This window comes from Heptranchias perlo, chromosome 4, assembly GCF_035084215.1.
Source record: "Heptranchias perlo isolate sHepPer1 chromosome 4, sHepPer1.hap1, whole genome shotgun sequence".
Classification (NCBI taxonomy): Eukaryota; Metazoa; Chordata; class Chondrichthyes; order Hexanchiformes; family Hexanchidae; genus Heptranchias; species Heptranchias perlo.
In genome coordinates, this window is record NC_090328.1 from 80,304,018 (window position 1) to 80,547,810 (window position 243,793).

General features: G+C 43.5%; 2 protein-coding genes across 3 annotated transcripts; one reads left to right on the top strand and one right to left on the bottom strand.

Moving 5' to 3' along the window:
• Nucleotides 1-12,016: 12,016 nt before the first annotated feature.
• Nucleotides 12,017-236,405, bottom strand: LOC137321059 (SHC-transforming protein 3-like). Of its 2 annotated transcripts, XM_067983223.1 has the most exons (13): nucleotides 236,259-236,405; nucleotides 164,400-164,561; nucleotides 120,938-121,008; nucleotides 106,559-106,622; nucleotides 105,281-105,400; nucleotides 90,301-90,354; nucleotides 72,994-73,045; nucleotides 67,014-67,140; nucleotides 46,301-46,475; nucleotides 43,702-43,798; nucleotides 37,830-38,030; nucleotides 15,658-15,953; nucleotides 12,017-12,591 (listed from the first exon to the last, which is right to left on the bottom strand). In XM_067983223.1, the coding sequence occupies exons 2-13, from the start codon at nucleotides 164,556-164,558 to the stop codon at nucleotides 12,463-12,465; spliced, it is 1,545 nt and encodes a 514-aa protein (XP_067839324.1). In that variant the 5' UTR covers nucleotides 164,559-164,561; nucleotides 236,259-236,405; the 3' UTR covers nucleotides 12,017-12,462. The 2 variants fall into 2 exon arrangements, with proteins under 2 accessions (XP_067839324.1, XP_067839323.1); XM_067983222.1 differs by lacking the exon at nucleotides 236,259-236,405 and having other exon boundaries at nucleotides 164,400-165,102.
• LOC137321060 (cyclin-dependent kinases regulatory subunit 2) lies at nucleotides 235,840-243,050 on the top strand. Its single transcript, XM_067983224.1, has 3 exons — nucleotides 235,840-236,007; nucleotides 240,790-240,917; nucleotides 242,696-243,050. The coding sequence occupies exons 1-3, from the start codon at nucleotides 235,949-235,951 to the stop codon at nucleotides 242,746-242,748; spliced, it is 240 nt and encodes a 79-aa protein (XP_067839325.1). The 5' UTR covers nucleotides 235,840-235,948; the 3' UTR covers nucleotides 242,749-243,050.
• Nucleotides 243,051-243,793: the final 743 nt, after the last annotated feature.

Consider the following 243,793-nt stretch of genomic DNA (forward strand, 5'->3'; position numbering starts at 1 on the left):
CGCGATCATGAGTGCTGAGTGTCAGCTTTCCCTTACCGGCTGTTTCGCCAGACCCAGCCTCGCCATCCGCCACGGACAGGCAATGTAGCGTGTGGCTGATCTCCAACGCCTCCACCTCGGCGTCTGTCAGAGCCTCCTCGTGTGGCGGGCCCCCTCCGGTGCGGGCCCTTTCCCGGGCGTTCTTGCAACGCTTCTCCTGTGAGGGCAAAACACAAAAACGTTACTGAGTGATGATTGCATTGTGAGAGGCTTCAAGCATTGGTGTGAGTGGGTTGAGCGTGTGGCAGATGGATGGGAGGATGCGTGTGCCACATGGCCATCCCATTGTATGGGCATTGGGGTGTGTGGTAGTGGTCGAGTGGGGACAGGGACGGTGGGTACGTGCAGGCACTGTGAGGATGATAGTTGGGTGGCTGTGAGGATTGGTGCGGGAGCGCTGTGCTGTCAGTGGAGATGTGGTTGTGAGGTGTTTGAGGTGATGTGGAAGATGGAGTGAGGCAGAGTGTGTTAGTGTACTCACTTTCCCGGACCTGGTGTTGTCATTGAATCTCTTCCGGCACTGCATCCAGGTTCAGGTGGTGTTGCCCCTGCTGGTGACCTCCGACGCCACCTCCTCCCATGCCTTCTTGGTGGCGGAGCCAGGGCACCTCCTTCCATCACTCGGGAACAGCGTCTCCCTCCTCATCCGGACCCCGTCCAGCAGCACCTGGAGGGCGTGGTCCGTAAATCGGGGAGCAGCCTTACCCCTGCCTTCCTCCATGTTGCCAGGACTCTTGGTTGTGGCTGGAGGGGCTTTGGTGGACTACCCCTTTAAATAGAGCTCCACCTTCGCTCAGACGTCACTGCGCATGCGCAGCCCGCCGGCGCACAGCTGAGAAGCGGAGAACCCGTAACTGCCGGCTAATTGCCTCAATTAGCCTGCGATCGCGCGCGCAACGCACTCAATTTGGACGGCGCGTTTTTCATGCGCCCGAATGACCACCCGCCGAGAACCCGCACCCCTGGTAAAATCGGGCCCATTGACTCTGCAGGCTTGCAGCATTAAACCAGGAAGTGAAAGGTACAACATTTTAAATCAATGTAAAAACACTTATAGACAGCGAAAAAGAGGGTAAGAAATAAATTAATTAAAAAGAGATAGAAGGGAAAATTTTAAAAATTAATTTTTAATTCTTTTTTTAATGACCAAAAACTAATAAAATAAGGAGTAATGAGACCCCATATTTTCAATAGTTAGTTTTTTATTTGTTTGGCAGTTATTAAGACTTACCACACTGTTAAAACTTAATTTAGACCTAGAATCATAGAATGGTTACAGCATAGAAGGAGGCCATTTGGCCCATCGAGCACGTGTCAGCTTTTGTAAGAGAAATCCAGTAAGTCCCATTCCCCAGTTTTTTCCCCATAACCCAGCAAATTTTTTCCCTTCAAGTATTTATCCAATTCCTTTTTGAAAGCCACGATTGAATCTGCTTCCACACTTTAAGGCAGCGCATTCCAGATCATAACTACTCGCTGTGTAAAAAAGTATTTCCTCATGTCATCTTTGGTTCATTTACCAATCACCTTAAATCTGTGTCCTTTGGTTCTTGACCCTTACATCAATGGGAACAGTTTCTCTTTATTTACTTTAACTAAACCCTTCATGATTTTGAACACTTCTATCAAATCTCCTCTCAACCTTCTCTGCTTTAAGGAGAACAACTGCAGCTTCTCCAGTCTATCCATGTAACTGAAGTCCCTCATCCCTGGAACCATTCTAGTAAATCTTTTCTGCACCATCCCTAAGGCCTTCATGTCCTTCCTAAAGTGCAGTGTTTTATAAAGGTTCAACATAACTTCCTTGCTTTTATACTCTATGCCTCTATTTATAAAGCCCAGAATCCTGTATGCTTTTTGAACCTCTTTCTCAATCTGTCCTGCCACCTTCAAAGATTTGTGCTCATATATCCCCAGGTCTCTCTGTTCCTGCACCCCCTTTAGAATTGTACCATTTAGTTTATATTGCCTCTTCTCATTCTTCTAGCCAAAATGTATCACTTCATACGTCTCTGCATTAAATTTCATCTGCCATGTGTCTGCCCACTCCACCAGCCTGTCTATGTCCTCTTGAAATCTATTACTATCCTCCTCACTGTTTACTACACTTCCAAGTTTTGTGCCATCTGCAAATTTTGAAATTGTGCCCTCTACACCCAAGTCCAAGCCATTAATATGTATCAAAAAAAGCATTGGTCCTAGTACCGACCCCTGGGCAACACCACTTTATACCTTCCTCCAGTCCAAAAAACAACTGTTCACCACTACTCTCTGTTTCTTCTCACTTGGTCAATTTCGTATCCCTGCTGCCATGGCCCTTTTGTTCCATTGGCTTCAATTTTGCTGACAAGCCTATTATGTGGCACTTTATCAAACACCTTTTGAAAGTCCATATACACAACATCAACTGCACTGCCCTCATCAACCCTTTCTGTTACCTCATCAAAAAACTCAATCAAATTAGTCAAACCTTTAACAAATCCATGCTGGCTTTCCTTCATTAATCCACACTTGTCCAAGTGACTATTAATTTTGTCCCAGATTTTCGTTTATAAAAGCTTCCCCACCACCGAGGTTAAACTGACTGGCCTGTAGTTGCCAGTTTATCCTTACATCTTTTTTTGAACAAGGATGTAACATTTACAATTCTCCAGTCCTCTGGCACCACCCCCATATCTAAGGATGATTGGAAAATTACAGGCAGCAGCTCTGCAATTTCCACCCTTATTTCCCTCAGCAACCTAGGATGCATCCCATCCGGACCAGGTGACTTATCTACTTTAAGTACAGCCAGCCTTTCTAGTACCTCCTCTTTTTAGCCCATCCAGTATCTCAACTACCTCACTTTTTACTGTGATTTTGGCAGCATCTTCTTTCTTGGTAAAGACAGAAGCAAAGTACTTATTTAGCACCTCAGCCATACCCTCTGCCTCCATGCTTAGATCTCCTTTTTGGTCCCTAATCGGGCCCACCCCTCCTCTTACTACCCGTTTACTATTTATGTGCCTGTATGCCTGTGTTTTTAAGCGTACCTGTTTGATTGCTTAATTAGTTACTTTTCAGCTGGGCAGATAAGCAAGTTTGCACTTTTTCAATAATTTCTCTGATTGCAGCATGCAATGTCCCTTTAATTTGAAGCTGTCATATCACTGGCGAACCACTAAGAGCAAGTTCCAGATTTTGGTGTTTCACTGCACATGTGCGAACGCTGGAACTTGCTCCTCCATTTCGCCACTAACAACGGAGAACACTGTTGAGCTGTCCATTATTTCGGGAGGGATTTCTGCCCCATTATTTGACCTGGGAAACGAAGAGAATCTGGGAAGTGTGAAACATGTGGAAGAAAGATATTTTATTGTTTGTTCAGAGCTGTTGCCAAGTCTGTTTTTTTTAATTAACCACTGTTATATCATCAATATATTACGGTTCAGATCGACTTGTGAGAAATGTGAACTCAAAACTTGTTAAAGGCTGCACATTGGAGAGCTTTAAAGTTCATTCGCAGGGAGTTCTCTCTGTGTTGTGAGTTTAATCTTGTACCTTAGAGATATTATCATAAGATATTCATATAAACTTTGACCAAAGCATGGCTACAAATCAGGTCACTTCCAATTAATATTGTGCCTACATTTATGACTTCCATTTCCATTACTTACTTCATTGGTGAAGTGCCTTGGATGAATCCCCTGTTATTGGCTCCTCACCTGGAAGAAATAGTCTTTCCCTATTTACCCTATCGAAACCCTTCACAATTTTAAAAACCTCTATTAATTCTCTTTTTAGCCCTCCCTGCTCTGATAGAAATGGGTTCAGCAGCTCGGGATTCTTTTCATAACTATAGTTTGTTATCCCCTGGTGAATCTACATTGTACACTTTCTGTGGCTTTAATGTTCCTTCTATAATAGGACATCCAAAACTCTTGGGCCTAACCATTGCCATGTACAATTTATCATTAATTCTTTACTCTTGTATTCTATGCCCCTGTTTATAAAACTCAAAATGCTTTTGGCCATTTTTATGGCTTTGTCTACTTGCCCTCCTTAAGCTTAAACAACAATGAGCAAAACAAAATTATGAATAAGCACAAACTCTCCAAACATAAATATAAAATCAATAAAAATAGGACAACCTCTATGATAAAAATTTTGGCCCTGAAATTCTTGGGTTGGGCGGAAATTATGCTTTTGCGAGGCCAGGAATTTCTGCCAGGGCCGATGTACATTAGGGTTCCCTGGAGACGCACCACAGCATAAATTCCATTTGGTTTCAGGGGCGCTGAAGAAGTGCCCACCGTCCCAGTGGCAATCACAATGCAAATGACATCACCTGTCCTATATTCAATGATTTCTGCCTTCCCCTTCAAGGCAAAAGTGCTCTGATAAAGGGATACTGCTCAATTGAGTCAAAAGCGAAATACTGCGAATGCTGGAAATTTGAAATAAAAACAGAAAATGCTGGAGAAGCTCAGTAAGTCAGGCCACATCTGTGGAGAAAGAAACAGAATTAATGTTTCAGGTCAGAGACCGTTCTGACGAAAGGTCTTCGACCTGAACCATTAACTCACTTTCTTTCTCCACAGATGCTGCCTGACTTACTGAGCTGCTCCAGCATTTTCTGTTTTTATTACTGCCCAACTGAGATTGCCCGTGGAGACATTTGGCCATATCTTCGGACTGACTGCAGATATTGCAAAAATGTTACATACAGGAAGCCTCCATCAACATTCTGCATTACCCTTGGAAAGAATGCTATATCAATACAATCACTGAGTTAGAATCTAAGTGCTGCACACTCGACATCCCAATGGGAACCCCACTTTACATGATCTATATGCTCGAGCAAGAGGGGCACAGGTAAGGGAAGATAGATTAATCAATCAGCGGCAGATGAGAGCCAGACCATCGAGCACTATCCATTCAGCAGGAAGTATAAACCCAGGTGCACTTTCCAAGACCTTTCCCAGGAGCTCTGTCTCAGGAGGCTATGCTTCAGTGATGAAGCTTTGGAGGAGCTCTATACATTGCTACAGTCAGATCTACATCCAAGGTCCACAGCACAGATGGCTCGGAAAGTAACCACAGCTCTCAACTTTTATGCCAAAGGAAGGCACTGGGGACTCTTGTCAGATCAGTCAATTTGCTGTGCAGGCCTCTATATGGCAAGTAACCAATGCCCTCTTTCCCAGTACAACTCAATTTGTACAATTTCACAGTGCTCCCATACAGATGACTGAGAGAGCCATCACATTTTTTGGAATTCCCAGATTCCCCCGGGCTGTCAGGGCTATTGATTGAATCCATGTGGCATTGCATATCCCAAATGTATCCCTTTCCCATGTAATTACACAAATCGCAAAGACTTCCATTCCCTAACGGTGCAGCGCATTTGTGATTAGGGACACAGCTTTTTGCATATGAATTCATGATAAGCTGAGAGCTGTCATGATGCAGTCCAGTGATTCAAATCTATTTCAACAACAGGGGCAAAGGACAGGATGGCTGCTGAGTGATAAGGGACACCAGCTACTCCCATTGACAATTGAGCAAAGCTTTGGGATGCTCAAATGAAGTATTTGGTATTGGCTCTGGGGTGTCTTGCAGTATGTGCCTAGCTCCATTTCTCAAATTGTGGTAGCATGTTGTGTGCATCACAACTTTGGAATCGGAAAGGGATGTCCCACAGGATGCCAGAGAACATGAAGATGACACAGCTGATGGTTGCAGGTGTGCATGAAAAACATGAAGCAGGTGCAGTGGCAATGGCTGCCTGAAAGCTGAGAGACTCATTCGACACACAGGTATAAGAGCACTATTATTTGGAAGTCTCAGCTCATCAAATATCCGCCTCCTCTCACCAACCTCTTAATGGTCTAAGTAAAATCCTTGCTCCTCACAGCTGGCCATCATATCTGAATCCTGAGCCATAACATCGGCCTGTTCCCCATTGTCATAAAAGAGAACCAAACACCAAACAGTCCTCAAATCAAACATTCCATTGATTTATTACAAATATTTATCCATAAATTTGGGCCGATTTTAACCTATCCTATCCGCTGGGAATGGGGCGGGTGCACAGTTAAAATCGCCTCTGAATTTTACCTGCTGACTTAACGGGGTGTCTGGCATAGCCGCCTCACTCAGTAAAGCCTGTCGATGAAGAAGCAGATTGGCCTAAAAAGTAAGTTTTAAACTTATTCATGTGGGGCCAGAAGGAACAGGAGTGTTCCTTCGGGTCCCACAAGGAAAGTCTGAGCCTCTGCTGTCTCGGGCTACCCTCTCTTCCCACCTGCCAAAAGCTCCGTAGCCGGCAGGATATAAATTAGGCCCAGGAGTTGATACAGCCCAGGCCACCTCAAATTAATGCCACCCGGGGTGGGGGAGGGTTAACACTCACCCTAACCCCAGCCTGCCTAAAACCTGCTCCCGTTATTTGTTTTTTTTCACAATGCACGCTCCTTGTAACCATGACCGCTTTTCTCTGCTCTATTCTAATACTTCACCTGAGAGCCTGGGGCCTAACAAGTGGACAGCTGCTGTAAAATATAATGAGTCACTTGGGATTGAGGTGACCCTTCTCTCTGGGCCCCCAAGTCTTAGATTGGACATGGCACAGGATGATTCTTTGTCATGGGTTCCTTGGCAGCCTGGTTCTACAAAGTTGATGGCCTCTGCAAGGAACTCATGAAGTTATCATCTGTGCTGCTGCTGTGAGGGGAAGCAACCTCTGAGGCACACACACCAGCTTAACCACTGTTACTGGGAACAGGATTATGGTTACCAGTAATCAGTGGGAGAAAGGACTTTACAGGATCAGAAAGATCCTTAAATCCCTCACAGAAAGTGAACCAAATATCCTTTAGTCCTGCAATGAGTTGAACCTTTCTTGGATGTTGGCACACGGCAGGATAGTGGACTCCCTTTGTATCCCAGCCATTTGCCACACATCTTGGTAGAGGCCACATAGAAACTCCATTTGCTCTGCAGTCAGAGGCTGACATGTCTTTCGCCTCCACTCAACCACATCAAGCTCCACTTCCACATTTACATCCTTGGACTTCATTTTCATTGCACGACTGTCCCTGCTACCCATCTGTGGCTCAGCACTCCTGCAGGGGAGCAGACTGTAGGATATCCATGAACTGAATGAAACCTCTATTCATTCGGTCTCCCAGCCTGTCCAAGGCGGAGGAGATGGTTGAGCCCAGAGTCTGCATGGCCCCAGTATTAGCATCCCTAAGAGATGCTATTACTGGTGTCACAGACTCCTGCAGAGAGGCCTCAGCTGAAGAATCCATTGAAATGACCACAGTTTCCATTGTTGACTACAGAGCGCTGGTGCCACATGCCAGCGCCCCACACATGTTGGTAGTGGACTCCTCCACACTCTGCAACATGTTGCGGAAGCTCCCTGGCAGGCAGTCCAATGCATTCAGCAATTGCTAATGTACAGAAACTTCTTTCTATTAAAGGCTTTGCCCCTAAATTCTGTATCTCTGTCCTCTTCAGTAGAGCTAGTATGTGAGCTGGCTCTCTGGTGAGTCGTTTCCTGGGCTGTCCTTTCCATCTGTACCTGCTCGCTTGTGCTCAGTGAATGTCCCTTTAGCCCACTATCAATACTACGAGGGGTGCCGATTTCTATGCTGGTACTTGGAAGGGTAAGAGCGAATGATGGTGCAGCTTCTGGCGGGTTCTCCTCCTTGGTTTGTATGACTGGAACGCCTGAGCCAACTGATGAATCTAGAAAAAGGGAAAGGGACAACGATTAGCATTTAGAGGCCGGGGTAAACACTAGCAGGCAAGTGGCAGCACAGCGCATCATCAGGTTGTCATGCTGAGTGTGTATTTGTGTGATTGTGTGACTGAGAGAGTTAAGTAGAAAGGGTAAAGGAAGGGAAGATGCTCAAACACCCTGCTGCGCCAGGCCTCCAGCCCGGCCATCTCCGATACCTCATGCCCTTTGCCAATAATGTCAATACTGGCTCTTCCAGACCCAGGGACTGTATCTTCTGTGCTCCGAGATCCTGGGGGGCAGTGTTGCCAGAACCTAAAATCTCCCATGCCATTTTGGACAGACCTCAAGACGTCCCTGAGTACAGCCATGCTACTGTGTCACCCAATGCTACCATACCCTTCTGACACACCTTAGGACTCCCACCCCCAGTACACCATATACTGGCACCCTCCCTTGTGCTGACACTTTCTGTGATCACTGATGCCAGTCCCGACAGAACTGTACTTCCCTACAATGCTCCCAGATGCTGATTCGCAGTGCTGGCATGCCCTGGGAAGTCCTCCCAACTACAGTCATCACCCACCCCACCCCGATCCCAACACACCACTGCCAGAACCAAGGAATCACCCTGTAAGTCAAACCCCACATTCTACCCCTCCAGTGCTGTCAAACTGCAGGTTCCCTCCACAGTACTGTCATATCCCAGAGCCAACCCACAGTGCTGCCAAATCTCAACATTCTCCATAATTTCTCCAAAACTCCACAACCCATCTTTACTACTATTACTAAACCCAGCATACCTACCTCAAGTCTGCTGCATCTTGCCTACCATGCTCTGGGCTGAAAAAAGTGAGATAAAGTGAAATACATAGGTAAAGGATCATATAATAACAATCAAAGCCACTCATTTACAGTCGATTTTCCAAAAATTACAGTATTTTCCAGTAGAAGCCTATGCCTGTCTGAAAAACCTTGGGTTTGAGTTGATAGAACTTCCCAGAGCTATCACTTTGTTAAATAAAGTAGCAGATTACTGTTCCCAACATATGGCAGGATGACTTTGTGTGAATAGTCTGTGGAGTAAACTCCCAGCATGAACCAATATGACTGTGCGTAAACAGTCTGTGGCGAAAGCTCCTGGCATGCACTAAGGCTGTCAATGCACACAACTATAATCTGGAACTGAGGGAGAAGTTTTTTATAATCAACAACATGACCGATCATTCACAGAGTATATTAGGACTTGTGTTTGTAAGTCATGCCCTTACCTTCTGGCCAGAAACAGGAGAATTGCTGAGGAATGACAGCAATGACAGGCACAGTTAATACTTCAAAGGTCATTTGTTTATTTTTTAGAGCTCTTTTCACATGAACAAAGAAGGTTAAGAACAGATCTGAAGTATGAGTTCAAAATTAAAATAATCTGAATCTATAATAGGTTATAGTAGGTTTGAAAAAAAACTAAACGGGTATGAGGAAAGAGGCAGGGAAATTTGACTAAACCAGTAGCTCTTTCGGAGAATTGGCACAGACGCACTGGCCTAAGTGGCCTCCTTCTAGGCTCTAACAATGTAAAGCATGCATATTTCAACTCATTCTGAAATAACTATGTTCAAGGCTTGTTATTTATGTAGCAACAGCAATTACAAGCACAGATTTATTTATCAGAGTGTCTATTGACGACGAAGCCAGCCTGCATCGTGCTATTGACAATGCACAATATAGGGTTAATGGTTAAGGATGGGGTTTAGGTTGGAGTTAGGATGTTAAGGTTAGTGGTTGGGGTTTGAGTTAGCGTTAAGGTTAGGGGTTAATGGTTAGGGTTAGGGTTAATGGTTAGGATTAGAAACCACTATTGCCAATGTGTTGACAACAGCAGAAACTTTGATAATGCCATTGTCACTAGACACATCCTTTATTTATGTGTCTGTTTTATGTATTGTCCACCTGCAATGGATAAGGAAAATACTATTTATTTTCCAAGAACTAATCAAAAAAAGTTACGTCAGTGTTTCCCACAAACCTTTTTCTGAATTTATTCAATGGTGATGTGCATCCCTTCCCACCTCCCCACCACCACCAACAGCCTCCAGAACAGCATAAAATTGAACTTACATGAGCAACACTGTGGGGGATTTGCTAATATATATGTAAAACTGTTGTGTCATTTATTCATTGCACGTCATGTATCTGTCACAGAAAAAAAATCTTAATTGGCTCAAATTTCTGAGGAACCAATCAAAAATCACTTAATTTTACTCTTCCTGTGCATTTATCTCACAAACTTCTTTCCAAATCCCCCCAGCAGCCATGTACACCTCAAACCCAGCCTCACCCTGCAACATCGTAATCTCCAACTCAGTTTAAGTAAGGCCATAGCATGTGTGTGTGTGTATATATATATTCCTATAAAGTAATTATTTCTAATTTCCTATATTCATAAAAAGAAAATTCTCCTATAGCCTTAATGCACAGTATATTCTAATTAGATATAATTTTTTAGGTTGCTTTTACATAAATGAGTCAAGAGTTCTTCCTATCACTTTAATACTAATTACAATCTATATTTTGAAAAAGGTACTAAATCAATCGGTTTTAAAATTAAATTTTAAAATTTATAATTTTGTCAATATTTTATTAAACAAGTAGTTACAGTTTACAGTCTAAGTAAATGTCATTCAAGGCTAGGATACCAATTTGTTAACCTCTTGGGAAAAGCCAAAGACTCTAATAGACAGAGGACAAATGACCTGCTGTGCACTTCCAGCAATTTTTACTTTTATTTCAGTTTCCACCATTCTTGGTTTTTCTCTTTATCATTCGAACTCCTCGGCCACTTGACTAGCGTGATGTCATTACTGAATATCAATGGATTCTGAAAAAGTTCTGTTATGGATAAAGTATTTTTAATGAAAATTTTGTAAAGAAAAACACAACATGCCACATAATTGTTGTTTTATTGCCAACAGTCATACAGTTGTTTTTTAATAATCAACAAATACAAATGTAAACATAGTTTATGAAAAAAATGTTGCAATTCATTTATATTCAAAACAGCAGCCTCTGAGATACGCACTACTATCTGATCAAAAGGCACATTTTTCGTAGCACAGCTAGAAATTCAGTGTTGCCTGACTGAACTTGTAAAATGAATTCTCTTATCTTCAGCAACTGTTTTGTATGTTTTAAAATTGTTGCATTAACCCTCACCCCACTGAATAAAGATGAACTCTATGCAGTTAGCACAACACTAGCGTTTTAAGAGTTAAAGATGAAGACAACAGTATGTTTTGTCAGCTACTGTGCATTAATTTCACGATTGTGCTAAGCTTGATGGTAGTTTTCCATGAAGTTCAGAATAGTAGTAAAAATTAGTCAATGATTTCTTGACTTCTACTAGACTTGTCAAAGTGACAGTGATTGGTAGCCATGGGTTTGGTACAGTAATATCACGAGGAAAGCCATCCCAACCAACAACAACGGATAGTTTAAGCACTTTTTTCTTAAATTCTAAGCCTTCAAATTGATTTAAATAAAGAATTAATCTATTGTAGGCTTTGTGCGTATTTTATGTAAGCTTTTAATAAGCTAGTATGACTTGCTGCTAAGCAAATATCTTGAAAATTGTTTGGCATGTTTATTACATCAAAATGCTCTGTTACCTACAATTTACAATCATGTGAAAAATTGTAACATAGCTATTCATTCAAAATCACAGAACAAAATAATTATACAAATTCAAGAATTGTTTTTAAATAATTTAATTATACTGTGGTAGATTCTGGTTGGTTTAAATCTCTGAGTTATAAGCAAGTTCTCTGCATCCAACCACACAATATGCCAGATAAACTGCCTTATCAATAAAATGTTTAATATGGAATCATTTTTCGTCAGCTGTGTTTAAAATGTACATTATGTTGATTTCGTACCAATCTCAGTTATATGTCTGTGTGCAAATGCACTTAGTACTCAAAAGAGTTAAAATGGTCGGCAAGTAAATGAAAAACATTCAAAGTGAAAATCCCATGTAATAACCACCTTTCAATGGCAGACACTCTGTCATTATGGTTCTCATGTGTTCCTAATTTTTCAGATAAAAATAACGCAGTCATAAAACACGTTCACGTAAACACGTAAGTAGGATTTCATTTACAATCTGCAAAGACAAAATAAACTACACCATCAATTTCAGGTTTATCAACAAATAGCTATTTGAAGATTTTGATTTTTTTTCTAAAAGTCTGTAGTTCCTTAACATAGTAGCTGCAATTAAAGTCATTTCAGTTAAACATCTTCCTTTAAACATTTTAAATATTGTGCTTCTTTAGTAAAATGTTCCATGTGAAGACATCAAGAAAAAAATCATAAAATATAATTTCTGCATCATGTGTGCCAGATATCAGCATTTCATCTATACAATAGTAAATGATTCAATATCTCTTAGAAATATATTGATTCAAGTTGAAACACAGGACATAAAACATCTCCACAACACCTTTTTTCCAACCCCACCCTTTTGCATTAAGTATTCAAGTAAAACACCCACTTCCTCTGAACCAGACAATATCAATTCACATAAATCAGACAGTTATCTCAAGATCCAGAGATCTCTTCTCCGTTTCCACTAAATAATAGACCAGGGAACAAGAATTTCCACCATGTTATTAAAATCACATTATTGGCTCTGACAATCATTGCTTTCTCTCAACTGATTGCTTCAGACACAGTTCGCTCCCAGCTGAGATTATAGGCAAATTGTTGTCACGGTGATGGCAGATAAGATGGCTAATGCTTTCAAATATATGATCTTTAGTCCGAACCTTTAAAAACAAACAAATAAAGAATTTGAAAAGTTTAGTGTCAGAAAGTACCATACAGGTATTATTTCCCACACAAGGCTAAGGTGCTTTTTCATTGAATTTGAATGATTTTGGAATTCAATTGAAAAAGTATTCTGTTTAACTTTTTAGGTAGATACAAACCAAAATTTTAGTTTCATGATTTATTCAAGCATTCATGCTACATGCAGCAACCTGAATAATAGTTCACAGAACAGTCCTGTTACAGGAACAGAAGAGGCATCATAGACATTGTGAGACATATTAATTTAATTGCAGTTTTCTTTTGTATTTGGAGTAACTACAATAAAGTTTGTTAGAACAATACAGTCTCAAAATCTCCATAGGGGCAAATGTTGCGCTCATTGAGATATGAAAGATTGTAGGGAATAGAATATGCTTCCAGTTTTTATATCTATTGTCAGCTTCGGGTACCTCCAGGCCAGGAATAGCACAGCCAAATGTAGAACAACACTCCTGCTATACTGTCCCAACAACGTGCCTTACTTCCAACCTCAGAAAACTATCTCTTAATACACCACTGTGATAGTTCAATTTCCCATATCAACCCCCTCACCCCCCCCACTTCTGGTCTTTTTGAGGGAGACTGCCAACTAGCACCAAACCATGGATAATTCTGCATTGTGAACTCGTATGTACTAGGAACTGGGTTGAGAGTGGTCAAATTTATTTTACGTAAGACTATTACAACCAAAGAGAGGGTGGCTTTTAACAAAGGACTCAAAAATGAAAGGACGCAATTGGTCAGTTATAGAGCAGCATTAGCAGTGATGTTAAAGAAGTCTGCTGCCTGGACCATTCTGTCTCTTCCACTTCAGAACGACACATGGTAGTGATATGAAGGCGAAAAGTCCCATCACAATGAATTTTACTTAGTTAAACACTTATTCTGTTTACATGTATTAGGAATGTGTTAACTGTAAATAAGGCTCACTAATACTGGTTCGAAATGCATCCTTCGCCGGAATTTTCAACTTCAGCGGGATCATAAAACAGGTGGTATTGGATTGTCCGCTCATTATACAATCCACCCAACTTTCATTTCCATTGCAGTTAATGGACAGAAAATCGGACGGGGTGTATAATCCATTATACATCCATAACGTATATTATCCATTTTACACTCCCACCGAAGTTGAAAGTTCAGCCTATTGCATTTAAATTGTAAAGCTTGTTGTAACATAGATGTTTGTTGCTGACATTTAACTACTGATTTGGGAGAAATGTCGTGGTGGTGTTGATGGAGTGACAGGGGAAAAATGTCAACACTCCAAGAGACAGGCAACAACAATGACCGGTATTTATATACCACCTATAAGAAAGGAAATCCAAGCAATGATGGGAGAGTTAGCAAAGCTGTCCAAAAACTTGGCTGAAAAGATAGGTTTTGAGAAGGCTTTCAAAGTAAGTGGGTGGCAAAGGAGTTTGGGAAGAGAGCTGCAGAGAGTACCACCAAGACAGATGCAGACTCTGCAATCAATGGTGAGTTGACAGGAGGAAGGATACAATGGAGGCCAGAATTAAAGGATTGGAGGGCACAGCAGGGAACGTAAGGCTTCTGCAGGAGGTTGCCTAGGTAAGGTGACGCAAACCATAGAGGGATTTATGGATGAAGACAAGGATCTTAAATTTGATATGCTGGGGAGCCAATGTAGCTCAACAAGAACAGGGGTGGGTGGTGGGCGAGTGGGACTTAATGTGGGTCAGGATCTTGGCAGTGAAGGTTTGGATAAGTTGGAGTTTATAGAGGGTGGAGGTTGGGAGCCCTCTTATATTTCTCGTGTATTTATAGAAAATGTTGAATGAGACTAAAACACATAGTTAATAGACTCCAAGTCAGGTATGCTCAAAAACATTTCACCATATTTGAAAGGGGAGTCAATCTCCCAAAGCAAAGGCCAGGTGGGAGGCCTGTGAGGTGATGATGGTTAAATTCAGTGTGAAGGAAGAAAATGGAATGAGATGTTGAAATGCTTTAATACCACAAAGAAGGAAGCAAAAGAGAAGATTTAATTCAACTGTCAAAAGAAAAGAATCTAGCACCTTTCATGACGTTCCAAAGCATTTTACAGTCAATTAAGTACTTTTTGAAGTGTAGTCACTGTTGTAATGTAGTCAAGCAAGGAGAGTGATTGGAGGAGATCCCCATCAACTCAAAGTGCTTAGGTGGTGGGCATTATCATGTTTATCCTTATAAACACTATTAACTTATTTACAGGAAATTATACCTATATGGCACACTTTCCATAAAGGGAAGGTGGTATCATGGGTGAAAGTCTTTAATCCAAGGTTGGAGGCACCACCAAGGAGTTAGATAAATTTCTTCTAAATATACGGCTCGTCTTACAATATAGATGTAACTTATAATATCGGAAATTATATTAATAGGAATATCAAACCGTATAATTGGTATGTGATTCATTATGTGATACAGTAGCCTCCTGTGCATAAATGTTACTGGTTTATGCTAATGTGATTATGAAAGTCTAGTCAGACACTCCCAATATATACCTTCTTTTCTCTGCAGACGAAGCTGGACAACCAAGGGCATCACACCACACCACACAGACCATTGCACTTATCCTGCTGCTGCCCAACTACCCCGCTCTGAAGACGTGCAGACAAATTCTAACACACCTGCTCATCCATATGTACCTGAGCTCTATGATGCCTGTGACATAATACACCTTTCTCCAATTCACCTTGCTGCATTGGTAGTACTACATCAATTACCATGCACCTATGTCACATAATGAATCATACACCAACACAGAGGCTGTGACACATGCAACAATATACTCTGGCTCATCATCATCATGTGATCACTCACTTGGCACACTTGAACATTAAAGATGAGTCACTGCTTTTGTATTGGCATTTATTATTAAACACTGAGTAAATAGCGTTCTGGAGTGTCTTTTACAATACAGATCCCCCACATTCTATATGACTATGATGAAGTTATTTATCCCAGAGTTTGAGGATATGACAGTGTTAACATTATATGGGTTTGGTATGATTACTTACAATTCCTTCAGGGTCTACCAAGAGAAGGTGTTTAGCCTGGCCATTATGCATGCCTGTTAATACATAGGATCCAGGATTGGTCGTACTTTTTCGAACAAGGAAGTCACCATCAGTTGTCAACAGTTGTTCTGCATCCTTTCTGCTCATTTCCCTGTGATACCATGGTTCCTCCTTGAGACATTCCTTCACTGTATCTGTGGTTGTCCTAGATAAATGAGGACTGTCACATGAAGCAGATAAAGTTTTGTTTGAAAACTGCCCACCTGCTTGATGCTTCAGGGCATCTTCAAAGGGTTCTGGTTACAGTGGAAAAAAGAAAGGTACATAACATTAGGTTATCCATTGGGCAGTTTTCTTCCATCAGTGTGCACTTCCTCATATTTGCTCTCCGAGGACTATCTATGGCTTTCTAGAGATGACCTCAAACAAAAGAACATCTCAAGAAAATAAGCTCAATGAGATAGAATGGATTCGACCCTTTCAGTATGGGAGCCAAAAACATGTTATAACGAGGGATATATTCTAGAGGAGTTTCACCCAAATTCTCTATTAGTGAAAATACCCACAAACAATATGTAAGAATTATTCTGGTTGATACCTATAGTGACATTGTAACTGTATTTAAGATTTCCTCTGGTTTGTATTTCTACTAACCAGACAAAATGTGTGTACAATGTTATTACATATAGTGACCAAAGGAATTCTAACCCCCGCATGTGTTATACCATTAGCTGTGGTCTATCAGCAACCATAACAATGAGAAGCCATTGTACTGTGATAAAAACAGAAAATGCTTGAAACACTCAGCAGGTCAGCAGAACCGATGAAACGTCATCAACCTGAAACATTGGGCTCGATATTAGGAGGGCGGCAGGTTCGCGGCGGGGGGTCTATTGGGCGCGTGGGTAACGCGCCCGGTGAAATCAGTCTGCCCCACGCGCGATCGCAGGCTGAATGGATCCACTTACCTGGTCTTCCGGGTTCCCCACTGCTGAGCTGCGCGTCGGGCGGACTGCGCATGCGCAGTAAGGTCTGTCAGCTGGAGGAGCTCTATTTAAAGGGGCAGTCCTCCACTGACTGATGCTGCAAGAAATAGGAAAAATTACAGCATGGAGCAGCCCAGGGGGAAGGCTGCTCCCAGGTTTAATGATGCCTCACTCCAGCTCTTACTGGATGGGATGAGGAGGAGGGGGAGGACAGAGATCTTCCCCCGGTGGGCGGGAGGAAGCGGCCTGCCTCTGCCACCAAGAAGGCCTGGCTCGAGGTGGCAGAGGAGTTACACCACCAACATATCGCCCACCTGCATACAGTGCAGGAAGCACTGCAATGACCTAAGTAGGTCAGCCAAAGTGAGTACACTTACTCATTCCCTTACACTCTGTCTGCCCCCACCCCACACCTCCTTCTGCACTGCCAATACTACTCTGTCACATCACCCTTCACACCCACTCAAACCTCATCCTCATCTTATCTGCACTTACTCACCTCGCCAGTACTCATCCCGCCACTACCACTCAACCCAATCTTCATACAATCTCATGGCTCTATCTCATACTCACCCTCTCATGCATCTCTTTCACGGTCAGCCTCACTCAACCTGCCACTACCTGTGCTGCAGCCACAGGGCATACATCACATATGTGCAGTAGGCAACGTAAGGCAAACGTGTTGTGAGCATGAAGGGGATGCACAAGGGTGTTTGAGGGTTTGTCATGGTTTCTGACCAACTCACATGACATATTATATTGGCACCACTACCGCCACGTCTTTGTGAATCTTGTCTGGTTTGTGCAATAATGCCCTTTCCTGAGGATCACAATGAAGACCCACAACTGATGCCACCCATTGTGTCACTGCAGAGTGGGTGTAGGTGTATTTGCAGGGCTCTTTTGTGCAGATGACTGAGAGACGTCGGCGATGTCCCCAGTGGCACCCTGGAAGGATGCGGAGGAGAAGTTGTTGAGGGCAGTGGTGACTTTGACAGCGACAGGTAAGAAGATGGTGCTCGGGCCAGCCGGGAGCAGCTCAGCATGAAGGAGGCTGCAGATATCCATGACTACATGTCGAGTGACTCTGAGCCTCCGTGTGCACTGCTGCTCAGAGAGGTCCAGGAAGCTAAGCCTCGGTCTGTGGACCCTGTGGCAAGGGCAGTGCCCTCTGCGTCGCATCTCTCTCTGCCTTTGCCCTCCATCCTGCTGTGCAGGTGGATGTGTCACAGCACTGTGTTGTGAAGCTCCACGTGTCAGAGGTAGACGGCGTGGCCGGTGAGGCTGGTGATGCTGCTTGCCCTCCGAGGAGGTCATGACTGCAGCTACGGCGGCCCCCATCCGGAAGATGTACATCTGAGGGGGTCCACAAGGTAGGTACATGTCTCTGGACCCCGGGGTAAGTGTGCAAGTTTGTGAATTTTATTGTTAGGAGGAGGGTGGTGGAGGCCAAACTTTGTCCAAAGTGACAGAGTGGCCTCCTGCAATGAGTGAGGGTCTCCCCGCCCCCCTGTCAAATGGACCTTTGCAGCTGCCACATGCTGATGGCTGCAACACGTCCATTTCAACTGGGAGTGTTTCCCCCAGTACGGGAAACAGTCCCAGTTGTTTATAAAATCCCACCCCTCCTGAAATATTCCCTTAATCAGGTCTGTTACCGACCTGAAATACCAGAATAAATACTGTTAAGTGGCACCCGCTGGCTTTAATTGCCTGCGGGAGTCCCACATGCGGGGGCTGCGTGCGCACGTCAGCGCGTCTGTGGGGAACCCGGAAGTGGGCGGGTTGGAGCCGGGCTCCCGCCCCGCCCCGGGAATCCCCGATTTTCGGAGCCCCCCCGTCAGGAACGCACCTGATAGCGGGTGCTAATATCGAGCCCATTAACTCTGTTTCTCTCTCCACAGATGTTGCCTGACCTGCTGAGTGTTTCCAACATTTTCTATTTTTATTTAAGGTGCAATTCTCACTATTGAAGATAAAACTTTAACTCTTTAAAAGATCTAGAGATTTACAAGTAATTACATTCACACCTATAGGGTGATTTTAAACCCCAGGAATGGGTGGTTTGGGGGTGGGTGGGAGTTGAAAATAGTTGTTTTCTTGGGTCGCAACCGCAAAATCTTTGGACTAGGCATTCCCAGTGAGAGGCCTGTACTTTTCTGCGCCGACATTAAACCTGGAAATGAAGCCGGGTCGCGACCCAAAAAACAACTGTTTTCAGTTCATGCGCATGCAGACATTGGGGTTGAATTTCCACAGGATTCTCTCAATCATCCACTGTAAATTTAGCAGAGGATCCACAGAAACCCCAGAGAAACAATATAAATGGCTTTACACCATTTCTTCAGGGTTTTACGTTGATCTTCCGCCTAAGTTATGGTGGATGATCGGGAGAGGCCCGCGGAAATTAAACTCCATTTAACTTCTGCAAAGTATGAAAGTGGCTTTGACAAGGTATCATGAATGGGAGCAATGAGTTGCTAAGCAGAGAGAAGTGTCTGTAGATGACGGCACTCTTGTGGTTGGAAGAGGAAGATGTAGATGGTCATGTTTATAGAATGGGCAGACATGGTAGGCAGGAGGAGGTCTCCCATATTGAATTGGCAAGAATGGCTCTTGCATCTGGCAATACACTGTGCTCTGCATTCCCTTCATATTGTTGTGCTTTGTCTGCCTGATAAAATTAGCCTTCCTCCTCAGGAGCCTTCATGACATACGAGCACTTCGGTCTGTATATTCTAGCGTGGGGTTATCACCGGATGGGTGCCAAACACCTCCTGTGTTTACTGAACAGCTCGTCCTCCCTCTGCTCCTCTAAAAAGGCTGATAGCAAAATATTACCATTGCAGTCTCTTTAGAATGGGGGAAAGGCAAAAGTGGGAGCCCCATAGCAGAAAGCACAAAGGTAGATGTTGAAGCAGCTGTCAGCAGCCAAGAAACAAAAAGAACAATTCAGGATAAACATTTTGCAAGAGTTTTTACAGTACTTGCTGTCACCCCTCGATTTATTGAGGAAGTGATATCCCAAGCAACCTGATAAATCCCACGACACTGTGTACTTAGACTTCCAAATGGCATTTAATAAAGTTCCATATGAAAGGTTATTAATTGAAGTGTATAGTAGCCTAATGGTCATGGTACTGGGCTAACAATTAGACCTCATGAGTTCAAATCCTATGATGGCCAGATTGCTATAAAGATAACCAAATGGTTCATTAATGTCCTTCAGGGAACCTATCATCCCTATTTAGTCTGGCCTACATGTGACTCCAGTCACACATAATGTGATTGATTCTTAACACCCTCAGGGCAACTAGTGATGGATAATAGTATATCACTCACATCCCAAGAAAAAATTTAAAAATGCTCAAAGCTGTGGGGATTCAGGGCAAAACTTAGGTATGGATAAGAAATTGGCTGAAGGGTAGAGAAAAACGGGTTCTGGTTAAAGGGGTCACATCAGGTTGGGGGGGACTACTCAATTGGGTGCCCCAGGGCTCAATATTGGAACCAGTACTGTTTCTATTTTACATCAATAACTTGGATTCAGAAACACACCACAAATTGATCAAATTTACAGATGACACCAAACTTGGAGGGTTAGTGGAATAGAAGGAGGCAGCCCAGAAATTACAGAATGAACTAAAGAAAAACTTTGTAAGTAGGCCAAACAATGGCAGATAAAATTTAATGCAGACAAATGTAAAATCTCCCCCTTACTGCCCTGCCTACTTTATCCATCTAATTGATGTACTGCATTGTGCCTAGCCTTACCTTGGCAGAACTCCTGAGGCCAGTAACCCTTTTTCTTGTGATGTCCTCTGGATGTTTGAAATTGCATTGATTGCAACCACTTTCTGTCAAGTAGCCTGGATCTTTCTTCCATGCCATGTTTTTGCTACAAGCTCCTCCAAAAATGCCTCAGAAAATAGAGATCATGGCCCTGAATTTCTGCTTTGGACGCAATCGGCAATTGGGCTCAAATTGCACTCGAAAATTATGCTGGCTGGGTTTTATCACGAGTTCCGCTAAAATGTCTTATCATAATCACGAATGTAAAATCTTTCATGAATCAGCGCCATCATTTATTCTTTATTTTGCAATAAAAAATATTCATTGATGTATTTAAGAGTGGTAACCTGGTGCAATTTTATCAATACAGCTGAAAATGGGTTTATCACAAACAATAAGCATTTTTAATAAGCGTCCTCCACCTGTGAATAGCCTGATTTTAAATCATTGAAAATGACTTTAAAAAAAACTACTGAAACATTTATTACTTTCATTGGTGTACACTGGTCAGTTTCTTAGTAAATTAATACGTGCCCCTTAGTGCATGTGCGCCTAAGAAAACTAGCTTAATTTTAAAACCCTCCTCGAACGGCTGCAGGCGGGCGCAATCGGCGGAAGCTCGGCAGCCTCGTTGTTTCGATCGGGGGGCGTGGGCAGTTTTGGGGCGGGACCGACTTAAGCGGTTTCCTTGAGCCAGCGCAAAACATCACGGAAACTCGGATTACAATTGAAATTCCGCAATGTTTTGCGCTCATTCGGTCGGATTGCGTTGGAAACTCAGACCCCATCTCTGCTTTTCTACAGCCATTTTGTGCCCAGCCATAAAAGCAGCCCTTTTAAATATCAGGTGCAGTCTTTAAGCGTTGCAGCCACATACTGGGGAAAGTTCTCCTCCGCAATCAAGCAGGATTGCGGTGGAGAATGAGGTAGAATTTGGCCAGTGAGGCGACTGCTGCCTCACCATCCCAACTGGGATTTTCCTCCCCTCCGCACCCCGCCAGGACCATTGCTGACTGCTCCTTCCCCCCTGCCACATGCAAATGGACAGGTCCCCAGAGAATTTCCCCCTAGTTCATTCCACTTACTGGCACTCCCCGAGGCCGCTGTGTAAAAGTCATTGTTAGGCCCCAAGAAGCAGTGGTAAAGGCCTTGCCACCCTCCATCCCCACCAATTGAGGGAGCCTCCTCTCCTCCCAGTTAGCACAAAATACTTACCTTTTGAAAGTCCTAGTCTTGACCCAAGCCTTCAGCAGGGGTATTGATCTGGGGTGCTTCTGCCTCCTTAAGGTCCTTCACGGTTTCTTCTAGTTCTGCAGCAGCATTCCTGTAGTAGCACCTGCCCTTGCAATGGCGTGCTCCCTTTTAGAGTGAGAATAGGGATGAACCCCAAACCCAGTAAAATAGGTCAGGGTTGGGGGTGGATCCGGAGGTATGAGCAGAAATCCTGTCCCGCTGGAACTCTGCCCCGAAGAGGAGAATTCATTATTTCACACTTCTGCTGACTACTTGATTCCACCACCAGGCCCAGTGCTTTGAATAGCTCACATACTGACTAAGGAATGGTAGATGCATTTTAATCAGGACAAATGTGAGGTTTTACATTTGTGAAAACGAAGCATGATACATGTGTGCACATTTAAGGGGTACCTATTAGCAAAGGTAAAATACAAAAAGAGTTTGGGGGATGATGAATATTGACCATTCATTGAAAGTTCCCAGTCAATGTAAAGCTCTTATCAACAATAATGATAATGTATTGTGACACTTGAAGAATACTTAACTTTAAATCAAAACAAGCTATTCCAACCTTGCTTGGATCATTATAGGCCATATTTGGAGCATTGCAGTTTTGGGGCAAGGATATTATTGCATTGCAGGACAATGAGAGAAGAGTGACAAAAAAAAACATCGGTGACCAGCTCTCCAAGTTACAAATAGAGATTAACCAAACTGATTTTTTCATTAAAAAAGATTGAGGCATGACATGAATGAGCTGAAAAGAATGGATGTGTAGATTCAAGCTATTTAACTTGACTTGTGATCACAAAGCAGCAGGGTGAGTATTGACCCCCTTTCTTTCAAAACTGCCGTCATTAACCCGTCCTCAAAAAATGTACCCTTGACCTCTCTGACCTTGCAAACTACTAGCCCATCTCCATTTTACTTTCCCTCTTCAAAGTCCTTTAATGTGTTGTCACCTCCCAAATCCATGCCCATCTTTCCCACAACTCCATGTTTAAACCTCTCCAATCAGGTTTCCACCCTGCCGCAGCTCTGAAATGGACTTAATCAAAGTGCACTATCCTTTCTCGTCCTTGTCGACCTCTCTGCAGCCTTTAATACGTTGGACCGTAACATCCACCTCTAATGTCTCTCCTCTGATTTTTAAGAAAGGTGAGAGAGAGAGAAACCAGGAAATTATAGACCTGTTAGTCTAGCATCTGTTGTGGGGATGTTATTGGAATCTATAATTGAGGACAGGGTGACTGAGCACTTAGAGAAATTTGAGCCGATTAGTGAGAGCAAAAATGGATTTGTAATGGGTAGGTTATGTCTAACGAACCTAAGTGAATTTTTTGAGGAAGTAACTAAAGAAATAGGGGTATGCCTATGGATGTAGTTTATATGGACTTCCAAAAGGCATTCAATAAGGTTCCACATAAGAGACTGTTAGCTAAAGCTCATGGAATTGAAGGCAAATTATTGACCCGGTTAGGAGATTAGTGAGGTGGTAGAAGACAGAGACTAGGGATAATGAGTATGTATTTGAATTGGAAGGAAGTGACTAGTGGTGTCCCACTAGAATCTGTGCTGGGGCCTCAGCTATTCACTATATTTATCAATGACTTAAATAAGTGGTGCCAGAGGACTGGAGAATTGCAAATGTTATGCCCTTATTGAGAAAAGGGTATAAGGATAAAACCAGCAACTATAGGCCAGTCAGTTTAACCTCGATGGTGGGGAAACTTTTAGAAATGATAATCCGGGACAGAATTAGCAGTCACTTGGACAAGTGTGGATTGATTAGTGAAAGCCAGCACGGATTTGTTAAAGGCAAATCATGTTTAACTAACCTGATAGAATTTTTTGATGAGGTAACAGAGAGGGTAGATGAGGGCAATGCAGTTGATGTGGTGCATATGGACTTTCAAAAGGCATTTGATAAAGTGCCGCATAATAGGCTTGTCATCAAGATTGAAGTCCATGGAATAAAAGGGGCAGTAACAGCAGGGATACAGAATTGGCTAAGTAACAGGAAGCAGAGAGTAGTGGTGAACGGTTGTTTTTCGGACTGGAGGGAGGTGTACAGTGAAGTTCCCCAGGGATCGGTATTAGGACCGCTGCTTTTCTTGATATATATTAACGACTTGGACTTGGGTGTACAGGACACAATTTCCAAATTTGCAAATGACACAAAACTTGGAAGAGTAGTGAAAAGTGAGGAAGATAGTGATAGATTTCAAGAGGATACAGACAGGCTGGTGACATGGGCGGACACGCGGCAGATGAAATTTAACACAGAAAAATGCAAGGTGATACATTCCGGTAGGAAGAATGAGGAGTGGCAATATAAACTAAAGGGCACAATTCTAAAAGGGGTACAGGAACACAGAGATCTGGGGTATATGTACACAGATCGTTGAAGGTGGCAGGGTAGATTGAGAAAGCGATTAAAAAAGCACACGGGATCCTCGGCTTTATAAATGGAGGCATAGAGTACAAAAGCAAGGAAGTCATGATGAACCTTTATAATGTGGAGATGCCGGTGATGGACTGGGGTTGACAATTGTAAACAATTTTACAACACCAAGTTATAGTCCAGCAATTTTATTTTAAATTCACAAGCTTTCGGAGGCTTCCCCCTTCGTCAGGTGAACGATTTCACATCGTTCACCTGACGAAGGGGGAAGCCTCCGAAAGCTTGTGAACCTTTATAAAACACTGGTTCGGCCACAACTGGAGTACTGTGTCCAGTTCTGGGCACCACACTTTAGAAAAGATATGAAGGCCTTACAGAGGGTGCAGAAGAAATTTACTAGAATGATTCCAGGGATGATGGACTTCAGTTACATTGATAGACTGGAGAAGCTGGGGTTGTTCTCCTTGGAACAGAGATGGTTGAGAGGAGATTTGATAGAGGTATTCAAAATCATGAAGGGTCTAGATAGAATAGATAGAGAGAAACTGTTCCCAATGGCAGAAGAGTCAAGAACCAGAGGAAATAGATTTAAGGTGATTGGCTAAAGAACCAAACGTGACATGAGGAAAAACTTTTTTACACAGTGAGTGGTTGGGATCTGGAATGCAATGCCAGAGGGGGTGGTGGAGGCAGATTCAATCATGGCCTTCAAAAGGGAATTGGATAAGTACTTGAAAGGAAAAAAAATGCAGGGCTACAGAGATAGGGCGGGGGAGTGGGATTAGCTGGATTGCTCTTGCATAGAGCCGGCACGAACTCGAAGGGCCGAATGGCCTCCTTCCATGCTGTAACCTTTCTATGATTCTATAACACAGTAGAGAGCCATATATCCAATGCCAATGACACAAAGATTGGTGGCATAGTAAGTAGTGTAGACGGGAGCATGAAATTACAAAGAGACATGGATAGATTAATGGGCAAAACTGTGGATTTCAATGCAGGTAAGTGTGAGGTCATCCATTTTGGACCAAAACATGTTAGATCCGAGTATTTTTTAAATGGTGAAAAGCTAGGAACAGTGGAGGTCCAAAGAGATTTAGGAGTCCATGTACACAGATCACTAAAATGTAGTGGTTAGGTACAAAAAATTTCAAAAAGGATAATGGAATATTAGCTTTTATATCTAGAGGGCTAGAATATGAAGGGCAGGAGGTTTTGCTATACAAAGCCTTGGTTAGACCACATCTAGAGTACTGTGTACAGTTCTGGGCACCGTACTTTGGAAACTATATATTGACCTTAGAAGGAGTGCAGCACAGATTCACCAGAATGTTACCAGGACTCCAGAGTTTAAATGATGAGGAGAGATTACATAAACTAGGCTTGTAAAACTTGGAATATAGAAGGTTATGGGGTGATTTGATTAAGATTTTTAGGATTTTAAAAGGAATTGATAGGGTGGGTAGAGAGAAACTTTTTCCGCTGGCGGGGGGGGGGTCTACGACAAGTGGACATAACCTTAAATTCAGAGCCATTCAGGAGAGAAGTTAGGAAACACTTCTTCACACGAAGGGTGGTAGAAGTGTGAAACTCTCTTCCACAAAAAGCAGTAGATGCTAGCTCAATTCATAATTTAACAACTGAGATCGATAGATTTTTGCTAGCCAAGGGTATTAAGGGATATGGAGCCAAGGCGGATAAATGGAGTTAGGATACCGATCAGCCATGATTTCATTGAATAGTGGAACAGGCTCGAGGGGCTGAATCGCCTACTCCAGTTACTATGTTGTCCAGCTGAGTGGAACTGTTCTTGCTTGGCTGTACTCTTACTTATCCAATCATAGCCAGACAATCTCCTGCAATGATTTCTCTTCCCACCCCACACAGTAACCTCTAGAGTCCACAAGAATCTATTCTTGGCCCCCTCCTATTCCTCATCTACATGCTGCCCTACAGTGACATCATCTAAAAACATGATGTCAGCTTCCACATGCAAACTGACGACATCCCCAGGACATTGCTGCAGGAGTTCCTCAGGGCAGTGTCCTAGGCCCAACCATCTTCAACTGCTTCATCAATGACCTTCCCTCCATCATAAGGTCAGAAATGGGGATGCTCGCTGTTCAGTGTTCATTTCCATTCGCAACCCCTCAGATAATAAAGCAGTCCGTGCCTGCATGCAGCAAGACCTGGACAACATCCAGGCTTGGGCTCATAAGTGGCAAATAACATTCGCGCCAGACGAGTGCCAGGCAATGACCATCTCCAACAAGAGAGAGTCTAACCACCTCCCCTTGACATTCAACGGCATTATCATTACCGAATCCCCCACCATAAATATCCTGGGGGTCACCATTGACCAGGAACTTAACTGGACCAGCCATATAAATACTGTGGCTACAAGAGCAGGTCAGAGGCTGGGTATTCTGCGGCGAGTGACTCACCTCCTGACTCCCCAAAGCCTTTCCACCATCTACAAGGCACAGGTCAGGAGTGTGATGGAATACTCTCCACTTGCCTGGATAAGTGCAGCTCCAACAACACTCAAGAAGCTTGACACCATCCAGGACAAAGCAGCCCGCTTGATTGGCACCCCATCCACCACTCTAAACATTCACTCCCTTCACCACCGGCGCACTGTGGCTGCAGTGTGTACCATCCACAAGATGCACTGCAGCAAATCGCCAAGGCTTCTTCGACAGCACCTCCCAAACCAGCGACCTCTACCACCTAGAAGGACAAGGGTAGCAGGCACATGGGAACAACACCACCTGCACGTTCCCCTCCAAGTCACACACCATCCTGACTTGGAAATATATCGCCATTCCTTCATCGTCGCTGGGTCAAAATCCTGGAACTCCCTTCCTAACAGCACCGTGGGAGGACCTTCACCACACGGACTGTAGCGGTTCAAGAAGGTGGCTCACCACCACCTTCTCAAGGGCAATTAGGGATGGGCAATAAGTGCTGGCCTCACCAGCGACGCCCACATCCCATGAACAAATAAAAAAAAATCCAGCTCTATCTCTCTACCACCTCTCTCGACCCCTCCACTGCCTCTGTGTTGTCATCCTGCTTGTCCGGCATCCAGTTCTGGGTGAGGTGCAATTTCCTCCAATTAAACATTGTGAAGACCGATGCCATTGTCTTCAGCCCCCCAACAAACTTCTTCCCTCTCCACCTATTCCATCACCCTCGCTGGCCATAGTCTGAGACTGAACCAGACTGTTCACAACCTCGGTGTCCTATTTGACCCCGAGTTGAGTTCCCGAGCCCTTATTGTCTCCATCACAAGGACCACCTACTTCCACCTCTGTAACATCGCCCATCTCCGCCCCTGCCTCAGCCCATCTGCTGCTGAAACCGTCACCCATGCTTTTGTTACCTCCAGGCTTGACTATTCCAAAGCTCTCTGAGCTAGCCTCCCATCCTCCACCTTCCATAAACTTGAGCTCATCGAAAACTCTGCTGCCCATATCCTAACCTGCACCAAGTCCCGCTAACTTATAACCCCTGTGCTCGCTGACCTCATTGACTCCCAGTTCACGAACACCTCAAATTTTAAATTCTCATCCTCGTGTTCAAATCCCTTCATGGCTTCACCCCTACCTATCTTTTTAACATCGTCTAGCCCTACAGCCATCCGAGATCTACCTGATCCTGCAACTCTGGTCTCCTTAACCTCCATTCCCTTCACCCCTCCATTGATGGCCGTGCCTTCAGCTGTCTCGGGCCTAAGCTCTGAAATTCCTCCCTAAACCTCTCCGCCTCTTCACCTCTCCCTCCTCCATCAAGACCTTCCTTAAAACCTACCTCTATAATCAAGCTTTTAGTCATCCCTCCTAATATCTCCTTCTTTAGCTCAGTGTCAATATCTGTCTGATTATGCTCCTATGAAGTGCCTTGGGAGGTTTTCCTACATTAAAGGTGCTGTATAAATGCAGGTTGTTGTCATGAATATAGTACTCATGAGCAAGACTTGAGATTAGAAGGATAATTTTTCTCACAGTAAAATAGTAGAATAGACTCAAACAAAGAAGTTGATGAAAAAGAGTTAGAGGAGTATCTAGTTAGCAAGAGTACTGAACATTATAAGGATAGTTACAGATACAGACAATTGGTGGTTCCTGAGCTGATGGGACCATGGAAATATCATGACAAGGAAGGCAACTGGTCAAAGATACACAACGTAGGACTGACGGGGGCTGAAAATCCATGGTGGCCACATCCTGGCATAAGTGCCAGTTGCAGCTGCCTGGAACCTCCAGCACTGACCCCACCATAGTTCAAAGTTCAAAGGCCACAAGAGGTAGTTGAGACACCAGTAACGACACACATATCTCCCACTATGACATTTAAGATTATGGCTCAATTCAATATTTCCCATTCATGAAGTCCGGTGGCATCACAAAGTCATTATGTCACTAAATCCAAAAGCTTAACCATTCCATTAAATTGTACACTGTAGGATAATTAAAAAGTCAAAAAAAAATTGCATGTTTGATTGCTGTGCTTCATTACCTGAAAGCTGCACAGTCCTGGTCCTTGTAAACAGTAAAGAGTAAAACTTTACCATTTCCATATAGAATGTTTTTTAAAAATAATGGGGTTGAAAATCCTTGGAGGGGGTTGGTTTCCTGGCATAAGTACTGGGATGTTCCCACCTGGGACCTCAGCCACTGACCCCTCCCGTTCCAACTTTTTCTGGGTCAGGGGGATGGGCCTTCATTACCATGTAAATACTGGATATCAGTGCTGCTAGGTCCACATCTAGGGTACCCGCCAGAGCTGGATTAACAATTCTTGGGGCCCTGCGTACTCCCTTCCAGCATAACGCCCCTCCCGATCCATTAAAACACCCTTTAGTAAAATGCGTGAAAAAATAAGCCCGTAGAATTTTTATCCATTGCATTAATAATAAAACAAATCAACTTACAATATGCTACACTTAAATTAAACTGTCTCCTGACAGGGGCATCATATTTGGCCCGTAGGTCCGTGCATTAATTCGCCCCTGAAGCCCACCATGGCAGAGAGACTGGGAAGTTTAGCGCCACTTGCCAGTTCCGGGAATGGGATACCTCTTTATAGGATGCGTGTATTTAAATACATTTTTTAAAAACTAATTTTCTCTTCGAGGGTTCAGGCCATGGACCCTAGGTGGGGCTCACTTCAGCTCTTTGGGTAGTTGGTATATCTGCTCCATCGCCGCTGATGCTACAATGGGATCCTCTGAGGGTCTGAGACCCAAGAACCCCCGATGTAGGCACTCTCCCCCCACACCCCACGCTCTCTCCTGCATCGATGGCCTTGTTTGGAGCAGGCAAACTTTTGGTGCCCAATAGGCCCTCCATAGAACTCCCAGGCAATAGAAGTGAAATGGAAATGAAAGTCAGGTGATTTCTATAATGAGCGGTCAATCTGCAATGTCAGTTTTACGCCTGGGCGGCAAGTTGAAAATCTACCCCAATCTTTCATTATTAACCCTCTCTAAATCATTCATATATTGTTACTGGTATAATATTTTATTTCTTATGGATATGTTAGCACCAGCAAAAAGTTCCAAAAAATACCCACCCTCCAAAAAAAATTAACAGGTTCTAGTAATCTGGTAATTTTAATCATTTCGTACTGACAAACATGTGTTTCTTTTACTAAGAGCATGATAGCTCAATGTTTTTCTGAGCTATTAAGAACTATTTGTTAAAGCCATGAAATCATAATTATGCACCTGCAGGTTGTGGTTGCTATTCACACCATCCTCTGTGATACAAAGTGGGTGGAGGACAAGCTTAAAATGATATGCATTTGCTTCTAAAATGTAACAGGGGATAATTAGAACATCTAACAACCTAGGGACTCAGTAGGAGAATCTTTTTTGTGCTCAATAAGATGAACTGTACCATCAACAAATGCAGTTCTTCCTGTTTCTGCATTCCGATCACAGTAGTGATCAATACTCAACTCCACCTGTATTCCCACAAAGAATCACATGAATGTTTGTCTCTGAACACAGTCTTTTCATTGTTCGATTTTTCTGCCTCTCACAGCTTTTAGTGATGATGTGGAGATGCCGGTGATGGACTGGGGTTGACAAATGTAAGGAATCTTACAACACCAGGTTATAGTCCAACTGTTTTATTTGAAAATCACAAGCTTTCGGAGGCTTTCTCCTTCGTCGACGGAGAAAGCCTCCGAAAGCTTGTGATTTTCAAATAAATCAGTTGGACTATAACCTGGTGTTGTAAGATTCCTTACAGCTTTTAGTGAGATATGGAATAGAATGGCACAACATAACTTCCTTAAACTCACCAAAATGACACCATTACTTCTGAAATGAGAAATCCCAAATGATCACTTGTTTTTTGGCCCACTCCTCTTTCTCTCCTCTCGGTTACTTTCTGTAACTAAAACTATCAGATCTAAATATATTAATAGTCTTCCCTCTAGCACATTTATCATACTTCAAAGTGCCATATTTGATTTTCCTCTGAATTACCACCCGTCTTGGGACAGATTTGCGGCAGCAAATGAAACAAAATGGGTTCAAACCCACTGCCAAAAATCTGCACTGGAGTATCCTCCAAAACAAATTGCTAGACTCCTTTAAGGCTTGCCTGGACTTCGATCCACCGCAAGCAAATAGGGTCCCAGGGGCGTGGCTAATCCCTCCGACTCAGCCCCACATAATTACTGCCACTATATAACGACAACTTGCATTTGACACTGAGCTGCACAAGGAAATATTAGGACAGGTGACCAAAAGCTTAGTCAAAGAGGTAGGTTTTAAGGAGCATCTTAAAGGAGGAGAGAGAGGCAGAGAGACAGAGAGGTTTAGGGAGGGAATTCTAGAGCTTAGGCAGCTGAAGGCACGGCACCAATAGTGGCAGTAGGAGCTGCAGGGAAGTATTTTGTGTGCTACTGAAGATTGGTGTTACCTTGACTACATACTGATCTCTTTAGTGCTTTGGAGGCTCAGTCAGGACTTTTGCTGCAAGCTTTACTCAACTGTGATCAAAGTAATGCTTTGCAATGGACATTGATTTCTCAATGGGAATACCTCTATTACTCTAGGAAGAGGAGAATGAGGACATGGAAGAGGCTAAACTGGGGACTCTTAAGGATAGATTTTCATCTTTACCACCTGGGTAGTAATCTGGTGGAGCGGATCGCTCGTCCTTTGTAGAACCCACCTGATTTTCATTCCATTGATCCACTCCGCCAGATTACCACTCAGATGGTGAAGATGGGATGAAATAGGGAAAATGCTACAGTCTATTATAAAGGATGTGATAACAGGACATTTGGAAAATATCAACGGGATTAGACATGGATTAACATGGATTTATGAAAGGGAAATCATGTTTGACAAACCCACTGGAGTTTTTTGAGGATGTAACTGGTAGAATAGATAAGGGAGAACCAGTGGATGTGGTTTATTTGGATTTTCAGAAGGCCTTTGATAAAGTCCCACGTAAGAGGTTAGTGTGCAAAATTAAAGCACATGGAATTGGAGGTAATATACTGGCATGGATTGAAAATTGGTTAACAGACAGGAAACAGAGAGTAGGAATAAATGGGTCTTTTTTGGGGTGGCAGGCAGTGACTAGTGGGGTACCACAGGGATCAGTGCTTGGGCCCCAGCTATTCACAATAAAATCAATGATTTGGATGAGGGAACCAAATGTAATATTTCCAAGTTTGTTGATGACACAAAACTAGGTGAGATCGTGAGTTGTGAGGAGGATGCAAAGAGGCTTCAAGGCGATTTAGACAAGTTGAGTGGGCAAATACATGGCAGATGCAGTATAATGTGGATAAATGTGAAGTTATCCACTTCAGAAGGAAAAACAAAAAGGCAGAGTATTATTTAAATGGTGATAGATTGGGAAATGTTGATGTACAAAGGGACCTGGGTGTCCTTGTACACCAGTCACTGAAAGCAAACATGCAGGTGCAGCAAGCAGTTAGGAAGGCAAATGGTATGTTGGCCTTCATTGCAAGAGGATTTGAGTATAGGAGCAAGGATGTCTTACTGCAGTTATACAGGGCCTTGGTGAGACCACACCTGGAATATTGTGTGCAGTTTTGGTCTCCTTACCTAAGAAAGGATATACTTGCCATAGAGGGAGTGCAGCAAAGGTTAACCAGACTGATTCCTGGGATGGCAGGACTGTTGTATGAGGAGAGATTGGGTCGACTCGGCCTGTATTCACTTGAGTTTAGAAGAATGAGAGGGGATCTCATTGAAACATATAAAATTCTGACAGGGCTAGACAGACTGGATGCAGGGAGGATGTTTCCTCTGGCTGGGGAGGTTCCAGAACGAGGGGTCATAGTCTCAGGATACGGGGTAGGACATTTAGAACTGAGATGAGGAGAAATTTCTTCACTCAGAGGGTAGTGAACCTGTGGAATTCTCTACCACACAAGGCTGTGGAGGCCAACTCACTGAATGTATTTAAGAAGGAGCTAGATAGATTTCTAGACACAAAAGGCATCAAGAAGTACGGGGGGAGAGCGGGAATATGGTATTGAGATAGAGGATCAGCCATGATCATATTGAATGGCGGAGCAAGTTCGAAGGGCCGAATGGCCTACTCCTGCTCCTATTTTCTATGTTTCTATGAAAATCTACCCCTTAGAGTCAGGATCACAGAACACATCTTTTCCCTATATGATCATACCCATTCACTGCAGTCTACAGACTGAGAAGGGCTTACTTAGACTTTTCTGACCGTCAGCGGGTCAGAAGGCTGAGCTTCCCTCCCCCCCCACCCCGGACACTGAAGAAATATGTCAACTGCTGGCTGAAGACTTGCAGCCCACTTAAAACCAGGAGAACAGCACTGTCTGTACCAGTCAAGGTCAGCACTGCCCAGAATTTATTTGCGACTGGATCCTACTGGCCAGCATCTAGTGACCACTAATGCCCTATTCAGGAGGGCTGCAGAATGCAAATCCTTCTCAATGAAAGGAGACAATAAAGGAGAGGCAGCTATCCAGTTCTACAGCCTGGCAGGGTTCACAATAGTGCAAGGAACAATTGACAGAACATGTGCGCTACTTAAAGCCCCATATGACAAACCCTTCACTTTTTTAATAGGAAAGGTTTTCATTCTATTAATGTGCAGCTAGTGTGTGATGCCATTCATCTTATTCTGCAAGTCACTGCATGATAATCAACGAAACTGCCATAAAACTTTCATCTTGCGACAATCCACCACACTAGCCCACATGACGAAGCCATATATCAAGATGGTTGATTGATGTTCAGGGCTATCCCTTGCAGTCATGGTTCATAACTCTAGTAAGGCTTCTTTGGAGGTGGGAGTGGACAAGGGATATAATGAGCCCTCTACAACTACAAGAAGTGTCATAGAGCAGACTATAATTCTCAAGTCCCATTTTAAGTGCCTGGATAAATATGACGGAGCCTGGCAATATAGCCCAGCAAGACTCTCAAGAATCATTGTAGCTGGCTATATATTACATTACCTCACAATGAAGAAAGGCTTGCTGCTTCCGAAAGCAGAAGGCAATGATGATGAAAGAGAAGGTGGAAGAACCTCCCTCCCATTGCATGAGGAGGATGAACAGGAAGGAGAGGACATTGGAACACAACAGTCAGCAGCCTGAGAAAAAAGGTGCAACTGATAACCCAGTGCTTTCAATAAATAAAGTTTACTCACCAAATAAAATCACTTCATTCCTGCCTATTCTCCCCCATACTCTCACAAGGTCCCACCCCCCACCAAGTTCCTTCATCATCTAAATCCCCGAAAATGAAAGTATGTTCAGAAATGAACTCAGAACTTTATGTAAAAATTGGATAAGGATCCGTTTCGGCCGGAGTTAGCACGATGCACTAGTACCCCGCGCCCAATGGACCCTATACAGGCAGGACGCAAGTTTCGACCCTTCCTTTCCAGGCTTTGCACGTGGAATCAATGCAATTTGCACTTTCCACCACCAGAAGGGGCTCAATCTCTTAAAGGAGGATGTTTCTTCGAAATCTTTTAAAGGTAGCTGGTACCTGTTATATGCGGAACATAATAGTCTACTCTCTGCATGGAGTCTGAATGGGGATCAGACATCGCACACATAAAACACAGATACAGGTCTCATCCCTATGTTTACACACTGATGAGTTATGTTAAAACATTGAATAAAGGTTGTGCACTACTAAATCCCACATCCTCCAATCTGCACGCCAGACCTCACCAATCTGCCGATCTGAGTTGGTACCAGGCCTGCGAGAGTGCATGCACCAAGGTTCTCTGCTAATGCACTAGAGACCTTGGGTGCAAGAGGTGGACAGAAGGAGGGACATCCTATATCCATGGGGGGGGGTGGGGGGGGGGGGGGGGGCAAGAGGCCCTCCAGACATATACTCAAAAGGCAGTGGGAGGCAGCGGGGGACGAAGTCAATGCCAGGCGCACAGTATGGATGCAGTGCAGGAAGAAGTTCAGTGCTTTGACATGAGTGGTCAAGGTGAGTGAGGTCAACTGTCAAGTGACGTCTCCTACCAACTGCACCACACACTACACCCCTCATCACCACATACCAACAAACTCTTTCCATCAGTACTCAATTCTTCCAATCAGATGCTTCCTCTCACCTTTACACATTACCACTGTTTCAAGCCGCCCACCCACAACTCACAGGCCACACACACCGGCAGCTATTCAACCATGACAGGCACATCACCCAGGCACATATCCCGCTTTCTTGCAGGAAAAGGTGATGCATATCAAGAAGCAGCAAGTGGCAGTGGCATTTAGCCCCTCGAGCCTGTTCTGCCATTCAATGAGATCATGGTGGACATGTGATCTAACTCCATATACCCGTCTTAGCCCCATATCTCTTAATACCCTTGGTTCACAGAAATCTATCAATCTCAGATTTAACATTCACAATTGAGCTAGCATCAACTACTGTCTGCAGAAGAGCATTCCAAACGTCTCTCACCCTTTGCGTGTAGAAGCATTTCCTAACTTCACTCCTACTCGTCCTGGCTCTAAATTTTAGGCTATGTCCCCGCGTGCTAGTATTGAAGTCTAGGAGACCCACAAAAACAGTTACAAATGTCTCGGCAGCCAGAAGCAATAATCCAGCCACTAACCTGTAAATCCTGCATGGTCCCTTTAAATAGCGCTGATGGGAGGTCCTCCAGGCACTCTAAGACACGTTCAGATGGTCGGGGTTAAAACTGTGCATTGAGTTGAGCGTTAAGTTCCAAAATTGTGTCTATCACTTTAAATCAGTGTTGCACACTGATTGAAGCCATTTTCTCCCTACTTTACATGATTCCAGCATTCGTTATCTGCGCCTGCGCAAACTCCTATACCAAGGTGGCTTCTGGCACACGTCACGCAGGAAACGTGCATGCGCATTCAACACGCCATCTTGGATGTCGGAGAGGCTGTGTAGCGCCGAAACAACGTGTGCTACAAGGCCCAATTTAGCGCCCTGCGTGCTTAAGCTATGACTTTACAGAACAACCTTCACCAAAAAGTGCCAAAACTTCCAATCACCCTATCTACAACTACTTAACACTGCATCTAGCCTTTGTGCCAGCTAGCTTACTTACTCGTGCCCTGCCTGTTTCTGGTGGGAGCACTGCCTGCCTAAATCGAAGTCTGCCTGAAAATCGGAACAGGCAGACCTCGAACAGTAAGTCAATGGGATTTATTTTTAACTTCTGTCCCACTACCGCCTTATTTACATACGTAAATGGGATGGTAGTGAGACAAAAATCTGCCCTCATGTTTCCATCCATAGAATGCACGTGTGTACGGATGGGTTACATGGACAAGGCACATTGGATGTATCTTAAAACTCATGAGAAAGTACATGGACACAACTCACAGCATAAGCAGTGACGCGCCAAGTATCAGGGGACACTAGAGCACCACTGTATGTGCAGTGACTGTAACCTGGCCAATACAAACTTAATGCCCTTTGCATCAACCAGCTAAATATAACACCAATCTCACCACAGAGTTTGTTCAAGCTCATGATAAATTCACAGAGAATTCAATCTTTCTGTCACTGTCTACTATAATAAATGTGTTGCAGCATCCAGAATATTTTAGATTTGTGTAGAATATTTTCAAATCACTTAATATATTTTCACTCTTTATATGATCTAATACATTGACTTTGTAATGTGATGCATATTAGAATCATAGAAAGTTACAGCATGGAAGGAGGCCATTCGGCCCATTGAGTCCGTGCCAGCTCTATGCAAGAGCAATCCAGCTAGTCCCACTCCCCCGCCCTATCCCCGTAGCCCTGCAAATTTTTTCCTTTCAAGTATTTATCTAGTTCCCTTTTGAAAGCCACGATTGAATCTGCATCCACCGCCCCCCACCCCACCCCCAGGTAGTGCATTCCAGATCCTAACCACTCGCTGTGTAAAAAAGATTTTCCTCATGTCATCTTTGATTCTTTTGCCAATCATCTTAAATCTATGTCCTCTGTTTCTTGACCCTTCCACCAATGGGAACATTTTCTCTCTATCCATTCTGTCTGGACTCTTCATGATTTTAAATACCTCAATCAAATCTCCTCTCAATCTTCTCTGTTCCAAGCAGAACAACCCCAGCTTCTCCAGTCCATCCATGTAACTAAAGTCCCTCATCCCGAGAATCATTCTAGTAAATCTCTTCTGCACCCTCTCTAAGGCCTTCATATCTTTCCTAAAGTGCGGTGCCCAGAACTGGACACAATACTCCAGCTGTGGTTGAACCAGTGTTTTATAACGGTTCATATTATTGATGTTTTCTCTTGTGTTCTCCTATGTTGAATCCCATAGAAGGCCTGAACATGCAATCAGACTTCATCTTATACGTTTCAATCGTCACTTATTACTTAGGGAACAAGGAACACTTGGAAGGGATTACAGTCCGGTCATCTCATCAAAGGGTTTGGATGGCATAAACTGAGAGGGAGGTTTATAACCATTATCTGAATACTGAGATCAGATTATATCTTGCAATTCACATCCTGATACCTGTACATATCTGGACCGGATTGATAAACGCATGCTATAGCGGGGAGCCTTGTACATTGGCTGCACATAGTGGGAAATTGCAGGCACACTGCGTTTACTGCGAGGCTTTCTGCCAGTAGCACGTATTTCTAAAATTGATGCTATACAGTTTATATTAGGGGCTGTCAAATTTTTTGGAGCAATTTTATTGTTTTAGGCCTGTTTTTATGTTATAATAGACCCCAGACAGCAAGTTTGCTCTGCATAATTGATATCTAATAATTCAATCCTTGGTCTGTGTTGAATTCACTGATCTCAGCCAGGGTAGCAGTTGGAGCACTATAATTGGCCTCAGCAACTGGCCTGAGTTACGAAGGGGAAATCTGGCAAGGGTTTCCACTCCTGATTACTATCCAGTGATCCCTCTTGCAAGGGTATGTTTGTCGATGACTGATAAGGACCGAATTGGGCTCATAAAGAATAGTCTGCTGACTGTCAAAACTAATGCGCAGAGGAGAAAACTGGCAAGAAAAAAGTTGTCTAATAACATATCTAATAATGCTTACATTAACAATTAATGATTATGACAGAATCACTAAAAGTTTATTGAGTGATCATCCATAGTTGGCTATCATGAATGAACTATATGGAGAATAAAAAGTTTTTGTTTATATGTCCTTAAAATAACTGAATAGCAATGCTTTGGATAAGCAGACTTGAAACTTTGGGGGAAAGGAGAATGAAATCTGTACTTACTCATATCAAAAGCATCTTTTCTTGAGCTGTCTTCCTTGTTGTTTGCTGATTCACTGGTTCCTGTGCTGGTGCTGGGGTCTACTTGCAATGTTGCTAGAGCCTGGATATCCAGGTGTTGAGTGTTGACATATGTTGAAGCTTCTCCACCTTTGAGCAATGAAAGTTTCACCTCAGGCTGGACATATAAATCACTGGAGGACCCTGCAGATTTCAAGTAAGGAATATAAGGGAGGCTGAAGTAGTTACTTAAATATGAAGGGGTAGAAATTCCATGATTTGGAGGATTGGAACGGAGGCACAATTCCAAGGGGCAGCCGCAATTTTGGGAGGAACCTGGAAATGTTGTGTTTCCAGCCCATATAATCTACATGAAGAAATTGTGATCCAAAGGAGGCGGACACTTCTTAGGCCTCTACTCATAACATCACAGAGAAACTTTGACAGCATCTGGTGGCACTCTGGGGCTACCTTGGGAATTCCATCCAGATCAACTCTTAAAGGGACTTATGTCTGCTGAAAGCAGATGTAGATTCCACTCTGGGCCTACTGAAGGCCACAAGAGGAAAAAAAACAAAAGTTATCGATCCTAAAGGGATCGAGAAACCTGTAACAAAGTTTTATCCTCTGTTCCCTGAGGGCAATGCAAAAAATTATGCTGACAATTTTCCTCAGTCTGATTCAGGCTTCGGGCACCCCCTCTCGGAGCTCCAGGGTGCCGTTCCAGCTTCTGCTTTTTCAGTGCCTCTGTTGTGCTGCTACAGGTGCAGGTGCCCACTCTGAATATTCTAATGACCCTGTCTCTGGAAATTGGAACAGGATCAACAGCAAGGCAGAGTGGTGGACAGAAGTCCTACCCCACTGTACTTTCTCCTCCTCAAAAGGGTTCACGGAATTTCTACCTCATCAATTTTTTCCCATCATTTTGTCAGTTGTTATACTTTTTTCTCTTTGTATGCATTGTCATTCCGATTCCATTGCAGAGCTAGTATTCACTCATTGTTCTATTTTTCACATATGAGGGCAGTACATATAGGGAGAAAAGGTTTCTTTGTTTCTCAGTTTCTATTGTCCTTGCTATGGCTCAGGGGACTATGTAAAGATGGTACGGCTCAGATAGTTTCACATTGAGAGAACACTAGTTAATTATTTGAAATTAACTTTGTATACCATGAACAGATTATGCTAGTCGTTAAAGATGTACTAGCAATAGGTGCACTGATTGCCTCACAATCCACATGTCAGTACTCAAGACCTGACACTCTAACCCCGATGAGTTTTGCCAGGTTTGGAGACCTTTGTACTGATGAGTATAAAATATTACATATAGATTGATAATATACATAGAATATAAGTCTATAAAAGTTATGATAAGGTCATATTTAGGATATTGTGCTCAGCTTTGGTCGCTACACCTCAAAAGATAATTACTTGCATTAGAAAGGGAACATTTTGGACCGAACGACTGATTACAAAGGTAAAGGAGATCAGTTATGAGGAAAGATTAAAGAAAATTACAATCTAGAAAGAAAGCAGTTAAAGGGAACCTCTGAAAAGCATATAAAGAGGTAAGTTTTCCATACTGGGTTGATGGTGAGGTATCCTGCCCACTACCCAGACTTGAAAGATTTCGGCTAAAATGTTAAATGGCATAGATAAAGAAAATCCAGATTATTACTCCAAAGTATAGGAAAGTACAATCAGAAACATAAATGGGAATTAGTGAAAAAAATTCAAACAAACATTGGAAAAATGTCTTTGCTCATTGAGTTCTAAAGGTTTGGAATATTCTACTGAGCAAGAAAATAGGCCTAAAATATTATGGTTATTCGTAACACAACTAAATGCCATGCTGGGAGAGTTATGTGTAATTCGGCAATCCTCTGCTCTCAGCAGGTAAGTCATGCTAACAATGTGCACAGGTTGGAGTCAGGGCGACAACAGTGTAGGCCTGTTTCTCCGACCATGCTCTCTGAGAGCGTGGCTTCCCAATGGAAGCACAGGATCATGGAATCACCCATGTGATGTTCTAGATAGATGAATCATAGAATCTTGCAGCACAGAAAGAGGCTATTCAGCCCATCATGCCTGTGCCGGCTCTTTGAAAGAGCTATCCAATTAGTCTCACTCCCCGTTCTTTACCAATAACCCTGCAAATTTTTCTTTTTCAGGTATATATGCAATTCACTTTTCAAAGTTATTAGTGAATCTTCTTCCATCATCCTTTTAGGCAGTGCATTCCAGATCATAATAACTTGCTGTATTAAAAAAATCTCCTCATTCCTGCTCTGGTTCTTTTGCCAATTATCTTAAATCTGTGTCCTCTGGTTACTGACCCATCTGCCACTCAAAACAGTTTCTCCTTATTTACTCTTTCAAAACCCTTCACAATTTTGAACATCTCTATTAAATCTCCCCTTAACCTTCTCTGCTCGAAGGAGAAAGGCCTTTTTTTCACCTGAGATCTTTCTTATGTCTTATATATTAATGTTTACAGAAATATTATAGAGAATTACAATATAACTATCTGACCACATGAAGAGGTCTGGGGCGCTAAATTGGGCTGTGTAGCGCCTGTTGTTTCGGCCTTACACGGCCTCTCCGACATCCAAGATGGCGTTATGGATGTGCATGCATGTTTCCTGCATGACGCGCGCCAGATACCATCTTGGTGTAGGAGTTTGCGCAGGTGCAGATAACGAACCCTGAAATCATGTAAAGTAGGGAGAAAATGGCTTCAATCAGTGTCCAATGTTGATTTAAAGTGATAGACATCATTTTGGGACTTAACGCTCAACTCAACGCACAGTCTTAACCCCAACCATCTGAACGTGTCTTAGTGTGCCTGGAGGACCCTCACCTGCTCTATTTAAAGGGACCATGCAGGATTTACAGGTTAGTGGCTGGATTATTTCTTCTGGCTGGCGAGACATTTGTAATTGCTTTTGGAGGTCTCCTCGACTTCAATACTAGAATGCGGAGACATAGCCTAACATTTAGAAACAGGAGTGCAGTTAGGAAATGCTTCTACACGCAATGGGTGGGAGAAGTTTGGAACGCTCTACTGGAGACGGCAGTTGATGCTAGCTCATTTGGGAATGTTAAATCTGAGATTGATAGATCTCTGTGAACCAAGGATATTAAGGGATATGGGGCTAAGACAGGTATATGGACTTAAAAAATTCAGATAACTTTTAATATTGAGGTGATTTTTTCCTTTAGAGATAAATTCAGAGATGTCCTCCCCAAAGCCTTTCCTTTGCCATGCTGCATATGTGCCATGTCAATTTATTTTTCCAAATTAGCACTCTGTGCTATCACTGGGAGTACATATCAGGAAATTGTACACCCTCAGCCGGAATTTTCATTCCGTTAAGTACCCTTTTAACGATGTGATAAGTGTTAATTACTGCCAATCAACCTCTCTGGCACTGAAAATGAACCATTACAAGTGTGCAGTCTCATTCCTTCAGGTATTAATTGTTATTGGAGATTTTTAAAATGTCAAATTTTAAATTAATCTTTTTTTTACTTTTCCTTTCTTTCTCTTTTTTCTCTCTCTCTTAATCCAATCATTCTTTCCCTCCCTTTATTTCTCTTTCTGTACCTGATTTGACATTGAATTCACCCACTCTAATTTACACTTCCTTCTCAGTCCTTCCGCTGTTTATTTCTCAATCCTTCAATTGGATTGGTTAAGGAGATACACAGTTGGTTGTCCTGTTCACTCAGGTCCCAGATGCCCAGTTTCCATGTTGCTCCATTATCAGCTTGCGCTTTCAGCAAATTGCCATGCAAAAAATTTTAAAAACCTAAATGTGGAAGAGTAAGTCTAACTAATGGCCAGCGCCCATAGATGTCCTGCTACATCAAAATCTGGGCAAATGGATGGAAAATCACAGGGTTGTACACTCCCAAATCTCTATGACATGGGGTCAGCTTCCACATGTATGTTGACGACACCCAGCACTACGCCTCCACTATCTGTCCATCACATCTCTCACCCCCTCCACTTCTTCTCCATTGTCAGACTGCTTGTCCAACATCCAGTCTTAGATGTGCCACAATTCCCTCCAGTGACCAAAGTCATTGTCTTTGGCTTCCACCACAAACTTGGAACTGATTCTATCATCCTAGCCACTGTCTCAGGTTGAACCAGACTGTTCGTAACATTGACATCTATTTGGACCCTGACCTGACCTCTTGACCCCATATCTTCTGCATTACATCGTCTGCCTCTGCACCTGCTTCAGTCCATCTGCTGTTGAAACTTTCATCCATGCCTTTATCACCTCCAGACTCAACTATTCCAATGCCCTCCTGGCCAGCCTCCCATCCTCCACGTTAGTAAACTTCAGAACATCAAAAACTCTGCTGCCCGTATCCTATCCCGCACCAAATCCTGCACACCCATCACTTCTATTCTTGCAGACTTACATTGGCTTCCAATCGCCCAATGCCTCCAATTTAAAATTCTCATCCTCATGCTTAAATCCCTAAATAGCCTTGCCCCTCCCTATCTCTATAACCTCCTACAGCCCTACAAACCCCTCCAGAACGCTATTCCTCTTACTCTCGCCTCTTGTACATCCACTTTCAATTTGCCCCACCATTGGCGGACATGCCTTCAGCCATCTAGACCCCACACTAAACCTCTCCGCCTCTCTCTCCTCTTTTAAAACCCTCTTTAAAACCCACCTCTTTGACCAAGCTTTTGATCGTCCTTCCTAATAACTCCTTCCTTGGCTCGGCCTTCATGTTTGTCGGATTATACTTCTTTGGGATGTGTCTCTGTGTTAAAGGTGATATATAAATGTAAATTGTTGTTGTACAATTTCCTAATAATATTAAATAGGTTCATAGAGTATAAGAGTAAAGAAGTAATGATAAGTTTGTACAAAACTTGGTTAGCCCACAGTTAGAGTGCTATTTGCAGTTTTGGACACCTCATTATAGAAAGGGCATTAAAGCCACAGAGAATATACAGCATAGATTCACCAGTATAATGCCAGGGATGGGAAATTGTAATTATGAGGAAGACTTGAGATAAGATTTGAGATACTGGCACTATTTCCATGTGAGGAGAGAAGGCTGAGAAAAGATCCATTAGGGTTTTTAACAATACGAAGAGTGTTGATAGAGTGAATAGGAAAGAACTATCATTCTAATTGGGAAGTCAGTGACAATCATTAATTTAAAAATTGTCACTAAGAGAATGAGGAGAGAGGTTAGGAGAAATTTCTTTATACAGAGGGTTGTTTGAGCATGGAATGCTATGCCACAGGGAGTGGTTGAGACAGAGCTCATTGCACATTTTAAGGGACAACTGGATAAATATTTTGAATCAGAATAAGATACAAGGGTATGGGGAGAGACTGGGGAATGGGATTAGTTTTGAATTACTCTAGCAAACCGAATGGCCTCCTCCTGTGTTGTCTCTGTGTTATACATGTGTTCTCGGTGTGAATTGGTAATGCTGAAATGTGAAATCTCACTTTTGTCTTCACAAAAAGGTGTTTAGAAAACGTTTTTCATTTAGGGAGAAGAACCAGGAGAGGCAGGCATGGCTTTTGTCATGATTATGCCACTCTAAGTGGTGCATTGTTGCATTTTAACACAATTTGCATCATTATGTTATATATTTGCAAATAATCTTTAGAACTCTTCCATGGAAATCTATAGGTGATCCATTTACTGAGTGAAAAAGTGATACAGATGTGTTCTAGTGACACCATTCATGAGGATTCCCCGGAATCCCATTTGTTTCCTGTTAGGGAGGATTGCCTTGCATTCAGATGTTTTCTTTACTCAGTTTCTGCTGTGTGTGCGTCTACTGACTCGGTGACAGCTATTTCCTGAAGGGTTATTTATTTACCATATCTGCCGAGTGCATATCTCCAGTCTTCATTGTGGTCCTCGCCCAGGTGCTGCCCTTGATAGTAGCTTTGATCTTGTCCTATGGCTAACACTGGCTACAGTAACAAAGTAAAATTGTTCAACACTAAGGGTTCCAAGCCTAAAATAACACAGAGCAAGAAAAATTAAAAGAATACAAACAGTTCTTTCTTTGGAGTGATACCCGTGCTTTTTTCTTTCCCAGCTTGAATCTCATGCAGTTCTGGGGGCTTTTTATTTATGTATCCATTTTATTTTCAATCAATGGTAATAAAAATGCAAAAAGATTATACAGCTATGAATGGTTTCTATATCAATATTTTATACTAATTGATAAGCCTAAATCTGATTCTACTATGAATACCAATCATTTAAAAGTATTACTGCGCATTGTGTTGGGGAGACCCGTTGTTCATAAACCCTACAAACCTTACAAGACTCTGATGAATATTTATAATGATTGTGAAAACTTCTTACGTATTCAATTCAGTCATACAGTTACTGGCTTTCTATTACTGTAAGCATAATCTAGATACCACTAGATATCAAAATAATGGAGAGTCCTAAATTAATTCAAACATACAGTAGATCGAAGTGCCTGAGGCCTTGCTTGCCGCCAGAAGTGCAGAGAGCTGGGACTTCCAATGGCCAGTCTGCAGCGATATGTATGGTACTTGCATATTGTTAACTGAACATTTGATGGCCCCCTGATGGGAGTAAGCACATTGTAGCAATTAGACTCCAAGGTCTCTCTTGTATTGTCTTTGCTATTCTAGAGGGTCTGGAAATAAAAGCAGCTAGTTATTACCACCCGAATTTGAGTGTTTTTGGCTGTAACATGCAACGCCTCAATCCATTTAAGGCAGTAGTCGGCCCAACTTTCACCAAGATCTGATTCGGACCCAAAAGTATGGCTGCGTCATGCAACCATACTTAGTGCTGGAGCCAATGTAGGCTGAACTGATAGTTTTTTGATGGATGATGCCACCTTAGCCATCCCACCTCTTCTGGTGACATCCACACAGTGGGGGAAATGTGGAGGATGCAAGAAGTACCCACCTCCACTTCTGGTAGAATTTGTCAATGCAGAAAAAAGGCTGGAAACCCAGCAGAACCAGGTCCTTGCCCAAATTGCAGGCCACCTATCCCAATTGCGTGCCACTGTGACTTAACCCCCTCCTCCGATTCAGTATATTTTGACTTTTTTATTCCTGCAATAAAACTAGCATTTTCTAATTGGTGACAATCCAGGAGTTGTGGAGAGATTTTGGGGTTTATGTTTAGAAATCACTAAAAACTAGTGGACAAGTATAAAAATAATTAAAAAGGCCAATGGAATGATGGTGTTTATCTCAAGGGGCCTGGAATACAAAGGAGAGGAAGTTATGCTACAGTTGTATAAAGCGATGGTTAGACCGCATCTTGAGTACTGCGTTCAGTTCTCGGCACCGCACCTCAGAAAGGATACATTGACCTTGGAGGGAGTACAACACATATTCACCAGAATGATACCAGGACTAAAAGGGTTAAATTAAGAGGACAGGTTGCATATTCTAGGCTTTTATTCCCTTAAGTATAGAAGATTAATGGCTGATCGAATTGAGGTGCTTAAGATGATTAAAAGATTTGATTAGGTAGATAAACTATTTCCTCTAGTGGGGGGTTCCTATTTTACTATTTTAAATTTAAAAATAAGGATACAGATAAAATACATATTTTCATTCTCTAACACCCTTCTTCAATACCAACCTATGCTTTTGTGAATTGTGGTATAATGGTGGTCCCTGCCATATTAAGTATACCGGTATACTTCTGCATCCATCATTTGCATGGAGATCAAATTGTCTTACAACACCTTCATTAGCTTTCGACCTTTGTAATGTTGCAAGAAAAAATAAAGTGCAGTTCAGTGATCAGAAGTTAGCTGAAGCTGAGGTGAACCCGCTGATGAAATCTAAAAAAAACAATTAGTAGGGATGCTACAATTGGACTGATCACACCTTAGCGACAGCGGAGAAAAATTAGTTCCTGCTCCTGATTGCTATTTAGTATCTCTTGATTGTGTGGGCATCAAATGTGATGGCCATAGTTACTTAACATCTAGGTTCATACATGAAGAAAAGCCACTTTAACAAGATACAAGAGAGAGTCTATGGAACTGTACCCTAACATTTAGCACCTTATTGCTAGCCTAGTTGAGACTGTCTAACTCACCGCAAAACAGAGATCAGACCTGTGCAGTTTAGTACAGTGCAGGGCAGTGCATTTACCCACTAAGCCACTGTTTAAACTCAGGGAGCCTATCTTTAATCAGTAGGAAAAATGTTTATTTTGGGAGGGTCTTAGAAAATGAAGGTGCTCCATGTATAGCTTTTCTTGCTTTCTTATTTGCTGTTTTAAATGCTATATTAGAATTGAATGCACTGTAGCTACTTGGACCAATCCCAGCACAATGAAAATTGTTACTAAGCCTATAGTCCTATTCCTAGGATCTGATTTCAATGATCGAGTATCACTTTAAAAATATTCAAGCTAAAAAGAATACATTGAGAAATATGACTCACACAAAATTTACCAACCTGGTTAGCGTGTGCAGGCAGATTCTGACTCAATCCTAGCTGATGCACTTCCCTAAGTCGGACATCAATAAACCCTCCAGGAGGAGGGATTTTCCCCGGAGTACTGTTATAATAGGGATGTTCTGTTACCTCTTCATCTTCTCCAGCCCAAGGTGATTGTTCTAAATTTGGCATTCTGTATGAAATTGGAAAATGGCTGTTGTGAACTTCATAGAACAGAGGACAAATGCAATAAAATAAACACCTTATTATGTGATTTAAAGTTTTATATTGCATATGTTTCCCTGTATTTTCTGGAAATTATATTCTTTGAACGTGCATACTGTTATATACTGTGCATACAATATTCTTCAGAATACTGAGTCCTGACATTAAATGCCCTTTGGAAATTGGTATGTTACATTAGTCCCTGGACAATGATTTTTTTTTGTTGATGGACATCAACTGGGTATATTGCATTCACCGGGATAGAAATCGGACCTCGATGCGACCGTTTCTCGGATGAGAAATGGGGCAAAAAGGTTCAATTCTGTGGGGCTATGTTTTGGTCCCCATGGGTGCCTGAAATATGTCCGACTCAATATTCAGGCATGCATGGTGGCCACCTAAAGCCAGCGTTACGCACCTTGAATGGGGTCGATTTTGAGTTCCTAATGCAGTCTAACCAGCAGTCTTTAAAGAGACCACTAGAGTTCGCCACCAAAAAGGTAAGTATTTTTTTTAACTTACCTTTATGTGCAATTGGGGGGAGCAGGAATGGTCCTCCTGCGCTACAGCACTATTGTGTGCTGCCGCCAGCCCGCATTCGCCCCCTCTCATTCTCCTCCCCTCCCAGGACCTACATGAGGGCCGCTGCTGGTGAAGACAACCAGCCTAAATTGGTCCTCTTCAAACGGGCGAGCTCCCTCAGGGCGCCTTATTTGGTATCCGCAGCTCACCATAAATATGCTGATGAGGACCGATGCCCAATTTGGACGTGCTTCGGGCCTCCGGCACATTGTGCTAAATCCCAATATTTAGTGTATCAAACAACCTGTGCAAGAATCTCTCTGAATAAAAGTTGCCAGTACAGCAGTTCATAGCTAGCTGAGTGATTTTATAAGAGGGTTCAGCTTCTTCTTGGTTCTGACGTACATTTTGTTTTTTCACTTAATACAACTAATCCTTTTTTGTTGTTTCTTTGCTCTCTAATCTTTCTTAGCAGTTTATATTTTTTGCTAGTACTATCAGATTCCCCCCCACCTTAATTCTTTTTCTATCCTGTCATATTTCCACCTATATCCACATGTCCCTGGAGCAACATCAGCAGAGCAAGGCGGTTCTTTTTACGTCAAGTCTGGCTTTGTGAGGGAACAGAGAGCTATTGATTGCAGCCACATAGCCATTTGAGTCCTCAGTCACAATCCAGCTACTTACATCAACTTCTGCCTCAACATACAGATGGTTTGTGACCACAGGCAGCAGATCACACAGGTCAATGCGTGATTCCCTGACAGTTAACACAACAGCTTCATTTTGCAGCAATCGTTTTTTTTTCTTTTCAGTAGAGGCAGCAAGATGGAAGGACAACTTCTCGTAGACAAGGGTCATACTGTGCTACAGTGGCTCATGTCTCCACCGAGGAACTGAGCCAAATAATTGGTACAACGAGGCATACATAGATCAAAGACCGTAATTCAGGAGCTTTTGGACCAATACTTGCTGATTGTTCAGGAGGCACATTACAATATCCACTCAAATGTATTGGAAAAATCATGCGGTCAACTGCATGGTGCACAACATAGTGGTGAGAGGCATTCCATTGGTCAGGAACCATTGCTGGAGCAGGACACAGATGATGAAGGTGATGAAGGTGAGCAGCTGGAGGTATATTCATTAACCTTGATCAATGATTTCTTTGCTCATTGAATTTTACGCTTTGTATAGTATAACGCAACTGAGAAGCAGCAGTTGCTATTGTTAGTAACATACTATACTCCTTCCCCATTACATTTAAACTTTCCATAGTTATCATACTTTTAAATATAGTCTGGTATCTGAACTTGGTTCCACACCCTGCTTACAGTGTTCCTGGAAGTATATAGTTCATGGAAGAAAACCATAAATGAATGTTCATTCTCCTCACCATGCTTCCTGATGGCTGCAGCATTTTTGCTGTGCCCTGAATAGTTGCATCGCATGTCTGAACCTTTTCCTGCTTTCTTATTTAGCATCCAACCAATGTTTAATTCATGTAAGGTGCATTGGTGCACCAACCCTGCCTATGATGTCACATTTACTACAGCGTATGCAAATAAGGTGTTAGAATACCATTTCACTTAAGGTGTTTATCACGATTCTTTGTATAGAAGTGCAGCATGCACTACTTCATGTTTGACTCCCAACTGATTCCTTATATTGGAAGAGGCAGTTGTTTGTCCTAACTCAGAGATCTCCTCTGGTTTTTCCCAATATTGGCCACTGAAGTGGTGCTCTGCACAGTGTTTGAATGCTGCACGCCCCCAACACACTCACTCCAACAACTCAGCATTGTTGTGCTGTTCACAGGAGATGAGGAGTCAGATGCTACGAGAGGTAAAGCCAGCTGTATTGCCTCAGAAATAGTGATCTGTAAGGCCACAGCAGCATTACTGGTGAGCTTCCTGAGAGCTTGCCTTGCAGGTCAAGGTGCTGTCCAGTGCAAGTGACACTGAGAGTGCTAATGACTCAAAAACAGAGTACATTACAGACCTCTGCTTCTTTGCAGTAGAAAGAGCCAGGTGGTGGACTCCTCCACATTATATTGAACTCCATGCAGCCATCTGTCCATATATTTGTGTTTATACAGAAATCTCCTTTTGAAAGGTGGTTCCAAGAGGTCAAAAACTGGAAGTGGGCCCCAAACATACAGAACTTCCATGCAGCATATGCCTGGTATTCCTCCATCACTTTCATCATCTATGACCTATGCCTCAGGCTACAGTGCCTCCGGTTTCTCATAATCTAATTGCCACATGATAATGGTGCAGAGCGACGGGTTTCTGCCCTTCCGGAGACGGGTCCCCATCAGGTCCTCACATTTCTATAACCAGAAAAATAAGCACAGTATGAGCGTGACTTCATTGTTAGCCACTTCTCTGTGACATTGTAATTACATGCTATGTACAGTGAAGGTGTAGCCATTCTATTTGACCGATCAATTTTACAAGCAAAGTATACCTATTGTATGTTACTATAGTGAAATTAAGCGGCACAACTTCTCCTTCCGCCAATCCCTCAATAGATTCTGTGCTAATGATAGTCATAGCAGATTATTCATATGGGGGGGGTGAAGTCTTTCTTCTATTGAGTGCCATCATCTGTCCTGTATTGCTTAGGATTATTAAAGGTTAATTATCCTGGAAAGAGGAACAATGATATGCTTTAATTTTTACCTTTTTAAAAATGAGCATGCAGCATGCTTTGTATAACTATATGTGTATTAATATAAGTGGTACAAACATATCACAATAATTTAACATTGTCAGTAATGATTTTCTCTATTGTTCCATATGTTCATAAATGGCTGACAAGTATTACATCTTTGGATGTCCCTATTTGTTATGCTATGAAATGTATCAATGCTTTGGTTCTGTATCTTGGTATTTTCCTTCCAGATATCCTCCCAGGTGCGGTGGGACCTGAACACAGCAATCATACCTGATAGTTTAAATGTGGCTTCTTAGGGTTTCCCCTATAAGCGAATTATGACAATTTGTCGCTGCTGTATCTAGTCAATTAATGGTGCTGATTATTGTCTCCAAAGTAGATTTTTTCTGGTCTTTTTCCCTCTTTCCACGTTAGAAATCCAGCAGTGAACCACAGCCTTCTTCACATCTGTCCATAGACTTAACTCAAGTCTTACATAAGATTCTTGAGTCACTTACTAGGGAGGAGTAGCTGAGGTGATTTGGCATTGCCTTCCTCACGGCTTTTACCTTCGGAGTACCTTCTACTAGGTGGGCTGCAACCAAGGCTAAAGAGCCCTACCTACCCTTACGATGGGGGGGTAGCTGCACCCAACCCATGTAACCCCTGCTGGACATCAGACCAACATTGAGATTCAGCATTCCAGTCTCCTCTTGCTGGGGCTGTCTAGAGTAGGGCTCAAACCCAACCCCTCTGACTCAGAGGCAGGAATACTGCCACTGATCCAGAGGTCACTCCCTTTATTGCATAAAAACTGATATTTACACTGCTTAAATAGCCTATTATAGAACTTATTCAGGGGATTAAAAACCTACTAGCACTGATTTCTATTTACTTCCAACAGATGTGAGATCCATGACAGGAAAAATGAATTCAGAAGCCCTTGGTGTTGTGCTACTCCACATTAAAAAAATATAAATTTACTCAAGGTTCATCTGTTAAGGATAACTTCAAGGCCATTGAAAATTAAATATGTCATTATAGGGATAATTTTCTGACTCCAAGCTCCCAGCAGGGATCCTCATCTGCCAGATGCACACATTAGAAATTTAATTTAAATGATTGCAAAATCATGCGCCTCACATGCCTGAATTTCTAAAATGTGCTCCTGGAAAGCAAGGCTCAAAGTTGGAACATTGTCTAGTGTCAGCTTGGCTTTGTTGATAGCATCTCATCTTGGAGTCAAAAGGTCATAGGTTCAAATCCCTCTTCAGAAATTCTGCATATAATAAAGGCTGACACTTTAGTGAACTAGTGAGAGAGTGCTGTATTATCAGAGCTGCCATCTTTCAGATGAGATGTTAAACTGAGACCCATCTGCCTGTTCAAGTGGACATAAAAGATCATAGAGCACTTTTTAAAGAAGAGCAGGGAATTCTTCTGATGGGCGATTCATCTTTCAATCAAAACCACCAAAACTGATTGACTGGTCAATTATCCCATTTGCTGTTCATGGGACCTTGCTGTGCACAAAATTGGCTGCCACATTTGCCTACAGAATAACAATGACTTTACTTCAAAAGTAATTCATTGGCTGTGAACCATTTTTAGACATGAAAGGAGCTATATAAATGCAAATTCTTTATTTTCATATTTCAGAAAGATACCAAGCTGACAGCTATGCAGAATGGAATGCAAACTGTAGCAAATTGCACCTTAATGATGATGAAGGAGTTAACAGGTATCTTTCTATTCTTGCACCTAATTAAGTATTATTGTAAATAATTATTTCAATAATATTACAGGAACAAAACTTGGGTCAAGATTTGTTCAATTCTGGATCCCGCATGGAATTGAATTAACAGGAATTCCTGAATGAATTATACAGCTCACAATTTCCTCAAAATACAAAAAAAATCATTAATGTTGTTACTATTTTCTGTTCATTAAAGAGATTTTAAAGAAATACCAAAATGGAAATATACAGCAAAGTAAAAGACATGCAGAGATGCTTCTTTAAATAGAAAAGTTGTCAGGTTAATTTCTGCAATGCTACATATCTAGCCACAGCAACAATTCTGCAGATATCAACTGTGTTGCATTTGTATTATTATTCACTTATTATCCCAGAAATCCAAACACGGGCAGTGGCAAAGAGACAATAGTGGAAAGATAAAGTATGACAGAAGAAGAGCTTGATGCTTATCCATTATTGCCTCCATTTTAAGCCGTATTACTGAAAAGTTCAATCCAATAATTTCTACTGATGTCACGGTAACTGATTGAGCAAATTAATCATGATTCTTTGCAATTGAGTTTTTAAAAGAAGAACTGATGTTGACATTACCTTTCTAAGCCCACACAATGTTCTTGTAAGTGAAATAAAACTTAATTATCTCCTCAGAATTGCTACTTTCCTTTAAAGGTTCAAATCTTCCCAAACCTCAGCAGTTTTTATTTTTTAAAAATGTAGGTCAAGATCACAGCTTGCAACTTATGGAGCTTGGTAAATCAAACCATGGTTTGGGTTAGATGATACAGTACAATCACTCTGACAAATTTTTTGTTCCAAATATAATGCCAACATAATAATGAAGTGCAGTGTCACAAAGACCTACTTCCACCTCCAAAACATTACCCGCCTCCACCCCTGCCTCAGCCCACCTGCTGCCGAAATCGACATCTACGCCTTTGTCACCTCCAGACTCAACTATTCCAATGTTCTCTTGGCCGGCCTCCCATCCTCCAGCCGGTAAACTTCAGCTCATCCAAAACTCTGCTGCCTATATCTGAACTTGCACTGTTCAGCCATCGCCTCTCTGCTCGCTGACCTACATTGGCTCCCAGTCCCCCAACGCCTACAATTTAAAATTCTCATCCTCGTGTTCAAATCTCTTCATAGCTTTGCCCCTCTCTATCTCTGTAACATCCTCCAGCCCTACAAGATCTCTGCATTCCTCCAACGCTGGCCTCTTGTACATCCTCCATTCCCTTCACCCCACCATTGGCAGCCATGCTTTTACCTGTCTAGGCCCTACGCTCTGAAATTCCCTCTCTATACCTCTCCGCCTCTCTCTCCTTCTTTAAGGCCTTCCTTAAAACCTACCTCTTTGATCAAACCTTTAATTACCCTTCCTAATATCTCCATCTTTGACTCAATATCAATTTTTGTCTGTTTACACCTTAAGATTTTTTTCTATGTCAAAGGCGCTACATAAATGCAAATGATTGTTTGAGTCTAAAATATGTTTCTTAAATTGAAATTCTTATCCATTACAAGCAATTCAGATCAATCCACCAGATATTTAATAATATTGAGGTCAAATTTAAATGTTGAGCTCACAGCTTCATTGAATTAATGTGCAGAAATAACAAAAAAAGTTAATTTTAGAAAAGAATACAAACATTTTAATACAGTTTTAAATATAATAACCCTAAAATTTTGTGGGGGTCTTCCTGGTCTACTGCCATAATTCCAGCAGAAGACTGGCAAACAACAAATGGAAATGGCACAAATGGTCTTTTTCAGTCTTGGATGAGCCTTGCTTCCTCCAGCTAAACATTGGGAAGACCGAAGCCATCATCTTTGGCCCCCACCACACACTCTGTATTATTTCTATAGATTCCATCCACCTTCCTGGCCACTATTTCAGGTTGAACTAAACCATTCATAACCGTACCATCCTATTCATAAAAACATAATAACACAAGAAATAGCAGCAGGAGTAGGCCACATGGCCCCTCGAGCCTACTCTGCCATTCAATCAGATCATGGCTGATCCTCGACCTCAATTCCACTTTCCTGCCCAATCCCCATATCACTTGATTCCCCTAGAGTCCAGAAATCTATCCATCTCAGCCTTGAATATATTTCATGAATCGGCATCCACAGCCCTCTGGGGTAGAGAATTCCAAAGATTCACAACCCTCTGAGTGAAGAAATTCCTCCTCATCTCAGTCTTAAATGGCCGCCCCCTTATACTGCGACTATGCCCCCTAGTTCTAGACTCACCAGCCATGGAAACAACCTCTCAGCAACTACCCTGTCAAGTCCCCTCATAATCTTATATATTTCAATTAAATCAACTCTCATTCTTCTAAACTCCAGGAGAACCCACTCATCCCAGGAAGTAATCTAGTGAACCTTCACTGCACTGCCTCTAAAGCAAGAATATCCTTCCTTAGATAAGGAGACCGTAACTGTACACAGTACTCCAGGTGAGGTCTCACCAAAGCCCTGTATAATTGTCGTAAGACTTCCTTACTTTTGTACTCCAACCCCCTTGCAATAAAGGCCAACATTCCATTTGCTTTCCTAATTGCTTGCTGTATCTGCATGCTAACTTCTTGTGTTTCTTGTACGAGGACACCCAAGTCTCTCTGAACACCAACATTTAATAGTTTCTCACCATTTAAAAAATATTCTGTTTTTCTATTCTTCCTACCAAAGTGAATAACCGCACATTTCCCCACATTATACTCCATCTGCCACCTTCTTGCCCACTCACTTAACCTGTCTATATCTCTTTGCAGACTCTTTGTGTCCTCCTCACAGCTTACTTTCCCACCTAGCTTTGTATCGTCAGCAAACTTGAATACATTACACTTGGTCCCTTCATCTAAATCATTAATGTAGATTGTAAATAGCTGAGGCCCAAGCAACGATCCTTGCGGCACCCCACTACTTACAGCCTGCCAACCTGAAAATGACCCGTTTATCCCTGATCAATTTTCTGTCTGTTAACCAATCTTCTATCCATGCTGATGTGTTACCCCGACCCCATGAGCCCTTATCTTGTGTAACAACCTTTTATGTGGCACCTTATCGAATGCCTTTTGAAAATCCAAATATACTACATCTACTGGTTCCCCTTTATCTACCCTGCTAGTTACATCCTCAAAAAACTCTAATAGGTTTGTCAAACATGATTCTCCTTTCATAAAACCATGTTGACTCTGCCTAATCATATTATGATTTTCTAAATACCCTATTACCACTTCCTTAATAATGGATTCCAGCATTTTCCTGATGACTGGTGTCAGGCTAACTGGCCTGTAGTTCCCTGTTGTCTCTCTCCCTCCTTGGGAGAGAGAAAACAGGGAACCTGTTCGACTCTGAGCTGAGCTTCTGACCCCATATCCTATCCATCATAAAGGCCGCCTACTTCCAACTCAGTAACTTCATCCGACTCTGCTCCTACCTCAACCCATCTAGTGCTGAAACCGCAATAATGCCTTTTGCACCTCCAAACTTGACCATTCCAATGTTTTCCTGGCCAGCTGCCCATCGTCCATAAACCTCAGCTCATCCAAAACCCTGCTCACCCATCACACACATCCTAGCTGACCTACATTGGCACCTGGAATCCCAACAGACCACGAGGGAGCCAGAGGAGTGGATGAGGATGTGTCACCTCCCAGTGGAGGCTGAGGAGAAGCCCAATGGCTTTGGAGTTGTGGGACTCATAACTCATGGGTGCTTGTCTGAAAAGAAGGATCTTCGAGAAATATCATACCTATGCGCAGGTTTTGCGGTCAATCTCCAGCCACTGATAGGTGTGACACTGAAATCTACAGCTGTCCGTTGCAGCAACATCATGGAAGCTTTGTCTTTGTTGCAGGGACCAAAGGAGCAAGTGGCAGCTTCATGGAAATCTGCAGCAGATCCCCAGCTAAGAAGTGGCCACTGATCAGTCAATACTGCAAACCACCTCTTGTAATACTGGCCCTTAGGTTGCACCTAGGAAAAGTACTAAAATAGGTGATAGAAAGGTACTTGCAGGCACACAGGGGAAACGCAGTGTTAGGAAAGAGTAGGTTGACTTGTGTACTCTTTGGACTTCATTGTATTAAAATAGAATGTGCACTGACATCACGCTTTGTTATTTATGTAGACTAGAGTCATACAGGAAAGAGCGCACTTATTTGGTGCTGACTTATTCAGTTAGATGATGTTTATTAGCACACTCATGTAGGGGCAAAGACAGCTGATGTTTTTTTTTATTCGTTCATGGTATGTGGGCGTCGCTGGCGAGGCCAGCATTTATTGCCCATCCCTAATTGCCCTTGAGAAGGTGGTGGTAAGCAGCCTTTTTGAACCGCTGCAGTCCGTGTGGTGAAGGTTCTCCCACAGTGCTGTTAGGTAGGGAGTTCCAGGATTTTGACCCAGCGACGATGAAGGAACGGCAATATATTTCCAAGTCGGGATGGTGTGTGACTTGGAGGGGAACGTGCAGGTGGTGTTGTTCCCATGTGCCTGCTGCCCTTGTCCTTCTAGGTGGTAGAGGTTGCGGGTTTGGGAGGTGCTGTCGAAGAAGCCTTGGCGAGTTGCTGCAGTGCAACATGTGTTGTCATGTTGTAGGATGGGTAGTGGATTGAGGGACTGTCCCTTCATTGTAAAGTGGGGAAGAAGGAGGTAAGTGAGTGGTATCAAAGGTAGACTGTATTACACAGAAGAGAAGATTTCATTGATGAGATGTGCTCTAATGACACTTATAACAGTCGCTGAAGATTCTTCTGAGTGCAGGTCTTCATGATGCTCTCCACCATATAGTTCTGGATCGAATGGAACCAGCAATGCCAATGTCGTGAAGGGTACAGCAGGCTATAACTTTTCATGACACATGATCTGCAGACTACTGCAGAGGCCCTCCCGATCTGTCCTAGCAGCAAACATGTGCCTTTAAGACCCTGACGGTCCACTCAATGACCAATCTTGTAGAGGCATGTGCCTCGTTGTAGTGCTCCTCTGCTGCTGTTCGACGGGGTCATTATTCATGGGAGCAGGAGGTAGACTTTAGAAGCCAGAAGTCATCTGCTAGTGTGATTTTCTTCTCTAAAGAGAGTAGGGTGAGCCGTATTTCGAAGAATGAAGGTATCGTGACAATTTCCAAAATATCAGGTGTTGTCATGGAGGTTTCTCTGCATATTGTCACACACAATCTGTATATTAAGGGAATGGAAGCCCCTCCTATTGAGATAATTGAAGGGTGTTCCATAGAACCTGCAAAGCAACATGAGCGCTTTTATTACACTCTGGACCTCGGGGAAGCCAGCAACCATATGGCCCTATCTCATTGCTGGCTTTTGATGCCAAAGGTGATGAAATCGCCTGCTCTCCTGTCAAAGGCATCAGTAACCTGGCAAATGTATGCCCATACTGCTGCCTGGCTGATATTGCAAAGATTGCCAGTGGCTGCTTGAAATTACCCTCTGCCATAAAAGTTGAGTTTGATGGTGATCTTCATAGCCACTGAGAGAGCAGTGTGAGCAAATGAGTGGGGCTGCAGGTCTCTTGCAGTAGGTGACAGAGCTGCCCTGTTGCCTCATTGGCAAAGTGCACCCTTCTTATACACAAGTCCTCACTAAGGTCCTTATATATCCTGTGCTGCCTGTTTGCTCTATTGAGGGTATAATATCTGGTGAGCTGCATCGCCCTTAAATGCTGCCTGAGTCTCCTTTGCTCCAACCTGTGCTGTTCCTCCTCTTCCTCGAAGATAATGACATACAAGGGGATGCTCATAGAGAATACCATACCTATTACTGAGAAGCCTCACTATGGATAGGAGATAGAGTCATAGAGTCATAGAGTTATACAGCACGGATAGAGGCCGTTCGGCCCATTGTGTCCACGCCGGCCATCAAGCCCTGTCTACTCTAATCCCATATTCCAGCATTTGGTCCGTAGCCTTGTATGCTATGGCATTTCAAGTGCTCATCCAAATGCTTCTTGAATGTTATGAGGGTTCCTGCCTCCACAACCCTTTCAGGCAGTGAGTTCCAGACTCCAACCACCCTCTGGGTGAAAAAGTTCTTTCTCAAATCCCCTCTAAACCTCCCGCCTTTTACCTTGAATCTATGTCCCCTTGTTATAGAACCCTCAACGAAGGGAAAAAGCTCCTTAGTATCCATCCTATCTGTGCCCCTCATAATTTTGTACACCTCAATCATGTCCCCCCTCAGTCTCCTCTGCTCCAAGGAAAACAAACCCAATCTTCCCAGTCTCTCTTCATAGCTGAAGCGCTCCAGCCCTGGTAACATCCTGGTGAATCTCCTCTGCACCCTCTCCAAAGCGATCACATCCTTCCTGTAGTGTGGCGACCAGAACTGCACACAGTACTCCAGCTGTGGCCTAACCAGTGTTTTATACAGCTCCATCATAACCTCCTTGCTCTTGTATTCTATGCCTCGGCTAATAAAGGCAAGTATCCCATATGCCTTCTTTACCACCTTATCTACCTGTTCCGCCGCCTTCAGGGATCTGTGAACTTGCACACCAAGATCCCTCTGACCCTCTGTCTTGCCTAGGGTCCTCCCATTCATTGTGTATTCCCTTGCCTTGTTAGTCCCTCCAAAGTGCATCACCTCGCACTTTTCCGGGTTAAATTCCATTTGCCACTGTTCCGCCCATCTGACCAACCCATCTATATCGTCCTGCAGACTGAGGCTATCCTCCTCGCTATTTACCACCCTACCAATTTTTGTATCATCAGCGAACTTACTGATCATACCTTTTACATTCATATCCAAGTCATTAATGTAGACCACAAACAGCAAGGGACCCAGCACCGATCCCTGTGGTACCCCACTGGCCACAGGCTTCCAGTCACAAAAACAACCTTCGACCATCACCCTCTGCCTTCTGCCACTAAGCCAGTTTTGTATCCAAAGTGCCAAGGCACCCTGGATTCCATGGGCTCGTACCTTCTTGACCAGTCTCCTGTGGGGGACTTTATCGAAGGCCTTACTGAAATCCATGTAAACCACATCCACTGCATTACCCTCATCCACACGCCTAGTCACCCCCTCAAAAAATTCAATCAAATTAGTCAGACATGATCTTCCCTTGACAAAGCCATGTTGACTATCCCTGATTAATCCTTGCTTCTCCAAGTGGAGACTAATTTTGTCCTTCAGAATTTTTTCCAATAATTTTCCTACCACTGATGTTAGGCTCACTGGCCTGTAGTTCCCTGGTTTTTCCCTACTCCCCTTCTTGAATAATGGTACTACATTAGCGGTTCTCCAGTCCTCTGGCACATCCCCTGTGGCCAGAGAGGTTCTGAATATATGTGTCAGAGCCCCCGCAATCTCCTCCTTTGCCTCACACAGTAGCCTGGGATACATTTCGTCCGGGCCTGGGGATTTATCCATTTTTAGGCCTGCTAAAACCGCCAATACCTCCTCCCGCTCGATGTTAATATGTTCGAGTATATCACAGTCCCCCTGCCGTATTTCTATGTCTACATCGTCCTTCTCCATAGTGAAAACAGATGCAAAAAATTCATTTAGAACCCCTCCTACATCTGCCAGCTCCACACACAGATTGCCATTTTTGTCCCTAATGGGCCCTATTTTTTCCCTAGTCATCCTCTTACCCTTAATATACTTAAAAAACATCTTAGGATTTTCCTTTATTTTGCTCGCCAGTGTTATTTCATGGCCCCTCCTTGATCTCCTAATTTCTTTTTTAAGTATCCCCCTGCACTTTTTGTACTCCTCTAGGGCTTCCTCCGTCTTTAGCCTTTTGTATCTGCCAAAAGCCCTCCTTTTTTTCCTAATCCATTCTCGTATATCCCCTGACATCCAAGGTTCCCTGGAGTTCTTGGAACCACCCTTGACCTTTACGGGAACATGTTGCCATTGTATGGTCTCAATCTCCCTTCTGAAAGACTCCCATTGCTCCGATGCGGATTTTCCTACAAGCTGCTGATCCCAGTCCATTTTGGCCAGATCCTGCCTTATCCTATTAAAATCGGCCTTCCCCCAATTTAGAACCTTTATTTCCGGCCCCTCCCTGTCCTTTTCCATGACCACCTTAAATCTCACCGAATTATGGTCACTCTCACCAAAGTGCTCACCTACTAGCACTTCTTCCACTTGGCCGGCCACATTCCCTAGAATTAGGTCCAGTACCGCCCCCTCTCTTGTAGGACTTTCTACATGCTGGCTCAAAAAGCTCTCCTGGATGCACGTTAAGAATTTTGTACCCTCTAAGCCTTTTACACTCTGAGTATCCCAGTTAATATTGGGGAAGTTGAAATCCCCCACTATTATTACCCTATTATTTGCACAATTTTCTGAGATTTGCCTACATATCTGTTCCTCGATCTCCCCCTGACTGTTTGGGGGCCTATAGTACACTCCCATCAAAGTGCTTGCCCCCTTTTTGTTTTTAAGCTCCACCCATATGGCCTCATTAGAGGAACCTGCTAATATATCATCCCTCCTTATGGCAGTAATTGATTCTTTAATTAATATTGCGACCCCCCCTCCTCTTATACCTCCCCCTCTGTCTCGCCTGAAGATTCTGTACCCCGGATGAGAGTCAAAAATCTGTCAATGGTCTCTCCCTGTCAGAAGTAATGTAAGGAATCTTACAACACCAGGTTATAGTCCAACAGTTTTATTTTAAAATCACAAGCTTTCGGAGATTATCTCCTTCGTCAGGTGAGTGAGTCACTCACCTGACGAAGGAGATAATCTCCGAAAGCTTGTGATTTTAAAATAAAACTGTTGGACTATAACCTGGTGTTGTAAGATTCCTTACATTTGTCCACCCCAGTCCATCACCGGCATCTCCACATCATGTCAGAAGTAAGTCCAGGGACAGGATTTTAATATGCTGGCGGGAAGTCAGCTGGGGAGGGGGGGTCAAAGGGTGTGCGGGAAACCCCCCAAAAAAATTCCTACCTTTCTCCACGCGATCGCGGCCTAATTGATGGTCCTTAATGTGGCTTCCGGGGTCTGAAAGCTGCGCAGCAGGCGGACTGCGCACCCACATGACGTGCTGTCAGCTGGAGTATTTAAAGGGTCATTGATGCAATGGCTTTTGTTGGAGAAGTGAGGAATTTTGAGGACAATGCAGCAGGCGAGGAGCAAGCCTGCCCCAAAGTTTAGTGATGCCTCACTTGAGGTGTTGCCAGGGTGAGGAGGAGGAGGGAAATATTCTACCCGGCGGACAGGAGGAAGTGCCCTGCCTCTGCCACCAAGAAGGCCTGGCTCGAGGTGGCTGAGGAGGTGACCAGCTGGAGCAACATCTCCCGCACCTGGGTCCAGTGCAGGAAGAGCTTCAATGACCTAAACAGGTCAGCAAAAGTGAGTACACTTACTGATTCTCCTGCATTCTGTGTTGCACATCACCCCCATGCCTCTCCCCTCACATCATGCCCTGTGAAGCCTATTCCATCGCATCACTCCTCACACCCACTTAAGGTACATCATCACCTTACCTTCACTTCCTGAGCACTTCCTCACCTCCCCATTTGTGAACCCACCACTCCTATTCACCCCAATCCTGATCTAATGTGATGTATCTGTCTGATAGTCACCCTCTAATGCATCTCATTCATGGTCAGCCTCACCCAAAGCAATGCATTCATCGGCTGACCACTTCACCCTCACTCACTCACACGTCTATACTTTCCCCCCCTTGTAGGAGAAGGGAGCTCAGAATGCACACGAGAGGGCGAGGACTGGAGGGGGGGCCACAACAAATAGTGATCCTCTCAGAGGCGGAGGAGGCTGGAGATCAACTGCACCCTCAAGTACCTGTCCGTCGGGGATGCCAAGACTGGTACCCCAAAAAACATCTGGTGACACAACTTTAACATTCATCACACACAACATGAATTGGTGTTAAGAATGATTGACATGTTGAACACCTCAGTATGCTCATCGCAACGTTACATCTGTGATAATTCTTAATATCACCTTCTGTTCTCTTTCAGGTCCTTCAATGACTGAAGTGATGGGAGAGGGCAATTCCTCAGAGAAGCTCCTGGCCTCTGAGAGCGCACCATCACATCTTAGTGAGCTATGCACCAGTGCAGATACTCACACCTCGGTGAGTCCAAGTAATGAATTAGTTGCGTTGACGCCTGGTGAGTCACACACACAAGTGTACACGAGCAGACACTGGTGGCAGGGGCAGCTGTGGAGAGTCCGCGCAGTCCTTTCCAGACTCTGCTCAGCTGGATGCAGATGCTGAACCCCCGGGGCCATCCTTTAAAAGGAGAATGATCGAGGGACAGCAGCACATTTGCGAGGTGCTGGAAGACGTGCCAAGCACAATCTCCACAATAGCGCAGAGGATGGAGGAGTCCACCTCCAGCATTAATGGACTGGTGGTACAGGTAAGTGCAGCAATGTCTGCGATGGAGAGAATGGCAGCCTCCATTGAGCTTCAAGCACGGCTCACAAATGAGTCTCTACAGGCCCTGACAATGGCAGTGCGGACTCAGGGAGAACTACAGTCTGCTGCCTTAAACAAGCTGACAGAGGCGTTCGGAGTGGCATCACACTTGTCCTCCAAGCTGCTGTCCAGCTGGGTAGTAGGAGTGATATGGGCCTGGCCCAGGAGACAGATTATGGCAAAAGGGGACATGGAAGTGGGGACTCCACTCAAAGCGCTCCCACGTCTCACCCGTTGCCCCCCTCTCAACCAGTACTCGCAATGCTGCTTCCTCTCCAGGTGGCCGAGTCTGCCCCTGCACAGGTGCAGGTGGAGCAGTCTTTAGCGGAGCCCTCATGGGCTCCAAAACACAGAGGGCGTAGACCAAAAGCCATCTCAGTAGTCAGGGCATGAACATGAGCAACCTGCCACTGCCTGTGCTGCAGCTACAGGGGATGCACCATGTAGAAGAGTAGGAAGCGAAAGGCTAAGGTTTTGTGATCACAAAGTGTGTGCACAAGGGTGTTTGACAGAGTGCCATGTTTTTCATTTACATTTGGTTTTTGTTCCATGCACATTAAATCTTATAACTGGCACCACCACTGCCACGTCTTGTCCATTCTTGAGTCCCTTTTGTGAAAGCGCCCTTTCCTATGCTTCATCATGAACGGCAAGCCTTGATCCACCCAGTGGGTGCGTTTAGAGTGGGTGTATGTGTGGTTATGGGAATGTTTTGTGGGGGGAGGGCTGGTGTTGGTGGTGCTCGTTCATCACGGTGTGAGACCTTGACGATCATCATTTTGCAGATCTCCTTATGAGAATTTATCAAATTATAGGGAGAGGTTGGATAGACTGAGACTTTTTTCCCTGGAGAGTAGGAGGTTTAGGGGTGATCTTATAGAAGTCTATAAAATAATGAGGGGCATAGATAAGGTAGATAGTCAAAATCTTTTCCCAAAGGTAGGGGAGTCTATAACGAGGGGGCATAGATTTAAGGTGAGAGGGGAGAGATACAAAAGGGTCCAGAGGGGAAATTTTTTCACTCAAAGGGTGGTGAGTGTCTGGAACGAGCTGCCAGAGGCAGTAGTAGAGGCGGGTACAATTTTGTCTTTTAAAAAGCATTTGGACAGTTACATGGGTAAGATGGGTATAGAGGGATATGGGCCAAGTGCAGGCAACTGGGACTAGCTTAGTGGTATAAACTGGGCGACATGGACATAGTGGGCCGAAGGGCCTGTTTCCATGTTGTAAACTTCTATGATTCTATGAGTGACTCCCTGGCATCACGAGCAACAAGGTCAGCCGCTGGTCTGCCAATGGGTTGCTTGTTGTCGTCCTCCTCCTCCTGCTCCATGTCAATGTCAGATGCGGATGCTTCATGAGGGCATGGGGCTTCATCCACGGTAACCCTCTCTATTGTGCGATGTTGTGCAGGACGCAATAGACGACTATAATTCTACCCACTCTCGCTGGTGTGTATTTAAGGGAAACACCCAAATCGATCCAGGCACTGAAACCGCATCTTGAGCAGTCCTATTGCACGTTCAATGACAGGCCTGGTGGTGATGTGACTGTCATTGTACCGACACTGTGCCTCGCTGGTGGGGTTTCTCACAGGTGTCATGAGCCACGTCTGCAGGGGGTATCCATTGTCTCCGAGGAGCCAGCCCTTAAGTCTGTTTGGTGTGTGGAAGAGAGCCGGGATATTGGATTCATGCAGAATGAAGGAATCATGGCAGCAGCCAAGGAATCTGGCACACACGTGAAGAAATCTTTTCCGGTGGTCGCAAACCAGCAGCACGTTGATGGAGTGATATCCCTTTCTGTTGATGAACAGTCCTGGCTCGTGCGGAGGTGCTCGGATTGCTACATGTGTGCAACCAATTGCTGCCTGTACCCGTAGGAAGCCAGCCAGAGAGTGGAAACCCACAGCCCTCTCAGTTTGGCTGAGGTCGTCCATGGGGAAGTTGATGTAGTGGGACGCCCTGCAAAACAATCCATCCATGACCTGTCATTATACACTTGTGGGCAGACAACTGAGAGACCATAGTGATATCACCGGTGGTGCCCTGGAAGGATCCAGAGGCGAAGAAGTTGAGGGCAGCGGTGAATTTAACTGCCACGGGCAATGCGACGCTACCTGGCCCAGCCAGGAGCAGCTCTGCATGAAGGGACATGCAGATGTCTGCGACCACCTGGTGACTCACTCTCAGCATTCGTAGGCATTGGTCCTCAGAGAAGTCTAGGAAGCTCTGCTTCTGTCCGTAGACCCTCTCACGAGGGTAGTGCCTTCTGCGACGTTGGGTCCTCCATTGTTCCCCGGACTTCGGGGTTAAAATCGTGCCCCAGGTGTCTGCAGGCAGAATGGCAAAAAAAAAACGCTGGGGAAAATGTTTCGCAACTGTAGAAATCACTAATGAAATTCTCCAGACTCTTCAGCTCAGAAGTTTTTCATTTCCGTCTGTATCCACTGATCAAGGCAACGGCTGCGCCTTATAAATCTTAGTCTAAATTACCCAGAGAGCATTTCCAATATAGAAGCAGGAAACTTGGAGCTGGAGCGCCATTGGTCTGCATGACAATATATGTTAATGAGGTCAGTCAGGACCCAGAGGACGGATCGCCGAGCAAAAGCACAAGGGAACAAAAGGAGAGTGACTTAAAGGCGCAAAACAGATGAAAATAGCTTCTGCCCAACTTTCCTATCAGAAAAATATCCTGCGCTCTTTCTACATCACTAGTACACTAACAACTGCATGGAAATTCATGCCCAAAGTAAGTAGGCATAGAGAGCTGGGTCTTATTACTCTAGAAAAGCATAGACTTCGGACAGGTTTGATTGAGGTCTTTAAAATAATGAAAAGACTAGACTCGGCCAAGTGGATAGACTATTTCAGTTAGATAGTTTAGTGAGAACCAGGTGAAGTTATATAACGCATGGAACTAAGTTAAATGTCAGGACATTTTTGTTTTCGCATCGAAATTTGGAATAAGTTGCCGGCTCGTGCAGTGAGTGTAGATTCCTTGCAAGCATTTAAAAAGGAGCTGGATGAGTTCCTGGCTGTGGCTGATATCACAGTGTACTAAAGGGTAGATGGAGTATTGGACAATGTATCTCATGGTCACTGTGGTCTCCTGGAACTCGTTTTGATTATCTTCAGGGGTTAGAGAGATATTTTCCAGATCTTCCCTCTTTTGAATTGGCTTGGGTTTTTTTTAAACTGTTTTTTTCCTCTCCCAGGAGATTATATGGCTGCTGGTGGGGGGGTGGAAGTGGGGCAATGGGGGTCACAATGCTAAATTGCACCACGTCTGTATGGGTAAGGCTCGATGGACCATATGGTCTTTCCCTGTCATTTTTGTATGTTCGTATGTAAGATCAGAATAGATAGAGAAGAGTCAAAATTAAAGTTAAAATATAATTTAAAAAGAACAGAGAATGAGAAAAAAAGAGAAAGGGTGAGCACAGATACTGTTTTCTATTTTCATATAAAATTGTGCTTTGGTAGTTTAGATTTAATGTTACAGTAATAAAGCTTTTCCTGATGTTTGAGTAGCTTTATTGCTATGATTTTAATATTTATTTCAGCACTATAATGAAAACATGGGTTTCCCTGCACCCTGCTAACAATCAAAGCAATAAAACGTGCCACATTCACCACCTCAGGAGGTCAGGCTGATGACAGGCAGGAAAATATTTGCATATTCAAATTTATGCTTTGCCAACACTAGGAGAAAATACCCTCTTCAGCCAGTGGTGGATTTTCTACATACCTCTGCTGGCATATCCATTATCCATGACCACGAGGAAAATTGTGTGTATAAATATCTAAAATAATTATCAAGCATCTACTCAGTAGATAAGCAGTAAGCCCATATAATCTCTTTCTCTACAGTTTAGTGAAACAAAGGGGATTAACAAATAAATAGTACAATATTGTTATTTATTTTCTTGGAATGTACTTACCGATGAGTGGAATAGGATTGTCTGGGATATTATTGAGCAACTCTAAATAATGAGTTCTCAAGATTTGACCTTTAACATTTCTTACAAATAACCACATTTTTCAACATGTTTAACATACTCAGACTTGGCTTTTAACCTTCAATCAGGCACAAAGCTGCCTTTATTCACCATTGCAGACCAGTTGAAATCTGAAATCAACATAAAATCTAGAACATTATCACTGTGTAAATATACCTTATGCATTTATAAGTATTATATATTGTGAGTTCTCATATGAAAATTAAAAGTAATACTACTTTTAGCGATGAGTGCAGTCTTAGAGCAATGCATCCCTTTAAATTAACATCACGTTACAATCACAGGGCCACAGAAAGGTTAGAATTGAGGAACTGGATGGTGCACTGGTACAGTGGGCTCGATACTGGTATTTCGCCTCTGGTACCTGGGTTGTAATCCAGGCCTGTTTAATGAGATAAAACATCTCCTCTGCCTGCTGGCTCTCCTATGTAAAATGTGTTTAGGCAATCTCATTCCAGTTCTTAGTGACCATAATTTGCACTAATTGTCACTCAGAGAAGCTACAGGATATTTGGTGTGGGAAATGGAAACATGTCACACTGGTGCTGTGTGGAATACTCTTCCGAGATTGGAGCTGTTGGGGCAGAGCAGGGGAAACTTTACTCTGCATCTGGCTGTACTATGCCTGACCTGGGAGTGCTTGGTGCTGACAATAGAGAGATCATTTTCAATTTTGGCAAGGGTGGAAAACTGGCGGTATCAAACCAGCTGCTCGTTATGGACCCCGCTTGATTGAATACCGCCAGTATTCTGCCCTCATCTAAGTTCAAAATTACCGCCTAGGTGCCTGAAATGGAAAGAGTTCATTCCCCATCACTAACATTCACTCACTTTGATGAGCGTCATTTGTTTTAAATAAGTACCCCATGTACATTAAAAAACAAAGGTTAGAATCATCCGGATTCTATTTCTCATTGCATGGCTTTAATGTTTGTGCTCCCAGCTTGCTTTTATTGCTCTTCAGTAACCTCGATAATCCAGTCTTGTGACCTTCCATTGCTTCAGTTTTACAACCTAGACACTTTTTAATGGTGATAAAAATACAATTGCTTTTAAAATATCTTGCATGAATGGATAATAAAATAATTGGCAATGCTATCAGTACTCACCTGTTATGAATACTAGATATCTTAGTAGGACACTGTAGATATTGCTTGAATCGAAGTTCAAAAGCTTGGCCTATGGTACTGATAACATCTTGAGCCAACCCGTCACAGCATTCCAATATATGGCATGCTTTAAAAACATTAAATAACAGCTGTCATTTTTCAGCTTATGTGAATTTTGTCGAACCAACTTTAACTATCAAATCAAATATAAGAGTCATTCCTCTGTTACACTTACGGACTGCTGCAGTTAATGTTCCTTGGTGCCGAATTCACAGAAGCAGATTCACCATGATTCATTGCACAGCAATGCAATGTTGGCATTGCACAATTGCATAATTCATTAAGGGGTATTTAAGCCACAAAATGGACCAGACTGCAATTATGGTGCAGATGCCTCCACACATGTAAACGGTCAAACTAACACTCTGTAATGGTTTGGTTTAGTTCTGCTGAATGCAGTAGTTAGACTACACTTTTTACTTTTGTAACTGGAATTTGACAAACATTGGCATAGCATTCTCAAAAGAATAGTATAACAGGGGTAACCGACTTAAAAATCCAGGTACTATGTTTCAGACCAAGCTTTGTAAAACACAGGGGCCTTTTATGCTGGTATTAATACAACGTTGAGTTCCCTTCATTATACTTCTATTAATTTCATTATTTCTGAACACATATTTCCAGTGATCGCAGGCAGCAAAGAACTAGGATAGAAATTCCACCTGTCACCATGGCCCTGTACCAAACATGGGGGGATGGGGTCATTACCATAATAGGAATGGATGCACGTGCTAGTAGCAGCACAACATGGAATGCCGATCTAGCACAGCAGTCAGAATAACGGAGCGGCACCTTGCCACGAGGGGGAGCCACAGGCTAGTCGGGGCGAATTAATAAAGACTCTTTGGGGAAGCTCCCTTGCTGGTAAGCCCCCAAATCGAACAATTTGTTCCTGGTGGGACCCATTTGTGACCAGAATGATGCCTATGTCTGCTGTTTCCTTATGGCGGCGTGTCTGACAGGATTCCTGGGGGAGCCGGAACGTTCCCAGACACGCCCCAAAACTGCAGTTGGGGCGCATGGAGCCATATAGAAGAAGTGCCTGCATCCCTTTCATTGGAATTTGCTACGGCTGTATCAATGGGGTAGAAAGTTGATGGAGACTGTTTCTGTCCCTGCTTCCAGTCTCTCCACTATCCCTCACCTGAATTCCGCCCCAAGAAGGACCGGAATTCTGATTTTGGTCCAAAGCGCTAAAGAAAGTATAAGATTTTAAAGAGGTACTGTCTTCACAACAAAACCTTTCTTTAGGTCAGCGGTGTAAAGTGGGAAAGATGCAGAAAAATCAATCTTCGGTTTGATGTGTTTCAATATGATTTATGCTTTCACATTGTTCATTTGTCAACAAATAATAAAAGGTTTGCCAAAAAATTTTCATGAATGTAGTGCCCTTCAAATTTTTAGAATGGCCACTTGCTTAGAACTTCTGGCTGATCATCAACGAGAGTTCATGTTGCCACAGTTTTTTGCGGACATGAATTTCTCTATTTTCCCTGCAATGCCCCATGGCTATGCACCTCCTATGGGCAACACGTTGAGCTCCTGGCCACGGGCAGTATTACTCTGTGCCAGGAACACATAGGTGGTGGAAGATGGGAGGCCGTCCAGGAGAGCACTGGAAGTTCTGGAGGTGACAAAGGCACGAATGAGGGTTTTGGCAGCAGATAGGATAAGGTAGGGGGGTAAGCCGGATGATATTATTGAGGAAGTAAGCAGTCTTTTGAGAATGTGGGGTCGGAAGCTCAGCTCAAAATAGATTGCGAACAGTTTGGTTCAACCTGAAATAGTGACTGGGGAGGAATATAGAGTCAGTGGCAAGAGTACAGAGTTTGTGGCAGGGGCCGAAGGCAATGGCATCGGTGTTCCCAATTTTTAGCTGGAGGAAGTTACAGTTCACCCAAGACTAGGGCCCCAGTTTTAACCGAGCTGATTTTGGACGTGCGGGTAGTAGTGCGAGTTAGAAACTCATCCACTTCTCCAGAAATTAGCTATTTTAACTCCCGCGCCTCATTTAAATCCCGCCGTCCGACATCCTACCCATTCGAAGCAGGGAATTGATGGGAAGTGGTGAAACGTCACGTGGCCCTAAGGGCAGCCGCCGACACCAGATAGGTGGTGGGATCAGCTGTCTGGCCATCGCGCAAGGGATCTCCAATTGAGAGGAAGCGGTGCGAGTCTGTGGCTAGGGAGACCTAAGCTTTCATGCTCCTCTTGGCCACACAAGGAAAGTAAAAAAAAAACTTACCTGTTTGGGCCTCTTCTGGCCCTGGATCCTCTTCCTGCTGTCTTCACCTGGTGGGAAAGTCAGTATGGCTTCCCGCTCAGGCCTCCGAGTTAAAATTGCAGTCAGGTCCCGATGACATAATCAGAATGCCATCATCAATAGAGCAGATGAAAATCGGGGACGGTCAGCTCCCGGCGGCTTCGGGGTAGATAAGTAACCTGGACAATTTTAACTGCCCACTCAACTGGTTTCCGTGGGGTTAAAATCGCCCCCTGGATGTCAGTCAAGCAGTTTGACAGCATAGAGGCAGTGGAAGGATCAAGAGAGTAATGGAGAGGTAGAGCTGGGTATCATCAGTGTACGTGGAAGCAGACACCATGTCTGTAGATGCTATTGCCAAGTGGAAGCATGGAGATCAGGAAGAGGAGGGGGGCCAAGGATGAATCCTTGGGAACTCTTGAGGTGATGGTTTGGGGGTGAGAAGAGAAGCCATTGGCAGAGATGCTCTGGCTAACATACCAATAAACTTACTGCATTGATAGTGCAGTTATAAAACAATGAGAGTGATGTTTATCTGTGCTGTCCACATTATTATGTTATTAACTCTAAATAATGATTAGAGTTCAACCATAATGGGAAAAGACCAGGTTACTGTTTTCATTATGGCCCTGAAATTCCTCTCTGTGACATCTGGGGAACATTCATTTTCAAGGTTGCATAAACTTGGGTTGTATTCCCTTGAGTTTGGAAGGTTGAGGAGTGATCTAATTGAGGTGTTTAAAATGATAAAAGGATTCGATAAAGTAGGTACTGAGAAGCTATTCTGGTGGTGGAATCCAGAGTAAGGGGACACAATCTTAAAGCTGGAGCTAGGCCATTCAGGAGTGAAATCAGGAAGCACTTTTTCACACAAAGGGTAGTAGGAATGTAGAATTCAATCCCCAAAAGGCTATGGATGCTGGGTCACTTGAAATTTTCAAGATTGAGATTGACAGATTTTTATTAAGTAAGGGTATCAAGGGACATGGAGCAAAGGTGAGTGAATGGAGTTAAGATACAGACCAGCCATGATCTAACTGAATGGCAGAACAGGCTTGAGGGGCTGAATGACCTACTCCTGTTCCCATGTTCCTATGTTCTATGGCTTGGTGCTATCCCACATGGAGCATTTACCCAATAAGTCATCAGGGAAATCGGAAGCACTTCTCTTTACTCATTTGTTTTGTATCTGGGAGATACACAAAGCAAAATAATCCTGAGACATAAGCAATCTTTGGCCTAGAAATCCGATTGCGCCCAGAATCGGCACTGCACGTGCCTGTTGCAATTGGCTCAGGCAGCATGTAATATTCGTGCTGCTGATGATATTAATGACGCAGACACGCAGCTAGCGTTACCTGTGCTGCTCATTGGTTGCATGTCTGTAGGGGGCCGGATATCGGACATCTATGATGCCACTTAAAGGCAGCCAGCACTTCCTAAAGGGGAGGTGCATTCGGGCTGCAGACACCAGGCAAACACTTTTGGTAGAAGAGATATGGCTGAAGCAAGCCATGAGAGAGCACCAAGGTTCTCCATTGCTCCCATGGAGGCCCTGGTACAGACAGTGGACAGGAAGAGGGACATCCTCTTTCCCCAGGTAGCAGGAAGCCCTCCAGACATCTACTACTGTGCTGAGGCATTCTAAAACTGTAAACAAGTTGTGCAAGAAGCGCAGGAACCTAATTTAAATAAATTATTCTTCCATTTTAATAGCCCAATGTGTGCTCCTGACACCAGCGCATCCACCTTCGCCAATATGGCGGGTGGTGCATTTCTGGCCGGAAATGTGCGTGTTCTTTCTGCCCGCCATATTGGGACCTTAGTAGGCTGGTTAGGTCCTGAAAATGAGAATCCCTACGTGGTCAGTTTTCGGTAAAATATTAAGATGCCTACGTGGCAAAGAAGCAGAATGCAAAATGGTTAGAAAGGGTTAATTAGTTAGTAACTGAGATTGATACAAGTGGCCTGGCCCTCCTGCTGGGCCATATGTTTGCTTAGTCAGCAGGCCTGCATTGTCTTATCAATGATAGGTCTTTGATGTGAGTCAAGGACTGGTCTGAATGTCTCCATGTTTATGGCAGATCAATATAGGGAACGAGCTTAGCCAAAGTTGAAAGACATTCCAGGTTGGGAGATAAGGAACAGAAGGAACAGGGAAGAACATTCCAAGTTGGAAAGTGAGGAAGTGTCCCCTTTGATGTCTAATGGCAACATGATCAGCACATGGACGATTTATGATTGGCCGGAAATAATGTAACCTTGCATGGCAACCTGTGCCCGGCTTATGATTGGTGTTGACCCTCGTTAAGTATGTTCCAACCCTATTCATCTGTATAAAAACGTGTGGATTTCTGTATGTTTTTGTTCTTGCTCTGCCAGCATAGAGGGACTCTATCAGGAGTCCAAATCAATGCTGCAGACTAAGAACCCTGCTATTAAAGATGTGTTGGACTTTAAAATGTATTCGACTTCAGTTATTACTGAACCAGACTGAGGGGAAAGAATCCGGATCGTCAAAAACAGGTGCCACCTGGCCTAATTTCTAGGGCTTAATGTCAATGCAAGTAAAATGCCAGGAAAAACTCAGGATAAAAATAGATGTTATAACTTCATTACTATGCTGCAAAACATCTGTGGGCTGGAGAGGATTAACTTAAGTAAGTAATAGTTGTATAAAAGCGACCAATTTCATGCACATTGCCAGTATAGAGCCTATGCATTTTCCTATATATTGTAATGTATCCAAGCCTAGAAATTACTGTTGACAATATTAGCATAAATCCTTAATGCATATATACGTATATTATTCCACTGTCCACTATTGTTATGCAGGTGATAACCTGTTTATTTTAAAGAGTTACACCTCCGCTAAAATAGTGGACAAAGGAATGTTATGTGGATGCATTAAGCATTCATTCTCTATTACCACAAACAGTAATTTCTAGATTGTAGTTTCCTAGTGTGAGATAAGCATTGTTATGTTGTGTAGGTGAGTTCACTATTCAGTGCATGTGTTAGAGATATATGGGCCCTCATACTGTCTTTCTGTTACCACTCTGGATATCAGAAGTTTCAAACGATATCAAAACAGTTAAATCCATCTCAGTGCTCAGGAGAAAGTCAGAATCAGACATGACTGACCTGTAATAAAATACCTCCGCGCTTGCAGGAAGAGAATTGCAAATTATTTTTACTCCTGGAGTTTTCTTAACGTTACTAATGGAAAATACATTCCAGCCACAATCCTTCTGCAAGAGGTATATATATATAGGTTAAAAAAAACAAAGTTGTAAATCCCCTCATAAAGTTGCAACTTTTCTGAAAATCAGCCCACAATCAGCAGACTACCATGTGTTATTTTTAAGCACAGTTTGATGCAGATACCATATTGCATATTATACGCATGAGATATTAATGCACTCCTTGTGTCCATATTCACAATCCCCTTTTTATATTAGGAACATGGGGGAAAGATTTCATCTATATGCCATGTATAGCAAAATCTTTAAATCCGTCTTTCATAAATGGTTTTACAATTTTGTTGTGCATAGTGTACTGAAGAAATCTTTTCTCATGTTTATTTTAGTGTGTTTCTATAAAAACATAAATTTAAGGGAGACAGACAATCTAAAAACAGATAAAAGCATTCATTACCTCGACGATTCACTGGGTCCTTCGCCACATATGCAACATAGTCTGTAGTGTCCTGTCATGTACAAAGAAGACAAATAGCACAATAGAATGAAGGAAGATTTAGAACAATGTACTTCATTTCATTCTCCTCTGAGATGTATTTATATAAGACTTTGAATAAGTTTGCAAATCGGTAAGCTTTTATTTTTTCTCACTTTTTTAAATGCACTCAATTTTAACAAAGTCAATTCCCCTCACGAATGTGAAGCTGAGACATCAGGACAGATTTTCAATTTGCCGTCCAAGCGTAAAACTGGCTTTGCGGATCTGCCGCCCGTTATAGAAACCGCCCGATTGAAAATCTTGTGACAAGGAAGGAGGGCAAACTGGAGTGTGTGTCATCCTAAGCCATTCTCATCTATCTCCAGCACCTGGTTATTAAGTGACACTGATATAGGAAGCCTGCCTGTTCTGTGATCCAGGTAATAATAGATGATGAAAGAGGATCTACTAAAGAGGAGTAAAATGTAAATGAACAGGGGAAAAATATTAAATGTAATTTTTTTTTAATATAAGGCAATTTCAGGCCAGAGACAGTTTCCAGCTAGCCTTATCTGTGTTGAGATAATTACACTAGTATGAGAGAAAAATAGCTTACATATCACTCACTCAGTCAACCTACAGTGAACTCTGGCACCCCACTTTTCTTTATTTTTCTTCCTCCTTCCTTGTCTGTATAGCTCAGCTACTCACTGCCTTAACCAGGTGAGCCCTCAGGGAAGCACACCCCTTCCATTCTGAACCGTAGTAGTAGCTTCTTACCACGACTACTTGAAGCAGAGATAAAATATTACACATGGAACTGGCACATACTCTGCACTATTACCAGGCAAAACGAGCATTCCAATGACTACAAAACCCCAGGACAAGTATCAGTGTGATTAAACCTTTCTATACATGTGAATCACATTGTGTCTGTCGATTAATAGGATAAGTTCCTGTGAAGGCTGAACACATTGATGGGTGAATACAGAAGGAAAAATGCTAAATTATATACATCAAGTGATTTTCTATGGTAATTGACTCAAATATAATTTCCCCTAAAAACATGAATCTTGTTTTCCACATTCTAGCAGTTTGAGGATTGTGTCTGTGACACATTAGTAAATGGCATGTCAAATTGTCGGCACAAAACAATTGAGCCACGAAGAACAAAATCATGGGATTGATAACTCTAACGATGTAAACAACCCAAATGCTGTCTGTACTCTACAAACCAAGATAAAGGAATGTAAAAATTTCAATGAATAAAAAGGCAGAAATTTTTTTAAGTATATCAATTTTACCATCAAAATAATCTATGCAATTAAAGGTAATGCCCAATTTACTTTTTTTATGAGGGAGAAAGGAATAGAAGGATATGCTGATAGGGTTAGATGAAGAGGGGTGGGAGGAGGCTTGTATGGAGCATAAACGCTGGCATAGACCAGTTGGGCCGAATGGCCTGTTTCTGTGCTGTAGACTCGATGGGCGCTAAATTGGTCCGTGTAGCGCCCGTTGTTTCGGCGCTACACGGCCTCTCTAACATCCAAGATGGCGTCTTGGATGCACACGCATGCTTGCTGCATGACATGCGCCAGACACCATCTTGGTATAGAAGTTAGCACAGGCGCAGATAACGAACGCTGGAATCATGTAAAGTAGGGAGAAAATGGCTTCAATCAGTGTGCAACGCTGATTTAAAGTGATGGACACCATTTTAGGACTTAACGCTCAACTCAACGCACAGTCTTAACCCCGACCATCTGAACGTGTCTCAGAGTGCCTGGAGGACCCCCCACCAGCGCTATTTAAAGGGACCATGCAGGATTTACAGGTTAGTAGCTGGATTATTGCTTCTGGCTGCCGAGACATTTGTAACTGTTTTTGGAGGTCTCCTAGACTTCAATACTAGCACGCGGGGACATAGCCTAACATTTAGAGCCAGGACGTGCAAGAGTGAAGTTAGGAAATGCTTCTACACACAAAGGATGGGAAACGTTTGGAACGCTCTTCTGCAGACAGCAGTCGATGCTAGCTCAATTGTGAATGTTAAATCTGAGATTGATAGATTTCTGTGAACCAAGGATATTATGAGATATGGGGCTAAGACAGGTATGTGGAGTTAGGTCACAGGTCCACCATGAGCTCATTGAATGGTGGAACAGGCTCGAGGGGCTAAATGCCACTACCACTTGCTGATTCTTGATATGCGCCACCTTCTCCCGCAAGAAAGCGCAACGTGTGTCTGGGTGATGTGCCTGTCATGGTTGAATAGCTGCCTGTGTGTGGCCTGTGAGTTGTGGGTGGGCAGCTTGAAACAGTGGTAATGTGTAAGGGTGAGAGGAAGCATCTGATTGGAAGAGTTGAGTACTGATGGAAAGATTTTGTTGGTATGTGGGTGATGGGGGTGTAGTGTGTGGTGCAGTTGGTAGGAGATGCCACTTGACAGTTGACCTCACTCACCTTGACCACTCCTGTCAAAGCATTGAACTTCTTCATGCACTGCATCCGTGTTCATGATGCTGTGCGCCTGGCATTGACTTAATTCCCCGCTGCCTCCCACTGTCTTTTGAGTATATGTCTGGAGGGACTCTTGCCTCCCCCTGCCCCCGCGGATATAGGATGTCCCTCCTTCAGTCCACATCTTGCACCCAAGGTCTCTAGTGCATCAGCAGTGAATCTTGGTGCATGCACTCTCGCAGGCCTGGTACCAACTCAGATCGGCAGATTGGAGGATGTGGGATTTAATAATGCGCAACTTTTATTCAATGTTTTAACATAACTCATCAGTGTTTAAACATAGGGATGGGACCTGTATCTGTGTTTTACGTCATCGATCGACAGTTCCGACGGGCTACAGCAAAAAATCGCATAGACCTCCTCAGGAGACTAACACGGGACGCAACCAACAGAGTACCCTTTGTCGTCCAGTACTTCCCCGGAGCGGAGAAACTACGTCATGTTCTCCGCAGCCTTCAACATGTCATCAATGACGACGAACACCTCGCTATGGCCATCCCCACACCTCCACTACTCGCCTTTAAACAGCCACCCAACCTCAAACAGACCATCGTTCGCAGCAAATTACCTAGCTTTCAAGAGAACAGCGTCCACGACACCACACAACCCTGCCACGGTAACCTCTGCAAGACATGCCAGATCATCGACACAGATACCACCATCACACGAGAGGACACCACCCACCAGGTGCATGGTTCATACTCCTGTGACTCGGCCAACGTTGTCTACCTCATACGTTGCAGGAAAGGATGCCCCAGAGCATGGTACATTGGCGAGACCACGCAGACACTGCGACAACGGATGAACGGACACCGCGCAACAATCGCCAAACAGGAGGGTTCCCTCCCAGTCGGGGAACACTTCAGCAGTCAAGGACATTCAGCCACCGACCTTCGGGTAAGCGTACTCCAAGGCGGCCTTCGAGACACACGACAACGCAAAATCGTCGAGCAGAAATTGATAGCCAAGTTCCGCACCCATGAGGACGGCCTCAACCGGGATCTTGGGTTCATGTCACGCTACACGTTACCCCACCAGCGAACAAATGTTATCTGTTTTTAATATAATGGGTCAGTTGCTGTCTTTTCTATGTTTCTACCTCTCTATCTCTGTTTTTTTTTTGTTTGTTGTTTTTTTTTGGTGATTTGTATATTCTGAGACCTGGCAGGTAACACCTGTCTGTCTGCACACTGATTGCCTTGGCAACGGGCAGTTGAAAAAACTGTCTGTAATCACCAAGCATTGTTCTGTGAATTATAAATGTGATTTCATTTCAAGGATTTAATTTCCACATCGTTCACCTGAGGAAGGAGGTAGCCTCCGAAAGCTTGTGAATTTAAAATAAAATTGCTGGACTATAACTTGGTGTTGTAAAATTGTTTACAATTGTCAACCCCAGTCCATCACCGGCATCTCCACATCATGGTGGTGGAAAGTGCAAATTGCATTGATTCCACATGCAAGATCTGGAAAGGAAGGCTGATTGCAGGTAACTGCTCTGGTGGGTCCAAACTTGCGTCCTGGCTGCGCAGGGTCTGTCTGCCGCGGGGAGGTAGTGCATTTTTATCGAATATTTCTCCCGATGTAACTTGATGTAATTGATACAACGTCCAGTTTTTCATAGATTTTTTTTCACAATTCTCACCCTTCTCCCCAATCGTTGAAAAATATCTCATTGCATTTACATCTCCTCATTGTGTTTATATTCCCTTCAGTGCTAACAAGATGTCTCATTACATATATATTCACTTTCTTTTGCCAATGATGATACTTTTTTATGTTTATATGGGTGTGAATATGTATTGAAGCAGTGAGTATTTTAGGAAATTCACATTGTCATTAGACAAAAAATGTTATCCAGTATGATATCATAGAATCATAGAATGGTTACAGCATGGAAGGAAGCCATTCGGACCGTTGAGTCCGTGCTGGCTTTCTGCAAGAGCAATCCAGCTAGTCCCACTCCCCCGCCCTATCCCCGTAGCCCTGCAAGTTTTTTCCCTTCAAGTACTTATCCAATTCACTTTTGAAAGCCACGATTGAATCTGCCTCCACCATCCCCTCAGGCAGTCCATTCCAGATCACAACCACTCGCTGTGTAAAAATGTTTTTCCTCATGTCGCCTTTGGTTCTTTTGCCAATCACCTTAAATCTATGTCCTCTGTTTCTTGACCCTTCTGCCAATGGGAACAGTTTCTATCTATTCTGTTTAGACCCTTCATGATTTTGAATACCTCTATCAAATCTCCTCTCAACCTTCTCTGGTCTAGGAAGAACAACCCCAGCTTCTCCAGTCTAGCCACGTAACTGAAGTCCCTCATCTCTGGAATCATTCCAGTAAATCTCTTCTGCACCCTCTCTAAGGCCTTCACATCCTTCCTAAAGTGTGGTGCCCAGAACTGGACACAATACTCCAGTTGTGGCCGAACCAGTGTTTTATAAAGGTTCATCATAACCGCCTTGCATTTGTACTCTATGGGGTCAATTTTCGGATGGCCGAGTGGATGCGTTCGTGGCGGGGGTCTCCTAAAATTGGGGATTTCCGGAGCGGGTCTGGAGCCCGGCTCCAACCCGCCCACTTCTGGGTTCCCCAATAACGCAAATTGGTGCGCGCGCAGCCCCCGCATGCGGGACTCCCACCGGCAATCAAAGCCGGCGGGATCCCACTTAAGATCATTATCTGGGTACTTGAAGTCGTTTACAGACCTCATTAGTTGGAGATTTTAGGAGGATTCAGATTTTGGACTACCCAGAGCGTGTTTCCCATGCTGGGGGAAACACTCCCTGTTTAAACAGACGTGTTGCAGCCAGTGGCAGCTGCAAAGGTCCATTTAACAGGTGCGGGGTAAACCCTCATTCATTGCAGCAGGACACTCTGTCACCTCAGACAAAGTTTTGCCTGCCACACCGTTGTCTCCAAACTCCAAATTATTAAATCATACCCTAAACTCTGCTGTCCAAACACATTTACCTATTTTGTGGACCCCCTCACACTCACACCTTCGGGGTGGGGGGGGGGGGGAGTGGTCCATAGCTGCATTCATCATTCCTTGGAGGAAGAGCAACATCACCAGCCTCGCCAGGCATACCGTCCACCTCCGTCACGTGGAGCTACACAACACAGTGCTGCACAACAGGCACCTGCACAAAGTAGTCGTGCAACTATACATACACCCACTGTAGGGTGACCCAATGGGTGGCATTAAGGGAGAACCTCATTAAAGGGCATTATTGCACAAGCCAGTCAAGAATGGCCAAGATGTGGCAGTAGTAGTGACAACATAATATGTAATGTGAGTTGATCAGAAATCAAATATAAGTAAAAACCATGACAAACCCTCAAATACCCTTGTGCATCCCCTTCATGCTCACGACACGTTTGTCTTACGCTCCCTACTACACATAAGTGATGCATGCCCTGTGGCTGCGGCACAGGTAGTGGCAGGTGGGGTGAGGCTGACCGTGAAAGCGATGCACAAGAGGGTGAGTATGAGATAGAGCCATGAGATTTTATGAGGATAGGGTTGAGTGGTAGTGGTGGGATGTGCACTGGCGAGGTGAGTAAGTGCAGGTAAGATGAGGATGAGGTTTGAGTGGGTGTGAGGAGTGATGTGATAGAGTAGTGTTGGCAGTGCAGAAGGAGATGTGGGGTGGGGGCGGTGATGTGGCAGATGGAGTGTAGTGGAATGAGTAAGTGTACTTACTTTGGCTGACCTACTTAGGTGATTGAAGCGCCTCCTGCAATGAGGTATGCAGGTGCGTGGTATGTTGGTGGTGCTGGTGACCTCCTCTGCCACCTCGAGCTAGGCTTTCGTGGTGACAGAGGCAGGCCACTTCCTCCCGTCCGCTGAGGAGAAAATCTCTGTCCTCCCTCTCTTCCTCACCCCATCCAGTAGGACCTGGAGTGAGGCATCATTAAACCTGGGAGCAGCCTTCCCCCTGGGCTGCTCCATGCTGTAATTTTGGCTCCTTTCTGCTGCATTAGTCAGTGGAGGACTGCCGCTTCAAAGAGGGCTCCTCCAGCTGACAGCCTATGATGCGGGTGCTCAGTCTGCCCACTGCGCAGCTTTCCAGCGCGAAACCCGGAAGCCAAGGTAAGTGGCTTCAATTTACTTACGATCGCGTGGGGAACCCACCGATTTTACTGTGCTGGTTACCTACACGCCCAGTCGACCCCCTGCTGGCAACCCGCCTCCCTCCTAATATTGGGCTCTATGTGCTCGATGTTAGCAGGGCTGCGGGTTCGCGGCGGGGGGAGCTATTGGGCGCGTGGGTAATGCGCCCGGTGAAATTAGTCTGCCCCCGCGCGATCGCAGCCCAATTGGATCCACTTACCTTGTCTTCCGGGTTCCCCACTGCTGATCTGCGCGTCGGGCGGACTGCGCATGCGCAGTAAGGTCTGTCAGCTGGAGGAGCTCTATTTAAAGGGGCAGTCCTCCACTGACAGATGCTGCAACAAATAGAAAAAATTACAGCATGGAGCAGCCCAGGGGGAAGGCTGCTCCCAGTTTAATGATGCCTCACTCCAGGTATCAATACATGGGGTGAGGAGGAGGGGGAGGACAGAGATCTTCCCCCCGGCGGGCGGGAGGAAGCGGCCTGCCTCTGCCACCAGGAAGGCCTGGCTCGAGGTGGCAGAGGAGGTCACCTGCAGCACCAACATATCGCCCACCTGCATACAGTGCAGGAGGCGCTCCAATGACCTCAGAAGGTCAGCCAAAGTGAGTACACTTACTCATTCCCCTACACTCAATCTGCCACATCACCGCCCCCACCCCACATCTCCTTCTGCACTGCCAACACTACTCTGTCACATCACCCCTCATACCCACTCAAACCTCATCCTCATCTTACCTGCACTTACTCACCTCGCCAGTACTCATCCCGCCACTACCACTCAACCCAATCCTCATACAATCTCATGGCTCTATCTCATACTCACCCTCTCGTGCATCTCTTTCACAGTCAGCCTCACTCAACCTGCCACTACCTGTGCTGCAGCCACAGGGCATGCATCACATATGTGCAGTAGGAAGCGTAAGGCAAACGTGTTGTGAGCATGAAGGGGATGCACAAGGGTGTTTGAGGGTTTGTCATGGTTTTTACTTATATTGAATTTCTGACCAACTCACATTACATATTATATTGGCACCACTACTGCCATGTCTTTGCAAATCTTGTCTGGTTTGTGCAATAATGCCCTTTCCTGAGGATCACAATGAAGACACACAACTGATGCCACCCATGGGGCTCGATTTTAGGGTCGGGTTACCTGCGGGCTTCCAGCGAGGGGGCCCCGAAAATCCCGATCTACGGTCATGTGACCGGATCGCGACGAAATCCCGGCCACTTCCGGGTACCGCGCTGACGTGCGGGGCTGCGCGCGCAAGCCCCGCTGGTGGGAATCCCGCAGGCAATTAAAGCCAGCGGGGTTCCACTTGAGAGTACTTAACTTGCTCGTTGTGGTCAGTTAATGAGCTGAAGCAGCTGTCAAAAGAGGAAGTGTGGGATTTTAGGTTCAACGCAGTCAGTTTCCCACACTGGGGGAAACAGTACCTTTCAAACCAGGCGTGTTGCAGCCAGCAGCCTGTGGCAGGTGCCAAGGTGCGCTCCACGGGGGAGAGCCCTCACCCACGCAGGAGGCCACCGCGTCACATAGGTCAACCCCTGCCCTCCACCAACCCCCGCCAAGCCAGAGGACAGACCGACACGAAACCGCAGCCCCAGTCCGAGGACCCACCCACCTACCCTGCACAACCCCTCACACCAACACCTGCCAGATGGGTGGTGCGTTGACATCGTCGGAGGACGAACAGGATGACCAGCCCCAGCAGCCTCGCAGTCCACGCCGTCCGCCTCGGAGAGGTGGGGCCCCCCAACACGGTGCTGCGGCACACCCACCTGCACAGCAGGAGGGAGGGCAACCGCAGAGAGAGATGCGTCGCAGGAGGCACTACCCTCCGCACAGGGTGTACAGAGCGAGGCTCAGCTTCATGGACCTCTCCGAGGAGCAGTGCATACGGAGGCTCAGAGTCAATCGCCAGGTAGTCGCCGACATCTGCAGCCTCCTTAACGACGAGCTGCTCCCTGATGGACCAAGCAGCATCTTCTTACCTGTCGCCGTCAAAGTCACCACTGCCCTCAACTTCTTCGCATCCGGTTCCTTCCAGGGTGCCACCGGGGACATCACCGGGGTCTGTCAGTCCTCTGCACACAAGTGCATAAGGCAGGTCACCGATGGGTTGTTCCGCAGGACCTCCCACTACATCAACTTCGCCATGGACGAGCGCAGCCAGATGGAGAGGGCGGTTGGATTCCATGCCATGGCCGGCTTCCCACGGGTGCAGGGTGTAATCGACTGCACCCACATCGCAATACGGGCACCTCCGCATGAGCCAGGGCTGTTCATCAACAGGAAGGGGTATCACTCCATGAACGCCCAGCTCATCTGTGACCACCGCCAGAGATTCCTACACGTGTGCGCCAGATACCCCGGCAGCTGCCACGATGCCTTCGTCCTCAGGGAGTCCGCCGTCCCGCCCATCCTGCAGGCACCCAACGCCGGCAACGGCTGGCTCCTCGGCGACAAGGGGTATCCCCTCCACACGTGGCTCATGACACCTCTGAGGAACCCCATCACCGAGCCGGAGCGTCGGTACAATGACAGCCACACTGCTACCAGGTCTACAATTGAGCAGACCATAGGGCTTCTCAAGATGCGCTTCAGGTGCCTTGATCGTTCTGGGGGAGCGCTCCAATACACACCATTCAGAGTGGGACGAATCATAGTTGTCTGCTGTGCCCTGCACAACATGGCCCAACAGAGAGGGGTGCCGCTGGAGGAGGCCCCATCCACACCCGCCATCCACATTGAGGAAGGCGAGGGCGAGGAGGAGGAGGAGGAGGAGGAGGAGGAGGCGGAGGAGGAGGAGGCGGAGGAGGAGGACGCGCCAGAGGATGTTGGACGACCCATGCGCCGAGCCGCGACTCACCGGGATGGTCGCCGGGCCAGGGAGGCACTCATACGTCAACGGTTCTCCTAGAGTCAGACACTGCGAGGCGCTCGCATCTCCTCTCCTGCACATGCGATCAGCCATACCAGCCCCCTCCACTGAAGAGTGCTGCCAGTAATCCTGCACCCACAGCAGTGTGCCCAATGGGTGGCAGCAGGTGTTCGCCGTCATGATGGCCTCCACGGAACGCACCTATTGCACAAGCCGTGGAAGAATGGACGAGAGGTGGCAGGAGTGGTGAGAATAGACTATTTAATATCTGGAATGTGACATTATATAAGAAACAAAGTACAAAATAATAAACACCCTGGTGTATTCCCTTTGTGATTATAAGGCCTTTGCAATTCTTCTCCGGGAACCCCTACGTGGTGCTACCCCTGTGGCTCCAGCAGAGGTAGTGGTAGGTTGCTCGTCTTCTTGCCTTGACCGGGTAGATGCTTTTGGCGGACGGCCCCTGGGTTTCGGTGCCCGTGACGGCACCTCCACAGACTGCTCCTCCTGCACCGGGGCAGGGGCAGACTCGGCCACCTGGAGAGGAGGCACCATTGCGGGTACTGGTTGAGAGGTGGGCGACGGGTGGGACGTGGGGACGCCTTGAGAGGCGTCCCCGCTTCCATGTCCCCGGTCACCATCATCCCTCTCTTGGCCTCGGCCCACATCACCCCTTCCACCCTGCTGGACGGCAGTTTGGATGGCATGTGTGAGGCCTTGCAAGGCCACCCCTAGTGTATCCCTCAGCCTGTTGGTGGCGTCGGAATGTTGCTCACCCTGAATCCGTACAGACGTTGTCAGGGCCTGCATGGACTCGAAGTGGAGCTGTGCGTGACGCTCGAGGGAGGCCAGCCTGTCCTCCACCGCAGACAGTCCCGCACCTACCCGCGACACTGTGTCGCCGGTACCCTCCTGTGCCTGCGCCACCAATGCCCACATGCAGGAGTTGGACTCCTCCATCGCCTGCGCTATTGTGGACAATGCGCGCGGCACCTCTGCCAGTACCTCAGCAATTAGCTGGTGGCCCTCGACGACTCTCCTTTTCACTGGTGGCCCCCTGGGTTCAGCATCTGGGTCCGGCTGAGCAGAGCCTGGAGATGAGTGCTCCCTCCGTCGCGGACCCTCCGCGGCTGCCCCTGCCACCAGGGTCTGCTCATGCTCACTCGTGCGCGGTGACTCACCAAGTGCTACCCCAACTAGTTGGCGAGGGGGACCCACCGAGGTGCGTGTCTGCGCTGGTGGATGGTTGGCTCTGATGTGACGATGCACCCTCAGAGACCGCCATGTCCTCTGAGGAATCGCCCTCCACGCTCGCTTGACCCAAAGACGGACCTGCAAGAGAACAGAGGGCACTTTGAGGCATGTGGACCAACTTGACAGTGCGCCTGATGGCAGGTGATGAGACGGTAACTCGCGATCATGGGTGTTGAGTGTCAGCTTTCCCTTACCGGCCGTTTCGGCAGCGACACACTCGCCATCAGCCACCGACAGGCAATGTCGCGTGCGGGCGAGGTCGAGCGCCTCCACCTCTGCGTCGGTGAGCTCCACCACTTGCGGCGGCCCACCTCCGGTGCGTGCCCTTTCCCTATTGTTCTTGCTTCTCTTCTCCTGTGAAGGCAAAACACAGATGTGTGAGTGGGTGCGTCTTGCATCGTGAGACGCATCGAGCATCGGTGTGGTTGGGTTGAGTGTGGCGCGGAACGGATGGGAGGAAGCGTGGGCCACGTGGCCATCCCATTGCATGGGGATTGGGGTGTGTGGTAGTGTTCGGGTGGGGTCAGGGACGGTGGGTACTTGCGTGCACGGCGAGGATGGTGAATGAGTGGCTGTGAGGATTGCTGATGGAGCGCAGTGGTGGCTGTGCAGGAGGGGGTTGTGATCTGCTTAGCGTGATGGTGGGGACGGGATGTGGGAGGGTGCGTTGGTGTACTCACCTTGCCAGACCTAGTCAGGTCATTGAAGCGCTTGCGGCACTGCTCCCAAGTCCTTGGGGTGTTGCCCCTGCTGCTCACCTCCGCCGCCACCTCTGCCCATGCCTTCCTGGTTGCGGCGGCAGGGAACTTGCGCCCATCTTCTGGGAAGAGTGTTTCCCTCCTCCTCCTCACGCCCTCCAGCATCAGCTGCAGTGCCAGATCTGAAAAACGGGGCGCAGCCTTTCCCCTTTGTTGAGCCATCGTCTCAAACCGCTTGCTTGTAGCAGGAGGGGCTTTGGGAGACTGCCCCTTTAACTGGAGCTCCTACATCGCGTCGACGGTACTGCGCATGCGCAGCCGGCCGGCACGCAGCTGGGGAGCGCAGAACCCGGAAGCAGGGCTTAATGGGTCCAATTATCCCGCGATCGCGTTGGGGACGCACACGATTAGCCGTCCGCGTTTTCCACGCTCCCGGAGGACCACCCGCTGGGAACCCGCAGGCCTGCTAAATTCGAGCCCATTGTGTCACTGCAGAGTGGGCGTAGGTGTATTTACAGGGCTCTTTTGTGCAGACGACTGAGAGACATCGGCGATGTCCCCAGTGGCACCCTGGAAGGATGCGGAGGAGAAGTTGTTGAGGGCAGTGGTGACTTTGACAGCGACAGGTAAGAAGATGGTGCTCGAGCCAGCCGGGAGCAGCTCGGCATGAAGGAGGCTGCAGATGTCCACGACTACATGTCGAGTGACTCTGAGCCTCCGTGTGCACTGCTGCTCAGAGAGGTCCAGGAAGCTGAGCCTCGGTCTGTGGACCCTGTGGCGAGAGTACTGCCCTCTGCGATGCATCTCTCTCTGCGGTTGCCCTCCCTCCTGCTGTGCAGGTGGATGTGTCACAGCATTCTGTTGTGGAGCTTCACGTGTCAGAGGTGGACGGCGTGGACGGCGAGGCTGGTGATGCTGTTCACCCTCCGAGGAGGTCATGACTGCAGCTACGGTGGCCCCCATCCGGAAGATGTATGTTTGAGGGGGTCCGCAAGGTAGGTAAGTGTGTCCTCACACCGGGGTTGCGGTTCCAGGTCGGTGAATTTTCTTGTTCGGAGGAGGGTGGTGGAGGCCAACCTTTGTCCAACGTGACGGAGTGGCCTCCTGTCAAATGGACCTTTGCAGCTGCCACAGGCTGCTGGCTGCAACACCTCTGTTTGAACTGGGAATGTTTCCCCCAGTATGGGAAACAGTCTCAGTTCAGTGTAAAATCCCACCTCTCCTAATAAAACAGCTCAATCAGGTCTGTAAACGACCTGAACAAGCAACATAAATACTTTCAAGTGGCATCCTGCTGGCTTTAATTGTCTGCGGGATTCCCACCTGCGGGGGCTGCGCGCGCACGCCGGCGCATCACTGGGGAACCCGGAAGTGGGCGGGTTGGAGCCAGGCTCCAAACCCGCTCCGGGATTCCCTGATTTTTGGAGCCCCCCCACCAGGAACACACCCGATAGCGGGTGCTAAAATGATGCCCTATGTCTCTATTTATAAAGCCCAGGATCCCATATGCTTTCTTAACTGCTTTCTCAACCTGCCCTGCCACCTTCAACAATTTGTGCACATATACCCCCAGATCTCTCTGTTCCTGCACCCCTTATAGAATTGTACCCTTTAGCTTATATTGCCTCTCCTCATTCTTCCTACCGAAATGTATCACTTCATACTTTTCTGTGTTGAATTTCATTTGCCATTCCACCAGCCTGTCTATGATCTCTTGATGTCTATCACTATCCTCCTCACTGTTCACTACCCTTCCAAGTTTTGTGTCTTCTGCAAATATTGAAATTGTGCCCTGTACACCCAAGTCCAAGTCAATATATATCAAAAAAAGCAGTGGTCCTACTACTGACCCCTGAGGAGCACCACTGTATACCTCCCGTCAGTCCGAAAAACAACTGTTCACCACTACTCTCTGTTTCCTATTACTTAGCCAATTTCGTAACCATGCTGCCCCCTTTATTCTGTGGGCTTCAACTTTGATGACATGCCTATTATGTGACACTTTATCAAACTTCTTTTGGAAATCCATATACACCATATCAACCGCATTGTCCTCATTGACCCTCTCTGTTACCTCATCAAAAAACTCAATCAAGTTGGTTAAACACGATTTGCCTTTAACAAATCCGTGCTAGCTTTCCTTAATCAATCCACACTTGTCCAAGTGACTGTTAATTTTGTCCCGGATTATCGTTTCTAAAAGTTTCCCCACTACCGAGGTTAAACTGACTGGCTTATAGTTGGTGGGTTTATCCTTACACCATTTTTTGAACAAGGGTGTAACATTTGCAATTCTCCAGTCCTCTGCCACCACCCCCCGTATCTAAGGACGATTGGGAGATTATGGCCAGTACCTCCACAATTTCCACCCTTACTTCCTTCAGCAACCTAGGATGCATCCCATCCGGACCGGGTGACTTACCTACTTTAAATACATCTAGCCTTTCTAGTACCTACTCTTTATCAATTTTTAGCCAATCCAGTGTCTCAACTACCTCTTCACTTACTGTAATTTTGGCAGCATCTTCTTCCTTGGTAAAGACAGATGCAAAGTACTCATTTATTACCTCAGCCATGCTCTCTGCCTCCATGTGGAGATCTCCTTTTTGGTCCCTAATCAGTCCCACTCCTCCTCTTACTACCCGTTTACTTTTACATGCCTATAGAAGACTTTTGGATTCCCTTTTATGTTGGCCACCAGCCTATTCTCATAATCTCTCTTTGCCCCTCTTAATTTCCTTTTTCGCCTCCTCTCTTAACTTTCTATATTCAGCCTGGTTCTCACTTGTGTTATCAACCTGACATCTGTCATAGGCCCCTTTTTTCTGCTTCATCTTACTCTCAATCTCTTTTGAACTCTGGCTTTAGTTGCCCTACCTTCTCCCTCATGGGAATGTATCTAGATTGTACCCGAACCATCTCCTCTTTAAAGGCCACCCATTGTTCACTTACAGTTTTGCCTGCCAATCTTTGATTCCAATTTACCCGGGCCAGATCAGTTCTCATCCCATTGAAATTGGCCCTCCTCCAATTGAGTATTTTTACTTTAGAGTGCTCCATGTCCTTTTCCATAGCTAATCTAAACCTTATGATACTGTGATCGCTGCTCCCTAAATGTTCCCCCATTGACACTTGCTCCACTTGGCCCACCTCATTTCTCAGAACCAGATCCAGCAATGCCTTCTTCCTCATTGGGCCGGAAACGTACTGGTCAAGAAAGTTCTCCTGAACACACTTCAAAAATTCCTCCCCCTCTTTGCACCTTACACTATTACTATCCCAGTCTACATTAGGATAGTTGAAGTACCCAATTATCCCTACTCTATGGTTCTTGCACATCTCTGTAATTTCCCTGCAAATTTACTCCTCTGTATCCTTCCCACAAGTTGGTGGCCTATAGACTACACCCAGTAGTGTAATGGCACCTCTATTGTTTCTTAACCCTAACCAAATAGATTCTGTCCTTGACCCCTCTCTCTCCAGCACTGCAATATTCTCCTAATCAATACTGCAACGCCCCCCCTCCCTCCTTTCTTTCCTTCGCTATCTTTCCTGAACACCTTTTATCCATGAATATTTATTCTCATTCCGGCCCTTTTTTGAGCCAGTTCTCTGTTATTGCCACAACATCATATTCCCATGTGGCTAATCGCGCCTGCAGCTCATCAACCTTGTTTACTACTCTTCGTGCATTTACATACATGCACTGTAAACCTATCTTAGACCTTCTTGTATTCTCTCTTAGTCTGATCCCATCTAATACCGTACTATTTCTTACTCTGGTGCTATCTTTCTCTCCCAATCCTTTGTGCACCTTGTTTCTCCTTTCCAATGCTACATCCTGGTGCCCATCCCCCTGCAAAATCAGTTTAAAACACCCCCTCCCCCACAGAACTAGCAAACCTCCCTGCAAGGACATTGGTCCCAGCTTTGTCGAGGTGCAACCTGTCCGGCCTGTACAGATTCCACTTCCCCCAGAACTATGAAGTTTGTTACATAGTGTGATAACATTTACAATGGTACTGCCATTGTAAATCTCCTGTCTCTCTGCCCATTTTAGTGTTCCTACCAGAGCTATATCCTGCTGAATGGAATAGATGTGGCAGGTAGTAGATCTTTTGATTACAATGGCAGGTGGCCAATTTGGTAATGCACTGAGATTTTTTTGATCGTTGCATGGTCTAAGTAAAGCTTCATGACTCAGTCATGAGTTTATCAATCTTTGAAGAGCCTGCTACAGAACATTATTCACAAGTAATGGTGATAGACATCTGGGTTGTAGTCTTCAGAGACCCAACATTACGCACATCAGAGAACTTAAAATCTGGATTTAGTTCTGAAAGCAAAATAAGTTGCAGAGCTCAAATATCTGGCTGCGTATAGACACCACTGTTTTCCATGTCCCATCACTATCAAATGTATGCTCAGGAACATTTTCTCCATTGCACATCAAATATTTCTTTGTGTCTCACTAATCCAACTTAATGGTGACATAGTGAGTAACTGAAAAGCAGCTGGATGTTTTTTGCCTTAAAAAAAATCAGTCCTATTGGTCTAGTGCAGGAAGGAGGGTCCAATTTCTAGCAATCTAGTACAGGGACATCCAATTCCATGCAACCTAATGGGGAAAACATCCAATTCCTGGTAATGTGGTGGGGGAAGATCCAATTCCTGGTAATGTGGGGGAAGATCCAATTCCTGGATGCTTAGTGTGGGGAAAAGATCCAATTCCAGATTATTTGGTAAGGAGTGGCATTCAATTCCTGGGTGTGGGGGAAATATCAAATTCCTGACAGTCTTGTAATAATTTAGTGGCAGAGTATGTGTTATTTTTGCTGGCAATTTAATGGAGTGGGGGAGATGCATCAATTTTTCTTGTCAGTGTTGATGGGCTGTTTTGTTTGATGGCATGTCTGAAACCAACAGTTACTTCACAGATTAACTTGCATATTCTATATCAATAGTGTGTGTGTGTGTGTGTGGGTGGGTGTTGTCTGTTTCCCCTGCAGGCCTGGGGGAGGAGGTGGGGGCTTGTATGTCACTGTATTGCATTTACATCCGATTTTTGACTTCAGCTGTGCAAACACACATATTGTATGGCCTCAGTAATGATTGCCAACCTTCCCTCCCCCAACACCACCCAAAAAATAGAATACTCGCCCCTAAAGGAAGCTTGTGCCATGTAAAGCATTTAAAAATCAAGCCCCGATTGAATTTAAAACAAAGTTAGCACAGTACTCAATTACTGCCGTTAGATGTCTTTATGCGATTTTATTAATATTCTGCCATAATACTTTTAAAATGTACTACTGACATTTAGCAATCAGTACCAGTTATGACTTATATTTTTTTGCTGTTAATCCTAAACTAAACCTGAGCCAGACAGACAAGGGTGCTTGATTTAATGTTTTTATTCCCTGAGCTTGCCCACTTTTAATCAACTGTGGAAACAATACTAAAGCGAAAGTCCCTACCTGCAGCTACCATGATCTAGTTGATATTGTAAGAGGTGATTATTATTTTTTTTTGCCTGCTCTTTTAAAAGAACAAACATTCTTATTGAAGCATTTATCTAAATAAATTTGGCATAAAGTTATGATAGCTGCATGACATATTATGTTTCAATCATTTCAAAAGGAAAGGATTTACTTCTGCCAGTCAGGTACTTGTGAAGAAAAAGCCCAGTGCCAAAGAAAACATTGAAAGCTTATTGAATAAGAAATAAGGGCTGTCATGCTTATCACTTCTTCTTAACATGATAAGATATAAATCCTGGCTTAGGCTGTCACTGAAATCAAGTAATGCCTTACCGGATCGCCACCAGATGCGAAGGAAATGGACTGCATATGATGATTCGCTATAATCTGTTGGATCAGAACCAAAGACACAAACCATTAATCAGAGGGCTTCTCCCTAGAGAGACCTTATAAACTAGATAAGATAAATAATGTCAAAATGGTGAAGTTTGTGAATCAGGAGCAGTTGGAGGCACACACAAAGAGAGAGTAATATGACCAAGTACTATCATCAATCATACTGAACCTATCTCCCCACCACTTCCTAGTATTGCTCTTGTTATTGGAAGAAATAGTTATCTGAAATAGGAAGCTGCTTTCAAGGAGCTGGCAAAAAGCAATTGTGTGTAGTGATCAGTCTCATTGTTACATTAGTACCTTCTCAACAAAACTCTTCATTACTCTAAGTTCTCTGCAGGTGATTGGAATGTTGCTGTTTCCCTTCTCCAAATCTTTCTCATGCCTTTACAGCAAGGCACCATGCCTCCTATCTTCATAGTATCATAGAAGGTACAGTACAGAAGCAGGCCATTTGGGCCATCGTGCCTGTGCCAGCTCTTTGAAAGAGCTATCCAATTAGTCCCCTTAACCAGCTCTTTCCCCGTAGCCCTGTAAATTTTTTCCTTTCAAGTATTTACCTAATTCCCTTTTGAAAATTACTATTGAATCTGCTTCTACTACCCTGTCAGGCAGTACATTCCTGATCATTGCAACTCGCTGCGTAAAAAAATGTTTTCTCATGTCACCTCTGGCTCTTTTGCCAATCACCTTAAATCTGTGTCCTCTGATTACCGACTCTTCTGCCACTGGAAACAGTTTCTCCTAATTTGCGCTATCAAAACCATTTATAATTTTGAATGCCCCTACAATATCTCCCCATAACCTTCTCTGTTCTAAGCAGAACACCCCAACTTCTCCAGTCTCTCCGCATAACTGATGTCCCTTATCCCTGGTACCATGCTAGTAAATCGCTTCTGCACCCTCTCTAAGGCCTTGACATCCTTCCTAAATTGTGGTTCAGCTGAGGCCTAGCCAGTGTTTTATAAAGGTTTAGCATAACTCCCTTGCTTTTATACTTTATGCCTCTATTAACAAAGCCCAGCATCCTATATGCTTTTTTAACAGCCTTCTCAACTTGTCCTGCCACCTTCAAAGATTTGTGTATGTGCACCCTCAGGTCTCGCTGTTTCTATTCAAGAAAGGAGAGAGAAAGAAAACAGGGAACTACAGGCCAATTAGCCTGACATCAGTAGTAGGGAAAATGCTAGAATCTATTAATAAGGATGTAGCAACAAAGCACTTATAAAATCATAATATGCTTAGGCAAAATCAACACGGTTTTATGAAAGGGAAATATTAGAGTTTTTTGAAGATGTAACAGGTAGGGTAGATAAGGGGGAACCAGTGGATGTAGTATGTTTGGATTTTCAAAAGGCATTCAATAAGTTGCCACGCAAGAGGTTATTACACAAGATTAGGGCTCGTGGGATTGGGGGTAATATATTAGCATGGATTGAGGATTGGTTAATGGACAGAAAACAGAGAGTAAGAATAAACGGGTCATTTTTGGGTTGGCAGGCTGTAACTTGTGGCGTGCCGCGAGGATCAGTGCTTGGGCCTCAGCTGTTTACAATATATATTAATGACTTAGATGAGGGACCGAATGTAATGTATCCAAGTTTGCTGATGATGCAAAGCTGGGTGGGAAAGTAAGCTGTGAGGAGGACACAAAGAGGCTGCAAAGGGATATAGACAGGTTCAGTGAGTGAGCGAGAAGGTGGCAGATGGAGTATAATGTGGGGAAATGTGAAATTATCCACTTTGGTAGGCAGAATAGAAAAACAGAATATTTTTTAAAAGATGAGAGACTAAGAAATGTTGGTATCCAGAAGGATTTGGATGTCCTTGTACGTGAATCACCGAAAGTTAACATGCAGGTACAGCAAGCAATAAGGAAGGCAAATGGTATGTTAGCCTTTATTGCAAGGGGGTTGGAGTATAAGAGTAAGGAGGTCTATATAATTCTATGTAATTCTCTGCCTTGCTGCAATTATATAGGGCTTTGGTGAGACTACACCTGGAGTACTGGGTACAGCTTTGGTCTCCTTACCTAAGGAAGGATATACTTGCCTTAGAGGGAATGCAACAAAGATTCACTAGATTGATTCCTGAGATGAGAGGGTTGCCCCATGAGGAGAGATTGAGTAGAATGGGCCTATATTCCTTGGAGTTTAGAAGAATGAGTGGTATCTCATTGAAACGTATAAAATTCTTCGGGGGCTTGACAGGATAGATGCTGAGAGGTTGTTTCCCCTGGCTGGAGAGTCTAGAAGTAGGGGGCATAGTCTCCAGCTCTTATTGGATGGGGTGAGAAGGAGAGGGAGGACAGAGATCTTCCCCCCGGCGGGCGGGAGGAAGCGGCCTGCCTCTGCCACCAAGAAGGCCTGGCTCGAGGTGGCAGAGGAGGTCACCTGCACCACCAACATATCGCTCACCTGCATACAATGCAGTAGGCGCTGCAATGACCTAAGTAGGTCAGCCAAAGTGAGTACACTTACTCATTCCCCTACACTCCGTCTGCCACATCACCACCCCCATCCCACATCTCCTTCTGCACAGCCAACACTGCTCTGTCACATCACCCCTCACACCCACTCAAACCTCATCGTCATCTTACCTGCACTTACTCACCTCGCCAGTACTCATCCCACTACTACCACTCAACCCAATCCTCATACAATCTCATGGCTCTATCTCATATTCACCCTCTTGTGCATCTCTTTCACGGTCAGCCTCACTCAACCTGCCACTACCTGTGCTGCAGCCACAGGGCATGCATCACTTATGTGTAGTAGGAAGCGTAAGGCAAATGTGTTGTGAGCATGAAGGGGATGCACAAGGGTGCTTGAGGGTTTGTCATGGTTTTTACTTACATTTAATTTCTGATCAACTCACATTACATATTATATTGGCACCACTACTGCCACGTCTTTGCAAATCTTGTCTGGTTTGTGCAATAATGCCCTTTCCTGAGGATCACAATGAAGACCCACAACTGATGTCACCCATTGTGTCACTGCAGAGTGGGTATAGGTGTATTTGCAGGGCTCTTTTATGCAGACGACTGAGAGACGTCGGCAATGTCCCCAGTGGCACCCTGGAAGGATGAGGAGGAGAAGTTGTTGAGGGCAGTGGTGACTTTGACAGCGACAGGTAAGAAGATGGTGCTCGGGCCAGCCGGGAGCAGCTCAGCATGAAGGAGGCTGCAGATGTCCACGACTACATGTCGAGTGACTCTGAGCCTCTGTGTGCACTGATGCTCAGAGAGGTCCAGGAAGCTGAGCCTCGGTCTGTGGACCCTGTGGCGAGGGTAGTGCCCTCTGCGACGCATCTCTCTCTGCGGTTGCCCTCCCCCCTGCTGTGCAGGTGGATGTGTCACAGCACTGTGTTGTGGAGCTCCACGTGTCAGAGGTAGACGGCGTGGCCGGCGAGGCTGGTGATGCTGTTCGCCCTCCGAGGAGGTCATGACTGCAGCTACAGCGGCCCCCATCCGGAAGATGTACATCTGAGGGGGTCTGCAAGGTAGGTAAATGTGTCTGGACACCGGGGTAAGTGTGCAAGTTGGTGAATTTTGTTGTTAGAAAGAGGGTGGTGGAGGCCAAACTTTGTCCAAAGTGACAGAGTGGACTCCTGCAATGAGTGAGGGTCTCCCCCTCCCACCTGTCAAATGGACCTTTGCAGCTGCCACAGGCTGATGGCTGAAACACGTCCATTTGAACTGTGAGTGTTTTCCCCAGTACGGGATACAGTCTCAGTCAGTTGCAAAATCCCATCCCTGCTAAAATAACAGGTCAATCAGGTCTGTAAACAACCTGAAGTACCTGGTTAATTACTTTAAGTGGCACCCCGCCGGCTTTAATTGCCGGCGGGAGTTCCACATGTGGGGGCTGTGCGCGCATGTGAGCGCGTCAGTGGGGAACCCGGAAATGGGGCGGGTTGGAGCTGGGCTCCAGACTCGCCCTGGGAATCCCCGATTTTCGCAGTTCCCCCGTCATGAACGCACCCGATCGCGGGTGCGAAAATCGAGCCCCTTATGTCCTCCTCACAGATTACTTTCCTACCTAGCTTTGTATCGTCAGCAAACTTGGATATATTACACTCGGTCCCTTCATCTAAGTCATTAATATAGATTGTAAATAGCTGAGGCCCAAGCACCGATCCTTGCAGCACCCCACTAGTTACAGCCTGTCAGCCTGAAAATGACCCGTTTATCCCTACTCTCTTTTCTGTCTGTTAACCAATCCTCTATCCATGCTAATATGCTACCCCCAACCCCATGAGCCCTTATCTTGTGTAACAACTTTTTATGTGGCACCTTATCGAATGCCTTTTGAAAATCCAAATATACTACATCCATTGGTTCCCCCTTATCTACCCTGCTAGTTACATCCTCAAAATACCCTAATAGATTTGTCAAACATGATTTCCCTTTCATAAAACCATGTTGACTCTGCCTAATCATATTATGATTTTCTAAATGCCCTGTTACTACATCCTTAATAATAGATTCTAGAATTTTCCTTACTACTGATGTCAGGCTAACTGGCCTATAGTTCCCTGTTTTCTCTCTCCCTCCTTTCTTGAATAGCGGGGTTACATTTGCTACCTTCCAATCCACAGGGACCGATACAGAATCTAGGGAATTCTGGAAGATCAAAACCAATGCATCCACTATCTCTGCAGCCACCTCTTTTAAAACCCTTGGATTTAGGCCATCAGGTCCAGGGGATTTGTTAGCTTTAGTCCCATTAATTTCTCCATTACTTTTTCTTTATTAATCTTAATTGCTTTAAGTTCCTCACTTATCCTTTTTCAACCAGTGGTAAAGTATTAATTGGCAAAAAAAATAGAAATACATCTTAAGCATTAGTCTCTGATATAGCAAATGTTGTATAAGGTTCTCTCATTAATGAAGAGACCAGTGCCCTTTCTATAACATCCTTTTCTGCAACATATCCTCTCTACAACACACCATCCTGTATAACGCAATGGAGTCAATTTTTCTGGGGCCAATGGAAATAAGTGCTACACATGACCACAGCTCTGGAATAGTGTAGCACTGACATCACTTCTCTTTGCCACAAATACCCCTCAGGACTAATTTGCATGTCATGGGTGTTACTGGGGTGGGTTTTGAGACCTCCTATTGGATGCAGTCATGAGGCACAGGAAACTGAAGTGCTGCTGCAGTCTTAAAGTTCTGCAGCTGCTTAAAAGGGCTACTGCATTTTGAGGGCTTGGGAGAGCCTGTGAAGGGAAAAGGGAAGCCTGTGCCTGGGTGAGCAGCATGGAAGCCCATAACTTGCAAATATCCAGGAGTGCCTTTGAGAAGTGATTTTTGTCTGAACATAATTTTTTTAAGTGGCAGTGCAAAGGGAACAAGATTTTGTGGCAGCAGTAAAAAAAAAACTCTGCAATCCATCAGCATGCCAGTAAAGAGAGTTGGTCACATAAGGGCACCCTGCTCTGATGACAAAGCCATTGGGCAGATATTGACTACAGCAGAGGAGGTATGCCCTATATCTCTGCCATAGAAGGTAGGTCATGAAGGCAGTGGCACATAGGGCATGCCAAGCGATGGCTGAGACCATCAACAGCAGCAGCACCATGCCAAGACATGGGAGCAATGCTGAAAGGAGTAAGTATGAATCTTTATACAGACTTAAAACTGTTTGTGAATCATGTGGCAACTACCTAGAGTTTTCTATCACTCAATGCAATGAACCACAACAACAAGTTGCATTTATATAGCACCTTTAACATAGGAAAAATATCTCAAGGCATTTAATGAGCTAGATAAGATACCATAAGGAGCAGATTCAATAGTAACTTTCAAAAGGGAATTGGATATATAATACAAAAGGAAAAACATGCATATGGGGAAACAGCTGGGGAGTGGGACTAATTGGATAGCTCTTTCAAAGAGTCCCACAGGCACGATGGGCTGAATAGTCTCTTTCAATGCTATAAGATTCTATGATTCTATGATAAAACACCCTGCTAATGTTGTAGGAGGTCATAGTTCTGCAGTAATTTGTAGGAATCTTATGTTTCTGCAGGAGAAGATGGCATTTAACAGAAGGCCAGCCAGTTACTGGAGGAGGACCTATTACAATTTAGGAAGTCACGCCATTTGAGGAAAGAGCAAAGAGCTCCAGCAATTCCAGACTTGAAAGAGGTGACAGGAGACAGTGAAGCAGATGGACATGTCCTCAGTTGTTCTCTTTCCTCCCTTCTCTCCCAGTCCTGTATCTAAAAATGCCAACTTTCAGAACCCTCCTGTGCTGATGAGAGTGATGATGAGGCCCATGAGTACCTTCATTTCTTAATTTTCCGTTCTGTTTGTCCCTCTTTGTTCCACAATTCCTGTGAAGACACAATCAGAGGCCAGACCCTTCACAGAACCTGCAAGCAGCAGTTCATCACGTACCTAGGACTTGGCATGCAGCAGCTCAGCTGCATCCACTCGGGGGAATATAGAATATGAGGGTGAAATCATTAAGCACTGGAGAACAGTAATAGGAAGAGCAGGAGGAAGAAAAGGAGGCCCCTTGCCAGAGGAGGAGAGTATGACCTCCAACAGCTAGACAGACAGTGAACCCAGGTCTCTGTGGCCTTGCATTCAAAAGAAGAATATTTGCACAACATGATAGACTGTTGCAGTCATTGGGTGATGTGCCTATGAGCATTTGCACCATGGCAACAAGTGTGGAGGACTCCACATGTGTGAGATGGAGATGCAGAGATTCAAAGCTTCCTTGGAGTGAGTGGCAGTTCCAGCGCCATCTGCTGCGCAGCCCCTCACAGCTAAGGTCATGGGTCGCTCATGAATGCTCAGACTACTGTGATACAGGCCTTGGCTGCACTGCGGAAGGCTCCACGGACATGCTCAGAGGAGAAGTAGCTCAAGCAAGGACGAAAATAGTGGCCACCAGTCATCCTGCTAATCCTGTCATGGGGGCTCACAACCCTCAGGTTTACAATTGAGAGACTGGGAGAAGTGAAAGGAACAGATTGTGGATGTTGGTGCTCACTGTCCAGATGTCTCCACTTCTACTGTTACAATTCTTTCCTGCTTAACTACCCAGAGGCCTAAAAGCAGGCAGCATCAACCTGTCCACGCAGCAGTGAATAAGCTGCAGCCTGAAGCTGGCCTATCTGTTATGCAAGGTCACAGAGATCACTTCAGGGGGGATTTTGACTGGGAGCAAGTTTTGGGCAGGAGGAAGGGAACGGGGCGAGTTTCAAACCTGTCTGATGTCGTCAGTTTGAGTCCCAGACTATTTTAACTCCCTTGGCTCATTTACATCCCACCAGCCAGCTGCCTGCCCAAAACGGGCAGAAAGAGGCAAGTGGCTGGCTTCGGACAGGTCGAAAACATGGTGTCCAGAGGCTGCCAGCCAGCACCAAGGTACGTCGTTGGGTTGTGGGGGGGAGGTATTGGGGCCATTTCAAAAGGTGGGAAGGAGGGAACCCGGAGCAGCAGAGGCCCAGTCTTTGCTTGTGGGGTCCAGTGGAGAGTTTTTGTAGGCCATTAAAATGCCATCAGGGTCCTAATGATATTATAGGGCCCACAATTAGCATATATTAATGAGGCTCCCACCTGACTCCAGTTATGGAGAACATGGCAGACCACAATGATCTTGGACATTTTGCAAGATTGTACTGCAAAACTTCCCTTGGATCTTTGCGCTTTTTCACACAATGGTGAAATGGTGGATTAGTGAAGGATAAGAGCACTGGGCCAGATTTTTCTGTCAAAATAACGGTGAGGCTAATGGCGCTCGCCATTATGTATAGGTAAATGGTACAGCAACTTCAGGTGAGGAGCAGATGCGCGGTTAAATGCAAATATCCAAAAGTTGCTGTCCGTGTTGCGCTGCTTCACCGTTAGCCTCGTGAAAACGGCATCTCTCTGTCTGCTTCACCATTGAAATGCATTGAATGGCGTGAAGTTGCTGTATTTGTGCAGTAGATACAAACTAAACTCGCTACAGAAAGTTGTCATCTTATTTCAAACATAAGTGCCATTTTAATGACATGATAATTGTTAATTACTGTCAATCAGACTCTCTGGCACTGAAAATTAACTATTACAAGTGAGGAGTCTCATTCCTTCAGGTTTTAATTGTTATCAGAGATATTAAAAATATCAAATTTTACATTTTTTATACTTTTCTTTACGATCTCTTTTCTCTCTCTCTCTTAATCCCATCTTTCTTTCCCTCTCTTTATTTTTCTTTCTGTACCTGATTTAACATTGAATTTACCCACTCTAATTTACACTTCCTTATCAGTCTTTGCGCTGTTTATTTCTCAATCCTTCAATCTGATTGGTTATGGAGGTGCAGAGTTGCTTGCCCTGTTCACTCAGATCCCAGATGCCCTGTTTCCCTCGCTGCGACATTATCAGCTCGCACTTTCAACAATTTAGTGGGCAAAAATGTTCTGAGCTGAAGGATGCAGGGGCAAGTCTAACTAATGGCAGACGCTGGTAGATGTCCTGCTACAGCAAAATCTGGCCCATTATGTTTGCGCGGGTGATCACACGCTATCTGCATGTAGAATAGTACCTCTTACTATTCATGTAAGGGCACCTCGATCTGTTAGAGCTCATAGAACACATGGTTGCCATCAATTACAACATGCAACCTGGGCAAACCAATGAGACAGTAAAAACTGAGGGTATGACCTTGCTACTCTCTGGCAAAAAAAGAATGTTGTCCCTGGCAAACAGATCATCAGTGACCTAGAGGACGCACCTATGAACTGCCAACCAGGCTGATGCAGGTAATGTCACCTGTGGCCCCACAGCAACCCTCCAGTGACAAAAACGGTGAATTAGAATTAGAAAAGGGAGTTAGATAGTTGCTTGAAAAAGAGGAATATTAAAAGATAAGGAGAGCATGCAGGAGAGTGGTTCTAGGTGGCTCAAGTGGAGTAAAACGCTGGCATAGACTTGATGGGATGAGTGGCTTGTTTCTGTACTGTAATATCCTATGATACTATTCGTCAGATTTTCCTATGCCTGGGTGTACTTGATTGCTTGGGCACTGTTCAGAGAGTAAAATCTGGCGGGAAAGATCACACGTCTGTAAAGGGGCCCACCTGCTTTTTGTCCATTAATTTAAATGTCCTGAAAATTAGACAGGCTCCCTTACAAGCATGCAATCCCCCCTGCCCGAATTTCCTCAGTGTGCCCAGGTGATCCAATACACCCAGGCACAGGAAGACCCAAATGCATCTGCCCTCTCCCCACCCCCTCCCCACCCCACCCCGCATATCTAGCAAACCTGGGCACCCTTTTTATTAAAGCGTCATTACCACTGAGTGCAAGTGATGCCGAAATGGCAGAAGCTGGGATGGATGACATCACTAAATCATTACCACCAAAAATAGCCATGTACTTCTGGTGTGCAGCCCTGCCCCTGGGAAATAAGGCATAAAATTTGAAATCTGGTGCAACTCCATAGGAAAGCTGCCCCTTTAAATGTTGACACCAAAAACACATCTTCGCCTCGAAATTAGGCTGTGCAGCAACCATTTTTCGGGCGCCAAATGGCCTCCTAAGCATCCAATATGGTGGGCGGTGCACTTTCTGCTCATTACAAGCAGAAAGTACACTGCCCAAAATAGTGATGTAGGCAAAAATATCGGCAGCCAGGGCTCACACCCGAAACAGGTGATGGCCCCTTTACAGATTCAAGTAAAGGGCCTAACTCCTGTTTGAGGCCCCCTCTGCAATACTGGGTTGCCCTGAACGTAGGCTTTACCTACTTACCTGAATGTGGAGCCGGGAGGAGCAGGAGTGAGGAACTATTTCCTGCGCGCCCATTTTCAAGCATGCTTCAATTTCTAGGACCTTTCTTTTAAGCTGCAACTGTAGGCCTTTAAATCCTGCAGCAACACCAATTTTTTTCTAGCACCCCCCCCCCCTACCTCCACCCAGCCCAGCTAAAAGTTACATATTTCTTTTTGAACACATTCAATCAAATAACTGGAAACCATTGCAATAACCTAGAAATAAAGGGCAAATATTAATCTTGAGATAGGTTTTTCCTAGCATGAAATCCAGCATCTATTCTAGAGCCCACAGGCAATTACAGGACGCAAAATATGAAGACAACTTCTCTACTGCAATTAGTGTCATGGGTTTTAGAGCAATGTAAGTTGAATGACCTCCAGCCAAATGTGAAAAAGAATGGTTTAACATGATTTATTCCATCACATTCAATTCACGAGAACATGCACAGCATTTGACTGCCAAGAATTTGTTATTTTTTTCTTCTAGAGAACAGTGACTTCACTATCCTAACAATACTCTTGCTTATTTCTACACATGACACTAGGCCGACAGTGCTGAGGAATTAACAATTTGTTGACCATGAGACTCATCTACTAGAAGATTGAACTTTCCATGGATAAATACAATAATATTGTTTGTGATTCAGCATTTCCTGGACAACGTAGCCTCACACCCAACCTCATAAGAATATCCTCAGTGTTTCAGGTGATCTTTATTCACTCTGTGCTGCTACTGCAAAGACAATGGACTCGATATTAACCACCAGTCGAGAGAGTCGGGGGTTAAAGACTTAAAAATGGGGAACACGTCCCCCAACACGCTGGACTGCCTTTTTTACAGGAAGCGGTTATCATGGTGTCTGAATGTCCTGCCATGGAGAAGTGGGACACTTCATTTATATATTTAAATCAGGCTCCCACAGTGCAATTGTAAGTGCCTTATGCAGCATTCCTTGTAGGCCAGAAGGAGCAGGAGTGCTCCCCTGGCCCCTCAAGAAAGCCTTCGGCCTCTCCCTGACAACCAGATGTGTCATTGAGCAAGCTATCGGCATGCTCAAGATGCACTTCAGGTGCCTGGACAAGTCTGGAGGGGCCCTTCAGTACTCGCCAGCGAGGGTCTCTAGGATAATCATGGTGTGCTGCATTCCTCACAGCATAACGTACCAGCGAGGGCTAGAGGTGGAGGAGGAACAAGCTGCTCAGCACTCCTCATCTGATGAGGATTCCAATGCAGAGGAAGAGGAGGAAGATGAAGATGGGGCACTGAACGCCAGACCAGCCGCTTACGTTGCTGCTTGGGATGCCCTAAAAGCTGGAAGGTTCAGTTAGACACTCAGACTGGACCACAGTAACTATCACATCCCCTGCCCCCTCCCCCCCACCCCAACTTACACAAAGCAGTCCTGTAACGAACCATCCACCCACTGTACAAGCACCAATTGGTCTCAGTCAATTCATGTCCTCACATTCATCACCGAGACCAGCTTGAAGCAGATCAGTGACGTCTTGGAAGGCCACGGCTAAGGTATCTGTCATCCAGTTTAAGCTGGCAGAAATGTTGGCATCCATAGTTTGCACGGCTGTCATCAGGGCCTGCAGGGACTGAATTGATTGCTGCAATTGAAGTTCCATGGAGGCCACTCTATCCATGGTAGACATCCTCACAATGGCCTGCAACATCAATCCACAAATGCTTGAGCTGAACTCGTCCATCCTGTATGCTATTGTAGACAGAGTGCCTGGCACAACTACCAGTACCTCGCAAATTTGATGCTGACCCTCGATCATTCTCCTTCTCATTGATGGCTTCCGGGGTTCAGCGTTGATGTGCAGCTGAGCAGAGCTTGGGGAGGAGTGTGCCCTCCAACGAAGACTCTCCACAATTGTCCCTACCACCACACTCTGCTCGTGCTCACTTGTGAACTGTGATTCATCACGTCGGAACCCACCCACCTGTCTAACAGGACCCACCGAAGTGCTCGTATTTGCGCTGGTGCCTGGTTGGCATGTGTTCTTTGAAGGTGCACCCTCAGAAGGAATGAGTTCCTCTGAGGAATCCTCATCATCTCTGGGCAGGGGCTGCTGTTCTTTGCGTGATGACCTGGAGGAGAGAAGAGATGGATGTGATTTAGTCATGGGAATGTAAAAATGTTGCAACTCAGCATGATTAAGGTGATCATATTTCACTCGGTGCTGAATTCAAGTCAACGTGACTTAGTCTTGTATGAGATGAGGGTCGGAGAGATTAATTCTGTCACTCTGCAGCAATGAATCATAGAATCATAGAAAGTTACGGCACAGAAGGAGGCCATTCAGCCCATCGTGTCTGTACCAGCTGAAAAAGAGCTATACAGCTTAATCCCACTTTCCAGCACTTGGTCCCATAGCCCTCTTGGTTATGGCACTTCAAGTGCTTATCCAAGTACTTTTTTAAAATGAGTTGAGGGTTTCTGCCTCTACCACCCTTTCAGGCAGTGAGTTCCAGACCCCCACCACCCTCTGGATGAAAAAATTTCTCCTCAGCTCCCGTCTAATCCTTCTACCAATTACTTAAATCGATGCCCCCTGGTCACTGACCCCTCTGCTAAGGAAACTAGGTCCTCCCTATCCATTCTATCTAGTCCCATCATCATTTTATATACCTCAATTAAATCTCCCCTCAGCCTCCTTTGTTCCAAAGAAAACAACCCCAGCCTATCCAATCTTGAAGTCCCTGAAGTTCCTGTCCCTCCATCTCCAATGGTCAGGAACGCTGATATGCCGCTAATCTCCAAAGCCTCCTGTTTGGCATTTGTGAGCTCCACAATCTGTGGGGTTCCGCCTCCGGTCCTCTCCCTCTCCCTTGTATTTGGGGCTCTCTTCTCCTGCAAGAGGGCACGACAGACCTCTCAGTGGCTGTATGGCATGTGTGCACCCAATGGATGCAGTGCATTCGGTGAGGGTGACTATCAGACAGATGCATCACTGGCATGCATTTGAGGACGTGTGCTGAGAATCGGGGGAGCTGACTGAGGTGATATCACATTACATAAGGATTGGGATGAGTGGCAGTGATGGATGGAGGGAGGAGGAGGTAAGGAAGTGCACAGAAATGAAACAATAGGGGCTGCTGAAACTTATGTGGGTGTGAGGAGTGATATGAATTGAGTATGCTTAACAAGACAGAGTGGGGGGGGGGTGCACTACAGGATGTAGGTGAATTTGCAACTTTGCTCACCTTTCCTGAACTGGTTAGGTCATTAAAACGCTTCCTGCTCTGGATCCAAGTCCTCACGTTAACACTCCTGCTGCTCATCTCTTGAGCTACCTCCAACCACGCCTTCTTTGTTGTAGCAGTAGGTTTTTTTTTTCAAATTGCTAGGAAAGAGGACCTCTTTCCTCACCCTTACTGCACCCAGCAGTACATCCAGGGAAGTTTCATTGAATCTGGATGCAGCCTTTTCCCTCTTTGATTCAATTTCTCAACTTCTACTTAACTGAACATAATCCACAGAATTCAAAATCCCCTCCACCATTGCATCTGTGAAGTGAGCTTTTTTTTAGTCGAAGCGAAATCGCGTCATGCAGGTCTGCATCACGCCCGCTCACGCGCAGAGGAGACGCAAAATATAATGAGGCATCCCTGTTGAAATCAGATATTCCCACGCATCCCACAATATTGCTCGTTTGTCGCCCGCTGTCGCCTCCTCCCCCCTGCCCCGTTCAGATCCCGTCTCCGCATTAATATCGAGCCCTATGATTCTTAGGTGATAATTGTCAATGATTAAAGTTAAATTCTACTCGGATGTCTTATTTTTCCAATGCCAGGACAGCCTTTCTACCATGAAAATTTTTTGTGCTGTAGTGGCTGATTCAGTGAAAATTCCAGGGTGATTTTCTCCTTGCAGGCAGCTAAAAGTCCATCAAAAGTATCATTCCACTGCGTTGAAAATAAATCCCAGCAGGTTTACAAATACATGGTGCAATGTACCAACGGCCCTTAGCATGCCTTGTTTAAAAGAAACCCAGGAGATGATGGGATTAAATCGTTACTCAAGTTCTGCAAAAATCAAAAATGTGTTGTTATTGTCGTGATACATTCCTGCTTATAAGCAAGCAAACAGGGCCATGAGTGTTTTCAAGTATTCATTTTCAAAAGGATCCCAATGAGGGCAGACACTCAAGAAGTTTGTTTAATGTATACTGAAGCATTTTTCATTTATTCAGGTGTTACATAAATCCTTACAGATATAAATGAGGAACGTTTCCCAGCATGCCCATTTCCATAAGGCATTCAGTATCTAATGACAGGGAACACTGAGGAATATTAGATAAAATTTAGTAAAGCACTTTTACATTATTGTTTCTTACAGACATGCAAATGGTGCTGAGCATGGTGAACTTCAATACAGGTGACATGAGACAAGTTACATAAATTCCATGAAAAGAGCAGTTTCAATTATACTATAGTACTTGAGTAATAAGCAACAGATCCCTCGCAATTAGATTACCAAGGATCAGATGACGCTTATTCAGTACAAACTGAGTTCTGATGAAGAGTCCACACGTGAAACGTCACTGTTCTCTCCATGCATGCTGCTTGACCTGTTGAGTGTTTCCAGCATTTTCTGTTTTGTTCCTCCTCCCCAATAAAACTGTATTACACAGAAATATTCTCATCCCAGGGGCTTCAAACCTTCCTCCCAAATGACAGATCAGATGGATGCTCAAGGCACCTCCTCAATAGATTATGAGGTCAGACAGATACATCCCTATCTCAAGACTGCTTACCTGCTAGACTACCTGGTAAAATGACACTGACACTGATTGCACATTTATGCATATTATATCCTTAAAAATGGGAACCAAATTCCCAAATTCAAATTGAGCCAAAATGTGAATTCTTCACAATGTTCAGAGGCCAAATTTAATTCACTTCTAATCTAATGCTCATCCCAACCTTGCATTTTGTCACATATCTTAAAATTATCTTGCAGCTTTTAATGTAACTGACACTATATACATATTACATTGGAGATGTGTGGTTGAAGCAGTATTGTGTAAATATGATTCTGGCTATTATATAGCTAGGTATCATTGTGGTGTTTCAGTTTATTCACAAACTAGCTCATATCTGTAACAAGCTGCCTACCTGTTTAGTGTCAGGAGTCATTAGATTGAGGCTGCTGGTTGAAATATTCAGTGTGATGTTCATTCCGGCAAACTGCAGGTTGCTCTTACCAAGTACACTAGACAATGCTTTACTTGGTGGCTGTCGAGGCAAGTTACACAAAAACCATTACCCAAACCATTGCCTGCAGGAAGATACTAACAAAGATAACTGTGACCTATGTACATCATAAATTATCCCAAATTGCAGTGATTTCTTTAGATTTATGCATTACATTGTAATTTTGTTTTTCAGATATGTTAATCAACTAAATTTTTACTTCTTTATTCTGATAATTACTAAATAAAGCAGACAAAAAGACAAGTATTTTTAAAATTCATTCTTGAGATGTGGGCATCTCTGGCAAGGCCAGCATTTATTGCTCATTCCTAGTTGCACTTGAGAAGGTAGTGGTGGGCTCTCTTCTTGAACTGCTGCAGTCCATGTGGTAAAGGTGCTCCCACAGTGCTGTAACGTAGGGAGTTTAAGGATTTTGATCCACCGACAATGAAGGTATGGCAATATATGTCTAAGTCAGGATGGTGCGTAACTTGGAGTGGGAACTTGGGGTGATGGCGTTCCCATGCTCCTGCTACCCTCGTCCTTTTAGGTGGAGGCTACGGATTTGGGAGGTGCTGCTGAAGAAGCCTTGGCAAGATGCTGCAGTGCATCCTGTAGATAGTACACACTGCAGTCACAGTACGCCAGTGGTGGAGGGGATACATCAAAATATGACAAGTGTTGCTTCAGACTTGCTCCTTCTTACAGAGCACAAAAATGTTCCAGCAAAAGAGTGAAGAGAATTGTAAATCATTTCTACTTTGTTATGCAATAGCTGCTGTGTTGCACGTGGGAGGAGGAGGGAGGAAGACTCATTAGGAACAAGCAGAGCACCATTAACTGAAACAAAGTAAAAACATTCTTAATGTGTCTTGCTTCAAAGCATTTTGTTAAAAGGGTAAACACGGATTTCCAACTTCAATAATTCGTGCAATAACATTTTTAAAAATTATTATAGAGCTAATTTCATTATCCCATGATCCTAGCAGGGAGTGTGAGTCACAGAATGAGGGCTACAATGTTATAGCCCTATCTCTGACCTATGCTATCGATGAGCCCAACTTCCCTGTTGGGAGCTCAGGATCATATAATTAACCCTTCTGAGACTGATTATTAAATGTTATCATGTGTCCAGAAGACTGCAAAATCAGATTCTGTTCTGAGCAATGCAACAATAAAAAGAAAGAATTGTTAGGATACCTTTCTCTTTCGAAAAGCCCCTTTTGTGCCTGGTACAGCTTCACACACTCTACTGATAGCTTCTCTGAAAAAGAAAGGTATTATAGTAAGGAAGGCTCCTTTGGACAAAACAAATCCACATACTAACACCATGCCACAGGCAACACAAATATATTGACCAAAGTACTTTATGAGAGTATTACATTTGTATTATACCATAGAACTATACTAAAAGACCATGCAAGAGGGGAAGATATGCAATTATGAATATAATTAGGATAATGGTATTACACAGGCTTCCTGTTGTTATCTTCCCTCTTGTAGTCTATTTTTTTCTAAGAATCTCCACATTTCTAGAAAATGGACATCATAACTGTACAGCTTCATTGGCAGCCCAAAGGCCTTTCATCCAGATGTTCTGTCTTCAGGAGTGAAAAATATAACACTCAAAATGTCATTACATATACAGATTTCACAAGCCTGCTGTCAGCCTGTCAAAAATCTGCACATGAGAAAACATTGAATGGATTTCTGACCCTGTTACTAATTGCATTCCTCTATAACAATTGATATAACTCGTGTTTATAACAGCATAGAACAATTCATAATAATACAGGGAGAATTTCATATTTGGTGAGGTGACTACTAGTGTAGGATGTATTTTAAGCCACATACCCTGCACACCAATCAGTTCAGGTCTACAATACACTCTTTTCAAACAGCACCAAGTCATATGGCAGTGATAATTGTCTCTTTTGATGCTTGGATGGGAACTGGTGGCACCTCTCCTCTTTCTCTCCGCTGCCCCTTTCCTTTCTGTGCCTCTCCTTTATCTGAGGGATACTGAATCAGGCCAAAGTGAGGTAAAGCCCACTCCAGACAATGATGGAACTGACCAGAATTGTCAGGAAACACTATACCAAACAGGCTGATGGGAATTTCCTCAGAGCTGCTCCTGCTTTGCCACCGTAACTTCACCTAAAGTGCGGTAAACGTGCATAAATGGGCTTTCCGCCGCATTTCCAGGGATGTTACGGCAGTGGAGAGAGCAGCTCTGAAGAACCTTCCGGCCCTATGAGTAGGAGTTTCAGAGATCCATCAGTATATTCATTTAAGTCAATGTCCTAAATATACCTGGTTTCCTGGGGAGAGGACTGCAATTAGCTTCTGTGCCGTAAATTTCTTTGATTCTATGATTCTAGTACATTCCTCAGATTAAAGCCTTGTTCATGAGATTACCTTTTGTATTTCCTGTTAGACACGGATCTTGTATTCATGTATGTTTTGTAAAAGTCTTAAAGAAAAGTTTTCATTTTTTTAAATAAAAAAGGTGATGCACTATGTTAAGACAAAAACAGAAAAGGCTGGAAACACTCAGCATGTTAGGCATTATCTATGGAGAGAACAGATGAGTTAACATTTTGGATGTGGACCCTTCATTAAGCTCTTTTTAAGGGAGGGTAGGAAGTTAAGGGGAGGGGTTCAGGTGGATCGCAGAGGCTGCAGGCAGGAGAAAGGGAAAGATGTGTGGGATGAAGCCTCCTGACCCAAAAAGTAGGAACAGAGATGACAGTAACGGAAGCAGAGCTCATCATCATGTCCAGCTTGTAATCTGTTGAAGTGGAGGTGTCAGGGGATGAAGCAGAGGCTCTTGCTGAGGACGGATCGTTCAGGGTCAAAGAGGAGAAGATCAGAGAGGTTAGGGAAAATACAGCAAGGGGAGATATTGGAAGGAGAGATCGAGTCCAAAGAAAGTGAAGAGGAAGAAGGGTCGGAGATGTTAATTGTATCCATACCATTTATATCAATTAGTATTAATTGTATTCAGGTGGTGTGTATCAATTGGAGACTCTCGTGTATCCATTTATATGAGAGCTTGTCTAGTTTGTGGAGTGGTTAATGTGGATCTCTTGGAAGCAACTGAAGACCAGGCTCTAGTATTCTATCCTTCACCACCTGGCTATCTAATTTATTACATAGTAGCAGAGGATGGTTGCCTAAAGGTGGAGATTGGAAACTACGACTTTTTTTTGGACATGTGGAAAATGGCAGAAAGCAAGTTTAAATTGGCGAGGTACGATTTCCCTCCGATGTTCTCGGAGTTTGAACCATGTGACCAGTGGAAGAATGAGGTTGCTGTGAGGACACAGGTTACTACTCTGCCAAAGAGAAAACAAATGTACGGAATCTTACAACACCAGGTTATAGTCCAACAGTTTTATTTGAAAATCACAAGCTTTCGGAGATGATCTCCTTCGTCAGGTGAGTGAGTGAATGAGAGGTTCTCAAATCGCATATCTTATATTAGGCTGGGACACCATCACACCAATCAAAGGTGTCGTTGGTGTTCAGACAGGTTAGCCACGGAAAACATTACATCCCAGTATACTGAATACACAATGGGTCAGATTACAAAGCCAGAGAGAGGAAGAGACCCGAAAGGCAGAGAGAGAGAGAGAGAGAGAATGTCCAGTTATATTACAAACAGATAACTTTTTTTCCCCTGCTGGTGGGGTTACGTGTAGCGTGACATGAACCCAAGATCCTGGTTGAGGCCGTCCTCATGGGTGCGGAACTTGGCTATCAATTTCTGCTCGATGATTTTGCGTTGTCGTGTGTCTCGAAGGCCACCTTGGAGAATGCTTACCCGAAGATCGGTGGCTGAATGTCCTTGACTGCTAAAGTGTTCCCCGACTGGGAGGGAACCCTCCTGTCTGGCGATTGTTGCGCGGTGTCCGTTCATCCGTTGTCGCAGTGTCTGCATGGTCTCGCCAATGTACCATGCTCCGGGGCATCCTTTCCTGCAACGTATGAGGTAGACAACGTTGGCCGAGTCACAGGAGTATGAACCATGTACCTGGTGGGTGGTGTCCTCTCGTGTGATGGTGGTATCTGTGTCGATGATCTGGCATGTCTTTCGGAGGTTGCCGTGGCAGGGTTGTGTGGTGTCGTGAACGCTGTTCTCCTGAAAGCCCCTGAAAGGATGCCCCGGAGCATGGTACATTGGTGAGACCATGCAGACACTGCGACAACGGATGAACGGACACCGCGCAACAATCGCCAGACAGGAGGGTTCCCTCCCAGTCGGGGAACAAATTAGCAGTCAAGGACATTCAGCCATCGATCTTCGGGTAAGCGTTCTCCAAGGTGGCCTTCAAGACACACGACAACGCAAAATCGTCGAGCAGAAATTGATAGCCAAGTTCTGCACCCATGAGGACGGCCTCAACCGGGATCTTGGGTTCATGTCAAGCTACACGTAACCCTACCAGCAGGGAAAAAAAAAAAATCTGTTTGTAATACAACTGGACATTCTCTCTCTCTCTCTCTCTGCCTTTCGGGTCTCTTCCTCTCTTTGTCTGTGTAATTTGACCCATTGTGTATTCAGTATACTGGGACCTACTGTTTTCCGTGGCTAACCTGTCTGAACACCAACGACACCTTTGATTGGTGTGATGGTGTCCCAGCCTAATATAAGATATGCGATTTGAGAACCTCTCATTCACTCACTCACCTGACGAAGGAGATCATCTCCGAAAGCTTGTGATTTTCAAATAAAACTGTTGGACTATAACCTGGTGTTGTAAGATTCCGTACATTTGTCCACCCCAGTCCATCACCGGCATCTCCACATCAAAGAGAAAACAAGGCATGTCCTAGGCATTGTCGCTTTCCAAACGAAATAAAATCAGAAGTAAGTTATTTTCAGAGATGGATGCAGATCTTTTGGATAATGATGGAGGTTTTACCGTTCTAATAGAATTTCTGGATCAAATTTACAAGAAAGATGACCTGTTAAGTGCCTATGAGGCCTGGTCAGCATTTGATAGATTTCAGAAAATGGACAGTCATTCAATGGAAAAGTATATCATAGACTTTAACAAATTGTACAAAAGGTTGACAAAGTTCAAATTGGGAATCCCTGGATCGGTACTAGCATTTAAATTACTAGATTGTGCTAAGATGTCTCATACGGACAGGCAACTGGTCCTAACTGGCGGCCAGTTCTCGGAAAAGGAAGCTCTGTTGGATCAAATGTCTGCTGCCTTAAAAAAATTCCTGGAGAAACAGTCATTCCCTTCAGCCTTCAAGGAAACATGGAAACATAGAAATAGGAGCAAGAGTAGGCTATTCGGCCCTTCGGGCTTGCTCCGCCATTCAAAATGGTCATGGCTGATCGTCTGACTCAGTACCCTGTTCCCGCATTTCCCCCATATCCCTTGATCCCTTTAGCATTAAGAAATATATCTATCTCCTTCTTGAATACGTCTAATGACTTGGCCTCCACTGCCTTCTGTGGTAGAGAATTCTACAGGTTCACCACCCTCTGAGTGGAGAAATTTCTTCTCATCTTGGTTCTAAATGGCATACCCCGTATCCTGAGACTGTGACCCCTGGTTCTGGACTCCCCAGCCATCGGGAACATCCTCCCTGCATCTAGTCTGTCTAGTCCTGTTAGAATTTTATATGTTTCGATGAGATCACCTCTCATTCTTCTAAACTCCAGTGAATATAGGCCTAGTCAACCCAATCTCTCCCCATACGTCAGTCCTGCCATCCCAGGAATCAGTCTGGTAAATCTGCGTTGCACTCCCTCCATGGCAACGAAATCCTTCCTCAGATAAGGAGACCAAAACTGCACACAGTACTCCAGATGTGGTCTCACCAAGGTCCTGTATAACTGCAGTAAGACATCCCTGCTCTTGTACTCAAATCCTCTTGCAATGAATACCATTCGCCTTCCTAACTGCTTGCTGCACTTGAATGCTCGCTTTCAGCAACTGGTGTACAAGGACACCCAGATCTCATTGCACCTCCCCTTTTCCCAATCTATCACCATTCAGATAATAATCTGCCTTTCTGTTTTTACAACCGAAGTGGATAACCTCACATTTATCCACGTTATACTGCATTTGCCATGTTCTTGCCCACTCACCCAACTTGTCTAAATCACATTGGAGCCTCTTTGCATCCTTCTCACAACTCACATTCCACCCCAGCGTTGTGTCGTCTGCAAACTTGGAAATGTTACATTTAGTTCCCCCATCCAAATCATTGATATATATTGTGAATAGCTGGGGCCCAAGCACTGATCCCTGCGGTACCCCACTAGACACTGCCTGCCACCCGGAAAAAGACCTGTTTATTCCTACTCTCTGTTTCCTGTCTGGCAACCAATTCTCAATCCATGCCAGTATATTCCCCCCAATCCCATGTGCTTTAATTTTGCACACTAACCTCTTGTGTGGGACCTTATCAAAAGCCTTCTGAAAATCCAAGTACACCACATCCACTGGTTCTCCCCTATCTATTCTACTAGTTACCTCCTCAAAAAACTCCAGTAGATTTGTTAAGCATGATTTCCCTTTCATAAACCCATGCTGACTTTGTCCAATCCCATTAATGCCTTCCAAGTGTTCTTTTATCACATCTTTTATAATAGAATGTAGCATTTTCCCCACTACTGATGTTAGGCTAACTGGTCTGTAATTCCCTGTTTTTTCTCTCCCTCCTTTTTTAAATAGTGGGGTTACATTTGCCACCCTCCAATCTGTAGGAACTGTTCCAGAGTCTATAGAATTTTGGAAGATGATCACCAATGCATCCACTATTTCCAGGGCCACTTCCTTTAGTACTCTGGGATGTAGATTATCAGGCCCTGGGGATTTGTCAGCCTTTAGCCCCATTAATTTCCCTATCACTATTTTTTTTACTAATACTGGTTTCCTTCAGTTCCTCCCTCTCACTAGACACTTGGTTCCCTAATATTTCTGGGAGGTTATTTATGTCCTCCTTTGTGAAGACAGAACCAAAGTATATATTTAATTGCTCTGCCATTTCTTTGTTCCCCATTATCATTTCCCCCATTTCTGACTGTAAGGGATCTACATTTGTCTTTACTAATCTTTTTCTCTTGACATATTTATAGAAGCTTTTACAGTCAGTTTTTATTTTCCCTGCTAGTTTACTCTCATACTCTATTTTTCCCCTCTAATCAATCTCTTTGTCCTCCTTTGCTGAATTCTAAACTGTTCCCAATTCTCAGCCTTGCCGCTTTTTCTGGCAATTTTATATGTCTCCTCTTTGGATCTAATACTATCCCTAATTTCTTTTGTAAGCCACGGTTGAGCCACCTTTCCTGTTTTATTTTTGCACCAGACAGGAATGAATAATTGTTGTAATTCCTGCACACGTTCTTTAAATATTAGCCATTGCCTATCCACCATCATCCCTTTTAGTAAAGTTCCCCAATCTATCATAGCCAACTTGCACCTCATACTTTCGTAATTTCCTTTATTTAGATTCAGGATCCTAGTTTTGGATTCAACTACTTCACTCTCCATCTTAATGAGGAATTCTATTATGTTATGGTCGCTCTTCCCTAAGGGACCCCGCACAACAAGGTTGTTAATTAATCCTTTCTCATTTCACAATACCCAGTCTAAGATTGCCTGTTCTCTAGTTGGTCTCAACATATTGGTCTAGAAATCCATCACGTACACACTCCAGGAATTCATCCCCCACAGTATTATTGCTAATTTGGTTTGACCAATCTGTGTGTAGATTAAAGTCACCCATGATTATAGTTGTACCCTTCTTGCATGCATCTCTAAATTCCTGTTTAATGCCCTCCCTTACATCTTCACTACTGTTTGGGGGCCTATAGACAACACCCACCAACGTTTTCTGCCCCTTGGTGTTTCTTAGCTCCACCTATACAGATTCCACATTGTGATTTTCCGAGCCAATATCCTTCCTCACTATTGCATTGATTTCCTCCTTTACTAACAATGCTACCCCACCTCCTTTCCCTTTTTGCCTGTCCTTCCTAAATATTGAATACCGCTGGATGTTCAGTTCCCATCCTTGATCACTCTGCAGCCATGTCTCCGTAATCGCAACTATATCATAACCGTTAATATCTATTTGCGCTGTTAATTCATCTAGCTTATTGCGAATGCTCCGCGCATTAAGACATAATGCCTTTAGACTTGTCATTTTAAGATTGCTAGTCATCTTAGTTTTATTTTGCACTATAGCCCTATTTGTTTCTCGCCCTTGTTTTCTCTGCCTTCCACTATTGCTTCTTCCCTTTCTGTCTTGTTTCTTTCCTTGTTTCCCCCTCCTCTGGGTATCATTATGAGGCAAATTGCCCAGAGCGAAGACACAGGGTCTTTGAAATGACACATGAAGAAAGTAGTTCTGAGGAAGAGGATGAAGATAATGATGAATATGAACAGATTATACTGGTCACAAGGAGTTTTAATGCTGTGATGAATGTATTAGTCACGGATTCCTTTAATTGTGTGGTGTTAAATAGTGCATGTATTTGGGTTAAAATGTTATCTTGATTCACTAAGGGCGATACTTTTCAGAGAGCAGTGTTTCTGAAACCACCTAAAGAGGCAGCAGATGCGGAAGGAAAACTATGGAAACTAAACAAATATGTATATGGCCTGAATCATGCTTCCAGGTTATGGTATTTTTCGATGAGATCTGTTTTGCTGAAAATAGGTTGTGTTCAGCTAAAAGCTGATCCCACAATGTTTTATTGGTACCGTAATGGAAAACTTTCAGGCATTTTCATGATTCATGTCAATGTTTAGATATTAAGCAGAGTGAGTCTGGTATAACTTTAAATCAATAGTTCTATTTAGAGAGTGTTACTCCCATCCCGCTGAATTGTACTAGGTCATCACAGAAAGGTGATGTTATATCTAAAGAAGAGGCAGAGCAATTACGAAGCTTGATTGGTCAGTTGAACTGATTGTGCACTCAGACTAGACCAGATGCTAGTTTTGATGTGCTGGAGTTAAGTACTTCAATGAAACACCCCATAGTAGAGAATGTTTTAAGGGCAAATAAAACATTATGAAAATTAAGTATAAATAAATGTGTAGTTAAGTTCCCATCCTTAGGTAACCCAAACAAAATGAAGCTAGTTATCTTTAGCGATGCTTCACATGCTAATCTTCCTGATGGGTATTCTAGTGCAGCTGGTTTCATCATGTTTCTTATGGATGGGAAATGGGAAATGTTGTTCTTTAGCTTGGGAAGCTAAGAAAATAAAAAGGGTTGTTAAAAGTCCTCTGGCTGCTGAAACACCGGCTCTTGTCGACGCAGTGGATATGGGATTCTATTTGGCAAATATTTTGAGTGACATCCTGTACAATGAGAGTACTGAAGATAGTATACCCATTGAATGTTATGTAGACAATTGTTCATCGTGGAATAATGTACACTCTGCAAAAAATGTGAGTGAGAAAAGATTACGGATTGACCTTGCTGGCTTGAAACAAATGCGGGAGAAAAAGGAAATCTCTAAAATTAAATGGGTGGATTCAAGCCATCGACTGTCGGATTGTTTTACTAAAAGTACATGTACGAAGAAATTATTAGGGGTCCTGGAGAAGGGTCACCTCACAATGTAATGATTTGAATAGTATAAGTTGTACAGAGTATGGAAGTTTTTGATTTTTTAATTTTTTTGTTTGTATTGTATATATAAAGTTTAATTTTTTTATTTAAGGAGAGAGAAGGGAATCTGTTAATTGTATCCTTATGATTTATATCAATTAGTGTTAATTGTATTCAGGTGGTGTGTATCAACTGGGGACTCTCTTGTATCCATTTATATGAGCGCTTATCTAGGATGTGGAGCGTGTAATGTGGATCTCTGTGAATAAAGGTTTGGAAGCAGCCAAAGACCAGGCTCTAGTATTCTATACTTCACCACCTGGCTATCCAATTTATTACAGGAGATAGACTACATCCAAGACTGTTGAAGCTGATGGTCCTTTCTACCTGAAAGGAGGGAAAAAAGTGTTTTGTTAAAGCAGCAGATTACTCAGCGGATGATGGGGAACTGAGGACCAGGTAGCTCTGAAATAAAGTGAGTCATTGTTGCTGTAGAAAGAAATTGAGAGCATGCATGCGGGTGGGTTTTATAAAGCAGCGAGAACAGAGGTTAGAGGATCATTGAATAAAACACAGATATAAGTGATCATGGGTGGATCCAAAACAGGATGCATGAAATTTGAGCTGGAATCACCTGGAAGAGTTGGAGCTGGAGATAAATGCTGAGAAAAAAGATGTTCGAAAAGCAAGTCTTAGCAAATACATAATCAAGGGAAAGGGAAAGCAATGAAGGGTGAACATTCATTCATTTCTGCTGCAAAATAACACACAGGTCTCCAAATATCCCATTCTTTTGGAAGAACAGTACAACATTTTCAGATAGTGTTCTGGAACTTTTGATGTTACCCTTACGCATTATGGAACACTGACTGTTTCATGCAATACGGGCTCTAAGCTGAATTCAGAACCGAAAGTGACTTGAATGACGGGATGACTGAAAGATGTGGTGAGTGTACAGGTATAGGTGCTTTTATTTACTATATGCATAAATTATCTGTATTTAAAAATTGATGGAACAATATTGAAATTTGCTGATGACACCAAATTGGGGAAAATATGGCAAATTGTAATGAGGGCTGTGAAAGACTTCAGAGGACATGGATAAGCTAGTAGGATGGGCAAATAGGTGGCAAATGTATTTCAAGGTAGCAAGATGTGAAGTAATACATTTTGGAAGTAAGAACATGAAAAGGGATACACCTTAAGTGGTAAGATCTGAAATGGAGCCGAGAAGCAAAGCGATCTTGATTGCAGATACACAGGTATCTGTATAAGTTGGTAACACAAATAATGCCTTAAAAAAGGCAAACTGGTTTTATAACTACTCACATAGGCACCGATATTAGCGTGGAGGTGGGATGGCAGCGTGGGTAACCCGCCCAATAAAAAATGTCTGTTTCGAACGTGATCGGGAGTCAATTGGAGCCACTTAACTTGGCTTGCACAGGGCAAGGCTGCTCCAAGCTTCTGCGATGCCTCACTCCAGGTGCTACTGGATGGGGTGAGGAGGAGGTGGGATGTGTTCTACCCGGCAAATGGGAGGAAGTGCCCTGCCTCTGCCACCAAGAAGGCCTGGCTCGAGGTGGCAGAGGAGGTCACCAGCAACAGCAACATATCCTGCACCTGGATCCAGTGCAGGAAGTGCTTCAGTGACCTAACTAGGTCAGCCAAAGTGAGTACACTTACTCATTCTCCAACATTCCGTCTTCCACATCACCGCTCCCACCCCCAACTCATTCTGCACTGCCAACACTACTCTATCACATCACTCCTCACACCCACTTAAGGCTCATCCTCAACTCACCTGCACTTCCTCACCTCCCCATTAGTCACCCCACCATTACCACTCAACCCAATCCTTATACAATGTCATGGCTCTGTCTCATACTCACCCTCTGATGCATCTCTTTCACGGTTAGCCGTACTCAGACCAATGCATTCATCGGCTGGCCACGTCACCATCACTCACTCACTCAGTACTTTCTCCCCTTGTAGGAGAAGAGAGCACAGAATGCACGGGAGAAGGCGAGGACCGGAGGGGGGCCTCAACAAATCGTCGTCCTCACAGACGCGGAACAGGAGACGCTGGAGCCTTGAGTGCCTATCCATCGGAGACACCAAAACTGGCACCCGACAAACGTCTGGTGACAGAACTTTAACATTCAGCACACACAATGTGAATTGATGTTAACATGCCTTGCCATCTTCAGCACCTCAGTATGCTCATCGCAACTTGACACACCTGTTCTCAATCAGGGCCTTCAGCAACTACTGTGACAGCAGAGGGCGATTCCTCAAAAGACCTGCCGGCATCTGAGGGTACACCGTCACATCTTAGCGAGCCATCCACCAGCACAGATACACACACCTCGGTGGGTCCTAGTCCTCAGTTAATTGGGTTGGCACCTTGTGAGTTACCACACACATGTGAGCACGAGCAGACACTGGTGGCAGGGGCAGCTGCGGAGAGTCCTCGTCGGTGGGAGCACTCCTCTCCAGGCTCTGCTCAGCTGGACACAGATGCTGAACCCTGGGGGCTATCCTTTAAAAGGAGAATGATCGAGGGACAGCAACATATTTGTGAGGTGCTGGAACAAGTGCCACGCGCACTCTCCACAATCGCGCAGAGGATGGAGGAGTCCAACTCCTGCATGAGTGGAATGGTGGCAGAGGTACAGGAGGGAATCTCTGAGATAGTGTCACAGGGACATGAGCAACTCCCTGAGATACTGTCACAGGTAAGTGCGGGAATGTCTGCGATGGAGAGAAGGCTAGCCTCCATTGTGCTTGAAGCACGACTCACAAAAGAGTCCATTCAAGCCCTGACAACGGCCGTTCGGACTCACAGTGAACAACATTCTGCCGCCTTAAACAGGCAGGCAGATACACTAGTACTAGTCCTCCAAACTGTTGTCCAGCAGAGTGGTAGGAGTGATGTGGCCCTGGCCCAGGGGAGGGATGATGGCGACAGGGGACATGGAAGTGGGGATGCCACTCAAAGCGCTCCCACGTCTCACCCATTGCCCCCTCTCAACCAGTACCCACAATGCTGCCTCCTCTCCAGGAGGTCGAGTCTGCCCCAGCACAGGTGCAGGTGGAGCAGTCTTTGGAGGGGCCCTCACAGGCACCAAAACCAAGAGGGCGTAGGTCCAAAGCATGTAATCGATCAGGGCATGAACAAGAGCAACCTGCCACTACCTCTGCTGCAGCCACCGGGGATGCACCACATAGAAGTAGTCAGAAGTGAAAGGCAAAGGTTTTGTAAGTACGAAGGGGATGCACAAGGGTGTTTGACGGTTGGTCATGTTTTTTATTTATATTAGCTTTTTGTTAAACTCACATTAAATATTATTATTGTCACCACTACTGTCACGTCTTGGCCATTCTTGACTGGCTTCTGTAATAGGACCCTTTCATGAGGTTCACCATGAACGGCGACACTTGATGCCACCCATTGGGTCATTCTACAGTGGGTGTATGTGTAGTTGCAGGACTGTTTGGTGCAGGGAGGGGTGGGGGGGGGGTGCGCTGGTGTGGGTGCTGCTCTATCCAGGTGGTATGAGGACTGGACTCTTCACACTGTCTGATGTTAGGAGAACCGTTCACATATCAGTGACTCCCTGGCCTCACGAGCAGCCAGGTGAGTCGCTGCTCTGCCCATGGGTTGCTCCTGCTCCTCCTCCTCTGCCTCCTCCTCCTCAATGTAGGTGACAGATGTGGATGGGGCCTCCTCAAGCGGTGACCCTCTCTGTTGTTGCCCGCTGTGCTCTTGTGCAGATGCCTGTGGCGCAGCTCTGTGTTGTGGAGCTCCATGTGGTGGAGGTGGATGCCATGCCTGGCGAGGATGGTGATGTTGCTCATCCTTGGATGTAGTGGTGAATGCAGCCATGGCCCCCCCCCCCCCCATCCTGACAGTGTGAGTTTGAAGGGGTCCACAAAGTCGCTCAATATGTTTGAACAGCAGAATTTTGAGTAGAAAGTAAGAATTTTCAGTGCAAACACAAAGATCTTGCAGCCAAAACTTTGTCTGAAATAACAGAGTGCCCTGCTGCAATAAGTAACCTTTTCTCCCCATTTGTCAAATAAGCATTTGAATCTCCCACTGGCTGCTGGCTGAAACACGTTTGTTGCAACATGGAGTGTTTCCCACAGCACCGGAAACACGCTGAGAATGATTCAAAATCGCACCCCTGCCAAAATCTGGAGAAAATTAAGTACTTCAAATACTTAAACTACCTCAACAACTGAGTAAATGATCATCCCACTGGCTTTAATTGCCGGTGGGAATTCTGCATTCAGGAGGCGCGCGCGCACCCAGACGCATCAATGGGGAACCCGGAAGTCTGCAGGTTGGAGCCGGCCTCCGAACCCGAACGGGATTTCCCCGATTTTCTAAGCCCCCCCCCCGCCCCAAATGCACCTGCAATTTCCCGGTAAAATCAAGCCCATAGACTACAAATACAAGAAGGTAATGTTTAACTTGTACAAGACTTAAGTTAGGCTGCAGTTGAAATGTTGCACACTGCTTTAAGAACCCCATTATCGGAAGGATATAAAAGCAATTGGATAGGTTCATCTTGCATATGCTAGAATGTTGCTAGGAATGAGTGATTACACTTATGAACAGAGACTTGACAAATTAGGGCTTTTCTCATTGGAGCTGAGAAGGTTGCGGGAAGACCTAGTAGACGTATTGAAGATTATGAAGAATGATGATAGAGTAAATCGAGATAGATTGTTTCTATTAATCAGTGAGACAGTAATGAGATGGCACAAATTTAAGATAATCACATAAAGAACTAAAGAGCACTTTTAAAAAAAATATTTGTGTTTGTAAAACTGATGATGAGCATGTTTAGAGGAATTTAATGTCCCCTTATAAGTGTGCAACCCGCAACTAGTAAAATGTTTTGTTTCCACAATGTCTGTGTTTGGAGCTACACCAACAACGTTAACTGAAATTTGTTTAAGAAGGAGCTTTTTTTTTCTTTTTTGCCACTCTTCAAGGAGCAAGACTCCATCTATCGGTAGTTCATTGGGCTTTCATCCTCGATTGAGGTCTCCTCTCCTCACATATTAACTGGTTCAGAGAATTGGAATAAAACCTCTTTCCAGGCTTCTATCAACACCACTGTTGAACTAATCACTCAGGGAGGAAGCAAGAAAGAGGGCAGAGGGATGGCTAATCCTTTCAATTTCCATACCCCCCACCCCCTCCCCTGATGCAGGGAGGTACCTATTTTCTACTCTGCGCCTCCCAAGTTTACATGATGAAGCTTAGAAAATTGTCATATGGGAGATCTGGAGTACAGGATCTGAGTTGTGAACCCACTTCCTGCCATTTACTTTCATAGGTGGCTAATAATTTGTTCAGTTTTTGGGGGCATCTGACTCAGTTTTGGAAGGTTAGAAAGCTCGTAGAAATCACCTATAGAAAGAAAACATCTGAAATAAGATTTATTCCTTCATTTCCTTATTTATTTTATTAATGTTTGTGACAAATATTTGCTTTATCCAAATAATTACTGTCAAGTATTTCAGACAAATATTATTCTTTTGCATTTTCAGTGGGCAACGAAACTGCTTAGCTCTCCTCTCTCCTACTGACAAGAAGCCACCATCTCCCATAAATTTAATTTTGTCAGTAACAAGACCACAGTCTAAACACTAAATTACTGCAAGTCAGCAACCTCTTTTTGAAGCACTTGATCATGTTTCACTTTAAGCTGCATATTGTAAATAAATCAGAGGTTCTCTGTGGAAGTAATGTGCAAGGTCATTGAGATGTCTAAAAGCTTGACATACAGTTTGGCACATTGTAGAAGCTTTCACTTAGTATTTACACAGTCCACCTAGCTTCCAACATGACTTTGCTTAGTTGCACTATAATCACTTAAAGTTAATATTAATATGACCAGGATCAAGATTCTAAAAATTATATTTGAAATAAATTAGTGTAATAAATTTGAAATGGCTTCTTACCTTGTAATCTGCGTTCTTGTGTTAAAATCAAGGGAACGCATTGAGCGTAACACTTCTATACAACCCAGATACTGTAAAAAAAAATTTAATGTCCGAATGTCATGGTTTTCAATAAATATTTTTGGCTATTTTCTGTAAACTCTAGCTTAGTCTGGAAACTTCTCTCCATAAGTCATTCAAATGTTAAATTGTTTTCTTTTAAATAATTTATTTCTTCCAGTATTTGAAAGCATATTAACAACAACAACAACTAGAATTTATACAGTGCCTTTAATGTAGTAAAACATCCCAAGGCACTTCACAGAAGCGTTATCAAACAAAATCTGACACCAAGCCACATAAGGAGATATTAGGATAGGTGACTAAAAGCTTGGTCAAAGAGGTAGGTTTTAAGGATTTATTAAATGTATTGTTCCAAATACTGCACACCATGACATACTCTTTCACATCATCGGCATTCAAAATCTTTAAAGAGCATGATGAATTGTTGGCCCTGTATCACAGAGTGGATATAGCACCAGCCCTGCCATTGCCATGCCCATGCCAAGAAAGCCCCCTGTGTTAGATGTGGCTCAAAGTATTCAGTAGTTAACCACCAGTTAAGCATCTACTGATAGCTTAAATGAATGCCACATAATAAAAAGGCCCAAGAGTAAAATGTATTCTAGTGTGGTGGGGAAGGGAGCCTACGCAGGTAGATTGGTGAGGATGAGGTCAAGTAGGTTATTGCCTCATGTCGGTTCTCTCACCACCTGCCGCAAGCGCAGTCTGGCAGCTATGTCCTTCAGGACTTGGCCAGCACGGTCAGTGGTGGTGCTACTGAGCCACTCTTGGTGATGGACATTGAAGTCCCCCACCCAGAGTACATTCTGTATCCTTGGTAGCCTCAATGCTTTCTCTGAGTGGTGTTCAACATGAAGGAGCATTGATTCATCAGCTGAGGGAGGGAGACAGCTGGTAATCAGTAGGAGGTTTCATTGCCAATGTCTGACCTGAAGCCATAAGACTTCGATATTGAGGACTCCAGGAGCCACTCCCATTTGATTGTATACCACTGTGCCCCCACCTCTGGTGGATCTGTCCTGCCAATGGGACAGAACATACCCAGGGATGGTGATGGAGGAGTCTGGGACATTGGCTGATAGATATGATTCTGTCAGTATAACTATGTCAGGCTGTTGCTTGGCTAGTTTGTGGGATAGCTCTCCCAACTTTGGCACCATCCATATACACACATACATGCTAGAAATAAGTGTTTGATCCCCATAAATATCATTGGCCCTGAACTGGTACCCAGATATACCAGGTACCAGCCTTGCACCAGCGTTTCCAGGAAGGTCTCACCAGGGGGGGCCACCTGGAGGTCCAGGCCAGGGTGGGGACCTGGACCCCCAAAAATAAGGGACTAAAAAATATATTATGGGGGTTGGAAGCTGTCCACCATTGTAAAGAGGCATAAGGGCACCCAGATTCCTTTTCCAAGAAGGCCTTATTTGGAACTGCCCCCACCCCCCACCAAACCAGCAGGCTACCACTGACGTTTCCAGTGTTTTCAGCTAGGGGTGGGGGGAAACCACTGGTGTGGCCCAAATCACTGAAGGCACGCTCGTCGAAGCCTCTCTTCCTGATCCCATGAACTTTGACAGGGCAATTGGCAGAGTTCCGTGGTGATGTGTTGCCATCATAACAGCCAGGATCACACCCATGTGATTTTTCTAGGCCAAGTTTTTTAGTGAGCTTTCTATAATACAATAATCACATGTGCTGCATGTCTATAAACCAGATTTTGTCAGCAGGATAATATTTAAATAGATGGACAGAATGGCTCATACTTGAACAAAAAGGTAAATATTGATACTGAACCACTGAACCTGTTTTGAACATATGTACAATTTCACAACACATAGTGAATAGTGGAAATTTTCACAAATGCATTTACAATATCACTACACATAACAGCCAGTGGAACTGTTACCCACTGTTGAGAGAAAAATACCTTGAAAGAGAGAGACCACCACTAGCATCAACATTTATTGGAGACAAAAGTGTCAAAAGTACAGGTCGGTAGTTGACTCATTAATGTTCAGCCTGTATTCAGAGAAATCCAGATCAGATGCTGTTTGGGATATTGTTAATGTTTTGTCTTGGTAGCATGTGCCAACAGACTGACATAAAAGGTTGAGAAAAATGGGATAATTTTATGAATTAAAATTGATGGATTGAAAATCATACAACCAAATTCCTGATATACATCCCAGCAGTCAAAGCTCTGCACTGGAAGTACAAATTTGTAAAATGTATCCTTATATCATTTCCTTGTAAGGAAAACCGATATTGTTTGGAAGGACAGACATCTTAGTCTTCACAGCATTCAGCACAGGATTATCATTCATTCATTTTAGATAGATTTAAAACTTAATGGGACAGAAATTGCTCGGAGCAGCGAACCAACAGTGCTCGCCGCTTCATAGCTTTATACTAACCCACTAACTTTTCTTCGGGCACTTCCTCGAGTAGGAAGCGGAGAAGAGCCCAGCGTCAGTTCATGCAAAGCTGTGGGAGAAGCGAGAGGATCATATTCTCCTCTCAACCAATCAGATCACAGCATTTTTGACAAGCTGCGTTCACTGTCTCTGCAGGTTTGGTGCGTTAAAGCAGGAAGTGAAAGGTACAGCATTAAAATCAAAGTAAAAACAGGGAAAAAAGGGCAAGAAATAATTAAATTAAATAAAAGAGACAGAAGGGAAAAGTAAAAAAACATTTAAAATTTTTTTATTTAAATTTTTTTTAATGACCAAAAACTATTAAAATAAGGAGTAATGAGACTCCACATTTTTAAAAGTTAATTGTTAGTTGTTTGGCAGTCATTCAGACTTACCACGATGTTAAAACTTAGTTTAGACCTGTATTTTTAAGCGTACCTTTTTTGTGGCGATATTAGTTACTTTCCAGCTGGAAAGATGAGCAAGTTTGCACTTTTTTAATGATTTAAGAACATAAGAAATAGGAGCAGGAGTAGGCCATACACCCTCTCGAGCCTGCTCCACCATTCAATCACATCATGGCTGATCTTCGACCTCAACTCCAATTTCCTGCCCAATCCCCATATCCCTTGATTCCCCTAGTGTCAAAAAATCTATCCATCTCAGCCTTGAATATATTCAATGACTCAGCAACCACAGCACTCTAGAGTAGAAAATTCCAAAGATTCACAACCCCTGTGGGAAGAAATTCCTCCTCACCTCAGTCTTGAATGGCTGACCCCTTATCCTGCAACTATGCCCCCTAGTTCTAGACTCTCTAGCCAGGGGAAACAATCTCTCAGCATCTACCCTGTTAAGCTCCCTCATAATCTTATATGTTTCAATGAGATCACCTCTCATTCTTCTAAACTCCAGAGAGTATAGGTCCATTCTACTCATAGGACTCATTCTTCTCTTCATAGGACAACCCTCGCATCCCAGGAATTAATCTAGTGAACCTTCTTTGCACCGCCTCCAAGGTAAGTATATCCTTCCTTAGATAAGGAGACCAAAACTGTACGCAGTACTCCAGGTGAGGTCTCACTAAAGCCCTGTACAACTGTAGTAAGACTCCCCTACTCTTCTACTCCAACCCCCTTGCAATAAAGGCTAACATGCCATTTGCTTTCCTAATTGCCTGCTGTACCTGCATACTAACTTTTTCTGTTTCTTGTACAAGGACACCCAAATCTCTCTGAACACCAACATTTAATAGGTTCTCACCATTTAAAAAATATTCTGTTTTTCTGTTCTTCCTACCAAAGTGAATAACCTCACATTTCCCCACATTATACTCCATCCGCCACCTTCTTGCCCACTCACTTAATCCGTCTATATTCCTTTGCACACTCTCGGTGTCCTCCTCACAGCTTACTTTCCCACCTAGCTTTGTATCATCAGCAAACTTGGATACATTACACTTGGTCCCTTCATCTCAGTCATTAATATAGATTGTAAATAGCTGAGGCCCAAGCACCGATCCTTGCGGCATCCCACTAGTTACAGCCTGCCAACCTGAGAATGACCCATTTATCCCTACTCTCTGTTTTCTGTTCTTTAACCAATCCTCTATCCATGTTAATATAGTACCCCCAACCCCATGAGCCCTTACCTTGTGTAACAACCTTTATGTGGTACCTTATCGAATGCCTTTTGAAAATCCAAATATACTACATCCACTGGTTCCTCTTTATCTACCCTGATTGGGTAGATTATTTCCCAGCGGCGATGTCCCTTTAATTTGAAGCTGTCATATCGCTGGAGAATCACTAGGAGCAAGTTCCGGAATTCCGCGTTTTACTGAGCATGTGCAAACGCCGGAGCAATCTCCTCCATTTCACCACTAAACGCTGTTGAGCTCTCCATTATTTCATGAGCGATTTCTACCCCAATATAGGTGCATTGCTAAGCCCAGTACATGTAATTGCTGTGGTTCAAGTCCATTATCTGCACTTTGCTTATCCTTCATAGGGTCCAGTAATTGCCAGTAAGTAGGATGGAAACTGTGAAAGTGCATTTCTACATCAAGATCAATGACACAGCTCTGGAATTCAACCAATGACCTAGAGTATTTTAGCAGCCTTACCCAAAGGAGGTACTTTTGGAGAAGAACCTCTTCCTAATGTTAGCGAATGAGCTGGGATCTTAAGGTGGGTGGGTAAACCCTAAGTGCTTACTTTTAACAGAAAACATTTATATGATATACTCCAGCTATTTTCAATTGCCACTGATAATCTTACATTTTAAATATTAAAATGTCTTGTTAGCCCTTGTAACACCTGAAGTAAAAAATCAGTTGCAGAAAAGAGACCCTCAGCCTAACAGCAAAGTGTGAGCAACATGGGGTAACTCTGAAAATATTTAAAAGAAAGCTGAAATGCACACCTCCTGAAGTCCTGGAAACTCAGAACATGACTCAATCATGTAAGTGAAGAGACAGCTTCCTTTTTTTAAAACCAGGTGGTACCCCATAAAGACCAAAAAGTGTTGCTTCTATTTGCTAAGTTTTTAAATGTCAGCTTAGCTCAGTTGGTAACACTCTTACTTCCGAGTCAGAAGGTTGTAGGTGCAAGGCCCACTCTAGGATTTGAACATAGCATCCAGGCTGACAGTCCAGTGCAGTACTGAGGGAATGCCGCATCATCTGAGATGACACCTTTGGATGAGATGTCAAACTGATGCTCTAACTGCCTATTCCAGTGGTTCAGACAGATGTTAAAGATCTCAAAGCAGTATTCGAAGAAGAGCAATGAGTTCCTTTGGCATCACAGACAACATTCTTCCCTCAACCAATACCACTAAAACATTAAGTGATCATTGATTTCATTGTGTAATCATACCGTGCGCAACGTGGCTGCCATGTTTGTCTACATAACATCAGTCACTGCACTTCAAATTCATTCATTATATGTGAGTCATTTTGAGATACAATTCTATATAAATGCAAGGGGGTAATTTTAACCTAACCCACCCAGCGGGAAATTGACAAGATCAGATCAGCCACCCATTTTACACCCCGCATGATTTTCAATGGAAAGTAAAATCGATCCAATCCCATCAGTTTCTCGACGGGCAGATTAGGTTAAAATTACCCCCAAGTCTTGATCGATTAGCAATTCTGCTGATCCAATCAAGATACATTATAATGCCCTCATGTCCAGCAGGCTTTACCATCCATAAGGGCACAGTAGACGCCACAATCCCTCTGCCTATCCCATGCTTAGTTCTCAGCCAAGAAGCAAGCATGTTTATGCATAGTGCTACCTAACTATATGTATTTACTTAGGACTGATGTGTGACCTGCATATGAAAAATTGTAACTATATGAAGGTTTTCTATAACTTTATATGAACTATGATCTATCCATGTATGCACGTCCTTTATATATGAGTGCTATTTAACCATATATGTGTGTGACCGTATATGTATAGTGCCAATAACATTTATAAAACGAAAAGATTGGTTGGATTTGCCACGGTTCAAAAGAAACCAGACACTGTAAAATCCATTTCCTTTGATGCTTTTTACTTTAGTGAATGGTAGGGGTGCAACTGTTTTATTATCCACACTTCCAAGAAACCATAGAAAAATGTAATTAAATGTATGAGTTGGTATTTATGCTGAGATTAGCACAGCCAAGGGTCCATGGCACTCATACAGTTAATGTACTTACATTTTTATTTTCCCCTCACCGACTGAAAGTGTCTCTGGCTTTGCAGTCACGCTCATTTACAGTTAATAACCGAGGCCTATTCAGGATGATGACCTGGAGGGGGCTGATTCAGGCTCGAAGCTCTTATACTAATGATGACTATCTCCACTGCTGATAAATACCTACAGTGGCTCCAATTAACCAGATTTTTTTTAAAAGGCAAGGAAGAGTGCCCTCCTTTTACTGGGCTGGATTTCAAACTCAGATTCTTGGCTACTTGTTACACACTTGCTAATATTTATGCTAAAGCAAGTTTTTAAAAAATGGTAAAAATGTCACAGATTATTCCCATATTTTTATTATTTTCTACAATAATATTTCAATAACAACATTCTTGTAGTAATTTCAGGAGTTGTTCACAGGGGCTAATGTACAACAAAATGTATTTTGTGTGAATTTGCTGTTGGTGGAAAGTTTTTTGTTGCTTTTACAGATCAATTAAAAAGGAGACCATGAGGCCGATTATATGGTCTCCGCCGGTTAGGAACGGTGCAGAAGCACTCAAAAAATTGCAGAGCTGAACTTACCAACCCGTTCCCGTTCCTGATCTACCTACCAGAAATTTCATTGGGGCCTTCACATGGGCATCACAGAAACCTGTTGTTTCAGGCACAGCTTACTTGTAGTATGCAAATTGGGGCCCAATGATGTATATAGGACCCTGATGCAATTTTGGTACTAAGCATAGATTGGTCTAACCAGTGGTCCTTAAAGATACCGCTGCAGGCTACCCCAAAACCAGGTAAGTTTCTGTTTCTTTACAAATTTTTATGGGGCAGGGAGGAGCATGAAAGTTCCTCCTGGCCCCATAAAAATCTTCTGGCCCACTGCCAGCCCACCCACATCAGCGCCCCCTGATGATTGCTTCCCCCATTTTAATCCATTACTTCTAGCTTGGCTCCATGGAGGAGCCACTGGATTTCCCACCCACTGCGATCGGCGAGCTGCCTGTGAGCGCTGGTTCAGCAGTCACAGCTCACCGAAAGTTTACTACAATAAGGCTACCTAACATTGCACCATATCAAGTGCATGAGCAAAGTATCCAAATCACTAACTGCTTCTTCTCACCCTGTTACATCCTGACATCCTGCAGGCTGCATACCTCAGAAAGCAGCTCTTCCTAAGCTTCACATATATGTCCATAGTTCAGCAGGGCACTCTTTATTTTGTGTTACTATTTGGAGAGGTGACCCCAAAAAACAAGCTTAACAAAGTGATGCAAGCTGCCCTCTTGGTTCTCACTAGTCAATGTGCTCTTCCAACCTTCAAGATCTCACTACTTCTCTGACTGGAGGACAAAGCTGCTCATAACAGAAGACAGCAGAGCTGAACTGGAGGAGGACTCTGTCAGTTCAGACCCCTCATACAGAACAAACAGGCCACACTAGACTTGGTTGCACTAGACAATATAAAAGGTATGAGCCTTTGCGGAGGCTAGAGAGCTCGAAGAAAGTCAGAACTGCTACCATCCTTTTCTGGTTACTCTTCCTCTCCATTCTCACTCACTCACTTACTTGCATATATTCTTGCCCCTTCCATAAATTCCCAAATTTGCACCTTCGAGTTGAATTGGCACAACTTCTTCATGAAGTTTTCATGCCTATTAACAGGGTTAAACATGTGATTCAGCAGTACTACTGCAGGTACATTCAGACTGCTTGCTCAGTTGTGCATTACCTTTAACACATCTGAGCTCCAGGAATGCACCTTAGGGGTAATTTATCAAAGCTCTATCCCAGATTGGAGATCACTATTCAGAAGTCAGAGCTAGAGCTATAACATACAGAAACGATTCTGCACCTGTCTAACACGGCTCCACACCAGGAGCAGAGCCTCGCAAAATTACCCCTCTGCATCATTGCAAATGCACTTAAAAAGGTTGAAAAAATGAATTGCCATTTAACACACAATCAGTACGCTTAATTAAACCGTAAGGTGAGTTATGTCATTTGTTTCTGAATTTAAAGCTGGACCAGGATGTTTCTTGATGAAGAGCGAAAGGTGGCGTTATTTTGTATTTTAAATATCACATTAGCATAAGATTTACAATACAGTGGTATAAGTCAGACATCTCAGTGAATAGCACAAGATAACATTTTAACTGAATGGTAATCTTGACACCTAACTGTATTCAGTAACAACCTGGAACAGTAGTCTATTTTCAACAAATGAGAAGAATCAAAATCATCCATCCATGTAAAGATTTCTTTTTAAATATAGGCCCAGAAATTCTGCGGGGGCTGCTCTGCCAGTGGTAGAGCACAACTGTCCTCTGTCCATATGTTTGGCTGCAGACCCCATCCCAAATTCCAGCGAAGGGCTCAGTTGCATGGTAGGGTTAAGTTGCCAATGCCTACAAGTGGTGCCTGCTCCAATCAGCCCTTGTAAAGTGCAGAGGCCCACAGCTGCTCCACCTGAGGTACCCTGAGATCCTTACAGGCTGATGATAAAAATTGGCTGCAGCATTCTTCAGCCAAAAGGAGTCACTCTACCTCAAGACAGTAGGTAATCAATCCCCTCCTGGATCAATTACCTTAGTTTGGTTAAGGTTTGGGGCCTATCAAAAGGCCTCAATGGAACTCATGCCAACTCTCAACTGGCAAGAGTTCCACTGAGGAAATATAAGGAACAGAGAGGTTGCAACTATCAGGAAACACTGAACAGGCTGCGGCTCTTTTCTCTAGAAAAAAGAAGTTGAGGGGTGACCTAATAGAGGTCTTTAAAATTATGAAGGGGTTTGACAGGGTAGACGTAGGGAAAATGTTTCCATTTGTGGGTCATAAATATAAGATAGTCACCAATAAATCCAATAGAGAATTCAGGAGAAACTTCTTTACTCAGAGAGTGTTCGAATGTGGAACGTGCTACCACATGGATAGCATAGATACATTTAAGGGGAAGCTAGATAAGTACATGAGGGAGAAAGAAATAGAAGGTTAAGCTGATAGAGTTAGATGAAGTAGGGTGGGAGGAGGCTCGTGTAGAGCATAAACAGTAGCACAGATCAGATGGGCCGAATGCTGTATTTCTGTATAATTCTATGTAAGGGCAGAAGGTAGCCTGGGAACTCCAACAGCCACACCCCTTAACATAGGGGAGCAGGAAGAAGATCCATCCAAGCTCCCTCCCCCCACCCCCCTAGAAAATGGTTGGGCAGATATAACGAAACCTTATCCTGGTAGAAGTGGGTTCTTCCCCATTTTCTGGCACCTAATCCAGAGATCTGCCAAGGTTCCACCTTGGCTTAGAACAGGACCCACGTTGGGCTCCAATTACTTTATCTTCCAATATTTTTTTAAACAATACACAATATTCTGTAAAATATTTATGTTTAAGATTCAAGCTCTCTAAAACATTGGCCCATAAACAGCCTGTATAAAATATCTGCAACATACACCACTGATACCAAACAGGAAGATAAGAGTCAATTTTAACCCTGCCTGCCTAGCAGAAGCCAGGCAGGCAAGCAGTTATAAGCGGCCAGGAGGCTTACCCACCGACATCTTGTTCCCTGCTCGCAGTCTGTCAATTTGAACCTGCTCTCCTGAAACCAGCGGGGTCCTTCTTTAAATATCCTAATCGGGCTCCGATGACATCATCATTAAAATCACTCAGAGCTCACTCTGCTGAGGTCAGCGGGGTTTGACACTTGCCTGGGCCACTGCCTGCCCGATTCCCACTCCAGGTTAAAACCAGGGCCTAGCCTCAAACATCCCTTCAAAGACAACAGTTTAACAGCAGCCTCTCAAGTGTGCTCATGGCTATTCCTAAAATACTGGTACATCTTGACTTCTGTTAAAACATAGAGGCCAAAAGTCCTCAGGAATTCTGCTGGTCTCCCACCATAACTTCGGAGGTACCCCTTAGAAAACAGTGGAGACCCGGTTGCCCCAGGTCTCTGCCATTTCCTGTTTGCCTTGTAAGGGGCAGTAAGTCTATCCATCCTTTACAAGGCAAATGGTGGCAAAGCTGAGGGGCCAGGGACAGGGATTCACTATTCTGTGAGCCACCACTCCTTAGGCTTGTTGGGACCCAGTGTTTTTTGGTGGACTGGAGCCCCGAAAACAAGCGGTTTTAAAACATTTTTTTTTACAGACCAGCCCCTCCCTTGTTCAGGAGGTGGGGATGCGCCGGAGTTTCCGGAAGTCCTGGCAGGCAGATACTAGAGATATACCTAAAGTGGCCCTTGCACCTGCTTGTACCATGTAAATGAGGTACCTTCCCACTGACCCTACAGACTCCAGCGGAGTCAGCGCTGGTGGGCACCTACTGTCATGATCCTAGCACAGGCGCCAGAATCACGACCCTTGGAATTTCGGGGCCACATTGATTCTGACTGCTTCATCAACAGGGAATCCATATAGAACATCTTCTCTGTAAATATGCCCTTCACAGTAGGTAAAAAAATTACATTTCCAGAATTAACCAGTGATTTACCCAACACTATTGCAATTATGGGGATAAAAAAGGAAACCATAAATGCTGGAAATCTGAAATAAAAACTTAAAATGTTGGAAATGGTCAGGAGGTCAATCTGCATCTGAAATAGATGAAAGGTTGCATCTGAAATGTTAATTTATCTTTCTCTTTCAGATGCTGACTGACCTGCTGGGCATTACCAACTTTTTCTGTTTTTATTTAATATTCCAATTGTAACTTCACAATCTGCAGTTCTGGATATATTCTAACAGCAGAGGAGGGTTATATAACTGATGTGTAGGTATCTCCTGGAACTACAGGAGTTATATAAAGAGCTGTCTACTGTGAAATTTACAATATGTTCTTTTGAAATGCAGAAACAAGAGATTACTCAATTGCAGAATTACTGAGTGACTCATGAATGATTCACCAGAGAATCCTGGCAATTTAACTTTAGACTTATTTATAATGCTTTTTGCATTGCTAAAGTATATAAACAACAACCACAACTTGCATTTATATAGCACCTTTAATGTAGAAAACCGTCCCAAGATGCTACACAGAGGTGTAATCAGACTAAAATGGATGCTAAGCCAAAGAAGGAAATATTGGGAGGCGTGACTAAAAGTTTGGTCAAGGAGATGGGTTTTAAGGAGGGTCTTAATGGCGGAGAGAGAGGTAGAGAGGTGGAGAGGTTTAAGGAGGAAATTCCAGAGCTTAGGGTCCAGAGGGCTGAAGACAGTGCTGCCAAAGGTGGAGCGAAGGAATTGGGAAATGCACGAGAGGCGAGTCAGAGGAACAGAGAACTCTGGAAGGGGTGTAGGGCTGGAGGAGGTTATAGAGATAGGGAGGGGCAATGTCATTAAGGAATTTAAATACAAGGATAAGCATTTTAACTTGGAGGCTTTGGGGGACTGGGGACCAATGTAGATCAGGAAAGACAGGAGTGATGGGTGAGCGGGACTTTGTGGATACATGCAGAAGAGTTTTGGGTGAGCTGAAGTTTATGGAGCATGGGAGGCCAGCCAGGAGAATATTGGAATAGTCAAGTCTGGAGGTGGCAAAGTCATGGATGAGGGTTTCAGCAGCAGATGGGCTGAGGCAGGGATGGAAATGGGCGATGTTTTGGATGTGGAAGTAGGCGGTCTTTGTGATGGAGAGGATAGGGGTTCATAGGCTCAGCTCAAGGTCCAATAGGACACCAAAGTTGCAAAAAGTCTGGTTCATCCCGGGAGCGTTTCCATGGAGAGGCATGGAATTGATGACAAGGGTACAGAGTTCGTGGCAGGGGCCAAAAACAATGGTTTTGGTCTTCCAAATGTTTAAGTTGAGGAAACTGCGGCTCATCCAAGACTGAATGTCAATCAAGCAGTATGACAACACAGAGGCAATGGAGAGGTTGAGAGGGTTGGTGGAGAGGTAGACATGGGTGTTATCAGTGTACTTATGGATGCTAATTCCATGTCTTCAGATGATCTTTCCAAGAGGCAGCATATAGATGAGGAATAGGAGGGGGCCAAGGATAGTGTCTTGGGGGACTTCAGATGTAATGGTGCAGGGGCAGGATCGACCATGTAAAAGGCTGTAGAGAAGTCGAAAATGACAAGGTGGGTTCATGCACCATGGTCTCAGACACAGAGGATGTTATTTGTGACTTTGATTAAGGCCATTTCAATGCTGTGGCTGGAGCAGAAACCTGATTGGAGAGACACAAGCATGGAATTGCGGGAAAGGTGGGTACAGATTTGGGAGGCGACAACATTTAAGGAGTTTGGAGAGGAAAAGGAGGTTGGAGATGGGGTGGCAATTTGCAAGGACAGAGGGCTCGAGGTTGAATCAAGTTTAAATGGCAAATATAAAGCTGTATATATAAATATAAAGCACACTTTGAATTTCTGAAAGGGAATGAGTCCTTTACTAAAAGCCACTGCTGAAAAGTTACAAAACTGGAATGTGCATTTTGAATCTCATTGTCAAAAATGATGTTGCTTAACTTATTTGTATATCATCTGTTCAACCGGATGATGTCACAAGTAAGATAATGTGAGAAGCATGATTTGGATTTAACCCTTAGTCTGCTGACAGTTCCAGGGAAATTTCTACTTCTTGGGGTGGCCAGATTTTTTTTTTAAAGATTTCACTCACGCACTGTGATGCTCAAAAAAGTTACCAAATTATTCTTAGATATACTCAGATATCAGAAATAACTGTATTAATGAAGTATTATTACACCCTGGCTAAAGTAAACCATTTAAAAAATGTACATAACAATTTTCAAAACGTTACTTCTGCTCTGCATCTCAGCTCTTTTCTCCTCAGTTGTCTTTATCCTTCTCTGGTCTCACATTTCTATTTTAACTGTTATTTTAGTTGTTACTTTCCTGATTTTTAAAATGTAACTTTACCTTATCTGGTGGACCAATTTTGATTCCTAAACTGGGATTACATGAATAAAATGTGTCCTCTGGTTGACCGAAAACTATCTCCAAAGGTCAGGTGATTATAGTCAAGCAAGTTTCAGAGTATACATTGACATATTCCTATCAATGAAATGACAGGCTAATCTATTGATGCTGTTTTTAGGTCAACAACTCATCTGCCAACAGTAGAACTGGAGGTGCTGAAATTAGTTATCATGCCAGCAGTACCCTGGGGGTTCACACATGACACCATCAAACAGAGCAGGGCAACAACGTATGTTTGACAATAACAATGTACACTATGTAAGAAAGTGGCATGAAAGAATTTACATCCCAAAGTACTTTTGGAAATGCAATCACTGTTGTGATGTATTCAAACATAATAAGAATTTAAAATCCTTTTTTATAATACAGGTCAATCGGAAAATACCTGTCTTTGATGAATTTGTGTTGCTGTTTCTCTCTGACTCTTCTCTCCCCTTAACTTTTATTTCCCTCACTGTCCTCTTCTGCTTCTCTCTCTCTTATTTTCTTTGTCTTCCTTCTTTGGGTGGAAGGTAATGGATAGTATGGTGTTGTGCTGCGGAGAAAGGAGACACCAACGACTGCAGGCTGCAATTGGGGCAAGGATTATAGGGAAAATGTGGTCCTCAATGGCTCCTTCCCCATTATTTCCTCCAATCACTCATTGTCCCCCCACCCCTTGCTCCCATTGTATCCCCTACCCCTTCACCTTCCCACTACCCGTTCCGCTTCTTACCATCAAATACTCCCATCACTATTGCTACCTCTTTCCCTTTGAATTACCCACTCAACTCCTGTATCCTAACCTCCCCTTGCTCTGTTGTCATTCATTTCACCCTTAACCTGCCAACCACTCCCACTCGCTCCCCCAAGAGCAACGAGAAACCAGAGACCCCTTTACTCTCAACTGGTTTCCCTATTCCCCTCCCCATCCTTCTCCTCCTTCCTACCTCTTTCCCTGAAAGAGGCTTTGTTTGCTTTCAAAATTCAACTTGTTTTTTTTTTAAAGAAGAAATCAAATTAGAATGAAGAAATAAACTGCCTGTCTGCCTTTCTCTCTATTTTGTCTTACTCTCTCTTCCTCTGTCTCATTGATGTTAGAAATTAGAATCTCTGACTCATAGGTGTAAGCAATTAACACTGGCCTTTTCTAACTGTCAACACAACATGTGAGATAATAACTTGGTTTCAAAATTCAAAATTGTTTTTTTGAAAATTGAAGTAACAGTAGATGAAGAAAGATTCTGTTTCTCTCTCTACAACTCTCTCTCACTCTTTCTCTCCCCTCTTCCTTTGGCCCCAGCCAGCACCGCAGCAAAGATCAAATTTCCTGGCAACTTGCGGCAAGCAGGCAATCGAGAATGCAAATTAGGTGCTTTTTCCCTGACCCCACATACTCTGGTGGGGTCAGCAGCAGACAACACCAGTTGACACAATTCCAGCATCAGTGCCAGAATTGCTGGCTTACCCAGGGTCATTAAGTGCAAGCCCAGGCTTTTGGGAGAGGCAGAGGCCTTCAATAAAAAGTTTCATTAAGTCATTAAAAGACACAAGTTACCCAATAAATGTATTAATAATATTGTGAAATATGTGATTATTTGAATTTTTTATTTTGTTTAAGCGCTTATTTTGGATATTAGAAATTTTAGTTGCTAAGAAAAAATTGTTTGATCAAGAAAAAATTCTGAGCAGGTGTAAGTAATTAGCAGTCATGTTTTTCTAACAGTCAACAAAAAAGGTGAAATAGTTAATTGTCTTCAAAATTCTATTGGTGTTTTTCTTTGAAAATTGAACTAACATTAAATGAAGAATCTCTCCCCCCCCCCCTCCATTTAGTACAGTTTCTGAAGTCACAAAACAAAAGCTATAACAGGTATATAATTATTATGCCATATTTTTTCTCCTTATTATGCTGTAATTTATACTCTTGTTTTTCAAAGTTATTTTAAAAATAAAGCTACCAAGCAGAAAGTTAGGTGGAAAAGAAAATATTTCTATCAGTCCAGCTGACTAAGCAGTATGAATATATCCTGGGAAATTAGACACACTACACATGCCCAGACTGCACAGTCTAAATTCAGCTCACAGAGTTAGAGCTCTGGGCAAAAACATCATGTCCAAGCCCAGGCTTTTCGGAGAGGTTGAAGCTTTCAATTAAGAACATTAATTGAAAGACACAAAAGGCAATTAATTGGATAAATTTAATCATATGGTGACATATGTAATAGTTTGATTTTTTGGTTTTCTTTAAACCCTTATTTTGAACATTATAAATTTCAGTTACTGAAAAAATGGCAGATTTTTTTAAAAATCAGAAAGCATTTTGAGCAATTTTTGGAACCCGGTGGCTAGATTACACAATCATAGTGATGATATTGCAGAGGCATTACAAATGGGGATATAAGAACATAGAATGGGAAAAAATTGACACAAAAAGTGTATCAAAAATGTGGCAACATCGAATCAAGTTGTGCAGGCAGGAAGTGTGAGCTGATGTAAGATTTTTAATAAGATATGAATAGATATATACACTTTACAAGTTAAATGCTGTCACACAGTTCCAAGGATTTGTAGTAGTGGCTGCCTTCAAGCAGTTTGCCCTCCCTGGCCCTACAGGGGACATTCAACCAATGAGAAAAGAAGAAAAATACCACAGAGGAAAGGTCATCCTATAAAAATAATGGGAAACCTCGTGGTGCAGTGAGTTTCTACTGGCCTTTTACCTCTGGGACTTGGGTACAAATTTAGAGAGGAATAACAAGGGCAGAAAATAAGAGGGGGCAAAAATATTGAATGAAAACTCTGAATGTTAAACAGTGCGCTTCTATCCCGTGATAACAGCTTGTTGAGAGTAGAACATTAACCTTCAAATCCAAATAAGTCTATATGCTATTTCACAGCTGCTACAATTAAATAGATTAAAAGCACAGTACATGACAGTCCATGCCATGTTACCTTCATTAATTAACACAGCCTTTCCCAGAAATAAGCTCCAAATCGATTGCCCATTGTTGCAGTCAATAGTCTATGTCTAATGTCAGTTATTTGAGGGGAAGGTCTTTAGCTTTAGCTGGGTTTGTGTGGTGAATGCCTAGTTAACACAAAACCAAAACATTGGACTCTACTGTATCATTCTTGTTTCTAGAGGAGCAAGTATGGCTACTGTATTACCACAGACTAACTGAAATAATTAGCAATGTTGCAAATACTATTCCCTGGTATATCATTGGGGAATCTGTTGCAGGATTTTGGATTTATTGATATGGTCTTTTTGGTGCCTGCTGTTAAGGAGGCCTACGGAGCAGGAACTGTCATGGCCACATTCGCCAAGGAACCGTGAGAGGGATCAAAGAATGGACTTAGCAGGGTGAATACTTGGTAAAAGAGCATAATTGTTTAAAAGTATGAACAGCACATGAAGGATAACTCATTTGCAGCCAATACAATCAAAACAAAATTACAGGTAGACTATTTTGTGATCGATACCCTACCAAGGAACAGATCCATTGTATCGAAACACCAATGGAGCAAAAGCCTATGGGAACTTGACTGAAATCAGAGAGCATGCTGGATATTGTTAACTTGACCAAGATCAAAAAGTATCATGAATCTTGTTATTGCTCCAAACTGCCTTGAGAAATACTGTGTACTTTCGAAGGACGCTGAATGCTAACAATGAGAGATAAACAAGGTCAAAGATAAGACAACTGTGTGCTGATCTGTGAGAAAGGGAGAGGAGAAACACCAGCCAGTTCTGCGCAGCAACAAACTTTAGAAAGAAAACATATAAAACCCAGGCTCACAGGAGAACCACGTGTGACATTTGAACAAGATTGCGTAGGAGAGGAACGTTCTTATCTCCCAGGACAAAGGACTTAATCACCAGAATGAGGTTGTATGAGAAGCTACTACTTTCTTTATGATAAAACTGTCATGTCTGAATGTCAATTAAAATGCTTTAGAGTTAGTAAAATATCTACAGTGTCTCGCTTGATCCTTGAGCTTTCATACCCTAAACAAAGATTCCTAAACTGTAGAATCATTCACACTGTAAAAAGCAAGGATTGAAATTGACACAGGCTACCAAAAGATCAGTCAGGCTACTAAATTTGAGACAAGTTATTTAAGTTTATAAAAATATCTTTGCTTAAGTTTAATTTGTCTTTGAACATGATCTGTTAGTCAATTAGGTTTCTTTTACTATGTGCCCTTCTTTTAACTCTAGGGATATATATGCTTTCCTTTGCATAAGGGTGGTTTTGAAGGTATCCCATTTTTATTCAGTGTCGCTATTATCCATGCCTAGTAGGATTGCCCAATCAATCTTGCTCAAGCCATCGGCCATCTTTGCAAATTTAGCCCTCTTAAAATCAGGTACCGGCATCAAATTTCAACAGCTTTGGTTTGGGAGATCAAGTTATATCTAATAATAATATAGTCACTGATGCCATGGTGTTCCTCCAAAGAGAGGTGTAATACCACATCAGAGGCATTATTAAAAACTAGGTCCAGTACCCAATCACCCTAGTTTCCTCACTAACATGTTCTGCAAGGAAACGATCTTTAATTAAATCTACAAATCTTTCAGCTGTCCTGCCCTCAATATTAAATGGATCACCATTGGACCATAGAATACTTGGGAAATTAAAATCCCCAATTACACAGACATTTCCCAATTCAGCCTCCTGGTGGATCTGCTCCTGGGCCTGGCTAAAATCACCATCCACAGATCCAGGATGTGTCGGACCTGCCAGGAGGGTCACTTCAACTGCTTGCCCCTCTTTTAAGGCTTGGAAAGAGTTCACACTGTGCTGCTGGATATTTCTTGGCCGATTCCCTGTCTGTTTCCATCACAAACTTCAGCTAATCCAGAAATGTGCAGCCCAAGACCTTTCCTACACAAAATCCCCCACACTTATCACCCCCAACTCCAATTGCTCCCTGTGCCCCAGAGAGATGATTTCATGATTTTCATCCTCATTTTCCAAATTTCTCCATGTTTTCACCAAACTCTATTTGGGAAATATCTTTTAGCCATAGTCCCAGCCCACACCTTCTGTTTCTCAGACTCTGGATTACTGCTTACCCTCCCACTCAATGATCAAAAAGTCATGGTTAGTGTGCGCCTGAATTTCATAATTGGTTGTGAAACTGACAGGGAATCCTGAAGAGCCAGTCATCAATTAACAGACAGACATGGAGGTGTGCCATCCTAGGATGCGAAAGCCCCCTGGTGGCAAGCAGAGATCAAAGTATTTTATACTGTTAGCTTTGTCCTTTGAAATTAAATCAGAGGAACTTGCAATGACAAGGCCAAATGGCAATATGGAATTATGCATCCTTAGGTCTACAGCACCCAATCAGTCCCCTGGACACACCATTTGAATAATTTAGGTACCCCCCATGAACCTTTCTTGTTTAAGGAAGTGATTTAGTACCCTAACATTCGATATTGGATGAAGTTCCCAGTCTTTTTCAACGCTACAAAGTACTAGGGGTCGGAGGGACATTAGGACTGTGCAACCCCTGCAATTGCATGGGGCCCCGAGCAGATTCAGTGATAATGTTAACAATCTCAACTCTATCGACATACGGGCCCCGAACTGAACCGTTCCACAGGGCTCCCACAAGGCAAACTGCTAGGAGTAGAGAACTTCCCCACCCCCCCTCCGCGCTTGGGATGAACTCTTTCCATTGATTCTGATGTTAATAGTTTGTTGATTCTGTAGAAAATGCCCTTATCATGAGAGGATCTGGTCTGATTACTCTATGAGATATTGGGGGAGGGTTCTAATTTTGAGGATTACAGTTCAATGTCCAATTAATTGTCTGAACATTAGACACTAACGGTGTCAATTATCTAAACATTTGCTCCAGCTTCAGGACAGAGGGTATCTTTTTTGGGGGCAAAGCTGTTCAAGACAGATTGGACTGAACTTTCACCACAACCAGATTAGCTTGCAGACTCTACTGTACCCCAACCTCAGATCAGCACCTCCAACTGCACCAGTGTAATAGTTACATTTCCTGGATCTATCACTGTTTTGGACCTCTTGGACAATATTGCCAATTAGTGCAGATTTACAGGTTAATTTTGTTTTGTATCTAATGGGAATTAGTTAAATCTATGCAAACTAATTTCACTTAGGACCCATACAGCTGACGGATTAAGATAACTGTCATTCCATCAATCTAGACTGGATTTAAACCTAGGCTCCTAAGGTAAAATAACAGTATGTTAAACAAACTTTAACCTACTGGGGGTTAAATTAGATAATCCCCGAAAACGGGCACTGGGATCGCGGTAAGCAATTAACCCGCGCCCATTCATTGCGATGCAGGCAGCACGTAACATTTGTGCTGCCTGCTGTTTCAAATGATTGCCGCATGCAGCCAGCACTATCTGTGCTGTTGATTAGCTGCACGCATCAGCAGGGGGCCCCGACATCACAAGTGGATCGCGCTTCTTAAAGGCAGCCTGCACTTCTTAAAGGGGAAGTGCACTCTGGCTGCAAGAAGTGGTGGGAGTCGTTTGAGAAGTGATTTCTGGGCTGTGATACTCACTGTGAGAGAGCATGCACTAGAGGTCTTGCTGTAAGAAATGGAAAGAAGGAAGGGCATCGTGTATCCACAGGAGGGCAAGAGGCCCTCCAGACATATGCTCAAGGGGCAGTGGAAGGAAATCGGCCTGGACCAAAATCCGGAGTCATGAGTTCAAATCCCGCCATGGCAGCTGGCGAATTTAAATTCAATTAATTAATTAAATTCAATTAATTAAATAAAAATCTGGAATTAAAATACTAGTATCAGTAATGGTGGCCATGAAACTACCGGATTGTCGTAAAAACCCATCTGGTTCACTAATGTCCTTTAGGGAAGGAAACCTGCTGTCCTGACCCGGTCTGGCCTATATGTGACTCCAGACCCACAGCAAAGTGGTTGATTCTTAATTGCCCTCTGAAATGGCCTAGCAAGCCACTCAGTTGTAAAATCTTGCTACGAAAAGTCATAACAAGAATAAAACCGGACGGACCACCCAGCATCGGACCACTAGGCACCGGACATGACAACGGCAAAAAACCAAGCCCAGTCGACCCTGCAAGGTCCTCCTGACTAACATCTGGGGACTTGTGCCAAAATTGGGAGAGCTGTCCCACAGACTAGTCAAGCAACAGCCTGACATAGCCATACTCACAGAATCATACCTTTCAGCCAACGTCCCAAAATCTTCCAACACCATCCCTGGGTATGTCCTGTCCCACCGGCAGGACAGACCCACCAGAGGTGGCGGTACAGTGATATTCAGTCAGGAGGGAGTGGCCCTGGGAGTTCTCAACATTGACTCTGGGCCCCATGAAATCTCATGGCATCAGGTCAAACATGGGCAAGGAAACCTCCTGCTGATTACCACCTACCGTCCTCCCTCAGCTGGAGAATCAGTCCTCCTCCATGTTGAGCACCACTTGGAGGAAGCACTGAGGGTAGCAAGGGCACAAAACGTACTCTGGGTGGGGGACTTCAATGTCCATCACCAAGAGTGGCTCGGTAGCACCACTACTGACCGAGCTGGCCGAGTCCTGAAGGACATAGCTGCCAGACTGGGCCTGTGACAGGTGGTGAGCGAACCAACACGAGGGAATAACTTACTTGACCTTGTCCTTACCAATCTACCTGTCGCAAATGCATCTGTCCATGACAGTATTGGTAGGAGTGACCACCGCACAGTCCTCATGGAGATGAAGTCCCGTCTTCGCTCTGAGGATACCATCCAATGTGTTGTGTGGCACTATCACAGTGCTAAATGGGATAGATTCAGAACAGATCTAGTAGCTCAAAACTGGGCATCCATGTAGGCGCTGTGGGCCATCAGCAGCAGCAGAATTGTATTCCAGCACAATCTGTAACCTCATGGCCCGGGCATATTCCTCACCCTACCATTACCAACAAGCCAGGGGATCAACCCTGGTTCAATGAGGAGTGTAGAAGAGCATGCCAGGAGCAGCACCAGGCGTAGCTAAAAATGAGGTGTCAATCTGGTGAAGCTACAACTCAGGACTACATGTGTGCTAAACAGCGGAAGCAACATGCTATAGACAGAGCTAAGCGATTCCACAACCAACGGATCAGATCAAAGCTCTGCAGTCCTGCCACATCCAGTCATGAATGGTGGTGGACAATTAAACAACTAACAGGAGGAGGAGGCTCTGCAAACATCCCCATCCTCAATGATTGCAGAGTCCAGCATGTGAGTGCAAAAGACAAGGCTGAAGCGTTTGCAACCATCTTCAGCCAGAAGTGCCGAGTGGATGATCCATCTCGGCCTCCTCCCGATATCCCCACCATCACAGAAGCCAGTCTTCAGCCAATTCAATTCACTCCACGTGATATCAAGAAACGGCTGAGTGCACTGGATACAGCAAAGGCTATGGGCCCCGACAACATCCCAGCTGTAGTGCTGAAGACTTGTGCTCCAGAACTAGCTGCGCCTCTAGCCAAACTGTTCCAGTACAGCTACAACACTGGCATCTACCCGACAATGTGGAAAATTGCCCAGGTATGTCCTGTCCACAAAAAGCAGGACAAATCCAATCCGGCCAATTACCACCCCATCAGTCTACTCTCAATCATCAGCAAAGTGATGGAAGGTGTCGTCGACAGTGCTATCAAGCGGCACTTACTCACCAATAACCTGCTCACCGATGCTCAGTTTGGGTTCCGCCAGGACCACTCAGCTCCAGACCTCATTACAGCCTTGGTCCAAACATGGACAAAAGAGCTGAATTCCACTTGGTGCCACACTCGGTCAAGGCAGCATTTGACCGAGTGTGGCACCAAGGAGCCCTAGTAAAATTGAAGTCAATGGGAATCAGGGGGCAAACTCTCCAGTGGCTGGAGTCATACCTAGCACAAAGGAAGATAGTAGTGGTTGTTGGAGGCCAATCATCTCAGCCCCAGGACATTGCTGCAGGAGTTCCTCAAGGCAGTGTCCTAGGCCCAACCATCTTCAGCTGCTTCATCAATGACCTTCCCTCCATCATAAGGTCAGAAATGGGGATGTTTGCTGATGATTGCACAGTGTTCAGTTCCATTCGCAACCCCTCAAATAATGAAGCAGTCCGAGCCCACATGCAGCAAGACCTGGACAACATCCAGGCTTGGGCTGATAAGTGGCAAGTAACATTCGCGCCAGATAAGTGCCAGGCAATGACCATCTCCAACAAGAGAGAATCTAACCACCTCCCCTTGACATTCAACGGCATTACCATCGCCGAATCCCCCACTATCAACATCCTGGGGGTCACCATTGACCAGAAACTTAACTGGACCAGCCATATAAATACTGTGGCTACGAGAGCAGGTCAGAGGCTGGGTATTCTGCGGCGAGTGACTCACCTCCTGACTCCCCAAAGCCTTTCCACCATCTACATGGCACAAGTCAGGAGTGTGATGGAATACTCTCCACTTGCCTGGATGAGTGCAGCTCCAACAACCCTCAAAAAGCTTGACAGCATCCAAGATAAAGCAGCCCGCTTGATTGGCACCCCATCCACCACCCTAAACATTCACTCCCTTCACCACCGGCGCACTGTGGCTGCAGTGTGTCCCATCCACAGGATGCACTGCAGCAACTCGCCAAGGCTTCTTCGACAGCACCTCCGAAACCCACGACCTCTACCACCTGGAAGGACAAGAGCAGCAGGTACATAGGAACAACACCACCTGCACGTTCCCCTCCAAGTCACACACCATCCCAACTTGGAAATATATCGCCGTTCCTTCATCGTCGCTGGGTCAAAATCCTGGAACTCCCATCCTAACAGCACTGTGGGAGAACCGTCACCACACGGACTGCAGCGGTTCAAGAAGGCGGCTCACCACCACCTTCTCAAGGGCAATTAGAGATGGGCAATAAATGCCGGCCTCGCCAGCGACACCCACATCCCATGAACAAATAAAAAAAAATAGCAGATGAGGTAAATGCCAGAAGCGTAGCGCCAAGAGCATGGATGCAGTGCAGGAAGAAGTTCAATGATTTAACACAAGTTGTCAAGGTGAGTGAGTTCAAGTTTCAAGTGATATATCCTACAAACTGCACCACTAGCCTCATCCACTGCTTTATGCACTACATCCCCTAACACCAACCTATCAACAATCTCTTTCAATCAGTACTGAACCGTTCAAATCAGATGCTTCATCTCTCCCTCACACATTACCAATGTTGCAAGCCGCACTGAAAAACTGTACCACCATCCAAGAGATACCCAGGTCTGCATGTATTCCATGCAAGCACACATTTAATTAATTGATTATAAATGACTGTTAAGCGCATCTCTTACTGCCTACTGGATTACAATCTACCTTCACATAGTTGCCCTTAAATATATGTCTACCTTGATATAATAAGCCTACTTGATTTGAGAGCTTCGCTAAGGCAATTTAGAGCATTAATACGGGGAATATAATATTTCGTCCCAAGTGTGATTAGTAGAATTGCAGACCCATGAAGTCATAGTAAGAGCCTCACTAACACAGTTAACCCAATTAACACAGTCACACAGTAAGGACCCAGCGGGGTGGAAGTGCTTCCTTCAAGACTCCTAAGAAGTCCCACAGGATGATACTTGCAGAGTATTTTTACCCTTTTCCAATGATCGACTTGACTCTAATATGGTACAATGGTGTTTTATTTTCACACAAGGGTTAACACTTGTAAGTGCCTAAGCAGTAGTTTACAGTACAGAATGAGAAACCATATCACCCATTCCGTGCTGGGTAGAGTTCGTGTTCTCTCCTTAGGAGTCATGAAGGAAGCACTTCCACCCCACCTGGGATCTCCTCAGTCAATTGTCCTTACCCGCCTGGGGTCTCCTCAGTTGATCCAGATCCTCTTGACATCTGTTCATTGATGCCTGGCCTGCTCCAGGATCAGCCCTTACTCCTGGTCAGGACTCTACAAACTAACCCCAGAAAGGGGTCCTTCCTTTATGCCACTTTTGGGGGTGGACCCAGGGTCAGATATTAACATGGTACTTCACCCTTTCTTCCACCTCTCATGGATGCCAGGTGGCAATACGTGTCCCACCCCTGGGCCTAACCAGTTGAGGGCTTACAGCGCTGAAGATGTCTGTTTTCACTCATCTTATCTGGTCTTGTCCTTTGCTCAAGGCCGGAGTCAGAAATTCTCAGGCTGATTCCTTCACATTCCACATTCCAGGCCTGGTCTCAGGCGCTATTATCTGAGGCTCCATTGTTTATGTTGACCGTTATCATATGTGGAGCCTGGTCTTGACTGTGTAACTGTGTCAATTGGGTTAACTGTGTTAGTGAGGCTCTTACTATGACTTCACGGGTCTGCAATTCTAATAATCGCACTTGGGACGAAATATTATATTCCCCGTATTAATACTCTAAATTGCCTTTGCAAAGCTCTCAAATCAAGTAGGGTTATTGTATCAAGGTAGACATATATTTAAGGGCAACTATGTGAAGGCAAATTGTAATCCAGTAGGCAGTAAGAGAAAGGTGCTTAACACTCATTTATAATCAATTAATTAAATGTGTGCCTGCATGGAATACATGCAGGCTTGGGTTTCTCTTAGGTGGTGGTACAGTCTTTCAACCCCCGCTTTGAGGGGGAGGAGTCCTCTTCGACCCCTCATTTTAATCCCCTCATAAACTGGGCAGCTTCCAAATGGTTGGTGCAGTGTCTGAGCTTCTCCAGCATCCATTTAAACAAACGGGTAACATACATCAAGTACACAATTATTACAAGCTGAAGTATTACAAGAAGATGAGAGACAATACAAACCCAAGGGTGAGTTGATATATTGAGATCTATCTCCCACCAATGAGAGATGTCCCTTATACTATCAATTTCGTCATCTAGCCTCAAGTTGTCTTGTTGGAGTAAATAAAAATGTTTCAAGGAGGTGTTCAAGCGTGACACTAACTCATGGAAATCTTCAAACACTGGGCGAATGTCGTACCTTTCAGCACACCCACAACTCACAGGTCACACACACTGGCAATTATTCAATCATGACAGCCACATCATCCAAACATTTTGCAGGACACTCACTGACACACTCTTTCTGCAGGAGAAGGTGGCGCATAACTGTAGGCAGCAAGAAAGAACTGGAAGAGGACAAGCGCGCCTACACGTCTTAACTCCTATGGAGGAGACAGTGTTGGCCATCATTGGAAGGGCCGTCGCTGGTGAGATCAATGATGAAGCTCTCTGCATACTTAATCCACCCTCTCGCTTCCCACCTCTCCTTCATCCCCCAATCTTTTCTGACTCACATCCTGCAGATGGTGTAAGCACACACTTCTTACTTTCTCCTCTCCCCTCACCACAACTCAACCCGTGTCCCTTTGTCTTTTCAGATACTCAAGAACTGGAACCTGCCCAGTCACAGGAGGCAGAGGAAGATGACAGTGATGGTGAAGAGACACCATCACTCGATTTTACACTCGCAGTCACCAGCTCAGAGACTGACACTGCGTGTACTTTGGAGGCTAGGATAGAGGATGGATCTGCACGTGGTGAGACATCGGGTACAAGTGCGCAGGAGCCAGGGCGGGAGAAAGAATACCACAGGTGCCAGCTTGCCGGAGGGCGAGGTCGTACACTAGTTCTGCTGCAGAGGAGTCAGATGATGAATTCGAAGGGCCAGGCCACAGAAGAAAGCTGATGGGCGTACACAACCAAATGCTTGGTGCACTGGAAAGCCTGTCAGAAAGCCTGTGCACAATGTCAAGGAGTATGGAAGAGTCCAGCTCCAACTTGGCACAGGGTTTTGCGCAGAGCTTGGAGCCCATCCTTTCCAACATGGAACGGGTGGTCATCCACATCAGTGCACACCTGTGGGAACCAACATGATGCAGAGTCAGGTGACCAATATCACAGCTTCCATTGCAGCACAAACATCTGCCATCAAAGCTCAGACTGCTGCCTTGGAAGCTCAGACTGCTGCTATTGTGGCTCTGGTTACCACTGTTGAAAGGGGCTTCCGGGGCATCACAGCAGTCCAGCAATCTGTTCTCCAACAGATCACCAGGATTGCTGAGGCACCGCCCCGGGAGAGTGGCAGTGGCGCCATGGAAGATGAACCTGCTGTCCTATCTCAGGATGACAGCATTTCTGCTCCCATTCCTGCCACTCCACCAGTGCTCTTGCTGTTGTTGGTCAGCCAGCCAGTCCAGACTGCTACAGCCCAGGCCAAGATAATGCAGTCTAAAGCCGTGCTCTCTTGGCCCAGAGATGCTCGAGGTCGTCCTTCAAGGCCATCTGCACTCTCCTTAATGGAAGGTCAGCAGCCTTCCATCACCCTTGCTCCAGCCGCTAGGGATGCACCTCGTAGGAGCACTAGGAAAGGTAAAGGCAGACAAGAGACAGGCATTAAGGGAATGCACAAAGTTGAATAGTCTCATTTTGTTTGCATAATTTCATGTGTTAATTTATAAATGTGGATTTGAATTTGCATTTGGTGGTGGTTTTTATTTCTGCGATGAGCTGAGGGAGGAAGCAATGTGTAATCATATGGAGGATGATTTGATGGTCATGTGAGAGAAGAAATGTAAGGAGTGTGGGACTGTTGGTGAATGGGGAGATGTCGATGAAGTTACCGGTATCGCTCATTAATAATCTGATCACGCAGAGCCCTGTCTACCTTGTAGCCTCCCTGCCTCTTCCTCCACTTCCTGCTGCACTTCCTCCTCTACTTCCTCTTCTACCTCTTCCCCCTCCCCCTCCTCCGCCTCTTCCTCTGCCTGTTGCTCAGGTTCTTGCCTGTAAGGCGGTGGCAAGGACTGTTCCCTTAAAATGGCCAGGGTGCGTAGCACGCAGCATATAACAACAAATCTTGATACCCGCTCAGCTGAGTACTGCAGGGCTACTCCAGAGCGAGCCGGGCAGCAGAAGCATTGCTTGACAACATCTATGGTGTGCTCTGTGATGTTCCATGTGGCAGCATGGCTCTCGTTGTAGGCCTGCTGTGCACTTGTGCATGCGTTCCTGACTGGATTCATGAGCCGTTTCATGAGGGGATAATCCATGTCACCCACTAGCCAGCCTTTGACTTGCAGTGCTGGTTGAAATACAGGTGGAACAGAGGACTGCCGCAGAATGAAAGAATCATGATTGCTGCCACGACAGCTGGCATTCACCTGCATGATGCGCTATGTGTGGACGCACATTGAGGGAGTGGAATCTCTTTCTGTTCATAAATATAGCCAAGTTCAGATGTGGAGTCACATGGCAATATGCGTGCAGTCAATGGCACGCTGCACTATGGGGAAGCCTGCAATGCGAGAAAACTCTCGTGCTCGCTCCGCCTGCTTGTCTCTGACAAGATGGAAGATGTTGAATATGTTTCTCACTGAGTCTAGAGCCTCAGTGACCTCCCTTATACAGCAGTGCACTGTAAATTGCGAGATGTTGCTTATATCTCCAGCAGCAGCCTGAAAGGAGCCAGAGCCATAAAAATTAAGAGCCACAGTTACCTTGACAGCCACAGGCAATTCTGTCCTTGCCCTGCTCTGAGGCTGCAGTTGTGGCTGCAGCAGTTGACAAATTTCAGTCATGGCCTCTTTAGTGAACCACAGACATCTAATGCACTGGTCGTCGCTGAAGTTGAGGTAAGAGAATTGGTCCTTGAAGACCCTCCTTGGATATGGCCTCCTGCTGAGTGCCCTGCTCCTCCCTCCTCCTCCCTCTTCTAGCAGCATGTCCTGCTCTGTGTGACCTCTCTTCATTCTCCCAGTCATATTCAATTCCCAAAGGAAGCCTTACCAGGTCACCCATGTCTGGAAGCAACTTTTTTCAGTGCTATATTTTAAATGTCACTAAAAGTACTGCAAGACCAGCCAGATCACTCTCTGTAGAATATTGAAACTTTAGCCAAGTATAAGAGACTTCCAAAAACATGTATAATTGCACCAGCAACCAGAAGAAATAATCCAGCAACTAAACTGTAAGTACTTCATGATCCCTTTAAATAGCACTGGTGGGGGTTCCTTCATGCCGCATAAGTCCCGTTCAACTGTGCAAGATTAAGACAGGGCGTAGGCTGGAGTGTGGAGTTCCAAAATGTCGCCGGTTGCTTCAAATCAGCATTGCACACTGATTCACGTCATCATCTCCCTACCCTGCATGCTGCCGGCGGTCATTAGGGGCATGATTTTAGCCCCCAACATCAGGTGGGTTGGGGGCAGGAGGGCAGACATCCCGGCTTCAACCTGCCCATCTTTGTATTAGACCCAGGCAGATCTGTGTGCATGTGCAGAGCACTCACCAGGAAGTCCCGCCCCCACTTAAATCCAGCGGGCTGATACTTAAAGGGGTAATGTACCTAATTGAGATATTTGTAAACAATTTTACAACACCAAGTTATAGTCCAGCAATTTTATTTTAAATTCACAAGCTTTCGGAGATTTCCTCCTTCCTCAGGCATATGTATAAATGCGTAGGCTTCAAGGAGCTCTTGAAACATTTGCCTGAGGAAGGAGGAAATCTCCGAAAGCTTGTGAATTTAAAATAAAATTGCTGGACTATAACTTGGTGTTGTAAAATTGTTTACAATTGTCAACCCCAGTCCATCACCGGCATCTCCACATCCTAATTGAGATAGTTAAGGTAATTTATACTTTGTGTATTGGACACTTAAAATGATTTTATCCTTACCTGCTCAGGTTTCCCATTGCTTCAGATTCACGGCAAGTGAAAGCAGGTGGGACGGGCCAGATCAATGAACAATACAGTAAATAACTTAAATATGCTAAAAAAAAGTTAACAAATATAAAATCTTAAAATCGATGCTGCCTGGAGCCCCCAATCACCGATGTCAGCTGGAAGACACCCCCCTCACCCCTGCCAAGTCTGATCTCCGATGTTGGCTGGAAGACACTCCCCCCCACCCCCCACTCCGATCTCCAATGTCGACTGGAAGACACACCCCTCTCCACCCCAATCTCCGATGTCAGCTGGAAGACACCCTCCGATCTCCAATGTTTCCCAAAGCCCGATGATCTCTCTCTCTTTCTCCTGCACCCCCCCCCCCCCAACTCTGATGTGCAGTTCCTCTCACTGCCGAGATTTGCGGGTGCGAAACCCGGAAGTGCCATTGATTGACCTCATTAACCACCAACCTTCCAGGTTTCGCACCCACAAATCCCCCCACCCACTCTCTTCCTGCCGCCATGCTAGGTGTGCACGTGCAAACACCTTTAGCAAGATGGTTTCCTGCACACTTCCTTTTGGCATCTCGGATGCCATTTTTGGGACTTAGGTGTCTGTGTAGCACCTACAAAACGGGCGCTAAACGGCCTAATTTTGCCCCCATTCATTGAACTACGATTGTGTGAGGAGAGGCTGCTGCAGATGCTATGGGGTAGAATCTCCATGGCAGTTCCCTGATCTCCTGCCATAACTTGGCAGAAACCCCGGAGAAATGACATAAATGACCATTTACACTGTTTTTCCTGGGTTTCTGCTGAAGTTATGCTGGATGATCAGGGGTTTTAGTGCAGAAAGCCCACTAAAATTATTGCTGTACAACTCAGGAAGCAGCATAGTTAAAAGTTTAAATTATTCAATCTTAGCACGTATTTCGAAGGACCTTTTGGTCCTATGCTATGCTACTGATTTCCATTGAGAAAAAATAAAATATCCAAAACCATGTATTTGGAAGTCAGTAAAACAACAATATGGCAAATATCAGCTGTGTAATACAAGATATGGATTATAGAGTGCACATAGGTATGACACATAGATATGGCAAACAGTTTTAACTACTCGATGATATCCAATAATTGACTTTGTCCAATTACTTTATTTTGTTCAATAAGAATGTCAATCTTTGTTAGGAAATTCATTTGATAAAATTTGATACACCTACAGATTAGATTTGATGATGTTGCAGCTAATCGCAGTACGAGCTATCCTAAAGCACCCAATTGAGTTTAGTCGGTGGGTTTATTAATTCACAGTATTACTTATTTTAGTAATGAACAAAAATTATTCCCAAAATGTTCTTGTATGGCTCCAAAAAGGCTCTTCCATAAGCCTTTTAGAAGAAGCATCAGCATTGATGTAATGTCTGTCGACACCACACACCCACGCAGAAGTAGTCATGCTGTTAAGTAACAGGCGTGAAATTACTGCAACTTCCTGCACCAGACTAAATCTAATCTACTGGAAGCTGCAGAACACAGGCTTGCAGATAGAATCTCAAACTCAGTAATCATTGCTAGAATTTTCTATCTGCTGCATTTGAAAAAGAGCAAATTAATGAGATATTATCACTTTTATTCCCAGCCTTGCCGAGCTGTGCTTGAAACGAGCTATTTTACCAATGTCAAGATTATCTTCAGGGTTTAGGGAGAAATTTCACAGAGCATTATTTTCCTGGAGGTTTACCTGTGGTTTGTTACCGAGCACATAAGGTTAATTGGGTTGGGTAGAATCATTAATAGGGCAAATTTACATTTTCAGTGGAAGGAGCTGCCTTCGTAGGATGAACTGTCTTTTCTTATTTCAGATTTGTTTCATACTTCTTAACGTGCAAAAGTACACTTTAAAATACATTATAGGGCTGATTCCACAATCGGGAAGTCCCAGTGAGAAGTGGTGTTCGGAGGGACACTGATCAGAAAATTGCAGGCCCACAGCCCAGAATTTTTCAGTCCCCCACAAAATATTGTGGGTTGCTGTTCCTTGCTGAGAATGCCCAATTATGACATCAGCCCTTGTACATGGTATTAAGTCTGCAACTTCATCAATTTAGGATCATACCAATATGCTCATAAGCTGTTGTCCATTGCATAAACATACAGGTGCAATAGATTCATTGTCATGTCTGTCACTGTACACCATGCTGAACAACTGTAGAAGATAGCAAGATGTGCCACCTTGAGCTTATTACTTAAATGTCAGCTTAGCCCAGTGGTAGTACACCTGCCTCAGAGGGTTGTAAGTTCAAACTCCACCCTACGTATTTGAGCATCTAATCTATGCTGACACTCAGTGCAGTACTGCGGGAGTGCTGTATTGTAGGAGATGCTGACTTTTGGATAAGATGTTAAACTCTGTCTGCCTGTTTATATGGATCTAAAAAATCCCATGCTACAATGTGAGGAATAGCAGGGGAGTTCTCCTGGTGTCCTGGTCAACATTTATCCCTCATTCAAAACCCCGAAAAATACAGATTTATCTCATGGTTGTCTCTGGGACCTTGCTATGCACAAATTAGTTGCTGCATTTGCCTACATAACAACCTCGCAACTTCAAAAGTAAGTCACTGGCACTTTGGACTCCTGAGAATCTGAAAGATGCTATATAGTTATTTCTATCTTACTTTTAAAACTGAAAAAGAAGGAAGTCTCATGAGAATACTTTCTGTTCAAAGTACTTCCAAAATGCCAATATAGCAAGATTTCTATATTTTATTTCATATCATTCTGAAATAGCTGGAGTTAAAATTGAAGCTGTCTTCCTTTTCCCAATTTTGAAATTGAGACCTGGAGAAGAATTATCTACAGGAGCAGGCTAGGTTGATTGATCTGGAAATCAGGCAGGATACTGAGGCTATATGTTAGGTGCTAATTAAATTGTGCATGATTTAGGCATTAACAAATCCTCTGAATGCAAATAACGTAGGAGTACCTGCTCAACAGCATTCTATGTAATGTTTCATACCATTGTGTCTTTAATCATGGATGATTGACAGGTCTGATTTCAGAAGTTTTTGGACTGATTAAATAGGGGAATTCTCCACAGGTTTTAGTTCTAACAAGAAGTCCGAACTCTATGAATGAACTGAGTTTCTCATCAACCATGTTCACCATCTCATAGGAAGGGGCCATTTACTCCATTGTGCCTGTACCAGTTTTAGTGCTCACAACTGCATAAATATATTCTAATCCTATTTCCTCACCTTTTCCTCATACTTCCCTACTCTATCCCCATGATGGAAGCAGAGCTCTGTCTAACTCCACCAGTAAAATTTCTCTATTTTGTTTTTCATATTACCTCAACTAGACATATATTGTGAATTTAAAATGAAGTTCAGTTTGCCATATTCTTGAAGCAGTTCCTTGGCTGTGGGAAAAAGAGAAATGTACAAATACTATCTGGGCATATTTACCTTTCTCTGTGGTTCAGCTGGTCTCCTACAAGGAAATTATTACATGTATTCACAAATTAATTGCATAGGAAATTCCTTCATGTTTTTCAAATGTTAATGCATAGGAGCTTTCAAACTTATATCAGAACCAAGTTAACTACATGAGAGCAGGCAAGATATTTGATATGGAAGGAAAGGTACCAAAGCAAAGAAAACCACCAGATTGACTGGAAGAGTGCTGTTTTCATCTTATCTATTTTAATGTTAAAATTGATTAATAAATGATTACCTGTCCGGTGGAGGAGGATGGTTTGGTCGACTGTATCACAGTCTTCATCTCTGAAGGAGGAGCACAAGGAGGGATAATGCACCACATTCCCACTCACAGAGGATATCATTTGTGACATTGGTTAAAGCCGTTTTACTGCTGTGGCAGGGATAGAAACCTGATTGGAGAGATTCAAACATAAAGTTGTGGGAAAGATAGGCAAGGATGTGGGAGGTGAGAACACATACAAGATCTTTGGAGAGGAAAGGAGGGTTAGAGAAAGGGCAGTAGTTTTCAAGGACAGAGGGATTGAGGGCAAGTTTTTTGAGGAGGGGGTGCTGATGGTTTTGAAAGGGAGGGGGACAGAACCTGAGGAGAGGGAACCATTTACAACATCAGCTAGCATGGGGCCCAGGAAGGGAAGTTGGGTGGTCAGCAGTTTAGTGAGAACGGGGTCAAGGGAGAATGAGGTGGATCTCATTGATGAAATGAGCTCTAAGAAGATATGGGGGAGATAGGAGAGAAACCAGAGAAGGATGCAAGATCAGGGCTAGGGTGGAGGGGGCTTGGGAAGTTTTGCTTGGTAGAGAAAGGAAAGGGGGGAAGCAGCTGAACAGATGACCTCAATCCTGGTGACAAAAAAAATCCATAAGCGCCTCGCATGTGGTTGGAGGTGAGGTTTGAGGAAGCTGGGGAGGGAGGTTTAAGGAGACGGTTGGTAATGGAGAAAAGAAGCTGGGATTATATTTGCTGTCCAGGATTATCCTAGAGTAGTGGACTGTTTTGGCAGAGGAGAGTGAGGCCCGATAGCATTTAATGTGGTCCAGCAGATCTAGTGATGGGTGGCAGTTGTGCAGCAGATATGCTCAAGTCTGTGCCCCTTGGACTCGAGAAAGTGAAGATGGGGGACCATATCAGGAGCAACAACTGGGATGGGAGAGAGTAAAGGTTTTGCTGGGGACAAGGGCATCTAAGGCTGAGGTGAAGCAGTGGTTGAGCAGATCAATAGCTCCAGAAATATTGTGGCGAATAGAGGGCCAAAGGTTAGTTTGAAAGTGCAGTTGTAAGTGATTTTGAGGAGAGTTCTTTCTCAGGGCCAGATGCAGAAGGAAGTGGGAATGGGAGTGCGTATTGTGTGTGGGTGGTGAGGGATATAAGGAAGTGGTCGGAGATGGCCTTGTCTGTGATCGAGACGATAGGCGTAGCGAGGCCACGGGAGATGGCAAAGTCAAGGAGGTGGCCATGAAAATGGTTCAGAGAGTTTATGTGGAGGGAGAAGTTTAGGGAGGACATGAGAGCAGTAAATTCAGAGGAGAGAGGACAAGGAGAGATGAAGTGGAGATCGAAATCATTGAGGATGAGGAGTCACAGTGCAGAAGCTAAGGGAAGAAAGGAGGGAGGTTATCTGGGGTAGAAACTCAGGTGGGGCTTGGAATGGATGGTAGACAACAATGATTTTAAACAAGAGGTAAGGGGAGGTAGAACAAGGTGAGATGCCCAAATGACAAGGGGTGTAGGGGAAGAGATCAAGGTGTAATTTGGTGATAAGGGACACACCGTCACTGCAGTAGTTTGGGCAAGGCAGGTGCTGGAAAGCATAGCCAGATGAAGAGGCTTCAGTAAGGGGCAAAGTGTCACCACCCGTGAGCCAAATTTCAGTCAACACCATGATGTCAATTCAATCGTACACAGTAAGGTCGTGGATGGCATGGGCCTTGTTCGTGAGTGAAGGGGCATTCTGGAATGAATTCCAGAGAGGGGTGATTGTTGATCTTCTGGCAGGGGTGATCTTTTGAGGGGGCAGTAGTGGGTGGGGTGAACGGGATGGGAAGGAGGTTGGAGAGATTAGCAGCAAAGACTTTTCCAGTTAACCCCAAAACAATTTCTAGGCTATAAACTCAAACCTGTGATCTCACTTTCTTTCAAATTATTTGTTGATTTGACCGTTAAAATTTGACAGCTATTATCCTGATTTTTTTTATTTTTGTGGTTAAGAAATGTTTGTTTTGTTTAACTTGAGGGATTAGTAAAAATAAATAATTGATAAAGTTGAATTATAATTCAAACAAGTCATTTCCAATCAATCATATTGCAGACATTTGAATCTCCATTCAAGAGTCAAAAACCCCTGTTTAACCTTACTAGAATGATTCCAGGGATGAGGGACTTTAGTTACGTGGATAGACTGGAGAAGCTGGGGTTGTTCTCCTTGGAACAGAGACGGTTGCGAGGAGATTTGATAGAGGTATTCAAAATCATGAAGGATCTGGGCAGAGTAGATAGAGAGAAACTGTTCCCATTGGCAGAAGGGTCAAGAACCAGAGGACATAGATTTAAGGTGATTGGCAAAAGAACCAAAGGTGACATGAAAAAACTTTTTTACGCAGCGAGTGGTTAGGATCTGGAATGCACTGCTAGGGGGGGTAGTGGAGGCAGATTCAATCACGGCTTTCAAAAGGGAACTGAATAAGTACTTGAAAGGAAAAGAATTGCAGAGCTACGGGGATAGGGCAGGGGAGTGGGACTAGCTGGACTGCTCTTGCATAGAGCCAGCGCGGACTCGATGGACCTCCTTCTGTGCTGTAACCTTTCTATGATTCTAACTGCTCTGCCATGCCCAGCAAGTTATATATAAAATAAAGACTGTTTAAAATGAAGCAGTTATAATTTCATGCCCCTAAAATGTCGGAGTAGGAAAACACACATCTTGAACCTCCATGATTATAAGTTTGAGCAAAAGTTTTATTGTGCAATTCTGTAACATAACCACCATACACTTCCTGTTCCAAACCATGTGAATCCAAGTGCCAAGTAAAAAAAAATTACCTTTTTAATGTTAATGCTATTGGATATATTACTTCTGCAAAATCAAAGACTTGTACTGGTATCTACGACCCAGAGGTTCATTATTTGAATAGGACAAATTTCTGTCAATTAAAATGCATGGGCTGATAATTCTTTCATATTTTGCAGCTTGGAACCCAATCAAAAGACCCCCTCACCCGGCCAGTTCTGCAAAACTCTCCAACAGCTAAGTCTGCTGCAAGAGAACACTGCTGGTACCTTTCTAGAGTTGGGCAGCCCTGGGTTAGCTCCCAAACTCCCATTGAAATTAATGAGATGCCCTGGATGGAAATGGCCTTTCCTGTCACTGGAGTGACTCTGGAAGAAGACCTCAATTCTATCAGTGCAATCCATTGCCAACCTTTGCCCTTTACTCTCACCCCCCAACCCCCCTTTCTCCTCTCCTCCATTGCTTAAGATCCCCTCGTCCTAAGAGTGGGCACATTTTAGCTCAATCTACAAGTTTAATCTACAAATTAAATCTACCTGCACAAAGCACATGGCCCATCCCCTGACCCTGGTAGTTCTGTGTTTTTACCTCTGAATTTAATTTCCTGGACTCCAGAACCACACTGCTATGTGCAAGATGGGGCAGCTCTGTAACTGCATTCCTGATAATCCTCAAACTCAAGAAGCAGTGCTTTTCCTATATTGCCAGGCACTTGTACTTACTCCTTTAGTGGTTTAGGTCCAAACAATACACCTTTGGCGCCATCTGACATCTCTGGCAGTCCTTCTATATTTTTGCTCATCCTCTTCCACTCAAGCACCAAGAGAGCACTAAAAGCAATACCCACTGTAAAAACCTTTCTGTCAGCAGGAACACACTGATATTGCAGTTTCGTTCTGAATCCAATCAGCTGAGAAACCTGCTCAGTTGCAACACCTGTTTCATATGTGGCAGAACCACATCGCCCCTTAAGCATTAATTATCTATGAATCAATAAGCACAACAAGCATAACATACAGTTCAGGTGCAATAGCGCACAACACCCTCAACGTTTATAAAGGAAGCTCAGGCTAAACAGAAACCTTTTGATTAGATGGACTCCTAACATTATTGACCTATATTGCTTAATTGCCGCCTTTGTAATGCTTTACATTGTCAGCAATTTCTTATATTTTTGGCAGTGCACTTAATGGTATGTCTTAAGGCAGCCACTAATATAAAATGGCTGTTTTACAAATTAGTTGCCTGGTTACTAGAAATATGCACTTGGGATTGTGTTGCTTTTATCTGCACCACAAACGCAGTTATATGTTTTGAGTGACGTCACATGCTTTTCCCAGTGATGCTTCATAGACCAGTTTTTATGATGCGGACTTTGCATTATGCACGCAGATCATTTTCTGTTCTAAAAATTCTGCAGAAATAAGGTTGTAATCCTGAAGATATGTATGATCAAAATTTTAAACAGTGCTGGTAAAATGAGAACATAAGAAAGCATGTAATAAGAAAAAGCCATTCGGCCCATTAAGCCCATTCCTTCCACAGACCATGTACAATATTTGGTCTTGGATTTGAATTCCTGAGGAAAAGTTCCATACAAATACTTTTTGATCCCAAAAAGTAATCAAAGCTCTAGAACGTTCATCCATCTCCCATCACCATTATTAAACCCTGCCCTGCTACCCTTCACACATAACAATAGTTCCTGCAACCAAAGCTTTCTGATAATGGGATATATTTGTTAGCTGATATATTTATTAATTTAGTCAATAGTAATAAATCCAAGAACTCACCATGATTACATGCTAATTTCCATGCAATTAGTTTCTTTGTATTTTCCTGTGGATAATGGACCTAGGCTTCCCCGAGCTTCAGGTATGAATTCCTCTTTGGTACTGAGTACTGAAAATAACAAAGTGGGCTAAAGGTAATGTAAATCTTACAATGCTAATGGTGAGGCCTAGGAGAGAACTGGCTTGTATCAAATAAATGGATTAATGACTGTATTAAACTAGGGCAAGAATTTAATGTGAATGTGTTAGCCATTGAGCTAAAATGATATACAGAAGAAATTAAACCCCAAAGAATTGATGGGGCAGATTTTCTGCGCCCCCATTCTTTGCCCTGGCTCGAGACAGGAACAGTGCACCTGAACTGCGCTGCTCATGTCCAGCCCAACATGTGCTGCAATTTCCTGTCCCAGGCCATCTGCATTGCCTGGGGGAAGTTCCAATGCAGGTGCATCCCCTGGCAGGGTCTAGTGCCGGCAGAAAGGCCAGGAAAAGGAAGAGTAGCTACAGGCCTTTCAGCCGTGTTTCAGGTCCAGACATCCAGACTCCCGGGCTTCCAATGGAAATCCCGGGGAGGAAGAAATAAAACATTTTTCCATCCAGCTCCCAAGACCTCTGCAGTCCCTTCAGTCAGCAGGATCTGGGAACAGGCCACAATACTGTTTTTGTTGGGTTCACCTACGTTGGGGTGCCCATGCAGTGAGTGATCCTGGAATTGTGGCAAGAGGCCAAGAATGCCTTGGCGTACCTCTTTAGTAAGCCTCTAACTGGTCTGTGCCTATAGCAGGCACAAGCGAAGGTATGCCACCCACACCACCTGCGCACCCCAGGAAGAGCTTGAAAGTCCCAGGGCGAGAGGTATAGAGACTTGGCAATCCTGCTCTCACCTGTTTTTCCTGACTTTTGCGCCCAGGGAAAAAGTTCTGAAAAAGCCACCCTGATAAAGCTAAACCCAGGCAATATGTTTTACACTCCCGCCTAAGTTGAAAATTACCCTTTTGGTCTTTGAGTTTTTACTGTTGTGGGGTAGAAAGAGATATTCACTTAACCTCTCTTTCCCTATACCCTATTTTTTTTCCAAATATTTATCCACTTCCCTTTTAAAAGCTATGATAGATTCCGCTTCCACCACTGTTTCTAGTAGAGCATTCCATGTCATAACAACACTCAGTGTAAGAAAATTCTAATTTCTACCTTCATTCTTTTGGTAATAATCTTAAATTATGTCTCTTAGTTACTGACTCACTTCCTCTCCTACCTATCTGAACACAACCAGCACATCTTTAGTAATAGCTCCATTTCCCATCCCTAATCCGTCTCCTCTGAATCCCCCCAAGGATCTATTCTTGGTCTCCTCCTCTTCCTCATTCCTAACACCTAGCTCTATCTCTTCACCAATTCCCTTCACCATGTCACCACGTGCATTCTGTTGGATTGCCTGTCCATAATCAAGTCATGAATGAGTCAAAATTTTGATCCACTGAGCACCAGGAAGACCAAAATCCAGTGTTTTCAGCCCTCACCTAAGTTTCAAACCCCACAACCTATCCATCACCAAGACTATTTAATTCCATCGCCTACCTCCACCTTTACCTGAGCCTCTCTACTGCTGAAATCCACATTCACACTTTCACCATCTCCAAACTTGATTTCTCCATTTCTCCAACGTCTTCTTGCTGGCCTCCTGTCCTCCTACTGCCATAAACTGCAACTTGTCCACAACTCAGCAGCTTTTATCCTACCTGGCTCATCCATCACTCCCATCCTCATTGACTTACACTGGTTATCTGTTCCCAGCACATTAAATTTAAAATTCTCATTTTTGTCTTCAATTCCTTGCAAAGCCTTGCTTCACTCAATCTCTGCAATCTGCTCCAGTCTTACATCTCCTTCCACACCCCTCAGTCTTTCTACTCTGGCCTCTTGGATACAATAGCAGTCAACACAAGACACTTACAAAAAGGTCATCGTATTATTGTTGATGTTATAGCTTCTGTCTCTAGTCACAGAAAGGAATCACAGCGCTACATATCCCTCAGGCTCCCACCTGAACCATAAAAGATGAAGCATTGTTACTGCAGAATCTTCCATATTATTATATATGTGTGTTTGTATGTATATTTGAGTGGAGGTGGGGAGATGGACCTACTTCAGCTTATTCTAATTCAATCACATCTATTGTTGCCTAATTGTGGAGTTCCACTAATCAAAATGAGGGTGAAGTTTATGTCCTTCCCTCTTTGCTAAATGCCATTATGTGGCTTCAAAGTATATTTAGTTCTCAAAGGATTAACCAGTCTCAATCACCTGCACTATAAACACTTATAAGATGAAGGATGGGATTCTTGTCTTTGCGGGAAAGCTTAAGATTAAGCTTAAGAATCTTACAAGGAGACATAGTTTATCAGCCATTAACAAAGCCCAGGAATGGGCAGGTTGGAACAATATGTTGGCACACCTGAGCAGATCAGACAAAGAAAAGCAACTACAAAATAGCACTGTACATCCACAATAGGATATGATTATTAAAGTGACAGTGAACCCAAATCTGAATCAAGACAAAATTCGTATTTAGCTTAGTTGGGAAAACATCAAAGTACTAAACTGGTGGTGTGAGAAGAGGGGAACTTTTTATTGCAATTTTTTTCAACCTTTAATCAGATTGAAGTGGGGTTTTTTGCATAATTATAAATGATTAATTACTTTTTAGCATATTGATTATACATTAGATGAATTTTTATTCATTTATAGATTTGTAATTTGGCTAATTAAATAAACTAGCTGACTTACCCATCTGGAGCTGCCCTTCAGAGTAAGTTGATAAGACAGTTGGAAATACAGAATGTCACCTTTGTAGCAGCAAAATTACTTACTTAATATGTAGCACATAATACTAGTGAGGAGCATGGTATTGTCGGTTTAAGGAAAGTGTAGCAGAGAAGTTTAAAGTGGCATTTTGATCATCGGAACTCTGTGATTGAAAAAGTACTTAGAATCTCACATTTTATTGACTTTTAGTTAAAATAAAATTGCTGCTTGATAGTTCTTTTACAACAATCTACACAAACTATTGTTTAGGACAACAGAATTTGTAAAATGAGAGAATCATTGTAAACTATTACAAACATAAAACCATTAGATCAGACATAACATTAAAGCTGCTATTTTTTGTCTGTCACAGATCAAGATCCAGTATTGACACAGGGAAGAAATTGTACAATGCGGGTCTGCCCAGTTGGCTTTGTCCATCTCTCTTGATTAAAGCTGTATCCCATAACCATTGAGTATTTCTATAAACAATGTTATTATTTATTTATTTGAAGCTTGAACCATGGAGTTCACACTGCAACAGTAGCTGCCATGAATTCCCTATGTTCAGTCTAACAAAGCTTCCTCTTTTTGTTTTATTCATTGTCCATCTTTCAGGAGAAAAAGTGAAACTCTGTGTTGCCAATAATTTACTGATAAAATATGAGATTTTTTTAAATAAGTAACAGAGCTAATTGTGCAACTATTTGTAAATCTCACTTGTTTCTGCAGCAACCCGATAATGTTTATATATTTTAAACTAAACATGTTGGCATTGCAATAGCAGTATTGTGTTTTCACTCCTCTTTCTTTGCACCATTTCTCCAAACTGGTATTTCCAGTGCCTTTGAGATGATTTTTAATAGCATGCAAGTGTCTGTCTGCTTTTTATGCTAATTACGGAAAAATATCATGAATGGCAAATGAGTATGTCCTTTTTACAGTGAGGAATTTGGAAGTATAACCCGAGCTGTATATACTGCAACATGCCAACCTTTGATGAGGGTCAGGGGTGGAGGAATGTGGAGAGGAATCTTAATAATCCAGGTCTGCCTGCTGACCCACATTTCTTCATTCAAAAGATATTATACCATTGGACAAGTTTGTCCATGCCACTGGCGTAAGAAAAATGGCACATGGGAAGTCTTGTGGGATTAGTACGCAGTTAAAACAAATATGAAATCAGGCTTCTGCATCTGAAATATTCCTCAGTAACAACCTGGTGCACGATTCATATAAAACCAGAGGGCAGAATTCTGAAAACAGAATTGTGTGGAAAAGCAAATTTTTCAAACACCTCCCTCCTCATTCCTTCTTTTCAAAAAAAAGACACTTGGGTCTCTATTTTTCAAATTAATTATCTATCTACATAGCAAATCCATTGTAATCTAAAAATACAACGGTTGATATGATGAGATCAAACATTATAAGAAAATGGTGGAAAGGCTTTTACTCATATGTGTCAATAAAGTTTGTTTATTTCATTGGTGCATGAAGTGGAGAGTGAACATGAGGCACTAATTAAAAAATGCTGCAAGCAACAAACAGATTTGTTCGATACACAGCCGTAATTACATAGCAGTAATGTTTCATCACTGTGTGTGCACTGTATGTACATTCATTGCCTCCTTCACATGAACAGCAGTCTGAGAGCCGATGGTTTTTAATGATAAAGGAATGACACTTGTGTCACTAACTCCTTCAGTTTTTCATGGTTCAAATTTAAATGGAAGAATTTAAAGAGAAGTATCCTAGCAAGAGCATTTCAATATGTAAAGATTTTACCACAAAGGCAGCTGCTTGAATATTTAATTCACAATAATATAATTGTCAGAGTATTATACATTTTTGTTATTAAATCCTTTACTATGGTCTCACTAAAATGTAGTTAATGCCACAGTTGGACCCTTCGTAAAACATTCTTTCAGAGGTACTGGAACTCCAGATATTTCACACATTGAGCCTTATTTTCTAAATTTTAAAGTACAGAGGCAGTCCTGCCCTTGACCAAGCTATAACTAGATTGATAATATATTTTTTTAATGAGCTGCACATTCTGCTCAGCAGCACAAACAACACACTTAAATTGCGTACAAATGCGTCTTTCAGCGTTATCTGATTTTGGAACCACCATTTTGAATACAGCACCAGAAAAGAATGATCCAGATCTCCATCAGTTAATGGAGGGGCCATTCTCCTAGTATATAAATGAAAGGGATGGGATATTTTCAAATGTTATTTTTCATAAAAAAAGAAAAATGTAAGCACATTGATAGTTTGTAATGCTCTGTCCATTTGAAGATGAGAAACTTTTGTCAAGATAATCTTTTCTTAAACAATTTGGTTGCATAGTGATAGGTCAGCACCACCACGTGTAAAGCTCTATTAAAAATAAATTTTCCTCTAACGTAGGTTATATTTTTATTAAGTACTCCTGAGGATCTACAACATAAGTTTGTAAGGTCAGTCCTAAAAATATAGTGTTTTTTAACTGTCACAAACATTTTCTGGACCAGGTGCAAGAAACTGCTTAGCAATAGTGCACATAATTCCTTTTAAATAAGTATTAATTTATATCATTCCAGTTAATGTTTTGAAGGCCCTTTACATATACCAGTTTTCATCTTCCTCAAAGGTGTTGCCTTACATGAAAATCTACCACCTTACATGAGCAGGTTCCTGCAAGTTTCTAATATAAGCCCATTTACCTCATGTCCCAGTATGTTTCTGACACATAGCCGTACTGTTACAGCCATTTCTGTTAAATCCAATTCTGGTTATATGCAATATTTTGTTTGTTGTACCTATCACTTATTTCAGGATTCCACTGTGTATGAAACCTTTTGCATCTGCAATAATCCCTTTTGCACCCAATTACACTGGCAGTAACCCTTTCACCAGAGTTTGTATATAGCACTGAATCAGGGTCATAGTTTTACCTTTCTTGGATTATTTTGTTGTTAATATTTCATTTTCTTTCTATATTGTGGACAGTTAATTTATGTAATGATGTGCAGAAAGTAAAATTGTTCAATTGCACAAAATATAACATTAATACAAACTGAATTAAATGCAGGTTACAGCTAGAAACAAAATGTACAAAGCTAAATACAGGTCCGTAACAACCAACGGCATCTGAGCTAAACAGACATAGCTAAATACTCAGGAATTACCAAAAAAATTCTTAAGTGCTGTAGCATTTTGAAAGAATTTTACAAGTATTATAAACAGCTCCAAAAGATATTTGATATCAGTCACGTTATATCGAAAGAACATTACCTGGAAAGATTAAATATTATTTCTAATCATCATTTTCAAGGGAATGAATTTTAACCTGCATGAATCAATGTAATATGTACGGCAAACTAGGTAGTGTGTAAAGAGAATTTTTAACACAAGACATGTAGGTTTGTTGAGGTTGAATCAACTGAATATGATGTATAATTTAACATATTTTTCTTTAGTGGGGGTTAGATTAGAGCACACATGTTGAAGAGGTAAGTTAATGGGCTGCTTAGTAATATTTATGGATGATGTTCAGGTTTACAGATAGAATTTTTTAAAGAAAAAAAGCAACCAACCTTTACAACGTACGTCACACCAGGTCCCAGGATTTTCTCATTAGAGTGCAGCCACCCTCGTGAGGGCTTATTGACAAAGCTGCCACTGTGATTCCAGTCCTCTCCACCCAGGTGAACGTTTTCTAGCTTGGCCCTCTTGTCTGTGGTCATCTTGTTCATGTCCTGCTGGGAACACGGAGTGGTAGAGACAGGGTTACATGTATCTACTGCTGCTGTAACTGAGCTAGGAGTGCTTGAACTGCCTTGCAGTTTAGAAGCTGCAAGGTCTTTCACTGCAGAGGACAAATTTTTGATGCCCAACAAGCTGCCTGTGCTCGCAAATTTCAAATGGGACATCTTTTGGATGAAGGTGCAGAGCGTCGTGGGCCCATCTTCCTGGTCCTTGCGAAGCACCTCCGATGAGGTTGGGTATGAAGGCGAAGCAGATGTCGTTGTTGTCGTAACAGTTGAGCCCTTGCCGTTCATTGATAAGTTGTGTATAAGCTCATCGAGTGATGTCACTGAATCATTCCTGAAACGGTTATACTTTGTACGGTGAAGCATGCCCTTCTATCTGCTTTTCTGCATATGTACATCCAGATCTGACGCAAACTTAGAATGCGTTTGTTCTACCATAGCAGATCTCTCATAGTACCAAAAGCAACCTGATAAACCCAGGCAAATGAATACCCACAGAATTAAATGCGTCTCCTAAGTGCAGAGGTAAGGGCCTGGCGTAGTAGTACTTTGCTAAGACAGAGATCACCGTCCTGCTTAGAGCTGCCAAGCTGCTCGCAGCAAAAGCATGACTCACACAAATGAGAAGACCCTTTTCAACAAAAGGCTCACTGAACACTGCAAATCACTTCCTGTTGCAAAACCATCCACCCACTTACAGCACACTAGAACCAATCAATTTTCAAATTTCCCCTTCCCATCTTGATAGAAGGGTATTTTCACTCAAAGCTGTGGAATTTTTCTTTACCAGAAAGTAAGTATTTCTAATCATCAGGAATTTCATCTTCAGCAAAATGATTTCTACTTATATCTGTTTATTGTATTAGCCCATCCTATCATTCGAACTCAGCAAGCCGTACAGTTTTACAGTGCTGCATACAGCTGTAATATTTCGAAAATCCCTGCATATGCCTATGTGGATTAAACAATACATTAAACCAAAGAAAAGCATCTAGTCTTAGACAAAATCATAATCCTTGATTCGAATAGTACAGTAACTGAGAAAAACAGCTTAACTTTCTGTAATGATGTAGCTGTGTGTTATAAAAGGCAGAAATTCAAATGCATCTGTTTCAAATGAGAAAGATCCCACTTCATCTATTTCAAATTTCAAACTGAGCATAAGGAGCTAAAATAAAATCCACCTGCTGTGTGTTTTCACTCTTTCTCCATTTATTTATCTTATTAGAACTTAAAATTCTTGATATACTGTAATACTGAGAAACAGTGGCAGCAGCCTCAGCATTTTTCAGGTAATACGGTTTACTCTATTAAAATGAACTGAACACCTCTGGTGCCAAATCCATAAAGCAGCACTGAATAAAGCTTTCCTTTACCCACCATTTTAGGCACAAGTTCCTCCTCTCCTGCAGAGAAACACCATTAATAAGAGACACAATGTAAATCTCATTCATAATCTGCACTGCATTCATTTCTCAGAATCTTAACTCAGCTCCCAAGCATTCCATTCAGAAAATAATTAGGTTTTAAGATAATACAAACTCACATCAGCAGAGACAAAAAAATAAGCAATTTTTATCCTATGGGAAAGTGATGTTTCAAATCATTTATATTTATTTGAATGAAATGGTAAGGGCGCATACCAATAATTCTGTGAATGAAATAGGGCCTTGCTGCATCTGCCAAACGATCCCTTGGGTGCTAATGGCTTTATCCAATAAGAAAGAACCTGGATGACTCATTCAGGACAGGATTTCTGAATAGTGGATTCTTCCATTTTCCTTACAGGTATGTTTCTTTCATATGTATAAGAGATGTTAATTACTACAATTGAATAGCAAAAGCTTAGATTTTTAGGAAAAAATATATGTAATAAATTAAAGTTGTAGCTGAATTCAGATGCTAATTCAATTAGAACAGTTTCCTTCACATATATGTTTATCTAACCCCCTAGAAGATGCATCCAACTGGTCCATTCACATCAGCAAAGTGAATAGGTATGCACATACCGTTCGATTTTTCTGTGATTTGAATGTTAATTATTTTATTCAAAATATCAGACTGTATAATCTGATTACAGATTATTAGGGGGAAAAGGGGAAGTGTTTGTATTTCTCAGTATATTTGTGTGAAGATCTAACGTCGAGCCCATAAAAGGTTTTCAACTCTGTAGCATCCATATCATTTATAAACTGTGGTTAAATGTAAGAACAACAGCATATTAATTTATTTATAATACATTAGTTATAAAAAATAAAGCCCTAAGTGGGACTATTTTGCCACTTTTTAAAAATGACATCAAATATTTAAATTTCTATAAATAAAAAAATGAATAAAAAAACAGTATATGCAAATATGCAAATATGCAAAATTACATTTTTAAATTTTACAGCAAACAGAATCATTTAAACAGTGACTATTTTGAAAACTTTAAAAATAATTTAATAAAGTGTTAATAAAGGCAATTATTAATGGAAACAAATGTAAAACTTGATACCCAAAACTAGAAATATATTATGTATCTTATTGCAACAATCAGCCACATATTTCTAAAGTCTGATTGAAAGCATTCCTACGAATGCAGCATCTGCTGGTTAAATGAGATATGGTACATTACCTCTGTTTCATTACCAAATTAATCCTTTATTGTCTATAGTAAATCTAATGTATTGCGGCCAGAAGCATATCGAAATTCTGAATTCCAATTTATTCAGATAATATTATCAAGGAGAAAATACTCCATTTTTGGATTCTCTTCAATAAGTCTCACCATTAGAAATTTCATATTGGTACGAAATTTTATACAATTATTCATACTGATTCATTAAAAAAATGGGTGCTGCAAAGTACAAAGGTAATTTAGTCCTCAAAGGGTTAATTAGAACTATCACAAATTCCTGTTGCTGCATAAATTATCTCCAAAGATAAATAATTAAAGCTGCAGGGAGAGTAAGTGCATAGGAAGCAGCACAGATTGGTTGCACTTAGGTGTTCAGGGCATTCATTCCCATCCAACCAGCGAACAAAGAGAATCCTGCAATCTCACTCATTCATTGCTGCGTGACTCGCACCACAATGTGGACTGCAGCATACAGGTCTGAATGCAGCACAGAAAATTGGCTTCATCACCATTAAAGCAATATTTTTCTTAAACTAAAATACAAGAGTTCATTCATAAAACTTAGAAAAAAACACTTTTTATCCAGTCAAGCTTTATCACTTTCATACAAATACTGTAGACTATTGCTGTAACAGTCAACTCTTAATATACCTTGTGTGGCCTACTGGTTTACAGGTTTTGCTTTTAATCTATGGCTAGCCATTAAGAACAAGAGGACAAGTTTTTCATTCTGCTCTCCTCCAAGAAGCTCTTTGTCCACCATATTGAAAATCCTGTTAAAGCCCCAAATTTTTTTGATCTGTTACAAAGCTACTGGAAATTTTTATATCTGTGACTAAACTGAACTTCAAATATTTACAAATGCTAGTAGATCATCTGTGGCATTGCTCATGGTGAGTCAGAGGACATGCTGTTTTGTATCATGTAAACATGTAATATATTATTGGGGCTACTGATTTACAGTGATTGAACAAGTCAAATTATGCCCAAATTATCTCAAACATTTCCCTTCTTATAAGTGAACGAGATGTGAGCTTGGACAAAAAAAGTCAAGGGAAAAGGAGTAGTGTTAAATACAAAGAATAAAGTGCATGTTTTACAGTGCTCAGATTGTGGGAAATAAACTGGGGGAATTAGAAGCAATTATGTTATTGGACAATATAAGAGCTGATTTTAATCCCCTGCACCAGACCAGAATGGGGCGTATGGGGCGTTAAAATAGAGGTAGCATCCTGCCTTCCGGCTTGGTGCTACTCTCTCGCCAGCCATAATTTTAACTCCTGGGATTAAGAGATGCGTAGGCCCCTTGCCACAGGTAGGTTGAGGGCTTCATAAATATCCAAAAGTAAGGGTCCAATGACATTAATTGGACCCTGACTAGAGATTAACGTGCATTCAGGGCCTCGTGCCGTTCTTGCCAGGGAAGCGAACGGTTATTTTTTGGACTGGAAGAAGGTATACAGTGGTGTTCCCCAGCGGTCGGTACTAGGACTGCTGCTTTTTTTCATACATATTAATGTCTTGGACCTGGGTGTACAGGCACAATTTCAAAAATTTGCAGGGGACACAAAACTTGGAAGTGTAGTAAACAATGAGGCGGATAGTGATAGATTTCAAGAGAATATAGACAGGCTGGTGGAATGGGCGGACTCATGGCAGATGAAATTTAATGCAGAGAAGTGTGAAGTGATACATTTTGGCAGGAAGAACGAGGAGTATAAACTAAATTGTACAATTCTAAAGGGGGATGCAGGAACAGAGAGACCTGGGGATATATGTGCACAAATCTTTGAAGCTGGCAGGACGGGTTGAGGAAGCAGTTAAAAAAGCATACAGGATCCTGGGCTTTATAAATAGAGGCATAGAGTTCAAAAGCAAGGAAGTTATGTTGAACCTTTATAAAACACTGGTTCAGCCACAACTGGAGTATTGTGTCCAATTCTGGGCACCGCACTTTAGGAACGATGTGAAGGCCTTAGAGAGGGTGCAGAAAAGATTTACTAGAATGGATGAATGGATGAGGGACTTCAGTTACGTGGATAGACTGGAGAAGCTGGGGTTGTTCTCCGTAGAGCAGAGAAGGTTGAGAGGAGATTTGATAGAAATGTTCAAAATCATGACAGGTTTAGAAAAAGTAAATAAAGAGAAACTGTTCCCATTGCCGGAAGGGTCGAGAACCAAAGGCGACATGAGGAAAAAACTTTTTTAACGCAGCGAGTAGTTTTGATCTTGAATGCGCTGTCTGAAAGGATGGTAGAAGCGGATTCAATTGTGACTTTCAAAAAGGAATTGGATAAATACTTGAAGGGAAAAAATTGCAGGGCTACGAAGAAAGAGCATGGAAATGGGACTAACTGGATTGTTCATACAAAGCGCTGGCACTGGCTCGATGGGCCAAATGGCCTCCTTCTGTGCTGTAACCATTCAATGATTCTAAGCCTGACGCCACATGGGAGCATGCAAGTTATTTTCATTTTTTCAAGTTTGCTTGTGGGGCAGGGGGAGCCCCATAAGGAAGTCTAGGGTCTTCTCTCTCACGGTATTGCCTGCAGAACCCCCACAACTTACCTTTGCTAGGGACCACTCTCACGGGTCCCTGGCGGTGGCATCTTGCCGCGTTTGTCGGCTCCCGCCCGTTGGCCCCACATGATTTACACTGGCTTCGGGCGGGAGATGGACATAACTTATTTAAATGAGGCCCAGGAATTAAAATCAGGGCAACAGATTAAATAGTATCAACAGAAACTTGGCTGCAAACTGAGCAGGAGTGGAAAATAAATGTATCAGGTTATAATAATTTTAGAAGGGACTTCATATCCTCTCCATCACCAAGACCGCCAACTTCCACCTTTGTTACATCTCCCGTCTCCGCCCCGCCTCAGCTCATCTGCTGCTGAAACCCCCATCCATGCCTTTGTTACCTTGAAAATGGACTATTCCAATGCTCCCCTGGCTATCCTCCCACCTTGCACCCTCCTTAAACTTGAGTTGCCCAAATCCTAACTCGCACCAAGTCCCGTTCACCCTGTGCTCGCTGACCTACACTGGCTCCCGGTCTGGCAATGCCTCGATTTTAAAATTCTCATCCTTGTCTTCAAATCCCTCCATGGCCTCACCTCTCCCTATCTCTGTAACCTTCTCCACCCTACAACCCTCTGAGATCTCTGCTCTCCTCTAATTCTGGCCTCTTGCGCATCCCCAATTTTAATCGCTCCACCATTGGCGGCCGTGCCTTCAGCTGCCTAGGCCCTAAGCTCTAGAATTCCCACCCCAAACCTCTCTGCCTCGCTACCCCTCCTCCTTTAAGATATTCCTTAAAACCTACCTCTTTGACCACTCATTTGGTCAGCTGTCCTAATATCTCTTTGTGGCTCAGTGTCAAATTTTGTTTGATATTGGTCCTGTGAAGCACCTTGGGATGTTAAAGACATTATGTAAAGTCAAGTTGTTGTTGTTGTTAAATAGGTAAGAGAGGAGGAGCGGCAATATTGAGAAAGGAGGGAATAATTGCTGCAGAGAGGACTGATGTAGATGAAAAAGAGGTTCAGATAGAGTCAATTATGGTTAGAGATCAAAGATAAAAAGGAATTGCCACTTTAGTGGGATTGTACTGCAGATCCCCTAACTGTGGAAGGGAAATGGAAGAGGAAAGCTGAAGTCAGATCAGGGAAATGAGTAGGAATAACAAAATTATTGTTTTAGGATATTTTAATTACCCACTCATTGATTGTGGCAGGGAGAGAATAAATGAAGAAAAGGGAATGGAATGCCTAACATCTGCGCAGGACAAAAGAGCTGAATTCCAGAGGTGAGGTGAGAGTGACTGCCCTTGACATCAAGGCAGCATTTGACCGAGTGTGGCACCAAGGAACCCTAGTAAAATTGAAGTCAATGGGAATCGGGGGAAAACTCTCCAGTGGCTGGAGTCATACCTAGCACAAAGAAGATGGTAGTGGTTGTTGAAGGCCAATCATCTCAGCCCCAGGACATTGCTGCAGGAGTTCCTCAGGGCAGTGTCCTAGGCCCAACCATCTTCAGCTGCTTCATCAATGACCTTCCCTCCATCATAAGGTCAGAAATGGAGATGTTCGCTGATGATTGCACAGTGTTCATTTCCATTCGCAACCCCTCAAATAATTAATGTAAGGAATCTTACAACACCAGGTTATAGTCCAACAGTTTTATTTGAAAATCACAAGCTTTCGGAGATTATCTCCTTCGTCAGGTGAGTGAGTGAGTGAAAGGTTCTCAAATCGCATATCTCATATTAGGCTGGGACACGATCACACCAATCAAAGGTGTCATTGGTGTTCAGACAGGTTAGCCACGGAAAACAGTACATCCCAGTATACTGAATACACAAGGGGTCAGATTACAAAGCCAGAGAGAGAAAGAGACCCGAAAGGCAGAGAGAGTGAGAGAGAATGTCCAGTTGTATTAAAAACAGATAACTTTTTTTTCCTGCTGGTGGGGTTACGTGTAGCGTGACATGAACCCAAGATCCCGGTTGAGGCCGTCCTCATGGGTGCAGAACTTTGCTATCAATTTCTGCTCGACGATTTTGCGTTGTCGTGTGTCTCGAAGGCCGCCTTGGAGAACGCTTACCCGAAGATCGGTGGCTGAATGTCCTTGACTGCTAAAGTGTTCCCCGACTGGGAGGGAACCCGCGACCTCTACCACCTAGAAGGACAAGAGCAGCAAGTACATGGGAACAACACCACCTGCACGTTCCCCTCCAAGTCACACAACATCCCGACTTGGAAATATATCGCCGTTCCTTCATTGTCTCTGGTTCAAAATCCTGGAAGTCCCTTCCTAACAGCCCTGTGGGAGAACCTTCACCACATGGACTGCAGCGGTTCAAGAAGGCGGCTCACCACCACCTTCTCAAGGGCAATTAGGGATGGGCAATAAATGTCGGCCTCGCCAGGGACGCCCACATCCCATGAACGAATAAAAAAAAACTCCTTTCTCAAGCAGTATATTTGTATGACTCCAAGGGAGAGGTGTTGCTAAATCTAGTTATGAGTTACAAAATAGATCAGGTATATGAGTTAAAGTGGGTGAGCACCTCGGGAATAGTGACCATAATATGATAAGGTATCAGGTCCAAAAAGACAACGGAAATGTTCGTACAAAATCAAGGGCACCAGATTTTTTTTTATTCGCTCATGGGATGTGGGCGTCACTGGCGAGGTCGGCATTTATTGCCCATCCCTAATTGCCCTTGTGAAGGTGGTGGTGAGCCGCCTTCTTGAACCGCTGCAGTCCGTGTGGTGAAGGTTCTCCCACAGTGCTGTTAGGAAGGGAGGTCCAGGATTTTGACCTAGCGACGATGAGGGAACGGCGATATATTTCCAAGTCAGGATGGTGTGTGACTTGAAGGGGAACGTGCAGGTGGTGGTGTTCCCATGTACCTGATGCTCTTGTCCTTCTAGGTGGTAGAGGTCGCGGGCTTTGGGAGGTGCTGTCGAAGAAGCCTTGGCGAGTTGCTGCAGTGCATCCTGTGGATGGTGCACACTGCAGCCACTGTGCGCCGGTGGTGAAGGGAGTGAACGTTTAAGGTGGTGGATGGGGTGCCAATCAAGCGGGCTGCTTTGTCCTGGATGGTGTCGAGCTTCTTGAGTGTTGTTGGAGCTGCACTCATCCAGGCAAGTGGAGAGGATTCCATCACACTCCTGACTTGTGCCTGGTAGATGGTGGAAAGGCTTTGGGGAGTCAGGAGGTGAGTCACTCGCCGCAGAATACCCAGCCTCTGACCTGCTCTTGTAGCCATAGTATTTATATGGCTAGTCCAGTTAAGTTTCTGGTCAATGGTGACCCCCAGGATGTTGATGGTGGGGGATTTGGCGATGGTAATGCCGTTGAATGTCAAGGGGAGGTGGTTAGACTCTCTCTTGTTGGAGATGGTCATTGCCTTATCTGGCGCGAATATTACTTGCCACTTATGAGCCCAAGCCTAGATGTTGTCCAGGTCTTGCTGCATGTGGGCTCGGACTGCTTCATTATTTGAGGGGCTGCGAATGGAACTGAACACTGCGCAATCATCAGCGAACATCCTCATTTCTGACCTTATGATGGAGGGAAGGTCATTGATGAAGCAGCTGAAGATGGTTGGGCCTAGGACAATGCCCTGAGGAACTCCTGCAGCAATACCCTGGGGCTGAGGTGATTGGCCTCCAACAACCACTACCATCTTCCTTTGTGTTAGGTATGACTCCAGCCACTGGAGAGTTTTCTCTCTGATTCCCATTGACTTCAATTTTACAAGGTCTCCTTGGTGCCACACTCGGTCAAATGCTGCCTTGATGTCAAGGGCAGTCACTCTCACCTCACCTCTGGAATTCAGCTCTTTTGTCCATGTTTGGACCAAGGCTGTAATGAGTTCTGAAATCAAGTGGTCCTGGCGGAACCCAAACTGAGCATCGGTGAGCAGGTTATTGGTGAGTAAGTGCCGCTTGATAGCACTGTCGACGACACCTTCCATCACTTTGCTGATGATTGAGAGTGGACTGATGGGGCGGTAATTGGCCGGATTGGATTTGTCCTGGATTGGAATCGGGCAGATTTTAGAAAGATGAGGAGTGAGCTCGCTTTTGTGAGGTGGAAAGAGAAATTAACATACAGGACTGTAGATCAATAATGGGATATTCTTAAAAAGGATATTGCAAAATTACAATTACTGGAGGGAGTTTTGTCCAAATTTGCAGCCAATGTTAAAATAGGAGACACAATTAATAATTCTGAGCACCAAAGGAAGCTGCAGTGGAATGGGCAAAAAAAGTGCCGGATGGAATTCAATGTCAGTAAATGCGAGGTGGTACATTTTGGTTAAAAAATAAAAATAATATTTATATTTTGGGGAAGACAGGATGATGTGGAAGAGCAGAGGAATTTGGGGGTTCAGGTTTACAAGACATTAAAAGCAGCTCCTGAAATGGATAAGGCAGTAAAGAAAGCTAAAGGAATGCTGGGCATCCGAGGCACTCATCCGGCCTGAACTCTTATCCCAGCCAAGCGAGGATTCAAGGACATTCAAAGTTTCCACCAGCAGGGGGAGCCCGAATCTCTTAAAGGCGGGCTGTCTCTCTGACAGCCAGCCAAAATCTCTTATAAAGTAACCGATACTTGTAATTCGCTAAAAATAACAGTCTGCTGTCTGCACAGAGTCTGAATGGAGATCAGTCATCGCACATGTAAAACACAGATGCAGGTCCTGTCCCTATGTTTACAAACTGTTGAGTTATTTTAAAACATTGAATAAAGGTTGCGCACCACTAAATCTCACATCCTCCAATCTGCATGCCACACCTCACCAATCTGTCGGTCCAAGTGTGCGTGCACTAAGGTTCTTTGCTGATGCACTAGAGGCGTTGGTGCAAGAGGTGGCTAGAAAGAGGGCCATCCTATATCTGCAGGAGTGTGGTTGGGGGTGGGGGGGGGTGCACGAGGCCCTCCAGACATATGCTCAAGAGGCAGCGGGGGACGAAGTCAATGCCAGGTGCATAGCACCACTAACATGGATGCAGTGCAGGAAGAAGTTCAATGCTTTGACATGAGTAGTCAAGGTAATGTGAACTGTCAAGTGGCATCGCCTACCAACTGCACCACTAGTTGCATCCACTGATCAATGCACTATACCCCCCATCACTCACATACCAACAAACACTTTCCATCAGTATGCAACACTTCCAATCAGATGCTTCCTCTCACCCTTACACGTTACCACTGTTGCAAGCCACAGGTCACAACTCACAGGCCACACACTGGCAGCTATTCAATCATGACAGGCACACCACCCAGGCACATGTCCCATTTTCTTGCAGGAGAAGGTGGAGCATAACAGGAGTCAGCAAGTGGCAGTAGCATTTAGCCCGTTGAGCCTGTTCCACCATTCAATGAGATCATGGTTGGTCTGTGACCTAACTCCATATACCCGTCTTAGCCCCATATCCCTTAATACCTTTGGTTCACAGAAATCTATCGATCTCAGATTTAAAATTCACAAATGAGCCAGCATTAACTGCCGTTTGCAGAAGAGCGTTCCAAACTTCACCCACCCTTTGCGTGTAGAAGCATTTCCTAACTTCACTCCTTCACACCCTGGCTATAAATGTTAGGCTATGATCCCTCGTCCTAGTATTCAAGTATAGGAGACCTCCAAAAACAGTTACAAATGTCTGGGCAGCCAGAGGCAATAATCCAGCAACTAACCTGTAAATCCTGCATGGTCCCTTTAAATAGCGCTGGCGGGGGGTCCTCCAGGCACTCTAAGACATGTTTAGATGGTCACGGTTAAGACAGTGCGTTGAGTGGAGCGTTAAGTGCCAAAATGGTGTGTATCACTTTAAATCAGTGTTGCACACTGATCAAACACATTTTCTCCCTACTTTACATGATGCCTGCGTTCAGTATTTGCGCATGTGCTAAACCCTTTACCAAGATGCCGTCCGGCGCACATACGTGCGCATTCAAGATGCCATCTTGGATCTCCGGGAGGCTGCGTAGTGCCAAAACAACGGTCGCTACACGTTCCAATTTAGTGCCCACTGGGTTTTATGGCATAAGGTATAGAATATAAAAGTCGAGATATCATGCTGAATTTGCCCCTCATGGGGGGATCTAAAACTAGGGGGTGTAGTCTCAGAATAAGGGGTTGCCCATTTAAGATGGAAATGAGGAGGAATTTCTTCTCCCAGGGAGTCGTGAATCTTTGGAATTCTTTACTCCAAAAAGCTGTGGAGGCTGAGTCATTGAATACATTCAAGGCTGAGTTAGACAAATTTTTGATCAGCAAGGGAGTCAAAGGATATGGGGAAAGGGCGGGAAAGTGGAGCTGAGTCAAAAATCAGATCAGCCATGATCTCATTAAATGACGGAGCAGGCTCGAAGGGCCAGATGGCCTACTCCTGCTCCTATCTCTTATGGTCTTTTGGTCTTATTTATATAAAATCACAGATGAAGTACTGTCTGCAGATTTGGGCTCCACACTATAGGAAGGATGTTCAGACCATAGACAGGATACAGCAGAGATTCACTAGGATTCTGCCTGGTATGAGGAAATACAAATACAAAGAAAGACTTGAAAAGTTAGGGCTCTTTTCAATAGAACAGAGAAAATTATGAGGTGATTTGACAGAGAGATTTAAAATTATGAAGGGATGGGACAGAGTAGATTGAAACAAAGGAGCAGAAATTGGTATGCGTTGCATCTGTTTATTGGGCGTAAAACGGACGCAAAGCATACTAATTTAGCAATGGGATGCTGCGCAGGCATTGGTCCCACTACTAAATACATGGAGCCCATTTTTTGTTCCATTGCTGTTTGTGGGACCTTGCGTTGTGCATATTAGTTGCGCATTTCCTACGTTACAACAGTGACTATACTTCAAAACTACTTTATTGGCTGTAAAGTGCTTTGGGGGTCCTGAGGTTGTGATAGGCACTATATAAATGCAAGTTCTTTCAAGTTCTCCTGCAATATTTTGCTTTTTGCCATTAGAAACCGCTTGATCCTATGCAACCATTATGTGTCTCTTCTCACAATGGCAAACTTATACATATTAACAATTCACAAGCCTAAAATATCAGACCAATCAGTTACAAATGAATGAGGGAAAGTTACAGACAAAAACATAAACAAGTGTCAAATCCAGGTAGGTGGTGTGTATTCACTCACCCCAGATCATAATGTAAAGACAAAGGATGGAGGAATCTCATCAGAAACAGGAGCCATGGCTTCCATTTTAAACATCCCAGTTCCCAAACCTAGCTACTGTTCAAATGAAATATTCAGACACAGTATAGAAATGTTTTTTTTAATTTGAAACAGGATGGAAGTCTATTTCTGCTATGTCCATTACTCAGAGTAAATCTGCCAAGAGATGATGAGTGAACCATTTTAGTTTCAGGAGTTCACTTCAGTCCGATTTCAAATGAACTGATCTATCAAATAAAGCTGGAGAAGAGCTTTTCAACACTTCAACCTCTTGCTACCAGTGTGTAGACCTAAACTATTTATATCCCTACTGCTAATTAAAATACTATACACTACAGACCCAAGCAATTATCAACCACCCATAAATATTGGGTCAGTATGCTGCTTAAAAATATAACTTCCCTGAAGATAGCTCCCCATTGTGGATTCTTTCAGCAGCAGCTTCTCTCATCTACCAACTATCATTAATGGATGGCCCTGTGATGGATCAGAGATCTGTTAAGTTTCAAAACATAAAAGACAATAGCCTAGATTTTCTGATCAGGAGTACCTGTTTATCAAGCATAAAATGGCCATTCCTGAACAAAAGCTTGGGTGGAAATCCATTGCACCGGATCTCCATCCATTTTGCCTGTTTTAGTTCTCCAATCAGGATTTAAATTGATACAGGAAGCACCTGCCAGTTTGTGGGAAGATGCATATAAATTAATACACAATGACATGATTATATTGCACACCTGATTTTCTGTCATTTACACTCATTTCACATTAATTCCTTTAGCTGCCCATATAAACTGAGCAGTCAGGGTTGCTAGGTTCTGTGCTCCATATAGAAATCAGTACTAGCACTGAGACTGCAACATTGTTTGGCCATTACTGATGCCTTTTTCTTGATTAGTTTCCTCTTGCCACTGATGTGTTTGAAGAGCCTTGTGGCTATTGTTGTGGTGCTACACTTTTCTTATTCCTGATGCCAAAGTGCAACAATGCCTTTCCCACTGGGAATTCCCCTGGTTCTCTGCCTTTTGCAGAAATGAAGTCCCATTCTGTTTCAAATTAAAAACTATTTCTATATTGTATCTGAATAGCAGCAAGGTCTGGGAAATGGGATGTTTAAAATGGAAGCCATGGCTCCAGTTTCTGATGAGATTTTTCAGGAACAACAGCCAGGCAGATCAGACTGCACCTGAGGTACTTGGCACCCATCCACCAGCACCCTCACACCAAATATACAAGCAAAGACACACATACTTCCATATGTCCAAGGAGTAGTGCATGTGGAGGCTTTGATTCACCAGGGAAGCCATGATGGAGTTATGTCACATGCTGTATGCAGGCCTGCAGCAAAACTCCAGCACAGACCTGGTACTGTCAGTGGTACTGTCAGTGGCTGTGGGGAACTCGGAAGTCGGTGGGTTGGAGCCAGCTTCCGAACCTGAACAGGATTTCCCCGTATTTCGGAGCCCCCCCGCTCCCAACGCACCCGCAATTTCCCAGTAAAATTGAGCCCCAAGTATCTGGCTCATTATCGGGGTGTTAAGAACATAAGAAGTAGGAGCAAGAGCAGGCCATACGGCCCCTCGAGCCTGCTCCGCCATTCAATAAGATCATGGCTGATCTTCAACCTCAATTCCACTTTCCCGGCTGATTCCCATATCCCTTGATTCCCTTAGAGTCCAAAAATCTATCGATCTCAGCCTTAAATATATAGACTGAGCATCTATAGCCCTCTGGGGTAGAGAATTCCAAATATTCATGACCTTCTGAGTGAAGAAATTCCTCCTCATCTCAGGCCTAAATGTTCGACCCCTTATCCTGAGACTATGTCATTTGGTTCTAGACTCTCCAGCTGGGGGAAACATCTTCTCAGCATTTACCCTGTCAAGCCCTCTTAGAATCTGGGGAACGAAGTGTTCTGTAATACCATCTAGCAAGAGCTTCTGTGATTATTGCTGAATGCCACATGCTGCACAATTTTGCTCTACAATGAGGCTGCAGGGGAGGAATTTCCCCAGGTGCAGCAAAGGGACGATCACGAGGAGCTGATGCAACATAAGGAATCATTGGAAATGAACCCTTTGCTATTTCAGCCATGCCTCTGCTACTGGGCTCTGTCTCAACATGAGTGGGAGACAAGGGAGTAGGAGCGGATCTGTTAGATGCGTCTGATCACAACATTCATCATCTTCCATTCCTTGAGCTGCTTCATCACACCGAAATCTGACATTAACGCAGGGTGTAAATGTAAAGGTCAGACCTAATACATCAGTAACAAAACATTAATCTGCACACACATCCCTGCTTACAATGCTTCCTTTTTCACTCTTCTAGGCCGAAGAAGGGACGCAAGAGGAGCCTGGCCCCCCACTTCACCCATATCCTCCTCAGCTGGCATCTTGCTTTTACACGCACCAGCCCAGATACACCCACCCAAGGGGAAGTATTCAGTGGGCCACAGGATGATGCACAGACCTGGGGGTGGAGAATGAGGAGGCAGTCGTAGCTGTCCAGAGGCTCCAGAAACAGCTACCCATAGCTAAGGAGTCTGAGGACCCAGATCACATTGGCCCTGTATTCAAAAGAAGAATGCATTAAACACATGTAAATAATGGAAATAGTGTCTGAGAATGTGCTGCAGATAACAGATAAGTTGAAGGAGTCTGCTATCCGCATCTGCAAAACCATGAGGGACATATGTGAAGTCATGCTTTATTTATTTGTTCTCCTGAAACAGGCAAGGGCCTTATTAAAATATTTAAATCAGGGTCCTACCCCAGTTATAGGACCTCAACGCCATACTCGGAACTTATCCCGTGCAATCAGCAGCCTCACCAGCGCTCCTTAAAGGGACCACTGGGGCCACTCAGAAAATGGTCTCAAAATATTTTTAAAGCGATTTTTGAGTATGAATATTCCTCTTGGCCCCACAAAAATCTTTAGACCCACTGCTGGATTCTTCCCGCCCCCAGATTGCTTCATCCCACCCCCGGGGCCTAACTTCCAGCTTGACTCTGGAGGTGCTGCTAGATTTTCCCCTCCCGCAGCGGCAGGTTGCCTGTGTGCGATCACTGAGCACGAGTAGCTCGCCCAATATATTTGGATGAGACCTGACCATGAAAGTGGCTCAGTGCCATTGGGCAGATGTAGCCGATGCCCCACCCACCACCTGCCCGACGCCCACTCCAGTTAAAAATCATCCCCACCAAATACTGTGATTTTATGAACAATTTAACTCACGTTCATTCCATAAATTTTTTAATACACAACTTATGTTTTGTTCACATCTTTGTTGGCTTTGTAATGACAATTAGTTTTCTCCTTAAAGGAGCTCTCTCGTTATAAACCAGCAGAATTGGCATTCACCTAACCCTGCTCCTAAGGTCCCCAGGTTTAAAATGGAACCATATTCATGGAAAATGAGAATGAATATATTTAATACAGACTGCTGACTAGAAGGAAAAATTTAATGTGCTCTACAACTTTCTGGCAGTTCATCAGAACTGTACCCAAATAGCCATTCTTCATGTGTGAGCTTCGACTGTGTTGGATGAGTGTTTAACCACTGTGAGCATCACAGCCAAATCTGATCCTGTCCTCACCTGTTGAGATACATGCAATTTTAGCTGAGGTCATCAAATGCTGATTAATGCAGATGCAAAAATCCTGACTGATTATTCCCTCCTCCTCAGCTCCAGGATTAATTATGGTCCCCTTACCACCAGCCCAGCTGGGATCAGGTAACTGAGCACACACCAGGGATCAAACCTGAGACACATCTATTATTTATGACTCAGTACCACCTCACAGTATTTACTCATTCATTATTGGGAGCTCCATCATGGTGCTTTTCAATGAAAATGAACCCAGAGTGTAAGAATTTATGAGAGAGACAAGCAGAACAGCTGATTATACTCGCAGTTCTGTGGGTACTAAAAAGTTAGAGAATAATAGCTGACTGGATTGTGAAATGAGACAAATATTTCTACTGATGATAGAAGATGATCAGCCCAATCTTACTAATTACATTTCCTGCAACATTTTCTAGCCACGTTTCTCAAAGACATCAATTATACTCAGGAAATGAAAAGGTTGTTGGATTTATTGCACCTTTATCAGACAAATGCCAGGCCTGAGTATTTGTTAAAATGACAGCTAATTCCAATAATTTCTCTTTACAATCATTGTAACAGAAAGTAAATACTGTGAATGAAAACCCTTGAGGCAATTTCTTACAAAACTTGTAAACTATACTAAAAAAAGTTAAGAAAATAACAACCACTGCAAACGATCAGAAAGAAATTTCAACATTAAAAAAACTGCAATATATCTGAACTCGAATAGTTGTATTCGGGGTTTACATATATTACTGATTCTGTGCAAGCACAGAAAATAGACTAAACATATACAAAATTATTTATATTCAAGTGTCTGGAAATTGGATCGTACAGCACCCATTTTTTGCCTGTAAGGATCCAAAATAGAATGCGGCGTATTACATTCTATTTACAACACAGAAACAGGCCATTTGGCCCAACAGGTCTACGTCAGTGCTTATGCTCCACACAAGCCTCCCCCCATCTTACTTCATCTCACCCTATCAACATATGCTTATATTCCTTTCTCCCTCATGTACTTATCTAGCTTCCCCTTAAATCTATCTATGCTATTCGCCTCAATTACTCCATTTGGTAGCAAGTTCCACATTCCAACCACTCTCTGAGTAAAGAAGTTATTCCTGAATTCCCTATTGGATTTATTAGTGACTATCTTATAATTATGGCCCCTAGTTTTGGACTCCCCCACAAGTGGAAACATCTTCTGTACATCTACCCTATCTACCCCTTCATAATTTTAAAGACCTATAGAAAAGACTGTTCAGTCTTTCCTGATAGTTAAAAGCTCTCAATTCAGGTATCATCCTTGTAATTCTTTTTTGCACTTTCTACACTGCCTTTATGTCCTTTTTGTAGTATGGAGACCAGAACTGTGCACAGTACTCTATAAGAGTGGTCTAACCAAGGTTCTATATAAGCTTAACATAACTTCTCTGCTTTTGAATTTTATTCCTCTAGAAATGAACCCTAGTGCTTTGTTTGCATTTTTATGGCTTTGTTGACCCTTGTTGCTATTTTTAATGATTTGTGTATCTGTACCCCTAAATCCCTTTGCTCCTCTACCCCATTTAGACTCATATTTTCCAAGCATCATGGGATCTCCTTATTCCTCCTACCAAAATGCACCACCTTGTACTTATCTATATTGAAACTAATTTGCCATTTACACACCCAACAACAGCAACAACTTGCATTTTATATAGCGCCTTTAATGTAGTAAAACATCCCAAAGCACAAAATTTGACACCGAGCCACAAAGAGATATTAGGACAGGTGACCAAATGCTTGGTCAAAGAGATAGGTTTTAAGGAGTATCTTAAAGGAAGAGAGAGAGGTAGAGCAGTGGAGAGGTTATGGGAGGAAATTCTAGAGCACAGGGCCTAGGCAGCTGAAGGCACTGCTGCCAATGGTCGAGCGATTAAAATCAGGGATGCGCAAGAGGCAAGAATTGGAGGAGCGCAGAGATCTAGAAGGGTAATGTAGGGCTGGAGGAGGTTACAGAGGTAGGGAGGGGCGAGGCCATGGAGGGATTTGAAAACAAGGATGAGAACTTTAAAATCAAGGCGTTCCCGGACCAGGAGCCATTCTGCAAGCTAGTTAATGTGGTCGTGTATTATGTCGCAATATTCCTCAGTATTAACTATACCCTCCCAACTTGGTGTCATCCGCAAATTTTGAAATTGTACTTCCGATTCCCGAGTCCAAATCATTTATGAAAATGGTGAACAACAGTGGTCCTGGCATTGATCCCTGTGGAACACCATTTCCCAACTTCCGCCAGTCTGAGTAACTAACATTATCCCCAACTCTCTGTAAGGGTTAAGTAGGCATGCGCACACTTATTCTGCATCGGGTATGCACTGCACGCCATATTGGTTAGGGCGACATCCAGGGTGCCTGCCTGAAGCAGGCATTAGGCCCATTGTCTGTGCAAATCAGGCCCCTTCCTGAAATTGGTTGGCACCTGAGCACCGCATGCACCTGCATCCGGCGATCAGTTCTCTCAGGCACAGAGCAGCTAAACCATAAAGGGACTGCTGGAGGCTGCCAACAAAAAGGTAAGTATAAAAATTTCCTTCTGAATCCATGCTGACTGCTGTTAACTCGGTTATTATTGTACAAATAATTCTCAGGTTTACTCCTGATAATCAATTGTTTTACACAGAAAGGAAGTGAGACTAATCAATCTGTAGTTGCCCGTGTCTGTTTTGTCACCCTTTTTGATTATAGACCTGTATCCAATCTATTGATACCTCCCCAGTGTCCATTGACTCCCTCAGAATAATTGTCAGTGCCTCACAAATATCTTCCCTAGTCTATCTCAGCATTCTGGCCAGTCCTTTTAGCTTGCCTAGGACTTCCATCTGATTTATGTCAAAGCTAGTAATTTTGCTTTGGTTATCTATTAGGTGCAGCCCATCTCCCCATTATTTATAATGAAGAACGCTGCTTGGTTACTCGCTCGCAATCCTGCTTCTGCGCCTTTACATGCTTTGGATAACAATGACCCTTTAAGCAGACGATAGCAGGAGCTGCAACAGCATGCAATTACTCACCCTCTAATAGATGAGCTGCCATTCCCAAGCATGATTCATCCCTGCAGCTTGCTCACCTAGACTGAACCCAGAAACTCAGCCGCCTTCAGTAATCGTGAACTGAGGTGGATGCTATTCCCATCACCTTCTGCAGGTTCCAACACCAGATCACCCCTATATCTCAACATTCAGTCTGTATGTATAGGCTGTTCCTTAATGGAAGATTGATGGTAATTAAACTTTGAAATAAGTAAATATTTGGATGGTTAGAATCAGGCCCTTCGAGGGAAAATTGGGAGCCCGGAATATCGTTTACATTGGGGCCCAACCCCATATGTCAAGCTTTGTTGCCAATGAGTTCCTCAAAGGCATTTACAAATAAAACATTGACCAAAAAATACTATCGCCGCTTCATTCACTAAAGATGCTGCATGAAGTCTCACTTCAGAATCTCTTCCCCAACCTGACCATTGCACTTTGCATATTTTACTGCATACCAACCTCTGTGGTCAGCACAGAAAGATAATTTAGTGTGCTCAAATGTGTGAATAACCACCACTACGCAACTGTGGGTCAGTCAAGACATAATGGCTTAGCAACTCTTGATCTAACAATATCTGTAGATTTCTTTTTTTTTAATCGTTCATGGGATGTGGGCGTCGCTGGCGAGGCCAGCATTTATTGCCCATCCCTAATTGCCCTTGAGAAAGTGGTGGTGAGCCGCCTTCTTGAACCGCTGCAGTCCATGTGGTGAAGGTTCTCCCACAGTGCTGTTAGCAAGTGAGTTCCAGGATTTTGACCCAGCCACGTTGAAGGAACGGCGATATATTTCCAAGTTGGGATGGTGTGTGACTTGGAGGGGAACGTGCAAGCGGTGTTGTTCCCATGTACCTGCTGCCCTTGTCCTTCTAGGTGGTAGAGGTCGCGGGTTTGGGAGGTGCTGTCGAAGAAGCCTTGGCGAGTTGCTGCAGTGCATCCTGAGGTAGTAGCGATGTTGGATGGGATAAAAATAGATAAAGAGGAGGTACTTAAAAGGTTGCAGTACTCAAAGTAGAAAAGTCACCCGGTCCAGATGGGATGCATCCTGGATTACAGAGGGAAGTAAGGGTGGAAATTGCGAAGGCTCTGGACACAATCTTCCAATCCTCCTTAGATATGGGAGTGGTGCCTGAGGACTGGAGGATTGCAAATGTTACATCCCTGTTCAAAAATGGGGAAAGGGATAAACCCAGCTATTACTGGCCAGTCAGCCTAACGTCGGTGGTGGGGAAACTTTTAGAGGCAATAATCTGGGACAAAATTAATTGTCACTTGGAAAAGTATGGGCTAATAAATGAAAGTCAGCACGGATTTGTTAAAGGAAAATCGTGTTTGACTAACCTGATTGAAGAGGTAACGGAGAGGTTTGATGAGGGTAGTGCGGTTGATGTGTATATGGACTTTCAAAAGGCATTTCATAAAGTAGCACATAATAGACTTGTTAGCAAAATTGAAGCCCATGGGATTAAAGGGACAGTGGAAGTGTGGATATAAAATTGGCTCAGGGGCAGAAAGCAGAGAGTCGTGGTGAACGGTTGTTTTTGAAACTGGTGATAAGTATACAGTGGTGTTCCCCAGGGCTCAGTATTAGGACCACAGCTCTTTTTATATATTTATATATATTAATGACCTGGACTTGGGTATAGAGGGTATAATTTCAAAGTTTGCAGATGACACAAAACTTGGAAATGTAGTAAACAATGTGGAGGATAGTAACAGACTTCAGGAGGACATGGACAGACTGGTGAAATGGGCAGACACATGACAAATGAAATTTAACGCAGAGAAGTGTGAAGTGATACATTTTGGTAGGAAGAATGAGGAGAGGCAATATAAACGAAATGGTACAATTTTAAAGGGAGTGCAGGAATAGAGAGACCTGGGGGTGGATGTACCTTTGAAGACTGTTAAAAAAGCATATGGGATCCTTGGCTTTATTAAAAGAGGCATAGAGTACAAAAGCAAGGAAGTTATGCTAAACCTTTGTAAAACACTGGTTAGGCCTCAGCTGGAGTATTGTGTTCAATTCTGGGCAACACATTTTAGGAAGGATGTCAAGGCCTTAGAGAGATTTAGTAGAATGGCACCAGGGATGAGGGACTTCAGTTATGTGGAGAAGCTAGGGTTGTTCTCTTTAGAGCAGGGAAGGTTAAGAGGAGATTTGATAGAGGTGTTCAAAATCATGAATGGTTTTGATAGAGTAAATAAGGAAAAATTGTTTCCAGTGGCAGAAGGGTCGGTAACCTGAGGACACAGGTTTAAGGTGATTGGTAAAGAAGCAGAGGCAACATGTGGAAACATTTATTTATTCAGCGAGTTGTTATGATCTGGAATGCACTGCCTGAAAGGGTGGTGGAAACAGATTCAATAGTAACTTTCAAAAGGGAATTGGATAAATACTTGAAGGAAAAAAATTTACAGGGCTATGGGGAAAGAGCAGAGGAGTGGGACTAATTGGATTGTTCTTTCAAAGAGCCGGCACAGGCATGATGGGCCGAATGGCCTCGTTCAGTGCTTTAACAAACTATGACACTATGATACTAAGTGAATAGCCATCTCTGAGAAATAAATCTCATCTGGAAAGAAAACCTAATATTTTCAGAATTGATTTTTTTTTCAGACAACAATGCTAATTGCAGTTGTCAGAACAATGTGTGCAAGTGTGAGTGTAGCCATGGTCCAAGACACTACAGCGGGGACTCACTAATGGCAAAATCAGGGCTTCCAGTACATGTTTTCCAACTGCCTACGGTTCAGTAGAAACAGATACATAGCCTTAATTTCACACTTGCTATTTACTTGCACATCATATTTACTTTACGCAGCCTCACACACTGAGCTAACTATATTTGCAATCAGGAAAAAACACTACCTCGAAAATGCTGGTGCTATATCACCATGGTAAGTTTATACTGCAGATCTGCTGTTTTGCAAACATTTACAATATATTTAACATTTTTTTAAAGCTCATTTTTTCAAACCAGTTGCAATAACATAGTTGTTTTGCTAATGAAATCTCCTAGTTTTATTTTGGCAAATTGACAGGAGAATTTATCAGAGTACATTGACTATTTAAAGAGAAGAAGATTCATTCTCACATCTGCATAGTTTTGGAAGAAAATTTAAAGGTATCATTACAAGGCATTAGTTGGTTTTGCTGTTAAGCACAGTAATTGAGCACTTAATAAGACTTTGGTTAGGCTCACTTCTATTTTCTTTAAACAATACCAACTCTGAAACTATACAAATTTCACCAACTTTTATGTGATTTCTTAAAGGCAAAATCAAACTTCCTTTTGAAATTGGTCATGATTGCAAAAATCCAAGATGATCACAATGGTACGACAAATCTCTTATGATGTCATGAGGAGGTCAATCGCACTAATGCCTATTGATTGCAGACCACCCATATCATCGAGCGATCGGGTCTGCATGCACCTATTGAGCATTGTGGGGTTTAATGCACTGGAGAAGCCATGTGGCAGTGAGAGTCTGTGCACCATGTATGCAATAGGCTCATTAAGGCCTCAAAAAATATTGCTGAAATCCATGCTCGATAATGCAGTCGCAGCACCTAACAAACCTGCCAGCGCTCAGCATCCATATAAAACAGGGGCTGAATGATTCGTCTTTCAGTCATGTTGGTTCCTGCTCTTTAAAAGAGAATCTGCTTTGCAGATGCACTAGGTACCTGTATGTTGACCCAGTAATTTCATTAATAGTTCAAAGTTTTCTTTTGCACTAAACAATTTTGAATTATTCAATAATTTGAATCAAACAATATAAATAACACAGCAAAGTGAGATTTTTTTTAATGAATCCAGATAATTTGAATTGAGTAACTTTGAACTAAGAGGCATAGACTGCATTTCATGGTATCTTTGGGTTTCACTACGGTAGCTATTTACACTTTCTTAAAGCTGCACTCCATCTGCCGTCGATGGGTGATAGATGAGAGAACTATAATTTAGCTCCGCCTAAATAAGACCATTGATATTGCCGTAGCCAGCTGTCTCTCTCTGCTGGTTCTGGATTGAGGAAGGGAAGGATCAGAGGAGGAATGCTGTGCAACCCAGCCAAGATGTTCAAACTTACTGTTAGCTGCTGCATCTCACAACTTTGCCCTGTAGTGGGGTCTTGCCACAGTTACATCGAAACTATAGAACAGAAACAGAGCATTTGGCCCAACTGGTCTATGCCGGTGTTTATGTTCCACATGAGCTTCCTCCCTCCCTACTTCATCCAACCCTATCAGCATTCCCTTCTATTCCTTTTTTCCTCATGTGCTTACTTAGTTTCCCCTTAAATGTACCTATGCTATTTACCTCAACTACTCCTTGTGGTAGCACATTAAACATTCTTATCACCCTTTGGGTAAAGAAGTTTCTCCTGAATTCCCTATTGAATTCATTAGCAACTATTTTATATTTATGACCTCTAGTTTTGGACTCCCCCACAAATGGAAACATTTCCTCTACGTCTACTCTAACAAACCGTTTCATTATCTTAAAGACCTCAATCAGGTCACCCCTTAGCCTTCTCTTTTCTACAGAGAAGAGTCCCCGCCTGTTCAGCCTTTCCTGATAAGTATATCCTCTCAGTTCTGGTATCATGCTTGTGAATCTTTTTTGCATCCTCTGCAATGCATCTATATCCTTTCTATAATATGGAGATCAGAACTGTGCACAGTACTCCAAGTGTGGTCTAACCAAAGTTCTATACAAATTTAACATAACTTTTCCGCTTTTCAATTCTATCCCTCGAGAAATGAACCCCAGTGCTTGATTTGCCTTTTTTTTATGGCCTTAATAACCTGCATCACTACATTTAGTGATTTGTGTACCCCTAGATCCCTTTGCTTCTCTATCTCATTTACAGCAAGCAGGAGACACTAGGCAGCAGGAACTTGTGGCTTATCACAATCCAGGAGACTGGAGACCCCTCTGCATAAGGAACTGGTTGCTCAACAAAAGTCATAAGACAAGTTGTAATAGAGGACACATTTAGTTAAGTCCCTGAAATGTCCAAGCACAACATTCATCTGCATGTGCGGCCAATACCCTAGCCAAATAAAGAGGCGCATCCATTGACCTCAGCATAAATCAAAACCTTTGAATACAACAGCTTTCTTTTCCAACTTCTACTTCATGCCAAAAGAACTGTCACAATACATCAGCCATCCCAACTTTTATTAACCCTTACAATGTGTGGTGCAGGTGTGTGCAGTGTGTTTTTCCCCAGTGTTTCCCCTCAGTGAAAGTGTATGGTGTGTGTCCTTTACCTTCAAACTGTGTGCTCCTTCTAAATGTTTCCCCAGTAGGAGAAAGAAATGAGGTGGATGGCTGCTGGGTGGCAGTGTCTGCCTCCAGGAACGAAGGTGGACCACTACCTCCTTATGCTGGGTCAGTAGGTGACCCCACAACTGCAGGCACCACAAATATTGGTGTGTTGGCTGTCTGTACCGGGTATGCTCAGTGACATGTCTGTAGTTATTTGAGAAGATCAGCTGGGTGAAACATGGTTGTGGATTCATCTATAGATGCTCCAAACTAGATAAGCTGCTTGGCACACTCTCAAATGACTGCATGAACTAATTTATGCTGAACTGCAAAAATGTATTTGTATGCAGACATGTAAGATCTCCCACCAATTGCACCTCTAATTGCTCTGCTCACTCATGGTCTAAGAGCTCACTGACTAACTGACCCCACCTCCCCTCAAAGTAGATGTATTTATGATGCCATTGTGGATAGTGCAAGATGCTGTAAAGTGCCAGGAAAGCATCGATGGTGGAATACACAACCCACATCTCTGCAGTGCTGTATGACTGCCTGATCGAACAATAGCACCACCATGAAGATTGTGGCCACTTCACAATCCCTCCAGTGAAGTTCCCTTTGGCTGAAGTCATAGCTTACATATGGATACTATTACTCGAGTTCTAAAGACCTTAGCTTGCAGTCCATACTAATCTGTCTCCTCTGCATTCAGTACTTTGGGGAACAAGATAATCAGGGCTTCAACAACCTGATAGCTGCCCAGCTGAACATTGAGTTTTGTCACCTCCTTCTCTTGGAAACCTACAGGATCAAAATAGAACAAATTTTACAGTGCTAGCAATAGGATAACTCTTGGAAATATGGCAAGACATTCAAGTATGTTACGCTGCAGTGCTGAAGTTATGGTTTGTGTGAGAGTGAATGAGTGATTGAGTAAAGAGATAAAGAATGAAATTTTAAAAATGATATTAACCATGAGCTTGGGGGCCTCACCCTTCCCCACTGCCTCCTCACCCATAATCTCCAAGGCCTCATAAGGGAACCAGGTTCATATCTCAAGTGATCCCCAGTCTCGATGCATTGCCACCTGTTGTATGCAGTCTAATCCTGCAAGCAGATAGAATAAGGACATATGTTGGAAAGAGGCATCTGAGAGAAGATATGTGCCACCCAAGTGCCCATGCCAGCTGCCACCTGATGAGAGTATGTGAATATGTAGCATGCAGGTCCTTTGTGTTGGCAGCATGCTTGGTGTTTGTTGTTTGTTATATGAAATGAGCCATAGGGAAATTGCATTGCCATGGCAGCAATATACAGTGCCCTGGTAAAATATGGACATTGCTGTGCACTGACCTTCTGTGATACTACTCCAAACTTCAAACTGAAATGTGTTCTACAAATGCTGCAGGAAGAAAGGGGAAGGTGTTCGCCGGGAAGAATATAGCAATATGTAGAAGCAGATTAAAAGGGTGATCAAATGAACAAAGAGACATTTAGAAAACGAAACATCACTGAAGAGGCCAAACATAAAAAAAATTTAATTCTTCAAGAGCAAGAGTAGTCAGGGAAGAGATATGAACTACAAATGATGCAAATGGCTGGAAACAGGATGAGCACAAGATAATAAATATTTTGAATGATTACTTCCTCCAAGTATTCATAAGGGAAGATATGAGCAACATGTCCTCCCATAGAGAGATAACCTAGGCAAAATGAATTACTTTAATATATATGAGATGGAAGGTCGTCATTCAGCCCATCGAGCCCATACCCATGCTCTTTATAAGAGCAATCCAGCTAGTCCCATTCCCCCATTATCACTTCTTTCATTAGACAAGTAATCTTGGAACCACTTAGATCCAAAGAGACCCTGTAAGGCTTTCCCCTCTCAGTCTAGTCATTAGACAACTGACAAGCACATGTTTAAGACATCAATAGGTGGACAGCAGGTGCCAGGAGTTTCTCACAAGCTCCATGGTGTGAAGCACCACTCACCAAAAATATGTGAGTACTTTGCCACCCTTCTCCTTCAGATGATCAATTCTACCAGGATCCTGGTGACTATGTGTGCCTCATTGTATTGTTCCTTATCTGTTATTCATGGCTGTCTTAAAGGGGCTATGAGCCAAAGCATTAGAGGATATCCTTGGTCCTGGGGAGCCATTTGTCCAGTCTTCCTGTCCCTTCAAATAATAATGGCAATATTGATTGTCATAAATTGAAGAAATCATCACTGCTACCAGGATAGTGGGCATTCACAAGCATAATTTTGTGTCTATGTTCCAGTGCCGAATTAAAACTGAACTGCAGTAAGTGACAGGCTGTTTCCATGAGTGCAGGAAGTTTGAATTTTGGCAGCTCTGGTGATTATTAACTACAAATGCAGATAAGCGGTCACTTGGTCCATCCTCTGACTGTGTAGACACAGATAGTTGGTATGTACACTGTACAGACCAATTCACAGCAGCTGAATAGGTGTCCATCACTAAATAGCAAACAGCCAATAAAAAGTTAGGTCATTACATCAATGTCATGTAAAGAGATGGCTTTTGTTCATATTCTTCTATAAATATATTTGCATTCTTCCTCACCTTTTTCCCTTTATGCACAAATAACACAGCAGGAGATCTCTCCTCCATAAGCAGCTTATATCTTGCTCAGACATGTATGCTTAGCCTAAAGTGGGTGCAGCATGAGAAAGGAGTATTGGGATTTGATATAATCAGATCAGAACAGAAGAGTGATAGAGAGGAAAAGTCATTGGATTCTGTCTTCTGGAGCTAAGTCAAAGAGTGTCATTGGTTCAAGTATCCAAAAAAGGTTTCTCCCTCTCCACTGATCAACTCCAATCTCTGTACCACTGAATATGGGAACCATACATTGCAGCCGAGCATGCATAGACTGAGCTACAGTGACTCAAAGGGCAATCTCTGAGGAGCACGGTAAGTTTAATTCCCCATTGACATTTAACCTCATATATGAATAACTGGACACTAAAGCCCCAATTATACGAGGGGAGTCAGTGGCAGAGAGTCTGACAAAACATGTTGCAATATCAGGTTAGAAAATTATGCTCAGCATACACCCAAATTTTCGATTATGCGCTTTCAGCTGGCAAGGCTCTCTGCCAGTAGAGCAAAGTCAGAAAATGTCTTTGTAAACTCCTCTTGCCTTCAGGGATCTAGAGGATGAGGAGTTCTACAAGCATGAATAGAGGCAAATGCATATGTATCAGAGGAGGGCTCAGCAATCCACTCCTACCAAGGCAGGGTGAGGTGGGGGGGAAGGGATAGAGACAATGCCACAGTTACTTGGACATGGCCAAGGAGCTCTGTTTTTACTGCTTATGCTTCACTAGGGTTCAGGGGCAGACTGGCCATATGGGAAATCAGTTTACACATTACAATATTATTTCATCACTGCCAGACAAGTCAGTGAAAAAGCTCCAATTCTCCAAAAATGGCAAGAATGTGTTTAAATTGGCTCATGGTAAGTGTCTGCCTTGGGCAACATCTTCCAACAGCTTCCAAAATTTCTGAAAGAAAGAGAGCTTAGCCTGATCTCAGGATTTGGGCAATGCTGGCAAAACAGTATTTATTGCCCAAACCTAGGTGTCTTGACAACTGACCACTAGATTCAACCGCATAATGTTGAACGGGGATCATATGTAGGCCAGATCGGGTAGGCATGGCAGGCTCCATTCCAGGAAGGACATCAGTGAACCAGTTTGGTTTTTAGAACAATCCAGCAGCTTTCACGGTTATTTTTCTGGTGCTAGACCACAAATTACCAAATTTATTAAATTGAATTTCACAATTTTCTATGGAATCTGAACTCATGACCACTGGACTGCCAATCTTGGACATAACCACTACACTACCATAACCAGGGAAGAGGAAAGCCCACTGAGGCAGCAGCTTCTAAAGGGTTGCAGCTCACCATAAAAGGTAAAGTGTTGGTAGTGGCAGAAAAAATGGACTAGTTCACAATGGCACAATTGACAATAGGCAACACTGTTCTCTTTGGTACTGAGGAGTTCAAGGTCCTGCTGCAGGAGATGCATGAAAGGAGGGTGGCCCTATTTGTGGCTAGAGGACACCTTTCAGTGAGCACAAGTACTAGCTGTATGCATGGTGGTCGAGAATCAAGTCAATGAAGTCACTCAGATCCCCTGTACCTGATTGCAATTGAGGAAGAAATGTGCTGGTATCAGAAAGGTAAGTGTGCTCTTCACTTTTGACCACATTTTTGTGGAGTCCATCAACCATAGCACAAACTCCCACACCACTGGGATGCTGAGAGATCGTTTCCCCAGCTAAAGAGTCTAGAACTAGGGGGCATAGTCGCAGGATATGGGGTTGGCAATTCAAGACTGAGATGAGAAGGAATTTCTTCATGCAGAGGGTTGAGAATCTTTGGAATTCTCTACCCCAGAGGGCTGTGGATGCTGAGTCATTGAGTATATTCAAGGCTGAGATAGATAGATTTTTGGTCTCTAGGGGAATCAAGGGATATGGGGATCAGGCGGGAAAGTGGAGTTGAGGTTGAAGATCAGCCATGATCTTACTGAATGGCGGAGCAGGCTCAAGGGGCCGTATGGCCTACTCCTGCTCCTACTCCTATTTCTTATGTTCTTATGCATTATTTAAAGCACTATACACAACCTTTTGCACACTCTTACTTTGTGTCAGAGCTGGATGGCACATTTTCCTTGCCGATTATAATGGTAACTGAGAAACAGCAAACAGATTAAAATGAATGGATGAAAAATTGTGGGTAAATGCCTCAGTTTCTGATATGAGCTCTTGATGGGTGCTGCTCTACTCTAGGAGCGCAAACTAATGTTAATTGTGTACAGGAACTCCTTAAACTCACCAGAGGCAGGCCTGTTGAATAACTGTAGCCTGGAGATTACATTTTGCGATATTAGGATAAATGTTTAGGATAAGAATTTAGGATAAGTATTTAGGATAAGTATTTAAGTTATAATTGAAAAAAACCTACCAAAGCCTACACAAGATAATAGCTCAAGACGTGTATGTACTTATATGTATATAATCATGACAGTGCAAGGGCTAAAAAAAATGATAGCCTTTCTTTGAGAATACCGGTTGTGCAGGTTTGAGTACTTGCAAAAGTGCACAATATTTTGGAAGAAGAGCAAATGGCAAAAAAATTAGGCAAACCTGAACTAAGCTGGTGAAAGACTGAAATTTGCTTCTATTTAATCAATGGGAGCTGAGTGTGCTTGGTTCTTTGGCCTGCTTTGAAGTTTACATCCAGACACATGACAAGAACGTCGGTAGGTCCCTCTATAAGAGGATCACTAAAAAAATTAAATAAACGGAAAAGAAACTGAGGTAAATAACAATAAACGTCTGTCACATGAGATTAATTAAGGTTTCAGCAGTACTAAGCTAGCACATGCAAAGTCACAACACCACCTACAAAATGCTGTGTTCCAACTTAAAATAAACCTTAATAACATACATTTGTCCTTACATGCTATTAATAACTGGGTTTGTCTGTCATATAAACAAAGAAAATGACTATCCACTTTTTGAAGATTTCTGTTGTAATATTTTAACTCTAATTGTACATTTGCTATCATAGTCTTTGTCCTATGTGCACTAGTATTATAATAAATTATAAACTTTGTCCCTCTTGATCTGCTTTTTATACCAGAAAAAAGATCAGGAAAATCAGGAAATAAAGAGAAAAATACAAAGAAAGCTAAGAAAAATCTTAACTTATTCATCAAATTAGGATTTTTTTTTAAAATGTTTTTTAGATATTCCTCTGCCAATTTTAATTTTTACTCATATATGCCCCAATTTTAACCTAATTCGGTTCAGGTCGGTTGCCCATTTTATACTGCGCCCAAATTTATTCTCCATTCAATGGGGCCTAAAATCGGCCAGGGTGTAAAATGGGCATCAGACCTGAACCCTCCATTCCAAATGAGCGGGTTTGAGTTGTTATGATCTGGAATGCATTGCCTGAAAGGGTGGTGGAAGCAGATTCAATAGTAACTTTCAAAAGGGAATTGGATAAATACTTGAAGGGAAAAAATTCACAGGGCTATGAAAGAGCAGGCACAGGCAAGATGGGCCAAATGGCCTCCTCCTGTGCTGTACCATACTATGATACTATGATAGCGTAAAATTGGGGCTTAGCTTCCCCCCATACCACACGCTAAGATGGTGGTCAGTTGATCTGCACGGTGTCCACCCCGAGAAAATAATGTTGAGAAAAAGAAATTCAGGGCTGTTAGGTAATGGACTCATTAACTTTGATAGAATAATTAAATTAAACATTTAGGATTCTCTTGTTAAACATGGAAGAGTGGGAATTCTGCGCATTCCCAGGCTTCTGCAAGCAATGATGTGTCAGAGCAGTCGTCTTGCAGTTTGCCCTCCCTCTTTGATAATAAATTCTGATCTGCTTTGCGCCTTCCCAGAAAGTGCACTAATATCAGAAACAGTGTGCATAATTTCAAATGAAAATTCAGTCCTAGTTGTCACCTTTCGTGGCTTTAATGCTGTAGATAACCTATATCTGCCAAGTGATACAATATTCTAGCCCCGTATGGCAAGCTGCAAACAAAATCCATCCCATGCTCCTGGATTCTATACAATTACAGAATATCTAGATCACCAGGATAAATGAGAATGGCCCACTTAATGTCAGAGATCACCTCCTACAACATCAGAGCCATAAGAACAAAAACACAAGAAACTAGATCAAAAAAGAATGCTCAGCTCAGTCCACCAAGGCCTCTCTCCTCATTGACCATGTACAATTTTCCTTATCATGGACCCTATCAAATCTGTTTAATCTTCTGCGGAAGGCCACCAGCTGTAGTTAAAATAACTACGAAGGTAAAACTCTAAACTTTTTGCCAGACTATCATTTTTCTACACTAAACAAAATGACTTCACATCAATATTTTCCACTCTAGTGACAACAACACTGGAAGTGTGGCAGAGCAGGCTTTCCACTAGCCTGACTAATTTGGCACCGACTCCAGTGAATATTCTGGGATCAGCCTTATCTGAATTTTTAGGTAGGAACTTAGTAGTATTTCCACCTGTACTTGGGGGCTTTCCACTGGGGGAGCAGGATATTGCTGCTGTTGCTGCAGGAAATGGACATGTGCAGCAACTTAAAGGTTCAGGCAGCCTCAACAATTAAAGAAGATTTCCTGGCAAAATCAACCAATGTAGAACTAACAATCCATTACACCTAAATTTATTACCGATCTGGCCTTGGAGCTTTAATTTCTTTATGGGGTGTGCCTCTCCTAGCAATGCTGGACACCCATTAAATGCTGCCGTTCCTACTGTCCAGCGTTACTGAGGCAATAATGATGAAAAATATGATGTATGCCATCAATCCATCATTATCACCTCTTTTGAATGTATTTGCCCATATTTGAGTGGGCACGTCCAGCATCTGTCGAAAGTGACACTGGTAAACCAGAACCAACATGAAAATGGGCAGGGATCCAGCATAAGGGGCCCTCTCCCAGTTTTCTGCCCCACCCCGAATTGGTACCACTGCTAAACCAGCAAAAAGCAAGCAGAAGACCCCCTATGTCAATCCAATAAGTCTGCACAGAAATCTACAATGTATGCTTTCATAAAGTCATAGGAACAGCCCCTCAAGCCTGTTCCACCATTCATTTAGATCATGGATGATCTGTACCTTAATTTCATTTACCTGCCTTCGATCCATATCCCTTGATACCCTTACGTATTAAAAATTTGTCAATTATGGTTTGGAAAATTTCAATTGACCCAGCATCCACAGGTTTTTGGGGGAAGAGAGTTCCAGATTTCCGTTAACCTTTGCATGAAAAAGTGCTTCCTGATTTCACTTCTGAATGACCTAGCTCTCATTTTAAGATTGTGCCCCATTGTTCTGGATTCCCCCACCAGGAAATAGTTGATCTGCATTCTACCCTATCAAATCCTTTTATCATTTTTTACACTTCAATTAAATCACCCCTCAACCTTCCAAACTCAAGGGAATATAAAACAAGCTTATGCAACCTGTCCTCATAGTTTAACCTTTCAAGCCCTACTATCATTCTGGTGAATCTGCACTCTTAGGTAGGGATATGAAGGATTTTGATGCAGAGACAATGAAGGAATGGCGAGATATGTCCAAGGCGTAATGGTGCGTAGCTTGAGGTGATGGTGTTCCCATGTATCTGCTGCTTTGTCCTTCTAGATGGTGGGGGGCGCGAGTTTGGGAGGTGTTGCCGAAGAAGCCTTGTTATTTCAGCCCCCTTGAGATAAAGGCCAACATTCCGTTTGCCTTTTTGTTTACTTTTTGGACCTGTGCCTTAGCTTTTAGTGATTTTTAGTGACAAGAGACACTTTCTAGTGTCTTGCCATTAAGAAAATGTTCTGATTTAATGCCCTAGAACTCATAGTTGAAGTGGTGCAAGCAGAAAGAAGGTTTTCCAGGGAGTTCATCAGGCACCAGAGCTGAACTTCATCCACTATTAAACCACCAATCATATCTGCAAGCCCTGGCATACCTCTCAAGGTGAACTGGCACCGAAGGCAGTGGATCAGCAGGTAATCAGTTGCAGAGCTATGTCATTTGATTGCACGGACATCTTTAACCAACCTAAACCATAGGGACAGAACTGCCAGTCAATCTCCTCACTCAACATTTCTGCCTGTGCCTCCTTCTAGGCTAGATAAGGATCAACCCTAGTTTCAGTCAATGTGCTGCATACGCATGTACCAAACTCATGCATTGATTAGCGTGGCTAGTACTTTCACCTCCTTTTATACTGACTAACAATGGCAGCATGACACAGGTGCTGAATGTCACTGCACTTCTATGTTTCCCAAAGCCTCCTACAACAGATTCCAACTAGTCCTTTGCCACCACCATTTACTGCTTCTCACGTGTGCATTGTGACTTACCTTGTGGTACTTCCTGAAGCTCACCAACTGCATCTTCTAGGATGTATGTTGCAAATGTGCTTGCACCTCCATTTTGCCAGCTATCAAACAGGGGTGTTGCGTGCAATTCCGCTCTGTCACTTGCCTACAGACTCCATTTCCTGCCTCCACATTTGTTTTGTCATCCACCAGCTTATGCTGTCCATAAAGCCTTTGAAAAGGCAGAAAGATACATTTAAAATATGGGCCGGCAGCTCTCCATGCATGACTAATTAAAGCTGACCTCAGGATATATGGCTAAGTAAGTGTTGTCCAAATTTGAAGATGGTACTAAAATAGCAGGCATAATGAATAATTCTGAGGACCAAAGGAAACTGAAAGGAGATATTGATAAAATGGTGGAATGGTCCAAAAAGTGGCAGATTGAATTCAATGTCAATAAATTTGAGGTGGTACATTTTGGTTAAAAAAAAGGTAATAATTATACTTTGAATGGGGTAAAATTGATAATGTGGAAGAGCAGGGGGATTTGGGGGTTCGGATTCACAAGACATTAAAAGCAGCATTTCAAGTGGATAAGGCTATAAAGAAAGCTAATATAACCTTTTTTGATTTCTACTCTATCCCTCCGCTACTGCAACCCAGTACTTTGCCCTTTCTACTGCAGATAAGCACTGTGCCAACAATTTCATAGTTTTATCCACTATAAACCCTAGGTCCCTTTCCTGATCAGCATACTACACCATTGCTTCATTTGACACAAGCTCCCTAATTTTGGGCCAGGAATTTCCTTGGAGGTTCTCCCATCAGCCGTTGTAACTTCAGTGGAAGACCTTCTGCTAAAATTACAGTAGCTGATTGGGAGAACTCCGAAGAAATTCAGCCCCCTGCTTCTTTTCTCTCACATGAACTTTTTTACTCACCTGCATCGAATTGTGTTCCTAGCCAATAAAGTAGATGGCCTACTCCCAGACCCTTACTAAAGCCATTCTACGACTAACTAATAAATGGTGTGCAAGAAAAGACTAAGATAAACCTGATGCTACCTCCTTTTCATTGAGAAAATCTCTGCTCAGTGTGTTCCCACGATAGCTCAGTTGAGATCAATAACTCAAAATGTAGGGAATCATAATTAGGAAGCTAACACCTTACTCCTTGGAGCAGTGTGTTGGAAATAATACCACGTGTTGAAGTTTTCTCTTTTGTATGGTATCAGGCTGTAGTTCATATGAAGGATATTTATATGCATAATAACAACAGTAATGCTTATAGCAACATAATGGGCATAATATAAATGAACTCATCCTCTCCAGAGATGGCAAGTGTAGAAATGCTGTGGCATTGCAAAACAAAAAGAGTTCCTTTATGTAATGCTGCTAAACAATATTTCCTCCACACATTGTTCAGCAACAAAAATGTCAGTCTTACCACCTCCAGACTCCTACAGTATACAGGCTTTTAAAATCTAAGCTTGGCGTGACATAACACTACTTATTAATTTACCTTATCTTCTCTCATTCTTTTCAACCTTGGTGTGTCCTGCACTGTGGGCTTTAGGTTTGTCAAGTTCCTGGCGAGGAGCATCACCTGCCAAGAGCATAGATCAGAAATTTGGGCACATGCTGTTTATGATTTTACAACCATTAATTTAAAAGATCAGAAAATTATGCATGGTGCATACCCAAATTTCTGAAATCCATTCCTAGTAGGCGAGGCTCCCCACTCAGCATGCAAAGTCAGAAAGTACCCCTATAAAACCATCCCCTTTGTATGATATTGAACTTTAAAAAACAAGAAAGAGTTGTTATGGGGCATTGAGCAATAAATCCATTTCCAATTACTGCAAAGCTAAATACATACATCATATATTTGCACAGGATTTTATCACTGCCATTCCTGGCAGCAATGGTTTTTTAACAGATGGCAACCAAATGAGAAAGACTTGTGTGCAACCTTTACACCGTGCAACCAGTACACTGGATTTTATGGTACCAGCACTTTTGACAAGTTATAATGAATCTTCCCAAAGTGTAAAACAGGTCTTTACTTATTTAGCTTTAAACAATGTATCCAATTCAAATATTAAGCACAATGAAATGAAAAATTACTTTAAAGACCTTTTAAAAAATATTTGCTTGCGCACTTGAAGCTTGGATGTTATTATAAAATTTAGACCACCACTACCTTTTGTAATTATTTGGAGACTGTACAAAAAACATATCATTATCTCCAGTGATATCTAATTTAGTCACTGTTGAGAAGTGAGATCTGTTACAATGTAACAATTCATATTTTATAAATGCTGAAATACAAATTCAATTAACAGTTAATATTTTTTTACTATTATTAAAGAAAAATTCACATCACACTATTAAAAGAATCCTAAATTGTTGAACAGCAGATTCAAAAAATTATATTAATTTTTTTTTACCTTTTTTGAATTATCTGCAACATAATCTTTTGACAATTTTAGGAATCCAAAGCAGTATGACATGTCTAAACTCAGCAACCCTTTGTCTCATGCCAGTGTCCGTAAGGTATTGCAAACAGCTTGTCGAACCTGTTGTTACAGGTTCAGACAGCAGCTCTTCTATTTTCCAGAGGCTCACTCCAGTTGAATGGTGCACATTTTAATGGTGATTTGGTTACATAAAGTGGGCATCAGGATGACGGACAGCTTTGCATTGTCAGACCTGCCAATCACTATTGGACTTTTTACTCTAGTGATGCAGAAGGCTTCAGAGAATTAACCAGGTAATAGCTGCTACATGTTATAGTAATTGAAAACTTCAGTTATATTGGAAAGTGCACTTTGGGTTCACTGATCATTTTTTGTGATATTCAAGAAGAGGCATACATCGGTCTATTAACTATGCCCTCATCTCCGGCACATTATGACAAGTAATGACTCCTGACTGTGAAAGAAACAATTTCCGACTTCATTTTAGTTCCATTTATCATCTCAAAGCTGTTCAAGATAATTGCAAAAATAGCACCTGCATGTTATTTTTATGACATATCTGCGTAGGCAGCAAACCTGACCATTTATAGGCTGTAATTTAACTGTGAGCCGGTCTATATATAACAAGAATTACCTAATACCGATTCTGTACTAACAGGTATTAAGGGAAACAAGGGCTATGGGGATAGGGCGGGAAAGTGAAGTTGAGGGAGAAGATCAGCCACGATCTTTTTGAATGGTGGAGCAGGCTCGAGGGGCCATATGGCCTACTCCTGCTCCTATTTCTTATGTTCTTAGGTAACACTGAGCTGGCTCCACTATAATTACAGCTCATGTTATTTTTTTTAATTCTTTGAAATAATACTTTTGTGATGTATTTGATTAATTCAATTTAAATTTCCTATTTATCAAAAATGCATCATTTATTCAAATACAGTATATGAATTTATATTTCAGAAGTTATTTGCACCTTTACCATAAACAAAGTAATCCACATTTCTATCCAATTTTGTATGATTATAACACATTTTTTAAATTACAATTTTGGCTCCCATGCATTTTACCGTTAGTAAATCACCTGCCTCAAACCGTATCTCACCACCATTGAATCATAGAATCGTTACAGCACAGAAGGAATCCATTTGGCCCATCAAGCCCGTACTGGCTGTTTGTAAGAGCAATCCAGTTAGTCCCATTCTCCCGCTCTTTCCCCATAGCCCTGTAAATTTTTTCCCTTCAAATATTTATCCAATTCCTTTTTGAAAGCAACGACTGAATCTGCATCCGCTACCCTTTCAGGCAATACATTCCAGATTACAACTACTCGCTGTAAAAAAGTTTTTCCTCATGTCGCCTTTGTTTCTTTTGCCAATCACCTTAAATCTGTGTCCTCTGGTTCTTGACCCTTCCGCCAATGGGAACAGTTTCTCTTTATTTACTTTATCTAAATCCTTCATGATTTTGAACATTTCTATCAAATCTCCTCTCAACCTTCTCTGCTCTAAAGAGAACAACCCCAGCTTCTCCAGTCTATCAACTGTCAACCCAGGAGCCATTTTAGTAAATCTTTTCTGCACCCACTCTAAGGCCTTCACATCTTTCCTAAAGTGTGGTGCCCAGAATTGGACACAATGCTCCAGTTGTAGCCAACCAGTGTTTTATAAAGGTTCAACATAATGTCCTTGTTTTTGTACTCTATGCCTCTATTTATAAAGTCCAGGATCCCGTATGCTTTTTAATTGCTTTCTCAACCTTTCTTGCTACCTTCAAAGATTTGTGCACATATACTTCCAAGTCTCTCTGTTCCTGCACCCCTTTTAGAATTTAGTTTATATTGCCTCTCCTCGTTCTCCCTGTTAAAATGTATCACTTCGCACTTCTCTGCGTTAAATTTAATCTGCCATGTGTCCGCCCATTCCACCAGCCTATCTATGTCCTCTTGAAGTCTATAACTATCTTTCTCACTGTTTACTACACTTCCAAGTTTTGTGTCCTCTGCAAATTTTGAAATTGTGCCCTGTACACCCAGGTCCAAGTCATTAGCATATATCAAAAAAAGCAGCGGTCCTAGTACCGATCCCTGGGGAACATCACTGTACACCTTCCTCCAGTCCGAAAAACAACCGTTCACCACTACTCACTGTTTCCTGTCACTTAGCCAGTTTCGTATCCATACTGCCACTGACCCTCTTATTCCATTGCTTCAACTTTGCTAACAAGCCTATTACATGGCACTTTATCAAACGCCTTTTGGAAGTCCATATACACAACATCAACTACATTGCCCTCATCAACCCTCTCTGTTACCTCATCAAAAAACTCAATCAAGTTAGTTAAACATGATTTGCCTTTAACATATCTGTGCTGGCTTTCTTTTATTGATTCATACTTATCCAAGTGACTATTACTGCTCAGAAACCTTCACCCAAATCTTCATCACCTGCTTACTCAGATTCTCCAACACTTTCCTCACCAGCCTCCCAACTACCACCTTACATAAGCTCATCCAATACACTGTTGTCCACATCCTATCCCATACCAAGTCCTGTTCACCTATCATTCTTGTTCTTATCAGCCTCCACTGTTCACCTATCATTCTTGTTCTTATCAGTCCCCAATGCATTGATTTCAAATTCCTCGTCATTGTTTATGAATCCCTCTAAGAAAGGCCTGCCACACATTTTCTCTGCAACCTCCTCCTGCCCTACATCCCAGCTCACACTCTATGCTTTTCCAACTCTGACCTTCCATGCATCTAGCCGTCCCTCCACCTCAGTATCTGTGGAAAAACCTTCAGTCTTCACACCCCAGCTCTCAGAAACCTAGTGTAAAAGTGAATGGGTGTGTGAAGTTAGCCTGAGTTACGCAATTAAATTCATGTCACTCCTTACCAACTGGAGGCAATGTTTATGAGTGTTACAGTACACTGAGAATGCATAAAGTGTTTTCCAGAATATACACTTCAGCATTCATTGTGCAAGCAGCTTCTGTTTTTCTGTGCAGCCCCAGTTACGATTTTGGTTCTTCCCAGATATTTTTTATGCGTGCCTAACACAAAAATCCACTTCCACTGGCAAGCTCTCACTCCCTATAAATAGAAACATGATCTTACGTGTGAAGTAGCTGGGCTGATGTGCCAGTAAGTGAAGAATGAACCCTTTTTACTGAGGTACATACTGGAAATAAATAATACAGGATCCAACTGTATATCCTTAGGCTTTCCGACTGATAGTAAACACCACACTGATTGACGATATTACTCAAGATGAAAACTACAAATCAATTTTATTAGGGAGTAATAATTAACAGAAAAAATAGCAAACTCAACAGATTTAGCTAGATTACAACATTTCACTTAATTTATGTATCTGTTTTATGAATAGGCAGCCAGGTCATCAAGCTAAAACATCTGAATAGTTTGGTCCAAAACAACCAATGTTGGGAATTTTCTCGGGGTTTCTCCCACTTCACTGACATAACTTTGACGGAAGTTCAGCAGCAACTCCATTAAAGTGTGTAAACAGGGATTTCGCCAGTTATGTCGGGAGAGTGGGAGAAGCCCCAAGTAAATTCACCCACCCCCGTACATGTCTATTTGAACTAGGATATGCTAATGTAGACATAGGGATAACTGACCAGTGTTTGAAACACCAATCTAATTTTTGATAGAATAGGTCATTTAGAGAGAACAATCTGAAATGAAGTGCTGATAATGTAGCACCATTCCAAAAATCTGAGGTGTCTTGCCCACCAATGTAAACATGATGAAGGACTTTTTACAGATAAAAACATGAAAGCCAGACTGACTACCCCTGCACTTCAATATCAAGCTTAGCAGGCTTATGTATGTCCTCTCCCAGAAAACAATCATTTAAAATTTGTTACAATTCTTACAAGTTATAAATTCTTATAATACAGAGATTCTTATGATCTGAAGCAAGAGGGACAATCAGATCTGCTACTGCCCCTTCAGGCTTTGTCCATGAGCGGCTAGCAGAGATGGAAACTGGGGCAACTCCCACTTACGCCGGATCTCTGTCCCATTCTCCAAACACTGGTGTTTCCTGGAAGTGAGCGCAGTTCTTGAATCCACTCCCCTTTATAAACTGCACCAGACAAGGAGTCGAGACTGGCAGGATGATACAATCCAGCGGAATACTTGCCAGTCCAATCTCTGGTACCTGTAACATTCTGTACACCTGCATGAAGCCAGCATATAGTACTGCCAGCTGCTGGAAGTGGGGCCATCAAACTGGAATAGCTTGTTTTTTTTTACAGCAGCCAGGTGCAAAACCAATGCCACTATTTCCTTGCAGGTGCCCCAGCAGTGCTACTACTGCCATGGGCAACTGCCCACTTTATAGAAATGTCCCTGACCCTGGGAATTTGTGGTTATGATGGCGGAGTAGGATTGCCCTGAATTTTTATGGCCTATATTTTTATATATTTTCTTAGAAGGCAAGGGAAGGCAATCACTTTTTTCTTCTCAATTTCACTCAGTTTTCCTTCAACATTAAGTACTTTCAAAAACTTTAACATGTCATTCAAAAGTACTTGCCTCCATCTTGGTACCAATATTTTTTGATTTCCTCCCAAGTGTTGGAACGTCAAGGTACGAAACTTATGAAACTGCCACAAAATTGAACTAGTTACCTCCAATTGACACCCCAAAGCTATAAAATATCTATCTAGTCTACTTTTATAATGAAGGGAAATTACATTTAAAATGCAAGAGGGGCTAAGTGTCAGGTTATAATTATCATAATTTTCACAAGAGTAAGAGTGTTAGGAGAAGTAGGAATTAATTCTTTAAAAAGGGGTTTTATGTGTCCAATTTTCAGTAGTTTTCACTTTAAGGGAGAACACTTTGTACTATTCTGAAAATGATGAAGAATATTGCTGCCCATCAGCACGTCAGTCTTTCATTCCATTATGATGGGGAAGATGAAAAACCAACAGAGAAAAAAAAACTAAGAGGAAGAATTCATGCAAGCATCTCAGGCAGCAGAGAGAGAAAGCATTGAGCAGGTAGTGTGATTTCTTTGTCAAGTAATGTGACCATTTTATTGTGCAACATGAAATTATGTAAGTGCTTTGGATGACATAGTTGCCAGTTGCCAAATGCCAGTTGCCAATTCCATTCAGATAAAAGAGTTTAGAAGGTGTTTTGTGCCATGACTGCATGGTGGCACAGCAGATTGGAGCCTAATTACTTTGAGTGACAGAGTGGAGCACTTTCCACAGACTGAGTTCTCAATCTCGTGTATGCTGCCCTAAAGAAGCACTAAGCAGAGGGAAGGCACTTTCCTACAGGGAGGAAGGTAAAACTAGGAATCGCCTGGGACCACCTCTCAGTAGTTGGTTTCAGATAAACACAGGTTGAAACCAACCTGAGTCCTGGAAGCAGGCACAAGGGAGAAGAAATTTAGTTTTGGCCCATTTTTGGGCGTGAGATTGGCAATATGTTCAATGCGTGCTCCAGAAACTGGAACCCTGAGGCTCGTCCCAATATGGGCCTGGGGTCTCGTCACCATGATTCCAGCGAGCTGCGAACGCCAGTTGGGTGTCCAGAGGCAGCTTGCCAGGGTGCTCTAGATCAATTTGGACCAGCTGCCATGCCAGCAGCAGCCCACAGTGTTGCTATGGAGGAGTGCTCCTCCTGGTTCCACATTAAGGTAAGTCAGAAACAAAAAACTTACCGTTTTGTTGGCGGTCTCCAGCGGTCACTTTGAGGGGCGTTGGTTAGGACACAAAAGAATCCCAAAAAATTGGTATAGCATGCTCAGCTCAGTGTTGCTGAATTTCGGAGCAAGTTGGTGAAACAGGCGTTAGACCCCTCATTAGCATATGCAAGAAGCCTAACGCCTATTTGAGGCAGCTGCCAGGGATGCCTAAATAGCACCTGACCCAATATGGCATTGAATGTACTGCCAGTGCAGTTTGGGTGCTTTTTGCTCGTTTTGCGCCCAAAGAATGGGCACAACGGGGTCCATTTTCATCCGTGAGGAGAACCAAATAAAGGCAAAGGTGAGAAAACGTGCACAGTTTTAAAATGAAAGTGCGGGTGCGTTGGGGGCGGAGAGGCAAAGAAAATAGTGTTTTTTTTGGAGTGGGCAGAAATCCCGGCTCCAACACGCTGAAGAATGCACACGACCCAGACTCATCTGGGTGCGCGCGTCATTCCCAAACCCGGAAGTCCCGCTGGCAATTAAAGCCGACGGGACGATATTTAAACCAACAATTCAAGTACTTAAAGTACTTGAAATGTGCATGAACGTAATTAATTATGCTGGCAAGCTGCCTCAGCATGTTTCCCGGACTGTGTGAAACACGCCATGGTGAAGAAGTCGTGTTTCAGCCGGCAGCCATTTGGATATTCAATTGCCTGTTTGACAGATGGGGATAAAAGGTGAGTTATTGCAGCAGGGTACTCAGTTCTCTCAGACAAACCTTTGGCTAGGAAATCTTTGTGTTTAGACTGAGAATCCTTGGTTTCCACTCAGAATTGTTCTGCCTACACATATTTACCAACTTTCCCGACCCCCTCAAACTGACACTATCAGGATGGGGGGCACGATGGCTGCATTCACCACTACATCCGAGGACGATGAACATCACCATCCTCACCAGGCACAGTGTGCACTTCCGCCGCTTGGAGCTCCACAACACAGTGCTGCGCCACAGGCACCTGCACCAGATCATAGAGGAGAACAACTGAGGAAGCAACGTCTCACGATTGCTATATGCGTACAATTGATTGTACCCTGTACATGTGGGAAGCCAGCCACAGAGTGGAATTCCACTGCCCTCTCTGTCTGGCTGAGGTCGTCCATGGGGAATCTTACGTCAGGCCCAGCCGGGAGCAGCTCAGAATGAAGGAGGCTGAAGATGTCTGCGACCACCTGGTGACTCACGCTCAGCCTCCGTATGCACTGCTCCTCAGAGAGGTCAAGGAAGCTGAGCCTCGGTCTGTAGACCCTCTATAGTGCCTCCTGAGACGTTGCTCCCTCAGTTGTTCTCCTCTATGCTCTTGTGCAGGTGCCTGTGGCGCAGCACTGTGTTGTGGAGCTCCAAGTGGCGGAAGTGCACACTGTGCCTGGCAAGGACGGTGATGTTCCTCGTCCTCGGATGTAGTGGTGAATGCAGCCATCACGCCCCCCATCCTGATGATGTCAGTTTGATGGGGTTGGGAAAGTTGGTAAATATAACACATCACCACCAGGTCTATAATTGAACATGCGATAGGGCTACTGAAGATGCGATTTTGGTGCCTCAATCGTTCTACGGAAGCGCTTCAATACGCACCAGTGATAGTGGGTTGCATTATAGTAGTGTGTTATGTCCTGCACAACATGGTGCAACAGAGTGGGGTACTGGTTGAGGAGGCCCTATCCCCTCTTCCAGCATCCGCATCTGCCATCCACAATGAGGAGGAGCAGGAGGAGGAGGAAGAGGACGAATCCATGGGCAGAGCAGCAGTTCACCTGGCTGCTCGTGAGGCCATGGAGTCACTCATTTGTGAACGGTTCTCGTAAGATCAGAAAGTGAGAAGAGTCCAGTCCTCTCACCACCTGGAAAGACCAGCGCCAACACCAGCCCCACCTCCCCCTCCCCCTCCCCTTGCACAAAACAGTCCTGCAACTACACATACACCCACTGTAAAGTGACCCATTGGGTGGCATCAAGTGTCACCGTTCATGGTGAAGCACATGACAGGGCGCTATCACAAAAGCCAGTCAAGAATGGGCAAGACGTGGCAGTAGTGGTGAGAATGATAACATTTAATGAGACTTTAATATAAACCAAATATAAATAAAAAACATGACAGTCTGTCAGATACCCTTGTGCATACCTTTCTCTTCCTACCGCTTCTACATGGTGCATCCCCTGTGGCTGCAGCAGAGGTAGTGGCAGGTTGCACATGTCCATGGCCAGACTGCTGAGATGCTTTCAGCCTATGCCCTCTGGGTTTTGCAGCCCATGGGGGCCCCTCCAAAGACTGCTCCACCTGCACCTGTGCAGGGACAGACTCAGCCACCTGGCGAGGAGGCAGCATTGCGGGTACTGGTTGAGAGGGGGGCAACGAGTAAGACGTGGGAGCGCTTTGAGTGGCGTCACCACTTCCATGTCCCCTTTCACCATCATCACTCTCCTGGGCCAGGCCCATATCACTCACAACCTGCTGGACAACAGTTTGGAGGACATGTGTGATGCCTTGTAAGGCCACTTCTAAAGTATCTGTCAGCCTGTTTCTCAGACATTTCAGCAGTTACGTGCGACATTATCTCAGACGGTTAATCAAGTCCCAGTGACACTATCTCAGAGATTCCCTCCTGTACACGTGCCACCATTCCTCTAATGCAGCAATTGGACTTCTCCATCCTCTAGGCTATTGTGGAGAGTGTGCGTGGCATCTGTTCCAGTACCTCACAAATGTGCTTCCGTCCCTCAATCATTCTTCTTTCAAAGCCCCCGGGGTTCAGTATCTGAGTCCAGCTGAGCAGCGCCTGGAGAGGAGTGCGCCCACCGACACGGAATCTCCACAGCTGCCCCTGCTACCAGTGTCAGTTCGTGCTCACTTGTGTGTGGTGACTCACCAGGTGCCAACCCAACTAACTGACTATTGGGACCCAGTGAGGTCCGAGTAACTATGCTGGTCGATGGCTCACTAAAATGTGACGATGCATCCAGGGCCGGCAGGTCCTCTGAGGAATCGCCCTCTGCCGTCACTGCGATCATTGAAGGGCCTGTAAGAGAACAGAAGGCAATATTAAGCATCATCACAGTTGTGTCATGTAGCGATAAGCACACTGAGGTGTTCAACATGCCAATCATTGCTAACGTCAATTCATGTTGTGTGATGAATGTTAAAGTTGTGTCACCAGACGATTGTGAGGTGCCAGTCTCAGCGTCCCCGACTGGCAGGCACTCGAGGGTGCAGCTGTTATGCAGGGCCTCCTCCTCTGCGAATATGAAGACCACTATTTGTGGAGGCCCCCCCTCCAGTCCTCGCCCTCTTGCGTGCATTTTGCGCTCTCTTCTAGAAGGGGAGCAAGTACAGATGTGTGAGTGTGTGATGGTGAAGTGGCCAACCGATGAATGCATTGCTTTGAGTGAGGCTGACCGTGAAAGAGATGCATCAAAGGGTGAGTATGAGACAGAGACATCACATTGGATCAGGATTGGGGTGAGTGGTAGTGGTGGGGTCACAAATGGGGAAGTGAGGAAGTGCTCATAAGTTGAGACTAAGTGGGTGTAAGAAGTGATGTGATGGAGTAGTCTTGGCAGTGCAGAATGAATTGGGGTGGTGGCGAATGATGTGCAACACGGAATGCAGGAGAATCAGCAAATGTACTCACTTTTGCTGACCTTGTTAGGTCATTGAAATGTTTCCTGCACTGGACCCAGGTGCAGGGTATGTTGCTGCTGCTCTACCTACTGAAGCCAGGCCTTCTTGGTGGCAGAGGCAGGGTGCTTCCTCCTCCTCAGCCCGGCCAGTAGCACCTGGTGTGAGGCATCGTTGAATCTTGGAGCAGCCTTGCCCCTCCGCTGCTCCATTGGGTCTTCTGGCTCTTTGCTCCAGCAAAATCTATTGGAGCAATGGCCCTTTAAATCCATACGTTCCAGCTGACAGCCCGTCGTGCGGGTACGCAGTCCGCCCACTGTGCAGCTTTCAGACGGCAAACCCAGAAACAAGATTATTGGCCACCAATTAAGTCGCGATCGCATGTGGAAAGGTAAGTTTTTATCATCCAGGTTTGCAGCGCGCCCATTGACCTCCCCACCACCCCCGCTGCCATCCCACCGCCCTTTTAAAATTGAGCCCAGTATCTTTGATTAAAACGGTTTCTAACTGCAGATTTTCCAACTGTGTTAACAGTTCTTCTATGATGTTAAAACTAATAGTTCAGTCATTCCCATAGCAACAGAAGGGTTCCATGGTCAATAATTTTATTTTCCCTTTAAAACAGGATTAGGTGAAAAAATTGATATAAGTCTGAGTTCAAAGATGATAGAGGTGAACTTGAAACTTAGGTAGTATAAATATAAGCTTTGGGATGAAACTATGAACTTTGCTTTTAGATTAATTACTTCTTTCTTAATTTTTTCCTATTTTTGTTTAGAGGCCTGTGTTTTATCCTCCAGCTGAATGGAACAGCCTGAGCAGACTTCTCCATGACTCCTGCCAATTGTACATTAATATCGGTCAGCATGAGATGTAACTCAAGCAAGATATGGGAGTAGATTTTCAACTTGCCACCCAGTCATATAACTGGCATTGTTGATCGGCCATCCATTACAGAAACTACCTGATTTAAACTTCCACTGGTTTCAATGCAAATCTAAATTGGTTGGTTTCTATAATGAGCAGCCATTCCGCAATGCCAGTTTTATGCCTGGCAAGTTGAAAATCTACACCATGATGCATAGGCCTCTATTTTCTGATGCTTCCCTGGTGACCTAGAGCCTTTCTGGCGGCAGGGTCCCTGAGCTCATACATCCAATTTGTGGCAAAGCTAATTTGCCAAAGTGCATTTTTGAGATAAACAAAGAAAATTCTGTACAGGCATGAACTAGCCACATTTAAACGGCAAAGAATCACTAAAGAGACTACACGATAACATCAACAAGTTCCATCCCACCATCAAGCTCACCATGGACTACTCCTCAGAATCGGTTTCTTTCTTGGACACACGAATCTCCATCAAAGACGGGCACCTCAGCACCTCACTCTACCGCAAGCCCACAGACAACCTCACGATGCTCCACTTTTCCAGCTTCCACCCTAACCACGTCAAAGAGGCCATCCCCTATGGACAGGCCCTGCGAATACACAGGATCTGCTTAGACGAGGAGGAACGCGATGGACACCTACAGACGCTGAAAGACGCCCTCGTAAGAACGGGATATGACGCTCGACTCGTCGATCGACAGTTCCGACGGGCCACAGCGAAAAATCGCATAGACCTCCTCAGAAGACTAACATGGGACGCAACCAACAGAGTACCCTTCGTCGTCCAGTACTTCCCCGGAGCGGAGAAACTACGCCATGTTCTCCGCAGCCTTCAACATGTCATCGATGACGACGAACTCCTCGCTAAGGCCATCCCCACACCTCCACTACTCGCCTTTAAACAGCCACCCAACCTCAAACAGACCATCGCTCGCAGCAAATTACACAGCTTTCAGGAGAACAGCGTCCACGACACCACACAACCCTGCCACAGCAACCTCTGCAAGACATGCCAGATCATCGACACAGATACCACCATCACACGAGAGGACACCACCCACCAGGTACATGGTTCATACTCCTGTGACTCGGCCAACGTTGTCTACCTCGTACGTTGCAGGAAAGGATGCCCCAGAGCATGGTACATTGGCGAGACCATGCAGACACTGCGACAACGGATGAACGGACACCGTGCAACAATCGCCAGACAGGAGGGTTCCCTCCCAGTCGGGGAACACTTCAGCAGTCAAGGACATTCAGCCACCGATCTACGGGTAAGCGTACTCCAAGGCGGCCTTCGAGACACACGACAACGCAAAATCGTCGAGCAGAAATTGATAGCCAAGTTCCGCACCCATGAGGACGGCCTCAACCGGGATCTGGGGTTCATGTCACGCTACACGTAACCCCACCAGCGAATAAAAGTTATCTGTTTTTAATTCAACGGGTCATTTTCTGTCTTTCTCTTCCTTTCGGATGTTTCTCCCTCTCTCTCTCTCTGTTTTGTGTTCTGGCCGTTTGTATATTCGGTGGTCCTGTAGGTAACACCTCTCTGTCTGAACACCTTGATTGCCTTGACAACGGGCAGTTGGAAAGATTATCTGTAATCACCAGGTATTGTTCTCTGAATATAAATGCGAAACGTTCAAGGATTTCCTGACATTCACCTGACGAAGGAGGAAGCCTCCGAAAGCTTGTGATTTTCAAATAAAATTGTTGGACTATAACTTGGTGTTGTAAGATTGTTTACACATTTAAATGGTACAAGTATATTTAGGCAAATAAGGTCCCACACTGAATTTCATGAGTTCGGGTAAGGGTCTATGCTAGTTCACAGCTCGCCCATATACAATGACTGTACAACATTAAAATGGGCCTGGCCTGCTTTGGAGTGTTTCTTAGAGCAAAGTAGCTGTTGTGGTTACACGGAAAGTTTTGTAGCGTATTTTTTTTTGGCAGTGTACTGTTTTCTGCTTGTGCGTTGAACATCCTGCATACATTTTCTCCCTTCTACATTACTGTCTTTTTACTGAAAGCCAACATTTCGTTAAGACATACTTTTCTAGATTCGCTACTTTACTGCAGTCAGTGACCGAGTTATGTCCACTGTGCAAGCAGATTAAAACAAAAGTTCAAGGACTGGGACAGCTCTTCCTGCAGCTGTAAAGGTCACTATGGTATCATGCGTCATTGCAACAGGATTTTTCCAGGCCACCACAGGGGACCTCTGCCAGTCTGTTGTTCATTCCTGTATAAAGCAAGTTGACTGATGCTACGCATACCAAAGGAAGTCTTGTCTCCTTTCCCCTAGGAACATGATAATCAACAGGGGAGAGCACATAACTTTGACCACCTGGAAAGTTTCCCAAGAGTCGAGAGCATTATAAATGGACTGCACATGTCACTGACACTCCATAAATGTGCAGCTCGTTTCAGACCACAGAAATCATATTGTGCACATATCCCAACTGGCTTTTGAAACCAGTTTATGATGGGATAGTCATTCAAAGATAATGACAATCTTCTTTAAGTGACATGCTGATATGAATCACTATTCCACAGGTCTGAGCTGTCTGGCCCAACCGAGCCCTTTTATAGCTGAGGATCCCTTTAAATTTGAAATGGCCGCCTCAGGATTTATACCTCCCATGGCTGGTGGGCGGGATCAGGAAGTGATATTAGTCAGGTGGCACAGTCAGAAAATAACATCAGCATCTTAACGATGTCACTTGATCCTGATTTGAATTTATTCACGAGGCTTACACCTGTTTCAGAAGGGAGCTCTGGCTGCGAGGATTAATGTCACTCATAAAATCAAGTCCGTAGTAAAAGCAGCGGTAAGTGAGCAGGCACTCTGCCCACTGCCACCTATTTTAAAGCATAAACGTTGTGGTAAGGAGATGAAAATCACCTCCCTAGAGTCTGCTGCATACTGCACAACTTTTTCATTTAAAGAGTGAAAATGTAGCAGGGTGAGGAGGAAGCCTAATTTTCTGCAGGTCCATAGGAGGAGGATTTGTCAAAGTGCTCCCTGCATTGGGAAGAGCATCTGTGGTGTTGGTAGCTGCAGCCCTGTTGGGATCAATCTCTGGGTGCAGAGTCATGCAATGTCCCTGTAACAACTGGAATTATATCTGACAACACTGTAATTGCTAGTACTGCACATTTCCCAGCAGTTGCTGCAGACTGCTCATGGCAGACTCATGAAAGATATTACAAATGCCTTTTGCTCCAGCATTTACGCTTGTTAGAATGCAGACCCAGTAGGATATCCACTTCAGTCTAATACAAGAAGTCAATAAAAAGCTTCAAAAAGCATTAAGTATTGTTCTGCACCTTAATAGCAATACTTTTTTCCTTCTTATAGTTACTTACCAAAGTAAACCTAAGTCCTCAGATGCCCTCTGGTGAGTGCCTTTCATTGACATGGCTCAGTTATGATGGGTACATATCCTGGACATTTCAACTTCCTCTGAAATTACTACTAACTGTACTTGGTATATGCACAAGTATAGTATACATAACATTGAAATGCTCAGTGTTATGCATTGTGTGTGAAGTTGGACATGCGTGATGCAGATGGTTACTGTCTTTCCAAATTCAGAGGGAAATGGAGTGTCCAGTGTATGCAGCTATAAAACTGGACTGCATCAAGTGGACACCTGTCAGAGTTGACATAAGGACCTAGGCATGTAACAGTAAATAGCTACAATAAGGGTTACAATAACTGCTGTCAGATAACTGAAAGCATGGTAACAGAACAGTATTTCCAATGAAACACAGCTGTTACAGCACAGGCAGTATTGAAGTGTTGAACATCGCACATCCCTGTTAAATTCACATCTTCTGTTTTGAGACAAGTATTGACGTAAATATTTAGTATATCTCTGAGACTTAAAGTACTGTGCCACTGAAAGGGTCTGGTGAAAATGGATACTATAAAGCTTTAATATGATTCTCTTCCTGTGAAGTTTTTCTTTGCAAGGAAGTGCAGGATCAGCTGGTTTTAACTCTTTCATCAGTATAACAAATTTTTCTTCTGACAGTTCCAAGTAGGTGTGCCTGGATTAGTAAATATGGCTCATTAGTTAACAGCAGGTGTGGGTAGACCACTTCTTGTGAAGAGGAACCTCCTGGGTATTCATTCATTCTCTTCTTCGACCTCTGAAAATCTCAGAGGAGCACAGAATGCTAAACCCATTTTCATCATTTTGATTGCAACAATCAAAATCCAAATGGTTCACGTTTAAGAAACAACTTCCTAAAAGGTCAGATGTGACCGGCTTTTAATGCCACTTTTACTTGGGCAGGCATACAATAGAAAAAACATGTGAATTAATTCTTGTGAAGTTTCCCATCAAATTGCCAATGTTAAATGAAGATTTTACTGGCTGGAACATTGCGTCTTGCTCAACAGCACTGGGTAGCCAGTGAAATGGGATAGTGTGTCATTTCCTGGTCCCCAGACAGGAAGAAAATATACCCCGGAATGTCCATATACATGGAGCAGCCATCAACAAAACACACAGACTGCTGAACTACATTGTGAAATCAGTTCAGTACTTAACTAAAAACCAATGGAGTGGAGTTTCCATGGGGTTCTCTCAATCATCTGCCATAACTTCGGCGGAAGATCCACAGAAACCCCAGAGAATAGGCGTAACTACCATTTACACTGTTTGTCTGGGGTTTCACAGTTCTTCTGCCAAAGTTAATGGACAATTGGGAGAACCATCGCAGTAGTTCACCAATAGGTTAACATCAGTTTTAGGAAAAAATCTGAAACTTTGTTGAGAAATCTACTGGTGAACAGTTGGAAAAGTAGAATTTGTTAGAGGACAGTCAATATAGATTTAGTAAATTCTTTGTTAAGATTAAAAATTTAACTGGTATTTGGGCACCAGTGAGAGGAGCCCTGCTCATGCCTGACCAAAGAGTAATGCAAAGCTAGAAGTTTAACTTCATGCACCCTGCTTACACCACTTTAAAGCAGGTATAGATTAAATTGGGCCAGAGGGTATCACACAGGCTTCATTCCCATCCCTACCATTCCCAAAACAGATTTTTCTTTAGTTGACTAGACTAGCAGGTGTGGAACTGCCTAGTTCTACATTGCCTGCAGGCAAAATAGGTGATATCAGTGAGCTACTTAATTAAGTTTATATATACTATGTATACTGTGTGTTTTATCTTTGTGGTCCTACATTTATAGGACCATTGCGCTGCCCTACCCCCACCATAGTTCTGGGCGTAGGAGACTTCTGACCCTTTCCACCAAGGCAAGTAATTGTTTTTCAATTAATTACCATACTCTCCATGTGCATTTGCACATAAAGCTACCATCACCACAGAAAATACTAGTATAGTTATAGCTTGCACTTCTCTCAGCAACACTAATGGATTGAATTATCTCTGTGCGGTATTAACAAATGTGTTAATGCCTTTACTATAATAGCAAAGGACTTTCATGCAAACATGCTAATGTATTTGTTACTAATATCACATAGTGCAATTTCAACCCATAAATGAATAAAATGAAGGAGCAATTATACAAAATACACAGTAGGATTGCAGGAGCAAGCTTTAGAGAGAAAATAATACAGTACTTAGGTAAGTGGAACACATGATGTGTTTTCCTATTTGATCTAGTAGCAAACTTTAATTGTTTAATGGACAAAGGCTGCAGCAGCTTGCTTTTATATAGCCAACAACAATTAGATAAGTGGAGCAAGTAAGTGTAATGGAAAGTTTCTCCATTTAAACTCCAATCAAGTTTGTTTAATTGACCAGGAGAAAAAAAATGAGTATAGATTGGAGGGAAAATTGACATTGAAAGTAACTGCAAAATAGAAGAGGAAGTGACATCTTTACTTGTCCTTGACCTCACCTTCCACCCCACCAGCCTCTGCAGGCGCCTAAGTGTCCAATATGGCAAGTGGTGTGCATGTACACATTTTACCCCGGAAGTGCACTGCCTGCCATATTGGTAAAGGCTCCTGTATAGATGTCCAGGACCCATGCCCACTGAATATACAAATAGGGGGCTTAAGACCTGGTTGAGGCCCTCTTTCCAAAATTCGTTAGCGATTGACCACAACATGCGCTGTGCACGATGTGATCAGTATTCTCAGGTGCTTGGCAGCGAAACCAGCAGTCCTTAAAAGGACCGCTAGAGGCTGCCTCTGGAAACGTCAGTTTTTAGTTTTTATTTTAAACTTACCTTATTGTGGAGCCAGGAGGAGTAGGATAGCATCTCCCGACTCCACATTAAATTCACTGACAGCCGCCATTCGCCCCCATCGCGATTGCCTCCCCCCCACCCCTCCCAGACTCTGCTTACTGCCTGGCCTGCCATCTGAGCCAGCCAATCTTCATTCTTCCCAGGGATTGAAACATATAAGATTCTGAGAGGGCTTGACAGGGTAGATGCTGAGAGGATGTTTCCTCTGGCTGGAGAGTCTAGAACTAGGGGACATAGTCTCAGGAAAAGGGGTCAGACATTTAAGGCTGAGATGAGGAGGGATTTCTTCACTCAGAGGGTCATGAATATTTGGAATCTCTACTCCAGAGGGCTGTGGATGCTCAGTCATTGAGTATATTCAAGACTGAGATCGCTAGATTTTTGGACTCTACGGGAATCAAGGGATATGGAGATCGGGCAGGAAAGTGGAGTTGAGGTCAACGATCAGCCTTGACCTTACTGAATGGCAGAGCAGGCTTGAGGAGCTGTATGGCCTACTCCTGTTCCTATTTCTTACGTCCGTAGGACGAGTGAGCTGTCTTCGGGCCCCACAAGGAAAGCTTAGGCCTCCTCCCCTGCACTAGACTCACTTTCTTCCCGAATGCAAGACCCCATGAGAAGCCCCTGGGTCCCTCACCTACCTCGTGTTGGCAGGCAGTATCCGGGCCACACGATATTCTGCTACAACGGGTGGTAAGTGGACCAGCAGCATGTTAATGAGACCAGGCAGTTAAAATAGCTTGGGCCTCATTTCTGCAGCAGTGGGTGAGTTTCTAGTTTAACTCGCTACCCACCCACTTAGATGCTTCTAAATATTACTGTTATTAAGAACATAGAACAGAAGTAGGTCATTCAGCTCCAAGAGCCTGTTCCACAATTCAATTAGATTATGGATGATCTGTACCTCAACTCCATTTACCCGCCTTTGCTCCATATCACTCGATATCCTTACCCAACAAAAATCTATCGATCTCAGTCTTGAATTTCAACTGACCCAGCATCAACAGCCTTTTGAGGGAGCAAGTTCCAGATTTCCACTACCCTTTGTGTGAAAAAAGAGTTTCCTATTTTCACTTCTAAATGGCCTAGCTCCAATTTTAAGATTATGCCCTCTTGTTCTGTATCTACCCTATTGAATTCCTACTGTTTTGTTTTCCAGTGCTTCTCCTTGGTAACAATATTTGACATATGTCCTCTTAAACCTGTTCTGGTGCTTCATTTAGTAGCTAACTCAGAAGGAGGAGTTTGTGAGGTAACAGGCTGCTGTGTATCCCCAAGTCTCTTGAAATTGAGGTGGCCATCAACTCAAAAGAACATAAGAAATAGGAGCAGGAGTAGGCCATAAGGCCCCTCAAGTTTGCTCCACCATTCAGTAACATCATGGCTGATCTTTAACCTCAACTCTATTTTCCCGCCTGATCCCCATATTCCTTGATTCCTTTAGAGTCCAATAATCTAGCAATCTCAGCCTTGAATATACTCAAAGACTGAGCATCCACAGCCTTCAGAGGTAGAGAATTCCAAAGATTCACAACCTTCTGAGTGAAGAAATTTCTCCTCACATAAATCCTAAATGGCCGACCCCTTATCCTGAGAGTATGCCCCCTAGTTCTAGACTTTCCAGCCAGGGGAAGCAGCCTCACAGCTTCTATCCTGTCAAGCCCCCTCAGAATCTTATATGTTTCAATTAGATCACCTCTCGTTCTTCTAAACTCCAGAGTATAGGCCCATTCTACAGCAATCTCTCCTCATAAGACAACCCTCTCATCCCAGGAATCAATCTAGTGAAACTTTGTTGCACCGCCTCTAAGGCGAATATATCCATCCTTAGGTAAGGAGACCAAAATTATTCACAGTACTCCAGGTGTGGTCTCACCAAAGCCTTGTACAATTGCTTGTACTCCAACCTTCTTGCAATAAAGGCCAACATACCATTTGCCTTCCTAATTGCTTGCTGTACCTGTATGTTAACTTTCTATGTTTCGTGTACAAGGACACCCAAATCCCTCTGAACATCAACATTTAATAGTTTCTCACCATTTAAAAAATATTCTGTTTTTCTATTCTTCCTACCAAAGTGAATAACCTCACATTTCCCCACATTATACTCCATCTGCCACCTTCTTGCCCACTCACTTAACCTGTCTATAGCCCTTTGGGCATGATTTTAAAATGCCGGTGGGATGGCAGCCGGGGGGAGGGGTGGGGGGGGGGGGGGGGGGGGGAAGAAAAAAATCAATGGTCACGTGGGTAACCCGAAAAATAGAATTTTACCATTCCCCACGCGATTGCGACTTAATTGATGGCCCTTAACATTATTTCCGGGTTTGGCGTCCGGAAGCTGCGCAGCGGGCAGACTGCGCACCCACTTGACCTGCTGTCAGCTGAGTGTCTGGATTTAAAGGGCCATTGTATCAATGGCTTTTGCTGCACCAAGGACCAACCACACAGAATGGAACAGCAGAGGGGCAGTCCAGCTCCAAGATTCAGCGATGCCTCACTTGAACTGCTGCTGGCTGGGGTGAGGAGGATAGGAGGAAGTGCCCTGCCTCTGCCACCAAGAAGGCCTGGCTCGAGGTGGCTGAGGAGGTGACCAGCAGGAGCAACATCTCCTGCACTTGGGTCCAGTACAGGAAGTACTTCAGTGAACTAACTAGGTCAGCAAAAGTGAGTACACTTACTGATTCTCCTGCATTCTGTGTTAAACATCCCCCCCACCCAACATCATTCTGCACGGCCAAGATTACTCCATCACATCACTCCTCACACCCACTTAAGGCACATCGTCACCTTACCTTCACTTCCTGAGCACTTCCTCACCTCCCCATTTGTGAACCCACCACTACCACTCACCCCAATCCTGATTCAATGTCACGTCTCTGTCTGATAGTCACCCTCTGATGCATCTCTTTCATGATTAGCCTCACACAAAGCAATACATTCATCAGCTGACCACTTCACCCTCACTCACACGTCTGTACTTTCTCCCCTTCTAGAAGAGAGCACAAAATGCATGGGTGAGGGTGAGGACCGAAGTGGGGTCACAACAAATAGTGGTCTTCACAGAGGTGGAGGAGGAGGCCCTGCAGATCAGCCGCACCGTCGAGTGCCTGTCCGTCGGGGATGCCAAGACTGGCACCCCACAAATGTCTGGTGATACAACTTTAACATTCATCACACACAACATGAATTGATGTTAACAATGATCGGCATGTTGAACATGTCAGTATGCTCATCGTAACATTACACATCTGCCTTAATACTGCCTTCTGCTCTCTTCCAGGCCCTTCAGAGACCGAAGTGATGGGAGAGGGAAATTCCTCAGAGGAGCTCCCGGCCTCTGAGGGAGCACCGTCACATCTTAGTGAGCCATCCACCAGCACAGATACTCACACCTCGGTGGATCCTAGTAGTCAGTTAGTTGGCACTGGTGAATCACCGCACACAAGTGTCCACGAGCAGACACTGGTGGTAGGGGCAGCTGTGGAGTCCGAGTCGGTGGGTGCACTCCTCTCCAGGCTCTGCTCAGCTGGACACAGATGCTGAACCCTGGGGCCATCCTTTAAAAGGAGAATGATCGAGGGACAGCAGCACATTTGCGAGGTACTAGAAGACATGCCATGCACACTCTCCACAATAGCAGCAAGGATGGAGGAGTCCACCTCCTGCATTAGTGGACAGATGTCACAGATACAGGCGGGAATGTCTGAGATAGCGGCACAGATAAATGCGGGAATGTCTGCGATGGAGAGAAGGCTAGCCTCCATTGAGCTTCAAGCACGGCTCACAAATGAGTCCATTTAGGCCCTGACAATGGCCGTGCGGACTCAGGGTGAACAACGTTCTGCCGCCTTAAACATGCAGACAGAAACTTTACAAGTGGGCTTCCAAGATATCACACATGTCCGCCAAACTGTTGTCCAGCACGGTGGTAGGAGTGATATGGCCCTGGCCCAGGAGAGGGCTGATGGCAAAAGGGGACATGGAAGTGGGGACGCCACTCAAAGCACTCCCACGTCTCACCCGTTGTCCCCCTCCACCCCAACCAGTACCCACAATGCTGCCTCCTCTCCAGGAGGCCAGGTGCAGGTGGAGCAGTCTTTGGTGGGACCCTCACGGGCTCCAAAACCCAGACGGCCTAGGCCAAAAGCATCTCAACAGTCAGGGCATGAACATGAGCAACCTGCCACTACTTCTGCTACAACCACAGGGGATGCAGCACATAGAAGTAGTAGGAAGCGAAAGGCTAAGGTTTGGTGATCATGAGAGGTATGCATGCACAAGGGTGCCCGACAGACTGTCATGTTTTTCATTTATATTTGTTTTTTGTTAAATTCACATTACATGTTAGCATTCTTACCACTACTGCCACGTCTTGCCCCTTCTTGACTGCCTTTTAGGATTGCGACCTTTCATGTGCTTCATCATGAATGGCGAGGCTTGATGCCACCCAGTGGGTGGGTTTACAGTGGGTGTATGTGTAGTTGTAGGACTGTTTTGTGAGGGGGAGGGCTGCTGGTGTTGGCGCTGCTCTTTCCAAGTGGTCTGAGGACTGGACTATCCTCACTTTGCAGATGTCCTTATGAGAATCGTTCAAATATTAGTGACTCCCTGGCCTCACGAGCAGCCAGGTGAGCCACTGCTCTGCCAATGAGTCCCTCCTCCTCGTCCTCCTCCTTGCAATGTTGATAGCAGATGTGGATGCTGGATGACGGCATGGGGCCTCATCAACCGTTAACACACTCTATTGCGCCATGTTGTGCAGGACACAACAGACGACTGTAATGCTACCCATTCTTGCTGATGTGTATTGAAGCGCGCCCCCAGAATGATCGAGGCACCGAAATCGCATCTTCAGCAGTCCGATCTCATGTTCAATGACAGACCTGGTGGCGATGTGACTGTCATCGTATCGACACTGTGCCTCGCTGATGGGGTTTCGCACAGGTGTTATGAGCCACGTGTGCAGGGGTATCCCTGGTCTCCAAGGAGCCAGACCTTAAGGATGTTTAGTACATGGAAGACAGCCGGGATGTTGGATTCCCACAGAATGAATGAATCATGGCAGCTGCTAGGGAATCTGGCACGCACATGAAGAAATCTTTTGCGGTGGTCACAAATGAGCTGCACGTTGATGGAGCGATACCCTTTTCTGTTGATGAATAGTCTTGGCTCGTGTGAAGGTGCTCAGATTGCTATATGTGTGCAATCAATTGCAGCCTGTACCCGTGGGAAGCCAGCCACAGAGTGGAAACCACTGCCCTCTCCGTCCGGCTGAATTCGTCCATGGGGAAGTTGACGTAGTGGGACACCCTGAGAAACAATCCATCGGTGACCTGTCTTATGCACTTGTGGGCAGACGACAGAGACCCCGGTGGCACCTTGGAATGATCCGGAGGCGAAGAAGTTGAGCGGTCACTTTAACTGCCACGGGCAATGTGATGGCACCAGGCCCAACCGGGAGTAGCTCTTCATTAAGGAGACTGCAGATATCTGCAACCACCTGGCGACTCACCCTCAGCCTTCGTAGGCACTGCTCCTCAGAGAGGTCCAGGAAGCTCAGCCTCAGTCTGTAGACCCTCTCACGAGGGTAGTGCCTCCTGCCAATTCGGTCCCTCTGTTGTTCCCCTCTCTGCTCTTGTGCAGGTCCCTGTGGCGCACCTCTGTGTGGTGCAGCTGCAAGTGGCAGACATGCGTGCCGTGCTTGCGAGGCTGGTGTTCTTCCTCCTCTGATGTCGTCCCCCACCCCCATCCTGATGTTGGCAGGTTGAGGGCGTCCAAAAAGTAGGTAAATATGTGTAAACAGAACAATTCTGAGTGTGAACCAAGAATTTTCAGTCTAAACATAAGGAACTCCCAGCCAAAAGTTTATCTGAGAGAACTGAGTGCCCTGCTGCAATTACTCACCTTTTATCCCCATCTGTCAAATAGGGATTTAAATGGCCAAATGGCTGCCGGCTGCAACCCACCTAGTTTCTCATAGCATGCTTCACACAGCACAGGAAAAACCGAGGCAGCGTTGAAATTGCTTCCCAGCATGATTAACAACATTAATGAAGATTCCAACAACTTTAAGTACTTTAATTCCTGGTTTAAATATCGTCCCACCGACTTCCGGGTTTGTGAACTGTGCGCACCCAGATGGGTCTTCGGCGGTTGGAGCCGGGATTCCTTCCCACTCCGGAAATGGCTGATTTTGTTTGCCCCCCACCCCCAACCTTCAAAGTTAAAACTGTGTCCTCCTCACAGCTTACTTCCCCACCTAGCTTTGTATCGTCAGCAAACTTGGAGTCATGGCAGCTGGGTCCTGAGATGGACCAGCTACAGACTCTGTTGCTTCCACAACCTAGCCCGACATACTTTATGGCACCTGTGCAGGCATCAGAGGGGGCTAGCAAGAAGGTACAGATGTGTTTGCCATTCTGAAAGACAGCACTATCTTCCACTTGGCCAAGCTACTGGGGGGCCTCCATCAACCATGCCTCAGCATAAATTGCTGCCTTCAGAAAGGGAAAAATAAGGTGCCAAAACAGAGGGACTTTTTTTAATAGCTAACAAATACTGTTTGAAAAAAATTGCAAAAGCACCTAGCAGTGGTTTAGAATATTAAATATTTAAGATTAATCTCTTCAAAACAAATGCAGCTAGCATATTCAGATAAGGGTAAAACAATATGTTAAGTAGAAGAATTTCAAATGACTTTTCATTCTAAAAACGTAAATGGCCCTGAATTTCCTCGGGGCCTGAGCATACCAGAGGAGTAATCCAAGCGGGCAAGGTCAGGCAGGGCAGGAAATGGGATGAGACCCTGCTATGCCAGGTCTCCATTTCAAGAATAGGTGGAAGGGAATTTCCTCTGGGGCTAGGAATACGCCATAGTTTTATCTGCACCCTCAAAGCCTGCAGTCACAAAAGGAGACAGGATCAGCAGGCTGGCATTATCTGCAGGAATTCCTGCTGCTCCCATCTTCTCTGCCCTGAACGTACTCGATACTGGCAAGATATCAGTGTTGAGCACAGGAGTGCTCCAGGCCAGGGTCATGGTCTGGAACACTCCTGAAGAGAAAATTCTGCCCTAGTGAAATTAGCTGATATCTACTTAATATAGATGCTGCAGCCGGTTTGCTCCCCCACCTCCAGTGGCCACCAAAATATGCACCAATATGGGCGCAGGCACCTCTCTGTATTATGCTAAATACCTAACCCCGAAAGCTACAGTGGGGTCATGGCCCCTGGTGATTAATAGGTTGCGATTCTCACTCTGCCATAGTTATAGTGGCAAAAATGGGATCACATGTTTTTGACTTCACGATCTATAAAAGAAAAAAATACATTGAAGCCATCAATGAATGCTGCTGCCTGGACTCTATCAAATCTAAGTCCATTTTGGTACAACGTATTGTCAAAATGCACAGATACTTGACACTAAATTATTCTTTTTGACAAGAATTTAAAACTCTGGGCCACAGAAACAAGAATGAACTACAGTGCTGTACATTTCACTGCTGTATACAGATCAACAGTGGGTGGTGCTGAAAGCTTGAAAAATTAATCTTCCTCCTAACGGTGGCCCGTACAAATTTATTAGCTAACTCTTCATTCATTCATGTTACAATATGCATATAAAAGTGCTAAACCAGGTTATATGTTTTATGGAGCTATGTGGGATTCAAAACATACAGATACTAAATACCAATGTACATGTAGAAAGTCATTTCTATTTAATTATAAGGGTGGGAATTCAATGACCTTGATGTTCTCAAAATCACATTTTCAGAATGTAAATCTCTGTCTGTGCGTAGCTTCAACAATTTTAACCAACATTCCAGGTTTTCTCTAGAGACCTATTAAGAAAAACTGTTTTTCATACTTTCCCTGCCAACATAGAACAACAGTTTCTTATCAAATATTGAATTAGATATTCCTTAAAAACATTAATCCTTCAGTTTCAATAGATGCATTTTCTCGGTAATTTAAAAGTTCCCCATCAGGACCACGAGGTGACACGATCAATCTGAACATTGTCCTTTTACCATAGGACCTGGACTAGAATCCTGCCAGAATTTGTGATTGGCCACGATATTTACAGGGAGGGAGCAGGGGGAAGGTGTAGTGGCTGGGAAACTCAGAAATGCGGGTTTCCCAGAGATCCTGCCGAATGTAACGGCAGGACCTCATTTAAATTTTTTGACTCCATTGATTGGCCGGCAGCCAGCCAGATTGAGATGTTGGCTTGCTGTCGGGCGGGAAGGCCTGCAGCCATGAGTAGATTGGGGTGGGGGTGGGGGGGGGTGGGGGTTGTGGAGGGGAGAGGACATTGTGGGCTGGGTCGAGATTGGGGGTGGGGTCTGACAGCGGGGGGGCTTTTTCACAGATCGCGGGGAGGGAAGCAGGTTTGTTTGGGGGGGGCGGAGGCTTGCACTCCTTCTGGCCCAAAGCAGTGCTGGAAAAGCACTTACCAGCTGGATCCAGCTGTTCTTGCCTTCCTCTAGCTGCTGCGTTTCCTAAGCCCTGGGAAACCCAGCCCACACCCATTAAATTTAAAACTATCCTAAAATCTGAGGCACGTAGCCTCATTAAAATAATTAAATGATGGACCCGCCTCTGGAAAGCAGGTTAGTCACCCGTCCCACCCCCCAACCCACCTCCATTAAAATTGGAAGCGGATTGGGGTTGGATTTCTCATTTTTAAATTTTTAACCCCCCACCGCCCGTCGTGGGGGATTAAAATTTCCCTTCGGGTCTTAAATTCTGGGGTCTCTGCTTTGCCAGCAGAAGTACAGTGGAGCTGGACTCCTGCCTGCCAGCAGAGGATGTTGACCCTGTCCCAAATCCTGCCACTCCAATTGGCCATCAAAGTAGATGGAAATTTTCTTTATTTCTTCACCTTGATGGGACAACAGGGCAGGCCTCCAAACGTTCTCAATAGCCTCTGGGATCAATTACTCTTCTATTGGGTAGTACTGGGGTTTTTACTAGGCCCGCACTGAACCCAGCTGGCGTGAGTTCCACTGGGCTCAGGGAAAACATTTGGTGGAATTTGCCGGGTAGCCCAGGAACTCCTCCAGACAAGCCCTTAAAGCAGTCCTAAGATGTAAGGAGCGGGCAGAAGACTTTGCCCGCTCCCCCTGATCAGAATTAGGACCACTTTTTATACAGGGTAGAAGGCCAAAACAATCCCAAATTGCGGCCTTCCGACTTAGGCAATCTGCCCACTCCAAGCCTTCAGAACTTTGGGCCTAAAGTCTCTTCTATCGGCTGAATGCAAGGTCTTAGTAGAATACGTTTATGCAGTCTCAACTTAGTTCTTAGTGTAGGAAGAACTGGATTTGGTTTACGGTTGATGCTTAGGCATTTTATATGTGATATGAGCCACCAATCTAGCCTATCCCATGTCCTCATCCTCCTCCACTTCATAGCATAAAAATAGAGAAATTTACATTGGGAAATCCACATCCCTAATGCAAAGCAGTACTTTGAGCAGAGCTGACTAGAACTAGCAGCAAAAGTCCTGACCGAACCTCCAAAATATGAAAGAGATCGATATTTAAGCAAAGTAACATCAGCCTTCAGTAACAGCACATAAAATTTGCCTCAGGAATATCTTACTACAGTTTCCATCGCCACTTATATAGGGCCAGTAATTATTTGGGGCACATTTGGGCATGAGGTTGCTGCTATTGTCCATCTTGGCAATGGAAGTCACAGGGAGGGAAGTGCTGTTGAAGTACCTTCAGGAAGGGAGGTGCTGTTATAGACCACACTTGGAGTACTGTGAACAGTTCTAGTCTCCATATTATAAAAAGGATATAGAGGCACTAGAGAGGTTATACCTATCAGGAAAGACTGAACAGGCTGGGGCTCTTTTCTGTAGAAAAGAGATGACTGAAGAGTGACCTGATGGAGGTCTTTAAGAATATGGAAGGGTTTGATAGGGTAGACATAGAGAAAATGTTTCCACTTGCAGGGGAGACCAGAAGTAGGGGCCATAAATATAATATAGTCACTAATAAATCCAATAGGGAATTCAGGAGAAACTTTCTTTACACAGAGTGATTAGAATGTGGAACTTGCCACCACAAGGAGTAGTTGAGGTGACTAGCACAGATGCATTTAAGGGGAAGCTAGATAAATACATGAGAGAGAAAGGAATAGAAGGATATGTTGATGGAGTTAGATGAAGATGGTTGGGAGAAGGCTCGTGTGGAGCATGAACACCGGCATGGACTTGTTGGGCCGAATGGCCAGTTTCTGTGCTGTATATTCTACGTAATCTTGGTGAGTTGCTGTAGATAGGCGGCATTAGGGCCATGTAACCCATGCAATTGCACGGTGCCTCGAGTGGATCTAGTTCCTGTAATCTTGCTGTGCGCAAATTGGCTGCCGCGTTTCCTACATTACAACAGTGACTACACTTCAAAAGTACTTAATTGGCTGTAAAGTGCTTTGGAACATCCTGAGGTCGTGAAAGGCGCTATATAAATGCAAGTTCTTTCTTTATTTAAACAGCCGCAGCTGACAGGTTGGCTGAGCTATTCGCCTAACGTACTCCGTTTATGCACGACTGGTGTGTATGGATCTTCCCCATCATCAGTGAAGGGGCGGTGTTAGAGCCGTGCAACCCATGCAATTGCAATCAAGAGCCCCGAACAGATCCCGTGGCCAAATTAAACTTCTGTATGGGACCCCTGCAAGGCAAATGGCATCCGTGCCTGTAGATTATACATACTGCTGGTGGAGGGGGTGGATATTGAGTCCAGTGGCAGAAACACCGATCATGCAAACTACTCTGCCCTGAATAGTGTTGAGCTTCGAGTGTTGTTGTGGCTACACCCATCCAGCCAAGTGGTGAGCATTCTATTACAATCTTAACTTGAGCCTTGTAGAGGGTTTGAGGGGTAAGCCACTCATAACAGAGTACTCAGCTTCTGCTCTGTTCTTGTAGCCAGTTCAGCTTCTGGTCAATGGTGACCCCCCAAGATGTTGACGATGGGGGACTTGGCAATGGTGATGCCATTTAAGGTGACGGGGAGATGAATGGGCTTTCCCTGGTTCAAGATGGTTATTACCTGACACTTTAGGTGGTGCAAATGTTATTTGCCAGTTATCAGACAGGCCTGGATGATGGGAATAAGGGGCTGGTAGATAGGAGAAGAGATAGTGTGAAAGTGAAGTGGTAGGGGACAAGAAGGGATGGAGAAGTATGAATGATTGGGGGAGGGGTGAGAAGAGAGATGTTATGGGGGTTTACATATTCACTGCAGCCCCCACTTCAAATGCAGCCTCAGCTATTTCCCCATCAACAGCTGCATGTTTACGGTCCAAATAGAAAAGGAAAAAAATCAATACAAAAAGAGCAAGAGATTGGAATAGGGCAGATGTTAGAAAGATGACAAGAGAGCTAGCTAGCTGAGGTGAGGTGGAAAGAGAAATTGGGGCACATGGCTGAATCTCAACAATGAGCTATTTTTGAAAAGGAAATTGCAAAGTTGCAGAAATAAAGCCAATTACATAGGTATGAGGGGAGAGTTAGCTAAGGTAGCTTGGGAAACCAAATTAAAGGGTATGATGGTTGAAAAGCAATGGCAAACATTTAAAGATATATTTCAATATTCTCAACAAATATACATTCCATACAGAAATAAAAACTCCACAGGAAAAGTGATCCACCTGTGGCTAACTAAAGAAGTTAAGGATAGTATTAACATTATAAGCCTCTTCTTTTAATCTAAGAGAGAGATTCGGAGAGTTTTAGAAACCAGCAAAGGACGACCAAAAAATTGATTAAAAAGGGAGACAATAGAATATGAAAGAAAACTAGCAAAAAATATAAAAACGGATTGTAAGAGCTTCTACAAATATGTAAAAAGGAAGAGAGTAGCAAAAGTAAATGTTGGTCCCTTTGAGGCTGAGACAGGAGAAATTATAATGGGGAAATCAGGAAACAGCAGATGCATTAAGACAGATACAAAATATTTGTTTCACAGTAGAAGACACAAAAAACATACCAGAAATAGTGGGGAACCAAAGGTCTAATGAGAATGAGGAACTTAAAGTAATTAATATCAGTAGAGAAAAAGTACTTGAGAAACTAATGGGACTAAAAGCCAATAAATCTCCTGGACTTGATGGCCTACATCCGAGGGTTCTAAAAGAGGTGGCTGCAGAGATAGTGGATGCATTGGTTATGATCTTCCAAAATTCCCGAGATTCTAAAACAGTCCCAGCAGATTGGAAGGTAGCAAATGTGACCCCCCCACATTCAAGAAAGGAGGTAGAGAGAAAACAGGGAACTACAGGCCAGTTAGCCTGACATCAGTCGTCAGAAAAATGCTGGAATCCATTGTTAAGTGGTAAAAGGGCACTTAGAAAATCATAATATGATTAGGCAGAGAAAACATGGTTTTATGAAAGGGAAATAGTGTTTGACAGACCTATTAAGAGTTTCTTGAGGATGTAACTAGCAGAGTAGATAAAGGGGAACCAATGGATGTCATATATTTGGATTTTCAAAAGGCATTCAATAAGGTGCCACATAAAAGGTTGTTACATAAGATAAGGGCTCATAGGGTTGGCGGTAACATATTAGCATGAATAGAGGATTGGTTAACAGATAGAGAAACAGAGAGTAGGGATAAAAGGGTCATTTTCAGGCTAGCAGGCTGTAACTAGTGGGGTGCCGCAAGGATCGGTGCTTGGGCCTCAGTTATTTATAATCTATATTAATGACTTAGATGAAGGGACCAAGTGTAATGTATCCAAGTTTCCGATGATACAAAGCTAGATGGGAAAGTAAGCTGTGAAGAGGACACAAAGGGTCTGCAAAGGGATATAGACAGGTTAAGTGAATGGGCAAGAAGGTGGCTGATGGAGTATAATGTGAGGAAATGTGAAGTTATTCACTTTGGTAAGAAGAATAGAAAAACAGAATATTTTTTAAATGGTGAGAAACTATTAAATATTGGTGTTCAGAGACTTTGGTACCCTCGTACAAGAAGCACAAAAAGTTACAGCAAGCAATTAGGAAAGCAAATGGAATGTTAGCCTTTATTGCAAGAGAGTTGGAGTACAAAAGTAAGGAAGTCTTACTACAATTGTACAGGGCTTTGGTGAGACCTTACCTGGAGTACTGTGTACAGTTTTAGTCTCCTTATCTAAGGAAGGATATACTTGCCTTAGAGGCGGTGCAGCGAAGGTTCACTAAATTAATTCCTGGGATGAGAGGGTTGTCCTATGAGGAAAGATTGAGTAGAATGGGCCTATACTCTCTGGAGTTTAGAAGAATGAGAGGTGATCTCATTGAAACATATAAGATTCTGAGGGGGCTTGACAGGATAGATGCTGAGAGGTTGTTTCCCACAGCTGGAGAGTCTAGGACGAGGGAGCATAGTCGCAGGATAAGGGGTTGGCCATTTAAGGCTGAGATGAGGAGGAATTTCTTCACTCAGAGGGTTGTGAATCTTTGGAATTCTCTACCCCAGAGGGCTGTGGATGCTGAGTCATTGAATATATTCAAGGCTGAGATAGACAGATTTCTGGACTCTCGGGGAGAATCAAGGGATATGGGGATTGGGCAGGAAAGTGGAGTTGAGGTCAAAGATCGGCCATGATGTGTTTGAATGGCGGAGCAGGCTCGAGGGGCCGTGTGACCCACTCCTGCTCCTATTTCTTATTCTTACGTTCCAGAATGCTGTGAATAAATAGTAGCTAGAAACAAACTAAAATTGAAGAAGAGGGCATATGGGGCCTATAGGTAACAACAATAGACAATGAGGAAATAAGAGTTTAAGAGAGAGATAAGGAAAGTAAAGAGTATGAGAGAATCTCAAAATATTTAAGAGAACAGTAAAATATTCTACAAATATATCAGTAAAAAGAGAATTGTTAAATGTGAGATTCGACCCGAGAGGAGTGGATAGTGAATTAGTCGAGGTTAAATGGAAATTGGTGGAGACATCTAACATATACTCCAGTTTAGTGTTTACAAAAGAGATGGATATTCAGAAGGAGATAACTCCTGAATTGGCTAAAAGCAAAATGAGATCTAATATACAAGACAATCTCCCATGACGTTGCACACAGGGAGTCAAGGCCAAGGACATTTTTCAGGAGGAGGGAATGTGGAGAGGAAAGCAGGGGGGAGAGGAGAGGAACAGGTGAGGATGATGGAGGGGGACTGGTTGCAGGAGAGAGGAGGAAGGAGCAGGGTTGGGGGGAGAAGGGAAGACAAGAGAGATGAGGAGGGAGGCCAGTTAGTTTAACAAGTATAGTACATAAGATTTTGGAATCTTTAATTTAAGATGGAATTACTAAATATCTAGATGAAAAGAAAATAATTAGAAGCAGCCAACGCAGATTTCAGAAAGGAAGACTGCTTGACCAAACCTGAGGAGGTAACAGATATCATGGATGCGGGAAATGCAGTGGATGTGATATATATGGACTTCCTGAAAACCTTGACAAGGTACCACACAGGAGACTATTTCAGAAGATTAGAGGGTGGAATTAGGGGGAAGTGCAGCAAATTGGATTAAAACTGGTTAGAAGGGAGGAAATAGAGACCCCAGTAGGAGTAACGTGTGCAGTTTTGTTTCCACACTGTCGAAAGGATAGAGATGTAATTCAGACGATATGATGCCTGCAATTATCACTAGGAAGCTGCCTGGTATAAGGAAATAAAAATATGAACAAGGACTTAAAAAAATTGGAGCTGTTTTCATTAGAACTGAGGAGTTTGATAGGTGTATAGAATTATAGAGCTGGGGCAGGAAAGATAAAAACAGACAGGTTCCAGTGGTTGTTATATCTAGAATGAGAGGACATCACTAAAATTAAATGCAAGAGATTTAGGACAAATAGAAGAAGAAACTTTTTCTTACAGATAGTTGTGAGGCTGTTACCAGTGATTGAAGCAGAGATCATGTGAACTTTTAAAAATAGGTTAGATAGGTGGTTGAAGGAAAGTGGGGCTATTGAATTTTAAAGCATAGGAGGCCATTTGGCCAATCACACCCGTGCCAGTTCTCTGAAAGGCATTGAATTACTCTCATTCATCCACCCTTTACCCATTCCATTTTTATTTTTCAAATATTTGTCTGCTTTTTAAAATCTATTATGAATTCTGCTTCCACTACTGCTTAAGGTAGGGCATTCCATATCCTAAGAATCCTCTGCATAAAAATAAATTCTTTAAACTTCTCCCATCGTTCTTTTGGTGATGATCTTACATTTGTGTCCTCTAGTTACCAGCTCACTGCCAATGGAAATAGATTGTCACAATTTACTTCATCAAATCTCCTCATAAATTTTAAAGACTTCTGCCAGATTACCTAACATTTTTTGTTCTAATGAAAATAACCCCACTTTCTCTAGCGCCTCCTCATAACTAAAAACTCTCATCCCTGGTATCATCTTAGTAAGTCTCTTTTAAAGCCTTTCCATGGCCTTGACATGGTTCATAAAATAAGGCATTCAAAACTGGACACAATATTCTAACTGTGGGCAATGATTTGTGTAACTTTAGTATTGCATCTTTGCTTCTTTTTTACTCTTTGCACCTATTAATAAAACCTAGGATCCCATGTGCCTTTTAAAAAAAAAAATCTTTATTAACTTGTCCTCCCACTTTTAAAGATTTGTGTTTCTGAAGCTAAGTCTATCTGATCCTCTACTCCATTTAAAGTTTTACCACTTAGTATACATTTCCTCCACTTATTCAACTTTCTGAGATTTATCACCTTGCTTTTATCTGCATTAAATTTCATTTGAAATCTATCTGCACAATCTTTGTCCTCCAAACATTGCTAACAGTCCTCTTTGCAGTTAACTACACTCCCCATTTTTGTCATATGCAAATTTTTATTGCACCCCATATACCCAAGACCAGATCATTTGGAACAGCAATTGTCCCAACACTTACCCTCTCCCATCGTGCATCCTTCCAGTGCATTAACCACTACTTTTAGTTTTTTGTCCTTTAAATCGGCATCCTATCCACGCTGCCACATTCCCTTTCATACCATGTGCCTTAATTTTATCATTAAGGCTTCTGTGCAGCACCTTATCAAATGCCTTTTGGAAACCCAATAAAAGGCATTTCCTTTATCGATACACACCATTGTTTCCTCAAAGAGCTTTATTAAATGTCAGACATGATACGCCTTTCATAAAACTGTGTTGGTGGTCCTTAATTAGCCCAGGTCTTTCTAAATGAGTATTAATTTGTATCTTGTACTATAGCCTCTAAAAGCTTACCCACTATTGATGTTAGGCTGATTAGTCTACAGTTACCTGGTCTGTTCTCGTCACTTATTTGATCATTATACATCAGTGACCCTTGCAATATTTTGTACATTGAGTGAGATAAAACAACATACAGCAATGACTAGGGAAAACAGCTATATATGTACAAGTAGATGTTGACACCCTAAATTCATTGTGGAGAACATAAGGAATAGGAGCAGGAGTAGGTCATACAGCCCCTCGAGCCTGCTCCATCATTCAATAAGATCATGGCTGATCTACGACCTCAACTCCACTTTCCTGCCCAATCCCCATATCCCTTGTTTCCCTTACAATCCAAAAATCTATCTAACTCAGCCTTGAACATATTCAACGACTCAGCATCCACAGCCCTCTGGGGTAGAGAATTCCAAAGATTTGCAACCCTGTGTGAAGAAATACCTCCTCATCTCAGAGTATGCCCCCTAGTTCTAGACTCTCCAGCCATGGGAAACAACCTCTCAGCATCTACCCTGTCAAGCCCCCTCAGAATCTTATATGTTTCAATGAGATCACCTCCCATTTTTCTAAACTCCATAGAGCATAGGCCCATTCTACTCAATCTCTCCTCATAGGACAACCCTCTCATTCCAGGAATTAATCTAGTGAACCTACATGCACCACCTCTAAGGCAAATATATCCTTCCTTAGATAAGGAGACCAAAACTGTACACAGTACTCCAGGAGAGGCCCCACCAAAACCCTGTACAATTGTAATATAACTTCCTTACTCTTGTTCTCAACCCCTTGCAATAAAAGCCTTCATTATTGCTTGCTGTACCTGCATGCTGACTTTTTGTGTTTCTTGTACGAGGACACCCAAGTCTCTCAGAACAACAACATTTAATAGTTTCTCACCATTTAAAAAATGTTGTTTTTCTATTCTTCCTATCAAAGTGAATAACCTCACATTTCACTCCATCAGCCACCTTCTTGCCCACTCACTTAACCTGTCTATATCCCTTTACAGACTTCATGTCCTCCTCGCAGCTTACTTTCCCACCTAACTTTGTATCTTCAGCAAACTTGGACACATTACACTCAGTGCTTCATCTAAGTCATTAATATAGATTGTAAATAGCTGAGGCCCAAGCACTGATCCTTGTGGCACTCCCCTAGTTACAGCCTGCCAACCCAAAAATAACTCGTTTATCCCTACTCTCTGCTTTCTGTCCGTTAACCAATCCTCTATCCATGCTAATATATTACCCCCAAGCCCATGTCTCGTGTAACAACCTTTTTTGTGGCTCCTTATCGAATTCCTTTTGAAATTCCAAATATACCACATCCACTGGTTCCCCTTTATCTGCCCCGGTAGTTATATCCTCAAAAAAACTCTAATAGATTTGTCAAACATGATTCCCCTTTCATAAAACCGTGTTGACTCTGCTTAATCATATTATGATTTTCTAAGTGCCCTTGTTACCACTTTCTTAATAATGGATTCCAGCATTTTCCCGACAACTGATGTCAGGCTAACTGGTCTGTAGTTCCCTGTTTTCTCTCTACCTCCTTTCTTGAATAGGGGGGTTACATTGGCTACCTTCCAATACGCTGGGACCATTCTAGAATCTAGGCAATTTTGGAAGATCATAACCAATGCATCCACTATCTCTGCAGCCACCACTTTTAGAACCCTAGGATATAGGCATCAGGTCCTGGGGATTTATCAGCTTTTAGTCCCATTAGTTTCTCCAGTACTTTTTCTCTATTGATAATTATTTTTAAGTTCCTCACTCTCATTAGATCCTTGAATTCCCCACTATTTCTGGTATGTTTTTTGTGTCTTCTACTGTGAAGACAAATACAAAATATTTGTTCAAGACTTTGCCAATTCCTTATTCCCCATTATAATTTCTCCTGACTCAGCCTCTAAGGGACCAACATTTACTTTTGCTACTCCCTTTCTTTTTACATACTTGTAGAAGCTCTTACAATCTGTTTCTATATTTCATGCTAGTTTACTTTCATATTCTATTTTCTCCCTTTTTAATCAATTGTTTGTTCATCCTTTGCTGGTTTCTAAAACTCTCCCCATCCTCAGGCTTACTACTCTTCTTGGCAACATTATGGGCCTCTTCTTTTAATCTCATACTATCCTTAACTTCTTTAGTTAGCCACTGATGAATCACTTTTCCCATGGAGTTTTTATTTCTCAATGGAGTGTATATTCATTGAGAATACTGAAATAGTTCTTTAAATGTTTGCCATTGCTTATCTACTGTCATAGCTTTTAATTTAATTTCCCAATCTACCTTAGCGAACTCACCCCTCATACCAATGTAATTGGTTTTATTTAAGTTTAACACTCTAGTTTCAGTCTTAAGTGCCTCACTCTCAAACTCAATGTTAAATTCTATTTTATTATGATCGCTCTTCCCCAGAGGATCCTTTACTGTGAGATTACTAATTAACCCTGTCTCATTACATAATACAAGATCTAAAATAGCCTGTTCCCCAGTTGATTCCATGATATTATTGTTCTAGAGAAAAACTAAATGTTTTAAAATCAATTTAATAATGCTGGGAGTTTAAAGGTCAGGTTTGTTGGGTTTTTTTGGAAACTTGAGCACACACCAGACACAACCAACAGTCCGCAGAGATTATCACCCGATAAAAATCTTGCCATGAAACTTCTGTTCATCAGCCGTTCATTTCCCCAGTCCCTCGCTTTGCGCGCGCTGGACGCTCGTGCTGGTGGTTCAACCGTTAAGTTAGCGGCCGCGCGCACGCACCCTGCCTTGCACCACTTCGATCACGTGGTCCGCCGAACGGTCCAATGGGTGCGTGCCGGTGCGATTCAAATCGCCTCGTGGGTTCTAAAGTTGGAACGCACGGCGGTTGGAGGGGAGGGTTGCTTTGAGTTGCCGCGGAGTTGTGCGGTCACTACTCACTTGTTCAGCCAGCGCCGACCAAGAGACAAGATATGTCGAACAAACAAATCTACTACTCGGACAAGTATTACGATGACCAGTACGAATACAGGTAAAAGTTCAGTCATCTGAAATGGTTGGAGCGAGTTTATAAATGCAGAAAGACATCCCCTTTCTCTGTTCCAAGCACGACTGATTTGGCTTTTCACAAAAGGAAAAAAAATGGGGCGAGTAAACAAGCGGCGAATCAGTGTTTTTGACTTTAAACTTCTCTCCCTTCTGACACTTAAATATGATTTTTTTTCTTTTTCGCGATTGTAGCCCTGCGAACTAATCATCACAATATCCGAATAAACTTATTACCGCATCATCGTGTTTGAAGAATCAAAATATTAAAGCTATATAAATCTCCCCGTCCCTAAGTTCCGTTATTTCGGGTGATCTCGATGCTGTTGCGGATCGATGTGGCGTCTTCAGTATCTGGGTGCGAGTGTGGAGCTGGGCGAGTTTTATTTATAGTGATCTCCAGCTTCTTTCTCCCCGTTCAGACGCCGTGACGTGACGTAAGGTGGGCGGGCAGGTTTAACGGCCGTGGGGCACCGACTGCCCGCCATGTTACACACACACACACACACATCAGATTGACTGTCTTGCACGCTGGGTTTCGATTTTTTTTTTTGCTTTAAGTTCAGAAATCTGGAAAGAGGATGGAACCAGATCTCTGTACTGTGTTTAATGCGATTTGCTGCCCCAGCAGGGTGACTTTGCTTAAAAGGTTCCAGAGGCTGATTGTAGTCACTCAGCACTTTCCAACCCAAAGTGGGAGGGTGATGGTGAGTCCAGCAGAGGGACTGTGTAAATGAAGTACCAACAGGGCAGAAAGGCTGTGTGGCACAAGGAGACAACAGCAAGACCTGGCCTGAGGGCTACACATGGTCTGTGCCTTCTGGCATTTTTTTTTGTTGTAAGGCATCACTTGATCTAATGGTTTAAATTCTGAGGGTTGCTTTGCTTCTGTGATAAGTTCCATCTCTGGAGATGGTGGTGGGATAACTTTTTTTTTCTAAATGGTGTCTGGTTTGTCTCAAATTTCTGGAGTATCCAGTTCAAAAGTAGACTTGTGGCTACTCTAAGGAAAGAACTTGCATTTATATAGTGCCTTTCATAACCCCAGGATGTCCCAAAGCTCTTTACAGCCAATTAAGTACTTTTGAAATGTAGTTCCTGTTGTAATGTAGGAAACTACATTTTATGATCACCTAATAAATAATGATCATATTTTGTTTCTGATCAGTTTGTTTACAATCTTGGACTTGTTTTTCTAAATTTAGTTTTATCACCAGTCTAGATGGGTATGTTCGCATTCTCCCAAAAATCATGTTTGTGCACTGCAGTTTTGGGGACTCAGGATTTGCGACATGAAACTCAGCCCCAGGTCAAATAGGGCACTGAGGTTGTCTATGATCAGGTACAACCTGAGTAAGCAGATGGGAAGGAAGTTAAAAGTGGAGTTCTTGTCAGAAACCAAATAGATTTGGCCTGGCTAATGTCAAGTTGGTGAACAGTCTGGCTCATCCACAACTTGATGTGTGACAAGCAGTCAGAGCATGCAGTGCTGACTGAAGTTGAGGGTCATGATGGGGAGTTAGACCTGGATGTCATTACTTGCATGTGAAAGTTGACCCCATCCTTACCAAGGATCACTGTGTAGCTGGGAAATAGGAGGGAGCTATGGATCTGACTTTGAGGCAGTCTTGGTGATAGATGGGACCATTAGACACTCCTGAGGTGGCCATGCAGGGATGGGAAAAATGCTGTGTATGTTGGGACAACAAAGTATAGAACCATGTGAGGACAGTGCTGTGGAGGAGGAAGTGGTGGTCAACATTTCAAAAGTAGTTAGTGAAGTTGTCAAATAGGAGGGTTAATGCACTGTAGTCACAGTAACAAAGGATGCTATTGGTGACTTCTGCCTGTGCAGATTTGATATAGTGGGATGAAACCAGCCTGAAGGTATTTTTAACAAGAATGATGGGAGTGTGAGTGTGGGCTAGATGATGCATTGAAAGAACTTGGAGAGGAAAGATGGGAGGTGTAGGTTGAACATAACCTTTGTGTATAATTGTAAGAATATTATTTGGTTATTTTTAAAGGCATACATGTTCACATTCAACATAGTAGGTTAAGTGTCAGTCCCTTGGCTCAGTGGTAGCCCTCTCGGCTTTTGAGTCAGGTTGTGCGTTCAAGTCCCGCTCCAGAGACTTGAACATATAATCTAGTCTGACACTTCGGTTCTGCAATATTGGAGGTGCTATCTCCCAGGCAAAGCATTAAATTCAGCCTTGTGCCTTGCTTGTAAAAGGTCCAATGGCACTATTTGAAAAAGAGCAGGAGAGTTTTGATGATGGGTTCACACTTGAAACATCAACTCATCTGTAATCTCCACAGATGATGCCTGACCTGCTTGATTGTTTCTGGCATTTTCTATTTTTATTTGATTTACAGCATCTAGTTTCTTTTTAAAACAGAGTTCTCCTGGTGTCCTGGCCAACACTTATCTCATAACTTGAACCACTGCCATTTGCAGGACCTTTCTATGCATAAATTGGCTGTGTTTGCCAACTTCAAAAGTATTTAATTAGCTGTGAAACACAGTGGAATGTGCTAAAGGTGTGAAAGTTGCTACATAAATGGAAGTTTGTTCATTCTTTCTATAGTTCATGAAAGTTGGTGTGAAAACAGTAAAAATGTGTTGTCTTTATTAGTACTCATCCAGGCAGATAGAGATGGTATTGTTAAATGTTTACTGAGCTTAAAATTTGAAATTCTTGAGCTTTTCATAGTGCTGTAAATTTTACATTAAAGATACAGATGTGGGAAGGATTCAACACCATTGAAGATAGGTCAACAATAATTACCTGTGACTTTGTGTTGCATTTAGTATTTTAAAATCATCCTTGATTTGAATGCCAAATCTGGGTCATTTTGGAAAATTAAATCCTTGAAGGGCCAAAATGATGATTGAAATGGGTGATCTTGTCCCTGATGCACATTAGAATTCAGGAGTACACCAGTACGTATGTAGGAGTTATCCCCGACTCCCATAGACTGCTGTACTGGGTCTGATAGAAAAATTTATCTTGCTTTTTCAAAAGTTGCATGTGCACCAACGACAAACTTTTACAGTCTGTCCCAGCAGAACACTGATAGGGAGTGGGGGGTAAGCATGCTGGGGTGATGGCTATATTTTTGCCTACCTGCTAACTCAGAAGTTTTCAGAGCTGGCAGGCACAAGATCACCAAATCATTTAAAAATGAAATGCCCATTTTAATGTTCAAAGCACACTTAAATTTGATTGTGGACAGTACAAATGAATGAGGTCAAGCTTATACATAATTACTAAATTGTTTTCTTATGGCTGTAGAATGTAGTAAATTGCAGGACACTCAGGGGTTCCAGTGACGGATACCCTTAAATCTCGGTTGTGCAGGATCTGGCCTTAATGCTGAAAATAATGTTGGATTGATGAGTCTTTAAAATAGAAAAAAGTTTTAAAATATAATTTATTAAGTCAAATCAACAAAGAAATAAAACCAACTAGGAATGAAGATACAACAAGTAGCTTTTAAACTACCAAAAGCTGTTCCTGATGTTTGAGTGGCTTTTATTACTATAATTTTTTCAGTGTCCATGCTGGAAACAAACTCACATAATCAGCCCAAGGAGATGGGAGTTTCTCTGAAGCTGATGACTTAGCTCTGCTTGATAAATAGTTAGTAACATTAGTTAATACAGAATTGCTTAAATCTTGAAAGTTTTGCATGTTTTTATAACATCCCCAATTATAGCCCACTTATATTACAAAACTGTTTTAAGCCATGTCAATTCACTTGCTGCCAAATCTACCCATTGATAATACTGCAGAACAACTTTGGCAGCAACAGACAACTGTACAGTTAACAAAAGTCATGTTTGTAGCTTTTCTACTCTTGGACTTTCCTTAAAGTTGGGGACGGTCTGAACAGGCCATCAGTGCCAAACTCATTTCTGGCCGGTACCTGTAGGCTGACCACTCAGCCTGCTCAGTCAGTTCTAAAATGGCAATCCTCATCTTTGTGCCAGAAGCTGCCACTGTTTTTTCAGTGGTGGCATACAGGTCAGAGCCACCACATCTCCGGGGTAGTTTGCATGCCTCTAGAAGAGCCCATCCTCTTTATAGGGTGATGTCTGATCTTGGTATTGGAGGCCAATTACTATAAAATACATTGTATATTCTGTGAGACCTGGCAGGTAACACCTGTCTGTCTGCACACTGATTGCCTTGGCAACGGGCAGTTGAAAAAACTGTCTGTACTCACCAAGCATTGTTCTGTGAATTATAAATGCGATTTCATTTCGAGGATTTCATTTTCACATCGTTCACCTGACGAAGGAGGAAGCCTCCGAAAGCTTGTGAATTTAAAATAAAATTGCTGGACTATAACTTGGTGTTGTAAAATTGTTTACAATTGTCAACCCCAGTCCATCACCGGCATCTCCACATTATAAAATACATGGCATATTAGTTTTTATCAACTAAATTATCTCTCTTCATTTACTGTTATTGGTTTATCTGATGTAGTTGAGTTTACACGTTTTTAAGATTTAATTTCATTCACCATACTACCAGTAACTTCCTGCTGAACGCATCTGTGTTTCCTTGTCCTAAATATTAATGTCAGGTGCTTCTTAGAAGCTACTTCATCCAACCATCCATCTAAAATAAAAGTTGATTGGATTAAATATGAAACAGAACATTGGCATATATATATATATATATATATATAAAAAACACGTATCCTTCTGCTACACATATTTAACTATAGATGAACTTAATTTCTGATTCTTTAACAGGCATGTTATGTTGCCCAAAGAACTTGCAAAGCAAGTACCAAAGACCCATCTTATGTCTGAAGACGAGTGGCGAAAGCTAGGTGTCCAGCAGTCTCTGGGCTGGGTCCACTACATGATGCATGAACCAGGTATTATGACTGTTCAGGGATAAGAACTTTCTTCGGTGTGGGGAAAGCAAATGGATGCCATAAAAACAAGTATGGCTTTTTAAAAAAAAAGTACTAGTGTATACAGATAAATTATCTTCAATCTGCTGTATCTAGCTATTGGTGCACTTAGTTATTTCCCCCTGCCAGATTTTTAATATGTATTTTTGTCCTGGTTTATTTACAGTTGCTTAGACTTTAATTGGTGAGAGCTATACTTAAGATTGAGCTTCCGGTGAAGATTAACGTAAGACCACTTTCAAAACTGAGTTTGAAGTCTGTAGTTGAATCTGACTTGCACCTGGGATCTAACTTTAGCCATATGGGAAACTAATTTAAATACAAATATTCATATATGCTTGTTACACAGTATTTTGGCCTAGGAGTCTATGGTTTTTGCCTGTTTTTCAAGAACTGCATCAAACCTCACTATTACAAGTTGGTACACCAGCACACTGCTATGGGTTGAGTAAATGTGAGTTCCTAATATTAACACTCCACGTGGTGATGTGACAGCAGAGTTATCCATGTGGCCGACACTTGGGATTTGTATATAATAGCTGTTGGAAGTTTAGAGACTTTGGAGTGTTAGAGCCTATTTCCAAGAGCTCCATTCAAGAATGAACTCTTGGCCATCAGGAAAGCTTGCACTGTTGTGATTTTTTTTGCCCCTCATCTATTTGCAAAAACTTTTGTTGTTCTTTACAAGAACTGTAATATCTCTTTTGCAGAGGTTGTATATTGTAATTGTAATGTAACACTAATGGTATTTACAAAGGCTGTATGATGACTTTCCATGGTCCCAGCTGATGCATTGATGTAGCGAGCCTAAGCTTCTGAATTTCTTTGTAAAGGTAAATGCTCATAAATGTTTACATGCTTCTGTGTTCTTGGATATAAAGATTTTTTTTCTATGGAACTTGTTTATATATGTATTAATATTAAGTAATGACATGGTTTCATACAGAGTACATGTTATAGTATGTACATGTATTTCACAATAATTGCAGGTAAATGCTGTGAGGGTCATGCATAGCTATCCAGTTTCAAGGGTGTTTGGTGACAGGGCAGGACGCATCCCAGATGACGAGATGCCGGAGGCTTTTTTTAGGGAGGTGAGGTTAAGTGCCGCATTAGGTTACACCACAACAGGTCCTTTGTAGGCTTGCTGGGCCTAGGCTGGTTGAGAGGTTGGCCTGCAGGAGATACGACACCTTTCCTAATATTTCTGCAGCTCCGTTTGCAGTCTGTACGTTACTTGCTATGACCAGTAGAGGACCTACATGTTTTTGCACCTAAGTTTTTTTTTATGGATGGTAGGGATTAATAAGTTGGAGAGAATTTGACCTAACTGACGTTTTTGCATGCTGGCTGGAATTTGTTTTGGTGGGGGGTCATGCTCCATCCCCAAGTAAGGTGTCTTAAGATTGCTCTCCATATCAAATTTAAGTACTGGCTATTAAAATTGGTAGAGCTGCTCTGAGATGTATCAGACCATTCCCTCGAGGCTGAACATAACATCACTGCACCTGCTAAGTGGATGATAGACCTGAAATGGTGGGTCTCTAAAACCAAAAATGCATTGCTTAAATCATAATATTTTCTAATGTCTTTTAAAATAAGATTGGGTAGGGAGTACATTTTTTAGAGCTGGTCCTTTGTTCTAAGTTTGTTAATGGAAAGTCCTACATTGAAGGATTGCAGAGGTATGCAATAGATGTACTGCTAAATTGCCACTGACTTTTTTTTATTATTTCTAGAACCACATATTCTGCTATTCCGAAGACCTCTTTCAAAAGACCAGGAAAAATAAATCCTCACTTTCTGGGACTTTTTGTAAATATTGTAGTATTCAGTGAATACATTAAAATTGTACAAATTCATTCAAACCTGTGTATGAGCTGTATTCTAAACAGCAATAGAGCTCATTGTGGTACAGTGGGTTTAGACTGCTATGAGATGTATTTTAAAAAAAAAAGTACTAGCAGTCAAAATGATGTTGGTTCCACTCTAAGAAATTATAGTGCCTTCTGTTTACTTTTTCTGTGAATTTTTCTCTTGTGCCTTTAAATTTTCTTTTGATGAATACTGTTGTGAATAAAGTTTATAATTGCACCTCTTCGGATTCCTGTATGCCTTTTCTAAATATACCCATAAGGAGACACTGGGTTGCCCCAGTATCATCAAACAAAAGTGCCCCCTTTTTTTAGAGGGGCACAATTAATAAAGAACTAAATCATAAAACAAAGGAAATAATATTATTCTCAGTGTCCACTATACACTCCAGTCCTTGTAGATTCCTGTATGTATTTGCTGTTCAGGTTGTGTTTCTGTATTTAACCCTTAAGGGAAACTGAGTGAGGAGAAAATCTGGGGGGAGGGGGGATATGGGATCCACATGACCTCCAGCAAGGTTTGAATTTAGCCCTTTGACTGTGCTTATCACAGACTGCTATGGCTGAAGCTATTAGAGGTAATGCAATCACCCTGGCTCCAAGCTTAATTGACGTGTATTGATTATCAATACTGTAATTTCTTCAAAGATGAATATCTAACCAAATCTACCAATGCATTGAGCAGGACTTAAAATGGACAATGACTTAGCGAGTTCCCTCTCTCTCTAGATTTAGAGGTATTTTGAAGGAGGGGGGGTCTAACAAATATAATCATTCTTTTATATTGAAAATACTGCTGTGTCGTCTATGTTTGTCACCACCTAGCAGTGGCTACTGACCATCAGGCACTGGCCCTTCAAAAAGTCTGAGCACTAACTCTGCTGGTGTTCTTTACAGAGAGTTTTCACTATTACTGCAGCAGTTCCAGCTTTGACTTTTGCACCAACCAAAACTGCTGAGAAG

Coding starts and splice junctions, on each gene's coding strand:
- LOC137321059 (XM_067983222.1), bottom strand. CDS start 164,942: ATGCTTCACCGTACAAAGTATAACCGTTTCAGGAATGATTCAGTGACA. Junction 105,401..106,558: donor GGGCTTTTCGAAAGAGAAAG/GTATCCTAACAA, acceptor TTGCCTCGACAG/CCACCAAGTAAAGCATTGTC. Junction 73,046..90,300: donor TCGCATCTGGTGGCGATCCG/GTAAGGCATTAC, acceptor TGTACATGACAG/GACACTACAGACTATGTTGC.
- LOC137321060 (XM_067983224.1), top strand. CDS start 235,949: ATGTCGAACAAACAAATCTACTACTCGGACAAGTATTACGATGACCAG. Junction 236,008..240,789: donor GATGACCAGTACGAATACAG/GTAAAAGTTCAG, acceptor ATTCTTTAACAG/GCATGTTATGTTGCCCAAAG. Junction 240,918..242,695: donor CTACATGATGCATGAACCAG/GTATTATGACTG, acceptor TATTATTTCTAG/AACCACATATTCTGCTATTC.